General features: G+C 44.9%; 2 protein-coding genes and 1 pseudogene across 4 annotated transcripts; all 3 read right to left on the bottom strand.

The window, feature by feature from the left end:
* Positions 1-18,444: 18,444 nt before the first annotated feature.
* Positions 18,445-154,216, bottom strand: HUNK (hormonally up-regulated Neu-associated kinase). Of its 3 annotated transcripts, none has more exon segments than NM_001071822.1 (11): positions 18,445-23,997; positions 26,571-26,751; positions 32,343-32,390; positions 38,899-38,982; positions 47,786-47,948; positions 54,290-54,425; positions 63,716-63,843; positions 76,462-76,597; positions 82,418-82,473; positions 97,093-97,385; positions 147,644-148,255. In NM_001071822.1, coding segments are annotated over 11 exon segments (2,145 nt in total). In that variant the 5' UTR covers positions 147,905-148,255; the 3' UTR covers positions 18,445-23,338.
* On the bottom strand, positions 89,010-90,367 carry HNRPA1LK1 (heterogeneous nuclear ribonucleoprotein A1-like 1). The gene is given in 1 exon segment (NM_001098422.2): positions 89,010-90,367. A coding segment is annotated over 1 exon segment (963 nt). The 5' UTR covers positions 90,307-90,367; the 3' UTR covers positions 89,010-89,343.
* A 26,300-nt stretch (positions 154,217-180,516) lies between the features above and the next one.
* Positions 180,517-181,440, bottom strand: LOC104001045 (translationally-controlled tumor protein-like; annotated as a pseudogene).
* Positions 181,441-259,911: the final 78,471 nt, after the last annotated feature.

Genomic DNA, 259,911 nt, shown 5'->3' with positions numbered 1-259,911 from the left:
CAGCTTAGCATCATCTAAGAACAGGAATATAGGAATATGCAAGATGAAATGTTCACGTGTCCCTTTCAGCCTTCATTTGTTGAAGGACAGATTTTATTCCATGTGCTGGAATGAATTTCCTAATCCCCTTTTTTCTCGACTTCCTCTAATTCCACTCAAAAAGAGGAAGTGGGTAAGAAATGAAACTCTTGTGTTGCAGAAACGCCATGAAGCATTGTTCTTATGCTTTGGTCTATCCACATCCTACCTCCCAAAGTGGCAGTTCTACAAGATATCAGGGTTCCAGGATGAGGGAGGGCCCCAGGGAATCAGGCCAATCCCTTGGAAAGTTTTGCAATGGTTCTGAATGGTGAAAAGGGGAAAATTACTGCATTGTGATCATTAAGGATTCTCCAACCATGTTCTGGGCAGAATTAGCACAGAAAGGTTTGGTAGGATTTCACTGGCCACCAGCATCGTGACCATCAGGGCAGTTCATCAAAACATTTAAATCAAAGAGCAAGACGATGTGAAACAAATACTGGCAAAACCTCCCACCTTGTCTTCTTTTATAAACTGGTCTAACTTGTTATAGTGGTACATCTGGCCTCAAGCCTTTGAAACTAACAAGCCGGGGTTTATGGCCAGCAGGGAGGACTGCAAATATAGGCCTTGCCTTAAAATTCCTGGTTGTGTCTGCCCAGGAGCTGTTGGCACCACATAGATGGGGTGGGCTGGGTGCCAGAGCGGCCTGCCTGTTCCCGGCTACAGATTATGATGTCTGTGCAGCTGCCTTTCATTCACAGCTTCCCTGAATGGTGCCAAAGTTAATTCCTCCAGGAACAGCCCCACCAGTCACAATGAAGGGGGGTAATGCCCAGGATGCCCCCATCATTCTCACTCCTGGCGCGGGCTTGCTGCCATCAACAGCCAAAGGGAGAAGTCGGGCAGCAGAAAAGTTTGGGAGGCCCTGGAAACCCCCTAAGCTTCTCCACAACAGTGCCGGTCTCATCTGTTGCCGCCACGGCGAGAGTCCCACATCATCCATGTGAGTACAGAGACATGAACCTGATGCCAAGGGCAGGATGATCACTCAGAAAGGCTCCTGCTAGGCTCCTGTGACTTGATAGAGTGTCTATGACCCACCTTCATGGGGACTTCAGTGCTAAAACTGGGAAAGGCCTGGGCAAACTGGGATGCGGTTGTCACCCTGCCTAGAGGACCCCATGCCCTGTATCTCTCTATAAAGCCTCAGGTGGGAACCCTGCAAGCCTGTATTCCACCATGGGAAGACCAGCATGCTGTGCATTGGCTCCAGGGAGCACCACGCAGTCCCCGGCACTTCCAACTCTATGTCCTTTGCAGGTGAAGCAGCTCTATTAGCAGGTGTCTGAAGAAGGTCGCAGGTGCGAGCAGGTAGAAGGAAAGCACACAGAAGCTGCGGGATGCACACACAAAATGGGTAAAAGGGATCCCTGGAGGTCTGGGCAGAGCACCAGGAGTGTCCTGGGGTGCTCTTACCCTCCCATTGGACAGATGAGTAAAGTGAGGTACAGGGACATTAAGTAACTTGCCCAACATTAAAGAGCTTTAGTTTGGATGCCTTGATTTGGAACTTTTGGCCACTAGAACTGTGAGAGAATAAAATGTGTTGTTCTAGGCTACCCTGCCAGTGGTACTTTATTACAGCAGCCACTGAAAACTCAGGCAGGAGGGATCTGTGGTGACGGACTTGGAGGCGTGGTTGCAAGGGTTGTTTCACTGAACAGACACAGCAGGGGCAGCTGCTGGGGTATTGAGGTCGAGGTCAAACATGGTCACTGCTGGAGCAATTCTGTAATCAGCCATGGTTAGCTGAAACCTCATTCTCTATGCAAACCCCAAATGGCTGTTTTCCCTTTTGAACCTCAAGAACACACGCTAGAAATCAGTGCTCCCTGTCAGCCAGCCTCTTATGGTGAGATTTCCAGGTCTGGTGGCTTATTGCACCAATAAGCGAATAAGGAGATTGGCAATGCCAAACACACATCAGGGAGCCTCTGTCCTCCCACTGTGCACCCCTGTTCCAGGTCACTAGGCTTGAGAAGTCACCCAGAACACAGGAAACCCAGTGGCCTGCCGGACTCGCAGCCCAGGGAGAGGGAAACTGGGTGTCTTGGAAACTCCTCCCTGCTCCTTCAAGTTCACTCATAGCAGGGAAGCCAGGGCCCCTTGAGTCCCTAGAGTAGTCAAATTCACAGAGACAGAAAGTAGAACGGGAGTCGCCAAGGCCTGTGGGGAGAGGGAAGGTGAAGTTGTTTAATTGGCACAGTTTCCATTTTGGAAGATGGAAAAAAGGTCTGGAGATGGATGCTGGTGATGGCAGCGTAACACTGAGAATGGTTTTTTTGTTGTTGTTTTTATTGTATTGTATTGTATTGTATTGAGACAGAGCCTCACTCTGTCTCCCAGACTGGGGTGCAGTGACACAGTCTTGGCTCACTACAACCTCCGCCTCCCGGGTTCAAGCTATTCTCTTGCCTCAGTCTCCCAAGTAGCTGGCATTACAGGCACCCGCCACCACGCCTGGCTAATTTTTGTATTTTTAGTAGAGATGGGGTTTCTCCATGTTGGCCAGGCTGGTCTTGAACTCCTGACCTCAGGTGATGCACCTGCCTCGGCCTCCCAAAGTGCTGGGATTACAGGCGTGAGCCACCTTGCCTGGCCTGAATGTTCTTAACGCCACTGAGCTGTGTACTTCAACATCTTTAAAATGGTCAATTTTGTGTTATTTGTATTTTACCACAATTTTAAAAATAAAAATTTTTAAAAATGTTATCGCTGTGGAACCTGGGGAAGAGTACAGAGGAATTCTCTGTACTCCTTTTGCCACTTATATGTGAGTCTAAAATTATTTCAAAATAAAAAAATTTTTAAATGAACAAACCATATAAAAGGGTAATACATGCATTTCTAAAGGTGTAGAAAAAAATTATAAGAGGATACACCAAATTTAGGTCATGGGATTTGGTGGTAACTTTTTTTGTTTTTTTTTTCTGCTCTTCTGAGCTTGTTAACTAGCACAATTAGGGTGAAAAAAACTTTTAGGAAGTCGCTTGCTACTTTTCCAGTAACACATAAAAATGTGATTCTCTTTTTGACATTCAAGGACCACAGCGAAGTCACAGCTTAAAATCTCCAACAATCTTCACAATGCCCAGCATGTTATAGATGCAAATAAATTTTTGTTGAAGAAATTGTAATACCTATTCCTATTATAATCATGATAAGATGAAAACCAGACAGACCAGTGGCTAATAAAGGAAACAAAAGGCATCAGTCCCAGCCAATGTTATATCCTGGGCAGGAAAGAATGTCATCGCCATGAACAGACTGGTGGCCTTCGCCACTGGCGATCAGGAAGCTTTTCTATAAAGTTCATCACAACGTCGGGGCTCTGGTATCTTTCATCAGATCCTCTGTCCCTTTCCACACTCCCATCCTCAAGCCAGCCCACCCCACAAATTGCAGAGAAAAGTTTTCTCTGGAGTCACTGTGGGAAAGTTTGAACAAAATTTCTCACCCCCCAGCTAGCTGGCTGTTTTGGATTGAATTGTTATCTCCCTTAAATCCATATGTTGAGGTGAGAATGAGACCTTATTGGAAGACGGGTTCTGTTATAGACCAAATATTTTTGTCCCCCCAAATTTATATGTGGAAACCCTAGCCCCCAAGGTGATGGCATTAGGAGGTAGAACCTTAGGGCTAAATTTGGTCATGAGAATGGAGGCTCCATATGAGATTAGTGCCCCTATTAGAAAAGGAAGACATTAGATCTCTCTCTTTCTCTGCTGTGTGAGGACACAGGGAGAGAGGAGAAAGGAATCTCACTGGAACTCAGCCATGCCAGCACCCTGACCTTGGACTTTGCAACCTCCAGAACTGTGAGAAATAGATGTCTGTCGTTTAAGCCACCCAGACTATGGTACTTTGTTATCACAGCCCAAGCAGAATAAGACAGGGTCTTGAGACAGGTAATCAAGTTAAGACGAAGTCATCAGGGTGGTCCCTAATTCAATATGCCTGGTGTTCTTTTTTATTTATTTATTTTTTGAGACAGAGTTTTGCTCTTGTTGCCCAGGCTGGAATGCAATGGTGCAATCTCGGCTCACCACAGCCTCCGCCTTCCAGGTTCAAGCGATTCTCCTGCCTCAGCCTCCCCAGTAGCTGGGATTACAGGCATGCGCCACCACACCCAGCTACTTTTGTATCTTTAGTAGAGACAGGTTTCTCCATGTTGGTCAGGCTGGTCTCGAACTCCTGATCTCAGGTGATCCACCCGCCTCGGCCTCACAAAGTGCTGGGATTACAGGCATGAGCCACCACACCTGGCCCCCTGGTGTTCTTATAAAAGGAGAAGTTTGGACACAGAGACAGACATACACGAGTGGGGCCCTCAGAGAAGACAGCAGATGCACGGGAAGGAGCACCCTGAGCATGGCTAAAGCACAAAGTTGCAGGCAAAAAAGAGTAAAAGTTGAGCTTGGAGGGTGAGCAGGAGCCACGCTGCACTGGGCCCCATATTCTTGCTAAGGAGTGAGGACATTAGCTGAGAGTTATTCCAGAGGCACCAAAGATGTTAAGCTTTAATGTTTAATGTCAAATGTTAAGGATTGACATGGTCAAAATTTAATATTGGTTAAGGGCAGTGGCCGGTAGGACAAGGGATAGATTTGAGAAAGCCCATCAGATGGTTGCTGTGATAGGCTTGGCCAGAGGCAACAAAGGCCTGTGTGATGGCTATTGAAGAAGGGGAGAGGCTTCAGTGAGGATGGGACAGAGCAAACTCTTGAGGCTTGTTGAATGTGGGAACCGAGGGAGAAGACAACTTAGCACAATGGCCAGGATTCTGGCTTGGGGGCGTCTGGGAAATACAGATAGAGGCCATAGGCATGGGGGCAGATTTACAGGCAAAACAGGTGAAACAGGGCCGGGCGCAGTGGCTCACGCCTGTAATCCCAGCACTTTGGGAGGCCAAGGCGGGTGGATCACCTGAGGTCGGGAGTTTGAGACCAGCCTGACCAACATGGAGAAACCCCATCTCTACTAAAAATACAAAATTAGCTGGGCGTGGTGGCGCATGCCTGTAATCCCAGCTACTCGGGAGGCTGAGGCAGGAAAATCACTTGAACCTGGGAGGCAGAGGTTGTGGTGAGCCAAGATTGTGCCATTGCACTCCAGCCTGGGAATAAGAGTGAAACTCCGTCTCAAAAACAAACAAACAAACAACAACAACAACAACAACAACAAAAAGGTGAAAACGGGTAAGTTCAGCTTTGCACGTGTTGACTTTGAGGTTCCTATGAGATACCTGGGAGACTTCCAACCAGAAATTGGACACTCACATCTGAAGTTCCAGGGGACATAGATGTTGATGACTTTGGCTTGGGAATAGGAGTTGAAATGCTTGAAATGCTATGAGTGAGAAGGCTGTGGATGGAAGACAGAGACAGCAACACTCAGAATACTTGAAAGAGGAAATCTCCAGGAATCGTTGGAAAGGTGGGAAGAGAATCACAGAGCTGGGATAATAGAGTGTTTCTAGAAGGAGCATGTGTTAGTCTGCTCAGGCTGCCATAGCAAATACAAGACTGGGTGCCTTCCACGAGGCATTGATTTTCTCACAGTTCTGGAGGCTGGAAGTTCATGATCCAGAAATTGGCAGGTGTGGTTTCTCCTGAGGCCTCTCCTTGGCTTCCAGATGTTCACCTTCTTGCTGTGTCCTCATGTGGCCTTGCCTCTGTGCACGCATCCCTGGTCTGTCTCTCTCTCTCTCTCTCTCTTCCCACCCCCACCTCCTTAGAAGGACAACAGTCCTATTGGATTAGGGCCCTGCCTTTATGATCTGATTTAACTTTCATTATCTCCTTAAAGATCCTATCTCCAAATACAGTCACATGGGAGGTCAGCGCTTCAACACATGAATTGGGGTGGGTAGCAGGGGACACATAATTTCTACCATGACAGAGAGAGAGAGCCCAGAGAAATAAATGAAAAATGTCCATTATATTTTGCCACAAGGGAGCTCCTGGTGAAGCTAGAGAGCAATTTCAATGAGGCAGTGGGAGAAGAATCCAGAATGTGGGGGAGCAAGATGCACTGAACAGTGTTTAAATATGGGAGCAGCAATTTCTATTTCAGTCAGTTTCGATTTCAGCATTTTCATTAAATTTGGGTAAGTTGGGATAAGAAGGGAAAGAGAGAAGAGACTCACGCTGCAACTGTGTGGGATTGATCTAGGGCAGTACTGGCATGGTTTACTGTCATTGATGGGGGCTCTGTGGAATAGAGTTTGATGGGGAATTTCTGGGGGTGTCTCCTAGCTGAGTGACATGTAGTCCTTCTAAGGACAGCACAGACATTTCTAGCTCTGCACTGTGAGTATCTGTCCAACCAATGAAATGGATTTCTGTGTACCCAAGGAGGTGTCCCTTGAGGCCAGTGGAAATCAAAGACCAGTCTTAACGGGGACTTGCTACAACCTGCCTTGCAGGCAGATTTGTGCCAGAGGGTAAGGAAGTGCGGGTGCTCGTGCCTGCGTAAAAATGATAGCAGTTTTAGGAACAAAGAGCCTCACATTTTGCATAAAGTAACACAGTGGGGCCAGCAAGACATTTGACATGTTAAAAAGGAATATGTGGAGAAAGAGCCAAGCACAGATGGCAAAGACAAGAGTTAGGGGTTGTCATGGAAGGTTTAAGGAAGGAGATGGCTCTGCCATGGAGCCTCGTCACTCACAAGGGCTGTGGAAGTGCTGAACCAGGCAGTGCGCTGAACAAGTAATTGTGAGCACGTTGGCCGGAGTGTTACATTCAGAGGGAAGAGAACTGGGACAGCAGGGAAATTTCTGTGAAAACTTGCCAACAATTTTGAATGATAAACTTACACTCAAAAGCCTTGGCATTTGCTCTGATTTTTCAAGGGAGGTTTGAAAAAACAAAAAGCACACGTTTTAGAGAAAAATAATGACCGATCGTAGAACTTAGTGTTTCTATTATGGTCCAGAAGTAAAGCATCAACGTTCGCTGTAGAAAGCCTCAACATCCCTGAGACGTAAGAAAAATACCTATTTTAAAAGTGAAGAGAATGCTCATTTGCTCCTTTAACATCAGTGACATTGTTCATGCTCAATGTATCCCACAAAAGCAGAAAGCTGACCAGATTGTTTTAGGCATAAATACTAAAGTGACTGGAAAATGTTAAAGCCTTTTTTTTTTAAGACAGAGTCTTGCTCTGTCACCCAGGCTGGAGTGCAGTGGTGCCATCCCGGCTCACTGCAACCTCCGCCTCCCAGGTTCAAGTGATTCTCCTGCCTCAGCCTCCTGAGTAGCTGGGACTACAGGCACCCGCCCCCACGCCCAGTTAATTTTTTTGTATTTTTAGTAGAGATGGGGTTTCACCGTGTTAGCCAGGATGGTCTCGATCTCCTGACCTTGTGATCCACCCGCCTCGGCCTCCCAAAGTGCTGGGATTACAGGCACGAGCCACCATGCCCAGCCAAGTCTTTTTTTAAAAGAAACTCTGGCTGTGTTTGCTTCTCAGCCTTGACAATTCTTTGGGCTCAATGCTTACTTCCTGTCACACAGTGTTGGTTTTTTTTTGGGGGGGGGTTTAATAATTAATTTTTATTTTTATTTCAATAGTTTTTGGGGTACAGGTGGTTTTTGGTTACATGGATAAGTTCTTTAGTGGTGATTTCTGAGGTTTTAGTGCACCCATCACCCAAGCAGTGTACACTGTATCCAATGTGTTGTCTTTGATCCCTCACCTGAGAGAGAAGGTTGGGAAGGGGGGTGAGGGATAAATGAGTCCATTATATAATTCTTATGTATTTGCATTTTCATAGCTTAGCCCCCACTTATAACTGAGAACATACAATATTTCGTTTTCCATTCCTAAGTTACTTCACTTAGTTAGAATAATGGCCTCCAGCTCCATCCAAGTTGCTGCAAAAGATATTATTTCATTCCTTTTTATGGCTGAGTAGTATTCCATGGTGTACATATACCACATTTTCTTTATCCACTCATTTGTTGATGGGCACTTATGTTGGTTCCATATCTCTGCAATTGTGAATTGTGCTGCTATAAATATGTGTATGTATGCCGTCACACAGTTTTTGATGAAAGATGTTATTTAATGCTCTTGATTACCAATCTATTTCACCAGATATGATTCCAATTGACTTTTGGTTGTTAATTCCACCCACAAAGAAATTGAATTTGCCACTATTGGTAACATTCAAAAGAATGTAATGAACGAGGGCTCCTTGGAGAAATGGCTGATTCTAGGGCTGGAGCAAGGGAAATACAACATGAGCTTGGAATATCTTGTAGTGCCAGGAGGTGAGGACGTGCTCAAAAATCAAAGGGAAGGAAGCATGTCAAAGAGAAACAGGAATCAGCCTGAAAGAGCTCCCAATGGCCAAAGCCGCAACAGTTTGAGCAACAACATAAATAATGCTGTATTGGATTATAACCCAAACTATAAAATAAATATCTATGACTCCATACTGATATAAATAAATGATCAAGTAAATAAAATAATGGGGGAAAAGAGACACATCTTCCTTAAAGAAGAATTTGAAATAATACATGTAAATATTCACCCCTCTAGGGGGTGGCACTCAATCCCTCCCACACCTTAAGGGTAGGCTAGACTTAGTGACTTACTTCCAAAGACTAGAGAAAGGGAGAAATAGAAGCTTTGCAATTGAGAAACCTGGGAAACTCCACCTTAAATGAGTGATGGTTAAGGTAAACTCTTCCTTAACTGAGGTCAATACCATAAGTAATATCATGTGGCTATCATGTACTCCCTGATATGATGTGATGAAAAGGACACTTCACCTCTATGGCATTCTTAACAAAAATCCATAACCCAAGTTTATTCATGATGAAAGCAACAGGCAAACCCAGACTGGGGAACCTTCAATAGGATACTGGGCTAGTTCTCCTCAAGACTCTCAAGGTCATGAAAAGCAAGAAAAGACTGACCAATTGCTTCAAACCACAGGAGACTGTAAAGACATAACAACTAAATGCAATTGGGTACCCTGAGTTGGATCCTGGAACAGAAAGAGGACATTAAGGAAAAAACTAGCGACACCCAAGTAAAGTCTGGAGTTTAGTTAATAGTAGTAACCCAATGCCACTTCCTTCATTTTGACAAATGTAATGGATTATATAAGATGCTAACAATGGGAGAAACTGGATGAGGGGTATTTGGGGACTCTCTATACTATCTTTGTAACTTTTCTGTGAATCTTCAATTATTGCAAAATAAAAAGTTGATTTTTGTTAAAAAAAAAAAAACATGATGAATTCCGTGGGCAAAACAGAATTCCACAAAACCATTTTGAAAAATGGTAGTGACACTAGAACACGTGTTCTGTCTCTCAAGGGGCCAAAATCAATTCTGATTTTGTTTTGTTTTGTTCTGTTTTTTGTTTTTTATTTTCAGTGAGGAATCTGTCCCTTGGTGGTGGGGGGCAGTGGGGGCAACTTGTCCATAGCTGCTTAATGCAGATCAAGGTTGAGAACCAGACCCCTTGACTCTATCCAATAGCACAATCGCACAGCCACCACCATGCAATAGCTAATGCTTCTGTAGCACCCACTTTGTACAGCTTGTCCTAAGTGTCTTGCATATATTAACTCTTTAATCATAGCATTGATCCTATGTCTTAGTCAATTTTCTGTTGCTGTAACTGGATACCTGAGACTGGGCAATTTATAAAAAAATTTATTTCTTACAGTTCTGGAGGCTGGGAAGTCCAAGACCGAAGGGCTGCAACTAGTGAGAGTCTTCTGCTGGTGGGCACTTTCTGTAGAGTCCTGAGGTGGTGCAGGGCATCACATGGCAAGGGGCTCACGAGAGACAGCCAACTTGCTCTTCTACAACTAACCCATTCCAGTGATAAATCACTAATCCATTAACCCATTAACTGGGGAATGGGTTAATTCCTTCACGAGGGCAGAGCCCTCATGACTCAATCACCTCTTAAAGGACTCCCACCCCAACACTGTCACATTGGGGATTAAGTTTTAATATGAATTTCAAAAGGGACAAAAATTCAAGCAATACCACCTTATTACCTCAAATCCCTGTTTTGTGGATGGTTCCTGATTTGATGTGTATTTCACTGCACCATGCTAAACGTCAAGCATAGAAAAAGAGTGGGCTTCATCCTCCCCTCTGGAGTTGGTACTGGTGGCCCTTGATAGCCCTTCATCTTTGGGGCACTTGACTTAGCAAGAAGCAAACAAGAGGTACAACTGGTAAGATTTGTAAATGGACTAGATGCAGGAGAGTGTGGTTCAGGATGATGCTCAGGTTGGCGCTTGGGCAAAGTGGAGTCTGTGATGCCCTTCATCATACAAGAGGGAGCACAGGAAGACCTGGTCTTGGGGAATGAGCTCATTGGCTCTGGACATAACGAATTGAATGTGGATCTCCTCTGGGTTTGATAAACCTGCCTGATGCTCCAGGGAATATTCTGTTCTAGAGATACAGTTTTGGGGTCAACAACTCATGTTGACAATCTATGTGGTTTTTGAAGACTCACAGGTTATGTCAAGACTCCATAAACCCCTGGCACAGCATTCCCACAATCAAGAGCCCCCACCCCAACCCCCAAGTCATCCTAGTTGTCTCTCTGATTCCTTTGTGAAAATCTATGTTAGGAGATCACCGGATCATCAGCTTGGCCCCAGGATCTGTGTTCCTTGGAGTGGGCCTGTCAATCACTCCACATGATCAGATGTGGATTCCTTTCCTCCCTTTCGTAAGGGTCCCAAAGTTTCCACCCAAAAGGTCACATCCTACCATCTTCTACTCTGGATGTCCCAAGACGTCACAGAGTTGAATCCCCCATTGTGGCCCCATGTCAGGTCCTGATTCATCAGGCTTTAAGCCCCGGTGACAGCAAAAGAGGGCCCTTAACTAGTATACTGGGTTGAATAGTGTCTCCTCCAAAATTCATGTCTGCTGGGACCTCAGAAGGTAAGCTTATTTGAAAATAGAGTTATTGCAAGTGTAATTAGTTAAGGTGAGTTCATACTGGGTTGGGGTGGATCCCTAACTAGATCCAGTGACTTGTGTCCTTAAGGAAGGACATGTGAAGACACACACAGGGAATAACACCATGTAAAGATGGCGGCAGAGAATGGAGGAATGCTCCTATGGCCAAAGAATGCCAAGGATTGCTGGGAGCCACCAGAAACAGGAAGATGCAAGGAAAGTTCCTCCCCTACAGCCTTCAGAGAGAGAGTGGCCCTGCTGACACCTTGATTTCAGACTTCTTGTCTCTAGAATTGTGGGAGAATACATTCCTGTTGTAAGACATCAAGTTTGTGATAATTTGTTATAGTAGCCCTAGGAAAGGAATGCAGCCAGGCAGACATGAGTGAGAAGACACCCCACCACTCCTGTAAGACACTGAATACATAAACGGACGACGGCCAGATCACACACAGCAATAGAACTCAGGCCCTCAGCCTCTGCAATAACCGATCCATGAAGCCAAACCTCTGCAGCTGTGGGCCCAGAGTGGTCAGGACTTGGTCAACGACTGCCAGCTTTCCTACTTTTGCCCTGATTTTCATCTCAGAAAAAAAGTCAAATATTCCCCCAAAACCAAAATCACATAAAATGTCTGATATGGTTTGGGTCTGTGTCCTAGCCTAAATCTCATGTCAAATTATAAGCTCCAGTGTTAGAAGTGGGGCCCAGTGGGAGGTGGTTGGATCATGGGGGAGGGTTTCCCATTTGGTGCTGTTCTCATGATAGTGAGTGAATTTTCACTAGATCTGGCTGTTTAAAAGTGTGTAGCAGCTCTCCCATTGCTCTCTTCCTCCTACTCCAGTCATGAAAGACAAGCCTGCTTCCTCTTCACCTTCCACCATGATTGTCAGTTTCCCGAGACTTCCCCAAAAGCTGAGCGGATGCCAGAATCATGCTTCCTGGACAGCCTGTGGAACCATGAGCCACTTAAACCTCTTTTCTTTATAAATTACCCAGTCTCAGGTAGTTCTTTATAGCAGTGTGAGAATGAACTAATACAATGTCCTACTGCTAATTAGGCCACCTCCAGTTTCCCTGTGCCAACAACCTCCAGTCAGAGCCTAGTTGAAGCCTTCCCTTTTCCCCCAATGACACTTTCCCACTCCTCTGCCTGCCTTTGAGTCTCTGCCCCATGCAAGTGATGGTGGCCAACTCCCTTGCTACAGCAAGCTCTGAATAAACAGCCTGTTGGTTCTCCGTGAAGGGGCTTCATTATTTCCACACCTGGGTTTGTGGGTGTATCAGTTTACCAGGGTTGCCATAACAAAACACCACAGACTGAGTGGCTTAAACAACAGAAATGTATTTTCTCACAGTTCTGGAGACCAGTAGTCCAAGATTAAGGTGTTGGCAGGTTCGGTTTCTCCAGAGGCCTCTCTCTTTGGCTGGCAGACGGCTGCCTTCTCACAGTGTCCTCACATGGTCTTTCCTCTGTGTGCCTGAATCCCTGGTGTGTCTTTTTGTGTGTCCCAATTTCCCCTTCTTATAAGGACACCAGTCACACTGGATTAGGACCCACCTTAATCACTTAATCACCTCTTTAAAAGCCCTAGCTCCAAATGCAGACACATTCTGAAGTACTGGGGGACAGGCTTCCACATGAATTTGGGGGGCATAATTCAGCCCATAGCAGTGGAGAAGTGAGCAGGTTAGCTGGGGTGAGACATAGCTGTGTGAACATCATCTTGATTAGCTACCCATCTCCTGTGAAAATGCCTAATTAACCAACTATAGCTTTGAGATGGTTTTGCACAACACAGCTGGAAGCTTGGGCTGACGAGGCATGAAAGTGAGGCTAACACAGTACTTCAGTCAGGATTTACTTTGACTTTACAGAGCAGTTTGGGCCTCAGTACACTGGCCTCATAAACAGCTGTGTGGGTGGAGAGAGTGGCAGGGTACCTGTTCTGGCTTATTTGATAGTCACCTTATCTCCTTGCCAAATCCCTGTAAGGTCACCAAAAGAAAACAATCAAATAGACACACATGCGTTTGACAACAGGGGCAATGGCCTCACCGTGCAACCGGGGTTTGTGATTCCTTGCTTTCAGGGTGGTGAGTGAGTGGATCCGTGGTAGGAGGAGGCAATGCTGTAAAGGCTATTTGTACCCAAAGTTAGAGCTCTATTTGTTTTCCAGGCCCTCTATTTTTTTGTTTATTGTGTATTTGAGAGTTTACACTCTGGATTAAGGAAGTATTTTCCTTTCCTTGAACTGCCCTCCCAGAAATCCACTAATCTGGTTCATCTAACTCCCCTTAACATTTATTATCAACTCAATTCATCCATCCATCCATCCATTCATTTGCCCACCCATCCATCCATTCATCATCTACCCATTCATCCATCATCTACCCATTCATCCCACCAACCATCTATCATCTACTCATCTATCCTTCCATCCAGCCATCTAACCATCTATCCATTCACCTACCCATCCATCCATTCATTGTCTATCCATCCTGCCATTCATCTATTCACCATCTACCCATCCATCTATACGTGCATCTACCCATTCACCCATTCACCATCCATCCATCCATCCATCATCTACCCATCCATTCCACCAACCATCCATCCATCATCTACTCATTCATCCACGTGGTTGGATCACTGGGTATAGTTAAAAAGATAAGTAAGACAGTGTCCCAGAGCCCTGGGAGAAACAGTAATGTAACAATTATTACACGTAATCATTGCTGCTAGGAGTACTCAGAGGAGGGCAAGACAAACCAAGCTTAGGAAGGTGAAAAGAGCACTCACATACACCCTCTTCATTCAAACACTCCTCACAAATCAATTTCCTTCTTCCTACTATGGCCATCACCATGTCCACCCTTTCTGTTGTGCAAAATTTTGCAAAAGGGACTGAGTAGACCTCAGACATCATGACACCCCAAGCACCCCAGATCCTCTTTTAATTCTGGGTTCTTTGTCCAGGTTCCTGGGAGGAGAACTGAGCTTGAAGGCAGAGGCTGCAACTGACAAGTTGTGAGTTCTTCAATGCATCACTTCTCCATTCTGGTCTCAATTGCATCACCTGCTTATTAAAATGATTCCCTGAATGCTTAGAGGACAATAAGGATTGTACTGACAAAATTCAACTGATTTTGTATCTGGGATACATAATATATTAGTTTTAGGTAAAAATGCTTTGTTTTGTTTTGTTTTGTTTTGTTTTAAAAGTAGTAGTGAGGCTGGGTGGGTTAGCTCACACCTGTAATCCCAACACTTTGGGAGGCTGTTGGCAGATCACCTGAGGTCAGGAGCCTGGCCAACACGGCGAAACCCTATCTCTACTAAAAATACAAAAATTAGCTGGGCATGGTGGTGCACACCTGTAGTCCCAGCTACTTGAGAGGCTGAGGCACAAGAATCGCTTGAACCTGGGAAGTGGAGGTTGCAGTGAGCCAAGATCGCGCCACTGCACTCCAGCCTGGGTGACAGAGGGATACTCTGTCTCAAAAAAAAAAAAAAAAAAAAAAAAGTAGCAGTGAGTTGTAAAAAGGATGCTCCAACAAGTTGCATTGTGCTTAGCCTGAGAATCTGAAAATCCAAAATTTCTTCATTCAAACTTCTGGAGATCTAAGCCCAAGGCTGGGTGACCACCATTGTTCCTGTGATTCTCTGAGATGGCCTAATGCTTTGAACGTGAGAATGGCTCAGATAATTCAAGGGGCTGTGGGTGGTAAGGACTCTGAATGGCTCTTTGAAATTCTCTGACTCAGATGACATGATTCATCTTTCACTGGCGGGGACACTCGTCCATCCCAATGGCCCGCACGTCACCCAGTTGTGAGTAATGGTAATGATCTGTCTACAAGCATCATCCAGCTTCACATCTGCTCCAGATTTAGACTTGTTTCCTGAGACTTTGAGTAAGCTCTGTCTTTTTATAAGCAATTAAGAGCCCATTTTTGAGAGGCTATTCACAAAAGAGAAAAGGGAAACAGCTTGAATGGAAAACAGCTTGGGGACTAGGGCCATGTTCCATTCTGCACAGATGAAGACAGGATTGAATCTAAAGGTGGGGACCAAATGGTAATGACAGACTCGAGACCAGGATGGCTCTCCTGTAGCACTGCCATTCCTGTGGCTGGCAACCAACCCTGGAAATCTACAAAACGCAACGCAGGAAGGAGTGGCAAAGAAAAGAGCCAGGGTCTCTCCCCACCTCCAAGTTCCCTTAGATTGAATCATTTTGCAAAACTCTTAACAAATTTGTTACCATTAGCCACAGGCCCTTCTGAGAGCCCACTGGCCCAGATGTCACAAAAGGAGCCCTGTCTTTCAAGTGGTGAGTTCCTAACATGAAAGTTGTGGTGTGTGATTGCAGAAGTCCTGATTGTGTCAACTGGGCATGATGGCTCACGCCTGTATTCCCAGCAATTTGGGAGGCTGAGGCAGGAGGATTGCTTGAGCCCAGGAGTTGGAAACCAGCCTGGGCAATATAGTGAGACCCTATCTCTACAAAAAACTTAAAAAATTAGCCTAGCATGGTGGCATGTGCCTGTAGTCCCAACTACTTGGGAGGCTGAAGTGAGAGGATCACTTGAGCCCAGGAGGTCGAGGCTGCAGTGAGCCATGATTGCACCACTGTACTCCAGCATAAGTAACAGAGTGAGACTCTGTCTCAAAAAACAAACAAAAACTAAAAACAAAAACAATCTATAAAACCCACGAAAGTAATCTATAAAATAGAGAAAATATGACACTTCACGGAGTTTTTGTGAAGATTAAATCAGGGGTTAGCAAAATAACTACCTGAGGGCCAAAATCTGCTATGGCCTGTTTTTGTAGGTCCACCAGATAAGAACGGTTTTCATATTTTCAAAGGGTTATAACAAAAATAAAAACTAAACTAAACTTAAAAACAATGCAGAGTAATATGCAACAGACTAATATGCAACAGTCATCTACTAAGCCTAAAATATTTATTTTCTGGTCCTTAACAGAAAAGTTTGCCGACCTCTGGATTAAAGGAAGAAAGAAACTTGAAAATAATTGGCATACTGAGCTTAAAGCACAAGAAACACTTAGAAAAGGTGGAATTTCAGGCTGGGCACAGAGGCTCACGCCTGTAATCCTAGCACTTTGAGAGACCAAGGCAGGCGGATTGCCTGAGCTCAGGAGTTCAAGACCAGCCTAGGCAACATGGTGAAACCCCGTCTCTACTAAAATACAAAAAATTAGCTGGGTGTGGCGGCGGATGCCTGTAGTTCCAGCTACTCAGGAGATTGAAGCAGAATTGCTTGAACCCAGGAGGCAGAGGTTGCAGTGAGCCGAGATCGCGCCACTGCACTCCAGCCTGGGTGACAGAGTGAGACTCTGCTTCAAAAAGGAAAGAAAAGAAAAGGAGAGGAGAGGAGAGGGTGGAATTTCACTCCAAAAAAGAGAAATTTTCTGGGAGTGATTTAGTCAGAAAAGGATAAATGGAAATTTGGCATATGGGGCAAAACATATGAGATTCCTAGAAGATGTAAATTTTACTATCTGACCTTTTCCCCGTGTTAGTCGGCTTGGGCTACTGTAATGAAATACCTCACCGGGATCTAAGCAACAGACATTTATATTCTCCCAGTTCTGGAGGATGGAAGTCTGAGATCAAGGTTTTAGCAGAGCTGGCTTGTCTTGAAGCTTCACTCCTGAGGCTGCCTTCTCTGTGTCCTCACCTGGTCTTTCCTCCGTCTGGTGTCCCATTGTGCATCCATATCTCACATTTTTTTTTTTGTTTTTTTTTTTGTTTTTTTGTTTTTTTTGAGATGGAGTCTCGCACTGTCGCCCAGGCTGGAGTGCCAGTGGCGCGATCTTGGCTCACTGCAACCTCTGCCTCCCGGCTTCAAGCGATTCTCCTGCCTCAGCCTCCCAAGTAGCTGGGATTACAGGCACCTGCCACCACGCCCAGCTAATTTTTTGTATTTTTAGTAGAGACGGGGTTCCACTATGTTGGCCAGGCTGGTCTCAAACACCTGACCTCGTGATCCGCCCACCTCAGCCTCTCAAAGTGCTGGGATTACAGGCATGAGCCACCACGCCCAGCCCAGACCTCACATTTTTATAAGGGCACTTGTCAGATTTGATTAGGTTCCTCCCTAAAGGCTTCATTTTAACTTACTCACCTCTTTAAATGCCCTATCTCTAAGTAGTCACATTCTGAGGTACTGGGGCTGAGGGTTTCAACATATGAATTTGTGGAGGAAAGAATTCAGCCCAAAACACTCTCCCTAAATATTAACATTTACCAATGCTAATTCTTTTATTTTAAAAAAGTAACTCTTTACTAAGAGGTGCTATAATTGTGTGACAATGGGAAAAGGCTAGTCCAGTTTTGGGGTACCTTTAAATGGCAGGCATCTCGGCCGGGCACGGTGGCTCATGCCTGTAATCCTGGAACTTTGGGAGTCCAGGGCGGGCGTATCACTTGAGGTCAGGAGTCCGAGACCGGCCTGGCCAACACGGTGAAACCCTCGTCTCTACTAAAAATACAAACATTAGCTGGGCATGGTGGCATGTGCCTATAGTCTCAGCTACTCAGGAGGCTGAGGCACAAGAATCGCTTGAACCCAGGAGGTGGAGGTTGCAGTGAACCGAGATTGCGCCACTGCATTCCAGCCTGGGTGACAGAGGGAGACTCCATCTCAAAACAAAAGCAAAAACAAAAACAAAGAACAAATAAATGGCAGGCAGCTGTACCTTCCCTAAGATGGGAGAAACATTAGCTGCATCCCAAGTAGCCCTATGCTCCTGTATTTCCCAGCCTCTTGCTCACAGACAAGGCAGTATGACCAGTTCCAGTCAATGGGCTGTGGGAGAAGTGATGAGTCCCCTCATAGAACGTTTAAGGGCTGGTGGAAAACTCTCCAGCTGTGCCTTCCTGTGCTGGAGCAGCCAAAGACGTTTCATTTTGAGGGGACACAGCCACAAGTTGGATGTAGCCTGGATCCCTGAGTCACCATATGGAAGACAGCCGTTTTGTGGTCAGCCCAGCCTCATAAAAATATTTTAAGAAATAAACCTTTATTGGGCAAGTCACAGAGATTTGGAATTAATTCATGATCATAGCAAAGCCTAATCTTCTAGCATACTGGTTGCCAGAGGAGGTGAGCACTGAACACTGATGAAGGAGTCAGGGGAAGGCATTCTCATCTCAGATCTGCCAAGAACTTCACTGCCCTACTTTCGGCAAGAAGACTTGTTCCCAATATAGGCTTGCAATTTGCCCTTTCCAGCTGGCTATGGTAACAAGACTAGAAAGAACACATTTTTTAAAAAAAATTATAGAGTTTAAATGTAAACCAAAGCCTTTGCTTTCAAAATTGCTAATGGCCCATCTTCCAAGTAGGAAATACAAAGAGCTGAGGCCCTGAAGTCAGACCCATTTATTTTTTTCACCTGTAAATGATACAGCTTCCTGTGCCATCTTTAAGTTTTAAACCACTCAACTCCAATTGATCCTCAAGTTTGCTCCACATAAAGCTATTCTATCCTTCCAAAATTGGTTGCCCCAAATGCCTCATTATTGGAACACCACCAGCTCAGATGTGGATACATGTGGAGGGGGACTGCAAATCCTGAAATGCTCCTCACCTTCTCTTCCAAAACCTCCTCAGCTTTCTCCCCCAACCTCAGTCCCTTAGTGCCCACAGACGTCAACTCCTAGAGATAACTGTGTGTCACAAAAACATGTCCACAGAGAAGAAGTACAAATATATATCCCATTTGTCTTTGCAACCAGATGTCTGGAAAGCTCCCTTGACAGAAAAGCTGCCACAAATAATATACTCATTTACTACTCAGGAAATACACTCCCTTCATTGAAAAGTGATGACATGAAATTGAACCAACTCCCAGTACCGCTCTGAATTATTCTTACTGTGCCTGTAGCTCACAGAAGACCCCACAAAGAAAATAAATACACTAACCAACAGGCTTCCAGACTCCCCCAAAAGATAGCAGTTTTGCATTCTTTCTGAATTTGCTTCAGTGTATGATATGGCTCTATAGGAAATGTTTTATTGATTTAATCTAGTAAAACCCAATAGCCTCTTAATACCTAAAGTAGATAACAAGGCTATCCAGGGGTTTGCTGCTTACTTGGGAAGTCAACTGAGAAAGACAGAGTTCCCAAAGAAAGCTGTCTTTCTCCAGCTTCAAGAGTGGATGGGACAAACAGCATAAGGTTCAGGAAGCTGCACAGTTTTGAAAAGGACTTAAAAATGCAAGACCTAGTCCCTGCAGGAACTTCAGAAATACCTGTTGCGAAGACGGCTTGATCTGTTGTTGACATCCCCCTCTGACCATGGCAGCCACTCTCTGATTTCTCTGTGTTCTTTGAGGGAGAAACTCTGCTCCAGACCAGCTCAAATGCCAGCTCATCTGGGGACTCTGGGGTGTCCTTAAACCATCTGGGTCCCTAGTTTTCCCTTCTTCAGAAAGGCTGGGGCTGAGCCAGAGAATCTTAGGTCCTTTTCTATTCTAAAGTGTTGGGATTCTTACAAGAAAACATTGTCATCAAAACTAGATACTTGTTCTTTTCCCCGGAATCCGACTACTGGGGCTTTGCGCAGTGAACAGTGAGCTTCTCCACTTTCTAGCTATGTCACCCTCTAAGGCTTCGTCCCCTCACTTCCCAGGGGAAACAAGGGTTAAAGCAAGGTGGTATATACGAAAAACGTTTTGTGAACAGTTATGAAGGAAGCAGTAACTGGGACAATTTCAAGAGGCCATCTAGATCCCACCCTCCCATTCCATCCCATCATCCCTCTTCCCCTATCCATGACCAAGGCCTCCTACAAGGACAAAATCTAGAAGTCACGTTCATAACTGCCATTCTTTGTGTGCCATTTTCAGAGTCTCCAAGGAAGATCCTAATCTCCCCAAATGAAAAAGGTTGATTCTTCTTGAACTGCCACCTGCAGTGTGTATGTCAGAAAGACTTTTGTAGGCACACCTGTTGCAGGTAAAATAAGGCAGGGAAACTGGCCCAGAAAATGCCCCCCAATGCAATTCCCGCTTGTTTCCAGTCAGATGCTAGGTCAAGAGCTTTACATAAAGCCAGGTGCAGTGGCTCACGCCTGTAATCTCAGCACTTTGGGAGGCCAAGGTGGGCAGATCGCTGGAGCCCAGGAGTTTGAGATCAGCCTGAGCAACATGGCAAAACCCCATTTCTACAAAATACAAAAAAAATTAGCTAGGCATTGTGGTGCACAACTGTAGTCCCAGCTACTTGGGAGGCTGAGATGGGAGGATCACTTGAATCTGGAGAGGTTGAGGCTGCAGTGAACTGTGATCGTGCCACCGCACTCCAGCCTGGGTGACAGAGCAAGACCCTGTCTCAAAAAAAGAAAAAGAACTTCACATAAAAGATGGTACCTGTACTATTATTTGCAATGTACTTAGTTGTTTTAAGATTTATCAGCAAATAAAGAAGCAGTCATAGTGAGGGAAAAGTGTATTTCACAGTCATTACAAAAGTACATATATCTAATAATGGTGACATAAATATAGTCCTTACTTATGACCAAATCATACAATTAAAATGGACATTTCCTCCTAGACTTCACACAATGACAGTCCAGTCAATTTCTGTCAGTAACTACAGGGTGACTGGAATCACAGGCACAGACTGAGGAAGACAGTCACGGTCGAACAGACAACATGCTTCGGACTTACCAAAGGGAGAGTCGAGCTTTCCATATAAATATAATAAAATAATAAAGAATCTAACATTTCTCCTTTCACTCGGTTTCATAGATTTGTCAGGTGCTCACACACACACACACACAAATACAGTTGATCCCCTTTCATCACTCCCCCTCACCTCTCACTGGGTTTAGAATAAACCTGAGTTCAGAGTCCAGGTCACCAATGGCAACGCGGTCAGTTAGCGGCACATGTGCAGCTGTTCTTGAAGCCTGCCAGGAATAAGAAGCACGTTCTCCACGAGCTAACGGCAAGGCAGAAGTACCCCTGCTCTCAAGGAAAAGGCATCAGGGGTTCCAGCAAGTTCCCAATGCGCAGGTATACACCCTGCAAGCCTGCAAAGTGGAGCCGCTGCAGCTGGAAACCGTCTTTAGAAAAGGTACACTTCATGTCGAATGGAGAGATGGTCTTGGATGATTATTTTCTTCTCTCTGCTTATAAAGCTCTATTTTCTTTTTTTGGAGACAGGGTCTCACTTTGCCACCTAAGCTGGAGTGCAGTAGCATGATCTTGGCTCACTGCAGCCTCGACCTCCTAGGTTCAAGTGATCCTCCCACCTCAGTCCCCGAAGTAGCTGGGACTACAGGCACGTACCACCACACCCAGCTATTTTTTTTGTATTTTTCGGTAGAGACGGGCTTTCACCATGTTGCCCAGGCTGCTCTCGAACTCCTGAGCTCAAGCGATCCACCTGCCTCGGCCTCCCAAAGTGCTGGGATTACAGGTGTGAGCCACCACACCTGGCCTAAAAGCTCTGTTTTCAATGGTAAGTTCTGGAACCCAGTCTGAAGCTATACAAAAAATAACACCAATGGCCAAGGGGTCTGACCTCATCCTAGAATGCCCTAGAGCCGTGGTGATCCCCTAGGGAAGAAAGAGGCAGCTCCAGGTCTCACCAAGGTCAGCCAAATATCCATTCTCTCCCACTCTGTCAGAGATGTGAGGGACTGAAGGATGTCACCACTGGTGAATGAGAGAATGATTCAGAACTGCCTCTCTGCCTTCTGGCAAGGCTGCCTGCCAGGGAAATAAAGGCTGGCTTTGCAATTCTAGATTTGTGTTTTGGGATCCATGGACTGAGATGACTATCTGAGGTGGCCACAGAGGTGGTCTCTGGTCACACCCGCACCGGTCAAAAGTTGAAGACTCCAGGCCATTCTGTAACTGGTCTCCTACACTAACCCCTATCCAACCTGTGCTGATGGGTCTTCTTTTTCTGATTCTTCTCACCAATGATTGCACCCTGTCAAGTGCCAGCTGGATACAGTCAGACAACACGGGGGTCCACAAAACACACACGGGGGCACAGACACGATACTGGAGACACATCTTTGGTTCGATCCTTGGAGAAAGGTGTGAAAACACAACGTGGACTGAACCCTGTTTGAGGAGCTCGGCTTTCCTCGAAGAAGAAACTGGCCTGTATCTGAACAGGTTCTCTGCCAGGCAAGCCTGCTCCCAGCTCCCAGCAAACTCGCCGAGCTCTGAGCCGCACCAGTTCTGTGGGCAGCTTGAAATCAGCATCGCACAGAGATAATGCTGCCTTCTCGCCATCTGAGTTATGCTCTGAATTGCCACAATCATCTTTTCCCTCTTTCTACAGAACCAGCTGTAACCGTGTTCTATGCCTTCCAGAAGGATCAGGGCTATGCCTTAAACAACAGGATGAACACAGGGCCACCGAGACTTGCCCTGCCTGTGGGCCACAGCACTCAGCACATCACCACAGTCAGCTTTTTCGCTCTCCACACTGAACCCTCCTGTGAAAACATGAGTTTGGTGGAATTGCTTCTCATCTCTCCATCCAAGTTTTAAAAAATTATGTTATTTCAATTTACCGACATCACATTTAAAAAAAAAATCTTTGGAAAAGATAATTCAATCATTAGCATGTTTCAACAACAACAACAACAACAACAATCTATCAAAATCTTGCTTGGGAAATGAGTGTCTCCTTCAGTCTTTCTCTTCTGTTGGGGTCCCCACTGTTTGGTTTGATCTTGGTCCGAAGCTCCTCTCCGTCTTCCTCTGAGGATCCTGGGCCTGCCCCCGGCTCCTGCTGGCCTTCGGGTAATCCCTGCTATGAAAGGCAGGGCTGCTACACTCCGCAGAGGAAACGTGGCCTGGATGAATGACTGTGATATTGTTCTCTCCCTGTAACTGTGGCCAACCGCTGTGAGAGGCACACATGTAGCACAGCGTGAAGAAAGATCTGGTAACAGTCCATAATCTGAGTGCCCCAGAAGGCTCATGCCCTGTTTTCCCCCCAAGCCTGGGGGAAGTGGGAAGTGGAAGGGGTTGGTGAGTACTTGGGAGGAAGGAAGATCTGAATGATAGGAATTGGCTGCCCCTGGAGCCAACCCTCCTAGCGATTCCAGCATCTCTGGGGGTCCCTAAGCGAGGTTGGGTTGTGCAGGCTTTGGGTCTGTGGATTCAGCTCCAGGTGGGACTAAGGATGCTCCACGCGAGGTCTTGGAATGTTCACACCCTGACAGATGTGTGGAGCTCTGTTCCGTTGCTGTTTTCTAGAGATACCCCAAACCCCGCTGGCCCAAGTTAGCACTGGGTCTTGACCCCATCGGCCATGTCAAAGGCAAGGTTCACAGGGGCTAGGGGCTGCAGTGGGGGCAGGCTGGCCTCCAGGGGCCTATCTGCAGATGGCTGCAGACTCTGATGGCGCTTCCTTAACATCTGTCCGATGCCCATCATGGGGAACCGGCCTCGGCTTTTCACACAATTGGGGCTCCCCAGAGGCTGCATGGGGCCATTGCTGGGAACCGGAGGTGGGGAACACAGGCCCTCCTCTTTTGGGGGGCTGTTCTTATCTTCGTGAGCAAAAGAGACCAGAGTTGGATGCAAAGGAGTATGGAGAGGCGACATGCTTCCGGATGGCAGACCCGGGGACAGCATCCTCTCACTGGAATTTCTGCGAGCCAAGCTGACCGGGGAGTTCAGAATCCTGTAGTGATGAGAGGGAGACAGCACTTCTATGTGGTCGTCGCGATCCACAGACTCGAAGGAGCGCACCATGTCCAGCATCAGGGGGTCTTCCTTGTGGGGGATGCCAGTGCTTCCGGGCCCTGGCTGATGGGGCTCCGGTTTCTTCACAATCCTCGGGGTCCTGGGCGGTGGCACAGGGATGAACTCCATGGAAGAAGAAGCCACACAATTGGAATCTGAGGTTTTGCGGAAAATATTGCGGCAGCCAAAGGAATCTGCACACCAAGAAAGCATAAACAATCATGAGGACGCCTGGACAGTGCTCACGGCCCTTCTCCTGCCTGCTGTGACCTCCAGCTTAACTGAGACAGTTCCCGCCAAGGTCAGAAGAAACCAACCAGCAAACAGCCTTGGCTACTTTGCAAAAGTCACCAGCAGCATGTCACTCTCCCCACAGAGGTCGGGCAGTCTTTCTAGGATGGAGGGACAGAGGGCTGGCGACAGGACGTCTCCTGGATTCCAATTTGCCTCATGGCCCCAGCCTAACATCGTCCCTGCTTTTGGTTGCTTAAAATTCTGGACCCTAGGCAGCGGTGGCTCATGCCTGTGATCCCAGCACTTTGGGAGGCCAAGGTGGGAGGACTGCTTGAGCCCAGGAATTTAAGACCAGCGTGAGCAATATGGCAAGACCCCGTCTCTAAAAAAAGTTTAAAAAATTAGCAGGGTGTGGTGGCATGCACCTGTGGTCCTAACTACTTGGGAGGCTGAGGTGGGAGGATCACCTGAGCCTGGGAAGTGGAGGCTGCAGTGAGCCGTGATGGCACTACTGCACTGCAGCCTGGGTGACAGAGTGAGACTCTGTCTCAAAAAAAGAAAAAAAAGAAAAAAAAATTCTGGACCTTGCCAAAGGATCTTGGAATAAAAAAGGTACATGCACTCAACAGCACATCCATAAAACTCCCAGAAGCACACCAAGGTCCCTTGACTGAACTCCTGCCAATCTGGTCCTTGGACAGCCCACAGTGGAAGACGTGTTTCCCTTGTGACATTTAAAAAATTTATTTATTGTGGTAAAAAACACGTAACAGAAATGTTATCATCTTAACCATTTTTAAGTGTACAGTTAAGCAATAATAAGTATATTCACACTGTTGTAGAATCAATCTCCAGAACTGTCTTCCTGTTGCAAATCTAACACCCCATATACATCCCCATTCTCTGAAACCCCCAGCAACCACCATTTTACTGCCTGTCTCTATGAATCTAACCACTCTAGGGACCTCATATAAGTGGAATCACACAGTATCCGCCTTTAGGGACTGGTGTAATTCACTTAGCATAATGTCCTCCAGGTTCATCTGTGTTGGAGCATGTGTCAGGATTTCCTTCCCTTTTAAGGCTCCCTCGTGACTTTTGATCTGGATGGAACCTCATCCAATTCTGAACGGGGGAAGAACATCATCCATCCATACAGTTAAGGCAAGCTGCCAGATCCCCATGGTTTCTGTCTCTGGTTGGCATAGACTAGAATCCAGGTTTGCAAACTGGGCCAGAAAAGAAAGGGGAAACCCCCTACAGATTTGGGGATGAGGGAAATAAAGCCAAGTTCATGCGGAATAAGCTCTGTCTTAGCTTCTTTCTTCTCCCATAACGTTTTATAGGCTCTGTGGAGGCCCAGCTGCAGGAGCAAGCTCCTGCCCACTGGGATCGATTTTGGGAGCGGCTGAGGGCACTGGGAAGCCTCCCTGCCTTGCAGAAATAAACACACAGGCGCCGAAATGAAAGGCCGGCGCAGGCACCTGAGATGCATCAGCAGAAAGAAGTAAAACTTCATTAATGGCCAAGGTCTCCAATGTTCCAGCTGCCACATGGACACTGCTGCCCCTCCCCGATCCACTGCATGCTCTGCCCCAGGGAAAGCAGGTTGCTTTGGGCAAAGTGGGTACAGTGGCTTCTCTCCGGGAGCAGCATGGGAGATAGAAGGACAGGAGGCAGGTTCAAGTCCCGCTCAGGGACTAACTGTCCGCTACACCTGAGTGTATCTCAGACAGCCACGGCCCTCTCTGAACCTGGTCTTTCATATTTTAGGAGATTGAACTCCAAGAAGTGTCTCATCCCCCTCAGTAATAAGAACCTCTCCTCTACTTCACGGCTCTGCTTCAGGACGCCCTCAGCTCCTGTGTCCCCTCTTGGCGTTTCTACCATGTGTTAAGCCTGTGCCCAGTAAGGTCTGCCTTTTGCATCTTTTAGCACTCGTCCCAGAGGAGGGAAACATATTTGTCAGTTATCTGTGATGGGCTGGATTCTGACTCAGGTGAGGGAGCTTATATATGCATCTCATCTCATCTACCCAACAGCTCCGACAGGTGGGAGACCTTACAAATAATCCAGTGAAGATCCTCAGCACTAAAGGAACTTGGACCTCTGCAGGCAGTAGAGCTGGGATTTGAACTCAGGGAGATACCCGGTCTCTGCTCTGCACCCCATCTCTACTCCCACAATTCCTTACAGCCTCATCTCTGCCCCTGCAGTACCACACACCCTGATCTCTGCTCCTGCAATACTGTGCCTCCCAACCTCTGTTCTGACAATATCATCCACCCCAATTTCTGTTTCCGTAATACTTTGCACCCCATCTCTGTTTTCTCAAATCCTGCACAGGTGGCTAATGCCACACAGCTTGGTCCTGGACTGTGCTCAGGCAACCTCAGGTCCATTAATCCTGCTTTTCTGTGGGCACAGGAATCATCTCTGCTCTAGGGCCCATTCGACCATCCCCTGTGAGGGCTACACAGCGGACACACAGCCCAACACGAGTGGCCTGAGAGAGTCCCCAGAGCTGACCCACCTTTGTCGGGGAAGCTGGACTTGGAGGCCTTCCGGTCCTTCAGGAGGGCTTTGGTGTTCTGAATCTGTGTCATGAGCGAGCCTGAGGGCTGTTTGTGCGAGGGCAGGTTCTTGTCCAACTTCTTGGAGAATGGTCGATGAAGAAAATCCCCTCTTTTTTCTTGTTCTTTGGGCTTTTTATCCTGCAAATCAGAAGCAAACATATGCACTTAGACACACACTAGAAGACACAATGGGATTCCTCTTTGAAAAGTCATCCAAACTGATTAGAGAAACTCCAGCTTTGCAATACTCTATGCTCTCAACTGTGTGTTGAATGAGGGAGGAGCTGTGGCCCAGCCAATGCTCCAGGAAGCCCATCTCCCTCTGCCTGGGCAGCGAGAGGCCTTCAATGGACCCCACTCCCTTTCACTGTGCTCTTCCAAGGCATTCCAGCAAGGGCAGGGCATTCCTAGGAGGTCAATTCTTCTGGAACAAGCCCAACAAACTAAGGTGAAGCAGAGCAGGACTTCTGGAAACCCACTGTCTGCATTTAAAGATTGTGCCTGCAATAACGGCTTTGCAAAGGCAACTGGAAACATAACTGCTTCCACCTTCACATTAGGTTCTATTTGGGGCAGTCAAGCCAAGGAGGTGCCAACACAACATATACAACAAATCCAGAGAGCCCTGAGCGGTCCTGATGGGCTTCCAGCCCTTTCTACCCTAATCGTGTGAGCACTTACTTGCGTACTTAGTACTCGTGTGTATGAACGTGTGTATGAAGCTTTTTTTTTTTTTTTTTTTTGAGGCAGGGTCTTGTGCTATCACCCAGGCTGGGGTGCGGTGGTGTCATCATATCTCACTGCAACCTCGAGCTCCTGGGCTCAAGTGATCCTCCCACCTCAGCCTCCTGAGTAGCTGGGACTACAGGTGTGCACCACCATGCCCAGCTATTTTTTAAAAAAAGATTTCTTGTAGAGATGGGGTCTCGTTATGTTATCCAGGCTGGTTTCGAACTCCTGCCTCAAGCAACCCTCCTGTCTCCGCTTCCCAAAATGCTGGGACTGTAGATGTGAGCCAAAACGCTTGGCAGTGGCCATTCTTTTGGTTTAAATCTTGCCTTCGTTGTACTAGAATATAATCCATCTGATAGGAATGAATTTGACTATTTTATGTATCTTCAAGTCCACAGCCTCTGGCATAAAGCCAGATGCTTACAGAAAGCTTAATAAATAGTTATTAAAATGTTTTTTAAAAGGGCTGGTAGAAACTGAACTGAACTAAAATTAACTCAGTTCAAGCTTCTGGGAAGGGTGATGTCACTAAGAAGCAGCAGCAGTTCTTTTTCCAGCCCTAAAGCCTGTGTTTGGTGTTTACTATTAAAGCAACTCCACCTCTGACCTCACCGTGGGTGAGGAGGAAAAAAAGACTCTTCTTTTTCACATTTTTGCCCTCAACTTTAAGAGCATTTGCAAACCAAGAGAGCTCGTCTATTTTTTCATTCATGTTGTTGAGAAGCTTCTCAGGGAAATATCTCTTTACACTTTTGCAGCCCTTTCTAATAAGGATGTTCAAAGTCTGCAGATTAGAGTTCATGATGTCCAGTTTTTGAGTGGGAAAGACGACAGGGTAGATGTGGGAAGTGGGGACGCTGAGCCTCGTGGCAAGTGCCACTGTGAGGGGCTACAGCTCTCTAGGGCCCTGGCCTGTAGCTGATGTGGCTCCTCCCCAACAAAGGGGTGACATGGGAAGACAGGAGAGGCAAAGCTTCCTCAAACTCCCTCCTCAGCACCTTCACAGCTGCCACCTGCCTTTTTTGAGAATATGCAGGGTGCCAGACACTGCACTGAGGGCATGATCCACCACAAGGCAAATTCTGCTACCTCCTTTACATGTGAAGAAACAGCCTGCAGCGCTTATGTCATCCACCCATGAGCCCGGTGGAAACGCGGATTTTCCCGGCCCTGAAGTTGATGTTGTCAACCCTTGACTTGACACCACACTCTCAGAGCCTGTGGCAGGGTCAGGCGGTTCCAGGGATGGAAAGGCCCAGAGGCAGGAGCATGCCACAGTCCTAGGCTCCTGCAGTGGGATCCGAATGTTCCAGAGAAGGTTATGTGCTCCAGGACGTTATCTGGGATACCATGAAGGGGAATGTGTCCTCCAGGTCACCTTGGTTGAAGCCAGCAAAGGACAATCACCATTTTCCATGGCTTTCCTCTCCCTTTGTGTGCATGACACACCAACAGGCCACCTTCTCCAAGGCAAAGGAGAACAAGCTTTTGCACACACGCTTACACACACAGAGACACACACCCATCCAGCAGCAAAGGCAATGTTACCAGCTTTCCTGAAAAATCTGGCACAATCTCCTTTTACTTGGTTCCCTTTCTCTACTTTTATGCAAAAGTCACCAGCTCTACCTGCTAACACCTTCTACAGGAAAAAGTAATCAAATGCACCTTTGTCATACATTTCCAAACAATATTTGGTAGAAAAGACAACAGTGCAGTTCCTTCTGTTTTAGGATTGCTTTTTAAATCGATCAGCAAACATTTTTTTCAGGCTGCTCTGTGGCCCACAGCCTTGAGAGCTGCCGGTGGCTGTCTAGGTTTATTTTCATTCCTTTCTAACCCTCCTTGGGTTCTCAAAAGCTTAACAATCAAGATGCAAAACTTCTGCGGACCAGTATCGCCACCCAGTTAGGGTCTATGGGTACCTAGTGGTGTGTAATGCGTGGGGGTTTGCTGTGGAAAGAGACCAAGCTTGGCCTGTAAGACCAAACTTCTCCCGTCACTGACAAGGGGGCTATTTGGCAATGAGCAGAAAGCTGCTATGGGGGCAGAAAAAAGGAAAAATGCACCCCCAGACAGAAAATTCCAGGAAACCCTGCCAAGACCACCCTTGTTAAACTTCATCCCAACATCCTGCACCCTGGTATGTCCTCCAAGAACCCCTAGCATATCCTTCTCCAGCTGAAAAGAATCAGTGATTTCATAGTAACTGGTTTCTAAGGAGAAATCAAGAAATTCACCCCACCTGCTCCCTGTCGGGGACAAACCTCAGAGTCAGTCCACGCAGAAGGGTCAACCGCCCAGAGAAAGCATGTTTATTTACAACTAGCCAATCTCCCTGCCCTCCAAGCACATGTTACCAAATGCAGTCAATCACCCAATTAGACTTTTTCATTTGCATGGCCTGTTTTCTCCAAAAGAAATTTCCTAGGGAGCAGGATGCTAAATTGCCTTACATAACAGAAACAGATCTTCAGAGGGACTATCACCTCCCCCTTCCACATGCAAGCTCCTCACACGGCAAGGCTGCCGCCTGCAGAGACTCCTGGCTTCCCTCCGATGCGCTCCAGCACCCACATAGACTTGAGGGTGGGCGATGGAATTCAAGCTCTCGGTTCGAAGCCCGCCCTCTCGCACCTTCATGGCACAGTTCCAAATCCCCCAAGGCAGATCAGAGAAAAGACCACATGAGGTCCCAGAGGCGAGCCATACACTAAACACCTTCTTGTTCTCTATCAACTATTTCCACCCACTGCGGATGTGCACGGACATTTGCAAAGTGGGACATTTTGAAAACGCGGCCCCATGAACAATCATTTACCCAGGATCCTTAATGTTGTATATTGTCCTGTGGAGGAGACGGAGATGCCTACAGGAGGGGGAAAGCCATCCTTAGCCTCTGAGGTCTGAGCTCCAGAGAGCTGGTTCCCTTCAGAGTCTTCCCTGACGGCTGTGCAACTGGGGGTATGATGGCCACTGAAGAATGACCCCAGGCTTCTGTGTTCCAAAGACCCATAGCGCCCCCTTCTTTCCCAGCATGGCTGCCACAGGTGCTCCACCTGAGGATCCCAGCTATGGTCACAGCTCAGCAGTCCGGAAGTCTGGAGTCCATTCCTCGCTCTCTCCATAATGTGTTGGGTGACCTTGGGCAATTCACTTCTCCTCGAGGGAGGTGTTTTCCCACGTGTAACCAAAAGTGTGGATCCTTCCCAGCTCTGGGAGGATAACAATGAACACACATCACACTTGCTTTATCGCCTGAACAGCAAATGCATCCATTTAACAGGGACGGATGCTTGCTTTGCATCCTCATCACCCCAGGCCGGAGGATGAATGGCTGCCTGGGAAATCTGCCTGTTTCCACATGTGGCAGAGGAGCCCTGGGAGCTGAGGTGAGTTTTCTTTGAGTAACTCTATCAAGTCCAGTTCGACATGGGCTTTTCTGGAGCTTTCCTTCCCTCTGATGATTAATAAGCCTCACCAGGCTGTTTGGTCTGTCAGAACCAAGTGCTGACTGCTGCCACCTGGGATGGCCCAGGGCCCAGATGTCGTTGGCTGGTTGGTTTTGGTTCCTTGTCGCCCATCACATAAGAAGAAACCTGATTTTGCTGCAGAAAAACCTACAAGTGAGTGGATAAAAAGAGGGCTTTGGGCCGGGCGCAGTGGCTCATGCTTGTAATCCCAGCACTTTGGGAGGCCGAGGCGGGCAGATCACTTGAGGTCAGGAGTTTGAGACCAGCCTGGCCAAGATGGTGAAATCCTGTCTCTACCAAAAATACAAAAATTAGCCTGGCATGGTGGAAAGCGTCTGTAGTCCCAGCTACTTGAGAGGTTGAGACAGGAGAATCATTTGAGCTTGGAAGGCAGAGGTTACAGTGAGCCAAGATCACACCCACTGCACTCCAGCCTGGGTGACACAGCAAGACTCCACCTCAAAAAAAAAAGGGGGGGGGTTTTGTTCATAAATTAGGCCACTGAGCCAGGAAGCTCTAGATAGCTGCAGACTCCATTTCTCATACAGGTGGTAACAGAAATGTACATCCAGGTGTAGAGTTGTAACAAGACAATAAAAAACAGTCAATTCCGCATAGCAAGAACCAATGTGATCTAAAGGGATTCTGATAAACCCACTCACAACAGGATTCTGCATGTTTTAATTCTGGATAAGGATGGGGCTGGCAGAACCTGCTGCCCTGGGCAGAGACTGACCAACCCTTAGGATCATATGTGATGGTTAATTTCATATGTCAACTTGCCTAGGCCATGGTACCCAGTTGTTTGGCCAAACACCAGTCTAGATGGTTCTGTGAAGGTGGTTTTAAAGATGTGATTAACAGGCCAGGCACAGTGGCTCACGCCTATAATCCTAGCACTTTGGGAGGCTGAGGCAGGTGGATGGCTTGAGGTCAGGAGTTTGAGATCAGCCTGGTCAACATGGTGAAACTCTATCTCTACTAAAAATACAAAAGCTAGCCAGGCGTGATGGCGGGCACCTGTAATCCCAGCTACTCGGGAGGCTGAGGCCGGAGAATTGCTTGAACCTGGCAGGTGGAGGTTGCAGTGAGCCAAGATCACAACATTGCACTCCAGCCTGGGCGACAGAGCTAGACTCAATAAATAAATAAATAAATAAATAAATAAATAAATAAATAAAGTGATTAACATTTAAATTAGTAGACTTCAAGTAGATTATCCTCCATAATGTGGGTGGGTCTCATCCAATCAGTCAACGGCTTTAAAAAAAGAAAAAAAGAATGCGGTCTTCTGGCAAAAGAAATTCTGCCTCTAGATGGCCTTCAGACTTGAAGCTGCAACATCAATTCATCCAACCTGCTGGTCTGCCCTGCAGATTTCAGACTTCCAGCCAACCCCCACAAAACGGTGTGAGCCAACTCCTCAAAATAAATCTCAGTCTCAATCTCTCTCTCTCTCCATACTCTATTGGTTCTGTTTCTCTGGAGAACCCTGACTAACATAATAATCCCCCAAGTTCTTACCTGCACGGCATGGAATTCAAGATCTCTTGTCCAGGTGTCCAGAGAGGCCTGTGAAAAGGAACATCCTTCAACAATTCGAGAATCTGCACCTGCTATTTATTCCCTAAATGCTTCCCCTACGGCCCTGCAGCTCTGGTTGAGAAGTATTCGTTTCGGTTTTCATAGACAGAAAGCAAATCCTGAAATTGCCATGGAAGTAGACAGCAGATGTCCTAACTCGTGTGCTGAATAGATTTTCTAGGTAAACTTTTTATTAAAATCTAAGATGCCGTATGGAGGAGTGCTCTAATGATAAGTCAGCAGCTCAATGTTTTCTCAAACAGCAAAGACACCCACAGAAATGGCACTTGGATCAAAAAACAGAACACAGCCAGCATCTGGAAGGTCCTCCCTGCCATCCCCATGTCCTCTGCCAGGCATTCTGTCCCCCAAAGTAACCATACTTTTTTTTTTTTTTTTTTGAGACCGAGTCTCGCTCTGTCACACAGGTTAGAGTGCAGTAGCACGAGCTTGGCTCACTGCAACCTCTGCTTCCCAGGTTCAAGCGATTCTCCTGCCTCAGCCACCTGAGTAGCTGGGATTACAGGCGTGCACCACCACACCCAGCTAATTTTTGCATTTTTAGTAGAGACGGGGTTTCACCATGTTGGCCAGGCTGGCCTTGAACTCCTGACCTCAAGTGATCCACCCATCTTGGCCTCCCAAAGTTCTGGGATTACAGGCATGAGCACTGAGCCCGGCCAAGTAACTACACTTCTGATTTCTAATAGCACAGATTGCTGGATCTGATTCTGAACTATATTTTTTAAAGTTATATAGATTTTGAAATAAGACACAAAGTGAATATTTTAATATTTGCCTTTAAATGTTTCATCCCTGTGTGGGTTGAACTGTATTCTCCTAAAATTCATAGGTTAAAGTCTAACCCCAGGACCTCAGAATTTGACCTTATTTGGAGAGAGAGTCTTTACAGAGGTAATCAAGTTTAAATGAGGCCATTAGGGTGAGCCCTAATGCAGTATGACTGGTGTCCTTTAAAAATGTGGAAATTTGGGCCAGGCACGGTGACTCACATCTGTAATCCCAGCCCCTTGGGAGTCTGAGATGAGCAAATGCCTTAAGCTCAGGAGTTCAAGACCAGCCAGGCAACATGTTGAAACCCCCTCTCTACAAAAAATTAGCCAGGCATAATGGTGCATGCCTGTAGTCCCAGCTACTAGGGAGGCTGAGGTGGGAGGATCACCTGAGCCGGGGAGGTCAAGGCTGAAATGAAATATGATTGTGTCACTGCACTCCAGCTTGGCCTGGAAACAGAGAAAGAAAAAGGAAGGAGGGGAGGGGAGGGGAGAGGAGGAGGAAGCGAGGGGAGAGGAGAGGGAAGGCAGAAAAAGAGAGAGAGAGAAAGGAGGGAGGGAGGGAGGGAAGGAAAAAGGGAAGAAAGAGAGGAAGAAAGAAAGAAAAAGAAAAGAATAAAGCAAAAAGAAAAAGAAAAGAAAGAAAGAGAAAGAAAAGAGAAAAATGAGGGAGGGAGGAGAGAAAAGAACAGGGAAATTGGGACACAGATACACACACAGGAGAACGCCGTGTGAAGATGAAGGCAGAGATCATAGTGATGCATCCGTAAGCCCTGAACCTGGCCTCCAGAACTGTGAAAAGTTAAATTTCTCCCCATTTTGTGGTGCTTGTTAGAGCAGCCAAGCAGACGAATCCAGTTCCCTGCCACCCTCTCCGTCAGTTTTCTTCCAAAACGCCAACATTACTTTGTCATTGCAGAGGAGACCTCCTAGCTGGATTTGACATTTTCCTATAAATTAACATTATTTTTCGAAAGACTTTAATAAAACTGGCCCTGGGCTCTCTAATGGCTTTGATAAGCCAATTTAAAATGATAACCTCCCCACCTCGACCCCCAAAGTCCTGGGGGGTTCTCTTTTTCAGAAAAAGGAGTCCGTCGGGCACACACGATAGGTGTCCTCCTCAGATGAGAAATGCACCCCACTTTTATAGATACAGTCTCTGCCTTTGACAGGAAAAAGAGGTAGAGAAAATGGTGAAGTTGTAAAATCACTGCACGGTTACCCCAAGAGGGAAGTTTTTGCAACTTAATTCAGCTCCTTTGTCTCCTAGGAGAAAACGAACTGGAATCAAAAGGAACAAAGAGGCCACTGCTTGCACTCAGTGCCCGGGACACGGGTTGATGACAGCCCTAGGGGACACGAGCCCTGGGCCACACCCTGGTTTGCTCACAATCTGAAACCTCTCCACCACTCCCTCTCCCCATCCAGCTCCACCCCCTGCCGTGTGGTGCGGAGGACGACTGGCAGGTCCTCTGGCTCCGAGTGGACTTTCCCTGTGAGGCCGGGGCCCTTCCCTTTCCTGAACTAGCCCCACTGCACTTTCTAGGTTCCTCGGGAGACAAGTTGGATCATCTGGTAATAGCTGTCATTTAATTAGAGAAGTATCACTGCAGTTTAGAGGAAACAAATGGATCATAGAAAATTGAATGCTGTTTGCCCATTAGGGTTCCTATTTAAATCCTAACCATTAAATATTTCAACAAATGTTTAAAACGCTCACCATGTGTCTTCAGGACAGAGGAAATAACACAGAAAAGGAATCGAGATGAAAGAAGGGCCCCTTTCCCACTATAGTTCTGGCCCCTTCCGACACACACTCGCAATGGGGCAGGTGTGAGGTCAGCGTGGACCAGGGCATCGGCAAGGTGGCTTAGGGGCCACCTAGGGTACACACATTGGGCTCTCCATGCACCTAAGTTTGCATTGTTATTTGAGGTCCTCATGAGTGACATGCAAAGCACGAGGGAGGAAGTCTAACAGTGAAGTCTGCATCCCCTGGACTCTGGCTGGGGTGACCACCCTCAGTGCAGGTGACCATAAGAGGTCCCTCCCTGCCGTAAGGCATGGCCATTTGGTGATGATAATGTCATATGTGTGCTAGGCTGCAGGTATCCCCCTGCCTTTAATCCAGCCAGGTATCCCACCTGGAATGTTCTACCTATTCTGGTTGCTTATCCCAGTCCTATCCATTTTCTGAGACTCTGATCAGGGCCCACTTGATCTTTTCATTTGTTTATTGAGCAAATATTTATTGAGCACCTACATGCCAGGCATCCTGTGGCCTCTGGGAATATTGTGAGGAGCAAAAGGGACTCAGAGCCCACTCTTCTGGAACTCACAGCCCAGAGGGAGAGATGTTAATCAAACAACCCCAAAACAAATAAACAGCTGCAAATGGGACAGGCCCCAGGATGTAGAACGTGGTAGGCAGATAGGATCGATAGGATAAGACTGGATGGCAGAGGTCAGGGAACAGCAGGGGCCCATGGGGAGGTGATCTTGCTCTGGGATCTGAAGACACTTAGGTTCAGCAAAGAGGAGCAGGGAAAACATTCTGGAAGAGGGAGCAGCATGTGCACAGCCCCCACAGGCAGAGAGAGCACAGCAAGCCCGAAGGCTGTGGACTAAGCACAGGGAGGGATGCAGCGCTGTGTGTGTGGGCCATGTGGCTAGGAGACAAGGCAGGAGAAGCAAGCTGGGGCTGAACCACACAGGGCGACCATGCACGGAGTCTGCCTGGCAAATGAATGAAACCTCCGAAGGTCTCAAGCAGGAAAGTGACAAGATGCGGTGCGAGGGTGAAAAGCTCGCTCTGACGGCCAGGCAGGAGAGAGCGGCGGGCCATCATCCCGGAAGCAAGAGAGTCAGTTAGGAGGGCATAGCAGAAGTCCAGGACAGAGGTGATGTGGCTGGGACCAGGTGTGGGGATGGAGACGGAGAGAGTGCAGGGGTTGGAGGGGTTTAGCGGTCAAATTGGCAGAATGTGGTGATGCGTTGGCTCTGGGGGTAAGGGGAGGGTCAAAGTCAAGGACTCTTGGGTTTCTTCCCTGCACTGCTGGGGAGGATGGGGCTGCTACTGTGGTGGGGGGCGGAGGGGGCGGGGGGAGAGTCTGGTTCAGAGCGTGCTAGATTCAAGACCCCTTCATTCATGCAAGAGGGGGTTAACATTTAGTAAGCAACTGGCCAGAGGGGTCTAGAGTTCAGGGGGCATCTGGGTCCCCACCACCTGGCTCTCTGGCTTTAAGCCTGAAAGCCACACCTGGGCTTGTGGCTTAGCTTCTGTGGCCACAGCCCACCTTCCAAAGGGCTTGTCTCCATCCTCATCTTCCCCGAGCCCCACAGCCTGTCTTGAGGAAGGGGGCATCCAGCCTGGGGTCAAGGCTAAGGCCCACCATTCCTGCCTGGCCTTGAGCATCCTTCTATCGAGGTCATGTTCTCTCCCTTCACTGCAGTGTCACTGACAGAGAGGCAGATGCTCACTGACTTCACTTCCCCTCTCCCACCCCCCAAATCCATGCAACCTCTCTTCTGCCTTTGGCACTTCACGAAGCTGTTCTTTCTAACATCCTCAGGACAACTAGCTGCCCAGTAGGCAATGCTGACCATTTCACATGTGACCTTTCCTCTGTTCCCACGGGCCCCACCGCAGCATCACTGCCTTCTGGCTGCCCCGCCCCCTGCCGGCTGCCCCCTGCCGGCCACCCCCAGCCCTGTCTTTGCCAGTTTCTCCTCTCTCTCTGCCCCAGGGTCTGTCTGAAATGGAGACCTGTGCCATTGCCCACCTCTATGCCGGGGGCAAGTCCCTCTCCTGAGCTCCCATCACATTCGCACACAGAGTCCTGCAGCTGGGCACTCCCTGTCATCAGTGTCTCTGGACACCTGCTTCACTGGCTGCCTAGGAGCCCAGTGTGGGCCCCGGTAACCACCATGCTCCACTGCAGCCCTGCGCACAAGACAAGCCCAGAGAAGAATCTTCCAGAGCGATGTGCACTGCTCATGGGATCAGGATGAAAACTTTACATTGGAAAAGGAAAGAGGGGAGAGGCCAGGCTCAGTGACCTCACTGGGGCATAGACAAAGGGTCCCTTTTTGATCCCTTCTCAAATGAAGGAACTTCTGGGTGGGTGACATGATTTGTCCCCACCCAAATCTCCCCTTGAATTGTAATAATCCCCATGTGTCAAGGGCGGGGACAGGTGGAGATCACTGAATCATGGGAGAGGTTTCCCCCATACTGTTCTCATGGTAGTGAATAAGTCTCACAAGATCTGACGGTTTTATTAAGGGGAGTTCCCCTACACAAGCTCTCTTGCCTGCCGCCATGTAAGACGTGACTTTGCTCCTCATTTACCTTCCGCCATGATTGTGAGGCCTCCCCAGCCATGTGAAACTGTGAGTCCATTAAAACTCTTTCCTTTATAAAGTACCCAGTCTCGGGTATGTCTTTATTAGCAGCGTGAGAACAGAATAATAGACCTGGGTGCCCCAGGAGAGAGATTCCTGTGGCAAGGACACTCAGGGGACATAAACAGGCTCCAGAGGGAAAAGGGAAGGTGGTTCCCAGGAAAATCACTGAGAGAAAGAAAAGCTCACTTGGCAAAAAGTGAGTGAGGGGCCCTGAGGCTGCACCCCACTCCTGGCCCCCTCCCTGGATCTGGAATTCACAGACACAGTTTCCTAACAAACATGGATGTGGGATGTTTGCTACAGGAGCCTAGTTTTTATTCTGAAATCAGAGTCGTGTTCTTTTTCTCTAGGTACATCCCAGGTTACATCAGGTCACCAGGGACAGCTGGCCAGGAAAGCCTGCCTGATCCCAAACTTTTGCGTTCCTCATCTCACTTTCTTCTGATGCCACGTGTTACACTCAGCTCTATTTTTAAGCATCTCATTTTTTTCTAGCATTTGCATTTTTTTCCTTTTATTTTTAGTTGACGCATAATCATTATACGTCTTTTTTATGGGACGGAGAATGATATTTCCATCTATGTATTCAATATGTAATGATCAAATCAGGGTGATCGGCATATTTGTTACCTCAAATATTTATCATTTCTTTTTATTGGGAACATTCAAAATTCTCTTTTAGCTTTTTGAATATACATAGTAAGTTATTGTTAACTATAGTCACCCTACAGTGCCACAGAACACCAGAACTTATTCCTTCTGTCTAGCCGTAATTTCATGTTCGTTAAGCAACCTCTCTCTACCCTCCCTTCCCCCTGCCATTCCAAGCCTCTAATAACCACAGTTTTACTCTGTACTTCTATGAGATCAATTTTTGCTAGTTTCACTCACATATGAGTGAAACACTGAAACATCTCATTTTCATTTTGGGAGATCCTGACAGTGGTTTTCAACTTTGGCTGCTCATTGGAACATCCAGGGAGCTTTAAAAACTCCTGATACCCGAGTCTCACCTCCCAAGATTCAATGGAATGGGTCCGAGGTGCGGCCTGGGCATCCAGATGTTTAAACGCTCCCCGTGACTTTAACATGCAGCCACAGCTGAGAACCATGGTTTAGACACCGCAAAGCTGGTTCCGCTGTAAACCATTTCTCAAGGGCTCAGTTATAAGCGTAAGTATGTGTCTTTTGCTACTTCAGTGTCCCACAGTAATTGGTTTCTTTTCCAATTACTGCAAATGGAAATCCACCCTTCCTAAGAGACCCTGAGGTTTGCTTCAGGGGTCACTCACCTCATAGGACTCCTTGGGGGCCCTGTACTTTTCTATCTGGTAGAGCCGCGTCTTGTAGCAGAGGCTGTCCTGGATGTCAGATTTCTACCAGAGGAGAAAAGAAAAAGCACAGCTCAACTCTCAGAAATAGAAATGCCCATTAAGCAGTCATTAATTTTCAAACCAGCGCTTGGCTGAGAGAATGCTGGAAATGTTTGGCAGTCCAGTAAATTGCAACATCAAGTCTCACCCCAGGACGGCCTGCAGGCAGGTTGCAGTGTGGGGAGAGCCCTGGGCGCAGAGTCAGGTCACCTACTTGCGTTACTATCGCTGCCAGCAAAGGGCCAGGTGACCCTGAGTAGATCACTGCCCCCTGCAGGGCCTCAGTTCTTTTATCTGTGCAGTAAGACTACTCAAAAACACGAACAGAGAAACCAAGAAAATGAGCTGGAAAGAATAACTTATTTTATTGAACCACTGCATAGAACATAGATCTTGCTTGTTTGCTTTATTTTAAAACAGCACACGGCTGGGCGCAATGGCTCATACCTGTAATCCCACCACTTTGGGAGGCCGAGGCGGGTGGATCACCTGAGGTCAGGAGTTCGAGACCAGCCTGGCCAACGTGGCGAAACCCTGTCTCTAGTAAAAATACAAAAATAGCCAATCATGGTGGCACACGCCTGTAGTCCCAGCTACTCAGGTGGCTGAGGAAGGAGAATCACTTGAATCCGGGAGGTGGAGGCTGCAGTGAGCCAAGATCGTGCCATTGCACTCCAGCCTGGGTGACAGAGTGAGACTCTGTCTCTCAAAAAAATAAAAATAAAAATAAACAAAAAACAGTGCACACACACACACACACACACATACAAACACACATGTACACACTGCTCCCCACTACCACCACCCAAATGAAAGCCATAACAATTCATAACATAGCTCAAAGAAGATAAACAGCTGCACCTAAGCTGAGGAAGGTGCAATCCTGTCTGGAAATGGGTGAAATAAAAACATGGATTAATTAATTAATCAACCAACAAATAGTTAATAAATGCCCTTACAGGCTCTCTATCTTAAAATACAAACTTCGTGGTTTTAAAAAGAGGAAACCAAAAGAGAAGGGAAGAGATGACAATTAAGAGATAACATTTTACTTTTTAGTTCACTAGATTGGGCTTCAAAATTATACACGGGGTGTAAATAATTGGTTGATAAAATTAATAACCGGGACAATGCATACAGTACAATTAAATTAGCCATGTGCAGAAATTACTGAGCAGTTGAGTTGTCTGTAGGGATTAATTCACTCTAGTTAAAAACAGCCACTCACCTAGAGTATGGATTCTCAGACTAGGTATGCCCTATGATTTAAGCATTAAATGTGAAACAGACATCATAAAACTCACAACTGGTCTGAGAATCCACACTCTAGGCAAGCAGGTGTTTCTAACTAGAGTGAATTAATCCCCATAGACAACTTGTTCAGGAATAAGACAAAGAAGCCCACTCTCACTACCTCTATTCAACATAGTACTGCACGTCCTAGCCAGAGCACTTAGGCAAGAGAAAGAAATCAAAGGCACCCTCAGGAAGAATAGCTAAGGAATGCTGGGATTAATGCCTAGGTGATGGATTGATCTGTGCAGCAAACCACCATGGCACATGTTTACTTATGTAACAAACCTGCACATCCTAAACATGTACCCCAGAACTTAAAATAAAAGTTGAAGAAAAAATAAAAATAAAAATATTTGGGAAATTGTTAAACTAAATAAATAAGTAAATAAATAAATAAATAAAAGGAATCAAAATTGGAAAGGAAGTTCAATTGTCCCTGTTTGTAGATACACGATCTTATATATAGAAAACCCTAAAGACTACCAAAAAACTGTTTGAACTACTAAATGAATTTAGTAAAGTTGCAGAATGCAAAATCAATATACAAAAATCAGTAGTGTTTTCATACACTAACAACAAACTATTCAAAAATGAAATCAAGAAAGCAATGCCACTTACAATAGCCATAAAAAAATCAAATGCTTAGGAATAAATGTAACCAAGGAAGTGAAAGATCTGTACACTGAAAACTATAAGACATTGATGAAAGAAATTGAAGAAGACACAAGTAAATGAAAAGATTCCATGTTCACAGATTGGAAGAATTAATATGATTAAAATGTCCATACTATACTAAGCAATCTACGGATTCAATGGAATCCCTGTCAAAATTCCAATGACGTTTTTCACAGAAACAGAAAAAAAAAAAAAAATCCTAACATTTGTATGGAACCACAAAAGACCCTGAATAGCCAAAGTCATTTTGAACAATAAAATCAAAGTTGATGCATCACACCACCTGACTTCAAAACACATCACAAAGCTATAGAAACCAAAACAGCATGATACTGGCATAAAAACAGAGACACATAGACCAATGGAATAGAAAAGACAGTCCAAAAATGAATCCATGCACTTACGGTCAATTACTTTTTGACAAAGCTGCCAAGAACACAGAATGGGGAAAGGAGATCCTCTTAAATAAATGGTGTTGGAAAACTGGACATCTACAGAGAATGAAATCAGACCTCGTCTCATACCATCTGCAAAGTCAACTCAAAATGAGTTAAAGACTTAGGCCCGGGCCACAGTGGCTCATGCCTGTAATCCCAGCACTTTGGGAGGCCAAGGCAGGTGGATCACCTGAGGTTGGGAGTTCAAGATCAGCCTGACCAACATGGAGAAGCCCCGTCTCTACTAAAAATACAAAATTACCTGGGCATGGTGGCGCATGCCTATAATCACAGCTACTTGGGAGGCTAAGGCAGGAGAATCGCTTGAACCTGGGAGACGGAGGTTGCAGTGAATGGAGATCTCGCCATTGCACTCCAGCCTGGACAACAAGAATGAAACTCCATCTCAAAAAGAAAAAAAGACTTAGGCCCAGGCCAGGCATGGTGGCTCACGCCTGTAATCCCAGCACTTTGGGTGGTAGAGGTGGGCAGATCACGAGGTCAAGAGATCAAGACCATCCTGGCCAACTTGGTGAAACCCCATCTCTACTAAACATACAAAAATTAGCCACGTGACAAAAATTAGCCACGTGTGGTGGCAGGCAGGCGTCTGTAATCCCAGCTACTCAGGAGGCTGAGGCAGGAGAATCGCTTGAAGCTGGGAGGCGCAGGTTGCAGTGAGCCAAGATCGCGCCACTGCACTCCAGCCTGGTGACAGAGTGAGACTCCATCTCAAAAAAAAAAAAAAAAAGAAGAAGACAGGCCTGGTGCGGTGGCTCACGCCTATAATCCCAGCACTTTGGGAGGCCGATGCGGGCAGACCACAAGGTCAGGAGTTTGAGACCAGCCTGGCCAACATAGTGAAACCCCGTCTCTACTAAAAATACAAAAATTTGCTGGGCATGGTGGTGCACACCTGTAGTCCCAGCTACTTGAGAGGCTGAGGCACAAGAATCGCTTGAACCCAGGAGGTGGAGGTCACGGTGAGCTGAGATCACACCACTGCACTCCAGCTTGGGTGACAGAGTGAGACTTCATCTCAAAAAATAAATAAATAAACAAACAAACAAGATCCAAAACTATAAATCTACTAGAAGACAACCTACAGAAAAGGCTTCATTACATTGGTCTGGACAATGATTTTTTGGACATGACTCCCAAAGCACAGGCAACAAAAGCACAAATAGACAAACGTAATTACATCAAATTCAAAAGCTCTGCACAACAAAGGAAATAATCGACAGAGTAAAGAGATCTATGGAATGGGATAAAATATTTGTAAACCATACATCTGACAAAGAACATATAAAGAATGCAGCTGGGCATGGTGGCTTATGCCTGTAATCCCAGCACTTTGGGAGGCCAAGGTGGGCAGATCACGAGGTCAGGAGATTGAGACCATCCTGGCTAACACGGTGAAACCCTGTCTCTACTAAAAATACAAAAAATTAGCCAGGTGAGGTGGCAGGTGCCTGTAGTCCCAGCTACTTGGGAGGCTGAGACTGGAGAATAGCGTGAACCCAGGAGGCGGAGCTTGCAGTGAGCTGAGATCACGCCAGCCTGGGTGACAGAGCAAGACTCCATCTCAAAAACAAACAAACAAACAAAAAAAGAATGCAAACAACTCAATAGCCAGAAAACAACCCAATTAAAAAGTGCACATAGGATCTGAAGACATTTCTCAAAAGAAGACATAGAAATGGCCAATAGGGGCCGGGCGCGGTGGCTCACACCTGTAATCCCAGCACTTTGGGAGGCCGAGGCAGGCAGATCACAAGGTCAAGAGATTGAGACCATCCTGGCCAACACGGTGAAACCCCGTCTCTACTAAAAATACAAAAATTAGCTGGGCATGGTGGTGTGCACCTGTAGTCCCAGCTACTCAGGAGACTGAGGCAGGAGAATTGCTTGAATCCAGGAGGCAGAGGTTGCAGTAAGCAGAGGTTGCAGTGAGCCGAGATCACGCCACTGCACTCCAGCCTGGTGACATAGTGAGACTCCCTCTCAAAAAAAAAAAAAAAAAAGAAATGGCCAATAGGTATGCTCAACATCACCAATCATAAGGGAAATGCAAATTAAAGCTACAATGAGATACTGCCTCACATCTGTAAGAACAGCTTTTATCATAAAGATGGAAGATACCACATGTTGGAGAGGATGTGGAGAAGAAAGAACCTTTGCACACTGTCGGTGGGAATGTAAATTAGTACAACCATTATGGAAATCAGTATGGATCCTCAAAAAATTAAAAGTAGAACTACCATGTGATCCAGCAATTCCACTTCTGGGTCTATATCCAAAGGAGATGAAATCAATATGTTGAAGACACATATGCACCCCCACCCCATGTTCAATGCAGCATTATTTACAATAGCGAGGAAATGGCTGTTGTGTCCATCAACGGATGAATGAATAAAGAAAGTGTGTGGTACATATATATAATGGAATACTATTCAACCTTTAAAAAGACAGAAATTCTGTCATTTTTGACAATATGGATGAACCTAGAGGACATTATGCTAAGTGAAATAAGCCAGGCACAGAAAGACAAATAGTGTACAATCTCACTTATACATGGAATCTAAAAAGTGTAGGTCACAGAAGTAGAGAGTAGAATGATGGTTACCAGAGGCTGAAGGGGATGAGGGAAAGTGGGCAGAAGAGACATTGGTCAAAAGATACAAAATTTCAGTTAAACAGGAGGAAAAAAAATTAAGACATGATTGAACAATGTGGTGACTATAGTTAATAACAGTGTATTTATTCTTGTAAATTGCTAAGAGAGTAGATTTTCAATGGTCTCACCACAAATGAATGATAAATTTGTGTGGTTACACATATATTATTTAGCTTGATTTAGCCATTCCACAATGTATATATATTTCAAAGCATCATGTTGTACAGGATAAATATATACCATTTTTTTGGTCAATTAAATAAATTTAATTGAAAACGACCCTCAAACCTTTTCCAGTTAGAATGACACCAGCTGAGTTTCCAGAGAATGTTCTCAGATGACAAAGCCACACTCTGCTTTGCAACACTTGCAGCCTGGATGCTGGGCAAAGCAGACAGGCAGAAATGCAGCAGCTAGCAACACACCCAGGCACCTCAGGACACAGTCTAAGAGCTTCAGGCCAGGCGCAGTGGCTCATGCCTATAATCCCAGCGCTTTGGGAGGCCTAGGCGGGCGGACTGCTTGAGCCCAGGAGTTAGAGACCAGCCTGGGCAACATGGCGAAACCCCATCTCTACAAAAAATACAATTAGCCTCGACTTCCCAGGCTCAAGCGATCCTCCTGCCTCAGCCTCCTGAGTAGCTGGGACTATAGCAGGATGGCTTGAGCCCAGGAAGTCGAGGCTCCAGTGATCCATGATTATGCCACTGCACTCCAGCCTGGGCGACAGAGTGAGACTCTTTTTGTTGTGTTTTGTTTTGGTTTGGTTTTAAAAGACAAAAAAGCTTCAGATAAAATGTCTCTCTTGCTTGGCATGAGCTATGTAATTGTTTAAGAAGAGCGTGAATCACAAAAGCTTGTATCTCTAAATGTGGAAGTAAACATAGGACAGTTTTTTAAAACCTAACACCCCTCCATCTTACTTGGTCAGCACCTGAAGAACTAGTTCCACCAAAAGAAAAATGTTTGGAACTGTTAACTTACTTGGCAAAGTAGCAATGTCATTCTCTAATAAGCAAAATCATGAACTTTATAATATAGTCAGTTTCATGAAAACACATTTGAATAAGTTTTGAACAGTATTCATCACCTGAAAAAGATTACCAGTGCATTAACCCTCTTTTCTTCCTTTTATCTGAAGACTATTTAAATTCTTAACTTTCATCCTCTATAGCATGGTGGTGTCCAAATGCTATGACCCTAATCCCTTATGTGTGACAAACTTGTAAGCAGGCACCTGCAACATACGCATATTTATAAATTATAAGCATGTAACATTGTACGAATATATCATGTACGCTATAAGATATATAATAAATAGAAATTTTAAAGTATGAGAAAGAAGTTTGGGGAATACAGTCTTTTTGCAAAAGAGAAATGGGGCCGGGCATGGTGGCTCACAGCTGTATTCCTAGCACTTTGGGAGGCCAAGGTGGGCAGACTGCTTGAGCTCAGGAATTCAAGACCAGCCTGGGCAACATGGCAAAACCCCATCTCTACCAAAAATACAAAAATTAGTTGGTCATGGTGGTGCGTACCTGTAGTCCCAGCTACTCAGGACACTGAGGTGGGAGAATCACTTGAACCCAGGAAGCAAATGTTGCAGTGAGCCGAGATCATGCCACTGCACTCTAGCCTGGGTGACAGAGTGAGACCTCATCTCAAAAGAAAAAAAAAAAAAGAGGGCCAGGTGCTTTGGCTCACGCCTATAATCCCAGCACTTTGGGAGGCTGAGGTAGGAGGATCGCTTGAAGTCAGGAGTTTGAGACCAGCCGGGCCAATATGGCAAAACTCCATCTCTACTAAAAATACAAAAATTAGACAAGCGTGGTGGCACGTGACTGTGGTCCCAGCTACTCAGGAGGCTGAGGCAGGAGAATCACTTGAACCTGGGAGGCAGAGGTTGCAGTGAGCCGAGAACGTCCCACTGCACTTCAGCCTAGGCGACAGAGAAAGACTCCGTCTCCAAAAAAAAAAAAAGTCTCAAAAAACAATTAAAACAAGAGAAATGAGAGAGAAACAGCTTCAAGTCCAATATGTCTTTTATGTTCCTTGTGATGAGAGAACAGAGAACTGCTGTGTGATACAAGAGATTTTCTGAATCTCTCCTCATCATATAATAAAATAAAATAAATAGTATACTATATGTTGAAAGTCCTGTCTTTCTGGATTTGACATCTCTTCTCCAGTAGCTTTCTATGAGCAAGGCAGCCACAGTGACACCATCTGTGAAATCTAACTCAAAGCGTTGACTCTGTCCCCATCAGAGAGGTGCCACCCCATCATACAGACCACATTTTTTCCCCCATAAAACATTGTTAAATCTCTTTACTGTTAAGAGTACTTCTTCTCATGTAGATCTTTCCTTTGGTGGTTCACAAAAAAAAAAAAAAAAAAAGGAGTTCTGTGGATAATTTCCTGCGGAAGCACAATGGAAGCACAATCTAGCCAATATTCTGAGCTAAATCAGCTTAGAAACATCTATACTTTCATCCAAATGTTTAACCAACCTCCCGTGGAGCATCTTCAACTGTTCAGCAATGTTTTCTAGACGGCTCCCAAATCCATTTGCTAACAAAAGACACACACTGACCACCTTGTCCTCCGGGTATTAATTTGGTCATCTCCACCATGCCAGCGAGAATATCATTTCCCCAACTGCAGGTAGATTTTCATCTTTAGCTCTCATATAGAAACCTCAAAAAGGTTTCTAAGCCTATTGTCTAGTGAAATTTGGTGACATATTGGGCTATCACGTGACTTCAAATAGCACATGTTCTGGATGGTAAATGTCTTCCTAACAGTGACAACTCCACGCCATCAGATGTCAAGGTGCAACAGGCCCAGGGTGAAGGTGGTCCCTCGTGAAAGTGAACACTCAGTCAAATTTCAGATAGGCTTCCTGGCAATTCTGAATTTCTTTGGCTGACTCCCTGTTAGAGCTGGTCAGCACCCACCATTCTGAGTAAAAGCATGAGCTGCTGTATGCAGACTCCATATTGTCTTGGATCCAATTTGCAGAATTCTTTTTAAGCCATTGTCCATTTGGAGAGAGACAATTTAAGGCACATAAATTCTCTTACTCAGGCACACAGAAACTGCTTGTGGCAAAAATGATGAAGGGGACAGGGTGTCAGGGTCCCACCATCCACCCCACGCTGTGGAAACCCCAAAGGTACCTCGCGGGTGACACCAGACACTTGGACTTTCTGACACTCAGACTGAGGGAAGGTGCCAGAGTCAGGCCAGGCAAGTCCAATTTTGTTCTTATTTTCTGGAGAAGTTAAACCTAAATAGTGGCTTTCTCATATATAGTACCATAGTTCAGAGACAAATGCCCGGGAGGCACTGCTACCCGAGTTTTATGACCAGAGAACCCTCCAATGCCTCCAACATGGGGAACCCAAAGACCTAAGAGGCAGCAGAACAAAAAAAAAAAAAAAAGACAACAGAGATGCTGTTGAAGGAAAAAGAGGCTTGAACCCCTCCCAATTCTGCCCAGGGATTAACTCGGTGGTAGAGTATTTGAAAAACATTGCAGATAAAAGGCATTCCCTGAGAAGCAGGTTTAGCTACGACTTTATCCCACATTCAGAAAACTCAGCCTCACATTAGATTAAATTAGCAGCTTGGATCAAGTGTCAGCAACTGAGAAGCACTTTGGGTGTAGGAGCTCTTTTTTCCAGACAGCAGAGACGATCGCCTCTAGGGTCGCACTTACCCCTGACAAATAGCGCTCCAGTTTCTTGTTTAAGAGGAAGTAGATGGCCAGGATGTGGCAGGCGCGGTTGGAGAGCACAGTGTTGATCACGTCGCTGTTCTTGTAACCCAGCTTCTCGGTCATGTGCAGCACGACGCTCGGGCTCAGATCTTCCAGAGAAATCCTGCGAGGCGCAGAGAGAGAGGACCAGTCACCCCTGCACTTCACGGAGAGCCCCACACAGACCCCCTGGGCACAATCAGCTTCATTCATTCACTCATTCATTCACTGACTTGAGTTTTTATTTTGAAAATGTTCTCGTATTCAGAAAAGTGGAGGGAATAGTACAATCACTTTATGTATACCACCATCTAGATATACCAGTGATCACATTGCCATCCTTGCATTTTTTTTTTTTTTTTGCTGAAGTATTTTAAATTACAAACATCGTAACATTTTACCCCTTAACCCTTGAGTGTGCACCTTCAAAAACCAAAGATGTCCCCCACAGAACCGCAATACCATCAACATACCCAATAAAATTTTAATAATCACTTAATAGCATCTAATACCCAGATTATACTCAAATCTCCCAACTGTCCCCCAGATTTCCTTATGATCACACATTCTTTCCTTAAAATGTATTGGTTGTCATGGACAGAAGCCACTCTGACTCTGGATTTTGGGGTGGAAAAGGAAGGTATTCAGGAACTAGCCAGATCATGTTTAGGGGAACAGAAAGAGCTCATAAGTTCATACATGGGGGGTTCAGGGCTCAGCGGCAAAGTGGGGTCCTCTCAGAGGAAGAGAGTTAAAGCTACTTCACAAGGGGACTGTGAAGATAAACTCCTTGGGATAAAATGGCAAAGAAATACCGGGCTTCATTCATCTACGCATTCATTTGTTCACCCTCCCAGTGGGGAAGAGAGGATGTAAATTCACTTAGTCATCCTGATAGTCCTATGAGTAGGTACTATCATGACCCCAACTTTACAGATAACAAAACCAAAGCCCACAGCAATGCAGTACCTTGCCCAGGGTCACACAGGCAGGAAGTGACAGCCCTAGAATTAAGAACCGGCAGCCGGGTTCAGTGTCTAGATGCTCACTGCTTCCCAAATAAACAGACACATCCATCATCATCATCATCATCATCACCACCACCATCACCATCATCCAATGGCTATGGAGACCGAGAAATCAGGGGGAGGGTTCTAAGGGAGTGTATGTGTTGGTAGTGGGGCTGTGTCAAAAGAACATTCTAAATCCCTTAAGAGTGATACAAAGAATGATGGCATTCTGAACAAACTATCGCAAGGACAGAAAACCAAACACCGCATCTTCTCACTCATAGGTGGGAATTGAACAATAAGAACACTTGGACACAGGGTGGGGAACATCGCACACCAGGGCCTGTGGTGGGGAAGGGGGAGAGATAGTATTAGGAGATACACCTAATGCAAATGACGAGTTAATGGGTGCAGCAAACCAACATGGCACATGTATATATATGTAACAAACCTGCACGTTGTGCACACGTACCCTAGAACTTAAAAGTATAATAAAAAAATAAAAAAGTATAATAAAAGTATAATAAATAAATAAATAAAAAGAGTGATACAAAGAGGGCAATCGGAGCAGAAGGCAAGTTATCTGGCTGGAGAGCCACTAGCCTCCATGTCAAGGGGTCTGAAGACATTTGGATGGAACCTCAGAACCATAATGCCCAGAGAGGTAGCCCCATAATTGTAAAGAAGAGGAGACTTTGCAAGTTCTTCTGTAAGAAGAGAACTTGCCCACTGCACATGGCCGGTTGGCAGGGGCACCGAGAGCAGAACGAGGTCTCCTGACCATTGCCTGCCACCGGTCGGTGTAACCTACATCAGTTCTCCCTCCACTACTTTTGCCTAAGTGCTGTCCCAAAAGACAAACAAATGAAAACACACCCAACAAACAATGAGATCAGCCTTCCTCATTCCTGTTTGTCACAAAATTACACATTCCAGATAACATGTGGGAGAGGGATTGGCACGATTACTGGCTTAAAAAGTGTATTAATAACAAGTTTGTTTATTAAAATAACTACTTGAGGTCTACCAAAACAATGCAGAGGGAACAGTGGTTTGGAAATACCTGGGAATCCCAAGAGCAGTGCACCTGCCGAGGGTATGGGGTGTTCTGGAAGAAAAGTCAGCAGCATGGAAAGGAGAGGTGTGCACAGGGGCAGACACCCCATCTCTGCCTTTTATGTCCAGTATCTTCAAAAACTAGCTCTGCCAAAATGTAAATGGTCAACTGACTCTGGACTGAGAGGAATAGTTTAAATGTCTTCCTATAAACCATGCATAAACCTGATGCTTTCCAGTATCACTTAACCAATCTGTATATGGCTTCATGTTTGGATGACACAGAGAATGGTACAATGTTCCAGAATACTAGATATAATTTGAATTGAGCAAATTCACATACAATCCATTTTGATACCATGGATCTAATTTGGTCTAATTCTGTCCTGTATTGCCTGCGACCTCCTCCCTCCCACCAGTTCCAAAGCTAACTGGAGGGGTGGAGAGACTGTCCAGGCCCCTGCAGGGAGACAGAAAGAGGCAGCAAGGTTGGCTCTGTACAAAAGTCTGAAACCCAGCACTTTAGGAGACTGAGGCACAGAGATTGCTTGGAGCCAGGAGTTTAAGACCAGCCTGGGCAACACAGAAAAACCCCCATCTCTACAACAAAAATAGAAACACTTAGCTGGCGATGGTAGCACATGCCTGTAGTCCCTCTACTATAGAAGCTGAGGCATGAAGGTCGCTCGAGCCCAGGAGTTCTAGGTCACAGTGAGCTGTGATTGCGCCACTGAACTCTAGCCTGGGCTATGAAGGAAGACTTATCTCAAAAAAAAAAAAAAAAAAGTCTGCACCTGGATCAGGAGGGGAGCTGGGCACCTAGCAAACATCTGTTGACTGACTGGCATAAACATTTATTTATAAAAAATTTACTTCCAAAGACATTTCCCTCTTTGCTTTTAGAGATCAACTTGGAGGCAGAAACGACTTCACAGGAGAAGGCTTTATAGAAGAGTGATGTAAAATACGAGACCTTTATTTTCCTAACTTTCTCAAAAGAAAAATATTGACAACACTTAAAATACATCTGGGGCTAGGTATGTTGGGAAACTATAAAACACACTTTATAAAGAAAATATCCCTTTCTCTGTTTGTATGTTCTCACTCCCTTTATCTACATGCCAGTAAAACCAGAAAAATAAATATAAAAAATACATTTTTTTGTCTTAAAGATAAATGTTTTTCAAAATAAACACTGTAAATAACATGTACCTCCCCCAACAGCCTAGAATTCTGGTTCCAGGCCAGGCACGGTGGTGGCTCACGCCTATAATCCCAGCACTTTGGGAGGCTGCAGCAGGCGGATCACTTGAGGCCAGGAGTTTATGACCAGCCTGGGCAACATGGTGAAACCTCATCTCTACTAAAAATACAAAAACTAGCCGGGCGTGGTGGCACTAATCCCAGCTACTCAGGAGGCTGAGGCAGGAGAATCGCTTGATCCCAGGAGGCGGAGGTTGCAGTGAGCCGAGATTGCACCACTGCACTCCAGCCTGGGCGACAGATCAAGACTCTGTCTCAAAATAAATAAATAAATAAATAAAAATAAAGAAAAAGAATTCTGGTTCCACGCTTAAAAACCAAACACTGATTTGCCTCTAGTGTAAAATCAGCAACGGGCCTTACACACACAGAAGACACTGAGTGCTGTTTTCCTGAGCATGTGAGATCTCAGCCAGTTCTACAATCCACTTAACCAGTTTCATGTGCAGCCATTATGCTTCTGACCAAGTCCAAATGCAAAAACCATTACAATAATCTGGCAACAACAGGATAGGAGTTGCCTATCCTGTTTTATAAGTTTTAATCTATCAAACTTTGATAGATTATAAGATTTAATCTATCAAACTTTGATAGATTATAAGTTTTAATCTATCAAACTTTGATAGATTATAAGTTTTAATCTATCAAACTTTGATAGATTATAAGTTTTAATCTATCAAACTTTGATAGATTATAAGTTTTAATCTATCAAAGCCTGTCTGCAAACTGTGGGAAAGCTACAAAATGAGATGTCGCCTCGTAATTCTTTGTGAATGAAGACGCAGCCAACAAGGAGGGGAAATACTCTCTAACACCAACTCCACTTCCTTCAACAGCTGCCGCATTGAGTGGATTGATTATGCTCATTTAGGCGGTGATTACATGAGCTTAATGACTCATGTGGCCACCAGCAAGGCCCCCTCCTTTAACAGAAAGCATACCTGCGTGCTGCTCTCCATCATGAGTATGGATAATGAGGCAAGGTCCTTTCAGCTTTGCTCCCTGCCTCGCTTTGGAGTAGTATTTCTGGTGTCTGTTTCAGATCCTGGCCCACATCGAGCTGTTATTGGAAAACAGCAATCTATTTCCAGGTTCCCTTGGTAACCTAAGTCACCTAGACTTTGTTTAAATTACCTCCCATGAGCCAAATGCTAGAATTCTAGATGGCAACGGAGTGAAACCACCTCCTCTCTGGGCACGGTGAGTGTAAATTTGGCACTGAAGTGTGGATGCAGACTCCCACGCCCCTTTAAAGTTTTTCTAGAGCTTCCATCCCAAGCAGAGCCCTGCCTGGCCATCTTCTTTGAAGGACTCAGCACTTCTGCTTTCATAAGGCTTGGTGGGTGTTTCTAGACCTTCCTAGGCATTGAACCTATGACCACACAGGACACCCCTTTCTCTGCCCTTTCAGTCTCCTATCTGCCCCTCTGGGTCAGTGGTTCTCTTGTCTTCATCCAAGCCTGGTCAAATGTGCAAGCCACCCTAGGTCTGAAGGAAGAAGGAAGGTGGGTCCCAGTCTTGGAAGGTACTGAACCCACGTGGTTTCCTTGTTTGCTCAAAAACAGCCAAAATAAGGGCCCTCATTCCCTCGCTCAGGTTAGTTAGAAATAGGACAAACGAGTAGAAAAAAATATACAAGGAAATGTTTTTGGCCGGGCGCAGTGGCTCAAGCCTGTAATCTCAGCACCTTGAGAGGCAGGAGGATCACTTGAGCCCAGGAGTTTGAGACCAGCCTGGGCAACATGGCAAAACCCTGTCTCTGAAGAAAAATAGAAAATGTGCCTGACATGGTGGCTCATGCCTGTGGTCACAGCTACTCAGGAGGCTGAGGTGGGAGACTCCCTTGAGCTCAGGAGGTGGAGGCTGTAGCGAGCCATGATCATGCCACTACACTCTAGCCTGGGTGACAGAGTAAGGTTCTGTCTCAAAAAAAAAAAAAAGAAAAAAGAGAAATGTTTTTTAATCTGTAGTTAGCGCACCAACATGGAGAAGCGTGGGCTGCACAGGGAGCCCATCAGTGCTCCTATGCTGTGGGTTCCTGTCTGCAAGCTTTGCTTAAAGAACCCTCCTCATGGAAACTGATAAAGTGAAGCCTTCACAGAAAGTCCATAGGGACACCCGGCCTAAAACGAATGACTCCTATGCCTTTCCTTCCTGCCTCCCACATTTTAAGGCAGGGGTCTTAGGGCTGAAATAAACATCAAGAACAAGGCAGAAGAAGGCATCTAAGGGTGGTTTGGAAAGGGAGGGGCGATCCCATGTTTCTGTTTGATGTTGGCAGGTGGGCTCGTGAGCTGATCACACACACGCAAACACACTCACAACACAAGGACTGGCCGGGCACGTTGGCTCACACATGAAATCCCAGCACTTTGGGAGGCCAAGGCAGGCGGATCACTTGAGGTCAGGAGTTCAAGACCAGCCTGGGCAAGAGGTGAAACCCCGTCTCTACTAAAAATACAAAATTAGCCTGGTGTGGTGGCACGTTCCTGTAATCCCAGCTCCTCAGGAGGCTGAGGCATAAGAATCGCTTGAAACGAGGAGGCAGAGGTTGCAGTGAGCTGAGATTACGCCACTGCACTCCAGCCTGGGTGACAGAGCCAGACTATGTATCAAAAAAAAAAACAAAGACATACACACACACACACACACACACACACAAATTTACACACAACACATACACACACACAGACACAACACCCATGCACATGGAGACCCAAGCAGACATAGACACTCTCTCTCTCTTTCTCTCTCTCTCTCTCTCACACACACACACACACACACACACACACACACACACACACACTCGGGCCACAGCTAGTCTCAAAGGTCCCTTTGTGTGAACTAGAAAAAGGCACCCCCTGGGAAGATACAGACCCTCAAAGCCTGGATATCAGCCTCCACTCACCTCTCCTCCAGGTGCCCCTGCAGGGCACACGGCATAACAGCACATGGTGGCCCTGTCTACGCTTCCTCTTGTGGATGTGTGGGTGTGGGTGTTAGGGGGAAGGGGAGATAGCCAAGAGAGAGCGCGGCTTTTCCTTCAATCACGGACAGCTTTCTGTCCGGAACTGCTCAGGGCTCGTAGGACAGGCCCCGTCTCTCCCGAGGAGTTCCTCTGGGTGCACGAAATTACCTGTTGGGATAGGTGACATTACAGGGCACTTTGCCCGTGTAATTCTCATTAAGCCAGCGATTCGCCAGTGCCTGTTGAATATTTGGCCTCTTCACAGGATCCGGTTCCAGGAGAGAGCGCAGGAAACTGATGGCACCTGGGAGACATTTGGGAAAGAATGCACGCATGTTACAGGCTGAACGCAGACACCAGTGAAAGCCACCATCACAGGGGACTCGCCACCTTGCCTGCCCATCCCGAGTCACTGCTGGGGTGATCTCTTCTCTAGGTCTCTGGGCAGGGTTCCGATTCAATGATTCGTGGAGCTTGGTTTCAGCCCCACCTCCCTTCAGACAGGAGGGGTGTGGAAAATCCCATTTCCCCCTCTCTCTCTTTAAAAAATACACACCACATAGCCAAAGAATTTAATTTCTCTGTCCAAGGGGAGCAACTGGTACATGATACAGCAAGAACCAGTTTGGGTCTCCCCATTCCGTGTTTCCCAAGACAACCTGTGGTCTTTTCTTGTTGCTCATAGGTGAGCCAAAGAGATGCTCTATTGACAGGCTTGCAGGAATGAAAGAAAATAAACAGAAAATGCCTGCTCGCAAGGTAGGTTTTTGAGCACTCAGGGAGAAGCCAGAAGTGAACAGGCATCCTAAGTTAGACCTCTCAACTGGGCACCACAGGACACTCAGAGTCTCAAGGGGCCAGAGAGGTCCTGCTTTCTGATCCTTTCCTTTAAAGCCATTCTGCACCGCCGCCCACCTCCCCGCCTCGGCCTCCCAAAGTGCTGGGATTATAGGCCTGAGCCGCCACCGCGCCTGGCCAAAAATAATGTTTTAAATGCCCTGGGTTTCCTTTCATTTCACAAATATTTACAGAGCACTTGTCCATTCAAGCACTGGAGATAAGAAGCTAATTCATATCTAAGCAGAACATTTGCATCCTTTAAGATTATAACAATGGAAACAACTGTATGAGAGGTAAAAATGCATTTATAATGCACACGAAGCCTTTTATTTTGTATTTATTTTATTCATTTTTTTTATATTTTGGAGACAGAGTCTCACACTGTCGCCCAGGCTGGAGTGCAGTTGTGCCATCATGGCTCACTGCAGCCTTGATCTCTCTGGCTCAGGTGACCTTCCCACCTCAGCCTTCCAAGTAGGTGAGACTACAGGCATGCACCATCACACCTGGATACTTTTTTTATTTTTTTGGTAGAGATGGGGTTTTGCCATGTTGCCCAGGCTGGTCTCAAACCCCTGAGCTCAAGCGATCCTCCTGCCTCAGCCTCCCAAAGTGTTGGGATTAAGTGTGTAAGCCACCACACCCAACCCATGAAGGCTCTTCTAAGGCTGCAAAATTGTTCAGCAGGAGAATATACAGCATACCCACATATGGGCAAAGAATGTCAGGGGTGACTTCAAAATGCAGACGGTCTGTCTTGCTTGAGTTGTGGGACTGTGATATTTTCTTATGCTATAGCCCTTATTTTACAAAGTATTGCGGTAATGTTTTTGCAATATAAAGAATTCTTTTACGTAGCTTTGTACTTGATTTCCAACATACCAAATAATAGATCCCAGAAAATAATAATGTGCTTGGTCCCCCGATTTTTCTATCCTTCTCTTCAAAGTTATTTTTTCAGTTTTCTAAGGTAATCTTCTTTGCAAGGAGAAGTCATAAAATGTCTTACTTTCTCAAAAGCTTTAAGTTGTCATTTGAACATTGTTCTTGAGGAAATGCTGAGCCTTTTGTCAACTCATTTTCTGCAGGGTAAAAATGAGGCCATCAAAAAAGGGGCCAGTTGTGATGCCAGAATCAACTCAAGAGAAACAATCTTTGCTAGGTCATGCAGCCAGGTCAACCTCCATGGTGAACCCACCACCAGGGTGAGTTCCCACACTGTTGAAGAGGTTACCAGGTCATCTCCCTTTCAATAGTGGGTAGTCTCTACTGGGTATCTACCCAAAGGAAAATAGGTCATTACATGAAAAAGACACTTGCACACATGTTTATAGCAGCACAATTCACAATTGCAAAAATATGGAACCAGCCCAAATTCCCATCAATTAACAAGTGGATAAAGAAAATGTGATATATATATACATGTCATATATATAAACACCAAGGAATACTACTCAGTCATAAAAAGGAACAAACTAATGGCATTCACAGCAACCTGGATGGAGTTGGAGACCACTATTCTAAGTGAAGTAACCCAGGAATGGAAAAACCAAACATTGTGTATTCTCACTTGTAAGTGGGAGCTAAGCTATGAAGGTGCAAAGGCATAAGAATGATACAATAGACTTTGGGGACTTGGAGGGAAGGGTAGGAGAGGGGCGAGGGATAACAGACTACACATTGGGTACAGTGTACACTGCTCAGGCGATGGATGCACCCAAATCTCAGAAATCGCCACTAAGGAACTTATCCATGTAACCAAACACCACCTGTTCCTCAAATACGTACTGAAATTTTGAAAAAAGGAAATATTGCCAGGAGCAGTGGCTCACAACTGTAATCCCAGCACTTTGGGAGGACGAGGTGAGTGAATCACCTGAGGTCAGGAGTTCAAGACCAGCCTGACCAACATGGCGAAACCCCGTCTCTACTAAAAATACAAAAATTAGCCGGGCGTGGTGGTGCATGCCTGTAATCCCAGCTACTTGGGAGGCTGAGGTGGTAGAATTGCTTGAACTCAGGAGGCAGAGTTTGCAGTGAGCTGAGATCACGCCACTGCACTCCAGCCTGGGTAACAGAGAGAGAATCCGTCTCAAAATTAAAAAAAAAAAAACAAAGAACAGTGGGGTGGGTAGAAATGCATGTGTAGAGGCCATGAGGTACATTTACCACTCTAAGTGTTATCGCTGGATACTCAGCTAAAACTTTCCAACAACGTACTTTAAAAAAAATTATTTTTTAACTTTTACTTTAGGTTCGGGGGTACATGTGCAGGTTTGTTATATAGGTAAACTCATGTCATGGGAGTTTGTTGTACAGATTATTTCATCACCCAGGTACTAATCCTAGTACCCAATAGGTTTTTTTTTTTTGCTCCTCTCTCTCCTTCCACCCTCCACCCTCAAGTGGGCCCCAGTGTCTATTGTTCTCCTCTTTGTGTCCATGAGTTCTCATTACTTAGCTCCCACTTCTAAGTGAGAACATGCGGTATTTGGTTTTCTGTTCCTGTGTTAGTTTGCTAAGGATGATGGCCTCCAGCTCCATCCATGTTCTATAATAACCCGAAAATCAAACAGATCTCTGCTTTTCAGAATGTCTATCTCCCTTCCTTTAACAACCCTGCATTGGAAGAGTCATTTAGATCTTAACTGGGGGCATCTATTGGTCAGATAAAAAAGATGAGGGTTTAATGAATTGGAGCGGGTGGGCTGTTGAGTTAATGTTTTCTGAGACATTGCTGTTGCTTACCCTCAAAGGACTTGGGCAACAACCCAGGGTTGCCTCAAAAGACTTGGGCAACAGGCCAGGCTTTTTCAAAGTATGATGAACCAGAAGTGCTAAGGACAAACTAGATGTGCATTTTTGTTCTATTTTCATAACCGAGCGCTCTGCATCTTCAAAAACTGCTGATGAGCACAAGTAATTTTAGTTCAAATCTCCGCTGACGAATTTTCTTCCTTTGGACGTCACAGACATTGCATTACTATCCAAAAAGGACTTTGAGAATATCCTTAGAGCTCTTTGCAGTTTGTTTTAGGGTCCTGAAAACCCCTATGCCTTATGAGCAAAAGAGATTAAAATATTCCTCACCATCCTGGAAAGCCATGCCAGGCATGGCCACAGGCCACAAGCCACCCTCCACCCCTCTGAGATAACACTTAGGTTCTCCACTCAAGCCTGGAAAAATAGTACCACCCTGCTCAACGTAACACACAGCACACCTTCCTCCATCACAAACCCCACTTTCTTTCATGAACCATCAGCTTTCCAAAGTCCGGACTGGCTTGTGTGAGCACCTGAACACTGTACCAGGTGAAAGGGCTGCAGGTCTGTCATCAGACTTTTCACATTAGTGTAGCCTGATAGATGCAAATAGAGACCCCTCCCCACTTGAAGCTCCCTCCTCATCACTTTCCAAGCTAAAGAATTATTTGATAATCTGATCATCGTGCCTTCTTGGACATCGTAATCAGCACCGACTCAACCCTCATAAAAGCTAATGCTTCTCCTCCAGTTTGACTTTGGACAATTCACAGCACAAAACCATCATAACCTGAAGTGACTGCTTGGAATATATTATAAATGCTAGTGTTCAGGTGTAGTGATGAAAAGGTAACAGTCTGAAAAATTGCTCAGCCATAAAAGGCATTCGCTACTCTGTGACATACAAGTGCCAACAAGCAAAAAGAAAGTGTGTAGAAGAGAGACTTAGAAAGGCCCTCGAAGCTTAAGTTTGCAAACGGCATGACAGAGATGAATGAAGGGCAGTTCTTTGGAAGCATGTTCTGTGGATTCACAAGGGCAATAATGCTGTTTTCAACTCAAGTTTGGTAAAAATTCTTCCAACTTAATCTTTAAAAAGAGCAGAAGAATTAATAGATATGATCATTACATATATGAGTGACAGGGCCAGGTGCAGTAGCTCATGCCTGTAACCCCAGCAGTTTGAGAGTCCGACGCAGGAGGATTGCTTGAGCCTAGGAGTTCAAGACCAGCCTGAGCAACATAGGGAGACCCTCTCTCTATAAAAAATACCACCCCCCCAAAAAAAAATTAGCTGGGCATGGTGGCATGCGCCTGCAGTCCCAGCTACTTGGGAGGCTGAGGCGGGAAGGCTGCTTGGTTTCGGAGGCCGAGGCTGCAGTGAGCCATGATTGTGCCACTGCACTCCAGCCAGGATGACACAGTGAAACCTTGTCTTAGAAAAAACAAAAACAAATATGAATGACAGAGTCATCCAATTAATAAAGATGTGCATTAGTGACACACAATAAAACTGGCATATTTTCTATTTGGATTGACATTACTCAAAACATAAGGTCATAGAGACAATAGATAATACCTCCAACTTTTTGTAGGGGGGGTGCGTCTTATACTAAATAAAATCAGAGAAGAGTGAAATAACACAGCATGGTAGGAAAATCTAGGTTTTCAGTCAAGCAGACTTAATCTCTCTGAGACTCAATTTCCTCACTGGTAAACAGGGACTTACCTTGCAGGATTGTATAAAAACACCACCACATGAAAAACACCTACAAAGGATTATTCAATAAGTGGCAGCTACTCATGTTACTGGTAAACTAGTATTTTTGGATATAAGCAGGGCCAGGCTGGTTGGAAGGGAGAGGAGATAAACTTAGCGGGGTGCAAAGGATTGAAAAAATGGGAGGCTGTCAGAAGGGCAGCAGCTGATCCTCAAACCTGAAGACATTCACTCTATGAACAAGATAAGATGCCCTGGGCTGCCTCAGCAGCTGGTGCACTGCTCTGGGCCCTACTGGGTCAGGACAATTCCCAATCCTGAGTAATTAAAATAATCTATGGGCCACCTTTCCAGGTCACACAGACACATTAACACCAGAGTCAGCAACCTAGATTCCCTGAGTGTCTATCATGTGCAAACACCTCACTTGACACCTGGCTCAAAGGATTTCAATCCTAGTTGAAAAAAGATATTTCTATATCCCAATAGTTATTTTAAAAAGGAGGAGATGGGGAGAGCATCAGATTCCCTAATTAGAAAATCAGATATAGAAATGCAATTCATGCTTGACAAGTGAAGACAACAAAGTCCTGTAGGAATGTGAAGATCTTTAACAAGCACACACAGAGCTTAAGGCCAAGGCAAAGCTGTCTGCTCAACACAGGAGCTATGCGAGGTTGGACAGCAATTCCAGTGATGCTGAAATTGCTGGGAACATTTTTAATATGTCTCCTTTGGGACTAACTTTGGACCATTTTTTAACATCTTCAGAACTGCAACTCCTGCTTCTTTAAGGTTAAATTTAATTTTCACAAAAAACACTTAGAGCCCAGCCTGCTAAGACTGCGTAATATTATTGAAAGTAAAAACAAGGTATGGTTCTGAAGCAATGAGATTGATTTTCTTGTGTTATTAACCTACCTGCGCTTGTCTGCCCCTTTTCCCACAGCTGTGTGGGGCTCATGCTAATGCTAATCAACAAATATTTCTGGCTTTTCACTTTCAACGCACATGGTAAGGTTGCACTGCCCCATTCTCTTTAGTTGGGTGAAGCCGCGTGCCATGTTTTAGAAAGCTTCCACTTACAACTGGAAGATTGGTGGAAGATTTAATTGCTGGCGAAAGAGCTTCTCTTTCTCTTTCCCTTTCTCCCTCTGCATGAACCAGAAATGTTGGAAGTGGTGGCTGCTCCATCAGCCTTGGGCCCTTGGCTGGGCAGAACCTTTCAATGTTTGATCCAGCTCTCAATTGTGATGTAGCATGACTGAGAAATAAACCTTTGTGGTCCTGAGCCACTAAGACTTGGGGGCTGATTGTTACTGCAGCATAACCTGGTCTATTCTGACTAATACAATGAAATGGCAGCAGATCAGCAGTTCTCCAGCTCCTCAGGCTGTCATCGGGTTCAAAGAGAGCACTGTCTGCCTTTCCCCACTGTGGGGGTACATTCATCCTCCTTTTGTCCTTTGTTATGGGTCACTTGAATAAAACAGGCTCTGAACCCTCAAAGAAACTTTGGAATCACTCTGAGAGATGGCAATATTTATGACTATATAACCCCTACAAAGACTGCTTTGAAAGACTGCATCTATTTGGAAACATCACATCTTATTTGTACTGCAATGAGATATTATTAGACCCCTATCAGAATAACTAAAATAAAAAATAATAATAGCATCAAATGCTGGCAAGGATGCAGAGATCATGCACATATTGCTAGTGGGAATGCAAAATGGTCCAGCCACTCTGAAAAAGAGGCTTGGCAGTTTCTTACAAAACTAAATACGTGCTTACTACCCAACCCAGCAATTTCACTCTTGGGCATTCGTCCCAGAGAAATGAAACCATATTCTCAGAAAAACTTAAACATGAATGTTCACAGCATCTTTATTCCTAATAGCCCCAAACTGGAAACAACTCAACGGTCCTTCAGTGGGTAAATGGTGAAACAAACTGCGGTATATCCACACCAGGAGATACTACTCACCAATAAAAAAAAAAAAACAGCTCAGATTATCTCAAGGGAATTATGCTGAGTGGGAAAAAAAGTGATTTACATATAGCATTTTTGAAATGACAAAATTATAGATGATACAGGGTAGTGGCTGACAGGGCTTAGGGAGAGCAGGAGGAAGGAAGGTAGCTGTGGCTACAGAGGAGCAGCACGAGGGATCCTTGTGAGGGAACTGTCTTGCTTCTTGACTGTGGTGGCTGTCACACGAATTACTCATGTGAAAAAACTCCATAGAACTAATATACAGCAACACACATGAGTGTACATAAAACTTGTGAAATCTGAACAAGGTCAATGGGTTTTATCAATGTTAATTTCCCAGTGGTGATATTATACCACAGTTATACAATATATTACTATTGGGGGAAATTGGGTGATATGGTTTGGCTGTGTCCCGACCCAAATCTCACCTTGAATTGTAATAATCCCCACATGTCAAGGTCGGGGCCAGGTGGAGATAATTGAATCATGGAGGCAGTTCATGCTGTTCTCATGGTAGTGAATAAGTCTCACGAGATCTGATGGTTTTATAAATAGGATTTCCCCTGCACAAGCGCTCTTCCCTGCCACCATCTAAGATGTCCCTTTGCTCTTCCTTCATATTCCACCATGATTGTGAGGCCTCCCCAGCCATGTGGAACTGTGAGTCTATTAAACCTCTTTCCTTTATAAATTACCCAGTCTCGGGTATGTCTTTATTAGCAGCATGAGAATGGACTAGTACACCGGATGAAGGCTATTTGGATCTCTTTGTATTATTTCTAGCAATTGTGTGTGCATCTACAATTACGTCACAATGAAAAGTTTTTAAAATAATCTTATTTGTTAAAAAAAAAAAAAAAAACCTTTTTACTCTCTATCCCCTTGTCCCAATTTATTTTACTTTCTTTAGAGCACTTAACATTACCAAATACCACACATGTTTACTACCCATTTATTTATTTTTAGCCTCCCCTGCTGATATATAAGCTTTATAAGGGTAGAGACTGGTTTGTTCTCTGTCTTGCTTAATCTAGAACACACCTAGCACATAATTGGTGCACAATACATATTCATGGAATAAGCTAATGAGTATGAAATATGGAATGAATGAATGAATGGGCACACCTCGGAGTGCTCTGCCGCACTTTCAACATTTCTGAAAGCTCTAAAACTTAAATATGACAATTGGTTTGACATTTTGCACATTTTCTAACTCCAAGAGTTATGACTCTCAGTGCAGAAATATTTCTTGTATAATGACAGAGCTGTAACTCATCTTCCCAAGGACTTAATGCCTCCTTTGCTTTCAAGCCTCCAGAGATTCTCCCCTCCCTTGAGGTGACAGTATGGGCTGAATTAGATAATTGCATACAAGAACGTGTCTCCACTTGGATTCCACTTGGCAAGATAAATTCAGGGGCAGCTTCATGCATGCTTTTAAACTCAGAAGAAAAATGCATAACAGTAGTAAAATAAAATGCTATATTTTAACTATCGCTAAGTATCATAAGTTGCAGTTAAATAACTGCTTTCTTCTTTGGTCAAAAGCCTTATCTTAGTGAAGCTGAGTTTATTCTAAGGAGCCAATTAAATGCTCATCAAAGCCAAGCCAAGGCCAGGACTTGAATTGTGTACCAAACAAAAGAACAAATTGTACTGATTTACTGGATCTGAAACCAAACCTTAATACAAACTGTTTACTGAAATGTGAACCAGCTAAAGCTTGAGAGAACTTTTCAAACACACCTGATGATTCAGTCCAATCAAGTAACTTAACCTCTATATATTTAAAAGCTTTTGAACGGGCTCAAAACCTCAACTCACAAAACAAATCACAGCCCCAACTTGAATGCAACAAACATTTCTTGACAGTAATTGCAGAAAGAAGCCATATTGGAAATGCGACCATAAACCCTCTTTTCCAAGTCAGCATCATAAGATGGTGAGTTTTAAAACAATCAAGCCTGCAATTATTTTTTAAATGGAGAATATCAGATCCTTTGGATCTACGTGTTTTGTGCAGAAGGAGGAAGGAGAAGTTAGGGGTTCAGAATTAGAACAGAACAGGAAAGGATACAGGTGAAAGGCATGAGTGGCCATTGAGAGATGGGAAACCCAACCACCCCTTGACACTTCTATTTAACCCTAGAAAGAAACTTATAACCATGGGATAGACATAACACCATTACTGCAAAACAAATACTGTTTCACAGGTAGACCCGAACTGGTCACGACAGCAGTCCTGAACCGTGATCTAGAGCAGCAGGTGCATTACCTGTGGAGAGCTGAGTGGGGAGGGGGTTCATTTCTTTGTCCACCATCTTCTGGTACAAAGCCCTCAGGCTGAAAGGCTCCACCGTGAAAGGTAGCGTCCCGGTCAACATGGCATACATGTTCACACCTCTGAAAAGAGAGACATACACATGAAAGCGGAGTCAGGTCCCCTGGGGAGGGGAGTCAGGTCCCCTGGGGACACGGGCTTCACCGAAGCGTGGGAGCTGCTGCTTCCATGCCAACCTCAACAGGCCCTCTTCAAAGTCATCTTTGTAGAATGCTCAGTGTCATTTTGAAAGAGTTCGGTGAGGTCGGACGTGGTGGCTCATGCCTGTAATCCCAGCACTTTGGGAGGTGGATCATCTGAGGTCAGGAGTTCAAGACCAGCCTGTGTAGCACCTCCATCCTCAACCTCTGCCTCACCAGCCTGGACCACTATCTCGCTGCTGTGCTACAAGCTGTGCACGAAGCCCCCGCACACCCTGGCACCCATCTCTACTAAAAATACAAAAATTAGCCAGGCGTGGTGGCGGGCGCCTGTAATCCCAGCTACTGGGGAGGCTGAGGCAGGAGAATCACTTGAACCCAGGAGGCGGAGGTTGCACTGAGCCAAGATCACGCCATTGCACTCCAGCCTGAGCATCAAGAGTGAAATTCTGTCTCAAAAAAAAAAAAAAAAAAAAGAAAGAAAGAAAGTCTCGGGTGAGAGTACTTGAATGTGAAGACCCGGAAGGGGACCACAGAGAAAAGCAGGAGTTTCAAGAGCATCAGGAGCCACCTCCTGAGGAGGGGAACCATGGCCCTCTGCTCTCTCCGAATGTTATGGCAGGAAGAAGTCAATAGCAAGGAGGCCCAGACCAAGCAATGTAAGAAACACCTGGGAGATGTCAGGGACTTCAATTAAGAGTAGTACTGCCATTATGTGGTTTTCCAAGGATGGCTTACAAGGTGGTACCTGGAAAAGGCTGACCAAAAAATACAGGAAAAGCCCCCTACAGTGGAAGCTCCAGTCACAGCCAAACTGTGAGCCAGGTTACCACTCAGCCCTCAGAAACGAAGCCTCATAACAAAACCTGGCGTTTTGCTCTACTCTTAAATTTTGCCTTGGCTTGTAACTACAGAAATTTCTGGGGAGGTCCCCTTCCTTCCTGCCCTGATTTTTTTATTGTTTATTGTGAGATTCTGCCACCTGGCCCCAACCCAACATCTCAGATGTGGTTGAAATACCTTCTGAGTAAGCTTAACTGCACCTATCCAAAGCCAATCTACAGAATAGAAACATCTTCTTAGAGGATCTTTATTTTCCTGATGTGTAAATCTAATATCATTTTGATGAGATTTCCTGATAGGGATGAAATGCCTGCCTACCAAGAGGTCTCAAGTGTTCAAAAGCGCCCAAGGGAATATACTTTAAAAACAGGCACTAAGATTTCCAGTCAAAACAAATCCAATGAGACTGATTGAAATTAAGACCCTCGAGGCCCAATTCCACGGAGGCACCTCTGAATTACGGCATTTCAGATAATGACAGGTACTGGAGCCCACTGCTCCCGCTAGAAATCATTCGTAAATTTCAGACATATAGTAAGACCTGGTTCCCACTCACAGTGGAGTTAGTTCCAAACTCACAGTGGAGTTAGGGGGACAGATGCATAAACATCCATTCCACAAATACTTGCTGGATGGCTCTCTGCCCCAGGCAAGACTATAGGTGCTGGGTACTGGGGACCAGAGAAAGACCTGCCCTCTTGGGTTTTGAGTGGGGAAGAAGACAGGCAAGCAACGTGCAAACAGATGAGCACAGTCCTTTCAAGTGGTGATGAGTGCAAAAGGAATAAGAAAATGCTGAATTGCACCACTTTTGACCACAAGAGGAGTGCAATGAAGGGAGACTGAGAACTTAGAAACAGGTACATGAAGAGGGAACATGCCACACAGGTAGTGACTGCATGTGTGTGAGCTCATGTATCTTTGGCTGGCTGGTTGTATGGATGGAGAGATAAAAAGTGCATAAACAAAGAAATGGAAACAAGAATGAACAAGGCACACACAGAGCTATTTGGGTGGCATTTCCCTGTGTGTGTTTAGTGGAAAACGTACCCCACGGGAGGAATAGGGGTTCGGCAGATACAAGTGGTATGACCAAATAATTCAGGGAGTAGTTATATTGTATAAGTGGATTAAAGGGGCTCAGAATGGAAAGTAGGAAACTATGGCAGGAAATCAGCAGGTTGCTGTTAAAATCGGAATCGGAATGATGGCACGCAACAGAAAGGGAAAGGCAAAGACGCAGTGGAGACATTTGAAGGGCACGTGCCAGGTGGCAAACTCAGAATGCAGGACCAATGGTGGTAACAGAATGGTACTGAGGAGGCTGAGGAGGAGAGACAGGTTAGGGGTGCAGGGAAGGAGTATCAGGGCTAGTGATATATTTGAGAACGTACTATGTGATGCTGCACTTTGAGTATGTTTGAGGTAGAGCTAAACACTCTTGCTTCAAAAAATTCTTGGAGATCGGTAAGAACGAATGCTAAAAGGGTCCCAAAATTGTAGAGTTTTGCATACAAAGAGGACTTGGACACATCGCTTTTATGGATGGAAACCTTCTGGCACATCCCACAAAGTTGTTGCTGGGGACCACTGAACAGCCTCTGAGACAAGCTGTTCCCAATGCTTCTGAGCCAGCCTGTTCCATCCAGGGCGATTCTATGCAAAAATAAAGCTTTCCAAGGCTAAGCCAATGTCTACATCTTCTATTCATTGGTTGTGGAACAAGACCAGTTGCTCTTCCATGATCAGCACTTCACATCTTTGAAACTGGAACCAGGATCTTCCCACCCTTCTGGGTCTTCCCCAGGCTGGGACCTCAGGTCTTTTGCCTGTGCTTTATTTGACATGATTGAGAGTCTCCTCAACAACCCAGTCCTCTGCCCTGAATATACACCAGCAGGTTCATGCAGTTAATGAGCTTCAATGTTTCCATGCTACATAGCAAAGACCTCATATTTCAACAGAGTTGGAGTGAATTGAGTTAAGGGGAGGAAAAAACAAAACCAAGATTCTGTCCCTGCTCACCACCTCTGAGTGCCTAATCTTGGCTCTAACATTCACACCTAAAGCTAAAGAGCCTGCTACTTATACAATATCATTTTTTTCTGCGGTAAGTGCTTCATAATGCCTAACTCATGCAGTGTTTCTCAAACTGAGGTACACAGACACATCCTCACGGGTGCAACAGTTCTAATTTTTATTTTCTTTTTGGCAATTGACTAAAACATTTCACAAAGCATAACCAGAGGCATTGGATGACCACCATATAACTAAGAACACCTTCCACCACACACACCCAATTTCAGTGTCTGCCTTGGTATTTCTTTTTCTTTTTTGAGACGGAGTCTCGCTCCATCGCCCAGGCTGGAGTAGAGTGGTGCGATCTCGGCTCACTGCGAGCTCTGCCTCCCGGGTTCACGCCATTCTCCTGCCTCAGCCTCCCGAGTAGCTGGGACTACAGGCGCCTGCCACCAGGCCTGGCTATTTTTTTTTTTATTTTTCTTAGAGACGGGGTTTCACTGTGTTAGCCAGGATGGTCTCAATCTCCTGACCTCGTGATCCACCCGTCTCAGCCTCCCAAAGTGCTGGGATTACAGGCGTAAGCCACCGCGCCCGGCCCTGCTTTGGTATTTCTTTATCAATGCACTATTTTTGCCAAAAAAAAAAAAAAAAAAAATCACTTTTATTGTCATAGCCTAATGAGAAGGAAGCAGAGGTGGACTTAATGTGTCAGTGATGCATCTGTGCTTCTGTCAGTGGAAAGTCTCCTGGCGACTGGAATAGCGTGTGGTTCGTCCTCAGACCAGTGGCATCAGCACTACCTGAGAACTTGTTGAAAATGCACATTCAGCCAGGCGCAATGGCTCACACCTGTAATTCCAGCAATTTGGAAGGCTGAGGCGGGCGGCTCTCTTGAGCTCAGGAGTTCGAGATCAGCCTGGGCGGGCAACATGGTGAGACCCCATTTCTACAAAAAATACCAAAATTAGCCAGGCATGGTGGCATGCGCCTGTAAGTCCCAACTACTTGGGGGGCTGAGGTGTGAGGATCACTTGAGCCCAGGAGGTTGGGGCTGCAGTGAGATGTAAGTGTGCCACTGCACTCCAGCTTGGGCAACAGAGCAAGACCCTGACTCTTAAGAAAAAAAAACAAGAAAAAGAAAGAAAACGCACATTCCTGGATGCCACTGCACATCTCCGGAATCAGAAACTCTGCAGTGTTTTTGCAAGCCCTCTAGGTGCTTCTGATGTGTACTCAAAAAATTGGAAAGCCCTGGAAGAATGAAAAGTTTTAGGGCAGGTGAGGCATCACAAGATGGGCCTGACAAGCTCAAAGAACCTGTGCCCAGCAGTGAGAACTGCACTCATGCGTACAGCCGTTCCCTTCCCACAAAACATTAGCCATTGCATTAACGTTGCTAATTTGAATATTCTGGGGTTCTTTTACTCTTGGTTCTATTTAACTTGTAAATGAGTTTTGGTTTTTCAGTTGTACAGGGCCATAAATAAAGGGAGTTTGATTTGGGGCTCATGTACTTATAACTAACATTTAAATAAAAATAACTCACGTCAACACACACAGTTATCAAGAATGTTCTTCCTTTAAAAACACAGTGTATAATACTCAAATGTGCGGACCACTGCTCTACGACCTTTTATATTCCCTTTAATCTTTACGGCACACCTAGCTTCCTGTCCCAGGTGGGGGTGTCGTATAGTGCAGATGCCTCTAGGAGGTAGGACATCATGATAATGAGAGGACAACCCCACTAAAGGGGTTTGGAGAGCATATGAGGCCAGAGGAGCAACTCTAAAGCCTTTATGAATGTTTCTTTCTTGAAGGAGACCCTGAGACACCAAACTGCTTGCCTTCTTGTCACCAACTGGCTTCAACAGACGCCAAAAATCTCCTCAAGTCACTGCATATTACACTGGTCTTTGCCTCTCTCCATCATCTGGCTGGGACCACAGATAAGATTAACAGATGCTTGTCTTCAAGATGGCGCCAGAGCCATCCAGGTGGCAGGTCTGGCCAGGGTTGAGCAAGCAGTTTTTGTAGTAACTTTAATTGATGACTTTACAAACTGATTCCAGAATTCCATTGCTTTTGGAGGAATTTATCATCAACGAAAAAAAATTGTCACAAATCCTTAAAAAGGACCCACCTCTCTCATCCTAGGGTCTCTCATCCATAAGATGTGGATAATAATAGTACCTACCTCTCAGATCGTATGAGGCTCACATCAACTAAGCCACAGAAAGACCTGAATTCTGTAGTTGGAATAAATTAAGCTTGATAAATTGTGATCTATTGTTTCATCAAAAAACCTTTCTTAAAATAAGAGGGAAAAAGCTACAGTTTTATTTGTACTGTATCGTCAAATAAGAGTGGAAACCTGGCCGGGCACAGTGGCTCACGCCTATAATCCCAGCATTTCAGGAGGCTGAGGCGGGCGAATCACCAGAGGTCAGAAGTTCGACACCAGCCTGACCAACATGGAGAAACCCCGTCTCTACTAAAAATACATAATGAGCTGGGCTTGGTGGTGCATGCCTATAATCCCAGCTACTTGGGAGGCTGAGGCAGGAGAATCTCTTGAACCCGGGAGCTGGAGGTGGTGGTAAGCAGAGATTGCGCCATTGCCTGGGCAACAAGAGCGAAACTCCATCTCAAAAAAAAAAAAAAAAAAAGAATGGAAACCTATGTGAACAGTCAAACACTCCTAGCTAGGAGATTTTAAAAAGGGAAACCAGATTAAGCATCTTAATTCCTCTCCCCCGGAGTTTCCATACATGTTTAATATCTGGATAAAGAGAAACCTAGTCCATCTGACATTTCAGAAGTATGTGAGAATACCAAGGGAAAAATGTGGAATGCAGTTTATAAACCTCTGTAATCCCATAGAATTAGTAGGAGTTTCAAAACATGTTCAGAATTTCCCGATGGGTCTTTTGAAATATGGCCCAGGGGCTTTCTGGATTCTCTGTGGCAGACATGGGATTCCCAAGAATCAAAGACAGTCTTAACAAATGAGAGGGATGAGAGACTGGGACAAGAGAGGGCAACAATCAAATACGACCAGGGGTTTTTCCAGCAGAATGAAATAAGGATGAGCTATCGCAGGACAGAAGAAAACCCAAAGATACTAGGCAGCATAGAATACTCTGATCTCAAAAAAGGAAGAAAGGCAGACACTGTAGGGGGCAGCTGAAAGAAGAGGAAAAGGGCCCTTACTTATGAAATACAAACGGGAAAGCTTGGAGTTAAGTCAAAAGCCAAATGGCCATCCTGATATTTAGTCTGGTACACAAAAAAAATACTCCCTGGAGGAAAAGTTGTGGTATCACCTGCCATCCCAAAGAGGAAAGACATGGAGTCACTGCTCCCTGGAGAAGTCGCTGGCAATTTTAACAAGATGCAAGGGACAAAGCAATGGACAGAGCCACCCTGGCAGGTGGAGGGAAGGTCTGATTACTCGTTCTTAAGGGGCATGTGGACAGGAGCCTCGGAAACTGCCCAGTTTACACAGAGTGCAGCCAAGAGGACCTTCAGGAGATGCACCTTGCTTCTGTGTGGCTCTCCAAGAAAGGAAATGCCTTGAAAAATTAAAAATAACTTCCACCTGAAAGCAATATCTTTCCATCTTTCAGTATCAACTTTTAATAATATAATTTCCAATTTAAGGTCTTGAAAGTAGACTAGGAAAAAAAAAAGAAAGTAGACTAGGAACCAATTCATCCATTTGGAAAATCTCAGATCTCACCACTGTTCCATTAAATGGTCTATGTTTAGCAAGAAATTATTTTCTTGCAGATTTCAAAATGGTTGTTTCTTTTCCTTTCCTTCCTTCCTTTACTCTATGTTAAATATACATGCTAGCTATAAAAAAAAAAAAATCTCGTACTTTATAACTGAATAATCTCAGAAGCTAAGGGAAACCTCTCTCTTAAAAGTCAAAAGGCCTAAGGTTCCCCAAAAGAGTCATAGCTTTACTCTTCCCACCGCCTCCTGCTAGCCTTCATTTTGAGAGGGTCTCAACACAGAGAAAACACTAATACCATCCTTCTGTATTTGACCCCTGCCAGTAGCTGATGATATCTGGTAGTACTTTTACAAAACACTGAGTCTGAGGCCTAGAACAAATTCTCTCACTCTCCCTCCTGAACACCCAGTTCTATATGGAGACAGGAGAGCTATTTGGAGACATGGTGCCTCTTGGCCGAGTTGTCCACCCAAAGGTACAGCACTGGAGACAGGGATTTTTTTTTCCACTAAGTGAAAACAGATTCACTGAGCTAGGAAGGTGGACTGAGTGTGTTGTGCGTGACTCTCCAGGAGGCACCAGGCCCTCACGCAAATAACTTCACCCATCCATCCCAGGGACCCCCATGAGAGCAAAGGACAGCTTTAGTCCAAAAACGTTGCGTTCTCAATCTTCTCGGTATAGAACTCTCAATTTCTGTTTTCCTTACCAGTAGGGATTCACTGAAGGTTGCACATGAGTATTGTAATATTCTGAAGATAAAGTTAATTTTGATTCTTTTCAATTAAAAAGCACATCTGCATTAAAGTTGTTTTAAATTAGCATATATGTCACTCTGAGGAAAAGTCAATTCACAGTAATAAAAGTTCAATGCACCAGAATGAATATTTTTGGTTTCTGTGTCTGAAACCTCAAAGTTCATTGGAGACACACACATCTATATGTTATATATATATATATATATATATATATATATATATATATATATAAATATATATAAAATCTGGGGTAAAGGAAAGAAGTGAATTATTTTACAGCTATTTTTTACGGTCTTGAAAATAACCACCATTGAAAATAATGGAAAACCCCAAGAAAGCGCACCATTTCCCATTTCCATTGTTAATTATGGCTTCACTAGCAGAGGGTCCTGGGGGCCCTATTTGTAGGGAAGAGCTTTCTTTCCCAAGGTTTCTTTCAATGACAGCCTGATTTTCTTCCTAAATCTATCTCAGAAGTCGTGGATAAAGTCCCTGCCATCCATCAGGTCCAAAGCCTCCAGGGAGGGGAGTTTGCTTTTTTGGAAGTGAACTCTTCATTCTGTTTTTGTTTCTGAGCCATAAAGAGAGAAGCCATTTTATAATAACAGTGTCTAACCCAGCAAGAATATCGGTTCCATTTTCACTCTCATTTTAAACAGCCTTCTACATTAAATTCACTTTTGGTTTTCCATTTCCACTTCTGCCAGCAAAGTCATGGGCACCAAACAGAAACCTAACTTGTATCTCAGACACAAAATCAGACCCCAAGTTTACACAGATAGAAAGTTTGCTCAGACCCCAAAGCAGTAGGAAATTCATCTCTTAAAAGGTGCTGAAGTTTTATGTTTTCGCTAAAATTAAGAGGAAGAGAAATCAGATGTGTCACACCTACCAGCCTTTTGCATATGCTGTTCCCTCTGCCTGGAACGTTTCCCCACCTGTTCTCCACCTGGCCGTCTCCACTCATCTTTGAGGAACAGATCATACTTGACTACAGATGCCTTCCTGACTTAACCCAGCTGTGCAGCCATATGTGCTAGGGTTGCCATAACAAAAGAATCTGGTTTTTTTCTCACCAGTTTACTTTTGACCTTTCCTGGCCTTCTTCCCTGACACCTTCCTCTTCCCATAGCTGGTTCCTTCTCATTCTTAGGATCTGGCTTTGAAGTCATCTCCTCAAGAGGCCACTCCATCTTGTTCCCTGAATCCCTCTCACTTCCTCCACAGCCATTACCACACTCAGTTTATAGCATTTTAAAATACCGGCTGTTTGTCCCACTAGCATGTAAACCCCACCAGAGGAAGTACAACATCACAGACGCAGTAGAGGGTGGTGATTCAGGGGCCTAGGGCAAACCACGTAGGTCAAATCGTGGCTCTGTCAGATGCTGGCTGTGTCATGTGGGCAAGTGGCTGAGGTCTTTCATGCCTCAGTTTCCACACCTTTAAATTGGGAGTAATACAGCACTACCTTGGAGGGTTGTTAGGCGGATAGGATGAGTCAATACATGCTGATCATTACAAAGAGCCTGGCACCTCCCCTCTCTCTTGCTTCCTCTCCCACCATGTGATCTCTGCACACACTGGTCCCCCGCACCTCCCACCATGAGCGGAAGCGGTCTGGGGCCTCACCAGAAGCCGATGCTGCCACCATGCTTCTTGTACAGCCTGCAGAACCATGGGCCAAATAGAGCTCTTTTCCTTATGAATGACCCAGCCTCAGGTATTCCTTTGCAGCAACAAAAGACAGACTAAGACAGGGGACCTCTTGGTCTTTCAGGCTCCCATAGCCTTTTGTGCTTGTGTGTGTGTGTGTGTGTGTGTGTGTGTGTGTGTGTGTGTGTGCAGAAATTCTTCCTCTCATAGCTTCCCATTTAGCATAAATGACTTCTCTAACTGTTAAGAAAGTGATTATAGACCCACATATTCATATTCATCCACTCAATACATATTTATTGAGGGAAGACAGTGTGCCAGACACCTGTGAGAGTTCTTAAGGGTTGGAAGAAATCCATAATGGATTTCCTCCCATATACAACTCTGATCCACTGGCATTAGCTGCCGGGAGGGGCTGTGTTGAGGGGGATTCAGAGGCCTTCTCAGAAGTGAAGTCTATGACTAGCAATGCCCTAGAAGAGAAGGCATCCTCTGCTGCTCCCTGCTCCATTCCACTAGCTCCACATGACCCCAGCCCACCTGGGCCCGTCATCAGCACACCACACACACCCCATATGCAGCCTGCACACCAGACCACACCTGCAAAGTAACTGGGAGCCCAGCCTTCGGCAAAGTGCGGCTCCACTACATTCGGGCTCATGTGTGCCTCTAGGCAGTGCTCACCACTCTCTTCTATCCGTGCAAACTGGGGGCAAGAGATGTGTCTCACAGGACTGTCCTGAGGTTCAGGGGTGACTAACCAGGGCACCCAGCCCGCTCAGGAGCAGCAGCTGATTCCTGACCTGTTTCACCTCCTTGCTGACAAGCAGGTCCTCTTAGCCAGGGTTCCAGAAGAGTCGGCCCCTTCTGGGAAAGTTCCAGGAATTCTTTATCTCTCCACATCTCATTCTGGTCTGTTTCTTCTCAATCTCCAACCGGAACATCCTGAGCTCATCTCGCTTCTAGAGCCTTGAGCTGACCCACATTCCTCTGTTTGCTTTCTCAGCCAGCTTCAGCCCTGACCTTCCAGCTTCTGTTTCCCTGGATGAAATGCCTGCTCCTTCCTCCTGTCCCTCTTTCCCTTTTCTCTTCCTTCCTCCCTCCCTCCGTCCTTCCTTTCCTTTCTCCTTCCTCTCTCCTCCTTCCCACCTCCTTTTTCTCCTCCCTCCCTTCCTCCAAGTTCCACCAGGTGCTGAGGAAATCCTGGGAGTGAGCCAAGTGGTCCCTGCCCCCTCAGCTACAGCCCAGAGGGTTCCAGCAGGTGGACTGAGACCTCACGGTGAGGCCCAGGAACACAGATAGCCAGGCGCTGGAGGGTACATGGGAGGGCCTCAAAGCCAGCCAGCTGGAGACACAGAGGGCTGCCCAGAGGAACCTGCACCCAACAACACAAGAGGGAAAAAGAGAGGGTTCCAGGCCGAAGGAACTGTGCATGTAAGGGCTGGAATGTAGCAGGAGCAGGCTGTGTTCAGGGAATAGGAAACAATGCCAGGTTAGCCAGAGAATGGGTGGGGAGAGAAGGGGAGCGGGCATGCCTTCAGTGAGGCCACAGGGCAAGCAAGGGTCCCCACACGCCACGTTGGAGAGCTGGGGCTGTATCTTGAGACCCTGAAAGGACACTGCTTGGTTCAAATCCCACTCTACCACTTAGCAGCTCTATGACCTTGGGCGATTTTATTCATTTCTCTTATGATGGGTTTCTTCTTCCATAAAATAAGGTAATAGAGAGTAATGATTGCACTGGGTCATTGTGAAACTAAGTGACATGGTGTCTGGCACACATCAAGCACTAAGTAAGCGTTAGCTTTTCTGCCAACCTGGACAAGGGGGTTACAGTGAATATGAAGAGATGCAGGGGAATTCCAGAAATACTCTGGATCAACACACCCTTCATGCAAACGAGCCTTTCTCGTCTATATCTTAATCAGAACCTCACTCTGTCTACAGCCCATTTCCCTATGGCAAAGGATTGAGTCCTATCCAAGAATCCAAGACTCTGAACTGACCCTGTACCATCACTGACAGGGGATGGTGGAGGGGGTGACTCACTGGGACCATGGGGGACCCAGGCTCTACCTTTGGTGCAACTGAGGATTCATCCTCCAAATATTTATTGTGCTTACCCCTGGTGGCCCTTCCTGTACCAGACCCTGGGAACAAAATGGTGAACCAGACCAACCAATTCCCTCCCTTCGTGCAGAGTCCTTGCTGGCTGGGGAGACAGGAGAGGAATGGATTTAAAACAGGAAAAGGACAGGCATTGAGAGGTGCCGAGGACGAAATTAAAAGGGTGAGGACAGAGTATGGGGGACTCCCTGGCAGGGAGCTCAGAAATAATCTCGGCAGTGACGCCATTGGCTTGAGAATGGGATGTGGGAATGCGCAGGCGCCACTGGCTTGGGACTGGGATGTGGGAATGCGCAGGCGCCACTGGCTTGAGCCTGGGATGTGGGAATGCGCAGGCGCCACTGGCTTGAGACCTGGGATGTAGGAATGCGCAGGCGCCACTGGTTTGAGCCCGGGATGTGGGAATGCGCAGGCGCCACTGGCTTGAGGCTGGGATGTGGGAATGCGTAGGCACCACTGGTTTGAGACTGGGATGTGGGAATGCGCAGGCGCCACTGGCTTGAGCCTGGGATGTGGGAATGCGCAGGCGCCACTGGCTTGAGCATGGGATGTGGGAATGCGCAGGTGCCACTGGCTTGAGAATGGGATGTGGGAATGCGCAGGCCATCCAAAGAGCTGGGAAAGGACATTCCAGGCATCACCAATGAACGGCCGGGTGCGTGGCTCACGCCGGTAATGCCAGCACTTTGGGAGGCCGAGGCGGGTGGTTCACCTGAGGTCAGGAGTTTGAGACCAGCCTGGCCAACATGGTGAAACTTCGTCTCCACTAAAAATACAAAAATTAGCTGGGCATGGTGGTGCATGCCTGTAATCTCAGCTACTTGGGAGGCTGAGGCAGGGGAATCACTTGAACCTGGGAAGGGGAGGTTGCAGTGAGCTGAGATCACACGACTGCACTCTAGCCTGGGCGACAGAGAAAGACTCTGCCTCAAAAAAAAACAAGCCCAGAGGTGGGAGCGACAAAAGGGAGGTCAATATGTCTGAAGAACTGTGAGCAGGACAGGGGATAGGAGAGATGGGCGAGCAAGTCCCACAAGGAGCACAGGCCAGGCAGCAGGATGGAGCTTCACACAGAGGGCGATGGGAAGCTAAGGGCAGGAGGATGGGGCATAAATGAGTCGCAGAGCCAGAATGTGAGCTCTGTGAGGGCAGGACGTGATTTTCTTCTCTTCTCAGCACCGCAGTGAATTTTGGTAAAGGCCACTCTTGACAGTTTGTGCAGAAAAAAACAGAAGGAACAGAGATGGAAAGCCAGGCCCCAAAGAATCCCTGATGACATACTCCTGGGCCTGTCACCTATACATGCCATCCAATACTCAGGCATGATTTCATAAGGAAGGCACGGTGGAGACAGCAGGAGGAACACTGACTTTCAGAAGCTTGATAACTCACATGGACCAGACATCGATTTTGGGGCCGTATTTCTTCCTGGCGAGCAGTTCAGGTGCAGCGTAGGCAGGGCTGCCACACTGTGTGCTGAACGGATCTGAGTAACCCAGGATCCCTGCGCAGTTGCTCAAACCAAAGTCTGCAAAGAGAGGTGAACAAAACAAGCTCCGAATTAGAAAACTGCGGAAATGAAGAGGGAGGAAAAAAAGGAAAAATAAAAAGGGCAGCAGGAAAGGAAACATTCTCTCAGGCTAACACATCATTTAGCATCCTAAAGAAAACTGTAGCAGCTGCAAACCATAACGTCTGGATACGAGACTCAAGGCAAAAGAATTCCCTGGCTTAGCTGAGAGCATTTGACATCGGGCCTCACTGTTAAAGCCAGTTAGGGCAAACAGTATGCTGAACTAAAACCTATTTCCATCCAATCTTGTAAATGAGTCATCCAGGAAAAAAAGAGAGAATTCGCTTTCTAGGATGAAGGCAGGAAGAAACAACAGGCAGAGGGGATTTGAGTTAGCTCCCAAGCTGCCAAGTGGGGAAAAGATGAGGGAAGATTGATTCTCTCTGGCTGCCTGTGTCACCCTCAGTGACATGCAATCCAGCCACTTACAGTTGACTTTTTCAGCTGAATGTTTTCGTTTCATGAAAGTCTTTTAAAAATTCCCCCTAAGTTATGCAGCACATATAGTGACTTGAAGAGGGGAAAAATACACCCAACAGTTTAAACAACCCTGAATGCTGGCTGGAAAAGTAGCACCAGAAAGATGGCAATGCAAACTAGACTAAGCAACCTCATGGCACTGCTTTGTTCCTGGATGATTAAGATGCCCAGGAAGAGGGGGGAGAAAGCCCATTGCATCGAGTGACTTTGGGTCTATTATGCCTTCTGCGCCATGTTTATCTTTTGATCTTAAAGATACTGAAACTGACAGGTAATTAGAGAGCTGTTACTGTTATGCCCTCATCTGAATCTTTCCTTAATCTTTGTTGATCTCAGAATTAAGATCGCAGTTCATCCTTTGAACTTCAATGTAAATATTATGGTCCATCCCCCCCAAACAGAAGACTCAGGCTGCAGGGCTCAGGCAGAGACAGGCTTCCAGTCTTGAACAAAACTCTCGCACTTTCTCAATCAGCAGTATTTATGTCTAGTTTCACGAATGTATTCTCACCTCACTCTAACATGTCTCCACCTGCAAGGCACATGACCATTAGGAACGTTGTAGGAAATCTCAGGGAAGGAGAAATACAGTCCAGTCTGTGAAGTTAATCGCACACTATGGATCAAGATGTCACAGCCAAAATGTTTTCCAAAAGTCATTGCGTTAAGCTTTTCTAAAGAGAATCTCATCTAAGCAGAGCTCAGAAAACTCTTGAAGACTCTAAATATCACCCAGACTCTTCAGCCCAAACTATAAGAGGGAATGGCAAGCAAACCAACCAGGCATGCTGCATGTCCAAACACTGAGCTCTTCTTTTGTTTTTTTATGATTCCATTTTTCTCCCTTAACCTCCCTCCCCTTCTCCTCCTTGACTCCCTTACTCTTCCCTCCCCAACCCTCCCCCTACACCCCATTTCCTTTCCCATCAACCCAGCCAGACCCATAGACCCCACAAACCCTGTCCCAGATAAGTCCTTCAGGAGTCATGGGTGTGGGACTGTCTCTGGATTCCCACCTTAGGAGGAGATATCAGTTAAAAAGAACCTGAGAAACCCTGTTCTCAGACCCCACCCCTCAGGATCACTGAAACGGGAAGAAAAGGGGGTGAATATTTTTATAAGAAGAAAAATCTGCCAGGGACAGTGGCCCATGCCTGTAATCCCAACACTTTGGGAGGCCAAGGTAGGCAGATCACCTGAGGCCAATAGTTCGAAACCACCCTGGGCAACATGGCGAAACCCTGTCTCTACTAAAAATACAAAATTAGCCAGGCGCGGAGGCGCACACCTGTTGTCCCAGCTACTCGGGAGGCTGAGGCAGGAGAACTGCCTGAACCCAAGAGGCAAAAGTTGCAGTGAGCCAAGACTGCGCCACTGCACTCCAGCCTGGGAGACAGAACGAGACTCCATCTCAAAAAGAAAGGTGGGAGGGACAAGAAAAATAGTATTGTGCTTTAAATTGGAGGGTTGTTTGACTGCTTTCAGTTTGAAAATGAACCTAAAAGAATGTTAATGAACAAACAAATGTGTGAGGAGCACCTACTGTGAGAGACAGCACCATCAAATAAACACAATAATAGCTGGGGAGGCCCAATTTCATCAGAGTCCTGGAAATTGTTATCTCTAAACTTCTGAGATCAAAGCAAAAGACTCTGATCCTAATCTCAAAGCAGTCCCTTCACAGCAAAGGGCTGCCTCGATCTGTTCACTTCCTCACCACCCTGAGACCTGAGGTCCAGAAAGAAGGACTTGTTCTCAGAAGAGGGCAGAGAGAGAGATAAGAGGCCAGATCACCCTCCACCATCCCAGGCAAGTTTGGGAACAGTCTGGCCTTATCTTGAGCACAGTTTCAAGAAGAAAACTTAGCGGAGGATCTGGGAGGTGGAAGAGAGAGAATCTGCATGTTAAGCAACTTATGTTGATATAGCCAAAAGGGTTTGATTTAAAATATATTTGTAGAGAAACAACCAGTTTGCTTCACATTCATAATTGAAATTATTAAAACTGTACACATCTGCCTATAATTGGAATTGTGGAACTTGAGAGAAGGCCACCTCCCAGCAATGTCACATGGGTCTGTCTCAATTAGGTTTGGTAAATATATCAACCAACGACGACTCAATTTTCTGAGAGCTACAGAATGAATCTCACAAAACGCCCAAGTGAACCTGCTTTGGAATACTGAAGTGCAAAACTCTCCTAAGTTGCAGCTCTTCCATTTTAAGATTAAACTTACCAAACATCAGACTGCTTTTTTTGAAAGGGAAAAAAAACCTCCTGATTAAATCAAATCTTACTCCTGGTAATTCTAGTTAATTTGAAACATGGCTTAAGTAGATTTATTTAAACCAAATTCTTTCAAAGAAAGAGAAACTATTAAGAGGCAATCATAATAGCTATAATCACCTTTGGAAAAAAAAAAAGTAGGTAATGCCTTTGAAGAAAAGAAGGTTCAAAGAGCTTTCAACTTACAAAAAAGACAGGAGTTGGAAGACCTTTGATCTAAATTGCCCAACCCAGGGGCAAGAAACCTCACAACACACTGGGCCTTCATCTCTCCCTCCATGCCTTCCGGAAATGCGGTTCTTTCTTAACAAAATGCAGTTCCTACCAGCCCTCAGGTGTGGTCTAAGGTCTCTCTCGGGGCAGGTGTGAGGTAGGGTTCCTCAGTTTCCACTGCTCAGTAGAGAACTGGCAACCAAATTGGCATCTTTAACAAAGGGAAATCCAATGGTCACTGCCTCCTTTCTAGCAGGTGTGGGCATCCTGCTTTCTGAAGGAGCCGATTTTGTCCCAAATACCTAAAATGTCTTTGTAGTGCCCACCCAGCCATTGCCAGCAGAGAGGTGATGACTCTGAGAGATTTGAATAAAATGGTTCCTGGCACCCAAAGAGTGACCATAACATGCAGCAAGAGGGGAAGGGGTGGGCTCTGATTTAGGTGTATAATTTCCTCACTTGACTGGACAGGTCTCCTCTAAGAGGTTCTATTACTCAACCAATCCGTGAGCTCCTTATAAATGCATCCACCGATTGCAGCAGTGAAATGATTGGTTTTCCTAGAATCCCCTGAGCAAACGTCCAACCAATAAAAAGGTCTGTGCATTTCACCATTGCTTATTCCACAAGATAGTTCTGTCAGTGGTCACCTAGGGCTACCACTTAAGGAGAAAGCAGAGAGACCAAGCACAGAGGAGACAGAGGGGCAACAGGAAAGGGAAGAAACAGGATGGGCAATGCCCACCTCCTGAGATGTGGAAACTCCATCTGTACCTTACACGACTCACCAGCCTCAGTCTTTTTGAGACGGAGTCTCGCTCTGTCGCCCAGGCTGGAGTGCAGTGTCACGATCTTGGCTCACTGCAACCTCCACCTCCCAGGTTCAAGCGATTCTCCTGCCTCAGCCTCCTGAGTAGCTGGGATTATAGGCGCACGCTACCACGCCTGGCTACTTTTTGCATTTTTAATAGAGACGGGGGTTTCACATGTTAGTCAGGCTGGTCTTGAACTCCTGACCTTGTGATCCACCCTCCTCGGCCTCCCAAAGTGGGATTACAGGTGTAAGCCACTGCACCTGGCCTATTCTAACTTTTATTGTCATATAAATACTGCTGTTACAAAGTCTGTTCTTTTATAGTCTCTGGTGCTGTTAGGACAACTCTGTCACTGTCACCTCCACATTTTCCAAAGAACAGTTACAGGGTACCTAAAACAAAAAACTCCTTTCCTCCATTCCCTACCCCACACCAGGAGGCCCCTTTGTTTAACACTCCAGATCTCGGAAATGAGGACCAGAGAGACTTCCTGCAAGCATTTCAACACGAGTGCCTTGTTTTCCAGCTTCTGCACTTGGCCCCTCAAGACAACTAAAATGCAATAGTAAAACAATTTAACAAAAAGAAAATCAGCCAGGCATGGTGACTCATGCCTGTAATCCCAGCACTTTGGGAGACCAAGGCGGGCAGATCACCTGAAATCAGGAGTTCGAGACCAGCCTGGCCAACATGGTGAAACCCCATCTCTACTAAAAATACAAAAATTAGCCAGGCGTGGTGCTGGGTGCCTGTAATCCCAGCTACTCGGGAGGCTGAGACAGGAGAATCGCTTGAACCCGGGAGGCAGAGGCTGCAGTGAGCCAAGATTGCACCACTGCACTCCAGCCTGGGCAACAGAGGGAGACTCCATCTCAGGAAAAAAAAAAAGAGAGAGAGAAAAGAAAAGAAAAAGAAAATCCTTTGAATTATCTAAGAATCTTCTAAGAATAGATTATTCTAAATGCTTTTGGGGAAAAATTGGTTTCCTCTTCACGATTAACTCTCTAGTAATAAGTGTATCCATCAACACCTATCAGTGGTGTTTAATTATCCAGAGTCTATGCATCCTCTTGCCCAGTACTGAATTGGGAGCTGACTGTAATCCCAAAATATCTAATAAGTCATTTTAATGATGTGTTTTGGAGAATCTTGTAATGACTTTCAGCATTCGTCAAACAAAAGTTCCTTCTTGGGCATAAAAGTTAAATTCACAAAGTCCTATTGATCCTTCTCTTTTCCCCTCATATAAAGTCTTTTCAAGCCATTGGGGTAAAAGAAATTACTTGCATTTGAGGTGGGAGAAAAAAGAAAAGAAGGGAATAAAAGATGGTGCCATCTAATATCTGGATATAAAAATGATGCCCTGAATTCTGCCCAGAGCGACCACAGAGGGAGAAAATAACAACAACAGAACCACCTGAATTCGACTAGAAAACGAGTTGTGCAGTGAATTTGCTATGGACCGTGAATTATGAACCAATTATGATGCCCCATCTTGTAGCTTCCTTCTGATTGGTTCAGACTTCTAATTATCCCTTTGTGGGGACTTCTCTGCACAGCTCCCATTGTACCAACAAGCCTGAATAAAGATTGTATTAAAAAGAGAAGGTCAATTGCATTCTCCCTTACTTTAGGCATCCCTGCATTCACCAAGACGTGGAATGAGATATGGCGAAGCTATGGGAAGCATTTCTAAGCCAAACTATCTTTCACTATTTTAAAGAAGTTTTCCAGTTAATCCAGATAAAAATAAATTCTACAAAAGGTCAGCTCCATCTGAATTTATGGAGAAGCTATAGTTTGAATAAGACAAGGAAACACATGACCCATTTTCAAAACCATTATTAAGTATTGGAGGTAAAAGAAGATAATCTAGAATATTGTCTGGGTATTAGAGATAGACCATGGATAATTTTCAAAGTTGAGAACTGACAACACAACACTTGAAAGATACTTTTGCTTAAAAAAAAAAAAGTCATACCAATCAGCTTGATATTATTGTCTTCATCTAGTAGCAAATTCTCTATCTTCAAGTCTCTGAAATAAACAAAACCACACAACATTTCAGATAAGCATTCGAAATAATGGAATTACATTTTGCTTCTGAAGGGAAATGAACTGTTTTTAGAGCCACTTCTAACCAACCCATAAAGCTTTCTGCCAAAACTCAATCAACAAGTAAATATTTAAAAGACATGATATATTAATAATTAATTGCTGTAGACTATAAAAGCTGAAGAATTTCAGACATGACAGACAGCAAAGAGGACAGAAGGGATCATGAAAAGTTTCTGGAAAAAGCAAGACCTAAACTGGAACCTGGAAGTTAAGCAGAACCAGGGTGTGGGGAGAGAGGAACACATCACTCAAGATGGCACAGCCTGAGCGGCCAGGCAAATATTTCATATGAATGTGGCCCTGGGTTGGTGACACTATGAGCAACATCAGATTTGGGGAAGCAATTTAAAAATAAAAAACAAAAAAAACACATGAGGCCGGGCACGGTGGCTCACGCCTATAATCCCAGCACTTTGGGAGGCCAGGGTGGGCAGATCACCTGAGGTCGCGAGTTCGAGACCAGCCTGACTAACATGGAGAAACCCTGTGTCTACTAAAAATACAAAATCAGCTGGGCATGGCAGCGCATGCCTGTAATTCCAGCAACTCGGGAGGCTGAGGCAGGAGAATCGCTTGTACCCGGGAGGCAGAGGTTGCGGTGAGCCAAGATTGCACCATTGCACTCCAGCCTGGGCAATAAGATCGAAACTCCATCTCAAAAAAAAAAAAAAACACATGAAAGCCAACTTAATTGATGAATCCAGTGACCTCCATGTTTGGAGCCCAAGGGTCATAACAAACTGGCAGGTGATGATAAGTTAATCTATTTAGCAGGCAGATATTATCATGGGCAAAATAATGGACTCCAAAGATGTTGGTGTCCTAATTCCTGCTGTCACACCCGAGAACATGTTAACTTTACAGAGCTAAAGGGAATTAAGTTCCAGATGGAATGAAGATTGCTAATCAGATAATGGGTGATGCCATGCATTGACACTGAGGTGATGGGAGGAGGTGGAAGGGAGAAATGAGCCCAGGGTCATGTTGAGTGTGAGGTGTCTCTGGTGTCTGCGCCTGCGACTGTAAGCTCCTAGAAGGCAGGAAACATGTCTACCCTGCTTCCCATTGCACCCCAGTACCTTTGCACATTCCAGGTACTCAGTAAATACCAATGAATCCAGATTACCGATGAGATCATTTGAGATTTCAGAAGCAGAAGTATTTATGTGGGCAAAAGGATGTACTTGGACATCAAAACCATCTAGGTCAATTATTATCAGATCTCGCATCTTAAATTGTAGCCTGCCAATGCAGGCATACCTTGAATGTTAACTATGTAAAAACACTCTTACACACACGCACACACACAAACACACACACACAAACACACGTTCTCTTCCACCATTTTTAAACATACCATTCTTGGTCCAGCTTTTATTTTCTCACTTTTGAATAGAGAGATAGGCAAGAGAAATGTTTCTTTTTCCTCTTATCTCTACTGTAGGGAATTGAATGGCATAATCATGTTAAAACAAAAACGGCAACTGATACACTACGTCAATGTCTGAAACAAAAAGGAGCGATAGCTAGGACTGGCTGTGGCAAACAGGACAGCAGTGCCCCACTTAACGGGGACAGCTACTCACAGCTCGGTCCCAACACTGCCAGCTCACCTCATTCTACAGAAGAAGCCAGAGGTCTGGATTTGATCTCAATTTTTAAATGTTGGCAACAAACTCATATTTAAAACAACCATAACCCCAACCTTGCAGGCTACCAGTTTTCAACCTCAATATGGGCAGATGCTGAAGCCTTGAAAGGACGTGAGATTATGAAGGTGAGGGCAGAGAACTGGTGCGGGGGAAAGACCCAACAGGCTGGTGGGGAACACTGGCATGCACAGCAAACTGGGAAAGAACAGTTGCGGGGGTGGGCAGGGGTTATGTCAGCCAGGCTGTTGTCACAGGAAGGGCAGGACTACAAGATGGTAAGAATTAAGGAGTCAAATGCAGAAAAAAAGGTGAACTCTAAAAAGTGTCCAACAGATTCAAAGTTGCCAATAGCCTTAAGGCTGGGCACTGGCTGAGATAGGAAGATCCACGTTCAAACTGGGGATATAAACAGACATTCCCCAATCCAATGCGCCCACCAATGGGAAGAAGAATTACATACTTTCCCTTCACTCCAAATGAAACAATACACAGAATACTTCAAAACTGTGTCTGCCTTTTAAAGATATCACGTGTCCAAATACAGGGTGACTCCAAATACACAGTGATATCCTCGCTTTTCCAACTGGAAGACTTTGTCCCTCAGTAAAAGGTTTTTGGAAAACACAAATGTATAATTTTTAGGAATGCAATAGAATTATTAAATGACTGTTGATACTACTTATCTTGGAAGCTGCATCCTCCTATTTAAGACCATACATTAAAAGGTTAACATAGTTAATTTAAGAAATACTGTTTCCACACTGTCACATTTCATGAAACAATTTTATTCAAACTAGTCACAGGCAGAACCAGGATGACTTTTTGAGTCCTTGTGCAGTGGTTCAATGTAACATGATCTTTCAGGTGACTGGATATTTGAGATAAAGTATTTTTAAAATTTGCATATGAGGCACTTGCTGAAAATCTTATCCCAAATCATACACACCCATTTAAAATCTCCATAAATTAACCACTCAGTGAACTGTTTTGAGACTGGTCTCTCAAACTCTCACAATCAAGAGGCCGTATCTCTAGAAGTTATGATTAAAGCCCCATAAATGCGTTTACCTTCCTTCCTACTGGGTTCCTCGAGTGATTTCTAGAGCACCCAAAGTCATCAGTGAGCCAAATAAAGGTTTATGTGTCTTCTCTAACTAGTACTTTGTTGTTGAAAATAAAATACTATGATTGAAATTGTGTCCTTATCATATGAGAGACTTGCAAGGACTCTGTAAGGCAATTCTTCTTTTCTGAAGATACTGAAGATGTAATATCAGCCTGACTTCTATTCAAGCATAAACAGTAATTCCAAAACATACACATGCATACACAAAATAGTATGCCAGCAATATCCCAAACTGTGATTCCGTGAACCATGATTATAAACAGCAGTACTCTCTAAATCTAAAGGAAGGCCACAGTTTGTTTCAAACGAAATTAAGCCCTCTTTGCCTGGGAAGAATGGAAGCCCCTCTAAGGCATTAAAGGAGAAATTTGGTTCAGAACAAATACTGTGGGGAAAAACATCCTAAAGAGGCAAGGTAAAAGATAGCAACTGCCAAGAACAATAAAACTAAGTTGGGTAATTCTGGGGCCACAAAAGCCTAGAGAACAACCACAATGATTAGAAGAATGATATAAGCGAAAGACCAAAAATAAGAGAAAATGCAAAAGAAAAAAAAATACCCGCTTTTAAAATCTAGGAAATGTCCTAAAACTAGGGCAGGACATATTAAAAATAATTATTAGGCAAACTGAGAAAAAAATAAAATCAGTTCAAAGTCACTATCTTTCCACCCATAGCATCCCATTATAACCAACTCCCATCCCCTAAGAAAAATACACAGAATAAACCTGGTTAACCTGGGTTATTTGTCCAGATTTCTAAAAGGTTTCAGTGACAACCAATCCAACTGCTTAAAGGTTCCATGGCTAGTTAATGGGAGGGTGAGCTACTTCTGTCTCTGTCCAAAAGATCAGTGTACTTACCCACGCAAAAGAAAAGAACATTCAATAGCCTTTGGCTTTATTTACTTCCACTTCCTGCTCTGTCCTTTGTAACTTATCCAATAGGAAGAGAGAGAACACTTTCTTCCAGACTTTAGGACAAAAGGCACTAAAATCTCATTTTTTAAAATAGCTTTTACCTAGGTATTTACCCAAATGAGTGGAAAACTTATGGACATAAATGTTTATAGCAGTTTCAATCATTCTTTCCCCAAACTGGAAGCACCCAAGATGTCCTTCAGCAGCAGAATGGATAAACAAACTTTGGCATACCCAAACAATAGCATATTCAGTGATAAAAAGAAATAAGGTTGGGCGCGGTGGCTCACACCCATAATCCCAGCACTTTGGGAAGCTGAGGCGGGTTGATCACCTGAAGTCAGGAGTTCAAGACCAGCCAGGCCAAAATGGTGAAACCCCGTCTCTACTAAAAATACAAAAATTAGCCAGGCGTGGTGGCACACACCTGTAATCCCAGCTACTCGCCTGAACCCGGGAGGCAGAGGTTGCAGTGAGCCAAGATTGCACCACTGCACTCCAGCCTAGGGCGACAGAGTGAGACTCCATCTCAAAAAATAAAAAAGAAAAAGAAAAAAGAGATAAGATATTACAGAATATCTTTTTATCTTCAGTGATAAAAACAAATAAGATGAGCCAAAAATGGTGTGATTCACTTGGAAAGACATGGAGGAACGTCAAATGCATGCTTTTAATTGAAAGAAGCTAGTCAGAAATGGCTACATACTGTTTGACTCCAACTGTATGACACTCTGGGAATCTATGGCGATGGTAAAAAGAGCAGTGGCTGCCAGGGGTTGGGGTGTGAGAGGGAAGAAAGGAGAGATGAATAGGTGGAGTATAGAGGGGTTTTAGGGTGTTAAAATTATTCTTTATGGTACTGTAGTGGTGTTACATGATACTATGCATTTATCAAAATCCATAGAACTGGACATCACAGAGTGAAACCCTAACTCAGACCTTAGTTAATACGACTGTATCCATGCTGGTTCATCCATTGTAACAAATGTGCCAGGGGAACACAAGATATTCGTAACAGGGAAAATGTGAGTAGGGGGAAGGTATGCGGGAACTCTCACAGTTTCTATGCAAGTCTTCTGTAAATCTGAAACTGCTCTAAAAAACATTGTCTATAAATTTTTGTCAAAGCAGCTTTTGGATACATTTCCCTTTCCTAAGCAATCCATACTAAGAATGGTACAACTACAACCAAGTGCCTCACTCAGGCAGTTCACTGTGGGACATCCTTAGCCCCCTGAACTTATGTCCCTGAGTCCATTCAGAACAGTGAGCAACCCAGACCCTCTGCTCAGCTACTCAACAGTGATCAAAGAGGACACAAATGATCCAAAGAGGCAGAAAAATTGAGAGACACCTGGAATAAAAAAGGGTGAAAATAAATCATTCTACCCAAAAGACACTACAGCGCTATTCACAACAGCAAAGACACGTAATCAACCTAGGTGTCTATCAAAGGTGGACTGGGTAAAGAAAACGGGGTACATATGTACCATGGAATACCATGCAGCCATAAAAAAGAATGAAATCATGCCCTCTGCAGCAACATGGATGCCGCTCGAAGTCATTATCCTGAGCAAATTAACAAAGAAAAAAAAATCAAATATTGCATGTTCTTCCTTGTAAGTGGGAGCTGAACATTGGGTACATATGGACACAAAGACAGGAACAACAGATACTGAGAACTACCAGAGAAGGGTGGGAAAGAGGAGGACAAGGGTTGAAAAACTACCCGTTGGGTACTATGCACAGTACCTGGGTGATGGAATCTGTACCCCAAACCTCAGCATCACGCAATATACCCATGTAACAAACCTGCACAGGTACACCCTGAAGCAAAAATAAAAGTTGAAAGTTTTAAAAGGAGTGAATTTCTTCATAAGGTTTCAGTGTTCGTGTATTTTTTTTTTTTTTTTTTTTGAGACAGAGTCTCACTGTGTTGCCCAGGCTAGAGTGCAGTGGCGTGATCTCAGCTCACTGCAAGTTCCGCTTCCCGGGTTCATGCCATTCTCCTGCCTCAGCCTCCTGAGTAGCTGGGACTACAGGCGCCCGCCACCGAGCCCGGCTAATTTTTTGTATTTTTAGTAGAGACAGGGTTTCACCGTGGTCTCGATCTCCTGACCTCATGATCCGCCCGCCTCGGCCTCCCAAAGTGCTGGGATTACAGGAGTGAGCCACCGCGCCCAGCCTCAGTATTCGTGTATTATAATGGACTTTTTAAAAAAATATAAGCAAGCCTCTATTATCCAGAATACTGGCTCTATCAGAAAACTTCCTTGTGGTCCATGTGAAAAGCCTGATGTTTACTCTAGCTCCATCCCAAGAGCAAAACATTTGGCTCTGCTAAGTGTGAGACGTGCTTTAAGGGAAGGAAGGTGAAGGGCAGGCTGGTCAGCACATGACGATGCGGTGAGGGAAGTAGAATGCCCACTTCACGTGAATGGTCCTTGATCTGATTAACTTCTTTCATGGAGGGGAGAGGGAAGTGGGAGGATCTTCCTTCAGTCCTGCCATCTGAAGAGTTCCCCCTGTGGCATATAAACTGGAAATTCAGTGTTAACTTTTTTTTTTTTTTTTGAGACAGAGTCTTGCTCTGTTCCCCAGGCTGGAGTGCAGTGGCACAATCTCAGCTCACTGCAGCCTCTGCCTCCTGGGTTCAAGCGATTCTCCTGCCTCAGCCTCCCGAGTAGCTGGGATTACAGGCATGCACCATCACACCCAGCTAATTTTTGTGTTGTTTTTTTTTTTTTTTTTTTTTTTAAAAAAAGACATTTATTCAGCGTCACGATCAGACTATTACATTTAGCAATCAACAGCATGGGGTGCAAAAAAAAAAATCTACATTAAAACCCTTTGTTGGAATGCTTTACACTTTCCACAGAACAGAAACTAAAATAACCTGTTATACAATTAGTCACAAATACAGTCCTCGAGTTTTTTGCCCATACACATGAGTATTTGTCTAAAACATGTCTTCTTTGTAGCAGCTAGGCCCTGCCACCACTGTGCTTGGCTGAGTTCACAAATCTGTTGTAACCTGTAGCTTCCCTGTCACTTCTCTGGCTCTCCTCTCCTGCTAAGCTTTGTTTCCTAATTAAAATCTTCTGCCACTGCCATAGCTACTGCTGCTGCTGGAACCGCCATAGCCACCTTGGTTTCGCGGTTTTGCAAAGTATTGGCCTCCACCGCCATAGGGGCCAGAGCTTCTGCCTCCAAAATTTCCTCCCTTCATGGGTCCAAAATTTGAAGACTGATTGTTGTAATTGCCAAAATCATTGTAGCTTCCACCACCTCCAAAATTGCTTCCATCATTACCAAATCCATTATAGCCATCCCCACTGCCACCATATCCACCACCACCACGGCTGCCACCAAAGCCACCACGACCACTGAAGTTTCCTCCACGACCGAAGTTGTCATTCCCACCGAAACCACCTCCACGACCGCCACCAAAGTTTCCAGAACCACTTCGACCTCTTTGGCTGGATGAAGCACTAGCCATCTCTTGCTTTGACAGGGCTTTTCTAACTTCACAGTTGTGGCCATTCACAGTATGGTATTTCTGAATGACAATCTTATCCACGGAGTCATGGTCGTCGAAGGTTACAAAGGCAAAGCCCCTTTTCTTGCCACTGCCTCGGTCAGTCATGATTTCAATCACTTCAATTTTTCCATACTGTTCAAAATAATCTCTTAGGTGATGTTCTTCAGTGTCTTCTTTAATGCCACCAACAAATATCTTTTTCACAGTTAAGTGGGCACCTGGTCTTTGAGAATCTTCTCTGGAGACAGCTCTCTTTGGTTCCACAACTCTTCCATCCACCTTGTGTGGCCTTGCATTCATAGCTGCATCCACCTCCTCCACAGTGGCATATGTGACAAACCCAAAGCCCCTGGAGCGCTTGGTGTTTGGATCTCTCATTACCACACAGTCCGTGAGCGTTCCCCATTGCTCAAAATGGCTCCTCAGGCTCTCATCAGTTGTTTCAAAGCTCAACCCTCCAATGAAGAGCTTCCTCAGCTGTTCGGGCTCTTTAGGAGACTCTGACTTAGACATGACGGCAGGGTGAAGAGAGACTTTAACGATGCTTCTTCGGCGGCGTCCACGGGCAGAAAGGCAATTTTTGTGTTTTTAGTAGAGACGGGGTTTCTCCATGTTGGTCAGGCTGGTGTCGAACTCCCAACCTCAGGTGATCCACCTACCTCGGCCTCCCAAAGTGCTAGGATTACAGGCGTGAGCCACTGCGCCCGGCCAATTTGTGTATTTTTAGTAAAGATGGGGTTTCACCATGTTGGCCAGGCTGGTCTTGAACTCCTGACCTCAGGTGATCCTCCCACCTTGGCTTCCCAAAGTGCTGGGATTACAAGCGTGAACCACTGTACCTGGCCCAGTGTTAACTTTTAACTGAGAACAAATGTGAAGGAGAAGAGAATGGCCCTGGGATAGATGGGAAGTTGCTTTTTCTTGGCCAATGGGCCTTCAAAGAGGAGCTAGGAGAAGCAACAAAGGGGTGTGGCTCAAGGCACAGAAGGTAGTGCAGGGCCAGGCATGGTGGCCCACACCTGTAATCCCACCACTTTGGGAAGCTGAGGCAGGTGGATCACCTGAGGTCAGGAGTTCAAGGCCAGCCTGGTCAACATGGTGAAACCCTGTCTCTACTAAAAATAAAAAAATTAGCCAGGTGTGGTGATGGGCGCCTGTAGTCTCAGCTACAGGCTGGAGAGACTGAGGCATGAGCATCGCTTGAACCTGGCAGGTGGAGGTGCAGAGAGCCGAGATTGCACCACTGCACTCCAGCCTGGGGGATTGAGCAAGACTCTGTATCAAAAAAAAAAAAAAAGGAAGAAGGCAGTGCAGGAGGATGGGTTGGTGAGGACAGTGCTGGGGGTGAGGACGCAGGGGTGCAGGGGATGTCTTAGGAACAACAGGCAGCACCGATATACCAACCAGAAGCCACGGTGAAGCAGGAGCAGGGAGCTCAGCAGAGAAGAGGCCACTAGAGAGACAGTGGTGTGGGTTCAGAAGGCTTCAGGACCCTTCTCTGCTCATTAGGCAGTTCCAGGAAGAAATGCTCAAAGGGGACCCATCACAGCAGACAGACCAGATGTTGAGATAAGTGCAGGGTGTTTTTACAGAGATCCGGAAAGGACCTAAGGGGAGAAGACTCCTCCACACCCTCTAGGTATCACCTAATCACAGCCCTTTGTTTGAAGTTCTTTCAAAAGCACAAGCATGCAAACAGGCCATGACTAACCATTCAAGGTTCCCCCACAGCCTACAAAGCAACCCCTTCCCCTCCCCTCCAGCCACCCACCCAGACTCTCCTTGCGTCACTTTCAAGATGGTCAGTTGGAAAGTTCTGAGACTGGCTGCCATAAACTGAGTCACCGCCCTTCAGGACAGAGGGTGCGAGGGAGGAGAGTCAGGGAGGGTCCTGTTGCCATGACAAACATACAGGTGATCCCCCACCCCTGGGGGCAGAAAGGCAGCTGCTCCAACCCTGTGGAGCAAAGAGGCAGACAGGAGCAGTGCTGGGGAAGTGGAAATCAGGAGTGTGTGTGTGTGTTTACACCTGAGTGTGTAAGTACACATGAGTTTGTGTGGGCACATTGCAAGTGTGAGCACACGTTCACGTGACTATGTGCACGTATGTGCATGCACGTGGGGGAGAGCATGAGTGTACGTGTGTGGGTGTGTGCATGCATGTGCACACATCCATGGGTGTATGAATGTACACGTTTGCACATACGTGTTGCATACACACGTGTGAGCTCTGTGTCAGCGTGCACCCTGTGTATATGGCGGTGGGCGTGCGTGTGTGTGTGTGCGCGCCTGCATGCATCACATGCATCCAGGGTTGTGGGATGGGAGAAGGCAGTCTCTCCCCTGGGCCTCCACAGACCATGCCCAGCCCAGGAGGTCTAGGCTGAGGGGCAGGACCTCAGGAAAGAGCCTGGGGGAGCCGCTCAGGGTTGAGTCCAAAGAACTGAATGGTGTAACACTGAGGCATCAGGAGAGGAGGAAAGGGGAGGAGAGCGTGAGACGTGGCAGAACCAGTGAACACCCCGAGTGGGGAGGCTGAGCAAAGACAGGCAGCCAAGCAAGGGGGCCTGGGGAAGGGAGTAAGGACACGTGCTGGGGTCTGGCTCTCTCTAATGGACCCGCCAACCCGGCCCGGGCAATTCATTTAAACTCTCGGAGCTTCTGATTCTCCCCTGGAACCCGACCATCATGAGAAGGGTTACCCAGCAGGGCCACTGGCAGAGGGAAATGCCACAGTGGATTCCCGAGGGCTTTGCGGGCCACTCCATTTATGAGGTGAGAGGCTGGAGGTGAGGATAATAAAGTGAAAGATTCTAAGACAAGGTGAAGAGGAAAGACTCCAGAAGATACTTAAAAGAGGTGATTAATTTGGCCATAAGCAAAGAGTATTGGGGGGCATGCCCCCCAGCCCAATGAAAGGTAAGAGAGAAGGGGCCCAGGGAAGGATAGACCCAACTCAGACAGGATTAAGTTGGATGGAAAAAGTTTTGCCTACAGGGATGGTCACAAGATGGATTTTAATAATAAACTAAGAATAAAGCATCCCAAACTCCCCAAGCACATAACTCCCCAAGGCAACAGGCATTTTGCAGGGAACATGATTTTTTTTTTTTGTTTTTGTTAGGTCTTATCTTCAAAAGCACTGTATTAAAAGCAAATGATGTGCAAATTCTTGATTTATTTACAATATGGGTATTTTGGTAAAATACAAGAATAACGTGTCATCCATGAACCTGATTTATTTATTCAAAATGAAACCTTTATTGAGTTCCCGTAATGTTCCAGAAACAAATTCTGTTTATAAAACTGAAAGACCCATTCACTAGAAAGATGCCACTCTACAAATTGTGACCTAAAAAATAAACACATTGACACTAAGTCAATGAAGAAACTCCTTTGAAATTCCAGGGAGAATATGGACTATTCCAGAACATAGGACTGGCTACCAGAAAGCTTCCATCCCAGTGCAAACTCTGACACTAGCTGTATTCATTCAATTTTCCTTCCTTCATTCAACAAAGTCTTACTGTGCGCCCACTGGGCTGAGCACTGGGCTAAGCTATGGCCTGTGCAGAAGGCAGATAGAGAAAAGTAACCATGGGATACGTGCTCAGAAAGAAAAGTAGAGGGTGCTGAGAGTCTATGGCCAGGGGGCCAAGCCTGGAGGGCTTCCCAGAGAAGGTGAGCCTGGAGCTGGGACCTGAAGGATGAGTAGAATTCAGCCAAAGCCAACAAGGGCAGTGCAAGCAGAGAACAGCTGTGGGACCCTCCGCACGGAGAACTGTGGGTCTCAGCTTCCCGTGGATAAAATGAATGGGCTGGACTGAGTAGTAATTACAGAGAACATGGACTCAGTCCTTACACAGAGTCTCAGTTTTTAGTGCTTTATGCAGATTGACTTCTTTAATCCTCACAACAGCCATGTGAAGTGGATAATCCGCTTTCCCTGTTGTGTAGCTGTGGAAAGAGAGGCACAAAAGCCTGAGCGATTTGCCCAGCGCCACTTTCGAGTGTTCAAACCAGCATATGGACAAGGGGGTCAGGCTTTCGCATCAGCACTGCGGACCACTGTAGATCCCAATCCATGAAGCTGTTGGGCTGGAGCTTTGCAAGAGCTCACATTTCCAATGCTATTTTTTTAAACCCAATTAAACACAAAACTTTTGCTGTAACTGATGCCTCCAGACATGTGCTTGCTCTCAGCAGAAGGCCCTGGGATTCCACCCAGCTCCTGGATGTGAGCAGAAATCCAAGAAAACCTGAAAGTTAACAGAACTTCTTAACCCCCCAACCAGCACAGGTTGTGCCTGCTTCTTGTCAGGTCCAAAAGAACAAAGAAGGGCCTCCTCTCTTCCACTGCCTTCCTCTTAAGCGCAGAGAGCCCTTTTCTCCATACTGATGAATGGATAAGGTCATGGCCCTGGGAGCCACGGTGTTGACACACATCCGAGCTCAGGCTCGGGCTCCCTTTGATCATGTGTCTCTTTCTCCTGGTCCTGCAGCCCCGTGGCTTTTCTCTTCCTGCTTAGGGATGGTGGTATTGTATTACCCAGTTGTGTTTTATCTGTATAGTTTGATTGGACTTTGTTATTTTGAATGAACACATGAATCTCAAATTAGCCTCTCAGCAGAATCGGCGTTCTTGGTGATTCACGTTAAGACTTGATGCTCTATATGCAATAGGCAAATCATCAGATTTTGGCATCCTGCTCGGTAAGCACGTTTAGGGGAAGGAAAAACAACTCGTTATATTTTAGAGAAGCTTAGACAATTCTAAAATAGAATAATAAAGAAGTTAGAACACACTCTACCTTTGTAAAAATGAACAACAGCCCTAGACACAGAGGCTGTGGCAAGTCCAATCTAATAGGAAGCTCTCTGCCAGCAAAGTGAATCTGCTTTATACATGCTAAGTTTCCTTTGTATTAAAAAAAAAAAAAACCTACTTGTCGTATTTATTGTTTCTTTTAAATGATGTTTAAATAGTTCTGGAAAGATAAATAAATATTTTGATTTAATGCCATAGGAAATGAGGGCTCTGCTAGCATTAAGTTGATTATGACATAATAACATAATATCAGCCTAATCAGGAACTGCATTTTTAAAGCATCCCCTAACACACACACACAAACACACACACACACACACACACACACAACCAAAAGCCCCTTAAATCACTGTACACATATAGCCACAAAAAATCATCCTGCATCCTTCTGCATCATCCAATGTATTTACTCAGACATCTTCCCACCAGGGACTCCAGGGCCTCTCTGAAATGTAATACTCTCTTATTCATTTGAAAAATCTAACCTCAAAATAATTTATGAAATTCATTCCACCTTTGCAGCATAAAGGAGAAAATTCTTTATGAGAAAGCGCTCCAGCAAAGAACATACCAGTGGTCAGCTGAAATACGAACACCCAAAATTAGTGGTATAGAGTCTTTGAAAGTCAAGACATTCCGTTAAAGCCACTATGAATATATTCTAAACAAGCATTTTAATGTGAGGTCTCAACCACCTAATCACCTATGTCCGTGTGTGGTGACACACATTAACATGATTTTTAGAGGGAAAAGTGAAAAAAAAATCTTCCTAAATCGTCCCTGTATCTCCAATCTTCTCTAACTTTAAAAGATCTGAGCCCTTGCCATTATTGGATTATAAATATATTCCTGAGGAGAGAGAGGCAAAAGTAGAAAAAGCTGGAGATCAGAGAAAGAAAAAGTATACCGTCTTTGCTATCAAAACATTATTAAATTCATTGCTTTGACATTCTGACAGTAATTGTGCTGAGAGGGATTGGATTTTGTTAAAATTACTTTAAAAGGGCTGTTGAGAATTTCCTGCAGGAGAGGCCAGTGCACAAGGCACAGCTTCCACTTGGTTTTCTTTGTTGTTCTCGCGATCCTGAGAAGCTCGGTGCTCATCCTCTTTTTGACAGCACAAAACCCTTGGAAAAAACACCCTGAGTACTACAGAAAGATCTGCCGCTCGCAGTCCCTGGTTCTATTTTCCACTGTGACCTGCGGAGTCGGTAATCCAAGCTGATTCACTTGTGAGGTTTCTGCCTTTGTCATCTTAATAAACAAAGACAGAGCCAGGCACACTTACGACTATCATTTTCCTAATAACAGCAGCGTTATGACACCTCAGGCTACCCAAGGGTATTGTTGGGAAGAGCCAAAAATAGCGTGATTCACTTATCATTTCTGAATGTTCTCCTCCTTGCTAATCTAAGCCCAAAGAGTTCTAATGAAGGGTGATCTCATGACAACATGCATGACTAAGAATACATATGTGAAGAGGTGCTCTCACCTTGGTGAGGCGGAAATTATTGGCCTGAATGGTGCCTACCCAAGGCTGGCTCTAGAAAAGGCCTGGACAATGGTCCTCCCCTGGGTTTAGACATGAGAGGGCAGAGCATCCCACGGCACCAATCCTGTTAGTAAGGAGGCAGCTCTCTCCACCTTGGAAGTCTAAGTTCTATTAAGTAAAGGCCTGGAGCTGCTTTCATCACTGATCAGAAAATAAATGGCTTTTTTTTTTTTTTTTCCAGACAAGTCTCGCTCTGTTGTCCAGGCTGGAGTGCAGTGGCGCGATCTCGGCTCACTGCAAGCTCTGCCTTCTGGGTTCATGCCATTCTCCTGCCTCAGCCTCCAGAGTAGCTGGGACTACGAGCACCTGCCACCATGCCCAGCTAATTTTTTTGTATTTTTAGTAGAGACGGGGTTTCACTGTGTTAGCCAGGATGGTCTCGATCTCCTGACCTCGTGATCTGCCTGCCTCGGCCTCCCAAAATGCTGGGATTGCAGGCATGAGCCACTGCGCCCGGCCCGAAAATAAATGGCTTTCATGGCTGGGCACGGCGGCTCACACCTGTAATCCCAGCACTTTGGGTGTGGCTGAGGAGGGTGGATCATTTGAGGTCAGGAGTTTGAGACCAGCCTGGGCAACATGGTGAAACCCCGTCTCTACTAAAAATACAAAAAAGTTAGCCAGGCGTTGTGGCAGGTGCCTGTAATCCCAGCTACTTGGGTGGCTGAGGCAGGAGAATCGCTTGAACCCACAAGGCGGAGGTTGCAGTGAGCCATGACTGCGCCATTGCACTCCAGCCTGGGCAACAAGAACAAAACTCAGTCTCAAAAAAATAAACAAATAAATAAAATAAAAATATAGACAAATTGTAAAACAGGCTCTAATTGCTCAGCCTTTCTCAGAGGCTCAGAGGGTGCCATAGCCCAGTGCCACCCACGGAGCACACAGTCAGCGATCACCAGCGTGGCCTGGCCCTTACCTGTGGACCACCCCGGCCCGGTGCAGGTGTTCTACAGCAGAGATGAGCTGTCGGATGTATCTGCGGGCTTCGGACTCCTCCAGCCGCTTCTTCTCGTAGATCTTGTGCATCAGGTTGCCCCCAGGGCACAGCTCCATGACCAGGTAGTAGCTGTTTTCCGTTTCTAAAATATCAAGGAGCTGAGTGATATTGGGGTGGCGGATCATCTGCTGGATCTGACCCTCTCGCCGCAGGTTTTTGGTGACATAGGTGTCCTTTTTGGCTCTCTTCTTATCGATGACTTTTATGGCCACCTAAGGAGAAAACAAGAACATGCCTGTTATCAGACATTACAGACAATAGCGATGCCTTGGCTACTCACAGGAACCCAAGAAAAATGCTAGCTATGTCTCTGCAGAGGAGAAACACCTTATCTAAAACAGCATCAACAGAAAATATATATATACACATTTATATTTATGCATATACCACACACACACACACACACATAGGTATAACATTAGGAAAAATCAAAAGGTCCAATTATTAAGGAAGACAATGGAATTTACCTAAGAAAACCTGAATGGCTGTCTGGAAGGCACAGTGCAGGATTAATGTCAAATTTATTTTTCTACAGGATGGGAAGATGAAATAACAATTTCTCTTCCAGCAAAGGGCTTGTCCCAGTCCCCCTCAGGACTCACCATCATCTCCCTCCAGGTCTGAGGACCCCCAGCCACTTCAGAAACAGCTAAATCTGCCCCCAATCTTAGTTCCAAGGCATGGTTGGGGGACACTGCCCAAAGATGCAGCACCCCTAGCCTTGCCCGCCCCCGCTCCGCCCTGCCCTGTGCACACCCTCAAGCCTCAGGGTCTACCTCCTTCCCCTGATGAATTGCCTCCTAGGGAAACTCGGCCCCCACTGTCAGGACCCAACCTTTGTTGTTACTCAGGATCACATTTCTACTACCCCTAGGAAGCTCCTCCTGGGCCATTGCCCCTACAATCAACTTGTCATAAGACGTAGGGTGGGAGGGAGGGAAGAACAGAAGGAAGGATGGAGAAACAGAGGGAAGGGAAGATTGTCTATTCCACCCAAATCCGCATCTGTCCCCTGTCCTCTTTCCTTTAGGGGAAGTCACCTCTCCATTGTATTCACCCTTTTCCTTCCCTTCCCTCCCTCCCTCCCTCCCTCGCTTCCTTCCTTCCTTCTTTCCTTCCTTCCTTCCTCCCTCCCTTCCTCCCTCCTTCCCTCTCTCCCTCCCCTTCCTCTTTCCTTCCTTCCTTTCTTTCTTCTTCTCTCTCTCTCTTTTTCTCTTTCTTTCTTTCTTGACAGAGTCTCTCTGTTGCCCAGGCTGGAGTACATGGTGCAATCATGGCTCACTGAAGCCTCAAACTCCTGGGCTTAAGTGATCCTCCCACCTCAGCCTCCCAGGAGCTGGGACTATAAGCACACACCACCACGGCTGGCTAATTTTTTTCTTTTTGTAGAGACGGATCTCCCCATGTGGCCCAGGCTGGTCTTGAACTCCTGGCTTCCAGTGATTCTCCTCGTCAGCCTCCCAAAGCACCGGTGTCAAAGGCGTGAGTCACCACGCCGGCTGCCCTGTTCCTTCTTTTGTCTTCACTCCCCTCTCTAATGTGATCAGCCACTGAGGTCAACACATGATGTCAATGTCTTCTTCCAGCTGTCTCGCCACCTGTCCTTCCTCTCTGTTCCCCTACACCACCCGCCTGGTTCATTCCAACCACTGCCCCAGTGCCCAGATGCCCTGTCATGAACTGAGACATGAGCATCCCAGGAACACCTTCATACACAGCTATGGAGCCTCCGGGTGCAGGATGAAGTCAGTGGACCTTCCATTTCTTGTTATTTCTCTTTTTTGTAATTACATTTTGTACCTGTTTGACAACGCACTCAATATGCATTATATGCAATATGCCATACACAGAGGTACAAGTACAGAAATAAAAAATAAGTAAATAAATACAGATGAATACATGTTTTCAGTGAGGGGCTCAAATATTATTTTGTGGACATAGTTCATGATAAAGAAAAAAACAGAAGTCTGAGATCCAATGTACAGCATGGTGACCAGGCTTAACAATAATGTATTGCACACTTGAAAACTGCTAAGAGGCCGGGCGTGGTGGCTCGTGCCTGTAATCCCAACACTTTGGGAGGCCGAGGCAGGTGAATTACTTGAGGTCAGGAGTTCAAGACCAGCCCGGCCAACATGGTGAAACCCTGTCTCTACTAAAAACACAAAAATTAGACGGGCGTGGTGGTGGATGCCTGGAATCCCAGCTACTCGGGAGGCTTAGGCAGGAGAATCGCTTGAACCCAGGAGGTAGAAGTTGCAGTGAGCCAAGATTGTGCCATTGCACTCCAGACTGGGCAACAAGAACAAAACTCCGTCTCAAAAAAAAAGAAAGAAAACTGCTAAGAGGCTGGGCACGGTGGCTTGTGCCTGTAATCCCAGCACTTTGGGAGGCCAAGGCGGGTGGATCACTTGAGGTCAGGGGTTCGAGACCAGTCTGGCCAACATGGCGAAACCCTGTCTCTACTAAAAATATAAAAATTAGCTGGGTGTGGTGGTGGACACCTGGAATCCCAGCTACTCAGGAGGCTGAGGCAGGAGAATCGCTTGAACCTGGGAGGTAGAGGTTGCAGTGAGCAGAGATTGTGCCATTGCACTCCAGCCTGGGCGACAAGAACAAAACTCCATCTCAAAAAAAAAGAAAGAAAATTGCTGAGAGATATTTTTAATGTTCTCAAGACACACACAAAACTGATAATCCTGTCAGGTAATGGACATGTCCATGAGCTTGACCATGGTAACCACTTCACAACGTGCTCACTCATCAAAGCCCCACCCTGCATACTATAAGCACACGCGGTTATCTGTCAGTTAAACCTCAATGAAGCTGAAGAAAACCTTAAAAAACAAAAAGAAAACAAACAAGGGAAAAAGTCCAAACTAAAGGCAAACTTTAAATTAAACAAAATAGTGAACGAATCAATAAAAGTCTGGCCACCCCCAGCGTGGACTAAGGCATGGATGTCACCTCTTCTTGAGGCTCCTCCTGGCCTCTTGAATTCATTCTACACTCTGCCTCCAAATCAGCGGGTCTAGAACTCTGACTTCTTGCAGAAGCTCTTGAGGTCTCACTGCTGCCTATGGGAGCACCCAAGCATCTTCTCCATCAGCCCCACCACCACCCGGTCCCAACTCCTCCCAGCTCTCCCTCCTGGCATGTCTTGTCACTCCCTGGGACATGCATTCTATCACTCTCCAGGTACTCCAGCCACCCCCTTCCCCCACTCAAGCCCCCAACCCCAGGTCCTTCAGAGGCTAACCTCCCTACCGGAGAGACTCCCCTGCACCTTCTTTCCCTACGTCCCTATACAACAAACAGCATCTGCAGTAAGATGTAAGTCATGGCTTAATGCAGGGACCACTCCCTCTTCACGACACACAGCACTTCATAAACAGCAAGTGACTAATAGTGACTAACCAATGGAATCACCAAAGCAAAGCAAAGCAAAGATGGCTATAAACAGCATAATGTATTATCTCCTCTATAGAGCAGTGTCTCCTTTTTTTTTTTTTTTTTTTTTTGAGATGGAGTCTCGCTCTGTGGCCCAGGCTGGAATGCAGTGGCACAATCTTGGCGGCTCTCTGCAACCTCTGCCTCCTGGGTTCAAGCAATTCTCCTGCCTCAGCCTCCTGAGTAGCTGGGATTACAGGCACCCGCCACCACATCCAGCTAATTTTTGTATTTTTAGTAGAGACAGGGTTTGGCCATGTTGGCCAGGCTAGTCTCAAACTCCTGGCCTCAAGTGATCCGCCCACCTTGGCCTCCCAAAGTGCGGGGATTATAGGAATGAGCCACCGTGCCCAGCCCAGAGTCTCATTTTAATAGGGAGGTTCAGGCCCTTAATCCAAAGATGGGAGTAACAAAGAGTCAATCAGCCCCCAAGGGGACCAGACAGGCTAGAAGAGCCCCTGCCGTCCACACCTCACAGCACGGGGCCTGCACTACCTCAAGTCAGCTCGGGCTGATGCTCTCAGCCCCCAGGAGGTAAAGTTACACTCTGGCTGTGTCTGGACCCAAGTAGTTCAAGGGATGCTAAACTAACAGCTTTGTTAACCGTTACCCTCCAAAAACACATAGACACACACATATTTCATATCCATCCTCTTGGGGAGATGGAGAAAAAAGAATGCTGAAAAGTACAATTAGGCATTGTCTTTGCTCCACTCCGTGTGGCAGTATTTAAAAAATTACACCCTCTGGCAATGAAATTCTTACAAGTACCATAAACAAACAAGTCTAAAGGCCCAGCAGTAATACAACCTGCCTTTTTAACAGAGTATACAATTATAGTTAAGATACCTTATTGAGCTCTTCAATTGCCTGTACCAGGTTGAATAATGGTAATCTCTGGATCATGTGACTTTATTTGGAAAAAGGGTCTTTGCAGAAGTTCTTAAGTGAAGAATTCTGAGATGAGATTAGCCTAGATTACCTGGGTAGGCCCTAAATGTCCTCATAAGTGTCCTTATAAAATAGAGAAAGAAGGAGTTTTCACACAAATAAGCAGAGGGGGCAGCCACAGGAGGAAGGAGGCAGACGTTGGGGTGAGGGGCCACAAGCCAAGGAATGTTGGCTGCCACTGGAAGCCAGAAGAGGCAGGGAAGGATCCTCCCCTAGAGTCTCTGGAGGGAGCGTGGCCCTGCCAATACTTTTTAAGACTTCTGGCCTCCAGAACTGTGAGAGAATCAATTTGTTACTTTAAGCCACCAGAGTGGTAATTTGTTATAGCAGCCACAAGGAACAAATAGCTTCCCTGAAAAAATAAGAAAGGAATCTATCTGATGCCCTTTGGGATGCATTTCCATGCATGGAGAGACCCTCCTTGGCAGTGGGGAATGATGCCACCTTTCACCGGCAGCCTCTCTCCTCCTCACTCTAGCCCTTCAGTGTAGTCTCAGGAGCCTCTGACAATTCCTGGTTGACTCCACCGTCCCCTCTGCTCCTGCACGTCCATGAGACCCACGGAGAGCAGAGTCTTCACGAACTCCCTCTCAGGCTCCACTCCCAGGGCTGAACCAGCCCATATCAGGGTTTTGCACCTCCATGAGCTATGTCAAAATAGGACCCTATGAAGCTCCATAATTGGTTAGCAAGTGTCTACACTGCAGACCACTCTGAACAGAAAGGACAGCCCAGGTGGCTCTTTCCATGAATCTAGACCTCATTATCACAGCCGTACGATTACAGTCATCCTAACAATTAGTGTTGGTTCCCACATGCCAGGCTTAAGGGTGCAGGCTAGGCTTTTCTTTAGGCAGTTCTTCCTGTATCTTCCAACTTCTGTGCAAATGCAGTATTTCCAAGCACTTCTCCCCACTCTCTCACTTCTTGCTCTTTCTCTAGCCCATCCTCCTCCCTTTCCTGAAGGTGAAAGGACAAGGCAATGAGGTGATCTATGGTGCTGGGGAAAACCCCCTGGAAACCCCATCCAGCCCCTCATCCTCATACCACTCAGTCCAGCCCCTCCTCCTCATACCGCTCAGTCCAGCCCCTCAACCTCATACCGCTCAGTCCAGCCCCTCCTCCTACCGCTCAGTCCAGCCCCTCCTCCTCATACCGCTCAGTCCAGCCCCTCAACCTCATACCACTCAGTCCAGCCCCTCATCCTCATACCACTCAGTCCAGCCCAGGCCTTGGGCTGTCGTACCAAGGCCTTCCGTGAAGCAGGCCCAGTGTGGTAAGTCGAAAAATGGCCTCCCAAAGATAGGCCCACATCCTAATCCCTGGAACCTGAAAATGTCATCTTTAGGGGGATGGGACTCTGCAGACATGATGAAGTTAATGGTCTTCAGATGGGGAGGCTGTCTTGGATTAACTGGGTGAGTCCTAAATGCCATCAAAAATGTCTTTAAAAGACGGAGGGGATCAGATGGATAAGCAGAGAAGAAAGCAAAGTGAAGACGGAGACAAGAGAATAACGTGGCCACAAGCCCAGGAGATGCCGGCAGCCACCAGGGGCTGGGAGAAGCAAAGTCCAAGTCTCCCCTTGGGTCTCTGGAGGAAGCGTGGCCCTACTGACACCTTGATCTCCAATGAGACTGATTTTGGACTTCCAGCCTCCAGACTGTGAGGGAATCACTTTCTGTTGTTTTAAGCCACCAAGTTTGTGTTCATTTGTTACAGCAGCTGCAGGAAACTAACAACCCTGGTGTGTGCCCTACCATCATCTGACACCTTGATTCCCAAGTTCTGCCAGTCAAGGGTCCCTCCATGAAAACCCTGAGCCCTTAAGCTACCTCACCTTGGAGGAGGTTTCCTATTAAGCTCCCTCTCAATTTTCAAATACCAGCTCATTACCAGCTTGTTTTCATCCACCCCCTGACTTACAAGCTCCATGTTGATAATACTGAAATGGAATGCCGTTCTTGATTACACAAAACCATTTAATTGACTTCATCTATAACAACTGAAATGGGGAAAAAAATGAATGGGAAATTAAGGAAAAGTCAATCAGTGATCAGCAAAGGGAGACATCTAATTCAATTTGACAGTAATCAGAGGTTTGCAGGCAAAACAAAGCTAACACTGACTCTAACTGGGTAAAGCCTAATGCAATAATGGATCTCTAGCTGCAAAATAAACTACTTGAGTCGGGAGAGTTTTACAGAGTGAAATTAAATCTCTGCTATCAAATGGCAGTAAAATAAGCAAGTTTAGCATATTCCAGGCAACAGGAGTGATAGCACCACACCAATCAATGGCTCTTACCAACGCTGCAGGTTCCCCGATTCACTTAAGGATGAGGCCCCCAGCCAATGCCGCCAGGGAACTCCCAATTCAGTCCAGGGGTGTGTGTGTGTGTGTGTGTGTGTGTGTGTGTGTGTGTGTGTTTGGGAATGGGAGTTTCAGGAGGGTATCTAAGCCTGGATGTCATCATGAGCACAAGAAAAACAACTTTCTGTCAAAGATCAGTAAAACCGAGGCTCATCAACAGATCCAAGCTGCAAGCCTTTTCAAAATTTTACAAAGGAATCAGTTTTCCAAAGATTTCCCCCATATTTCCAAGAAGATTAGTAGCAAAGTCCTGCAGTGGTGGAAAATTAGTAGAAAGAGAAGAGCACAGTTCCAATATATGACAGTTGAAAGAGATTATTCATCAACTTCTTTTATTAATTAAGAAATAGCAGCTTGTGCAACATGGCGAAACCTCATTTCACAAAAATTAACCAGGCGTGGTGGCTCGTGCCAGTAGTCCCAGCTGCTCGGGAGGCTGAGGTGAGAGGATCGCTTGAGTCTGGGAGTTCCAGGCTGCAGTGACCGATGACCTCACCACTGCACTCAAGCCTGGGCGACAGAGTGAGACCCTGTCTCAGAAAAAGGAAAAACAGAAAGCATTTCTCACAACACGGTAACTCCACCCTCCTCCTTCCCTGCCAAACAAACACCACCAATCAATGATGATGGATAAAATCAGCAAACCACTTTTAAATAAATAGCTAAGCTCATAAGAAAGCAATGGAAATCCCCCAAGGCCAAAAAATCACTAGCAGCAGCTACAGAGATAACGAAATACAAGATGCAGGAGAGACAGAAAGAGAGGAAACCCGGCCGGGTGTGGTGGCTCACACCTGTCACCCCAGCACTTTGGGAGGCTGAGGCTGGTGATAACTTGAGGTCAGGAGTTCGAGATCAGCCTGGGCAACATGGTGAAACCCCATCTCTACTAAAAATACAAAAATTATCTGGGCATGGTGGTGCACGCCTGTAGTCCCAGCTACTTGGGAGGCTGAGGCAGGAGAATCACTTGAACCTGGGAGGCAGAGCCTGCAGTGAGCCAAGAAAGCTCCATTGCACTCCAGCCTGGGTGACAGAGCAAGACTCCATCTCAGAAAAAAAAAAAAAAAAAAAAGAAAGAAAGAAAAGAAAAGAAAGAGAGAGGAAACCTTAAGGAAGGAGAGGAAGAGGAGGAAGAGTTTGCCCTGCACGAAAGGGAAGCACTGCTCTCCCCAACACAGGACAGGAGGAAGAGGCCATGTGTGTGGATCCCAACCCATCAGGAGAGAGGTCACTTGCTAACTGCCAAGGAATTCATGCTTGACGGCCTTTGTTAGGTATTAGGAGAAAAAATCCGATGTAGAATTTTACTTAGAATAAGCGATGCTCAAAATCACCCAGGCCCAGTAATGCACCCGGTAATGACACACACTTCCATCTACCAATAGTCCCTAAGATAATGTACATAAAGAAAGCACTTAGGGCCGGGCACAATGGCTCACACCTGTAATCCCAGCACTTTGGGAGGCCGAGGCGGGCGGATCACGAGGCCAGCAGATCAAGACCATCCTGGCTAACACAGTGAAACCCCATCTCTACTAAAAATACAAAAAATTAGCCGGGCATGGTGGTGGGCATCTGTAGTCCCAGCTACTCGGGAGGCTGAGGCAGGAGAATGGCGTGAACCCGGGAGGCGGAGCTTGCAGTGAGCCGAGATCGCGCCACTGCACTCCAGCCTGGGCGACAGAGCAAGACTCCGTCTCAAAAAAAAAAAAAAAAAAAAAGAAAGCACTTAGTACAATGTCTGGCACATACGAAGTGCTCCTTAAATTGATGCTGTTATTATCATTACCAATTTACTTTCAATGAATCAACCCATAGAGAGGGTGAATAAGCACTCAAGCTCAGTTCAGCTAAGGAAAACAATATGCATTTCCTTGACCGGTGGCTTCAGCATATTAAAAAAGAAGGCTGAACTCTATCTCAGGGTTTTCAACTCTCTGGAATAGAGTAGCTTTTAAATCCCAAGGCAGTGACTTCCTATCAGGCGAGTCTCTCATCTTCTTTAAATATTGACTTAGCTGAGACTGTCTACATAGGATCAGAGTTAACAGGATTTTAAATTCATCCCTTCCTCCTGTATCACCCTTCACTGCCTTTAAAATTCATTACTCTGAAACACATCAAGTATTGATGTATCCAATCTCCAAAATGAGAAGTCAGATGTAAAATGGATCTTCTGTACGACTGAGAGGAAGAAAAATAAAAATACTAATCAAAGAGACTCCTCTTTAATATCACAGAAATATACATATGTTTTACACATTATACAATGTGCTGTATTTTAGAAAGTTCATAGCCTTTCCTTAATCAAAGCACTTTTACACCATGTTTTAAATAATCAAAACGCACAGGGAATGGGGAAGCCCTGATCAACTGAGTTTTCTTTTCACATGGAAATTATCCCCAAAAAAGCTTTCTTCCCAGAACACTTTGGTTTCTTAATGAATACTGTATACTAAACTCAAATGAATCTTTCCTTCTTCAACAAACATTTATTAAACACCTAAAATATACCTGCCAGTGTTCTAGGTATAAGTGTATGCAGGTTGGACACCTCTAATCTCTAACCTGAAAACCCAAAATCCAACATGTTCCAAAATCTGAAACTTGTTAAGCATCAACACGACACCTATAGAAAATAATCACTGGAGTATTTGGAATGAAGGGTGCTCCACTGGGTACAAAGCAAATATAAAAAAAAAAAAAATCCCAAATCTAAAACACTTCTGGTCCCAAGCAGATAAGGGATAATTAACCTGTACTATAAAAGAGTCTTGGATCTTTAGGTCCATTTGTCGGGGAGGGGAGGATAATTCAGATTCTTTGTCATGGTTCAAGATTGCCATCTGCAATAGACTGAATTGCGTATGTTGAAGCCCTAACCCCCAACGTGACTGTATTTAAAGAGAGAGACTTTAAAGAGGTTATTAACGTTAAATGAGGTCATTAGAGTGGGGCTCTAATCCACTAGGACCGATGTCCTTATAAGAAGGAGAAGAGACACCAGAACTCTCTCTGTCTCTGAGCCTGCACAGAAAGGTCATGTGAGGACACAGAGAGAAGGCAGTCATCTAGAAGCCAAGGGGAGAGCCTTGGGAGAAACCAACCCCGCTGGCACCTTGATCTCGGACTTCCAGACTCCAGGACTGTGAAACATGAATTTCTGTTGTTTTAAGCCACCCACTCCATGGTATTTTGTTGTGGCAGCCTGAGCAGGCTAATAGACCATCTGAGCATCCTACAATTCTACGGGATTCCCTGCAGAAGAGTAAAAATGTAAGAACAAAGGGCTAGCATTCATTCACTGCGGGCTAGGGCCGGGTCTTTTTTTTTGTTTTTTGTTTTTTTTTTGAGACAGAGTTTCACTCTTGTTGCCCAGGTTGGAGTACAATGGCGAGATCTCAGCTCACTGCAATCTCCACCTCCTGGGTTCAAGCGATTCTCCTGCCTCAGCCTTCCCGAGTAGCCGGGATTACAGGCATGAGCCACCATGCCCGGCTAATCTTGTATTTTTAGTAGAGACAGGGTTTCTCCATGTTGGTCAGGCTGGTCTTGAACTCCTGACCACAGGTGATCCGCCCGCCTTGGCCTCCCAAAGTGCTGGGATTACAGGCGTGAGCCACTGCACCCGGCCTAGGGCCAGGTCTTACAGTTCCTCTTCCACTCTCCTCCTGCCTTCCCCAGTCTGGGGACGTCACAGCAACAGCAGCTGGGCACACAGGCTCTGAAGCTGCAAACCCTGGCTCTGAGAGCATTCATCAGAGTCCTCAATAAGTGGTGGTCAGTAGGCTCTGCGTGTTTGGTTCAGAGGAGTGGGTAGACACGGAAGCCCAGACAGCCCCTGCCCCGGACTGCCACTCCCACTACTCCCTGTGACTACCTCACCAGGGTCCCCGGCACCCGGAGGCTACTCTCCCTGCTGACCTCTCACACCCTGCTTGCCCTCCCAGGTCCCACACCTCCTGCTTCTCCCCCTGTAGCCTCCCTGAGGTTCTATCCCAGGCCTTCCTCTGCTGGGGAGGCACGCGTCCACCCCTCCACTTCCAGCACGCTCATGACTGTCCATCTGCCCATGAGTGCCAATGCCTGTCCTGCTCACACCTCTTCCTGAGCTCTGACGTGCCTCTGGCCATCTCCACCTGGATAATCTGTGGGCCTCCGAGCCTGTCACCTCCCCCGGCCCCATCTCCTCTCTGGGGATCCCAGCTCAGCCTACAGTAACCATCCACAGGTGGCCCTACTGTAACATCCTCCTCCAGCCACCCTGCCCCTATTCCCACACCTCATTCATCACCAAGAGTCTGTCACCTCCACCTTGGACAATTTCCCTCCCCTTCCCCTTCCTTCCTGTACTCCCCTGCTGCAGCCCCATCATCATCCCTCGGGCAGAGTTGGGCCTCCCTGCTAATCTCTCTGCCTCCTGTCTCCCACCCCCACCCAGCCCGGCCTGGAATTCCCTCCCACACACTCTTGGCCAGGTCAACCCCAATTCCCACCCGCCACTGGCCTCAGGTTACAGTTTGCTTCCCCATCCAGACTGGCTGGGGTCACTCCGGGCCTCTCCAGCTGTCACACCCATCACACACACGCTTAGCTGCTATGATACCCTCCACTGTACTTTCCACGAAAGTAGGAATGATGTCTGACCTCCCAGCACCCTAGGACAGTGCTGGGCTCATGGGAGCAAGGGAAAGAGGGAATCAATGAATAAATGAATGCATGTGTGGAAAATCCCACCAGGGCACTACAGGAGGTCAGTATAAGTTCTTGGTCATCTCTACTACTGCCTTGGGAAATCCCACGACTTCAGCCCTCAGATTTCCCAATTACAATGTAGGCAGACCAGTGCCTTCCCTTCAAACATTAAAATCATTTAAATCAAATATGAGTGCTATCTGTGGACACCGTTTCAGCTTGTGTGCGATCGTGATGCAGAGAGTCCACAGACCTCTGTGTGAGAAATGTCCCCCAGGCAGATGGCTTGAGCCCAGGAGTTCCAAACCAGTCTGGGCCACACAGTGAAACCCCGTCTCTACCAAACAAATACAAAAACTTAGCCAGCCGTGGTGGTGCAGGCCTGTGTTCCCAGCTCCTTGAGAGGCTGACGTGGGAAAAGGGCTTGACCCTGGGAGGTTGACGCTGCAGTGAGCCGTGATCACACCACTGCACTCCAGCCTGGGAGACAGAGTGAGGCCCTATCTCGAACAAAAAAAGAGAAATGTCCCCTTCTCAGAGAGGCTTCCCCAACCAGCCTAATTACAACTGTACCCCTCTCCTCCCCAGACCGAGGCATTCACAATCTCCTAACCCTATTTTCCCCCGTAACTCACTAGGCTACAATAGGTTTTCCTTCGTCACCACAAGAAATTCTCCCATCTCCAGACCCCTGCTGGGATCAGCCCTTTTGGCTCCTTCTTACCCTTTTTCAAGGCCAGGCCCATTCTTTTCCTAGAACACTTTCAGAACCCCCTTCCAGGCACCAAACCCTCGGTCATTTCAAAAATGACTGAACCTGGCGTGTCCAGTGTCCAGCACCGCATCAGGAACCTGGAAGGAGCTCCATCAGCATGCCCCGGATAACAACAGGGACAGCATGGACCTGGAAAGAAGATGGGGAGGGAGGAACGGTGGGGGAAGGACAGATGCATGGCCACGGCCAACCCCAATCGCAGGTGTTTCTTCCAGATTCCAATTTGGGGTAGACAGCAGCCATACAACTGACGCCAAATGCCAATGCTAGAAAGTAGGTACGAGGAGACCGAGCAGCTCTGGGAAAGTCCCAACAGAAACAGAAATTTAGGATCCGCGCTGAGCCCAAGGCAGTGGACTATCATCCCTGCTTGCCGTCCAGCCTTTCCTGCTGCAGAAAATGGTTTCTCATTTCCTAAAAGTGTGACTAAGAATTGGGGACAGGACATGGGGAGAAGGGGTGGTGGGGAGACCTCACAGGCGCAGCATTACAGCAGGCGATCCATGACAGAAGGACCCTCATTCTTCACCACCAGCCCCCACATGCCCCCCTAAAATTCCTGACATGCCAATGTCTAATTCTGGGTGGTCCCCTTGGTAGGCACCCCATCTCTCTCCCAAACTTGTCTGAGCTGTCACCTTCTCCAGAGCAGCGAATCTAGAGGGACAGGAAGGCTACCCAAAAGTGAGGACCATGAAAACACACCCAGGCTCCCCGTGGCTCCCAAAGGAAAGAATCCACGTCATGAGGATGCCTGCGCCACTCCCATCAGGCAGCCCACGGCTCCCTCGGCTTGACCCGCCTCCTCGTTGTTCCTCAGCAGCAGAAACGGGTGTTCCCTCCTGGGGACCTTGGCCACATAGCACTCCCGCAACCTCTAAGATCCTGCTGAAATGTCAGCTCTCAGAGAAGCTTCCCTGACTCACCCACTTATAACCACATCATCTGGAGCTCACAACCCCTGTGCCCCGAGGCTATTTGTTCCATAGCACTTATCACCTCTGAAGTCCCACAGAACTGAGTGAGCATGGAATCTGCCTGACGCTTAGAAGCCCCAGAAGGGAAGAGATGGTCCCGCACTGACATGCTTACCACATCCAGAACAGCGCCCGCACACAGGCGGCGCTCAATGAGTATTTCTTGAATGAATGAATCCACGTGCAGTTGGAAGAAGAAGAATCTATTAACTATTTCAGAATCTGTTATGGGCTAAGTCGTGTCCTCCCCCAAAATTCCAGCCCCAATGTGATTGTACAGTTGACCTTCCATGGGTTCCAACCTCAGATCAGAAATGTTGGGGAAAATAATTCACAAAGTTCCAATAGGCAAAACTTGAATTTGCCGCATGCCAAGTGCTAAGTTGAATCCACGTGAATGAAGTGATGTGTAGGCATTGCATTAGGTATTCTAAGTAAGGTGGGGATGATTTAAAATATACAGGAGGATATGTATAGGATATATGCAAATATGACACTATTTGTTATCAGGAACTTGAGCATCCTTGGACTCTGGTATCAGAAGGAGATCCTGCCCAGCACTTTGGGAGGCAGAGGCAGGCAGATCACCTGAGGTTGGGAGTTCGAGACCAGCCTGGCTAACATGGCAAAACCCCGTTTCTATTAAAAATACAAAAATTAGTCAGGCGTGGTGGCGCATGCCTGTAATCCCAGCTACTTGGGAGGCTGAGGCACGACAATCACTTGAACCTGGGAGGCAGAGGTTGCGGTGAGCCGAGATCGCGCCATTGTACTCCAATCTGAGTGATGGAGTGAGACTCAGTCTCAAAAAAAAAAAAAAAAAAAAAAGGATATCCTGAAACCAATCCCTGCAGATACAGAAAGATGGCTGTATTTGGAAACAGGGCCTTTAAACAGGGAAATAAGGTTAAATGAGGACATGAGGGTGATGCCCTAATCCAACAGGACTGGTGTCTTGATACGGAGAGAGAGACACCAGGGATGAGAATACAGAGGATGTCTGTGTGAAGACACAGTGGGAGGGCAGCCTTCAGTCAGCCAAGGAGAGGAGGCCTCAGGAGAAACCAAACCTACTGACCCCTTGATCTCAGGCTTCCAGCCTGCAGAACTCAGACAAAATCAATGTCTGTTGTTGAAGGCCCCCCAGGTCTGTGTTATTTACTGTACTAGCCCCAGCAAACCAAAGCAGAACCTTTATGAAACCTTTATGATGGTTATTAGTAATAACAGAATGGCTTGCTTTGTAAATCTCATCATAAAAATTCAAACCTGGTTGACAGCACTGGAGGAAATGATTTGGGCAGGGTGGGCAAAGGGAAAGCCCCCAGAGCAATGAAGGAAATGACGAGGGCCTGAGGGCTGAGGGCTCCCGGCTCCCGGCTCCCGGCTCCCGGCTCCCGGCTCCAGCCCAAGCCTGAATTCCGCATAAAAGGGCTGAAAACTGTGGTGATTAGCATGACCCAGTGGGGAGTTTTGAAAATAAATTGGTTTCACACCATCTTCCAAAGAAACGATGTGTGTAAATGCATCCGAGTGGAACGTGCTCCTGTGTGGACAATACTTATTTAACAGAAAGCAGAAAATATCCTTTGCTGGCTTTATAATTAATTTCAGTGTTGCTCCGATTTGCAGAGAAACGATGCTAGACAGCAAACACACACATCCCTGTCTTTTACAGGGGCCCATTAATTGCTGCTATTTATGTAGCAGGGCTCAACTGCCTCTGACCCCTGGCTCCCCACTGGCCACCCTTCTGCTGCTGAGCTAAAATTTGCCTTTTTGTAAATGAGGGAAAAAGTTTCCTTCCCCAGTTTAAACAACAAAGCTCATTAGGACTGATCTTGGCGATGCTAACAGAACCAGGTGCTGGGCAAAGGCAAAAAGCAAGACTAAGGAAAAAACAATGTCAGCTCCCAACGCAGGGCTGGGAAACCCCCCCACGCCCACCCAGGGGCGTTCTGAAGCCACTTTCCCGGGGATCCTCTGCGCCTGGGCTCCAGCCCCAATTCAGTAAGCAGATCACCCTGGAAACGTATCCTGCTGGTGAGAGACTAGAAACTGGTTCCTGCAAGAGGAATGCAAAACGGAGAATTTTGAGATAGCAAGGTAGAATTGCTGGGCTGTACAGACAACGGTGGGGCTTGTGCAATTGCTGGAATTCTTATCAGAAGGCTGCTACTTAGTTAAAATATGTGTTCTTCCTTTGTCCAAGATGCATTTATTATCCACAAGGATAAAATTAACCCTCAGTCCCTCCGGAGTGCTGCCCACTTACAGTGCACAAAACTCGGGAATCTTAAGGGGAGATGAGTATTGTTAAAACAGGTAATGCTAGCATCCTGTCTCTTTGGTTTGGAAAAGTGTCAAAAGGGCCCAGTTTACAAGTTTTTTGAGACCGTGTGTGATTCATCTTGGTATGCCCCAAAATGTTTAACTCCTGAAACACAACTGATAAATATATTGGCAAAAAAACCCCTGAACACCCAATGGTCTTAAATCCTCAGACACTCCCATTCCCCAGTAGCCCTGTCTGTTCCCAGTCTCTTCCAACTCTGCCCCATTTTTAATCATCCAGAGTGTAACTCCGCAACAACAGAGAGGAAGCCTCAAATGACATAATCTAAAAGCAAACAGATCCACGGGATCCAAAAAACAATGGGCTGGTTATGCACGATCACCCCTCGCCAGCCATGACGGGGAACTTGCTGAGAATCCCGGCTGGACACCCCGACGTGGTGGGCAGCCTGCACCCCACTCTCCCTCCCTGCCTTTCAAAAGTCACACATTCACAACCGTTCCTCCTCGCCGAGGCCTGCCTTCTCCCCACCTGTTGCCCGACCGGTTCATCCCCTTTCCCCTTCCCCTCCCCTACGATGGATTGCCAAGTCTCCTCCGAAAGGTTCCTTCCTGGCCACCACCCTGCTCTGGCCAGCCTCCTTACAGGCCCCTAGCACTCCCCCACCCTCCCGGCTTTCAGCACTTTCTCGCGCTGAGGCTCCACAGTCTTCTTTCTAAAGACAGTTACGGTCATCGTCTAAATAAAGTCCAGATTCCTCGATGAGAAGTTGAAAGTCCTTCATGATCTGCTGCCAGCACGCCCCCACTCCCACCCACACCTCCCTCACCACTTTTTTTTTTTCTTGGAACAAAGTTTATTTTGACTAGCTTACATTCTATCAATTTTTGTTTAGCCCAATTGCCTATGGTCAAATAAAATTTTCATTCTTTAAATGCTTTTACACAATAGTCATAGTGAGACACATACTCCTTAAGTTTTTGTTCATTTAAAAAAATTTTTTTTATTGCGGTAAAAACACCTAAATAAAAGTTACTGTCCTCACCATTTTTTTTTTCTTTTGAGATGGAGACTCGCTCTGTCACCCAGGCTGGAGTGCAATGGTGCGATCTCAGCTCACTGCAACCTCCGTCTCCCGGGTTCAAGTGATCCTCCCACCTCAGCCTCCCTAGTAGCTGGGACTACAGGTGCCCACCACCACGCCTGGCTAATTTTTGTATTTTTAGTAGAGACAAGGTTTCTCCATGTTGGCCAGGCTGGTCTCAAACTCCTGACCTCAAGTGATCCGCCTGCCTCGGCCTCCCAGAGTGCTGGGATTACAGGTGTGAGCCAGCACGCCCGGCCCATCCTCACCACTTTTAAGTGCACAGATCAGAGGTGTGAAATATGTTCACGTGGTTGTGACTCCTCTCTACTTTTTATATCTTCCAGGTATGCCCCGTGCTGGCTCCCTGCTTCTCACATGTCCAACTCATCAATGGTCCCCATCTGGGCACTATCACTCTTGGTTCAACCGGTACCTCTGAGCAATCTCAGAATGGCACAAGAGAATCCACAGGAGACATCCTCGCCTCAGCCACATGTCCAGTGCCATCCAACCAAGATCTATAAGCCACATAAGTCATGTTACATTTCCTAGTAGCCACAGTACATAAAAGGACACAGGTGAAATTAACTAACACTCTATTTCCTATAACCCCATTTATCTAAAATATTATCATCTCAGCATGTGACCAATATTTTGAAATTCTTAAGGAGATATTTTGCATTTTTTTTTCATACTATGACGTTTTGAGATCTGGTGTGTGTTTTACAATTGGAGCACATCTCAGTTAGGACAAAGCACATTTTTTTTGTTTGTTTGTTTTTGAGATGGAGTTTCACTGTTGTTGCCCAGGCTGGAGTGCAATGACGAGATCTCAGCTCACTTCAACCTCTGCCTCCCAAGAAAGAAATTCTCCTGCATCAGCCTCCCAAGTAGCTGGGATTACAGGTGCCTGCCACCATGCCAGGCTAATTTTTCTATTTTTAGTAGAGCCGGAGTTTCACCATGTTGGCCAGGCTGGTCTCGAACTCCTGACCTCAGGTGATCCACCCACCTTGGCCTCCCAAAGTGCTGGGATTACAGGTGTGAGCCACCACACCAGGCCAGACCAGGCACATTTCAAGTGTTCAACAGCTACATGTGGTGAGAGGCAACTGTATGGGACAGGGAAGTTCTGGCTGTCTGGCTTTGGGCAAACCACACACCCTCTGAGCCCACGGACCAGCTGACTGCCTGCCTGAGACCTAGCACTCAAAACACAAAGTCTGGGCCAGGTGCAGTGGCTTACACCTGTAATCCCAGCACTTTAGGAGGCTAAGGTAGGCGGATCGCTTGAGCCCAGGAGTTCGAGACCAGCCTAGGCAACATGGTGAAGCTCCATCTCTACAAAAAATACAAACATTAGCCATTTATGATGGCACACATCTGTGGTCCCAGCTACTTGGGAGGCTGAGGCAGGAGCCTGAGCCCGGGAGGCAGAGGTTGCAGTGAGCCGAGATCGTGCCACTGCATTCCAGCCTGGGCGACAGAGCGAGATTCTCTCTCAAAAACAGTTAAACAAACAACAACGGCAACCACAAAATCTGGAGAATGAAGGAAGGAAGGAAGAAATGCTCTGTTTTCTCATCTGCAAAGTGCATATGAGATTACCAGTCACCCACATTTGTAATGAGAATTAAATCATGCCTTTTGGAACCCAGCTGAGGTCAGAGTCCCAGCACTGAGAAATCCTAGGCAAAAAACTTAACCTCGGTATGCCTCCGACTATTCATCAGTAAGCCGGGGATAATAATGGTGGCCAAGGTAAATAATGGAAAGTGCTTGCACATAGTGACCATCCATTAATTGTAGCTAAAACTGAGCCAACAATAATAACAACACAGTGGAATTAAGATATAGCTAATAGATGCAGATGATGCTAAGGGGAAATATCAAAGCAAGCCAGTGCATGGCAGGGGCAGGGGTGCAAAAACCCAGGGGAGGGAGAGACACAGCAGCTCCAGGAAAAAAAAAAAATTAAAATAACAGTCGTACACTAAACTGAACACAGGAATCCTTATCACAGCTCCTCCCAGCCCCAGGCCCGCTAGTGACCCATTCACAGGAGGTCCTCAATAAACCTCTGCAGATGGCTTCTCTATGCTATGAGAACACGAGGCTTCCTTCCTCCCCCACTAAATTACACACTAAACATCGGGGCTAGCCCCCATGCCTGTGTTCATGAGAAAGGGAAAAGTAGGTCTTTTTTCCACTCTGCCCTGATTTATTCATGTGCGTTTATGGTGTCAGTCTGTACAAAGCAGAATTTGTGTTCCTGCAATGACTCCATAAATCCTCCTGGCCTCCCTGCACTGGCTGGGAATAATGAATGCTCTGCTTCCACTGACAGCAGATAATGGCTCTCAGGAAGGGCCAGGAATCCATAAGCAGATAACAGGGAGCTCAGTGGGAGGTGGGCGCAGGTTTGCACACACGTGTGCGCATGGTGGAAAGAACGACATGGAGATCATAAGATGCCAGCCTTGACTCCTTTTTCTTTTTCAATACATTTTGCTCTTTCAACCATTTTAATTACTATCTCCCAGTGTGTTTGTTTGCTAGGGCTGTCACAACAAAGTATCACAGACTGTGTGGCTTACTGTCTCACAATTTTGAAAGGATACAAGTCTGAGATCAAGGTGTGAGCAGGACTGGTTACTTGTGGAGCCTCTCTCCTAGGCTTGTAGGTGGCTTTAAAAAGTAACAGGTGAAATTAACTAATAATCTATTTCCTATTACCCCATTTATCATCTCCTTGTGTCTTCATGCGGTCTTCCCTATGTGTCCGTGTCCAAATTTCCTCTTCTTATAAAGACACCAATTAGATTGGATCGAGGCCCACCCACAGGACCTCACTTTAACTCAACTACCTCTTTTTTTTTTTTAGACACAGTCTCACTCTGTTGCCCAGGCTGGAGTGCAGTGGTGCAATCTTGGCTCACTGCAACCTCTGCCTCCCGGGTTCAAGCAATTCTCCCGTCTCAGCCTCCCGAGTAGCTGGGATTACAGGTGTGCACCACCGCGCTGGCTACTATTTTTAGTACAGACAGGGTTTGAGGCCAGGCTGGTCTCAAACTCCTGACCTCAGGTGATCCGTTCACCTTGGCCTCCCAAAGTGCTAGGATTACAGGCATGAGCCACCACATCTCGCTCAACTATCTGTTTAAAGACTATCTCCAAATCGAATCACATTCTATGGTACTAGGAGTTAAGGCTTCAACATGTGAATTTGGGGGTGGGACAAAATTCAGCCCATAACACCAGTAAAATTTATCACGAATTCTAGAACTAAGGAAAAAAGAAATAGATCTAAAACAGGGAAGACCCACAGAAACTCTGGAGAGGAAGCAACATGACTCAAGGAAACGCCGACAATCCCAAGACATCTCCAAGCAAACCTGATACTTTGAGTTCCTTTTCTCTCTGTCGCATGTTTTCCCAGCTTATGACTTTCTAAATACTATTTTAAGCTACTAACTTTTCTGCAAATAAGCCTATCGTTGGCATCTTTGGAGACATCTCTACTTCTTGCTTATCTTTGCAAAAAGAGGTCACCATCTTTTTATTTGCATTAGTCACCTTGGATTTTCATTTTCTCAGCTGCTTTCAGTGAGGCATAAAGTTTAGGAAACATCAGATAAATGTAGTTTCTACTCTTTACCATTTGTTCAACCATTTAAAGTTTAGCAACATGTAAACAGAGACAGAAGGGGCCCGAAGAGTAGACCCAAAAAGATTTCCTGAAGCAAAATACATGTCGAGATCTCCTGGGATTTCAATATTTGAACATAAAAGGCCAATCTTTTGTGGTGAATAGCCATGATTTGTATACTAGATGGAGAACCGAGACTAATTGCTTAGCTTACAGGAAAAGGGGAACTCAAAATACCTCCATGAAGAGGTACTTAAACTCTTGCAGTAACTGTAACTATTGGATGAGAAATTCACAGCTACCCCCAAGTAGGCTATTTCTTTAGTTGATTTTGTTTAGTTTTCTTAAACAGCATCGCGACTGAAGAGTAAAATCATCTAAATCAGCTATCAGAAGACACAAAGAAGAAACTAATGACTTTCAACCAATACTGTTGATCCCATTAGATACAACCTGAGGATGTTTTAGAAAAACTAACTTAAAACATTCCTCTTACTTTCTCCAAAATCTTCTGGGTCTCATCTTGTGAACATGCAGAAATAGCACAGTCCTTTTGAAACTGTGATCACTGAAGGAACAATTGGGGGTTTTACTTTTGTTTCCGTTAACGGAGGGGTAAATTTTATTTAATAGAGGTTTGGGGACTTGCCTAGAGTCACACAGACAATTCCAAGACTGAAACACAAACATTTCTGTTCTATCCAGGACACTAACTTTCAAAATTCTTTTAAAATATAGACTTCTTATTCATCATTTAGTCAACCGCCTAGCTGTGAAGGTAATTTTTTTTTGGCAAGAGTAAATTAATCTGTGTGGCCAAGAATGAAAATTATTTTCAACTCCACAGTATTTTTAGTACCTAGCAACATTTTTTACTATTCCAATGACTAAAAAGTAACTAATGAAACAATATGAAATATACACACGCAGCACCATGAATATTTATATAGTCAAGTTCAATAAAAGAATTATTTCTAGAGAGCAGAATATCATCGACTTCAAAGGGATGTTTTCCACTTACAAGAACTAATCATTATGAAAATACATTTTAAATTCTGAGATATCTTTTTTGATTTGTCGTGGAGGGGTAGCTGTGATTGGATATTATTCTCAGTTTATGATTTTCTATCCCACTGGGCCCCATGCTCTGAATTTGGGTCAAGCATCAGTTATCCATTGCTTTCATCAACATTAATGGAGCTTTGTTATGTTAAAATCATGTTAGAAAGAGTTTAATGTGGCTTTCATCGAATCAAGATTTATTGGTTGCAAATTCCACCTCTCTCCCGCACCAAGGAAAAAAAAAGTAAAATTAGACACTTTGATCATGATCACATTTTCAAAAGTGGATCAGTAGTGTTAATCTCACTATATTAAACACATTTTATCATTACATAAAGAAAAGATTAATAGTGTGAGAGCTTATAATTAAGCAGCACACAGGGTGGATCTCCATGGTCTAGAACATCAATAAATAAATGTAGGCAACTGTCTGATTAACTTAAGCTTAGTAAATATTCCAAGTGGCTGGGAGATCCATTTAGTGGCCTAAATTAACTAGTTTAGCTGTCAATAAGCATGCAATTGATGAGCTCTTTGGACAATCGCCATTTCTCTGTAAATTTCATGGTGTGAAAACAAAAAGGCATAGGTGTGGACCACAGTCAGGAAGCCATATAAACCTCCAACTGGGACTAGTTTCATTGAATAAGCACTTGACAAGCAAGACCCTGCAAAACACTGCACATGCTTCATGTAACTCCCACAAGCCCTACGAGGAAGAAGATGCCATTATTTCCCCTTTTTACAGAGGGGAAACTTTTGGTTCACACAGATTAAGAAACTTGGCTACGGCTGGGCGCGGTGGCTCACACCTGTAATCCCAGCTCTTTGGGAGGCCAAGGCAGGCGGATCACCTGAGGTCGGGAGTTCGAGACCAGCCTGACCAACATGGAGAAACCCCATCTCTACTAAACATACAAAATTAGCCAGGCATGGTGGCGCATGCCTGGAATCCCAGCTACTCAGGAGGCTGAGGCAGGAGAATCACTTGAACCTGGGAGGCGGAGGTTGCGGTGAGCCGAGATCGTGCCATTGCACTCCAGCCTGGGCAACAAAAGCAAAACTCTATCTCAAAAAAAAAAAAAAAATAGAAACTTGCCCACAGGCTGTCCAGCTGGGACATGGTCAGGCATGGATGTGACTCTCAACCGACAGCTAAGTAGCCCCTTGCCATCTAGAGGGGTGGTTTGACCTGGTTGAGGCCTGAGCTGGGCCTCAAATAACCCAGTGGGTTATTTGATCATTGTGAACACCTAAATCAGGTAGTAGTTCACTGTGACCAAAGAAAAACAAAAACATCTTACTCTCCAAATTTGTCACTTTAAAAGCATAATTCCCATATCTCTACACCACGGACATCCTCGCAAGACAACCTAGGCTCTCTTAGCATACAGAAGTAGCCTTACTACACCTGAGCATCATAGTTTCGTTTGCAGAGGGAGAAACAGTATAGGTGAGAAACAGAACAGGTGAGCTACAAGTTTAAACATTAGCTAAATACAGATGTGACTGGCCCTGGGTCCTTAACTTTGAGACTTCAAAGCTCCCTCTGAGGCGGCCTGCCAATCTCTGTGGCCTGTCAAGCAGAGGTGACACAGGCTGCCTGCTCAGCCCAAGCTCATCACTCCTGCCACCAAGCCAAGGCCTCCACATCAGAGAACTCCTGGCAATGCATTAAAAGCCAGGTGTACAAACCAGGAGTTGCTTTCCCAGGGCCTAGAGGGGGACAGTACAGGTGAAGATGGTCACACCCTTCTACTCACCACTGAGGGTGTATCTCTACCCTCTGCAAACTTCAGTGACCAACCAAGTCGCCCAGCAGACACACCCCAGACTCTACAGAAGAACTCAAGCTGAGAACCTGCTATGTGTTTGTTATGTGTCCCCCAACAAATTTCATGCTGAAATCCTAACCCCCAGCAGCTCAGAAGGTGACCTTGTTTGGAAATCAGGTCATTGCAGATGTAATTAATTAAGACGACATTATTTGTGTGTACCCTAATCCAATATGACTGGCGTCCTTATAAAAAGGGGAAATTTGGACACAGAGACACACAGAGAATGCCATGGGAAGGCTGGAGTAGCGCTGCCAGTAGCCACGGAAGTGCCAGAAGCTGGGAGAGGGGCCTGGAAGAGACCCTTCCCCAAAGCCCTCAGAGGGTGCAACTTGATTTTGAACTTCCGGCTCCTTCTGGCTTACCGTGAGACAGTTTCCGTTGTTCTAAGGTCTGTGGACACTTTGTCATGGCAGCCCCAGAAAACGAATGCAGTACTCAAGGGCTACAGGCATCTGATCCATACTGAAACCACCCTGGGAAATTCTTCCCAACCACTCCGTGTCCAGTCCATCAGAAAGTTAAACAATAAACACGATAAACCCAAGGCTGACTCTGGATAAAGGCTTACTTCCAGAGTACTGATTAACTCAGGTATCACTGCACGCGCAGGGCTCTGTAGTAGAGTGCTGTTGTTAAGAGAGCCAGACTCAAAGAGGAGACCTTTGGACCATGACAAAACCTCAGAATTGTAGCCAGAGCTTCCACATGGAGACCTGCATTCTACCGAGTCTGTCAAAGTACCCACTATTTGTGAAAAATCATGACGAGCACAGTAGAGTGTGTGTGTGTGTGTGTGTGTGTTTCAGTAACTAAGACCTGGTTCTAGCCTAAATAATCCTGCAACCTGGGAGGCAGCTACCACATGCTTGCTTGTGCTCAAGATGTTGCATAGAGTAAGAGAGGCGACATGGAGACAGAACAAAGAGCAGGGAGAAACTACCTCCAGCTGGGCAGAGGAGGGCAGGCTCCACGAAGAACTAACGTGGCATTTCAGTGGGGCTGGAAGGAGCTAGGAGGGTGGGCCTGGAGAGTTTGTGGACTCATTAGAGTTCATTTCTAGGCAATTAGGATGGATTATGCTGTGAGGAACAGGGGATGGGGAGAATGAACGAGGATTAAACTAGACTGTGTCAAAGGGACTCAGTAGGAGATAAAAATCAAAAAGCAGCCAGAGGCTGGGAGCAGTGGCTCATGCCTGTAATCCCAGCACTTTGGGAGGCCGAGGAGGGTGGATCACTTGAGGTCAGGAGTTCAAGACCAGCCTGGCCAACATAGTGAAACTCCGTCTCCATTTAAAAAGAAATTAGCTAGGCGTGGTGATAGGCACCTGTAATCCCAGCTACGTGGGAGGCTGAGGCAGGGGAATTGCTGGAACCTGAGAGGCAGAGGTTGTAGTGAGCCGAGACCGCACCACTGCACTCCAGCCTGGGCGACAAGAGTGAAACTCTGTCTAAAAAAAAAAACACACAGCAGCCAGAGGTGTAACTTACAGGAGCTGAATAACCCAAAAGGGACTGAGAAGATGGAGGAACCAAGATGGTGCTGAGCAGGAGTAGCAGGGAATGAAGAAGAGGCAGACTGGTCAGTGGCAAAGGCAACGAGTTTGGTTTAGAACACATTATAGGTTAAATTGGGTTTCCCATAAAGATACATTGAAGTCCTAACCACTAGTACCTCGGAATGTGACCTTATTTGAAGATGGGGTCATTGCAGATGTAATTAGTCAAGATAAGATCACAGTGGAGTAGGATGGGTCCCTAATCCCATAGTGCTGGTGTCTTTACAAGAAGAGGAAACACAGACACACACACACAGCAAAGGTCACGCGAATTTGCAGGCAGAGACTGGAGTGAGGCATCTATAAGCCAAAGCAGGCCAAAGACTGCAGGCAACTACCAGAGCTAGGAAGAAAAGAAGATTCTCCTCCCCTACAGCATTCAGGGAGAGCATGGCTCTGCCAACGCCTTGATTTCATACTTCTGGCCTCCAGAACTGAGAGATAATAAATTTCTGTTGTTTGACGCTACCCAGTTTATGGTACTTTGTTATGGCAGCCCAGGAAACTAATAGAGAACACAAAAAGGGAAGATCTAAGTAAAATCAGTGCAGCAGGAAGTCGTTGCCAGCCTCGACTTGTTACATCATTTCCTCCATGGCACCAAGTGCAGAATGAGCTTTTCCCCTTTTATACTCATAAACCTACCGAGAACAAGGGAACAGGGTGGGAACTTAAGAGCAGCTTATCATCATTCAGTTTCCACGATAACATACATTACAAGTGTTTGTAACGTTAAACCATAAAAGAGAATAAGCTCACAGATGGTATTCCTTAAGAGGAGCCTAACAAACTATTTAGGCATATTGATCGGATGCTTTGTGGATATTAAAAGCTTTGCTTTCATATCAGTCTTCTAGCATCAATAGACACTGCCCTTTCTCTCAAACTTCTCAAACTCGTTCCAAGCAGAGCTGGCCTGACATTAATCATCCTCTCTCCTTACACTTCCAGAAGCTTGGACCCCACTCCTGCCCTGTTCCACCCCACTCCGCAACAAAGCTCAATGCAGGGCCTCTCCATAGGGGTGACCAAAAGACGGGAGAGTCCTCCAGGGTCGAGAAGAAAAGTGAGCTGAAAAAGGCACATTCAGTCCACCTATTTTTGCCCTAATAAAAAACCCACGGCCGGGCGTGGTGGCTCACGCTTGTAATCCCAGCACTTTGGGAAGCCGAGGTGGGCAGATCACTTGACGCCAGGAGTTTGAGACCAGCCTGGCCAACATGGTGAAACCCTGTCTTTACTAAAAATACAAAAAATTAGCCAGGCATGGTGGCGGATGCCTATAGTCCCAGCTACTCGGGAGGCTGAGGCAAGAGAATCACTTGAAACTGGGAGGCGGAGGTTGCAGTGAGCCGAGATCGCGCCATTGCACTTCAGCCTGGGCAACAAGAGCGAAACTACGTCTCAAAAATAAATAAATAAATACCCACAAAGTATAAAGCTTGTCCTAATGGTAATCACAAAACATAAAATGGTTTTGCCAGGTGGGGTTTCACTACAGAGCATATGGATTAAAAAACAAGACTGAGAAATACTGCCCTGTGTGACTCACCTCTCGGCCTTCTCCTGGAAGCCAGACCAGCTGGGGGTCTTGCACCTCAAGTCTGTTTCCAGAGTCTAAGGTCTTCCTTAACAGAATGTCAGCATAACTGTCGTATCTCTGCAGTGCATCCCTACTCCACGTAGCCTCCCTCTTTCTCTCTCCAAGAGAACTGTCAATGAACCATAAGCCCAAGTGCACTTAACAATGATGAGCATCCCAGGGCAGGGGAGGAGGTGAGCATCTCGGAAAGATAGAACATGGTGGAACAGAGGCAATGAAGCTACCTAGAAGGTCCAGGCAGCACCCTCCACCCAAAGCCCAAGAAACATCAATGCCCAGGGCAGTCTACCTTTTAGCCCTGACCACCCCACCTCCTTCACTGTCCTCTTGGCCTTTGCCTGTCTCTTGCTCTTTGCTTCTAGGGTCCAAAGACCTTTTTGCGGCTAATGAGATGGGATAAGAAAAACAATAACATGGTGTCATGAGTCAATTCTGTCCCCCCAAAAGATGCTGGAGTCCTAACTCCCAGCATCTGTGAATGTGGCCTTATTTGGAAGTAGAGTCTTTGCAGATGATCCAGTTAAGATGAGGTCATTATGGTGGGCCCTAATCCAACATGATTGTGTCTTTATTAAATGGAAAATTTGAACAAGAGGCAGACATGCACAGAGGGAAGATGATGTGAAGACACAGGGAGGATGCCCTTCAAGCCAGGAATGCCTGGGGCTATCAGAGGCTGGAAGACAGGCCTGGAAAGAGCCTTTCCTTGCAGCCCTCGGAGGGAACCAACTCACCTTGATCTTAGACTTCTGGCCTCCAGAATGAGACAATAAATTTCCATTGTTGAAGCCACACGGTTTTTTGTTGTTGTTGTTGCTAATTTTTTTTGTTTTGGTTTCTTTGAGACAGGGTCTTGCTCTGTCAACCCAGCTGGAGTGAGTGGTGTGATCTCGGCTCACCGCAGCCTCCACCTCCTAGGCACAAGCGATCCTCCCACTTCAGCCTCCCAAAAGTGGCTGGGACTACAGGCCTTCGCCACCACTTCTGGGTAATTTTTGTATTTTTGTAGACACAGGGTCTCCCCATGTTGCCCAGACTTGTCTCAAACCCCTGAGCTCAAGCAATCCACCTGCCTTGGCCTCCCAAAGTGCTGGGATTACAGGTGTGAGCCACCGCGCCTGGCCCTAAGCCACACAGTTTATAGTACTTTGTTATGGTAGCCATAGGCAACTAATCCACATGACATCATGCTACTAGCAACAACATTTTTTAGTTGATCACTTTAAGAGTGTTCCTAAAGAGTGAACATTTTAAGAGCTACAGAGAATAATCTTTTGGGTTCACACAAATCATATGCAAAGTAATCACAAGTCATGTGTCAATATCCTACAAACAATATAAAGAGCTTTATGGACCATCCTAATAATTTCATACATTTATATGTGTCCATGAAGAAATTCTAATAGCAACCTCAAACACCTTCTTCTTTTGACGGTGTTTTGTAGAAATATGCCAGGGAAACCAAGAAACCACTACAGGGACAACATTTTCTTGTTTTTGTTTGTTTGTTTTTTTCTTGACCCAACATGGAATGAGACAGCACACAACACCATACAAGTCAGGAATCCAGTGAATATTATTGATTTCCTTACTCAAGGAGGAGATTGTTTCCAGGTATCGTGGTATCTGCACAGAATGTGATTTGTTACAGAACAGAGTTTAGTGAGGCAAGAAGTAAGAGAGAGAAACCCAAGGTTCCTTCCCAGAGGAAAAAGTTACTGAAGAGGAGGATCCCATTAGAAAGTGGTCTCGTGAATCAGGTGAAGTTTCCCGGCATGATTCCTGAAGCTGACCTTAGCTTCTGGGACACTCAGCAAATGGAGGTGTATGAAGAGTGTATTAGTTGGCCCGGGCTGCCAAAACAAAGGATTATAGACTGGGCAGCTCCAACAACAGAACTGTATTTTCTCACAGTTCTGGAGGCCCAAAGTCTGAGATCAAAGTGTCAGCAGGGTTGCTTCCTCCTGAGGCCCTTCTCCTTGGCGTGTGGATGGCCACCTTCTCACTGTGCCTTCGTGCAGTCTCTCTCTGTGTGTGCGCACGTCTGTGTCCAAATTTCCTCTTCTTCTAGGCATACCAGCTACATTGGATTAAGGCCTATCCAGATAACCTCATTTCGCCTTAGTTACCTCTTTATGATCCTATCTCCAAATGCAGTCACCTTCTGAGATACTGGGGGTTAGGACTTCAACATATGAATTTGGGGTTGGGGGTCATAATTCAGCCCATAGCAAACACCTTGACAGATACAAGACTTGTCAGGTTCAAGGTAATGCCCTCCTTCACACTGACCCTCTACCAGGGGTGATCAGGATGACAAGAGCTCAGCAACCACTGTGAAACACACAGCAGCTCACTGGCCCTTTCAGATGCAGAAGCCACACTGAGCAACTCTATTTCAAAGGTTGCTTAAGCCTGGGCACCAGTGAGGCATGGCCCACCCAGCTGTTTGTGATAAATCAGAAGTTACTCTCCTAATGCTGAAATTTTCCTCTGTCACACAGAGATGGATGGGCCTCTCCCATTACACATAGAGAAAGCCAAAACCACCACGTACCATTCCCAGAAAAGAAAAATCTCTGTTCCAAGGCTGGTTTTTCATTCTCTCCACTTGCATGTAATTGTCACAGGCCCGTTATTAAATTGTCACACCATTTCCCCATCCAAGAAAGGAACCGGGCTGATAAGTAATCAACACTCTGGGGAGAATTTTTCTCTTCGAATTTGCAGACTGGAGTCTCTGAGACCCTAGTTCAACAGCTGCTTCAGCTCTTAACACACAGGAAGTCTGAGAGCCCTGGGCCCCTGAAGCAGGTTGAATGATGACTCAGGAGACACAAAGTTCACAGGTCTCATGAAGGGCATTCCCCCAAGACCCTAATTGTTACATATGCCAGAGCATGTCTTGTGTCTCCTGGGCCTTGAGTGACATAAACACACTGAATTTATTTATCATCCAAATTCTTCACCTTGCTTCTCTTTCTCTTACAGAACAAGCAACGAAGCAGACTTTGCCAAAGAAAGAGACCAGGACTGATTCTGCAGATTTTTACCTGAGATTCGCTAAAATCCTGGGACACTTAATCAGTCACTGTTGGAAGAAACATGGCCTTTTCCACTGTAATAACATGAGTTCCGTGTTTGTGATTCACAGCTTAGCTCTAACTACTGGGTGCAGATCAGATTGTTGAGCCTGTTCGCGGTGCATTTGGTGCCTCAGACAAAAGCACCCAATGGAGGGGGCCATTTGGGGGAAGAAATCCAGACCCCACTTGGCTTGCCAACTCTGTGCCCTAGAGCAAAGGGTATACTTCCTCCCGCAATGCTGTCTGCTTGCTAAACCATGCACCTTGCAGCTGCATCCATTCAAACAGGAAGCCTTTGTCCAACTGGGCTGCCCAGAGGGGACGCCTTTTCTAATTGGCCCACTTGAGGAAGTGCTTTTTTTAAATTGGTTCACCCAGAGGGGATGTCTTTTTCTAATTGGTCTGGCAAGGCACAGCTTTTCCAATGTGTACAAAAGCCCATACAGGTTATCAGCAGCTCTGCATAAAAAGGGCCACCATTAAGTGTTTGAATGACAAAACAAATGATCATCTCCAAGTAAAGGTAACGTTTGTTTTATTTTTTAAGCTAGTTACAACTGGGAAATTTCCCCAGCAGTGAGTATTCTGACATCACAGTACACCTGGCAAATGGCTTGAGATGCAGAATTCTGAGTCTAAAAATGGATTTTACGAAAATGGAAAGAGCATTCCATGAGTGTAGAGGGAATGATCTGGAAGAGGGAGAAGTCATCAGCTATTTTCTCCTTTCTCTTTTCTTTCTTCCTTTCCCTTCCCCTAGGCCCTGGGATGACCTTCCCTTCCACAACAAAGAGGTCTTAGATGTGCTTTCTTTCAAATTTGACATTTAATACTTTAAACTCCAAAATTAGCTCTAATTCAAGAAGCATTCCTGTCCCACAGGCAACAGGAAGCAATCAATACTCTATTCTCACACCAGAGGACAACTGGCAGCCAAAAGCAGTTGAAAAGGTACAAGAATAACGCAGCCTCGGGGAAGAAGGGAGAAACCACAGGAATTGGAAACCCAGAGATTTTGGCAATAAGAATCCAAGACAAAATTCTCAACCTAGTCCCGGAAGCTAAAGAGGCCTTCGATGCACATTGGAAATGACAGAACTTCTAGCAAAGGGTCAGTGAAAAAATGCAGCAAGCTATCCCTACAACTACAAACATGGGAGAAAGTATAACCCTTAAAGGCAGTAACATGTTTTCCTGAGTGTTGAGGCAGGTGTTGCCTACCTGATCAAAAACATGGAGAATTAATTGTCCCACAAACTTTCTCAAACCATACTAATCTGGTAACTCGTGTAGGATCATCTATAAATAGCATTCTTTCTTCCACTGTGAAAAGGATTCTCTGCTGTTAAAGGACGCTCAGTGGCAAAAAGGTGACAAGGAGGTGAGGCCAGTAAGGATTCCAGTATCACACTTCTACCACGATGTCATCAATCCCAGAAATACAAGACAACCCAGTAATACCCATGTTGGGGCTCAGGACACACCAACCACCCCGAAACATGGCTATAGGAGACCAGAACATGACACTCCAATTAGAGTTCTTTGGCATAGTTTGAGCTGCTTATCCTGAGAAACTGCAAACAAAGAAGTAGCTCCGAAAAGCTGTCCTTTTGCAAATAATAATAATATCTATAAAGAAAATTCATGTATCGGGAAAAGAGTTGCTCCAGGTAACTTTTTATTACCTGGAAGACTCTTATCTGCATAACAAGACAAGCTTTATTCACCACCGTACATTCCTTCCCCTCATCCTCCCAGAACGGATTGCCACCACCCCCAAAGCCCCAAGCCTCTATTCTTTTCTGTAGCTCGGGTTGCTGTAGAAGCTTCCATGACCTGGCCCTTCTTGGAGTCTCATATTCTGTGGGACTCCCATGCATACGATGTTCTTAAATATGGTTTTCCTCCTGCTACTCTGTCTTATGTCGATTTAATTTGTAGCCCAACCAAATAAGTAGACGGGTGGAGGGAAGACATTTTTCCCTCCCCTACATCCAGAAAGAGCAAAAAGTGAAACACAGGAGGAGGCAGAGAAGCCAGGAATAGTGAGAAGCCTTGAGGCAGGGGGCAGGGTGAATGGCAGGATGCGCCCAAGGAACCACAGAAGCTGCCAAGAAAGGGAGGTCCGCGGCAGAGGTGGGCAAGAGGAAAGTGGAATCCCAGGAATGCAGACCTCCAGAGAGGCATCGCAGTCCTCAGGGAGGTGTTGACGGAAGAGGCGTCCTCATCATCTTTTTCCTCACCTCCCTTTATCCTTAAAATAAAACGCCGTTATCTATGATAAACTGAGTGGGTATCTGTTTCTTACTATCTAAAAGACCATAAATAATACATACTTTTAAGGCATAAATATAACTATGAAAGTCTAAATGAGGAGAACAACCAACTACCATTTCTTTTTTTTCTTTCTTTCCTTTTTTTTTTTTTTTTTTTTTCAGAGAGAGTCTGGCTCTGTTGCCCAGGTTAAAGAGCAGTGGCGCAATCTCGGCTCACTGCAACCTCCGCCTCCTGGGTTCAAGCGATTCTCCTGCCTCAGCCTCCCAAGTAGCTGGGACTACAGGCATGCGCCACCAGGCTTGGCTAATTTTTTGGTATTTTCTTATAAAGGCAGAGGTCTCACCATGTTGGCCAAGCTGGTCTTGAACTCCTGATCTCAGGTGATCTGCCCACCTCGGCCTCCCAAAGTGCTGGGATTACAGGCGTGAGCCACCACGTCTGGCCACTTTTTCTTGACTAACACAATAATGACTGTATTTTCAGGCTACGTGCTGTACACACACACACACACTCTCTCTCTCTCTCTCTCTCTATATATATATATATATTTTTTTTAACCAAATTCTCATTGAATACTATGAGGTATCTTTGTCACCATTTTGCAGATACAGAAGCTGAAGTTTAGAGTTTTTGAACACTGTGCCCAAGATCACACAGATACCAAGTAGCAGAAAGCAGATAGGAGTCCCAAGCTGTCAGCCCCCACAGCCTGTGCTTTAGTACATAACACCAACAGGTTAAATCATTATGTAACGGATTAGAATATATAGTCAAATATCCCTACCCAATGCAAAGATTTTTCTGCAGACAACTATGAAACACTGGACCCACTGATCATTTATAAGACAAAACCAACAACAAGCCCTCTAGTTTACTTATGCATAAAAGCAATAAGAGAAAACTAAAGATAAAAGACTACTGGATTGGTTAGACAAAACACAAAATTTCTATGTGCCTTTGCCCCCTTCCTAAAATAAAAGCACCATAAGATGAATCAAAAGGCAAATGATCACCTGGGAGAAAATATTCGCAACATAACAAAGTGTTAAATAAAGTTTAGCTAAAGATGCTTTCTTACATATTTTAAGTTCAGCCTAATGGTTTCTCTGTACATAGTGAACTGTAACCTCACTTGCATGTGTAAACAGGATCCTAACAGGATGTGTAAACAGATGTGCAATAATACATTTAATAGTATTATTAAATGTAACCTGCTCTTGTACCAGTCAGAGTCTGGGCCAATCACGGGTGTGTTCGTATGTTCAAATAAGGCAAATGCCAAGCTATAAGCAATCCAGCTGTTTCTTTTCTTTTTGTTTGTTTGTTTGAGACACAGTCTCACTCTGTCGCCCAGGCTGGAGTGCAGTGGCGCAATCTCCGCTCACTGCAACCTCCGCCTCCTGGGTTCAAGCTATTCTTGTGCCTCAGCCACCCAAGTAGCTGGGATTGCAGGGGTGGGCCACCACGCCCAGCTAATTTTTGTATTTTTAGTAGAGACAGGGTTTTGCCACATTGGCCAGGCTGGTCTCAAACTCCTGACCTCAAGTGATCCACCCACCTCGGCCTCCCAAAGTGCTGGGATTACAGGCATGAGCCACCACACCCAGCCTGTTTCTGTACCTCACTTCCATTTTGTCTGGTTGGGGGCCAGGGCTGGGGGGTGCTCGGTCCTCAAATCATTCTTTGCTAATTAAACTGTCAAATTTAATTTGTCTAAAGTTTTTTTTTTTTAAACAAAAGATTAAAAAGCTAATATCTGTAATCTGAAAAGAGTTTCTATAAACCAATAAGATAAACAGGAGAAAGATAGGGGAAAATTATTAGTAACAGTTCATAAAAGAAGAAACACATTTTCAATCAAGTACACAAATTATGATTAGCCTAATTATCAAAATGCTCAGTTAAAAAGTCACTTTCATATCTGTTGTGTCACTTGGTATAACCTTTCTGAAGTGCAATGTGGCAATATGTCAAAAGTCTTCCAAGTATTTATGTTAAGGAATGACTCAGAGATGAACATACAAGGATAGCAACAGCAGTATCATGTATCCAGGGAAAATTTTGTAACAACCTCAATGTCCAACAATTGGGAACTGGATTTAAAAATTACAGCAACTCCAAATAATGGAATGCTATGCATCACCAAAAATCAAACTTTAAAAGAATATTTACCGGCCAGGCGCGGTGGCTCATGCCTGTAATCCCAGCACTTTGGGAGGCCAAGGCAGAGTGGATCACCTGAGGTCAGGAGTTCGAGACCAGCCTGACCAACATGGTGAAATCCCGTCTCTACTAAAAATACAAAAATTAGCTGGGCACGGAGGTGGGTGCCTGTAATACCAGCTACTTGGAAGCCTGATGCAGGAGAATCGCTTGAACCCGGGAGACAGAGGTTGCAGTGAGCCGAGACTGTGCCGTTGCACTCCAGCCTGAGCAACAGAGCGAGACTCTGTCTCAAAAAAAAAAAAAGGTATCTAAAACAGAGAGAATGGATAATGCAATGTGATTAGTATAGTAACAAGTGGCAAAGTTGACAATAAAAAAGTATGTATAAGTGGCCATGATTTAGATGGCAACTATCAAATATGAGCCCAAGATTTCTTTTGATCTGTTAAAAATCTCAACTATTCTGGAATATACCTGTGACTTAACTGATTTAAAGAATTTTAAAATTCTTAATGCTTGGTCAAAAATACTTAAAAATATATTATTTTAAAAATATTTATAGTTGATCATAGAAAAAACACTGATTTATATTAGACTTTTTAAAAATAAATGCACTGTTGAGTAATATGTCCCTTTGAAATCTGGAGGACATAATTCTCAGTCTGAAGACTGGAAAGAAACTATCTGTTACCCTGCACATTCGCAGGTACTTTCTCAGCTGCTTTAATGGCCTTTATGATAAAAAGCTCATTCTTGATCTTGGAAAAAGCATCTCAGAGTAATAAATCAGGTGGGAGTAAAATAGCCATCCAGCACCTTCCCTCCAGAGAGAAATTCAAGTTTTATTATGTCAAATTGGCCTTGAAATTGCAACTACTTCTCACAAATGTTAGCTTTTAATAGAATAAAATGTCACCCTATGGGAATGACACTATGAAAACCTGGAGATGTGTTTTCAAAACAAGTGTTCTTTACTAGTATTATTAAATGTAAATGTTCAACTGAGAACTGAGTCATCGACTAGTTTCTCTAATTAAATTTTTAACCTGGAATCAAGAATGCACTGAGAAAGCTACATCAGAGCAGCAGTAATTCCAACTAAAAACCAGATTATATAAGTGATAACACTTATCTTTATCCATTTGGTTTCACTAAAGTAGGGCTCAGATAAAATGTTAAAATATTCTGATCTCAGACTCCACAGCTAACTTTCCCTAAGCTTCCTTTTCACCTGAGGCACTTCCTCATTCCATTTGCCTCTCGTGTCCTTTCTCAGCCCAACCGGGGACTAAGCAATGGCTTGGGAAAGCTGGTCTGTCTCCAAATCGTCAGCATAATAAGGCAAAAGCACTGGGTATTTTGTTTTGTTTTTAATAAGTAATCTGTGTTCATTCTCGTAGGAGGATGGTTTAACGAGGAGACTGGAAGGGACTGTTCACTGTGTGACATAAGAATGCACTTCCAGCTTCACGATGTGATTCAAAAACCTCTCTCCCCTCCAGTAGATTTTTCAGCCCCCAGCGCAAAAGAGAAGTACTACTAGAGTTAGACTGATGCTAACCAGAGCTACTCAGAGAGCTACCAGTCCCCACTGCTTCCTTCATTGAGGAAGTCTGCTAACAAAAAGGTGTATGTATTTAGCATAGTATTATATAATTTATATTTAATGTTATATATAATACACATATACATCTGTGTATATGCATTTATATATATACACATATACATTTGTGTGTGCACATACAACCCCCCTTTTTTTTTTGCATTTGTTTGTTTGTTTGTTTTTGTTTTTGTTTTGAGATGGAGTTTCACTCTTGTTGCCCAGGCTGGAGTACAATGGCACAATCTCGGCTCACCATAACCTCCGCCTCCTGGGTTCAAGCGATTCTCCTGCCTCAGCCTCCCGAGTGGCTGGGATTACAGGCATGCGCCACCATGCACGCCTGGCTAATTTTGTATTTTCAGTAGAAACAGGGTTTCACCATGTTGGTCAGTCTGGTCTCAAACTCCCGACCTCAAGCGATCTGCCCGCCTCGGCCTCCCAAAGTGCTGGGAATACAGGCGTGAGCCACTGCGTCCAGCCTAACACACATATTATTAATAGCTCAAGCTCCTCATCTCATGTGAACCCATAAAGATGGTAGACCTGTACTACATATGTGAGAAAAGCACCCCGCAGTCCCTGGGAGCACACAGGGACATTATTATTACCCACAAAAGCATCCCAGTAATGCCCAGGGCTTTGGGCTTTACTTCTTCACTCATTCATGACCTGATTGGCTGCTTATTAATACTGTTATTTGGAAACCTGCAGTTTGGACTCCAAACACTCTGATGAAATATTTTCCTGGGTGAATGTGGTTTTGGCATTATCTGAGGGGCTTCCTCAAATCCAAGACTTCCTACATTAAACTTAAGAGAGTCCTGGGCAAACCAAGATTCTGGTCATCTCAATCTGCAAAATCAGGACAACAGTACCTACCACAAAAGGCTACTATGAAGAGTAAGTTGTCTTATGCAGCAAAGCATCCAAGACATGGCCCAGCAGATGGTACGAGATCCACAAATGTTCATTATTTTCATGATCAGTATGACCTCCTCATGATCAAAGCAAAAACCATGTACCCATTTCTTTCCTGCAGGTTTTTACTGATTTGGAAGGTTATGCAATCATAACCTGCCTACCCGTGTTCTGCTCCAGGTAGACAAGGGAATCGCTAAGAATCCAAACTTCATTCTATCATCCCTAAACAGAGCTGGCGAGGCTCCCTGAAGGCGGTTACAACATCCACTGTTCCTTTATCTCTTAGCACCATGCTCTGTGTTCACGGGTCACCCACTACTGCTGCACGCTTTCAAGTTGCTACACACAGAGCCCTGGCAAAGAGCCGATGGTGACAAAGAGAGGAGCGTCACGTACAAGAGCGTCTGAAGAAAGGCAGAAAGATGGCCTGACGACTTACCAAAAAGCCTTGGGGTTGAACATAAGACAACAAGAACTCAAAAAGAGGACTAAAATGGCAGTGGTGATGCAGGGAGGGAGCCCAGAATGAATCAAATGGCTCAGAAAATGGGCAAGAGAAGCAAGCAGGATTGCAAAATGTTTTGGCAGGAATGTGGCTTAGGAGACTAATAAACTTATGAAAAAATTACAGTCAAAGAGACAGACTCCAAACCTACATATATCTCCATGGGAAACATCCAAAATAAAATGTATGTTTGCAAATAGCAACTTCTCCCATCTGTTGCAGTGTTGCTACATTTTCTCAGGAAAGAGCGAGGGTCCATTAGCAGTCCCCTGACACTGCAAAATACTGTCTGGTTCTGGTTAGTCACCTGTCACTCAGATACCTACGTGCCTAACTAAATCCCTGCAGAAAGCACAGCTGTTCAGGGGCCAGGATTTTTCTACAGAGCACCAGCCAGACAACCCATTCAACATAGTCATTATCCAGACAGGCACACCCAGAGCAGCAAGGAATGAGAGAAACATACAGCGCTTGCCGAATCAGAGCCTGCCAACTTGGACATTACCCCCTAGAAGGCTGTCCACATGTCTTGGGAAGATCAAACCATGCTTGGATCCATTCATAAAATATTTTCTGGCCAGGCGCAGTGGCTCATGCCACCCAGCACTTTGGGAGGCCAAGGCAGGTGGATCACCTGAGGTCAGGAGTTCGAGACCAGCCTGACCAGCCTGACTCCGTCTCTACTAAAAATACAAAAATTAGCTGGGCGTGGTGGTGTGCACCTGTAATCTCAGCTACTCGAGAGGCTGAAGCAGGAGAATCGCTTGAACCCGGGAGGCGGAGGTTGCAGTGAGCCAAGATCCAGCCTGGGCAACAAGAGTGGAACTGTCTCAAAAAAAAAAAAAAGTATTTTCTGAGCATATTCTCTGTACCAGAAACTATTCTTGGCACGGGGAATAGAGCAGTGGTCTCTTCCTCATGGGGCTTACACTCTAGTGGGGAGACAAACACATCAACTCTAAATATATTCCATGGGATCAGGTGATGTTAAAGGTTTAATTATGTCCCCCCAGAATTCATCTGTTGGAGTCCTAACCGCAGTACCTCAGTACTTTATTTGAATATGAGGGGTCTTTTTTTTTTTTTTTTTTTTTTGAGACAGTCTCATTCTGTCTCCCAGTTTGGAGTACAACGGCGCAATCTTGGCTCACTGCAACGTCCGCCTCCCAGCCAGGTTCATGTGATTCTCATGCCTCAGCCTCCCGAGTAGCTGGATTTACAGGTGTGCAGCACCACACCCAGATAATTTTTGTATTTTTCATAGAGACAGGGTTTCACTGTGTTGGCCAGACTGGTCTCAAACTCCTGACCTCAGGTGATCTGCCTGCCTCAGCTTCCCAAAGAGCTAAGATTATAGGCGTGAGCCACTGCGCCTAGCCCCCTGAATATGAGGTCTTTAGAGAAGTAATCAAGTTAAAGTGAGGTCATTAAGGTGGGCCCTGATCCAATTTGAACTGGTGTCCTTATCAAAAGGGAACATAGGCCAAGCGTGGTGGCTCACGTCTATAGTCTGTAATCCCAGCATTTTGGGAGGCTGAGACGGGTGGATCACGAGGTCAGGAGTTCAAGACCAACTTGACCAACGTGGTGAAATGGTCTTTACTAAAAATACAAAAATTAGGTGGGTATGGTGGCACGCGCCTGTCATCCCAGCTACTCAGGAGGCTGAGGCAGGAAAATTGCTTGAACCTGGGAGGCGGAGATTGCAGTGAGCCAAGATTGTGCCACTACACAACAGCCTGGGCAACAGAGCAAGTCTCTGTCTCAAAAAAATAAAAAAATAAAAAAGGGAACATTTGGACAGAGAGACAGACACACGTGGAGGGCAGACGATGTAAAGAGACACAGGAAGAAGACAGCCATGGATAAGCCAAGGACAGGGGCATGGAACAGATCCATCCTGCACAAGCCTCAGAAGGACCCACCCTGCCAACACCTTGATTTTGGACTTCCAGCCTCCAGAATGAGAGACAGTAAGGCCTTGCTATTCCAGCCCCCGGGTCTGTGGTGCTGTCTTATGGCAGCTCTAGCAAACCACTCCAGGTGGTGAGGAGGGACAAAGCAGAGTGAAGGGGCAGAGAGTGACAGGGGACAGGGCATTCAGAGACGGTCGTCAGGCCGAGGCCACAGGAATTCCAACAGCAGGGCCCGCCTGTCGGCCCCACCAAGGCTGCTCCTCAGAGGGCATCTCAAATAGACAGAGCCCCTCGAAGAGTGCCAAGGTGCATGCACTGTCACACACACGCATTAATGTACTAATACCTGTCTTAGTGCATTTTATGTCCAAGTTACGTAATGGCTCTTGCTCCTTGAAAGGTTTTCATTTCCCTCGATATTCCCCCTTTCTCTTTCTTCTCAACCACTGTCTTAGTCAGCTTGGGCTGGTGTAACATAATACCATAATACCATAGACTGGATGCCTTATAAAGAACAGACAATTTGGCCAGGCGCAATGACTCGTGCCTGTAATCCCAGCACTTTGGGAGGCCGAGGCGGGTGGATCACCTCAGGTCAGGAGTTCAAGACCAGCCTGACCAACAAGGCAAAACCCCGTCTCTACTAAAAATACAAAAATTAGCCGGGTGTGGTGGCACGCACCTGTAGTCCCAGCTACTCGGGAGGCTGAGACAGGAGAATCACTTGACCCAGAAGGCGGAGGTTGCAGTGAGCCAAGAGGGTGCCATTGCACTCCAGCCTGGCCGACAAAGAGTGACACTCCATCAAAAAAAAGAAAACAAAAAGAACAGACGTGTCTTTCTCACAGTTCTGGAGGCTGTGAAGTCTAAGCCTAACACACCGGCAGATCCAGTGTCTGATGAGGGCGTGTTTTCTGGCTCATAGAAATGGCACCTTTTCACTGAGTCCTCATATGGTGGAAGGACAAACAAGCTCCTTTAGGCACCCTTTATTTATTTATTTATTTTTTTGAGACAGAGTTTTGCTCTTGTCACCCAGGCGAGAGTGCAATGTCATGATCTTGGCTCACTGCAACCTCCACCTCCCAGGTTCAAGTGATTCTCCTGCCTCAGCCTCCCAAGTAGCTGGGATTACAGGTGCCCACCACCACGCCTGGCTAATTTTTGTATTTTCAGTAGAGATGGGGTTTCACCATGTTGGTCAGGCTGGTGTCAAGCTCCTGACCTCAAGTGATCCACCCACCTCGGCCTCCCAAAGTCTGGGATTACAGGTGTGAGCCACCATGCCTGGCCTTTTTTATTTTTTTATTTTTTCACTACAACCTCAGTCAGGCACCTTTTATAAGGGCACTAATCCCATTCATGAGGGTAGATCTCATCACCTCCCAAAGGCCCCATCTCCAAATACCATCACACTGGAGGTTTGAATTTCAACAAAAGAATTTTGGGGGACACAAACATTCTGATCATAGCAACCATCCACCATAAATGGTACCACCTTTCCCATGAAGAGATGATGGGACATGGACTCACAGTTGTCTTACTTAAACCAGCAAGAGTCAAAGATTTCCAAAGACCATCCCACACAGTATCATGCCTCTCCCTTGCAACCCAGGCATGGTAAGGGTCGGGGCAGAATCAAGGGTGCTTACTCCAGGGTCATGGTTGCAGAACCAACCTGCCTAGCCTGAGTGTGTATAATCTACAACTGTAGCCCAACTGGCACCGGTGTTAACAAACCAAGGTGACCCAAACCCTCAGCCCAGTAATCTGCAGACTTCCATTTAGTCAGCAGAGCCAATAAGGATGGGCAACAAAGCAGTGGCTCTTAATATTTTAGAGGTAAATAACTCCATTTAGAATATGACGAAACCCATGGACCCTCTCCTCAGAAATATGTTTACATGCACACAATTGATAGGGCCCCATAGACCTCCAAAACTTATCAATTATCCTTCTCTAGTTCATGAACTCCCAAGAAATAACTTCTGCAAATGGCAAGAACCACAAAGAAAAAGAGAAAGAATAATGGGGAGTGAGGGAAGGTGGTAGACCCTGCAAAATATATCACTCAAAGATGACTAATTTCCTTAATATATAAAGAGCTCCTATAAATCAATAAGAAAAAGGCCAAAACCCCAAAAGAAAATTGGCAAATGGACATGAACAATGAACAGAAATGTAGTACAAACAGTTGAGAAGGTATGAAAATATACTCAACTCCCATGTAAATAAGAGAAACAATAAATAAGACAAGATACCATGTTTAATACACTCGATTGGCAAAGATCAAAATGAGTACCCTGTTGGCTGACATGTGGAAAAGCAAACACTCCCATACCAGATGGGTGTGGTTATAAGTTGGGAACCCTTATAAATTATAAGGGTTATCAATGTGATTATAAATTGCCAACCTCTATGGCAGGCAATTTGGCAATACTTATCAACAGTTAAAACAGACATACCTTTTGGCCTAAGACTAGGAATTTACCCCTCAGATACACTGAGGGGTCACATTTACAAAGTGACAAATGGTCATGGATATTTACTGAAGTATGGTTTGAGAATAACAAAAAAAAAATTATGTACTCCTTAAATGTCCATCAACAAGGGATGGTTAAGTCAACATGATGCTTCCACACAATGACTACTATGCAATAACTAATTAACATAAAGAGTGAGGCAATTCTGTAGTAGTCATGGGGAAGAATGCTCAAGACATATTGCTAAGTGAAAAAGCAAGATAATGAACAGCATGTACAGTTTAAAAATACATCTGCCCTGGTGGGTGGGAGGGATGGATGAAGAGAAGCTGGTTCATGGGTACAAACATACATAGATAGAAGAACTAAATTCTAATGTCTGTTAGGGTGACTATACTTAGCAGCAATACTTTGTATATTTCAAGGTAACTAGAACAGAGGAGTTGATATAATACCAACCCGTGGAAATGAATACTTAGGTGATGGACACACCGATACTCTGGCTTGATCATTACACACTCCATGCATTGAACACTCACAATATGTAAAATATTATGTATCAATAAAGAAGAAAAATCTGCCCCTACCTACGCATTTACAAATATGTATGTGGGTCTCTATGCATATAGGGTATCTCTGGAGGGATACACAAGGACTAGAAGGAGGAGTGACCTCTCACGAGAAGATCCAGGAACTGAAGAGCCCAGATAAGAAGCAGTTACCTCTCACTGCAAACCCTCTCAGAACCTTTGAATTTCAGACCATGTGTCTGTATTACCAATTCCAAAACTTAACCAAATGCATCTTGAAAACACAAAGATGATTAAAAACCAAAAAGAACCCAGTGATTAGAAGTTGCATAGCTAGGGCAGAGTGGCCACCGTAAGAGTGCTAAGAGGATGTTAACAGATGGCTCTACCCTGAGTAGTTTTTTTCGTCCATGAGAATGTCCCAAACTGTTACTCTACTCATCAAAAACCCAAATTCCCACAACTCCTTCAACAACTTTTCCCACCACTCACGAGTGATGGGGGAGAGGGGGTCTCTTCCCAGGAAAGAGCTGTCTCTGAAGTAGGCATGCTGGCCCACAACTTGGCCCAACACTCAGTTGCCCCAGAGTTCTCAGGAAAAAACCCATAGAGCATATAAAGTGAGCTTTCAATCTTGTAAGTACTGAGAAACACAACAGAGCCCTGATGATTCTAACCTAAGAGAAATGTGAGGCCAGAAAATTTCCCAGCGTGTGGCACATAGAATCTGCTAATGAGATGCCACGCCGGCTGCTCCCTCATTGCAGGGAGAGAGACCACAGTCGAGCAGCAAGGTAGGGCAGGCTGAACAGAAGCTGGTTCGTGGGTACAAATATACATAGATAGAAGGACTAAATGCTAATGTTTGCTACGGGGACTATACTTAGCAGCAATAATTTGTATATTTCTTTGTTGTTGTTGTTGTTGCTGTTATTGTTGTTGTTGTTGCTGCTGTTGTTATGGAGTTTTTGCTCTTGTTACCCAGGCTGGAGTGCAGTGGCACAATCTCGGCTCACTGCAACCTCCACCTCCTTGGTTCAAGCGACTCTCCTGCCTCAGCCTCCCGAGTAGCTGGGATTACAGGAACACACACTTGGCTAATTTTTTTGTATTTTTAGTAGAGACAGGGTTTCACCATGTTGGCCAGGCTGGTCTCAAACTCCTGACTTCAGGTGATCTGCCTTCCTCGGCCTCCCAAAGTGCTGGGATTACATGCGTGAGCCACCACGCCTGGCCATACTTTGTATATTTCAAGGTAACGAGATGAGAGGACTTGATACCAACACATGGAAATGATGACCACTCATATCCAAAATGGGCATGGAAAAGATGCCCGCGTTGTCTATGGTCCATATGGTATGGACTCAGATGAAAAGCCCTGGACTCTGACCCTGTCTCTTTCAGTAAACAGCAAATGCTGGGCTGCACCCCCAGATTCCACATCAGTGCTAAAGAATTGACTCCCCCAGCTGCAGGCTCTCAGCTGTGAGCTCTCCCCAGGAACTGCCCTCAGCAACTGTCCTGTACGAGGCCATGCCCCTTGCCTGGGCAGCCCCCATCAAGGACTGGCTGATGCGGAAATACAAATCCCAGTCCTCTCAACCCAAGTTGGTCAGCTCTGAAGGGCCAGCTCAGCTCCAGCACTCACCACGGCATGGGTGGGGGCTTTGGCTGAGAGCGGTATTGGAGCCCAGCTTCTCCCTCTGCCCAGTGCTGCTTTGCCCCTTCCCTTGCAGAGGTCAGTTCTGAGAGTAATCCCTAAAAGCACATTCATCTCCTTCCCAAGATCCGCTCGCCACAGCCCAATACTGACAGTCTAAAAAGGTGCTGGGGCTTGAACTATGCTCCCCCAAAAGATACCTTCAAGTCCCGTTGGTACCTGTGGATATGATCTTCTTTGGAAATAGGGACTTTATAGATGTCATCGAGTTAAAATGAGGCAATACTGGATTAGGGTAGACCTACATCCCATGACTGGTGTCCTTATAAAGAGACATAGGAAAAGATTAAGAGACAGAAGAGACACTCAGAGGGAGGAACACTGTGTGAAGACAGACGCAGAGACAGAGCGCTGCAGTCATAAGCCAGAAAATGCCAAAGAGTGCTGGCCACCACCGGAAGCTAGTAAGAGGCAAGGAAGGATTCTCCCTGTGGCTGCAGAGGGAGCATGGCCCTGCCAACACCTTGGTTTTGGATCCTAGCCTCCAGAACTGTGACAGAATAAATTTCCGTTGTTGAAGCCATACAGTGTGTGGTAATTTGTTAGAAGCATCCCAGCAAACTCATAGAGAATGTCAGAGAGAAGATCTACTCAGGGCACCCTTCTACGTAATCAAGGCAGGCAAGAACACCAGCAAGCTGGCTGTTACCCCCCCACCAGGGCTGCTGCAGGCATCTAACAAGAATGTGCAAGGGAGGGGCACCCTGAAAAAAACCGTAAAACACTGTAGCACTGGGCTGGTGCTGGTGATGGAGGAGAGGGAACAGCTCTCTCGAATTCACAGAGGCATCCCCCCTGCTCGGGGACTATTCAGTCCCTGTGTTTCTAGCTCTTTCCTGCTGGTCATCGTACCACCCAATGGCACCTCCTATCAGAAAGCGTGAAATTCAATTCAGGTCAGCACTTAGACCAGGGCTAAGTAGAGAAAGAAGTTTCACCCATCAGCTAACATAAGGCCTGGGGATTATCTACGGGTTTCAATTAGCCAAGAGAGCAGGTCTCTCCGTTACCATAAATAATCGACAGAGGTAATATATGTCCCAAGGCAAATGATAACCCTGTGCCCAAGCCTCCTTCCCATGGAGAACACCCCAACCTGTCCCTCTCTTCGGGGGCACACGGCTGCCACTCCCCACCCCTTCTGGGCAGATAAACCCTGGGACGGATGATTGCCGCGCTGACCTCCAATAGCTGGCAGCATGCAGAATTCTATAGTCTCACAGACCTGAGTCGGATTGGTATGCACGGGTAGCTATAGCCGTGACTCAACACCTGCAGAGAAAATGTAGGGTTGTACTCCTCTCCGTGGGCACCATTTCTGCACTGTTGCGCTGACTCAAAGCACCCTTTGAAGTCCGTGGGACCTGTATCAATGAACACTAGGAACCAGGCCCTACGTGCCAATTTCCATCATTCACAAGTACTTCAAAAAGATGAGGCAGGGCAGGAAGTTCAAAAGAATCCGCCCGCAACTGCAGAATGCAATCCTCGAAATTACAGGCACTGCCTTGTCACACAGGGCTCACCAAGCAGGTGCTTTGCAAATGCCTCCTTCTTGCCAAGAAGTCCCTGCCAAGGATTAATAGGAATTTCCAGTTCTCTAAGCATTTCTTGTTCCTCAGAGCGATTACCCCTAAACTTCCAGCACTTCAAAAATACAGGATTTAGCACCTGTTTGTTTCAGAAATACTTGCTAAAAACAGATCTGCCAAAAGGCCACCTCTAAAATTAGTCATATTTCCTGCTCTGCAAAACATAGTAAATCGTATTTTTAGTAACTCCTTCACTCCAGGTATCTGGCACTGTCATGCTCTAAGCATGATTACTGGCAACTTAGTAAGCAGGCAACCCTTACTCTTAGCCTAAAAATAGTTCCGATGGAAGTGACAAGCCGGCTTATTATTTTTTAACCAAGGGTTAGAACAAGATATTTCAACAGCTTAACCAATCATTTTATGTACTCAACTTTGTATCTCAGTGAGACTCAATCACAAAAAAGGTAACAGTGGCATGGACTGTCTGTTCTTGTTCTGTAGTTTGCCTGCCTACAACACTGGCTCAATACCTGAGATACACCTACTCTTTTCTCAATTCAGCTTTTCCAACTATATTTTTTCAACTTTTATCAATTTTTTACAAAACATAATAACCTGTCATGTGCCAGAGACCATGCCTCTCGTAGGTATCACGAACCATCACCAGGGTTCAAGCAATTCTCATGTGTCAGCCACCCAAGTAGCTGGGACTACAGGTGTGCACCACCACACCCAGCTAATTTTTGTGTTTTTAGTAGAGATGGGGTTTCTCCATGTTGGCCAGGCTGGTCTCAAACTCCTGACCTCAAATGATCCACCCACCTCGGCCTCCCAAAGTGCTGGGATTACAGGCATGAGCCACCGCGTCCAGCCACTAAACCAAACTTCTAAGGAATTATCCAAATATATTGCTGATGATAAAGGACCATTGTTTTACTGATTCCTTACAAACATTATTTATAATGTCTGTATTAGAAACATTATTTATAATGTCTGTATTAGAAACATTATACGTGGTTTCTAAGTTGCTTCATTTAAAGTTTAACGTTTATGGAAATTTAAAATCTTAAACTCTTTTTTTTTTTTTTTTTTTGAGATGGAGTCTCATTCTGTCACCCAGGCTGGAGTGCAGTGGCACGATCTAGGCTCACTGCAACCTCCAGCTCCCACATTCAAGCGATTCTCCTGCTGCAGCCTCCAAAGTAGCTGGGATTACAGGTATGCACCACCACACCTAATTTTTGCATTTTTATTAGAGACAGGGTTTCACCATGTTGGCCAGGCTGATCTAGAACTCCTGACCTCAAGTGATCCACCCACCTTGGCCTCCCAAAGTGCTGGGATTACAGGCATGAGCCACCACGTCTGTCCTGTTTCTGGACCTCACTTCAATTTTCTGTAAGTCACTTTCCTTATTCTGTCGACAGATGATATTATCTGATCATGCAGCAGCCCCCAAGTCACTCTGTCTGGTTGGGGGCCAGGGCGGGGGGCACCTGTTATGTGCCAGAGACCATGCCTCTCATAGGTATCACAAATCAATACCAGGCTCTGCAAGCACAACCACTTCAGGTGTTTCAAAGTCATTACCCCATACTGTTGCTCAACAGCTTTGCTCTTCGTCTCAAAGCCAGAGAGTGGTACTTTTCAGAATCTGGTTTTGTGATCATTTTCCCTGGTCTAATCATCAACTTTGGTCAAAGACACTCAGCCCTGACTGTGAAGGTACCTATTAAGAGTTTCACATGGCCAAGTGAACTATTTATTTTTAAAGCCAGATTAACAGAGATTGCATTAACTCAAAGGAGGACACAATTAGGTCTCAGCCGCAAGCCATCTTTCCTTTACAAGCAGTAAAAGAGCCATCTAGATTCAAATGGCTTCTAAACAAACAACTTCAGAGGAAAAGCAGGCAAAAGATTGTCCTACAGGCAGTGGTGGCAAAAGGAGCCTCTTGATGAGATCAAATTGAAACCTAAAAGGAAAGTTGGGAAAAACTGGCTCCCTTTGTCATCTGGACTCAGACAGTGATTCCCAGCAAACCATGAAGGATTTCACCCAAAGCTTTTTGGAAGTGTAACCAAGTCGAAACACAACACGCTACACACACACACACCCCCCCCCCCCATACCAAATGCCTTCAACCAGCAATGCCCTAGATTTTAGCACAAATCACCCAAAACTAATTCTCACAGTTTGAGAATGCAGCTATGAAGCAGGCCAAACTTGGGGTGCCCTCTCAACTTCGGTTTCCCTATGCCCTCTTTCAGCTTTTTCATGGACTGATTTCCCAAGACAAGCTGCCCTGAATCCTTTCGCTCCACGTGGGCTGGGAGTACTTCTCACTACAGTATTAATGACTTCATTCCCCTCCTAATGTGGAATGGATCCTTTATAAAAGGATGGGCCAGGTGCAGTGGCTCACATCTGTAATCGTAGCACTTTGGGAGGCCAAGGTGGGAGGATCACTTGAGGCCAGGAGTTGGAGACCAGCCTGAGCAACACAGTGAGACCCCTGTCTTTACAAAAAATTAAAAAAATAAAAAGATAGGACAGGAGAAAAGTGAAATTCTAAATCCAAAATGTACACACCCCAAGAAAAGAAGAATTAATGAGGGAGAGAGGCCTCCCTGGGTCACCCACAGTGTGGGACACTGGAGGTTTAATGACCTCCTTTTCCTCAGCTCTGCTCACTGGAGGAAACTTTCCCCAGGCCAAAATCATCTTAGTAGCTCACCTTTTAAAAGAACTTCAGGTTGTAAATAGCCTGAGGCTGTGGTCATCTTTGTTTTGGCCTTAATTAGGCAACACCCAAAACTAGAGTGGGGATGAGGACTCATTTTAATTTAGCAATCTTTCTCAGAGTCAAGCATACACACACAACCATTTTAATCCCTACGATCTGCTAAAACCCGAATCTATTAGTTAAGCATTAAAGGTGCTGGATTTGGGAGATAAATGCTATGAATGACACCATTGTTTCTTTAAAGCCAGCAACTGAGTGAACTAAAATCCAGATTTCTCCCAATGCCCGCAATCCCTGGAGCACTGATTCTCCCCGCTGGGGAGGAGCATCCCGGGAAAACCAAGTTCTTCAACACAGACACCTCTCCCCTGCCTCCTTCTCCACCCAAAGAACCACCATCCTTACCCGCAGTCCACCAATGGGGAATAATTTTACATCCAATTAACATCTCCTGTCATTGCAACAATGAAGTGAGATTCATCATTCAAGAAAGGTAAGATGGGAGGGAAAGGGGAGTGGGCACCTGGGGGAGCAGCGAGTCTCTTCATGTGAATCCTATTTGGGCAGGAATTCCCTGCATGTCGGGGTTCCCAGTGGGCCCAGCACAGAGCTCCAGAACCCAAGCGCTGGCTGAGCTCTGAATCCACCCCCAGGCAGTTCAGCCAAAGCCAAGAGTTCTATGGTGCAAAAATGCGCTGCTACAGAGCCAGAGGCACAGCACAACACAGCAAGGTGGAGAGAAGCCAGAAAAGAAGTCTGTGCACCAGGGCAGGCGAGAAGAATGTACTTGCAGTGTTTGCCATGACGTTGTGAGCATAAAGACTCGCTTCTTTCCGTTATGTTTAGAGAGGAAATATGCACAACCAGCCTGAATCCTATACGTTTCCAATGAAAATAAACTTCCATCGCCAGTGCCAACAGGAATTTACACAGGGCCAGGAGAAGAGAGCTCACTCTAATTAGCCGCATCCTCGCGCCCTAAACGGACCCGCAGTGTGGAAGTCAGACAGCTCACTACGAATCGAATCGAATCGAATCGAGGAGTATAAGTGTGCCTCGCTCCCTGCGGACTAGAACGAGGTTTGGAGGTTTTTCCTTTTTCTTTGAAGAGTTACTCAAGTTCATACTGAACGCTCCTTTTTTGCATGGGAATTCAGGCAGGAGGCACCTCTAAAAACTACTCACTCTAACCCCACATACCCATAATAAAGCGGTGCCTCACTCAAAACGGCTGTAGGGAACACAGGGAAAATGACAAGGGTGACGGAGACCTGCATTCACAGGCAAAAGGCCCCAAGACAAAGAGGGGAAATGGGGTGGGGAGTGAACTACAGGTGGGGTGAGGCTAGAGACAGGCAGGAAGGGCAGGTTGGCCCTGTGACCAGGGGTTTCACAGGGCAGCCCCAGGCTGGGCAGAGGCCCCCAGGTCGGAAGGCAGAGGGCTCGGCTCCCAGGCCACCTGCTCGGTTGGGAAGTGAACTCCGCCTTCCCTCCTTGCGGCTGACGCCTCCCTGACCCACGGACCACACAAAGGAGCTGGTCCCCCTCCAGGTTTGAGCCACCCCCAGCCTGGGGGCAGTCTTGAGCCCGAGATGACAGGAGCTTGGGACAGCTCCAGCCTGGATTGGCTCTGAGCTCGGGCAGCTCCAGCCTGGGGTGACCCGGCCTCAAAAGCGAGTCACCAGCTCTTGGGTTTCTTCTCACAGCTCTAAGTTACACCTTCCATCTACCTGCCCCTCGCCTGGCAAGGGTTCACAACCATCTAACTTCCAACAAGGCTGGAGAGGTGCCCCTTTCGGTCTCGCGGAGGTCCCCTTTCCTTTCCCCTCTTCTAGAAAGATAAGAAGGTATCTCCCAGTCTCTGGGGGGAGGTATCTGTAGCTCTGTTCCTGCCAGTAGCAGGGTCTTCACTGCAGCTCCCACCCTGAGGCTGGAGGGCACAGAGGAGCTGGGGGAACGGAGAGAAGGGGATGAGAATGGCGGGGATGAGAATGGTGGGTGATGAGGGGGCAGGGGTGGGAGGGTTGAGTGGATGGAGAGGAGCACAGGTTGAGGGATGGACAAGTGGAGGGCGGAGGCAAAAACCCTCCTCTGAGCACGAAAAATTCCCTAGCTGCCAAAAAAAAATCCCTAGCTGCCGGAGCCCACAGGTGGGAAGGAATGCAGGATCTCAGCCTTCTCCCACCTCCTCCGAGAGCCCAGGACGGGGATCAGACTCTAAGCTCCCCCAGAGGCTGGCGGTTAGCTTTCCTGCTCCCCCCGCCCCCCGACATAAGAGCCCACCTCCTCTAGCCCTGGTTCCCGCCTCGCCACGGATCCGCCGCCCCTGCCGGCCTGAAGGGCAGAGGGGCCCCATCCCGCCCCTCGCGCTAGTGTCCGCCAGGCGGCGCCCTTCCACGAGCAGAACGGCCGCGCGGGACGCTTCCCGGGGCAAGGCCGTCCCCTCCCAAGCCCCCAGCCCCCGGGCAGCGGACCGCAGGCCGCCCTTCGGGAAAGGCTGCGAGATGCTGAGCGCGCGTTTTAACCCAACAGGAAAGCCGGGCGGAGGGGGAAGGCGCTTGGCCCGGGACTGCACACTGGGACTCCCAGTGCAGTGCTCCCCGCGGGGTCCTGGCCGCCGACTACCGCCCCTGTGCCCCAGCCCCACGGCGCCCGGGAGACTCACCTTCTCCCCGGTCAGCACGTGCAGCCCCTCGCGCACCTTGGCGAAGGAGCCCTCGCCCAGCTTCCTGCTGCCGATGAGGTAGTTGCCCACGCGCTTGTGGTGCTGGAAGTCGCGGAGCCGCTCGCGGGGCACGCCGCTCACCCAGGCAGGCAGGAAACTTCCCTCGCAGGCCGCCGCGGGCCTGGCCGCGTCCTCCGCGCCGCCGCCGCCCCCAGGCGCCGCCGGCTCCCCTAGGAGCCCGTCCCCCGCCGCCGCCGGCATCGCGCTCGCCCGCGGCCCGCGCGGCTCCTGCTCGTCTCCCGCGCTCGCAGCTCCTCCTCCCCAGGCTCTTCGGCTTCTCCCGACGCCGCCCTGGGCCCAGCCCCGCCCGGGTCTCCGCACCCAGCGCCCGGGGCCGCCGCGATCACGCCCCCCGCGCCGCCCAGCGAGGCGCGCAGACAATAGCGGCTGCCCAGGGGACGCGGGACCGGGGACCCCGCCCCCAAAAGTTCTTCCTCGGAGGGTCGCCCGGGCCCCTTTCAGGACACCAGGATCCCGCCCCGGGTCCCGTCCAGGAAGCTAATGACAGTCGCCCTGCTCGGGCGCGCGGGGTGGGGCGCGGTCCGGCGGCGCTTGGTTCCCGGGGTCCGGGTGCCTGGGTCCGGGAGCCCGGGTGCCTCCGCAGCCTCCGCCTCGCCGCCGCCGTCTGGCCCGCACGGGCTTGGGTCGGGCTCCCGCGATCGCTCCTAGCCGTGCGCTGGGCGGCCGCTCCCGCCGGAGAGAAGCGCGCGGCGGGCTGCAGGCGCCCTCTGGAAGGCAGCAGAAGAAAGCCCCATTCAGTTTGAATTTGCAGAAATTTAATCCGCTCGCGGGCGGCGGGAACAGATGCGAGCTCCACTCCGCAGCCCGTGCACTTTCAAATCCCTAGTAGCCCCTCCTTCCCCGCGCGCCACAGTCAAACTCGACCCTCGCTGGAGAGGGGGGGGCCCGGGGAGGGGAGCGGCGGAGTGGACGGAGGAGCCACCTGAGCGCCAGACAGGGAGACCCTGCGCGGCCTCGGAGGCGCGCGCTCCCGGGACGCCCAGGTCGGGCCGCCTCCGGCTGCGCCTCTTGCCCGGATTCTGGGCTTGGGTTTTCTGGACCTTTCGGCGGTGAAATCCCCCACTGGCCGCACCCACCCGGGGCGGGGGGAAGGGGGAAGGCTCTCGAACTCCGTAGACTGTGGGTCGGGTTGCGTGCCCGGCCCTGAGTCCGCCACACAGTAGGGCCCCCTGGACCTGGGGTGGAAGGATAGATGGATGGCTGGAAGAAAGGGTGGGGAGGCGGCCAGGCGTCTGCCCGGGCTCGCACGCAGCCTGGTTGGCTGTGTTGGAGGAGGCGCAGCCACAGCAGTAATAGTAGCAGCAGCAATGTAGGAACCAGGGCGTTTGCTGCCTCTGCTTGTAGCTTACACCTTCTTTGCCTTCCATTGAAATGATGCCTGTGATTGCAGGAGGTGGACCGGCGCTCGCCTCTCTTCGATGCTTTTGTTCTGCAAGCGCTGTGACCGTGCTCATCGCATAAACAATTGCAACTGCCCTGACGACACTGGACCCTCTCCCAGGATCCCCAACGTCTTCTCAAACCGAAAATGAAGAATCTTGTGAGGGAGAAGGAGGAGGGTAGGTAGGAGGAGGCATTTACAAAATGCTACCTGTTGAGGTGCCCGCATTTGATGGAAACTTCACCCCGATCATGCAACATCAGAGCTGAAAGGAAGGATTTGGTCCTAACAAAGTTCCTTTCATTGTTTATTCCTGAGTAAACAAGTATGACATCGACCCATAGCAATGCTTTGAGACTGGGGGTGGGGGGTGGGGGGAACAACAGCTGTCATCAATCCAGTGTCTGGGGGGCTCGCTGACCCATCTGAAGAGGGACGCAGAGAAACGCCTGCTTTCAATACATCTAATTTTAAATACGCTACTATATTCATCCACCTACCTGTTACAAGTCACCAGCCTCAGTTATTATGACTGAACATACTGCGTTTTCTGTTGTTCTGTCTCATTGTTCCAGTTTACCAATATTAAAGATACAGCTTAAAATGTTTTTCTTGCTGTGCTGAAGGGACTTCTTTGCTCCCACCGGCCTTGACTATTTCAGTAAGGTTCATTCAATCCTTTTAATATCTCTAATTCAGTAATCAAATCTTAAGAGGACAGTTGCATGGGAGGGGAATGGTAACTAGCATGGTGCCAGCAGAATAGATGTCCAGCGACTGTCTAAAGAATGAGGAATATGGAGCTCACTTTGGGGTAAAAACCACTCTGAGGCTGGTCGCGGTGGCTCACGCCTGTAATCCTAGCACTTTGGGAGGCCGAGGCGGGTAGATCACGAGGTCAGGAGTTCAAGACCAGCCTGGCCAAGATGGTGAAACCCTGTCTCTACTAGAAATACAAAAATTAGCCGGGCGTGGTGGCGGGCACCTGTAATCCCAGCTACTCGGGAGGCTGAGGCAGAGAATTGCTTGAATCCAGGAGGCGAAGGTTGCAGTGAGCTGAAATCTTGCCACTGCACTCCAGCCTGGGCGACAGAGCAAGACTCCTTCTCAAAAAAAAAAAAAAAACCGCTCTGAATCTTCCATCAGAAACAGTTTGGGAGTCCATCCAATGTTGTGTTAATAGAGTATGATTTTTTTTAATGTTAGGACATGCACTCTTTATGAAAATTTAGAGATTTATTTATTAAGGTTTAAGGGAAATTTCAGAGACTGTTCCCCAAAGTATTTTTATGGTCTAAAAAAAAAAAGTTTCATAAAAATGGTGGATGACATTTACAATGAAATAGAGATTTTCTTTCCTTTTAATTATCCTCTCAGGGTAGAGGTCAGGAAAGGGGTGAAGAAGAGAGAAAATCCAGGCCCATTAAATCTTTTTCAAGCCTGCTGCCTGGGTTTGATTCAAGTTCACTGCTAATTCCATAAGCTGGGATGGATGCCAAAGAGAAGTCCAAATCCTATCCGTGCTCCCCTTTGTAACTGGTTTTGGAACTACAAGTCCTAGTCTCTGAAATGGCCTGTTTAACAAGAAATCACCCCAGAAATGTCTTTATGTAAAACAGATTAGTACACAATATATTGCCCTCATATTCAGTGTGCAGAAAGCATCTGATTATTTAATGCAACAGTAATGCAGCCTTGAAAATTCTCTGCTAATTAGCCCAAACTAATTTCTAGCCTTATCCTCCTGCGGAGTTCCGGAGTTCCCGGGTAGGGGGTGGTGCTGGCCGGGATCCGGCCTCCCTACTGCCACACCTTTGCCTGTGCGTTGCCCGCCCACAGTCTGCTGTCTCCAACTCATTTCCACCTAGCACAGGTGTTCCCTTTCCCATGAAGCCCTCCCCAACCAATAAGCTGCAAGAAGCCCATCTCCCTCTGTTGTCTCTTAGTTCATATAGTCATTTCACATTCCTCTTATGTCCTGTAGTACTTATTATCTATGACTTTCTTTTCTTTTAGACTCATTGAGGACAGGAGCTGTGTCTAATTTCATTATTTGCCCTACAGTACCTAGCACAGTGTCTGAGACATGATCATTGTTCAGTAAATATCTGTTGAATAAATGAATGAAAGTAATCATTCACTGATTCTCAAGTGAGGTTTTACTGCTCCTGAGAGCAAGACCCCATCAAGTCCTGGGGGAGAGAAGTTACCAGTGACTTTCTAAAAGCATTTTTAGGTGCATTGTTGGTTGCCTTTGGGGATCAACAAATATAATTGTTTGTCTTGTCGAAGATGGATCATTCTCTAACTTGGATGAGTTAACCCTTTCAGAAACAGGACCAATCCCAGTGGGCTGTGAAGCCTCGGGAAGCTTTCTCAGTTGACTCGTACCAGCTGCTTCCTTCCTTCCCTTTTCCTTCCCCATCTCCTCGCCCCATATGGCTGGGAGACTGCCTCTGTGCTCCCACAGAACGCCAGCTTCTACACCCAGCTGGAAGCAGTCAAAGACAATTAGAAGTAATCAGGCTGGCACAGCCAGGAAATGAGAGTTGGCTAGAAGGGGTTAGGCTGGCAGAAGCAGTCTGGTAACTGGAGAAGGAACGGATGGCAAAGCAAAGACGGCAGACATGGATCAACTTTGCCTGGAAGACATCCTGTGAACTCTATATGTTCATGTTCCCAAAACAAAGTGTCCCATAAATAACAGACTGGACTTGAACACGTGTCCCCAGAGTTCATGTCCAGCATTATTCTTTCACAACACCCAGCTGTTGAACGTGCACAGTGCAATGGCTGAGGAAGAAAGGGTTCCTCAGGCATAAAGACTCGTGTGCAAAGGCAGCCCAGTGTGCTATTGCAGAGTACGCTGCTGCCAGCATCCCCACAATGAAATGCTTCTCTAAAAATGAGTCGTGACACTTACCTTTTGATGCTTCAGTTTCCTTAAGCTGCAAAAATGGGATATTAAGGAATTGTGTGGAGTCAATCAGATTGTGCACACAAAGCACTCAGATCAGTGCCTGGCACATTATAAGTACAAGGTGAACTTTGGCTTTCACACCTTCCATCAATACTACTATCATCATCATAAACTAAGAGAAGTCACTCAAGAATGCCCCAGAGGTCCACCAGCACAATTGCCCCGGTAGCTGATGAATCCAAAGGCATAATCTCCAGGTTGGATCTCTTCCCTGAAACCAGAGTCCTATGTCAACCCTCTTCAACTCTGCCAGGCTGTCTGATAGGATCTCACTCACATTTAACTTGGGATACACACACACACACACACACGCACCCACACACACACCCCTCTATGCTTCTTTCCTAAGGCTTCACCCAAATTCACCCCAAAATTTAGCAGTCATCCTTTGCTTCCTCTGCTTCTCGATCCTCATATCCAACCCATCAGCAAATCCTATACCCGCCTGTGACCCTTTCTCCCACTTCCTAAGTGGCATCCTTTGCTTCACCAAAGCCAAAACCAGTTCTTCAAAATGGGAATCGGTAATCCCAGCACTTAAGGAGGCCAAGGAGGGAAGATCACCTGAGGTCAGGAGTTCAAGACCAGCCTGGCCAACATGGCGGAACCCCATCTCTACTAAAAATACAAAAATTAGCCGGGCGTGGTGGCAGGCACCTGTAATCCCAGCTACTCGGGAGGCTGAGGCAGGGAGAATCGCTTGAACCCCGGAGGCAGAGGTTGCAGTGAGCCAAGATCATGCCATTGCACTCTAGCCTGGGCGACAGAGCAAGACTCCATCTCAAAAAAAAAAAAAAAAAAAAAAGGGAATCAGATCATATCACTTCCCTGCACTCAAAAGCTGTTCAACAGACCCCTGCAGAAAAGATTCCCCAAGCACTTTGTCATGATATGGCCCTGCCCCCCTCTTCACTGTCACCTCCTGGGAGCCAGACACCAAGCTCTTCCCTGCTTCAAAGGCTTTACCTCTGTGTCTTTGTCTGCTCAGACTGCCATAACAAAACACCTAGACTGGGCAGCTTAAACACCAGACATTTCTTTCTTATTGTTCTGAGGAATCCAAGATTTAGGTTCCAGCAGATATACATATATAGAGATTTACTCTAAGGAATTGACTCACATGATGATGGAGACTGAGAAGTCCAGAATGAAAGTGCTAGCAGATTCAGCTCCTGATGAAGGCTGTCCTCCCGGCTGACAGACGAGTGCTCTCGCCATGTGCTCTCATGGCAGAAAGACACACAGCCCTGGTCTCTTCTTCTTTTTATAAGGACACCAGTCGGATCATGAGGGTCCCACTTTCATGCTCTCAATTAAGCCTAAATGCCTTCCAAAGGTCTCACCTCCAAATACCATCACATCAGAGGTCACAGCTGCAATGTATGAACTTGGGCCGGGGGGATACAAACATTCAGTTCATGACACTCTGCCAACAATACAGTTCTTCAACATTGCTGAAGTTTCTTGCTTCATTCAGGGCTCTGCTCTCTCAATCAGAAAATCAGAAATCAGGCAGACTGTCCCAGGGTCGCTAATTGCCACACTCAACTTTTCATGTCATTCATCATTAGCTAACAGAAGAATGTGCATTCACTTGTTTATGTGTTTATTCTCTCTCTCTCTCTCTCATTTAATGTCCATGAAGCGAGGGACTTTGTATCCCAACACCCATGCACACTGTTCAGCAATGGCAATGCGGAGCTTCATCTCAACTCTTCATCTGTCCATGTGGGAGAGGAAGGAGTTGCTGAGCTTTGTGTGGTTGTGGCACTGCAGCATGATGGTGTACAGATGGTGACACCAGGCCAACCTCCTGCAGCTGCTTCCCAGCAGCCACTGAGCTGATATTCAAGAAGAAAAAGGTGCATTCTTCAAACAAGATGCTGATGGCTTCTCACGGGACTCATCACAGTTGTACCTCCATCGGTCTCCAAAAGCTGAATGTAATGGCTATTTCAGTAAGAAAAATGTACCTGCCACCTCCCGACTACAGATGGGCCCAGGGCTTTAGGACGTCTTGATGTGTGGTCTCTTCCTGTAAATCCCTGATGGAGGCTATTGAGAAGGAATGGAACTTTAAATATTCTATAGGAAAAGGCCATCATACATACTGATCTGGACCATTCCCCCTTGTATGCATGTCTCATTCTAAAGTGGCTTCCCATCTTACACTGACACCAACATCATCCCTATGGCCCTGCCAGGCCCAGCACAATCTGCATCCCACCCTGCAGGGCTCATCTCTCTTCTCTCTTCCCTCATCTCATCATGTCTCTGATCTCACTTCCTCCTATTCACTGCCCTCCAGCCACACTGACCTGTGTGTGGGACCCACTCCCCCAGCGGGCTCTTTTTACTTTTTTGGAATATTATTCCAAGAAATATCTGTAGAGCTGGCTTCCTCACCATCTTCTGGTCTTTGCTCAAATGTTACCTTCTCTGTGGGCCTTTTCTCTGACCTTTTCTCTCTGATGCAAATTTCCCCTGGGCTACGCCCCACTCCCCTGCACCCCACCTCCTTATCCCCTTCCCTGCTTTATTTTCCTTCACGGCACTTATTGCCATCTGACAAATTACATCATTTCCCTCTTCGTTTTGCTTTTTGTCTGGCTCCTTCCCTAGAATGTCTGCTCCATGAGGGCTGGGACTTTGGTTAAGTCCACTATGCATGGTGCCTGGCTCCTGGGGAGTGCTCAACACAAATTCATTGTGGTTGACTAAATTTATAATTCACAGGGTCTCTCGCTGCAGAAGAGGACGACCATAATAAATGAGAAGGCAGAAAGGAGAAACGCAACAAAACCGGGTCCTGCTGGAGAAAGCACACATCATAAAGACATACGGCAAAAGATCAATATTCATGCCTCAAAGAGGAGCCTCCATGACAAGCTCCACATTTGTATTATGGCAGGGAGGGAAAGGTTATTGTTAGCGCTGAGGCTTATTTACAGCCTCTCGCTGGGTGCTGACTCCTGTCCATTTCTTAGTAGGGATTGAGTAGAGCCTGCAGCAGCGAGGGGTCTGGGGATACTTAGAAGTGAGCACATACAACAGAGCATGGTCTACGGTGTGGCCAGCAGGTGGAGATGCAGTGAGGCGGAGGTCACCCTGGAACTGAGCCCACTCACCAGTCACAGTACTGGGCACGCGGGCTGATTGCAGAAGCCTGCCTGGCACAGCCAGGTGGACAGATGCAGACAAAAAGAGGCTGGCGCCCCCTGCTGGTCAACTCGGCTCTGCTTTCCCTCCGCAGCCCAGAGGGGCCCAAGAAACCGGGAAGACGATGCAGGACCGGAGGCCAGAGCTGCCTCCGTGGCCCTGGGCAGGGCTCTTACTGTCTCTACGCATCCGCTTTCTCCATCTGGAAAGGAAGAACTTCTCCCTGTCATTCCTAAGTCCCAGGACTGCTGCCAGGGTAAAATGAGGCAAATTATGGGCATATGCTACGAAAATAGAAGCTATTTTGGTTATTGTTCTTAGCACGGCATTCTTAAATCAGAGCGAAAAGTGTCTGGGACATAAATCTGAAAACGATACATTTAAAATAAAGCAAACAGTGAATGGGTGAAAAGACCAGTTTGTCCGGGGCTTTTTCATTCCGTGGCGGAGGCTTTCTGCTGAGCATTAGCATGTGATACACACATCTGCAGGCTGTGGGCCCACTGCCATGCAGAGCGTGCCACTATTCTAGGCCTGCTCCTCAACCCTCACCTTCCAGTTTCCCTCCTTCCAGGCCCCTGATCAACTGCCCAAGCCATTTGCTACTGCCAGTAAGTCCATGTGTGTAGAAAGATAGTGATGATAGATAGATAGATGATAGATAGATAGATAGATAGATAGATAGATAGTGATGATAGATGATAGATGATAGATAGATAGATAGATAGATTTTTTAGCTAGGGTCTCGCTCTGTTGCCCAGGCTAGAGTGCAGTGGTGCCATCATGGCTCACTGCAGCAGCCTCTATCTCCTGGGCTCAAGAGATCCTCCCATCTCAGCCTCCCAAACAGCTGGGACTATAGGCATGCACCACGACACCCGGCTAATGTTTTTCCTGTTTTTTTTGTAGAGGCGGGGTTTCGCCATGTTGCTCAGGCTGGTCTCAAACTGCTGAGTTCAAGCCATCCTCCCTCCTCAGCCTCCCAAAGTGCTGGGATTACAGGCATGAGTCACTGTGCCCAACAAATAATAGATAATTAGTAAAGAGACAGACCAATAAATAGATGATAAATAGATGATTGATAGAAACAGATGATAGATTCAATAGATAGAAGGATGATACATGACAGATACATAATGAATGACCAATGGATGATAAATAATTAATAGATATGGATAAAGAGATAGAGAGATAGATGACACCTATATAGATAGGTGATTAATAGAAAATAGATCAATAGACACATTGATCAGTAGATGATGAACAAGAAGAAGGAGGAGGAGAAGGGAAGGAAGGAAGGAAGGAAGGGGAAACAAGGCAGGGAGGGAGGGAGGGAAGGAGGGAGGGAAGGGGGAAGATAGGTATTCTTTATCTAAACCAAGTAGATGACCTGGTGCACCAATGAAGCTCCACCCATCAGGGTTTCCCCTTGATGTTGCCTTTCCGGCCCATCCTGAGTACAGCCGTAGTGCAGTCACTGTCCATTTTTGTCCACATTTGCCATCCAAGATCCAAGCTCACTTTTTCTTCCTCCATCTGTGGATCATAAGGATTTCCCCTTCCAAATGTGGCTGTAGGTATGAGTTGAGGGAGTACCCTTGGTGCAACAGTGGTGGGGGCTCTGGAATTCTGAGCTAGCTGCCAGTGTAGCTGGCTTGGGCCTTCAGGCCCTGCTGATATATTTGATCATGGATGCAGAACTTCTGTCTTGCCTTGGATACTGCAGGGCCCACCCAGCCTTAGAACCTGATGAGCCTGTGTGGGGCAGCTCTGGAGGTGCATATGGTCACTTGCTGTCCCATGTCCAGCTGCTTCATCTCTACCGTGGTCCAGCAGCAGCACACCAGGAGCTCTTTAATGAAGAGTGTAAAATTTTCTACTGTAGATGGCATGGCGTTGCTCCGGAGCCCTAGGGGTCCTTCATGATTCCCCCGTGGAACTTTCTGTAGACTGAACATGGTGGCCTTTCCCTACCTCTGAGATCACTAGTAACCTAAGACATGCTGGATTGTTCAGCCCAAGCACAAGGGCTGTTTGCACTGCAGCCTGGATCTACTCCAGAGCCCTCCTCTGGGCCTTACTTACAGGAGGCAGCCTTCCATGTAATCCAGTCTATGGGTAGGAAGAGTATTCCCAGATATGGAATATGCCGCCTCCAGAAACCATGGGACCTACCAGCACTGTGCTTCCTTCTTCATGGTGGGAGGTGTGAGATGCAATAATTTATCCTTTACATTTATCCCCAGTGCGCCTTGGAACACCAGACTTCTACAACTGATGTGATGGGCCTCTGAAACTTAGGGTTTGTCTCCCATGATCTGAAGCCCATGTGTCTTTCCAAGGCCTTCAGTACACTTGCTGCATCTTGCTCATCCATCTGATATCTGATTGACATGATGCATGATACAGTGGACCAGGGTGCCGTTCTGCAGGATGTCCAGGAGGTCCAGTTCTCTTCAGACTATATATCACACATGACAGAGGGTAGGAGAGTTAGCACCACCTGAGGGAAGACTAAATACATACGACTGTCTGGTCAAGGGAATGCAAACAGTAATTTTTTCCTTTCAAGAGTGATGGAAAATAACGCATTCACCAGAACAATGGCCACATATCATCCCCTAAAGGCTACATTCATCTGTTTTAGTAAAAAATACCATACCAGGCCAGGCTGGGCACAGTGGCTCACGCCTGAAATCCCAGCACTTTGGGAGGCCGAGGTGGGTGGATCACAAGGTCAGAAGTTCAAGGCCAGCCTGGCCAAGATGGTGAAACCACATCTCTACTAAAAATACAAAAATTAGCCAGGCATGGTGGTGGGTGCCTATAATCCCAGCTACTCGGGAGGCTGAGGCAGAGAATTGCTTGAACTCAGGAGGCGGAGGTTGCAGTAAGCCAAGATCATGCCACTGCACTCCAGCCTGGGTGACAGAGCAAGACTCTGTCTCAAAAAAAAAAAAAAAAGTACCATGCCAAGCCCAGCAGCTGCAATCTGGGCTCCTTCTGATGGAGTTTGCAGTAGTGCACTATCATTATCCAGAATCCAGTTGTTTCTGCAGGGGCCAGGCTGGTGAATTAAATAGAGATGGGCTGGGGCCATCACACCTGCGTCTTCTAAGTCCTTAAGGCTGACACTCATCTCTAACACTCTTGGGATGCAGAACTGTCTTTCAGTTTTAGGGCATTCCACTCAGCCTTCTGTTACAACATCTCTTACCTCACAGGCCAAATAATGCAGTGGTTATGGCAGGTACCAAGTGTGTCCATTCCAATTGTACACTTGGCAACTGTGGAAACAACCACCACCTAAGTCCATGGAGACAGTGGACCCACTGTGGCTTGACCTAGGCCTAGACTTAATTAATCATCTTGTACCTATCAGCCCCCACCCTAACAGGGAGTCTACAATGAGGCTTTAATTCTCTGGGTATCAATTCAGACCTAGATAGTCATTGAAGTGTCTGGTCCCTATATTAATTATTTATTACGGTGTAACAAATTACACTAAAATTTAGTAGCTTAAAACAGCAATAAACATTTATTATCTCACAGAGTTTCTGTGGGTCTGGAATTTGGGAGTGGCTGACCTGTGAGGTTATGGCATAAGATCTTTCACGAGGTTGCAGTTAAGATGTGGGCTGGAGGCCGGGCGTGGTGGCTCATGCCTGTAATCCCAGCACTTTGGGAGGCCGAGGCAGGCGAATCATGAGGTCAGGAGATCTAGACCATCCTGGCCAACATGGTGAAACCCCGTCTCTATTAAAATACAAAAAAAATAGTTTTTGTGTGTGTCTCTTCCAGGAGTCTTGCCACCACTACAGTCCTAGCTACTTGGGAGGCTGAGGCTGGGGAATCGCTTGAACTCGGGAGGCGGAGGTTGCAGTGAGCCGAGATCGCTCCACTGCACTGCAGTCTGGCGACAGGGCAAGACTCCACTCAAAAAAAAAAAAAAAAAAGGATGTGGGTTGGAGCTACAGTCAACTGAAAGCTTGATTGGAACTGGAAGATCCAGTTCTATGATGCATGGCTGTTGTTCACGGGGGCTGTTCCCAGGAAGCCTTAGTTCCTTGCTACTTGAACCTCTCCAAAGGTTGGTTTGAGTGTCCTTATGAAATGGCAGTTGGCTTCTCCCAAATGCAGTGATGTTTAAGAGCAAAGCAGAAGCCACAGTGTATTTATGCCTTAGCTTCAGAAGTCACACTCCATCATTTGTGCAATGTCCTATTTGTTACAGGTCAGCCCCATTCAACATGCAAGAGGACCACACAGAGGCATGAAGACTAGGAGGTGAGCTAGGAGCTGATCTTGGGAGCTAGCTGCCATGCCCCTTCCTCTTGCATGTGGTTACCCAAGCAAGTGGCCTTAGGTCCCTCTAGGGACAGATTCACCGAATCACTGCTGTGCATGTTTGCTGTAATATAGTAAAGTCCTCTCTCCCAAAGATCCAGACTTCTCTTCAGTCAATGGACTCCACGTTAGAAAATTGTCTCAAGTTTGAAAACTGAGCAAAGGATCATTATTTGTTTATTGGGCAGCTGCCCTCAGCTTCCTGATCATCCACCCTTGATTTCTTCTAGTTGTATAAAGTAAATAATATCCTCACTCGTTTGCCATCTGTCTTACCCCTAGGGACATCACACTCTTTAACTGTTTTCACCACTCCGTGTGGGTGAATCCTCCTTGACTGCCATCCATCTTTGACACTCTTTATCTTAACTGCACCTGCCTGGCTTCTGGTAGAGTGCTGCCACCTGGCCTCTGTTATTTCAATGTCCTATTAAATCAATTTATATCAATAAACCAAATTCTGCAGTGGCATCTCCTACTACAGCCCTGGGAGAACCACCACTGAACTTCTCACTGCTTCCAGCACCCCTCTCACTAGTGCATTTCTTATTGCTTAAGACAATGGAAGGCCCTCTGTGCCTTTGTGTGCAATGTAATCAATTGGTGAGGTTTCTAGCCTTGTGTGTGTATGAGTTCTAGATGTCCGCTTCTCTGAGGCCTTCTTCTCTGTCTGCCACAGCAGTTCTGGCATTTCTGCTTCCCTTAGTGTAGTACAGTGCTTTTCCCAGGTGCTAAGAGCCATCCCAGTAGCGTGTCTCTTCCAGGGGTCTTGCCAGTATATTAAATTCTAGATCCCAGCAGGATGCTCCCAAATCGATAAGTTCTCCCTTATCCAACTTTATGTTTCACTCCCCTTGATCCAGCACCTAAGGATCCAGTTTCTTCCAATCTTCTGCCAGCACGCATTGGGTAAATCCTCCTGCTCCTTCAACATAGGGTTGCATTGCTCCCTTATTCAGTTCAGCATCTGTGCCATGTTGTGACTTAACTCTACTTGTTGGCCTCTTGGCCAGGAAGGGAGGTAGGATTAGGATCTCTGCATCATCTCCAAGGAAAAGGAAGGGGCTGCCCTTAACAGGGAGATGAGACTATAATAGTGCTTTAGTTTGGATGTTTGACCTTTCCAAATCTCCACATGTAATTTGATCTACAATGTTAATGGGAGGCGTTTGGGCCATGGGGGTAGATCCCCCATGAATAGATTAGCGCCCTTTCTGGGCTGGGAGGAAGTGATTGAGTTCTTCCTCTATTCGTTCCCATGAAAGCTGGTTTTTACAAAGAACCCGGCACCTCCTCCAGCCCTTTTCCTTCCTCCCTCACCATGTGATCTCTGCACACGCTGGTCCCCTTCACCTTCCACCTTGAGTGGAAGCAGCCTGAGGCCTCACCCGAAGCAGATGCCGCTGCCATGCTTTTTATACAGCATTAGTCAATTCATAATAAATATTACTGTAAAATAAATAATAAAATGGATTACAATGGCTAAAATGCACACAGTAAAATATGCTAGAGATGTAAACATAAATACGCATTCACTGCAATTAAAATTTACAAACATTATCCCAGCATGAGCCAAATAGATCTCTTTTCTTTATCAATCACCCAGCCTCAGTATTCCTTTATAGCAACACAAATGGACTAAGACAAATAGTGAAGATAAATGAGTGCTCCGGGGTCAACGTAGACACGAAAAGTAGAAGTGTGGAAACCAACTACTCTTTTGAGATCAAAAGCCTAATATCCAAAATAGGAACCAATCTCAAAAGAGAATTAATACATTTAAGCTTATACAAACAGAAATCTAGATGCACAATAGAAAATTCAGGGTCCAGACTTGAACTCAAAAAAATGTAATAAAAGATTTTAATGAGGTCTACCTTAATTAAAGTAAAAAATCTAGCTTTCTGAACTAAAAGTAGAACTACCATTTGATTCAACAATCCCACTATTGGGTATCTACTCAGAGGAAAAGAAGTTATTATATGAAAAAGATACTTGCACACACATGGTTATAGCAGCACAATTAGCAATTGCAAAAATGTGGAACCAGCCCAAATGCCCATCAGTCAATGAGTGGATAAAGAAACTGTGGTATACGTATGTATTATGGAATACTACTCAGCCATAAAAAGAGATGATTTAATGACATTCGCAGCAACCTGGATGAGATTGGAGACTATTATTCTAAGTGAAGTAACTCAGGAATGGAAGACCAAACATTGTATGTTCTCACTCATAAGTGGGAGTTAAGCTATGGGGATGCAAAGGCATGGTAATGATACAGTGGATTTTGGAGGCTCAGGGGGAAAGGGCGGGAAGGGGGTGAGGAATAAAAGACTACAAATTGGGTTCAGTGTATAGTGTTCAGGTAATAGGTGCACCAAAATCTCACAAATCACCACTAAAGAACTTACTCATACAACCAAATACCACCTGTTCCCCCAAAACTTATGGAAATTAAAAATTAAAAAAAATTAAATAAATTTTTAAAATTCTAGATTTTTAGTGATACAGTACATTGCACAAAAGAAAACAGGTATAAAATTCAAGCTTTGGGCAGGGCGCAGTGGCTCACGCCTGTAATCCCAGCACTTTGGGAGGCCGAGGTGGGCCGATCACTTGAGGTCCAGAGTTCGAGATTAGCCTGGCCAATATGGTGAAACCCCGTCTCTACTAAAAATACAAAAATTAGCCAGGCGTAGTGGCGGGCACCTGTAGTCCCAGCTACTCAGGAGGCTGAGGCAGGAGAATTGCTTGAACCCAGGAAGCAGAGGTTGCAGTGAGCCGAGATCATACATTCCAGCTTGAGTGACAGAGTGAGACTTTGTCTCAAAAAAAAAAAAACACAAAAACAAAAAAATTAGCCGGGAGTGATGACACATGCCCGTAGTCCCAGCTACTCGGGAGGCTGAGGCGGGAGAATCACTTGAACCCGGGAGGCGGAGGTTGCAGTGAGCCGAGATTGCCCCATTGCACTCCAGCCTGGATAACACAGTGAGACTGCGTCTCAAAAAAAAAAAAAAAAAAAATTCAAGCTTTGGTGACTTGGTGACTGGCCAATGGTGTGCATTCACTTCCAAAAAAAAGTGCTGAAGACTGACAAGGAAGAAAAACCCAGGAACCAAAGTAAAAACAACATGTAATACTTCCATGGAAGTATGATAAGAGGAACCATTAGGCTTTTTTGCCAGTTATTCCTCAGGGGAAAAAAAATGTGGAAAGGAGATCGCATTTGTGAATTGAGATAGTAGAATATTTCTATTTCTATTTTTATTTATTTATGCAATGAGCCTCTGGGCTTCCTGAAATTTTAATTAAGAATTCAAATATCCCAGAAATATTTTTTACAATTTCTGTAAACTCTAAGAATAATCAGACAGTTCTGATGTGTAACTAAGAATAATCAGACAGTTCTGATGTGAACTTAAGCCTTTGTGTGGGGCCTATGGAAACATCTGGAATTCTTCACAGGTGGCAGGAGAAAGACTGAGATGCAGTGTCTCAGATGAGATGAGACTTATGACATATCATGGCGTCATAAGCTATGAGAATATAACCCATCATCAACAGGAATCAACTTCCTTCCCAAGGGACTTCTGAGTCCCTTAAGAATGACGGGAAACAATACAGACACTTCTAAGTACCCAGTATTGTCTTTCGGGTCCCAGGAACCCTGTTAACCTAACCCAGCCAGGACCACCGTGTTGCAAGTGCATAATCCTTGAATAAGTCAAGCCGCCAAAGTCCCAGCTGATACAAAGTACCAGTATGTTGTTATAACAGAAATTTCCTTAGCGTAACAACAACAAAAAAAGTCTTGGCTGGGTGCAGTGGCTCACACCTGTAATCCTAGCACTTTGGGAGGCTGAAGCAGGCAGATCACCTGAGGTCAGGAGTTCAAGACCAGCCTGGCCAACGTGGCGGAAATCCTGTCTCTACTAAAAATGCAAAAATTAGCCGGGCCTGGTGGCAGGTGCCTGTAATCCCAGCTACTTGGGAGGCTGAGACAAGAGAATCGCTTGAACCCAGAAGGCAGAGGTTGCAGTGAGCCAAGATCACGCCACTGCACTCCAGCCTGGGTGACAGAGCAAGACTGTGTCTCAAAAATAAATAAATAAATAAATAAATAAATAAATAAATAAATAAATAAATAAATCCTGCCCAAATCTGTTGAGTGAGTCTACATAAACTAATACTATATCTGAAAATTTGAAGTTTATTTTTTGTAACAAGAATCTTAAATGGTTATTCATTTCATCTTTTAAAACTTATTTTGAAACTTCTTGGCCGGGCATGGTGGCTCATGCCTGTAATCCCAGCACTTTCGGAGGCCGAGGCAGGTGGATCATGAGGTCAGGAGATCGAGACCATCCTGGCTAACACGGTGAAACGCCGTCTCTACTAAAAAAAAACAAAAAATTAGCCGGGCGTGGTGATGGGCACCTGTAATCCCAGCTACTCGGGAGGCTGAGGCAGGAGAATTTTTTGAACCCTGGAGGCGGAGCTTGCAGCGAGCCAAGACAGCGCCACTGCACTCCAGCCTGGACGACAGAGCAAGACTCTGTCTCAAAAAAAAAAAAAAAAAAAAAAAAACCTCTTTATGTGCAAATTTTTCATATTCTTCCCAGAACCCAGTGGAACAACTAGCAAAAAAATGCCAACATTCCTATGGTGCTGTAAGGGAAAAGAAGGAAGCAAAGTTTGAGCCTATAGTCACATACTCTAGCATGTGTCTGGAACATGATTCCAACTATTGCAAAGAATTCCTCACAATGCCAGTGCTCACTTCACCTACACAGAAAGAAGACACGGTAAAAGAGCAGGAAGACATAGTGGGAAACCTCTGCTGAACAGAGATCTTAAAAGTATTCATTAGAGGCTGGTGTCAGTAGTAGTGATAATGTCACTACAGGCTGTCAAGCTGATGCTGCTATAACACTACCAGAGAAAACAACTATAAATCATTTTATTTTCAATCTAAGAACTTGGAGCCTTTATTCTTTTATTCCACTATCATTTGCTCTAAAGAAGATATACATACAGATATATATATACACACACATATATATTTGCACTGAACATTTTGCAAAGATGTGATTTTTATGTTATATATAGAGATATTTATTTTTATGTGATATATAGATATGTTTATATATAAAATATGCATATTTTATATATATGTGATAGAGAGAGATGTCTATTTTATGTGATATATATATATAGAGAGAGAGAGAGAGAGACAGAGAGATGTTTTCTAAGTCATCTTCCTGATACTGTTGAAGTGATTTGACATCACACTGGCCAGACTAAATATTAGATAGTTGGCCGGGTGTGGTGTCCCATGCCTGTAGTCCCAGCACTTTCGGAGGCCAAGACAGGAGGATCACTTGAGCCCAGGAGTTCAAGATGAGCCTGGGCAACATGGTGAAACCCACTCTCTACAAAAAATACAAAAACTAGTTGGGCATCGTGGCACACGCCTGTGGTCCCAGCTACTCAGGAGGCTGAGGTGGGAGGATCACTTGAGCCCAGGAGGCTCAATGAGGTTGCAGTGAGCCATGCTCACACCACTGCACTCCAGCTCGGGTTACAGAGTGAGATCCTCTCTCAAAAAATAAATAAATAAATAAATAAATAAATAAATAAATATTAGATACCATAAAGCCAAACATAGAATGTGCAGTTTTAAAGCAAGTAGAACTTAATATATGTGTATAGGGAGAGCTTGATTATACAAAGATCATAAATTTTAAATACAGCTATCTTATAGTACAGTACAGTATAGTATAGTATCACGTTTCTTTACTATAAAAATTAGAGACTATAAAAATTAGAGTATGCATTGGTACAACACCCGTCATTAATATAACGAAAGTTGTGAAAAATGAGATAGGATGGTCCCTAACAAGATTAAAACTCATAGAACGCTATCATGTTCTAAGAGATGAAGCACTGTATCACTATCGCGCAATAAAACCTGAATTTTCTCCTTATGTATATCTAGGCTCCAGATCTTTGTTCAAGCAAGTTTGCAAGTCATGGGTAATGTGCTATAGTCACGACTCTCGAGGTGCAATTTTCTTTGCTCCTAAGAACTGAGATGAATAGGTTTGCAGTGGAATTCAATTACTAGGGACACATTTCATTTTCAAATCTGAACATTTTGGCAAAGATGTGATATTTTTAGAAAGCCTCCTGATATTTCCTTTCAGAAGCACTACTGATTTGATTGAAATACCAACTGTAACAAAGCAAAAACCATAGAAGTAAATACTTAGAATAAAGGAGAATACCCTTATGTTTTATTGCTTTTGTTTTTATTGTTTTTGACCGAAATATGTGTTTAGATAGCTTTATTGTTTTTAAATAAAAGACATCTAATTTAAAATATGCAAAAAGGATTTTGTTGGATGTTCAGTTTTGGTTCCTCCAAAATGAGAAAATTATATTATATGAATATATACCGGTGATCTTGGAAATGCACATACTTTTTGACCCAGCAAGTTTACTTCTAGGAATTTATCCTTAAAAGAATTCCTAGAGGCTGGTTATGGTGGTTCATGCCTGTAATCCCTGCACTTTGGAAGGCTGAGATAGGAGGATCGCTTCAGGCCAGGAATTTGAGACAAGCCTCAGCAACATAGCGAGACCCCATCACTACGAAAAATTTTAGAAATTAGCTGGTTGTGGTGGTATGTTCGTGTAGTCCCAGCTGCTGGAGCCTGAGGCAGGAAGATTGCTTGAGCCCTGGAGTTTGAGGCTGCAGTGAGCTATGATTGCACCACTGCACTCCAGCCTGAGTGACAGAATGAGACCCTGTCTCTAATAAAATAAAAATAAAAAACAGTAAGTAAATAAAGCCCAGCAGATCCAGCTGTTTTTTAGACCCTACCTCAAAATTAAAAAAAAGAATTCCTAGAAAAGTGTGCAAAGACGTTCTCATAAATATATTTATTGCTGTATTTACTTAGGATATTTTACAAAACACTGAAGACATCCACTTGTCTAATACTAGGGGAATTAAATAGGTAAAATATGATATCTTCAAAAAGCATGCAACTACACAGCCGACTACACAGTGATTCCACAATTATTATGGTGTAGAAGAGTATTTATGAGCATGGGAAAGTTATAATACTAAGTAGAACAATACTATAATGTTAATAGTACTTATAGAAATAATTGAGTAAAAATAATATATGCAAATTAAGTCCAAGCATTGAAAAAATAGGTGGAAGCATATTCTAAGAGTGATCATCCCTAGGTGGTAAAATAAGTACAATATTTATTTTGTTTGGCTTGGGCTTTTCTGTTTATGCAATCAACAAACATTTCTTGAATACTTTTATGTGCTAGGAACTACACTATGTGCTAAGCATGGAAGATGGTTTTGGAACATGGCCTGAAAATTTTGGACACTCTTTCAATTGAGAGATCCGTGTACCCCTCCTGTTGAATCTGGGCTGATGACTGCTTGAACCAACAGAGTGTGACAGAAGTGAAGCAATGTGACTTTTGAAACTAGACCATAAAAGGTCAAGCCACTTACACCTGGCTTTCTTGGGATGCCCACTGTCTGAAGACCCCCTTTGGGAAGTTCTCTCTCCAAACCCAGTCACCCTGCTGTGACACACCCAAGTGCCATGGGAGGCCACACACAATGCTCCATCAACTGTCACAGTTCAGCCCATTTTTCATCCATCCAAGCCCAGGCACCAGAAGTGTCCATAAAGAAGCCAGTTTAGGGGTGTTTCCTACAGCCCCCACTCTCTTAGCCCCCAGACTAAAGTCTTGCCAACAAAGGCCAAGACATCATGGAGCTGAGGATAACCATCCTCATTGTGCCCTTTCTAAATCTACACTCACAGAATGTGTGAGTATAATAAAACAACTGCTAACAGCTGTGCCACTAAGTTTGGGCTGCACTGTTACACAGCAAAGATAACCAGAACAGCATGTCGCAATGAACAACACACTGGTAGACAGGGCCGAGAGCAAAAAAGTTATCAACCTATAACCATAGCTGCAACTATCTGTACACTGGTCAGATAACTGTACCTGTAACTAACAAGCAAGATAGCTACAAGTGATGCTATGAAGAAAATGAAGATTATGGGGACTTGTCTGTTGCATTTATCACTAACTGCTGCACTACGTAATCTACTTTACTGATTTATCTTTTCTATTGTTTTAATTAGAGTTCTCCAGGGAAGCAAAACCAATAGGAGATATATATATATATATATACACACACACCATATATACACACACACACACCACATATATATATATGGTATATATATATACATACACACACACACACCATATATATATATGGTGTATATATATATGGTATATATATATACACACACACAATTATATATATATAGTATTATATATTATGGTGTATATGTACATATATATAAGGTATATATATATATATGGTGTATATATATACACCATAATATATAATACTATATATATTATGGTGTGTGTGTATGTGTGTGTATATATATATACACAATGTGTACACATATATGTGTACACATAGTGTGTGTGTATATATATACACACACACACAGTGTGTATATATACACATACAGGAGGTATATAGATCAAAGTGTCTTATATATATAGGAGGTATATAGATCAAGGTGTTTTATACATATATATACACACACATACAGGAGGTATATAGATCAAGGTGTTTTATATATATATGAATTGATCTATATACCCCTTGTATATATGTGTATCTATCTATCTATCTATCTATCTATATGTGAATTGATCTGTGTACCCCCTGTATATATATCTACATACCCCTTGTATATATGTATACCCCTGTATATATGTAGGGGGTATATATGTGTATCTATATACCCTCTGTGTGTGTATGTGTGTGTGTGTGTGTGTGTGTGTGTATATATATATATATATATATATATATATATATATATATATATTCAGTGTCTGGTAAAGGACTCCCCATCTATGAACCAGAGACCCCCTTGCCCGTTGATAGATGGTGGCTTCTCACTGTATCGTCATTTGGCAGAACAAAAGCTCTCTGTGACCTCTGTATTAGTCCATTCTTACGCTGCTAATAAAGACATACCCAAGACTGGGTAATTTATAAGGGAAAGAGGTTTAATGGACTCACAGTTCTACATGGCTGTGGAGGCCTCACAATCATGGTGGAAGGCGAAGGAGGAGCAAAGACATGTCTTACATGGTGGCAGGTAAGAGAAGTGCCAAGCAAAAGAGGGAAAAGCCGCTTATAAAGCCATTGGATCTCGTGAGAACTCACTCACTATCATGAGAACAGCAGCATGGGGGTAACTGCCCTCATGATTCAATTACCTCCCACCGGGTCCCTCCCACAACACATGGGGATTGTGAGAACTACGATTCAAGATGAGATTTGGGTGAGGACACGGTCAGACCATATCAACCTCCTTCATAAAGGCACTAACCGTATTCATGGTCCAATCACCCTCCAAAGGCCCCACCTCCTAATACCATCACATTAGGGGCTAGGATTTCAACATGGGAATTTTGAGGCGACAGAAACAGTCCATAGCAGAGAGTAATAGGGAAATCATTATCAGTAACTCCAAACTGAAGTCTCAGCAGCTGGGTGTGTGACATGCCATGACTGAGATAGGCCGGTCTGAAGGAGGAAGGTGTATCAGATGGAGGGCGGCTTGGGGTCACGGAGGTGGAGCAAGATCAGGAGCTCAGTTAGACACCAGGTGGACATAGTAAATAGGTTTTGGACATACAAACCTGGAACTTAGAAGAGAAGACTGGCTGAAGATATAAATTCGAGAGTCTGCAGCATATTCTTATTTTTTTTTAGACGGAGTCTCGCTCTGTCACCAGGCTGGAATGCAGTGGCGCGATGTCAGCCCACCGCAACCTCTGCCTCCCAGGTTCAAGCAATTCTCATGCCTCAGCCTCCTGAGTAGCTGGGACTACAGGCGCCCACCACCACGCCCAGCTAATTTTTGTATTTTTAGTGGAGACAGGGTTTCACCGTGTTAGCCAGGATGGTCTTGGTCTCCTGACCTCGTGATCTGCCTGCCTCAGCCTCCCAAAGCATTGGGATTACAAGCGTGAGCCACTGCGCCCGGCCTGCAGCATACATTAATAGATGGATTTGAAACTCTGGGCCTAGATGGGACTACCTAGGGATGGGGGATAGAACAGAGAAAAGAAGAACACTGGGGATACAGCCTGCAACTTTTCTGCACTGTGCCTCCAATTCCCTTCAATAATCATATTGCTATGGTTCAGATGTGTGCTCCAAAACTTGATCCCCAGTGTGGAGGTGTTGGGAAGTGGACCTTTAAGAGGTGTTTAGGTCACGAGGGCTCTACTCTCATGAATGGATTAATGCTATTTTCACAGTAGTAGTTTCCTCATGAAAGGACAGGTTCAGCCCCCTTTGTCTATCTCCATCTCTATCTCTACCTCTAGCCCTCTCTTCGCAATTTCTCTTCTGTCATAGGATAACACAGCACAAAGGCCCTCACCAGATATGGCCCCCTGATCTTGGACTTCCCAGCCCCAGAACTGTGAAAAAATACGTTTCTGTTCTTTATAAAGTGCCTGGTCTCAGGCCTTTTGTTACGTTAGCACAAAATGGACAAAACCACTTATGTTAAGGCTTGAATTAGGAGAAAAATGAAGAAATATCATCTTCTAAAAGATGAGAGGGCATCACACTGATGTTCCTTTCCATTGGGAACAGATGGTGCATTTGGAAGGGAAAATGGAAGATAAGGGAATGAAGCGAGGATTCTGAATAAGAGCGTGGGCAGAGTTGAGGGAAACAGACAAAGGAGGGGAGGTCCTCTGAGGGGAGCAAAAGCCGGGAGCACATCTCGCCCCTGGACTTGGAGGAGCAGAGGAGGGAGGGGTGTCTAAGTCCAGCACATGCTGTGGCCAAAGGCAGGGAACTGCAGCGATTCCACAAACAGCGCCCAGCAGGGAGGCAGCCAGGCAGGCAGTGCTCCCACAAATCTCCTTGTCCACTCGCAGCTCTGGCTGGGGACTTGCAATGGCCAAGCCCAAGGAGAACCTAGGGGACAAGGAGAGAGGTGGGAGAGACTCAAGAGTCACCAATAACGCTAAGGACAATTCTCTAACTTCAATCTTAATTATTTTATGCACCTATATTATTGATAGGTTAAGGGTCTATCTTTTTTTTTTTTGAGACAGAATCTCACTCTGTCCCCCAGGCTGGAGTGGAGTGGTGTGATCTTGGCTCACTGCAACCTCCGTCCCCCAGGTTCAAGCAATTCTCCTGCCTCAGCCTCCTGAGTAGCTGGGATTACAGGCACGCACCACCACGCCCAGCTGATTTTTTGTATTTTTAGTAGAGACAGGGTTTCACCAATATTGACCAGGCTAGTCTTGAACTCCTGACCTCAGGTGATCCACCCACCTCGGCCTCCCAAACTGCTGGGATTACAGGCATGAGCCACCGCACCCGGTCCAAAAAAACTGTCTTGAGATATCCCTTTTTCAATCCTTTAGATGCTTCCACATGAAATGTGAGACAAGGCGTCTGCACTCTTGGGGATTCAGCAAAAATATGATAAAAACAGCTCCATTATCACTTCCTGTCATGCCTTATATATGGGAATCTAATATTTGACAACAGTGGACATTTAAATCAGAAGGGAAAAGACCAGCCATTCAATAAATGATGATGTGACGTGGTTATCAACTGAAGGAAAAAAAATAAGTTAACCCCTACTTCATATCAATAATACAAATAAATTCCATCAGGATTAAAGCCCCAAAACATTTTAAAGTATTAGCTAGAAATAGAGGGTAACATGCTTATCTTCAGCTTTCTTAAGAGACAAAAAGCAAAAACCATACAAAAAAATAAAAAATTTGTTCATCTGTAGGAACCATGAGAACATGCCTAGAAGTTCTGTAACTACAGGGAGCCATAATTGTCCAAGGGCTTGGCTGCTGATTACTAAGCACATTGGGGATATACTAAGATAGACCACACTTGGTTTCATGGCTGTGAGACCCATGCACTCAGTCAGGATCCTGAACTCAAAAGGACCCTGCGCTCCGTTGAGCACTCTGCTATTTTGTCTTGAAATTCTCTCTCTGCCTCTTTTTTTTTTTTTTTGAGAAAGGGTTTTACTCCATCGCCCAGGCTAGAATGCAGTGACCCAATCACAGCTCACCATAGCCTTGACTTCCTGGGCTCAGGTGGTCCTCCCACCTCAGCCTCCTGAGTAACTGGGACTACAGGTGCATGCCACCACGTCTGGCTAATTTTTTGTAGAGATACAGTTTCACCATGTTGCTTAGGCTGGTCTTGAACTTCTAGGCTCAAGCAATCCACCCACCTTGGCCCCCCAAAGTGCTGGGATTACAGACAGGAGCCACTGCGCCCAGCCCAAAATTCTTAATACATTTTTAACACTGAGTCCTGCATATTATTTTTGCACTGGACCGTCAAATTATGCAGCTAATCTTGCCTGGAGACAGGACCCTTCTGATGGCAACGTTGGCTGAAGGACCACATGGCATTCTTGTGGAACCTTCTTTAAACTTCCTATCAGTAGAGGAAACTTCCACTCACCCTTCCCTCCTTTCATCTCTCAAGGTTTGAGGGTGAGGCCAGGTGTGGTGGCTCACACCTGTAATCCCAGCACTTTAGGAGGCTGAGACAGATGGATCACAAGGTCAGGAGTTCAAGACCAGCCTGGCCAACATAGTGAAAACCCGTCTCTACTTAAAAAAAAAAAAAACACACACACACACACAATTAACCAGGCACGGTGGCATGCATATAGTCCTATAGTCCCAGCTACTCGGGAGCTTGAGGCAGGAGAATCACTTGAACCCGGGAGGCGGAGGATGCAGTGAGCCGAGATCATGCCACTGCACTCCAACCTGGGCAACAGAACAAGACTCTGTCTCAAAAAAAAAAAGATCTAAGGGTGAGGGGTATCCCCTTCCCATTTTCTCACAGGCATTTGCCCTAATAAAATTCCCACACACTTAATCCAATGTTAACGTCTGTTTCTTGGAGGACCTAGAAGCTTAAGCAGTAACTAAAGAAGTCAGACAATACATGTGGAAAGACAAGAATTTCTGACTTCCTCACTTACTGCCTGGCAGGCCAAGAGCATAAGGTCTGTGCGGTAGGTAGGGCAAGGATAACCGCTGTTACGTGGTATGGCTCTAATATGACAGATTTCACCAGCAGTGGCCTGGCCAAATGTCCAGTGGCAGAGAAGCTTGTGGCAGGTGCAATGATGTGGGTTTTGAAAAATCTGGGGGAACAAAGCCTATAAAGACAACAGCGTTACTTGAGTAATGCTAAGTCATGCTACCACCCTGAGAAAGATGATGAGAGACTGAGGGTTGATTACCAGCAGTAAATGGCCAAGGATGAGAGCCAGAGGACCTGGGTGGCAGCCCACAAAGAGGCCCTATCAGCTGCAGAGAAAGAACTTACACAGGCCAGCAGCTGGCTAAAGACGCAGTTCTGTTGCAGATAGCTCTGGAGATGTTTAAAAGCACAGCCAAGGCAAGCGTGGCAGGCAACAGGCAAGGCCCTGATGAGGCAAACCTGGATGGATGCAACCCAGTCTGCAGAATAAAGCCAAACAAAAGCAAGGCGAAAGACAGAGAGTCCTGGTAATATTGCATGAGCTCCTGGATCCAGTCATATCTAACGGCAAAATCCATCTCTGGACTTTTCAACTTTGAGAACCAGAATCATTTCCTTTTGGAAAGGCAACTTTGAGTTGAGATTTTTGTCACTTACACTGCAGAGTTCCAACCACAGCTTTCTCTTGTATATCTTTTTACACAGAGAAGCATCTTCCCCTTATGAAATCCAGCCACAACAAAAATTCTACATGCTTTCTTTCATGTTTTTGCAGAAAAGGGGGAAATTGTGGACTCACACAGAGCATGATTCCATAGGTTGGTCTTGTTTCAATCAAGAAAATCCTCATAGCAGCCTGGAATCCATTTCATTCCTTCATAATCTGCACCCTGTTTTGAGGCTTCCTGTTGGCGGACAATTTGTTTTACATAAGATGGCTCCAGATTAGTTTTTAAGCCCCGTCTTATACAATCTGGCTCTGGAACTGAGCTCTTCAACTCCTGGGGGGTTTACAGCCTTGCTTTCTGCTGATGTGAATTTCTTCTTAATCCTTAGAAGTTCCAGACCGTTTTCCTTCTAATATTTTACAACACATTTTGAAAAGGCAAAATAGATGTGGGTTTGGGGACTGGATTTGTGGTTTCCTTACCCAGTTGGTGGGGAGTGTTGAAGGCCAGTTGTGACTTAGTTGTAAGAGTAAAAATCTTGAGATTATTTTCAGCTCATTTCGGCTCTCCCCATAACACAAAAAGCACAACATCTCAGAGACTCCTACTCAGAAAAACTGGTTTACAGGGTTGGGAGCTGAGAATGCATTGATACATGGTTGTTGATTGTATATAGTTGTTTAATCAGCACATATTTACTGAGCACTAGAGCACTTTGCATTATTGTTACCAAATATTTGCTATCACTCCCTGTGGAAAGATTATATTTCCCTGTGCCAATGACATCCAGTGAAGCCATTTAACTTGTTTAGCCCAGGAGATGTCAATAGCAGAGACCTGTCTAACTCCCAGGCGGAAGCTGTAAGAACAAATGTTAACTCACTGTGTATTTAATTCACCGCCACTATGGACAAGTGATGCTCCAGAAAGAGGCTGCTCTGTTAGCTGGAGTCCAAAAGTCAGATCAGACTCAAACTGGAGACAGAGACAATGCACAACGAACGTATAATATGAGCAAGAAATAAACCTCTCCTGTTGTAAGTCACTGAGATATAGGGGACATTTGTTACAGCAGCTTAATATAGACTACCCTGAACTACACACATACTCACTATGTGCTCCTCATTGTACAGATGCATAAACCTACAACTATTAGGCCACGGCCCCAAAATAGCTTTGCTTAATAAGAACTTCTATTAAATAAGGGCATTCCCTATGCCACAGAAGCCTTCAAATTTTCTTTAGGCAGCAGAACCTCCTTCCCCACATACACAGACTGTCAACTACAAAGCAGACACCAGCAGAGCTGCTCTGGTTGAAGGAGTGAGGGCCAGAAACTTGGCAGTCCTGTCTCCCCAAAGACCAGGCCCAACCCAGTGTCAGATATCTGGCCAACACTCAGTGAATATTTGTTGAATAAATAAACAGATACACTATTTCCTGCAGAATTCATTAAGGACTCTCTGGAAACCTAGTGTTCCATGGAAGAAAATTTAAAATTCCCTTTAGCAACAGGACCCTACAGATTGTTTCAGATGCAGTTGTCAAATTTATATGTATAGAATAAGAGAACAGGAGCAGAGACAGTAAGGATTCAGATCTTATTTCAACCAGTGGTTCCATCTTTCCAGTCACGGTTCTATAAGAGACGTTAATGATTGTTATTAAATAGTTTTGTTAAGTGTTTCCTATGACATCTTTTTCCATGGTCCAGCCAACTGCAGACATGCTAATAAATAGAGAAGAGGGATGAAGACAAAAGGTCTAATAATTCACACATTGAGTAATTAGTCCTAAAGCAATCATTCAACCTCCTGTGTGGACAGTGTACGTTAGAGAAAATGCTGGGAAAAAAAACCTGATAAACTCTAGAGAATTGGCTCAAAATTATACTTTCTATTTTTTGTTCTTTGAGACAGAGTCTTGCTCTGTTGCCAAGGCTAGAGGGCAATGGCATGATCATGGCTCACTGCAGCCTCCATCTCCTGGGCTCAAGTGATCCTCCCACTTCAGGCTGCTGAGTAGTTGGGAGAATAGCCATGTGACACTGCACCTACCTAGTTTGTTAATATTTTGTAGATATGGAGTGTTACTCTGTTGCCCAGGCTGGTCTCAAATTCCTTTGCTCAAGCAACCCTCCCGCCTTGGCCTCCCAAAGTTGTGGGATTACAGGCATGAGCCACTGCACCTGGCCTCAAAATTATACTTTCAATATAAAATGAATTCCTCTTCTTACTAAATCTCTGTTTCTGCTTCTCTCTCTTCCCATAAGTGTAGCCTGCTATACACAATGAACCCAATGCTCGTATTATTCTAGTAGCAGTGATCTGTTAGCAGAGGATTCTGTGAAAAGAATAATGGGGGTGGGAGCTCGGGAAGATGGCCGACTAAGATAATAGACAACAGCACAAGCTCCCTCGATGGACGCCTTGCTATGCTGCCTAACACACAAGGATCTTTAAAACCCTTTTAAAATGTATAGTTTAGCCCACAAGGAAAAAGGAAAGAAGAAACCCTAGTGGCCACATAAAGGAGAGAACTGAAAAGTGGTTATGTAAGCTGGCACTGTAGATGTGCAGGGGCCTGGTTGTTGGTGTAAATAACCAAGGTACTTGGCTTTCAGTGTTCATGTGGGAATAGTTGCTGAGGCATTGGGCAAGATGAAGAGGGAGGAACTAAAACCCCTGTGTGGATCTGAATTGTCAAAGAGCTGTGACCTCAGAAAATGGGTGGTACCTCAGCTCAGGCTACTATAACAAATTACCATCAACTGAGTGGCTTATAAGCGACAGAAATGTGTTTCTCACAGTTCTGGAGGCCAGTGGTCTGAGATCGGGGGCCAGTATGGTCGGATTCTGGTGAGGGCGCTCTTCTGGGTCGCAGACAGCCACCTTCTCGTCAGAGCCTCACGTGGCAGAAGAGGGTAAGCTACCTCTCTGGGATCCCTTTTATAAGGGTCTTAGTCCCACTCATGAGGGCTCCACCCATTACCTCCTAAAGGCCCCACTTCCCAGTCCATCACTATGGTGATTATATTTCAACATATGAATTTTAGGGAGATAAAAATCTTCATTCCCTAACTGGTGGGCCAGAAAACAATTCATCTATCAGCTCAGTAAGTATTTAAGAAAGGAAGCTCATACCATCACCTTTTAAAAGGAGAGAACTATTTACTTTAACATTTCTTTTGTTGTTACAAATTTAACATGTCTTTTTCACTCCTAAGTTTGTCTTTACTCACACTCTTGTTATAAAGTACTTTAGGTTTTGGGTAGTCTGCTCCTAGCCCTATTTTTCCCATAAACCCTTCTTCTTTTTAGTGTGTAATTTCCTGAATGCAAGACCCGATTTTTTAATATACCAATCGTGTGCAAGATGTTGTGCCTGGTGTCCTTGGAGAAACATAAATGACTGGCACAGGCCATACTACTGAAGCCAATGCAACCTAGGAGAGAAAATAAAAGCAACTAAAATAATTACGATATGACCAAAAACGTGGCAAGGTCCATGTATGAAAGACAAAAAATTCAAAGGAAATTCAGGTAATTTGGGCTTTTTAGCCAATATTTAAAAAGAAAATCTAAGTACCTACTAGTTATTCTGGAAGAAAAGTTAACATTGCTATTACAAAGTTGCTGATTGTTTTTAGCATTTCTTAATTTTATTGGCAACACCTTGGATTTCATGTGGACTTCCTTTTTCATGTCCAGTTTTATTTGTTTAATATTTTAGTCAGTAATTATTCTCTACTAGTTCATTATTCATCTTCAGAATATATAAATGGTCTTGGAAAAAAATCAAAGTGACCCTCCAGTGAACCTCTGCTTATGCAGAATGTTTATATGAATAACACATGGTAGATACAAATCTTCATCAAACATCTCTACTGTTGAAAGGGATAAGATCATAACCATTCATATTTAAAGAAAAAGTCTCTGTACTTAACATCTGTACTCTGTGAGATGAATCCAAAGAACCACAGATCAATAAATAGCACCCAAAATGTAATGATGGTCAAGACTGTCAACATTGACAGAGACTCATCAGATTGACTCTTCTAGTGACGTTGAAATGATGCCTACTAGTTGGATCAGTTTTCAGATTCATGTCACACCTCCTATGCTCATGTAAAAACAGCCAGTTTAGTAGTTGTTAATTATGTTAAAGCTTATTTTATACCCCAGTGTTTACTAATTGTTTTCTTATTTTATGTAAAAGCGAGTCTAAAAAAAAGGTCTTTCCAAGAACACACAACATAAATGTATACTTCTATTTGAAACTCTCAGAGACTTTCTCTTATTAGAAACGGCAGAGAGACATCACCAGGAATGGCAGAGTAAGGATCTCCAAAAAGCTGCTCCTCCACAAAAACAACAAGAACACACACAAAAAAAAGAAAAAGAAGGAAGGAAGGGAGGGAGGGAAGGAGAAAGAAAGAAAGAAAGAAAGAAAGACAGAAAGAGAGAGAGAAAGAAAGGGAAAGAAAGAAAGAAAAAGAAAGAAAGAAAGAGAAAGAAAGGGAGCGAGAGAAAGAAAGAAAGGGAGAGAGAGAGAGAAAGAAAGAAAGAGAAAGAAAGAAAGACTAGCAACAATAGTCAGTATCAACTTTGTCAGAACTCTAGAAATTAGGCAAAGGTTTGCAACAATCCATAAAGAAAACATAATAATTATAAACATATATACACCTAACAACAGAGCCTCAAAATACATGAAGCAAAAGCAGACAAAATGAACAGATATGAAACGAGAAATAGATAAGTCAACAATAATAGTTGGAGATTTCAAAATAGATAGAACAACTATACATAATCCAATACATATTTCAAGTAGGAAATAGAAGACTTGAACAACATTGTAACACAACTAGATCTAACAGACATCTATCTATAGAACACTGCACGCAATGAGAGAACAACACACATTCTTCTAAAGTACACATGGAAAATTATTCAGGAAAGACTATACGTTAAGCCATAAAATAAGACCTTGATATGCTTAAAAGGGCTGAAATAAGAAATGCCTGTTTTCTGACCACAATGCAATGAAATTAAAAATCAGTTACAGAAGGCAATTTGGGAAATTTACATAAATATGAAAATTAATACAACTAAAGAACCAATGAGTCAAAGAAGAAATCACACAAGAAGATACTTTTAGATAAATGAAAATATCTACCAAGAAAAGAGATTAATAAATTTATTGATTTATTATAAATTTATAAATGAATTCTCATTTTTTTTAAAAAAGCAACTGCAGAGCTCTTAAAAAAAAATTTTTTTTTTGAGACAGAGTCTTGCTCTGTTGCCCAGGCTGGAGTGCAGTGGCGTGATCTCGACTCACTGCAACCTCCGTCTCCTGGCTTCAAGCAACTTTCCTGCCTCAGCCTCCCAAGCAGCTGGGATTACTGGCATGCACCACCACGTCCAGCTAATGTTTGTATTTTTAGTAGAGACAGGGTTTCACCATGTTGGCCAGCTGGTCTTGAACTCCTGACATCAAGTGATCCATCTACCTTGGCCTCCCAAAGTGCTGGGATTACAGGTGTGAGCCACCACGCCCAGCCTTTAAACTTTTTTTTAATTTTTATTTTTTTAGCTCCCAACCTGATTTCTGAATGCAACGCTTTTAAAATATTATTTTTTGGGTTTTTCGTCTTCCAGACAGTTTTCAACTCACATTGACACTGATTTTCAAAGAGCAATAATCAAGCCTGCTGCTCTATGATAGTACTAAACTGGAAAAGGTTTTATTATTAATTTTTACGGCTGCCATATGGAGCTGAGGCATTAGGAGAGGGAAAGAACCAACCTACTGTGCCCAGCAGAGAGGGCAGAAGGTGAAAAACACCCCAAATTCACTCTTCTACCTTCTCATCTTTAGCCAGTGCCTTCCGCTGGCCAAACCCCAATGGAAGGCAGAGGTTAAGGAAGCCTTCTGATGTAGTCTATAAAGATGAACCTTGCAGAACACCGAGTAAGGTGGAGAGCTGGAGAGCGGAGATAGAGACACAAGTGAAGAATGCCCAACACCCATTCTTATGTCACTTTGCATGAGATTTAAAGTCAGAGTAGAAGCCGAGTTGCCTAATTGGGAACCAGTTCGCAAGTCTTGGGTAGGGAAGGGCAGAGCAACTTGATCTGCCATTACATTAAAACAATAAGAAGTACATCAAGGTACCTTTAGAAAAACAAGGGGTCCTGATTGCCAAACAGTGATGTCCATCATGGACATCTTTTAGAGCCTTTTTTTTTCTTTTGAGACAGTCTCGCTCTGTCACCCAGGCTGTAGCGCAGTGGCGTGGTCTCAGCTCACCACAACCTTCAGTTCCTGGAGTCAAGTGATTCTCGTGCCTCAGCCTCCCAAGTAGCTGGGATTATAGGCATGCACCATCACGCCTGGTTAATTTTTTTATTTTTAGTAGAGATAGGGTTTTGCATGTTGGCCAGGCTGGTCTCAAACTCCTGGCCTCAAGTGATCTGCCCGCCTCAGCCTCCCAAAGTGCTGGGATTACAGGCATGAGAAGAGCTTTATTTTTAAGGATTTTAATACTGTTGTAATCCCAAACAACTGGCTACACCACAAAAATGAAAAAGAAATGGATTGTAAAACCACTTGCACCCGATCACTGGGTCTTCCCTATCCGTGACTGGTTAAATATGGGGCACAGATCATGAGGTCAAGAGATTGAGACCATCCTGGCCAATATGGTGAAACCCTGTCTCTACCAAAAATACAAAAATTAGCTGGGCATGGAGGCATGTGCCTGTAGTCCCAGCTACTTGGGGGGCTGAGGCAGGAGAATCACTTGAACCCAGGAGGCAGAGGTTGCAATGAGCCCAGATCGTGCCACTGCACTCCAGCCTGGCAACAGAGCAAGACTCCATCAAAAAAAAAAAAAAAAAAAAAAAAAAAATTCCAGTGAAAGGTAAATAAATAAATAAATAAACCTCTAAAAAATTCTAAAGAAATTTTGCTTCTCTCTTTCGCGGAGCTCCATGTGAGTATATATGTGGGTTGGGGAGGGGTAGTTGACAGCTCCAGTCTAGGTCACAGAGTTGTATTTTTTTAACTTTAAATGTATTTTATTTTTAGACAACCTATATATGCTATGGTTTTTTTTTTTCCTCAAAAACAATGCCTCTACTCCAGATAAATCATGGTCAAAATAAAGTGCTCAAGGTGACATCAGTCCCATTTGTCTTCAATGGTGTTGTGTGGATGACAAGTGGCAGCCAGATATAATGACAGTTGATAGATCAAAGCAATTGCCAAATCTGTTAACATTTTTCCATTTCTAAATCATCCTTAAAGAAAATCATATATGGGGTCACGTCATCTTCCTGGTAGTCCAGTAGAGCCAGCATGCCATCTGGATTCATGTCCTCACAAATAATGAACTGGTGGTTTTTGAAATTAGCAAGGATGTGCTTGATTTGTTCTGCAGTCTGTCATAAAAGATTTTACTTTTTACGGTCTCTGTTCTTCACGTTTGCCTTTGACTCTTCTCACGTAATTTTTGATGTATTTCCTGTAGGCTTCTTTTGCGGAGCTGGTTTCTGGCAAGTGATGTTTCATGATGATAACAACAGCATCAAATACTGTACTTTCTGTACCTTTACCCTAGGGGTCTTCAGTGGAGGCATTCTCACTAATGGGCAAGTCTTTGATGTTACCCTCTGTCCTACTGACCTTTTTCCCCTCCATCTCAAGGCACAGCCTGTCCCTGATCTCCAGGATCTTTGTAAAAGTCAGAGGATACCTCTTTGTAGCTGATGAGATCTCGGTAGGTAATCATGAAGGCAGCTGGAGGGAGTCGACGGTGGTGCTAGCTTAGCAGGAGCCTGGAGCTCGGAGCAAGCTCTGTGCAGCTGGAGCAGTGCTCAGGCGGAAGTAGAGAGCAGGTGGCAAAGCCAGAGTTGTATCTCTTAATGCCAGTGCCAGGGATATTGACTTCCAGGTCCTTTCTGTTGAACTGAAGGCATGGGAGATGGAGGAGAGAGTCACGGTTCCCTTCTGCAAGTTCCACCAGCAACTATAAAAACAACTCTGAGCACAGCATTGGCTGATGGACCACTTCCCCCAGCTAGTACCACCCTAGTGGGTATGAGCACTGGCATGGCCTGGAAGGCATTGAAATCTTTCCCTCTGGTGACATCATCAAGGGAGTACAAATAGGGTCCTGAAAGTTAAATTATCTCTGATGGTAATTTCTAGAAATTGCAAGTCTGACACAGGGTGCAAGCAAGCTAGATTAGCTGTCATTAAGTCACCTTCCTTCATGTTTTAACACAGACTCGAGGAGTCTTAGCACATGAAGGAATCTTAGAGATAACAAACAAAACAGCTAACATTGAGAGGTGCTTATATTCTAGGCACTGTTCTAAGGGCTTTGCATAAAATGATCACCAAACATCCTCATTTTGCTAATAAGAACCTGTAGCACACAGTGGTTAAACTAAGTTATCCAAGATCACTCAGCTGGTAGGTGGCTGATCCAAGATCAAAATTAGAGTCCTTGCTTTCTCCACTGTGCCATACTGCCTAGAAATAATCTAGGCAACATTAAACTCAAATGTCAAATGAGGCAACTAAGACTGGAGAGAACAGAATTGTCCAATGTCACACAACTAGTTACTGAGAAAGCTAAAATTAGACCATCTTCTGATTCCCACGCCATGGCGTTTTCCATGATACAATGGAGAAAGGAGAAAATTCCACTATTTGACAGTTGCCTATTCTACCCACTATGACATGGAAGCAAAAATGATGAATGAGCGAGAAACAGAAGAGAACATCTAACTGAGCTCTGTATTTTATCTAAGTCTAGGACTTGATATAATTCCCCTTTTCTTTCTTTGGGGTTGCTTGAGCAAAGCTGACATAAATAGCTCTCTATGTTCTTCTAATACTGGAGGGCACCACACAGAGCAATAAGCGTATGCACCATCAGAAACAGTATGCAAATTTGAATGTGAAGAAAACTCATTTGATTCTCCATCTGTCTCCCTGCTTAATTACTTAGCCATAAATTAGCACTTTTTACTAACTACATTCAGCAAATATGATCAATTCGCTGACTTTAATGTCAAATAAGGAATACTTTTGACTTTCAAGTATTTAGCCTTTTAATTTACATTCACATTTTGAAATACAAATTAACTGTTGAAATCTACCCAAATACAATGTTGGAGGACTTTTTTTTCTGTCTTCTCATTAATGACATTTCTTTGATTGAATCATTGATGGGATGCTTTTTTTGAAACTTGGTTTTTCCCCCTAAAGGGCAAGAAAAGAAAGCACTTTCAACATTTAAAGGAAATAATTAGGAAACATATCATGAATAGTGTGAACTCGGGGCCTTAAAGACACAGCGCCTGTAAGCCTGCTCACATTTGCTTACAGCCTAAGGCCACATCCTGCCATCTCTACTTCACCAGGCACCAAGCCACCATCCAGGCCCAAATGGAAAAATAGACAGGACAAGACAATTTCTGGTTATTCTATATTCTTAGAATAGCAGGGATGAGAACAGGCCCTCAGAGGTAGAAACTGCTTAAGAAAATAGATAATAAAATAACCATATAACTGTATATACCTAAGCAGTACACTGATGTCTTGCTGCTCCTTATTCCTTGCCGAAAAAATTCCAATTTTATTTAGGAAGGTGATGTGCTCAGCTTCAGGCAATGGATCAGGATTGGTTAAAGCCAATCATGACAATCCTATTCCCTAAGGTTCCAGTTCCTTTTCACCTACAGAGAGCCATGGGATACAATTCTAATTAACAAAAGATAATGGAAAGTCTTCTAGGGCTTCCTGGAAAGCTTCTGTCTTCTCGATATAAGCTCTGGGGTGCTTCTCCCACCCTTTCCTGTTATGAATGTAGATGTGATATTTGGTGTGGTGAAGCCATCTTGAGATCGTGAGAGAAAGACAAAAAGTACTGCAAGGATGCCAGCCCTGAGATCTTTGAGTGCCTGAACTAATGCCAAGAGCCACCTACCTTTGGACTTCTCATTGTGTGAAAAAATAAATCTTCTGTTACATGCAACTGAATGCATTCCTAGCCTATATATATATACACACACACACACACAAACACACACATATATATGTGTATATATATATGTAGGCTATATATATGTGTGTATATATATGAGCTGCAAAATATATTTAACTACAAAAGTGATAAAGTACATTAACAAAAGGGGAAAACTTACTGGAAATCTAAGAGCTAGTTCAGTGTCTGCTTTCCAATTGAGCCTCTAAACACCCAGCTGGTCCAATTTCAGTTCCTCAATTGGATGCTGATTCATCAACCCACTAAGACAGTGGGTTCTAAAGTGTGGTCTCCAGGCTGGAACAAATGCAAGAGAGATGTGTTGGTATTTTGAATGTTGTGTTCAGCCAGCTCTGGGAGAAAAGATAGGCAATGAACATTCTGACTGGTTTCCCTGCTCCAACCTTACCATGTACAGAGTGTTGAGAAGTTATTAAGCTTCCTGGCTAAGGAGATTCAAGGTTAGCACCTCTGGAACCAGGTAAGAAGCCTTCCCAATAATTCTAATAGTCCAGGAAAAAAAAAAAACAGAGCTGTACCCAAAGTGATCTGCAGATTCCAAGCAGTCCCTGTCAAAATTGCAACAAACTGTTTTGCAAAAATAGAAAAACTGATCCTCACATTTATATGGAATTCCAAGGGGGCTCTGAATAGCTAAAATAATCTTGGAAAAAAAAAAAAAAAGAACAAAATCAGAGGGCTCAAGTCCCAATTTCAAAACTTACTTCTAAAACAAAAGTAATCAAAGCAATGTGGTACTGGCATAAGGATAGACATATAGACCAATGGAAAAGAATTAAGAGTCCAAAAATAAATCCATGCATATATGGCCAATTGATTTTTGACAAGGATGCCAAGACCATTCAATAGGAAAATAACAGTCTCTTCAACAGATGGTGCTGGGACAACTGAATTTTCACATGTAAAAGAATGAATTGAAGTTGGACCCTTATCTTACACCATATAAAAAAGCTAACTCAAAATAGATCAATGACCTAAATATAACAGCTAAAACAATAAAACTCCTCAAAGGAAATATAAAGGTAAATTTCTGAGCCCTTGAATTTGGCAATGGCATCTTAGATATGGCACCAAAAACACAAGCCACAAAAGAAAATATAAATAAACTAGACTTGATCAAAATTTGAAACTTTTGTTCATCAAAGAACATTATCAAGAAAGTGAAAAGACAGCCGACAGAATGGGAGAAAATATTTGCAAATTACTTATCTCACAAGGGTTTAGTATCCAGACTATATAAAGAACTCCTGTAAGTCAACAACAAAAAGACAAACAACTGAATTAAAACATGTGCAAAGGACTTGAATATACATTTCTCCAAAGAAGTTACATAAATGGTTAATAAGCACATGAAAGATGCTCAAAGTCATTAGTCATTAGGGAAATGCGCACTAAAACCACAATGAGATACCACTTCACACCTAATAGGATGGCTGCCATTTTTAAAAATTGAAATGAACAAATATTGTAGAGCAGGTAAAGAAACTGGAACTTTCATACTTACTGGTAGGGATGTAAAATGGTGCAGTCTTTGTGGAAAACAGTTTAGTGGTTCCTCAAAAAACTAAACATAGAATTACCATATGACACAGCAATCCCATTCCTTACCCAAAAGAAGTGGAAACAGTGACTCAACCAGATACGTGTACACCAGTCGTCATTGCAGCATTATTCGTAATAGTCAAAAGGTAGAAGAAACAACCCGTGTTCATCAACAGATGAATGGATAAACACGATATGGTTTATTCATACAATGAAATATTATTGAGCCAAAGAAAGGAATGAAGTTCTGACACATGCTACAACATAATCGAACCTTGAAAACATTACGCTGAGTGAAATAAGCCAGACACAAAAAGAACTTCCGTATTTCTGTTTAAGAAGTTCTGTTTAAGGTGATGAAAAAGTTTTAGAACCAGATAGATAGTGTAACAGTTGCACAACATTGTGAGTGCACTTAACGACACTTTAAAATGGTTAAAATGGATAATTTTATGTTATATATATTTTACCGCAATAAAATAAATATAAGCAAACAAACAAAAGCAAGGTCCCCAAAAGCTGGGACCCAGAGCCCTGGTAAAAGGTATCACCTCCAACCTTTTGGTGTGGGCACTGTATTAGTCCATTCTCGCACTGCTATAGAGATAGTATCTGAAACTGGGTAATTTATAAACAAAAGAGGTTTAATTGACTCACAGTTCCACATGGCTGGGGAGACCTCAGGAAACTTACAATCATGGCGGAAGGCAAAGGAGAAGCAAGTAACTTCTTCACAAGGTGGCAGGAAAGACAGAAGAGCCCAGGGGAAACTGGCATTTATAAAACCATCACATTTCATGAGAACTCCCTCACTATCACGAGAACAGCAGCGTGGAAGCCACCTCCATGATCCAGCCACTTCCCACCTGGGGTCTCTCAACACCTGGGGATTACAATTCAAGATGAGATTTGGCTGGGAACACAAAGCCTATAGAACACGAAGCCTAACCATATCAGCCACCTCTCTTGATGTCCTGCTCTTGTCTTCATGAGAATCCAAGGATTCCTGATCAAGAGCTCCGAGCTAATGCTTAGCTACAAGAATGGAGTGTCTTAAGGTTGCTGCCCTGAGGAAGTTACTGGGGTTTTTCCCTCCCTTTTAATTCATGAGCATGATTAGTTATCATTGAGGTATATTTCTCATGGGCTTTCTTTCTGACAGCAGATCTACAGACCAATGTTTGAGAAGCACAAAAAGCACCATGGTTTGACCCCAAAATTGAGTCTAATCATGGAACCCTTCTCAGTTTGGGTAGCTGAGTAATCCAAGTGTCTGCTGACTAAACAGGCCCTATTCATATAACAGTAAGGGCTGTCCTTCCCCTATTTTCTTCTTAATTAATTAATTAATGTGTTTATGGTTTTTTTAACTTTTATTTTAGGTTCGGGGTACATGTGCCTAGTAGGTGCAGGTTTGTTGTATAGGTAAATTGCATATCATTGGGGTTTTGTGTACAGATTATTGCATCACCTGGTAAGACGCATAGTACCAAGCAGGTAGTTTTTTTATCTTCTCTCTCCTCCCACTTTCCACCCTCAAACAGGCCCCGGTGTCTGTTGTTCCCTTCTTTGTGTCCACGTGTTCTCAATGTTTAGCTCCCACTTATAGCTGAGAACATGCAGTATTTGGTTTTCTGTGGCTGTGTTAGTTCGCTTAGGATAAGATCAGGCTTTTCTATATAGAGCCCATGTGCTCCATGGCTACTCAACTCAGTTGACTGGAGTACAAAAGTACATTATTAGAACTTTTACACTGATTTCTTATTTTTACCCTATTTTTTGTAATGTCAATAATACATTAGTACAGTAGCATGCATATTATATGTGTTATATAGTTATAAGGTTCATCCTTGAATAATGTGGAGGTTAGGAGGGCTGACCCCGTCGTGCAGTCTAAAATCTGTGTATAACTTTCACTCCCCAAAAACTTCACTACCAGTAGCCTATGTTGACTGAAAGCCTTACCAATAAAATAAGCAGTTGGTTAATACTAATTTTGTATGTTCTATGTATTAGACACTGTATTCTTAAAATAAAGTAAGTTAGAGAAAAGAAAATGTTATGGAAATCAAAAGAAAGAGAACATATATTTACTATTCATCAAGTGGAAGTGGGTCATCATAAAGGTCTTCATCCTCATGATCCTTGCATTGAGCAGACTTAATGTAGAATCAATCAATTCCATACAATGGAATATAGTGTCCATGTCCAAAATTTTTCTTTACTGATAGAGGCGCCTGAGCAGAAATGGTAAGACACCACTGCTTTAGTACCTCTGGCGAGAAAGAGGGTGTGGGTGTGTTGCTCCCCACTTTGACTGGGGCTTGCTTCAGCCAGCTTCCCTGCCTTCCTGCCTCCCAACTAAGGCTCTCAGTTCCCTCTCTGTGCACCCTCTCCGCAGACCCATCACCTCCTCACCCACTTCTGGTCCAAGACCAGTTTGTATAACAGATTTACTGGGGATTGGAGGGCCATTGAAGGGCATTATGATTTATAATGGCAAACAACTTAAATAGGCAACATCACAGTTCTGAAAAGTTTCTTGTTTACTCCCACCACTGGGAACTTTGCTCAGCCCATCTTTTCCCCTGGCTCTGACCTCCTACCAGGTCACTGGGCTCCTCCTCTCTCATGAGAGAGCCTCTTCCACTTTTAAGAAGCTTCTAGGCTGGGCATAATGGCTCATGCCTATAATCCCAACACTTAGAGAGACCGGGGCAGGAGAATCACTTGAGCCCAGGAGTTCAAGGCTGCAGTGAGCTATGATCATGCCACTGCCTCCAGCCTGGGTAGCAGAGCAAGACCTTGTCGAAGAAAGAAGAAGGAGGAGAAGAAGAGGAAGAAGAAGAAGAAGTTCTAGCAATTCTAGATTCTTATTGCTTGATCACACATAACAATGCAGTACTGTCTTTGCTCACATCACTTCTTCCAAACTCTAGCCACAGAGGTGGACAACCAAAATCTGCCTACTAGGGTATTCCCATAGACCAAAACAGCAGGGTTTTTTTCCCCTAAGTGGATCCCACAGTCTTTCCAGACAGTGATTTCCAAAGTGTGGTCCAAGAGCCTCGAGCACCTAAATCACATAAGTACTTATTTAAAACACAGATCCCGGGGCCCCAGTCTAGTGCAACTGAATTCAGTGAAAGCTGAGGTTTAACCTAGGAATCTGCCCCTCCAGGTGATTCTGATGCACACTGAGATTTGAGAAGCACTGCCCTGCAGGTAGATGACTCAACTTGCAGATAGTTATTGTTCTTTTAGTTACAGTTGATTTGATACTGAATGTGTTTGAGCAAATTAATCTTTTGCCCTGTCTTACCCATTCCTTTATGTTTTGACTATTTTTCCAAAACACATCTTGAACTGGTGTTTAAATGCAACCCTGCAGGGGAATGGGCCCAACAGGTGCACACTTTGGTGAACTGATAGTGCTTCTGCAAAGATTAAAAAAAAAGCATCCCTTCTGGGGACACAGCTCTACACAAGAGCAAGACACAAGCCAAACAAGTGTGGGCTAGGTTCAACTGGGGACTCTTGTCAACAACTTACACACCCTTGCCTTTGGAAAAACCAAGTAAAATAATAATTATCTTAGCTCTTCTTTCAGGTTTGTGCTATCCTGAGGAAAATGGGCAGGAGCTAGTGCCTAAATTTCCTGGAACTGGGACAGCAAATAGCTGAAACATCTGCATTGAAACTGCTGCAATGAGTTTATGTTCTTGATTACTACTGAAGAAAAAAATTATTCTGACACTTGTTAAAATGGTAAGGAAGACTTTATTTGGGATTATTGCAATTTGTGTCAAAACTACTGCAATAGAGGAAGGAGATTAGGCTCATCACCAAATATAGCAAAGACATCTGGGGATTTATAGCCAGTGAGCAGGGGAGAAGGTCAGTGGAAGGGAAATTACTACGAGGAGACATCAAGGGTATGAGGACTCTCTAAACTGACTTAACAGGATGCTTGCTGAAGGCAGCCCAGGGTGATAAGATAGCAAGGGTAAGGGGACTCTGTCTAAATGGACTTAGCAGGATTCTTGCTACAACTGGGCTAGGCAGGCCTGGCAAGAGCAGTGGCCAAGGCCGAAGCCTAGTTGAAAAGAGGGCTTGGAGGAGCCTGACTGAAGTTTGGCCAAGTAGAGAGTCTTTGGCATTACTCAGTGGCGTCATGGCTTTCCTTCTTGATTACTCAAAGGTGTCATTGGGTCTGAAACACCATCGTGCCCTCAGTGGCTACCGAGGTATGCAGGGTGGGTTCTTCCTGCACTAAATGGCCCCAGGAGATGCCTTCTCAGCTTGTTAAGTCTAGCTGTAATATTTTGGTTGTCACTCTTCTGATTATTCCATTAGCTGTTGTCTTTGCTCTTGTCAGCATGCTCGATTTTCCAATTTACTGTTCCAGTCTGCTGTGAACTAGGGAATCAGACTGCTCGGTATGTGTGAAATATGTCAAATTAATATGGTAGAATGAGGATGCTAGAATTCTGGTTGTTTATTCTGAGAGACGCTGGGCCAAATTCCCCTTTAAAAGCCTAGTGCTACTTCTCCTCACCATTTATAATTCCCCCTTCTCATTCTGGGGGGACAAAAGAACAAATTAACACAGACAGATGTTGTATTTAAGGAATAAGAACCGCACATACCTGGTTCAGAGAGAGAAATTCCACAGCACTGCAAGAAATTCAACACATAGATGCTTGCAAAGCCTGTGCAAGAAATCTATCCCAAAGACCAAAAAGGGGCAGGCCTAGTCATGGAGATGTGATTAAATGCTGTAGCTGTCAGTCACATTTGCCCCAAGAGAGGCCCTGAAAGTTCCAGCACTTTCCCTTCCTGAGCAGATCCCAGTTTCAGGGTCCCCTACAAGTTGGTGGCTCTTGTGTTGCTTAGACTCATGCAAGCATAAATGATCTCACCAACAGAGCACAGATCTGTGTGATTCTAGCTAAAAGATGTATTTTTCTGAGATGGAATTTCACTCTTGCCACCCAGGCTGGAGTGCAATGTCATGATCTCAGCTCACTGCAACCTCCGCCTCTCAGGTTCAGGCAATTCTGCTTCCTCAGCCTCCTGAATAGCTGGGATTACAGGCACACACCACCACACCCTGCTAATTTTTTTATTTTTGCTAGAAATGGGGTTTCACCATGCTAGCCAGGCTGGTCTCGAACTCCGGACCTCAAGTGATCCGCCCGCCTCGGCCTCCCAAAGTGCTGGGATAACAGGCGTAAGCCACCGCGCCCAGACTAAAAGATGTATTACAATTTCTGAATGAAAATAAAGAGAGAGCAAAATGACTCTTTGAGGAATCTATGTCTGCAGACATCCTACAACATTTATCCCATCCCCAAGAATTCACTGGAATTAAAGGAAAGACTCCACCCCGGATTTTGGCCAACAAATACAATAGCTTTTCACATGTTTTAAATTTAAAATAATACTTCTTTTTAAACTATTAGGGTCTAAAATAAGAATAAAGAGACTGAATGAGGGCCAGAGGAGTTTTCCTGCGAATAAAGGTGAACTTCAGGGCATGAATTTTAAGACACTTAGGCTCACTGACTCGTAAACTTTCTTGCTTTCTTCTAGGCTCTTGGGCGAATTCCAAATGGAACTGGAATTCACTGTGTAATAAGTTGCTCCCCTTTTAAAAATCAATATGAATAATTTTCATTTAGAGATTGTTGCTCTAACACACAATTTTTTTTTTTTTTTTTTTTTTTTTTTTGGCCCTGGCAAAACAGGAAACACTGAATTTCACATATGGGGATAGGAGATTTCCCTCTGCCAAGTCAAGGCTTCTCTTTCTACTGAGGGATAAACAGGCAGCCCTTGCTTGCTCTGATGGTGAGAGTTTACTTCTTGTCTTCACTGTCCTCACCTGGATGAGTGCAAACCATCTCTCTGGTTGCTCCCTGAATATGGAAACATTGTGGGCTCACTCCCACCCAGTATTTTTCAATCATTTTAGGCTATAAATCTTAAGAATGTGTGTGTGTGCAAGAGTGTGTGTATATGTGTGTATGTAAAATCAAAATTAAGTTTCCACAAAATAATACTTACCCCTTGTATTAGTTTGCTCAGGCTTCCATAACAAAGCATCACAGACCAGGTGGCTCGAACAACAGAAAGTTATTGTCTCACAGTTCTGGAGGCCGGAAGTCCAAGACCAAGGTGTCAGCAAGGGTGGTTCCTTCTGAAGCCTCTTTCCTTGGATTGTGGATGGTTGTCTTCTCCCTGTGTCCTCACATGGTCTTCCCTTGGTGGGCGTTTGTGTCTTAATCTCCCTTTCTTATAAAGATACCAGTTATATTGGAATAGGGTCCACCCTAATAACCTTATTTGACCTTAATTACCTCTTTAAAAAACTCTATCTCCAAATAAGGTCATATTCTGAGCTACCGGGGGTTAGGACTCCAACATATGAATTTGTGGGGATATGATTCAGCCCATAGCACTCCTTATGTGTGTATCCAATGCAGTCTGGCATTTTCTATTCTATTCTGTTTTTCAAAATTACATATTGAGTTGTGCTAATTTGATTTCACAATCCAAAAACTGGGACGCAACCCAACAGTTTGAAAAGCACTATTTATCACTTTGATTGTGCCCTTTGGCTTAGTAATTGGCAAATATAACCTTTTTTGTTTCTTGAGTTGGAGTCTCGCTCTATCACCCAGGCTGGAGGGCAGTGGCGTGGTCTCAGCTCACTGCAACCTCTACCTCCCAGGTTCAAGCGATTCTCATGCCTCAGCCTCTCAAGTAGCTGAGATTACAGATGTGCACCACCGCACCCGGCTAATTTTTGTATTTTTAGTGGAGATGGGTTTCACCACGTTGCCCAAGCTGGTCTTCAACTCCTGACCTCAGGTGATCCTCCTAAAGTGCTGGGGTTACAGGCGTGAGCCACTGCGCCAGGCCCAAATAAAACCTTAATAAGGAGTCAGAAAAATGGCCCTCAGATCCCAATCCTTGCCTGTCCTCAAGAAAACTTGCTGAAATGCAAAGAACAAAAGCTTTGGGTGAGACACCCCCAGACAGAAATCTCACTCTTATCACCCGCTGCGTGCTCCTGTTCTGCGAGAAAGCTGAAGGCTGTGATTAGAGGGGCCACCTAAACATTTGACTTCTTTCCTTTCTGACTTCCTAAGTTCAAGATGGTGAGCCCTTAGGCTCTGATCCCAGAATAAAATGTCGGTCATTCTATGTCCTGTGGTCTCCCCAGAAACGATCAGACAGTGATCACAGATCTGAGCAGTAACTCCTCAAAGGAAATTGCATTCCTTGTTCAAACAAATTCCTCCATAAATCAGAAACTTTGTTCTCTGAGAGTTTGCTTTACAGCCAGCCCTCTTCACCATGCCTCAGAGAACTGTGTTTCATGTTATATAAAGGAGTTCCTATAATTAGTGTTTCTAATTTGAATTATTTTTTAAAGGATTGTTAACATCCTTACCTTTTTTTTTTCAATTTAATTCCTAGTGAATTAATTCTGAGTGAATTGCTCTTGTGCATAATTAGATTTTTTTCTTTTGGAAAAAAAGTCTTTAAAGTATAAAAAAGGCAAGCTGGTTATTAGGTATGAATTTAAATTATTGCCACCTACATCTCCATGTTCAATGAAGTGTCTTGGGTTGATGACATCAAATTATTCACTCTCCCCAAGGAAGGAAGAAAGGTGTTGTATACAAAGCTGAAGATGCTGGTATATTCCCTGTGAGAAATTATGTACATAGAAGAGGAAAGAGTAGACCCAAGATTTGGAAACCCCTAGGTTAAGAAAAAAGGAAAATTCAAATGCAAGTGCCCAGAAAAAGCCATGTACACAAGACAACCTGTATTAGTTTGTTTTCACACTGCTGATAAAGGCATACTGAGGCTATGTAATCTGTAAGTAAAAAGAGGTTTAATGGACTCACAGTTCCATGTGACTGGGGAGGCCTCACAATCATGGTAGAAGGTGAAAGGCGAAAGGCACGTCTTACATGGCAGCAGACAAGACAGAATGAGAGCCAAGTGAAAGAGGTTTCCCCTTATAAAACCATCAGATCTCGAGAGACTTATTCACTATCATGAGAACAGCATGGGAATAACCCACCCCCATGATTTAATTACCTCCCACTGGGTCCCTCCCACAACACGTGGGAATTATGGGAGCTATAAGTCAAGATGAGTTTTGGGTGGGGACACAGCCAAACCATATCACAATCTAAAAGGAAGCCCTTGTTTGGAAAGGAAGAAATACAGGCAGCGTGGTGCATCCAGCAGCTGGGGCCGCAGACACTTTCATCAAAACCCACATTGGAGTACTTTCCACTTCCTAGCTAAGGAAATGAGGTGAGAAGTGCACTTGAGAAAGAAGTAATGCCAGCATCATTTTTAAGAAGAGAAAGGACACCAGTGGTGGCTGAGAAAAGCATTTCTGCACTATTCTTGAACTATATGGGCCTTCCTTCCTCTGCATCTTCCCCTCTTTCTCCATCTTGTCCAGGCCTGCATGCAAGTTTGCATTATGCCTTTCCCATGCGCTTTTTTCCATCTCTACCATCTCACCCCATTCTCTCATCCTACTACCCCATTTCCAAAGTTCTATTTGCCTTCTTCCATAATAGTGCCTTTTAGAGGCATCTTCCTGAATTTTTTAACACCACCCCTAAGTCCTCACCCATTCACCCATTCACCTTTACCCCACGGCATGGAACCTAGGGCATGCTCTTAACCCAGATTCAAGATTTTGTAGTAAACACACTGCTGTGCTATGCCTTATGAGATGTTATCATCTATAATAGAAAAATGTATTGCTGGATTACAAGCAATTCTAAAATCTCAGAGGCTTCCACATCAAACCTCAATTTCTCGTTTTGGTTACATGAAGGCAGCAGGTCAGCTGTGGCTTTGCTCCAGGGGTCAGAATGTCTTCAGGTTGCCTCTGTATATCTTTTCACTTTGGGCCCCAAGGTTAAGGAACAACCCCTTCATTCTGTAAGCCAAAAATAAAATCCTAAGCCTTCCAACCAACTTAATGGATCCCCCCTTGGCCAAGAAACCTTAAAAACTGAGTTCTTAGCCATGATGGGATGGGAGGTCAGACATGCCTCATGATGCCCCTTACCTTTTACAGTTTTGTTTTCGTTGTTCTTGTGGTTTGAAACAGGGTCTCACTCTTCCACCCAGGCTGGACTGCAGTGGCACAATCATAGCTCACTGCAGCCTCTAGCTCTGGGGCTCCAGCAATTCTCCTCTCTCAGCTTTCCAAGTAGCTGGGCTACAAGTGTGCACCACCATGCCCAGCTAATTTTTAAATTTTTTTGTAGAGATGGGGTCTTGCTATGTTGCTCAGGCTGGTCTCAAGTTCCTGAGCTCAAGCAATTCCCCTGCCTCAGCCTCCCAACGTGCTGGGGGATTATAGGCGTGAGCCACCACACGCAGCCCCTTTTTCAGTTTAGACACAATGCTGACAGTCAATTATGTTAAAATATAGATGATAAGACATAAGAACAGACTATTTGTGGCAATGGGATGCCAATTTGTAAACAGAACCTAAGGCCATGAGAGGCAAGGTTAAGTCACATAGCCTCCACTTAAAGAATACAGCATGTTCTAACTACCACAAGGTTTTTCTTTGTCTTTAGCAGTTAAATAAGCACTGGCTTATTTAGATAAGCAATATTAAAACAATTACAGCTCATCCTCCTCTAGATGCTGACTAAATAACCCCCTGTTCCACAAGCCATAACTACAGCTTTGAGTGGACAAGGGACAGATTTCAATAACTTTCTCCTGATAAGACGACTGCTGCGTATGGACTGGTTCCAGCCAGTTTACAGAGGCTGCACACTGAGTGCCCACTTCACCTTTTGACATACAGGGCCTAACAGTCATACATGGAAATGTTGAGTCTTCACCCCAAAGTGAACATGGGTCACTTGGAACACACGTGTGCTTGTCATGCATGTGTACAACCCCCTTTCATGAATATTCATAGCTCCTCCTATATCCTGTTGAATATGTATATAAGCCCAACCTATTCAGCTTACACTCCTGTCTTTCCTCTCCTTTCCTTGAAGTTCCTGCTAATAGCTTCAACAGGAGACTCCTCTCTCCAACCTGTGAGAACGGCCACCTTGTAGGATATGACCTTGATATGAAATAATGCTCTCCTTTTTCTAAATATACAAATTATGTAATTATTTTGTCTTGTTTGTTTGTTTGTTTTGAGATAGAGTCTCACTCTGTTGCCCAGGCTGGAGTGCAGTGGTACAATCTCAGCTCACTGCAACCTCCACCTTCCAGGTTCAAGCGATCCTCCTACCTCAGCCTCCCAAGTAGCTGGGATTACAGGGATGTGCCACCACTCCCATCTAATTTTTTGTATCTTTAATAGAGACGGGGGTTTCACCATGTTGGCCAGGCTGGTCTCGAACTCCTGACCTCAGATGATCTGCCTGCCTCAGCCTCCCAGAGTGCTGGAATTACAGGCATGAGCCACCACGCCTGGCCACATTGTGTAATTTTTAAGCTAACAATTCTGAGAAGACATCTTGCCTTTCTCTTGCAGAAGGCAGGAGCACAAGTGGCCAAGCCAAACCAGACAACAACATCTGAAGCATTTTGCTCCAGTGTGGCCTCCATCATGTTTGCTAACATTGTGCTAGCTAAAGCAAGTCACATGGCTAAGAATGCCTACATCCTCCACCTACAGAGAGGGAACAAATCACTGTGACCAAAAATGTAACCTACGGCAGACATAATGAACAAGCAGGAACCCAGCCGTAGACAGGAGCAAACATCCAGTTGATGGTTTTGAGTCAATATTGTCACCAATCTGGGTAATTCTTTGTCTTTAAAAAAAAAAAGTGTTATTTCCTGGGTAAAAATGTTAATTGTGTCTTTTTTTAAAAAAAGATTTGGAAAATAGGAGGAGATAAAAGAACAAATAAGAATATAAAAGCCACGCATAATATTACTGCCTATAGACAACGTAGTACATTTCCTTCAAGAATTTTATCTACAAGTGGGTGTGAGGGGGAGAAGGTGGTTAAATTGGGATTCCATTTCAAGATTTTATAACCTGCTTTTCTTCATTAACATGTTGTGTGCCTTCTCCTGTGTCCGCAGAAGTTCATCACAAATCTCATATTATCTAAATACGTAATACTTATTTTTATGATAGACAAATACTTTATATCCTTTTATTATTGGGTGTTTGATCTGCTCTGATTTTTTTCATGCTAGTATAAATATTTCTGCTATGACCATCCTTACAAGTAAATTTTTATGGTACCTATGATTATTTCCCAACAACAGAATGGTACTGAGTTATAATACAATGCACTGTATATATTTAAAGTGTGTAATTTGACATGTTGACATATGTAACCATACATGAAAATAGCACCAGAAGCAATCATGGATAATGAATACATTCATTACCTCCAAATTTTCTGTGTGCCTCCTTTTCTCTCTCCATCCCATCCCACTCAACCCATTAAACAGCCTTCTGTCAACATAGATTAGCCTTTCTAGAATTTTATAAAAATTAGTAGCATGCAGTATGTACTATTTCAGCTGGCTTCTGTCACTTACATAGTTATTTAGAGATTCATCCATGTTGTTGCATGCATCAATTCAATACTCCTTTCCTTTTCTTTTTATTGTGCAGTAATATTCTAATGTATGACTATACACAATTTGTTTATCCATTTATCTGTTCATGGACCTTTCAGTTGTTTACAGTTTAGGGCTATTACAAATACAGCTGACATTAATATTCATATTCAAGTCTTTGTATGGACATATGCTTTCATCTCTTTTGGGTAAATGTGTAAGGCTGGAATGACTGGTGGTAGAGATATTTTTAACTTTTAAGAAACTGCCAAACTGTTTTCCAAAGTAGTTGCACCATTTGACATTTCCACAGTAGTGCATATGAGTTTCAGCTGCTTCACAACATCATCACTTGGCATGACAGGTCTTTTTAATTTTAGCCATTGTAATAAGTGTGTAATAGTACCTCATACTGGTTTTAATTTGCATTTCCTTAATGACTAAAGATGTTGAGCATCTTCTCATGTGCTTATCCATATATCCGTATATCTTTCTGGTGAACTGTCTGTTCAAATCTTTTGCCCATTTAAACATTAGGATTGTGGCTCACGCCTGTAATCCCAGCACTTTGGAAGACTGAGGCAGGCAGATCACCTGAGGTCAGAAGTTCAAGACCAGCCTGGCCAACACAGTGAAACCCCATCTCTACAAAAATACAAAAATTAACCAGGCATGATGGCGAGTGCCTGTAATCCCAGCTACTTGGAAGGCTGAGGCAGGAGAATTGCTTGAACTCAGGAGGCGGAGGTTGCAGTGAAAACACACCACTGCACTCCAGCCTGGGCAACAGAGCTAGACTCTTTCTCAAAAAAAAATTTTTAAAGATAAAAATAAAAATTAGGATTGTTTATTTTCTTATTATTGAATTTTGAGCATTATTTATATATTCCATACACAAGTCCATTATCAGATATGTGATTGGAAAATAATAGTTTTTCTCTGTCTTTGGTTTGTTTTCTTATTCTCTTAGAGGGACTTATGAAGAGCAAAAGTTCTTAATTTTGATGCAGTCCAATTTAACAATTTTTTTCTTTTATGGATTATACTTTCGGTTTGTATCTAACAAATTTTTACGTTACTCAATGTCACAAAGATTTTCTCTTACGTTTTAGTCTAAAAGTTTTATAATTTTACATTTTATATTCAGGTCTATAACCCAGTTTGAGTTATTTTTGTACATGTTATGAGGTATTGGTTGAAGTTAACTTTTTGCAGGTGTATGTTCAATTATTCCAACATCATCTGTTGAAAAGACTATCCTTTCTTGACTGAACTACCTTCGTACCTTTGTCAAAAATCTTTGCCTATATACATGAGGACTAATTCTGGACCCAAGTGTATTCCATTTATCTATTTGTCTCTCTTTGTGCTAATACTGCACTGTGTCTTTGTTACTATAACTTTATAATAAGTTTGAAGTCAGGTGGTGTAAGTCCTCCAACTTTGTTCTTATTTTTCAAAGTTGTTGTTCTGGGGTCTTTGCATTTCCATGTGAATTTTAACACAGTTTATCAATTTTTACCCAACCCCCCAAAAGCCTGCTGCAATTTTGATTAAAATTGCATTGAAACTGTAGATTAATTTGGAGATAATTAGCATCCTAACAATATTGAGTCTTTCAATCCATAAACATGGTATATTTCCCCATTTACTTAGGTCTTCCTTAATTTGTTTTGGCAATGTTATGCAGTTTTCAATAATAGGTCTTTCATATCTTTACCTCAAAGTATTTCATATTTTTGATAAAATGTAAATGGTGTATTTTAAAGTTTCAATGTCTGATTGTTTGTTGCTAGTATATAAAAATACTATGATTTTTAATCTTAAATCCTGCAACCTTGCTAGACCCATATATTCGTTCTAGAATCTTTATTTTTATGAGTTACAACTGACAAATAAAATTGTATATATCTGTGGTGTACAACGTGATGTTTTGATATATGTATACATTGCAAAATTATTAAATTGAGCTAATTAACAGATCCATCACCTCACATACTTATTATTTTTTGTGGTAAGAACATTAAGATATACTCTCATAGGAATTTTCAAGTATGCAATGCATTATTATTAACTGTAATCATCATACTATATAGTAGCAGAGCTTATTCATTCTGTCTAACTGAACCTTGGACACTTTGACCAACATCTGCCAATTCCCATCTCCCATAACCTGCCAGGCCACTGACAACCACACTCCATTCTTTGCTTCTATGAGTTCAACATGTTTAGATCCCACGTATAAGTGAGATCAGGAAACATTTGTTTTTCTATGCCTGGCTTATTTTTCCTGGCATAAGGTTCTCTGGGTCCATGCATATTGTTACAAATGACAGGAGTTTCTTCTTTTTTAAGGCTGAATAGTATTCTATCCACATTGCCTTTATCATTCATCCATCGGTGGACACAAATTGATTCCATATCTTATCAATTATGAATATGGGAGTGCAGATATCCCTTTGATATTTTTATGTCTTTTGGGTATATATCCAGAAATAGGATTGCTGGATCATATAGTAGTTCTATTTTTTAATTGATATATAATAATTGTACGTATTTATAGAGTAAATGTGATACTTAGATATGTGCATACCGTCTATAATAATCAACTCAGAGTAATTAGGATATCCATCGCCTCACACATTTATCATTTCTTTGTGCTGACAGCATTTCAACTCCTCCAGCTGTTTTAAAATATACAATAAATCATTGTTAATTGTAGTCACCCTACTGTGCTATCAAACAATAGAACTTATTCCTCCTATCTAACTGTTATGTTTGTACCCAATAACCAACCTCTCTGCATGCCTCTGACCCATCCCACTGATGCTTCCCAGCTTCTGGTAACCATCGTTCTACTACCTACATCCATGAGGTCCACTTTTTTAGCTCCCATTTATGAGTGAGAATATGCAATAACTGTCTTTCTGTGCCTGGTTTATTCAGTTAACATAATGATCTCCAGTTTCATCCATGCTGCTGCAAATGACAGAAGTTCACTCTTTTTATGGCTAAATACTATTCCATTGTATAACAAAGACAGTCCGGAAGTATACCTTTCTCTTCCATTTTTAGGAAGATTTTGTGTAGAATTGGTTTAATTTTTCCCTTAATTGTTTGGCAGAATTTCCCAATAGAACTAACTGGGCCTTGAGTTTTCTTTGTGGGAATTTTTTTTTTTTTTTTTTGAGACAGAGTCTTGCTTTGTCACCCAGGCTGGAGTGCAGTGGCGATCTTGGCTCACTGCAAGCTCCGCCTCCTGAGTTCATGCCATTCTCCTGTCTCAGCCTCCCGAGTAGCTGGGACTACAGGTGCCCACCGCCACGCTCGGCTAATTTTTTGTATTTTTTTTTAGTAGAGACGGGGTTTCACCATGTTAGCCAGGATGGTCTTGATCTCCTGAACTCATGATCCACCCGCCTCAGCCTCCCAAAGTGCTGGGATTACAGGCGTGAACCACCACGCCCGGCGAAAATTTTTAACTAGATATTAATGCTCTTAAGAGATACGGGAATTTTTAAGTTACCTATTTATTCCTCAGTGAGCTTTGTGTCTTTTAACAATTTTTTTTCATTTGTTATCAAATATATTGGCACAAAGTTGTTAATAATATTATCCTTTTAATGTCTATAGAATCTGGAGCTGGACCTTTTGTTAGAATTGGACCTTTCATTCTTGATATCAGTGTCTCTATTTTTAAAATAAACTTTTAATATTAAAATAGTTTTAGATTTACAGAAAATTCTGATAAATCCCAGGCCCACTTTGCCCTATTATTAACATCTTTCATTAGTATGGTAAATTTGTCATAATTAATGAACCAGTATTGATGCACTATTGTTCATTAAAGTCCATACTTTATTCAGATTTTCTTTCTTTTCACCTTACGTCCTATTTCTCCTCCAGGATTTCATCTAGGATGCCACATTACAGTTAGTAACCATTTCTCCTTGGGTGCCTCTTGTCACAGTTTCTCAAATTTTCCTTGACAGTTTTGAGGAATACTGACAAGAAATTTTGTTTAGAACATATTTCAACTTGGGTTCGTCTGATGTTTGTCTCATGAATTAGACAGAGTTGTGGGTTTGGGAAAGATCAGACAAGACCAGAGAGAAAGTGCCATTCTCATTACATTATGTCAGAGGTACATGCTATCAACATGACTTATCACTGTTGACATTAACTGTGATCACCAACTGAGGCGGTGTTTGTCAGCCTTCTCTACTGTACAGTGACCCTTCTCTCCACCCAGTGTACTTATCAGAAAAAAGCCATTATGTGTAGTCCACACTTCGGGAGTGCGGGGGTACATTCTATCTCCTTGAGGACAGAGTAGCTATATAAATTATTTGAGATTATTCTGCACAGGAGTTTTTTTATTCTTCATTTATTTATTTAATCATTTATTTACATCAGTATTAACAGATATGACCAGAGTTTGTTAATACGGAGGTTAAACTAAGTTAAGGTTCAAGATTATTTTTGTTTATCTTTTTCACTAGCTTCAGTGTGTTGGCTTATCCTTTTGGGCAGGCATCTCTCATGGCCCCTAAAAGGCTGCCACAGGTGGTGGGTTCCAAGATGGCTGAATAGGAACAGCTCCAGTCTACAGCTCCCAGCATGAGCGACGCAGAAGACGGGTGATTTCTGCATTTCCAACTGAGGTACTGGGTTCATCTCACTGGGGCTCATTGGACAGTCGGGGCAGGACAGTGGGTGCAGCGCACCGAGTGTGAGCCAAAGCAGGGCGAGGCATCGCCTCACCTGGGAAGCGCAAGGGGTCAGGGAATTCCCTTTCCTAGCCAAGGGAAGCTGTGGCAGATGGCACCTGGAAAATCAGGTCACTCCCTCCCTAATACTGTGCTTTTCCAATGGTCTTAGCAAACAGCACACTAGGAGATTATATCCCGCGCCTGGCTCAGATGGTCCCATGCCCACAGAGCCTCGCTCATTGCTAGCACAGCAGTCTGAGATCAAACTGCAAGGCAGCAGCGAGGCTGGAGGAGGGGCGCCTGCCATTGCTGAGGCTTGAGTAGGTAAACAAAGCGCCAGGAAGCTCGAACCGGGTGGAGCCCACCGCAGCTCAGGGAGGCCTGCCTGCCTCTGTAGACTCCACCTCTGGGGGCAGGGCATAGCTGAACAAAAGGCAGGAGAAACCTCTGCAGACTTAAATGTCCCTGTCTGACAGCTTTGAAGAGAGTAGTGGTTATCCCAGCACAGAGTTTGAGATCTGAGAATGGACAGACTGCCTCCTCAACTGGGTCCCTGACCCCCGAGTAGCCTAACTGGGAGGCACCCCCCAGTAGGGGCAGACTGACATCTCACACAGCCAGGTACCCCTCTGAGATGAAGCTTCCAGAGGAACGATCAGGCAGCAACATTTGCTGTTCAGCAATATTTGCTGTTCTGCAGCCTCCACTGCTGATACCCAGGCAAACAGGATCTGGAGTGGACCTCCAGCAAATTCCAACAGACCTGCAGCTGAGGGTCCTGACTGTTAGAAGGAAAACAAAAAAACAGAAAGGACATCTACACCAAAACCCCATCGGTACATCACCATCATCAAAGACCAAAGGTAGATAAAACCACAAAGATGTGGAAAAAACAGAGCAGAAAAGCTGAAAATTCTAAAAATCAGAGCACCTCTCCCCCTCCAAAGGAACACAGCTCCTCGCCAGCAATGGAACAAAGCTGGATGGAGAATGCCTTTGACGAGTTGAGAGAAGAAGGTTTCAGATGATCAAACTTCTCTGAGCTAAAGGAGGAAGTTCAAACCCAACACAAAGAAGCTAAAAACCTTGAAAAAAGATTAGACGAATGGCTAACTAGAATAACCAGCGTAGAGAAGTCCTTAAATGACCTGATGGAGCTGAAAACCATGGCACGAGAACTATGAGACGAATGCACAAGCTTCAGTAGCTGATTCGATCAACTGGAAGAAAGGGTATCAGTGATTGAACATCAAATGAATGAAATGAAGCGAGAAGAGAAATTTAGAGAAAAAAGAGTAAAAAGAAATGAACAAAGCCTCCAAGAAATATAGGACTATGTGAAAACACCAAATCTACATCTGATTGGTGTACCTGAAAGTGATGGGGAGAATGGAACCAAGTTGGAAATCACTCTGCAGGATATTATCCAGGAGAACTTCCCCAACCTAGCAAGGCAGGCCAACATTCAAATTCAGGAAATACAGAGAATGCCACAAAGATACTCCTCGAGAAGAGCAACTCGAAGACACATAATTGTCAGATTCACCAAATTTGAAATGAAGGAAAAAATGTTAACGGCAGCCAGAGAAAGGTCAGGTTACCCACAAAGGGAAGCCCATCAAACTAACAGTGGATCTCTTGGCAGAAACTCTACAAGCCAGAAGAGAGTGGGGGCCAATATTCAACATTCTTAAAGAAAAGAATTTTCAACCCAGAATTTCATATCCAGCCAAACTAAGCTTCATAGTGAAGGAGAAATAAAATCCTTTACAGACAAGCAAATGCTGAGATTTTGTCACCACCAGCCCTGCCCTACAAGAGCTCCTGAAGGAAGCACTAAACATGGAAAGGAACAACCGGTACCAGCCACTGCAAAAACATGCCAAATTGTAAAGACCACCGATGCTAGGAAGAAACTGCATCAACTAATGAGCAAAATAACCAGCTAACATCATAATGACAGGATCAAATTCACACATAACAATATTAACCTTAAATGTAAATGGGCTAAATGCTCCAATTAAAAGACACAGACTGGCAAATTGGATAAAGAGTCAAGACCCATCAGCGTGCTGTATTCAGGAGACCCACGTCACGTGCAGAGACACACATAGGCTTAAAATAAAGGGATGGCACAAGATCTACCAAGCAAATGGAAAACAAAAAAAGGCAGGGGTTGCAATCCTAGTCTCGGATAAAACAGACTTTAAACCAACAAAGATCAAAAGAGACAAAGAAGGCCATTACATAATGGTAAAGGGATCAATTCAACAAGAAGAGCTAGCTATCTTAAATATATATGCACCCAATACAGAAGCACCCAGTTTCATAAAGCAAGTCCTTAGAGATCTACAAAGACACCTAGACTCCCACACAATAATAATGGGAGACTTTAACACCCCACTGTCAACATTAGACAGATCAACAAGACAGAAAGTTAACAAGGATATCCAGGAATTGAACTCAGCTCTGCACTAAGCGGACCTAATAGATATTTACAGAATTCTCCACCCCAAATCAACAGAATATACATTCTTCTTAGCATCACATCACACTTATTCCAAAATCGACCACATAGTTGGAAGGAAAGCACTCCTCAGCAAATGTAAAAGAACAGAAATTATAATAAACTGTCTCTCAGACCACATTGCAATCAAACTGGAACTCAGGACTAAGAAACTCACTCAAAACCACTCAACTACATGGAAACTGAACAACCTGCTCCTGAATGACTACTGGGTACATAACGAAATGAAGGCAGAAATAAATATGTTCTTTGAAACCAATGAGAACAAAGACACAACATACCAGAATCTCTGGGGCACATTTAAAGCAGTGTGTAGAGGGAAATTTATAGCACTAAATGCCCACAAGAGAAAGCAGGAAAGATCTAAAATTGACACCCTAACATCACAATTAAAAGAACTAGAGAAGCAAGAGCAAACACATTCAAAAGCTAGCAGAAGGCAAGAAATAACTAAGATCAGAGTAGAACTGAAGGAGATAGAGACACAAAAAACCCTTCAAAAAATCAATGAATCCAGGAGCTGGTTTTTTGAAAAGATCAACAAAATTGATAGACTACTAGCAAGACTAATAAAGAAGAAAAGAGAGAAGAATCAAATAGACACAATCAAAAATGATAAAGGGGATATCACCACCAATCCCACAGAAATACAAACTACCATCAGAGAATACTATAAACACCTCTACACAAATAAACTAGAAAATCTAGAAGAAATGGATAAATTCCTGGACACATACACCCTCCCAACACTAAACCAGGAAGAAGTTGAATCCCTGAATAGACCAATAACAGGCTCTGAAATTGAGGCAATAATTAATAGTCTACCAACGAAAAAAGTCCAGGACCAGATGGATTCACAGCTGAATTCTACCAGAGGTACAAGGAGGAGCTGGTACCATTCCTTCTGAATCTTTTCCAATCAATAGAAAAAGAGGGAATCCTCCCTAACTCATTTTATGAGGCCAGCATCATCCTGATACCAAAGCCTGGCAGAGACACAATCAAAAAAGAGAATTTTAGACCAATATCCTTGATGAACATTTATGCAAAAATCCTCAATAAAATACTGGCAAACCGAATCCAGCAGCACATCAAAAAGCTTATCCACCATGATCAAGTGGGCTTCATCCCTGGGATGCAAGGCTGGTTCAACATATGCAAATCAATAAATGTAATCCAGCATATAAACAGAACCAAAGACAAAAACCACATGATTATCTCAATAGATGCAGAAAAGGCCTTTGACAAAATTCAACAACCCTTCATGCTAAAAACTCTTAATAAATTAGGTATTGATGGGACGTATCTCAAAATAATAAGAGCTATCTATGACAAACCCACAGCCAATATCATACTGAATGGGCAAAAACTGGAAGCATTCCCTTTGAAAACTGGCATACCACAGGGATGCCCTCTCTCACCACTCCCATTCAACATAGTGTTGGAAGTTCTAGCCAGGGCAATTAGGCAGGAGAAGGAAATAAAGGGTATTCAATTAGGAAAAGAGGAAGTCAAATTGTCCCTGTTTGCAGATGACATGATTGTATATCTAGAAAACCCCACTGTCTCAGCCCAAAATCTCCTTAAGCTGATAAGCAACTTCAGCAAAGTCTCAGGATACAAAATCAATGTACAAAAATCACAAGCATTCTTATACACCAAAAACAAACAGAGAGCCAAATCATGAGTGAACTCCCATTCACAATTGCTTCAAAGAGAATAAAATAACTAGGAATCCAACTTACAAGGGATGTGAAGGACCTTTTCAAGGAGAACTACAAACCACTGCTCAATGAAATAAAAGAGGATACAAACAAATGGAAGAACATTCCATACTCGTGGGTAGGAAGAATCAATATCGTGAAAATGGCCATACTGCCCAAGGTAATTTATAGATTCAATGCCATCCCCATCAAGCTACCAATGACTTTCTTCACAGAATTGGAAAAAACTACTTCAAAGTTCATATGGAACCAAAAAAGAGCCCGCATCACCAAGTCAATCCTAAGCCAAAAGAACAAAGCCAGAAGCATCACACTACCTGACTTCAAACTATACTACAAGGCTACAGTAACCAAAACAGCATGGTACTGGTACCAAAACAGAGATATAGATCAATGGAACAGAACAGAGTCCTCAGAAATAATGCCGCATATCTACAGCCATCTGATCTTTGACAAACCTGACAAAAACAAGAAACAGGGAAAGGATTCCCTATTTGATAAATGGTGCTGGGAAAACTGGCTAGCCATATGTAGAAAGCTGAAACTGGATCCCTTCCTTACACCTTATACAAAAATTAATTCAAGATGGATGAAAGACTTACATGTTAGACCTAAAACCATAAAAACCCTAGAAGAAAACCTAGGCAATACAATTCAGGACATAGGCATGGGCAAGGACTTCATGTCTAAAACACCAAAAGCAATGGCAACAAAAGCCAAAATAGACAAATTGGATCTAATTAAACTAAAGAGCTTCTGCACAGCAAAAGAAACTACCATCAGAGTGAACAGGCAACCTACAGAATGGGAGAAAATGTTTGCAATCTACTTATCTGACAAAGGGCTAATATCCAGAATCTACAAAGAACACAAACAAATTTACAAGAAAAAAACAAACAACCCCATCAGAAAGTGGGCAAAGGGTATGAACAGACGCTTCTCAAAAGAAGACATTTATGCAGCCAACAGACACATGAAAAAATGCTCATCATCACTGGCCATCAGAGAAATGCAAATCAAAACCACAATGAGATACCATCTCACATCAGTTAGAATGGCAATCATTAAAAAGTCAGGAAACAACAGGTGCTGGAGATGATGTGGAGAAATAGGAACACTTTTACACTGTTAGTGGGACTGTAAACTAGTTCAACCATTCTGGAAGACAGTGGGGTGATTCCTCAAGGATCTACAACTAGAAATACCATTTGACCCAGCCATCCCTTTACTGGGTATATACCCAAAGGATTATAAATCATGCTGCTATAAAGACACATGCACACATATGTTTATTGTGGCACTATTCACAATAGCAAAGACTTGGAACCAACCCAAATGTCCAACAATGATAGACTGGATTAAGAAAATATGGCACATATACACCATGGAATACTATGCAGCCATAAAAAAGGATGAGTTCATGTCCTTTGTAGGGACATGGATGAAGCTGGAAACCATCATTCTCAGCAAACTATCACAAGAACAAAAAACCAAACACCGCATGTTCTCACTCATAGGTGGGAATTGAACAATGAGAACACTTGGACACAGAAAGGAGAACATTGCACACTGGGGCCTGTCGTGGGGTGGGGGGAGGGGGGAGCGAAAGCATTAGGAGATATACCTAATGTAAATGACGAGTTAATGGGTGCAGCACACCAACATGGCATGTATACATATGTAACAAACCTGCATGTTGTGCACATGTACCCTAGAACTTAAATAATAAATAAATAAATAAATAAATAAATAAATAAATAAATAAAGGCTGTCATAGTTCCAGGCATCACCTCCTCACCTATGCACACCAGAAGCTGAAAAAGGAGCTTGCTGCCTTCTTTGAAAAGCAAAGGAAAATTTCCCATAAGACCCCTATGGATTCCCTTCTCATCTCATTGGCCAAAATTCTGTCACATGACCATTCATAAACCAATCCCTGGGTGGAGAAGGATAAGATTCCCTACACTGGGTCTGGGGCCACTGTAAGGCCCATCCTCATGTGAGTAACATTGCCACACTCTAGAGGATAATTAAAAATGGGATTCTATTGACGTAAAATAAGGGAGATGGCTGTTTGCAGGGTAACTAACAGTGTCTGCCATAGGAAACAGTTATAATTAGAGACCTCAGAAATATGTCTTCATTGATAGAAGAGACTGCTGGTGTAAAATCCTGAAATGCCAGTGATACAAAAGACTTCTTTTCATCCTCCCTTTCCCGTTCTTCCATTGTCTTTGTCATTTTATTTTTATGCCTGCCCTCCTCTCCACCCCAAAGTTTTTTGTGACATTTTCTCCTTCAGGTATTTTTCTCATCAAAGAACCATCTAAGTTTCTAAATTACCAGCTTCCTTTCAAGGCGCTAAATAAAATAAGCAAAGCATCTGTAATGACCTCATGAGCACAGTGGAAAAGTTTAGGTCTCTGCCCTTGAATATTTTTGATAGCTTCATAGAAGTACAATGAGAATTAAAGAGGGGAAATTTCTTTATTCAAAAAAAAATGATTGTTGAGCATATGGGCTTAATATGGGTTAGAGGAAAAGAAGAGGTGAGGAGAGTATAAGTGGGAAGGGGAAAACAGAAAAGAAAAGGTGACTCTGTCTTCAAGATGTGCAGCACATAAAACAATTAGAAGGCAGGGCACCAGTGGCTCACCCCTGTAATCTCAACAATTTGGGAGGCTGAGGTGGGTGGATCACCTGAGGTCAGGAGTTCGAGATCAGCCTGGCCAACATGGCGAAACCCCATCTCTACTGAAAATACAAAAAAAAATTAGCTGGGCATGGTGGCAGGCACCTATAATCCCAGCTACTCAGGAGGCTGAGGCAGGAGAATCGCTTGAACCTGGGAGGCAGAGGTTGCTGTGAGCCAAGATCGCACCACTGCACTCCAGCCTGGAAAACACAGCAAGACTCTGTCTCAAAAAAAAAAAATTAGAAAACAAAGCAATGTTCCTAACACATCACCCTGCACTCCAAATAGGTTCACCTTTCCTTCCTACCTCATCTCCACTGTGCTTATTATAGCAGCTGGCACATGGTCAGCTAGAAATAATGAAAACACATGAACTCCTAGAAGTTTACCTTTTTCACATACTAAGAAGTCTGGAAGGAAAATTTGCTGCCATTAGTTCAGCTTCTCAGGCTCATTAGGTGTCTAGCTTTTTCCAGTCTCCACCATTAATTTGTTGGTTTTTTGTCTTTGTGATTATTGCTTCATGGTCACAAGACGGCTGCCACAGCTCCAAGAATCATGACTGCATTCAAAGTCAGCATACAGTGAGGCAGCCAGATAACATAGGATCTCCTCTTTTCTGCCTTCTATGGCAGGGATCAAAAATATTTCTCACAAGCCCTCAACAGACTTCCTTTTCATCTCATTGAGCGAAATTTGGTGCAATGGCTCCCATTAGCTACAAGAGGAGACAGCGGCAAAGTGAATACCCGGCAAATGGTATTGGCATAGCCATGACTGGCTTAAAACCAATCACAATTCATTCATAGGAGCTGGACACATGGCTACCCACCCTCCCAACCCCTCAAGCCAACCACCAAGAAAAAGAAAATCAGAGATCCGTTAGCAAGAAAGAAAGCAGAGAAATGGCAAGTGCCCAGGTTTTCCAAGTTCATTCCCAAGTGCCTTTTATCCTCTTCACGTCACCTGTAGTGGCCTCACTGACCCCCGCTTTTTACCCAAGATCAGTTCATACTTCAGGACCCTGGCTCTTGCTGACCTTGCTGCCTTTAAGATCCACCCAGGACCTGCACCTCCACCCCAGGGAGGGGGCTTGGCTGAACCATGCTTCAGGCCCAGTAGACAAGCCCTGGAATCTGCTTTTGTGGGTTTGAATCCTGGCTGTGCCTCTTTCTGGTTACAGCCTTTTAGGAATTGATTTGACCCTCTGGGAGTGAGAACTCTTCAGTTTCCTCATCTGTCCAATGAACGTAAATATAGTGACTGGCACAAAGTGGTCCCTTAATTTTAAAAACTATCAGATGGATGGACAGAAGGATGACACCTACCCCCATGGAACCACTGAAAATATTAAATGAGATAATGTATGAGCCGGGAGCGGTGGCTCATGCCCGTAATCCCAGCACTTTAGGAGGCCGAAGCAGGCGGATCACAAGGTCAAGAGATCAAGACCATCCTGGCCAACATGGTGATACCCTGTCTCTACTAAAAATACAAAAATTAGCCGGGCATGGTGGTGCACACCTGTAGTCCCAGTTATTTGGGAGGGTGAGGCAGGAGAATCACTTGAACCCAGGAGGCAGAGGTTGCAGTGAACCGAGATTACACCACTGCACTCCAGCCTGGTGACAGAGTGAGACTCCGTCTCAAAAAAAAAGAGAGAGAGATAATGTATATGAAAGACCAAATGACTCCTGGCACACAGTAAATGCTCATTAGATGCAGGTAGAAACCTATCACATCACCACCCTGCTTCAAAGCCTTCAATAGCTTCAGTTACACTTAGGGTGAAGGTTCCAGTCCAAACTGCTTGAACAACATGGCCTTTTCCTACCTCTTGGGATTCTGCCTTGTTGCTTCAATCATGCTGTCTCTCCCTTGGGCAGCTGTACACTTGCTCCTCCCACCCAGTATGGATGACATCTTCCATTCATCCTTCATGTCCTATCTAAGAGTCTCTTTCCCCTACAGGCCTTTGCCTCAATTCTTCTCACACACTAGCCAGGCTAGTTTCCCAGGGAGAGAAGAAATGAGGAGCCAAAGCATTCAGGAAGAATGTATTCAGGGAGAATTTTTGGAGTTGGGAAACAGGAAAGCATTCTCTCAAGTCTGCACTGCCAGGGCCCCAGGCGAAGCCCCTGAAAAATGCAACAGGATGGCCGGCATGGTGGCTCACGCCTGTATTCCCAGCACTTTGGGAGGCCGAGGCGGGTGGATCACTGGAGGTCAGGAGTTTGAGACCAGCCTGGTGAAACCCTGTCTCTAGTAAAAATACAAAACCAAGCTGGGCGTGGTGGTGGGTGCCTGTAATCCCACCTATTCAGGAGGCTGAGGCGGGAGAATCACTTGAACCCGGGAGGTGGAGGTTGCAGTGAGCCTAGATCACGCCATTGCATTCCAGCCTGGGCGACAGAGCAAGACTCCGTTTCAAAAAAAAAAAAAGAAGAAGGAAGAAGAAAAAAGAAAGAAAGAAAGAAAGAAAGAAAGAAAGAAAGAAAGAAAGAAAGAAAGAAAGAAAGAAAGAAATGTGACAGGACTCATCTTGTTCTTCTATCTGGAAAGTTGTGGGAGCCAGGACTGCAGATCAGAGGGGGATATGGAGTTCTCTAGATAGGACTACCAATAAAGAGCAGATTTCTCAAGGAACCAAGCACAGAAAGAATTTATAAAGGCCCCGTAATTATCCGGGAACCTACAATTTGCCAAGTTATAGTTACAATCTCCCCACAGTTTCTTATATTTCTTGCATGTCTAAGACTAAACTATTCATCTTCTGTTTATTCCAGCTGCTCCTCCTGAACCCCTATCTCTGCCCAAGGTGCCATAATTGATCTTTCATCTTCAACTTTACCCTTCTGCCGGTGGTCCTCAGACTTCCCGCAAAGCACTCCCATCCCTGCTACCCTACGAGATACCCAGATCCTATCACCAGTCTCCTAGGGCTTCTCCCCACCACTGGCCCCTCCCTGCCCCCATGCATGTTGCATACAGAGCCTGGATCCCTTCCTAGCCTGCTGCTCTCATCCCCTTGGCTGCCTGCTCAAGTATCTTTGCTGGCTCCCTGTCTCCTTCGTTAAACACGAATGTCTTGCCTGGAACTCTGAACTCTGCACACCTTCTCCATATATATTTCTGACTATCCTCCCCATTTTTTCTTTCTTTATTTTAAAACCTGTCATACATTCAAAAGAGTGTTCCTAAGAGTTGTACAAATTATTGTTCTAAAGACCACACCTGCAAAACCACCTCTCACAGTAAATCATCAAATATGTCGAGTTTGTTCGCCATTCCCCTCTGCTCCCTCACTTAGCATATTCCCCTCCCACCTCCTCAAGCTAACCCATCCCTGACATGTTCATAATCATTGTTTTGATTTGCTTAGAGTCCTACCACGTAGCTCTAAATGACATATTTGCTCGGTGTTGCCAAATTCTGAATTTTCTATTGACTGTATCATTCCACATTTATTTTGCTGTGACTAGATTCTCCTTCCCCTGTTTCTCAGCCTATTTGAGATATAATTCACACAGCAATTCACTCACTGAAAGTCTACAATTCAGTGACTTTAGTATATTAACTGCAACCATCACCACAATCTGAAGTTAGAAAAATATTATCACTGCAAAAAGAAGCCCTGTACTCATTGGTGGTTACTTCCCATTTCTCCCCACCCCTCAACCTTAGGCAACCACTAATCTACTTCCTGTCTCTGTAGATTTGCCTCTTCAATTCTATTTCATATAAGAGGAATCATACTCATTCTATATACTGTGTGCTGTCATGAAACTGACCACTCTCTTTCCCCAGGCGCGGAACACCAGTCATTCTGTCTAGAATAACCTCCCCCCCCCAGCCATCGCTGCCCACCCAGGTCTGACAGCTTCTGTGTGATCCAGCCCCAAGCATCACTCTTCTACTTAGCTTTCCTCTTTTCACTCTACCCCCCTGTAATTTTTCCCCTGTCAAATTCTCAAAAGACACTATAATTTTGTCTCAGGAGGCCTAGTGTCTTCTCTACTAAACTGTCGGCTCTGTGAAGGGTCCATACCTTGCCTGGTTTTATTCCCTGCCGTTCTCCAGAGTCCAGTCAGTGCCTGGCACATAGCAGATGTCTGATAGGTATGCATTGAGAGGATGAGGACCATGCACATTATTCTGCCTGAGATTATCACTGCTTGTGCACATAATTAGAACTTGAATGTGAGGAATTAACTAGGTGTGTCTTAGTCCATTTTGTGCTTCTGTAAGGGAATACCTGAGACTGGGTAATTTATAATAAGCAGAGATTTATTTCTCACAGTTCTGGCGGCTGGAAAGTCCAAGATCAAGGGGCTGGCATCTTGTGAGGGCCTTCTTGCTGTGTCATAACATGGCAGAACGCATCACATGGCAGAAAGGCAAGGAGAGGGTGAAAGACAGAGAGAGAATAACTCGAGCCCTTTTATAATCAGCATTAATCCATTCATGAAGATGAAGCCCTCATGACCTAAACATCAGCCATTAGGCAACATATCTAACACTATTGCATTAAAGATTAAGCTTCCAACATATGGGGACACATTCAAATCATAGCAAGATACAATCAGAAAATGATGTTTTCTTTCCCCTGAAAGGGCCTGTTCCACCTGCTCTGTGAGACTGAGTCCTTCACCATTCTGGGAAGAAATCACAGGTGGTCCCTGTGGCTTACTACTCACTCTCACAAAAATGCATTCATGACATCTAGCCCATAGAATCACCAAATCTCTATTTTCAAGTCCACACCCCTCCCTGGGTCAACCTAGGCCTCTTTCTGGCTGGTGCCTTGGGAATCATGGTTGGCTTCTTGTCTCTTTCCCTCACCTCACAAGCTGTACCTTCTGCCCTCTCCACGGTTAGACAGGGGGAGGGGCAGAGGTAAACACACATCTGATGTTGGTTTTCCCCAGGCCATGGCTCATGTAGAACACCAATTCTTTCCCTCGGCTCTCCCTCCTGTCCCCCATCACTGGGAATATTTCTCATCTGTCCTGCTCTCGACTTAGGCAAAATCATTCCATCGACATGGCCACTTAAGAGCTCTCTCTTGGTCCCTGGCTATCTAGCAATACCACTAGCTTCCTACTGCTCTGGGAATTATCTGATAACCCTAGCAGGGCTGTCTCTCTCATATGACCCACCTCTGGTCCACAGTGAACTTGTATCTTTGGCCTGTGGCCAGTGGAAGGGCAGGCACATAACTCTCTTCTCTGTGACTTTGGCCAGCCTCTGCCCCTTGAGACTGTACCTGTGAAATCAGCCTCCAGTACCCCAAGTTACCTAAGTTTCTGGGGACACCTAATATGCTCTCTGAAAGGTGTCTTTGAACCCATGCTCACAGACATGAAGGAGGAAGGTAGCATGCAACCTGCCTCCATGAAGGGACAAAACTTTTTACACAAGGATTATTTCTATTCCAAGAAATCATTTCTTTAATCTCCAACCCCTCTCCTAGCCTCTCCATGTGGTATATAGGTTGCAGCTGGGTGGTCACCTGGGGGCCCTCAAAGCTGGTTTTCAACCACCTCCAAGTCCTGCATCGGAAGCCACACCCTGACTTTGGAACACCATTGTTTTTGCCACCTATTGACTTGAGGCCTCAGCCAAAACTGAGACAAGGGTTTCATTTTAGCCTCCTGTCCTTGTCTCATCCCTTCACATAATTGTAGGCTCCTGAAAGGCAGAAACTCTGCCACACCCATCTTAATTGCCTTTGCCCCTCTTACCTAGTGTTTAGTGGTGCCAGGCTCAAGATGCCAGCAGGCATTTTAGAGAAAAATAGCACTGGTGATGACCCAGCATCAAAAAGGAAGATGGAAGAGGAAAAAGTGGGAGACTTTGATTCTGCAGTGATGACTCAAAGGGGAAGCTTTAGAGGGTTCATGTTAGAAGTTAATCAGGCTTGGGAGCTATGAAAGCGAGCTCTCCCAGGTCCATTTTCCCCTGGCATTGACTCAAGAACAAGTATATAACACAAGTAATGTTATACAGGTTGGCCTTACAATGCTGAGAATGCACAGATAGCAATATTGAGGTTTAAGAGGGGAAAAGGGTCACTCTAACTGCATCTAAGTCCTTTCAGTTATTTTCCTACATGTCCCTGTTTCTGAAATCATATCTATCACCAATGTCTTCTTTAGGATATTAGGAAACGTATTGGTCCCTTCATTTTGGCCTGTTTAAAGCATGTGCTGAAGGTCTCAGGCACATAGAGAAGCAAGCATTTATTAGCAGGATGAAGAGTTCTCGGATAAGAAATTACTATTAAAAAGTGTCAAACTTTCATGTAAACAACACATGCTGGGTGCTACATAGAGCTGGAGCTCATCACTTTGCAATCAGAGTGTCTGTTACATTCTAAACTCATAGGATTTTACCTATACCCATTTATTTGTCAATAATTCATTGACAGTAGCTAAGAATTCTTAGTTAAGACCTCCAAACTTATTCCCTCTACTAAATTCCCGCCGTTCGTTTAAGCCACCAGCCTCCTCTTAAAAGGTCCACGCTAGAAATGGCCCAGCATCACAACCTCCTCTTCCCCACATTATTGACATGGAATCCACCTTCCGAATACCTTCCCCATCTGCTGCCTCCTGATTATGTCCACGACGGCTCCCAATCAGGTCTCCACCATCACTCAACAAGTGGACTTGCACAAAAGAGCTTTATCACTGGCTCACCACATACCAGTCCTTCCTACCCAGTCCACCTCCAACACAGATGCCTGACAAGGCTGAATTTCATCCTCCCAAAATTCATATGTTGAAGTCCTAACCCCCAGTAAACAGGAACATACATACAAGAAAGAATACATGAGGACGCAGTGAGAAGGCGGCCATCTACCAGCCTGGGACAGAGGCCTCAGAAGGAACCAACCCTGCTGACATCTCAATCTCGTACCTGTAACTTCCAGGACTGAGAAAATAAGTTTCTGTTAAGCCACCCAGTCTGTGGTACTTGTTGTTGTTGTTGTTGTTGTTGTTGTTGTTGTTGTTGTTGTTGTTGTTGTCGAGACAGAGTCTCCCTCTGTCACCCAGGCTGGAGTGTAGTGGCACAATCTCGGCTCACTGCAAGCTCCACCTCCCAGGTTCACGCCATTCTCCTGCCTCAGCCTCCCGAGTAGCTGGGACTACAGGTGTGTGCCATCACACCCAGCTGATTTTGTTTTGTATTTTTAGTAGAGATGGGGTTTCACCATGTTAGCCAGGATGGTCTCGATCTCCTGACCTCATGATCCTCTCACCTTGGCCTCCCAAAGTGCTGGGATTACAGGCATGAGCCACTGCGCCCAGCCAATCTGTGGTAATTTTTAATGGTAGCCCCAGCAAACAGATACAATGCCCACTAGCTTCCTGCACATAAATCGGCACACTTTCCTGGTTAAAACATTTCCAGAGCCCTCAGACTCCCCATTTCCTTTGGGATCAGGTTCAAATTCCTTAATATGACACATTTAGCCCTTCTTCCACCCCCAGCCTGCCTCTGCATGTCATCTCCTGCCTACCTACCCTACCCCATCCATCATTTCTAATCCCACAACCCAATGTATCAACACTGACCTCAACACACATTGCCTTGACCCTCTCCCTGATTTAGTACACACTGTCATTTCTGTCTTGGACTCACCCCCTCTGTGTCTCCCTTGTCCTTTCAGACCCCATTCAAATGTCACCTCCCCATGAAGTCTTCTCTATACCCCCACACAGTATTTGCCCCCATCCTCTGTGCACTCTAGAACTTTAGTGCTTATTTCTTTGAGTTGCAGTTGTTTGCAATGAGTTTCTAGAGGAAGAAAAGGTGTTTTACTCTGATACAACCCTAGCACATAGTAGGTGCTCAATAAATATTTATTGTATTGTTGGTATTGTAGACTGAATATCTACAATCCATCCAAATTCACATGTTGAAGCCCTAACCCCCAATGTGATGGTATTTGGAAATGGTGGGGTCTTTGGGAGGTAATTAGGTTTAGATGAGGTGATGAGGGTGGGAAGAAGAAGAGACCAGAGCTCACCTTCTCTCCCTCTCCACAATTTAAGGACATGGTTAGAAGGCAGCCCTCTGCAAGACAGGAAGTGGGCCCTCAACAGGAACTGAATCAGCTGGCACCTTGATCTTGGACTTCTCAGCCTCCAGAGCTATTTGAAAATAAATTTCTGTTGTTTAAGCCACCCAGTGTATGCTATTTTGTTATGGTAGCCCAAGCAGATGAACACAGCTGGATAGAAAAAGAAACAAAGGGGGCTGGGTGCTCACGCCTGTAATCCCAGCACTTTGGGAGGCCAAGGCTGGTGGATCATTTGAGGTCAGGAGTTCTAGATCAGCCTGGCCAACATGATGAAACCCCATCTCTACTAAAAATACAAAAATTAGCCAGGCATGGTGGCGCACACCTGTTATCCCAGCTACTTGGGAGGCTGAGGCAGGAGAATTGCTTGAACCTGGGAGGTGGAGGTTGCTGTGAGCTGAGATCATGCCACTGAACTCCAGCCCAGGTGACAGAGCAAGACTCTGTCTCAATTTAAAAAAAAAAAAAAAAAAAGAAGAGGAAGAAGGCCAGGAGGAGTGGCTTATGCCTCAATCCCAGCACTTTGGGAGGTCAAGGCGGGTGGATCACGAGGTTAGGAGTTCAATCCCAGCCTGACCAATATGGTGAAACCCCGTCTCTACTAAAAATACAAAAATTAGCCAGGCATGGTGGCATGTGCCTGTAGTCCCAGCTACTCAGGAGGCTGAGGCAGGAGAATCACTTGAACCCAGGAGGCAGAGGTTGCAGTAAGCCAAGATTGCACCACTGCACTCCAGCCTGGGCAACAGCGCCAGACTCTGTCTTGAAAGAAAGAGAAAGAAAGAAAGAAAGAAAGAAAGAAAGAAAGAAAGAAAGAAAGAGAGAGAGAGAGAGAGAGAGAGAGAGAGAGAAGGAAGGAAGGAAGGAAGGAAGGAAGGAAGGAAGGAAGGAGAAAAGGAAAAGAAAGAAAGAAAGAAAGAAAGAAAGAAAGGAAGGAAGGAAGGAAGGAAGGAAAAAATAAAGGGCTACCTCCTGTTGTTTTAACCAAGAACTCTTCTCCAAATCTAGGAATCGTTCCCGTACATAGTCTCTGTCTGACACCCACGCTCAGGTAGGCCTCATCAATCTTGTTTTCTGACACTGATGAGCTCTCTCGGGTTTTTAGATCCTTTCCAGGTGTACACCATTGTCTGCACTATATTTCCAGCCACTTCCTCCTTTCAGGGTTTCACCATTGCCTTTGACTTTTGCTAAAAAGTCTGAGGTTTTTTTCCACCCTGGAAATGCCTTGTCCCTTTGTCCTCTTTGTATAAACAGATGCTTCCTCATCGTCTCCCTCATCCTAGGTCTTTGCCAACAATCACCCAATTACAGTCAGATTCCAGTAATGTCTTAGAGAGACAGTGCCTCAGTTGGAAGCTTAAATGCAGCCTTGAGCTTCTTTCCTCCATGCAAACCCGGGACTCTTCAAATTCTTCTCCGGTTATGTAACTGTAATTCCCACAAGCTTTCTCCCAAAATGTTCGTCATATAGTACCTTCAAGCGTACATAACTCTAATAACTTACGTTTGTTTAAACATGCATTAAATTGAAATAGAACTATGAGCCACCTGGGACCCAGGCATTTCATTTCAGGGTTTAGCCATTGCTTTCCTTTATGCGTAAGCAGGTAAACCTGTTGTGTCAAGAAAGAAAATGCTTGGCGAAGAACTGAAATATTCTCACCCATATTAATGACATTTCAGCAAGCTTTTCCGAACCCAACCTCTTACTCACCGTGTGAAGGACTCTGAGAGCTGTAGGAACAGCAGGGCAAAAAGCTGAGTGCCTACTTCCTCTCATGCCAAGGGGGCCGAGAGAGGGATGAAGGAGTGTGCCTGGATTGCTCAAGGAAAAAGCAACCTGAATTTGCTGGGATTTGGAGGAGGGGCACCTTGGAGATCCGTACTTGTTCCCTACCTACACGGTTAGCTACTGCAGCCGCTAGCCACATGCGGCTATTTACATTTTAATTGAATAGAATTAAGTAAAATTGAAAATGTGGTTTCTCGATCACACTAGTCACATTTGAAGTGTTCAAGCGCTACAGGTGGCTGGTGGCTAGTTTAATAGGACAGTGCAGGTACAGAACATTCCCATCATTTTGAAGAGTTCTAGTGCATCGCTCTGATCTATAATGTAAGTAATGCTTATAAGAAAGACCGATCAGCGAAATTTCTTTTTTTTTTTTTTTTTTTTGAGACCAAGTCTCACTCTGCCACCCAGGCTGGAGTGCAGTTGTGCAATCTCGGCTCACTGCAACCTCCGCCTACCAGGTTCAAGCGATTCTCCTGCCTCAGCCTCCCAAGTACCTGGGACTACAGGAGCCCACTACCACGCCTGGCTAAGTTTTGTATTTTTAGAAGACACGGGGCTTCACCCTGTTGGCCAGGCTGGTCTCAAACTCCTGACCTTAAGTGATCCACCCACGTCCGCCTCCCAAAGTGCTGAGATTACAGGTGTGAGCCACTGTGCCCGAAGAAATTTCTACTTTTAAAATGAACATTGAGAAAATATAAAGTGAACTTTGCTGACTACAGTAAGAGTAAAACAATTTTTTCAAAAGGATGATTCCTAGGTGCTTTGTCAACACAAGTCAAAGAAAGGAATGAAAGACCGAGAGAAAAAAGGAAGAATAACCAGATGGGTATCAGCACTGAAGGGGCTCACCGAAGACCAAGGGAACCCATCAATTCTAAGCGGGTAAAAAAAAAAAAAAAAACAATGACCCGAGGTTGACTTGTCTGAAATGCTGTCGGGAGGCAGGAAGCACTTCGTCATTTAGAAAATGTGAGCCTGCAGGCACAGGGTCACAGGCCATGCTGGCCTTTGGTGAGTCAATTTTAAAAACGTGCACATTGTGCACATGTACCCTAAAACTTAAAGTATAATAATAATAAAATTTTAAAAAAAAGTAATATGAGGGAGGAGATTGTTCCCTTTAAATAGCCCTTAACCCCTATTTACACATCTTTCCCTTTTCTTAAGACCACACTGGGTCAGTTTTGCAATAATTTATGAGGGCACCACTGTTGGGATGGGGGTTGGGGGGACACCCAGAGGCCAAGGAACTCTTGTCCAAACCTGTCAGGAGAGAAACCCCAGGAATCTGTAATTTCCAGGAATCTTTGATATTCAGACTCCAGGGCTCAAATGTCTCCATCTGTCTGTGTTTTTAAACCACTGCTTTACTTGGTAAGACTCCACCCCTCCCTCCACTACCAAACAGTAAATGGCTAGTGTGTATTGTACTGCCATATCGATTTTTCAAGGCTCATGTATAGCAGTCCTGCAAGAGTAGCCTCCATTTCTGGAATTCTACGATATTGTGAAACATGTCTGGTTTTCATCTTGTTTCCTGGCATATAATTCCTAAAATCCTCAGAGTCTCCAAAGTGATGTCTTCTCTATGTAAATGATTTGACTGATGACTGGCAACCCCTAGATAACTTTGGGATGGGGGCTGGTCACCAGAAAGACCAAGGCGGGATTAGAGGGTTGGGACTTTCAGCCCCCTCCCCAACCTCAGCAAAGGGGAGAGGGGTTGAAGGTCAAGTTGTTCACCAATGCCCAATGATGTCATCAATCATGCCTGCATAATGAAGCTTACATAAAAACCCGAAAGGACTGGGTTCAGAGAGCCAGCAGATAGCCAGACACACAAGGGCTTACACAACCATGTGCCTGGACCGTGGCGCACCCCAACTCCACGGGGACAGAAGCTCTGGGCTCAGGACTCCTCCAGACCTCCTCCTGTGTATCTCTTCATCTGAGTGTTTATTTGTATCTTTTCGTTGTTGTTGTTTGAAAGGAGTATCACTCTGTCGCCCAGGCTGGAGTGCAGTGGCTCAATCTTGGCTCACTGCAACCTCTGCCTCCTGGGGTTCAAGCGATTCTCCTGCCTCAGCCTCCCGAGTAGCTGGGATTACAAGCACCTGCCATCACACCCAGCTAATTTTTGTGTTTTCAGTAGAGACAGGGTTTCACCATGTTAGCCAGGTTAGTCTCGAACTCCTGACCTCAGGTAATCCGCCCCCCTCGGCATCCCAAAGTGCTGGGATTACAGGTGTGAGCCCCCGCGCCCAGCCTCATTTGTATATTTTAAAATATCCTTTGTAATAAACTGGTAAACATAAGGATTTCCTGAGGTCTGTGAGCAGCTCCAGCAAATTAATCGAACCAAAGGAGGAGGTTGTGGGAACCCCAATTCAGAGCTGGTGAGTCACAAGCACAGGCAAAATAACCAGGGGCTTATGATTGGCATCAGAAGAGGGGGGCAGCCTTGGGGGCTGAGCCCCTGCCCCTGTGGGATGTGACGCTAGCTCCAAGTAGATGGCATTGAACTGGAGTACAGCCAGCTGGTGTCCGCTGCAGACTGATTGCTTGCTTGGAGTGTGGGGGAAACTCGCACACATTTGGTCTCAGAAGTCTTCTATGTTAATTGTTGTGGAGTGAGAGAATAGAAATAACACTTTGAGCTTGTTTTTACTCAGGCTTTATAAGAGCTCTGAGGAAAATCGGCTCTGCTGACTGCTCACTCCATCCCACCTGCGTGGTGGGCTGGCAGAGGGGCAGCCTGATCCAGGGAAGCTCTGGAATTGGCATGCCCCCCGTGAGCAGGACTGAGGCAGACCTGTCTGGGCGTGCACTTTCTTATTCAGGAGACCCCAGCCGAGGGTGGAGCCGCAAAGCACAGGATCCCATCCGATCTGTGTGTCACTGCTCAGTGACAATAGCCGGGGAGCTGCTTACAGCAGCTCCGCAGATTGGCAGCAGGTCCGAGACTGATGACTGCTAGCAGCAAAATCAGCCTGTCACTCCCTCTGCCTCTCACTCTAACTGGGAGAGGGGTGAGGATGGGAGGCTCGCCCAGGCCTGGAAACCGGCCTCCTGCCCTTCCTGTGCTCCATACCTGGGACTCCCCGACTCCCCATTCTCCAGTTCCCCTGCAGGGCTGTCACCGACTCTCTTGCCAGAACAGGGAGCCAGGAATGTCTTCTGCGCCCACATCTGAGGGCTGGCAAACTTGTGCAACTTCTGGGGCTCAGAGCACAACTATCAACTCTTGGGATCACATGAACACATCATACACATACCATTCCATTCCCCCACACACACCTATACTCACACACACACCCTCTCCAAACACATACATATAGCACACATGCCTCCAAACTCGTATGCATACATATATACACATAGACACCCATTCCACACACACACACACACACACACACACATCCACACTTACATGCTTTTGAGAGTTCAGCCATTACCACGGTCGTTTTGCCTGGCTAAGCTTGAAGCTGCCTGTGAATAGGAAGCAGGCTCCACGGTGGGGCTCAACTCACCCCCCAACTCCTGTGGCAGCAGCTCTGGACAGGGAGGAAGTCGCCTGTGCTGAAGCCCTTCCCTCTTCTGCCCCACCCAAGGGACATAGGACTCAGCCTGAGCTCAAGCAAGAGCAGGCTGTCATCCAGGGTTTGTGGTCGTTGGGTGACATTAGCATATCTCTCATTATAAGATGTATTACGTAATATCATATGGTCTATGATATCACATGTATGGCATATGACAGATGTGTGTGTGTGTGTGTGTAGAAACCATGTCTATGAACAGGCCAACAAGAGAAGAGGCAGAGAGGATAAATGCAACCTTTTCTAACAGGAATGCAGCAGCATACTGTTTGGAAATTGGCCCCGCAGCGGAGCAATAATGCAGCCCAGGCCCAGGGTCGGTTTGTAATCACATTCACGCAGGTGTCAGGCACTGTGTCCACTTCAGTACCAGTGAGAGGCTCATGCTGAAATCTGCAGGAATCCAGTTATTTCAAAGAAATTGGGAAGAAACAAGAGCTGAAGGGACTGCAGCAATGTGGTATTTTTAAGGTGTTGCTAACTGGCTAATAATATCCGGGTTTTGGGGCGTGCTGCACACACTCAAAGGCTCTGCCAACACAAGCTAATTAACCTGTACTCAGAGGTGGGTGTGCGTATGAACTGTTACCACTTCTGCTTGCAGAACCACTTAGCTGTGTCACACTTCTTGTAGCAACACGCCAAGTGATCGCTAAAAACACACTGGGTTTTAAATACCTGGATTTAAACGAATAGTGCTGGGAATCTCTGAGGCTGCTCATGCATTCAAATTACAGTTCTGCCTCTCTCCTCCTAGCTCCCGGCTGCTGTACATTCTTCTAGACTTTAACGCCCACTCAGATGTCTCCCTCATCTACAAAGCCTTCCCCAGCCGTGCTTGCACGCAAATCGATCCTTCTCCATGGTGACCAGCCATCATGTTTGCCTGGGACTATCTCAGTTTAATACTGAAAGCCCTGTGTAGCAGCCAACCCTTTAGTCCTGGGCAACCTGGGACCACAAGACTCTCACCATTCTAACGGATGCACTGCATATGATTTTGCTACTAATAATACTGTCTGCTGTCTAGTAATATAACCTAGTAATTTGTAATGAGTTTGTCTCAAGATTATAAACTGCTCAAGAACAAGGTTCTTTCTTCATCTCCTTGGAATATCTAATTTGGGCACAAAGAATTACATGTTGACTTCATTTCTTATTTCTTTCTTTCTTTTTTTTTTTTTTTTTTTTGAGACAGAGCCTTGCTTTGTCACCCAGACTGCAGCACAGTGGCACAATCTCAGCTCACTGCAACCTCTGCCTCCTGGGTTCAATTCATTCTCCTGCCTCAGCCTTCCGAGTAGCTGGGATTACATGCATGCCCGGCTAATTTTTGTATTTTTAGCAGAGATGGGGTTTTGCCATGTTGCCCAGGCTGGTCTCGAACTCCTAACCTTGTGATCTGCCCACCTCGGCCTCCCAAAGTGCTGGGATTACAGGCGTGGGCATGGCACCCGGCCAACTTCCTTTCTTGTAATACCAGGTTTCTGCTATGACACAAGTCAAAAACAGACCCCTAAAAGGTTTTTCCCTCTGGAGACAGGATAGGGCCTTCCCACCAAATGGTACCTTGAGCCTTAATCCTCCAGATTGAAGGTTCAAACCAAGGACTCAGGAAATTTGCCCTGATTGACAGAAGAGCTCTCGCTAGCCAACTCTTCTGAGTTGATCCCTAGAGAGTTTGTTCTGGGCCCACCCTAGAACTTCCAATTCAGGGCTGCAGCTCCCTAGTGATTCCGATTCAAGCAGTCCTTGAAAAATAAGAGTAAGGCCAGGCACACCAGTGCATGCTTGTAATCCCAGCACTTCAAGAAGCCAAGGTGAGAATATCCCTTGAGGCCAGGAGTTCGAAACAAACCGAGGCAACATAGTGAGACCCCGTCTTTATAAAAAAAATTTTTTTTAATTAGCCAGGTCATGGCTGTAGTCCCAGCCATTCAGGAGGCTGAGGTAGGAGGATCAGTTGAGCCCAGGAGGTGGAGGCTATGGTAAATTGTGATCACGCAACCACACTCCAGCCTGGGCAAAACAGCAAGACCCTGTCTCAGAAGTAAAACAGAAAAAAGAAAAGAAAAATAGAGTAGAAACACTTTCATTCAGCTCTGTTGGGACTAGTTGTCGACTGTCAATCGAAAAAGCCACTTACAGTGAAAATTCATTTTTAAAAAGAAAAAAAGATAAATATTTAACCTTAAACATTTCATTTTACTGTAAAACAAGTAAAAAATTTTTTGATGTAAGTCCAAGGCCTTCCTTTGGATTTGCTCATTGGATTTCTTCGTTGTTTTTCTTGTATAAATCATGCCTGTATATTTCTAGTTATGATTTCTTTAAAATAGAACGAGAATTTAAAGACACTTGTGAAGTATCCTGAGTGTGGAATCCTTCCAGAGCCTTGCAATATTTTTCTCAATCTTTTTACAGTTGTCTCAACCACACCAAATTAAGCAAAAATTTTAAGCAACTTACATTTGTTGGATCTTACCAAAGCATTCAACTTAATTATCTGTGAAGTAATTATGTTTTTTTTGCATAGAATATAAGTGTCATGAAAAAGGGGATCTTTGTTTTCTTGTTCACTGATTTATTCCAAGCATGAAGAACATTGCCTTGCATACTGTAGATGTTCAATTTGTTGAATAAAGTGGTTCCCCTAATAATTAAATTAGTTAGTTACAGCAATGAGTACAAATGGCAGAAAGAGGTTTGGGAGCTAATGTAACTAACTCTTGGTAAGCACAGCAGGTAAATCAGCAGGTGGGTGCATGGGTGCACAAGAGAGTCATCGACTAGCTATGAGCATTCAACTTGCTGTAAGTGTTAGTGTGTGTTCTTGGGAGGGCGTGAAGAGTGTTCATTAATTTGGGGAGTCAATTAAATGGAGGTTTGTTACGAGATATTCCTCTCTCCTGATCAGATAAGAAGCCCAGGTCAAAGGAGGATTGAGGCAAGAGTCAGTGGAATGAGTCAGAGAGTACTTCTCTCATTCCAGTTCAGGAGGTGCCCTGTTTGGGTTTCTAGAGCCAAAGAAGAAAGAACAGGGCAAGGAGATTCTCTGTAAACCCCAAGTTACCAACCTGTCTTCCTGAATTGCCACGAAGCTCTTCTCCCAAAGAAATCATTAAAGGTCTTTCAACCTGTTCTAAATAGCTAGGGGCTTCTGTGGTTCCCAAAAGGAGTTATACATCTTGCCATCATTTTATTTATTTATTTATTTATTTATTTATTTATTTTGAGACGGAGTTTTGCTCTGTCGCCAGGCTGGAGTGCAGTGGCATGATCTCAGCTCACTGCAACCTCACCTCCCGGGTTCAAGCGATTCTCCTGCCTCAGCCTCCCGAGTAGCTGGGACTACAGTGAGCACCACCATGCCTGGCTAATTTTTGTATTTTTTAGTAGAGACGGGGTTTCACCATGTTGGCCAGGATGCTCTCCATCTCTTGACCTCGTGATCCACCCGCCTCGGCCTCCCAAAGTGCTGGGATTACAGGCATGATCCACCCCATGCCCAGCCCCTGCCATCATTTTAAGAGAAAAAAACCCACCCATTTCTCGGTGCTTTTTATTCATGTCCTTCTTTGCCAAAAATGCACTTGAATAAGCTCATTTGAGACCACACCTAGAATGATGTCAATGAGTCAGATCGTCTTGCTGCAGACTCTGGGATTACACCAGCAATGTGAAACCTTCTCTATACCTTGGGGGATAATACTTCATAGGGTTGTTGTGAAAACTCAATGAGATAACATATGTGAAGCACTTAGAACAATGTCTATACACGAGTTGATCAACACATCATCATTGTTGTATTTGCATCTGTGTTCTGCTTCTTCACCAGAACCTCAGGAGTGTCACAAACAAGCCAACAACCACGAAACAGTTATGTTAATTGAATTTCTGCTTCTGCCACAAAAGACTTAAGTGTTCAAGCCCTGATCCATTGCAAATAATTAGTCTTTGCTTCCTCAGACCACTTTGGTTTGGGGGAAAATCAAGATTTATGATAAGAGGCAAGTAGTGAATGCTGTCACTTTCAGGCAAGTTTGAAAAGCCTGCAGATGGCTGGGGACGGTGGCTCATGCCTGAAATCCCAGCACTTTGGGAGGCCAAGGCGGGTGAATCACTTGAGGCCAGGAGTTCCAGACCAGCCTGGCCAACATGGTGAAACTCCATTTCTACTAAAACAGAAAAATTAGCCAGGCCATAGTAGCACATGCCTGTAATCCCAGCTACTCGGGAGGCTGAGGCATGAGAATCACTTGAACCCCAGAGGTGGAGGTTGCAGTGAGCCGAGATCACGCCACTGCACTCCATCCTGTATGACAGAGTGAGATACTGTAAAAAAAAAAAAAAAAGAAGTAAAGAAAAGCCTGCAGAAGAGGCAAGGAATGGCAAGAATCACTTCATTTCCCAACAGTGTCATTCTTAGACCAGACCCAGCTCACTAGAAATGTAATGTTACATTCATTGGATAAAACCTTACCTAGCCATTAAAACTGATTGCATAAAGGTCGTTATTAATAATGAAAAATGATTGCAATACTAGTTGAAGATTTATGAAACAACCATTCATTTAGGCATGCATTTATTAGTATGAAGTCAGTGGCAAATAAAACAGATGACATCCCTGACCTCATGAAATATTTGTTCTTATAAGACAAATATTCATTAGAGGATATGTGGAAGAAATGCATCTAAATTTTAATAAATTTTTTATTTCTGAGTTATTGGATTACATTTTATTCTTATGTTCTTCTTTAAATTTTTCTATATTTTTTCAAAAAGGGCAGAGGAAACATATATTGGAGATATTTTGACTGCCTAACGTCTGAATCCCCTTCTAGCAATTGGAGAAAATCCCTTTTTATAAAGCTTGTCTACCCACCCACTACAGAAGCTGAAAACACAAGATATTTTCTTTCCCAGCTACCCTCGCAGGCAGGCGTAGGCATGTGATCCTAGGTTGCTTGGGCATCGTATAATCATAGTGCAATTTGCTTTAAGACCAAGTGATACAGGCGAGTGGGGATGACAGTGAATCCTTGCCGGTGGTGCAAACCGTTGCAATAAGACTGGATCCTGGGCCAGGTGCAGTGGCTCATGCCTGTAATCCCAGCACTTTGGGAGGCCGAGGCAGGTGGATCACCTGAGGTCAGAAATTCGAGACCAGCCTGACCAATATGGTGAAACCCCATCTCTACTAAAAATACAAAAATTAGCTGGGCGTGGTGGCGTGTGCCTATAGTCGCAGCTTCTCGGGAGGCTGACAGGAGAATTGCTTGAACCCAGGAGTCGGAGGTTGCAGTGAGCTAGGATCACGTCACTGCACTCCAGCCTGGGTGACAGAGCGAGACTCTGTCTCAAAAAAAAAAAAAAGACTAGATCCTAGCCAGCAGTTCAACGATGTTGGTGGCATTGTTGAATGCCAAATGGCCACGTGATCTGGATTGCCCCGGTTGAAGTGGTCAGTTTTTCTGCCTTAACAAAAGTCTAGTGTGATCATGTGATCCACAGAGCTCCATCATCAATGGCAGAGGGACAGTCAAGCGGGTGCTTAAGCAGGTTGTGAAGACACAAGTTGTTCCATGAGCAGCAGCCTCACCCCTGCCATGCCGCCATCCTTCTCTCCACTCACACCTCCAGCCTCATGGGGCGTCCCCTATGACAGCTTAAAGCCAAGCGTGGCCTCAGATGGATCTGCTTAATCCACTTGCTCCAACCAGAATTAAACAACTGGCTCTACATCCTCACTCTTGAATGGCCCTAAAGGCTGCGGGTAAAGGGAACCCATCTCAGAGGATGGAAGCGTGAGTGGAGCACTTTGTTGGCCACTCTTGCTGGACAGTGAGAGAACTTGAGGTGCAAAAGCATTATCAGACTCTTGGGCTTCAGGCTGTGGCTAATGTTTGGATAGCTGGTCATGAACATGGAAGGAACAAGATTGGAGAATTAGCCACAGGGAGGTTTGAGGTGGTATGTGGATCGGCATCTAGAAAAGTTTCCCAAAAGTGTACTCTCTCCCAAAGACCCTTACTCCACAGTGGGAAAGGTAATGAATAAACCAGTGGACAAAATTATCAGCCATGTAGATATCAGTCAACTTCCTTCCCAGCCACCTCACTGACTGTTTGATGGGCTCATAAGCAAAGTGGCCACGGAGTAGAAATGGAACCAACTGATGGACTCAAAGACATTGATTTCCCTTCACCATGGCTAATTTGGAGACTTCCAGTGCTGAGGCCCAACTTGCAAGCAGCATGAACCTTATATCCCAGCTTGAAAATATTCAGGGAACTCCTGCAGTCTGCTTTCTTCCAGCCAACCGGCTGCCTAGTGAAGGACTCCCTCCTTATCTGCTTCACTCTTCCCTCATTTCATCATTTTAGCTGATCTCCTGTAAACCTCTTCCAAGTTATCTTCATCTTCTTGATACCACGACACTCCAGATTGAATACCAGGCATATTTACCTTGGGTCTCACCTCCTCAACCCATTATGTGCCTCCAGCAGCAAAGGCAACAAAACCATGTAAGCATCTTATCCACAGAAACCACATCTCTCTTGGTTAGAAAAGGCAGGGAAATAAATAATCTTGTAAAATTGACGAATCTAACCATAGGAAGAGCAGTGGATGGAGTTTTGAGGATGTTGGTAGGTGATCTAGCTCTACCCTCACAACCTGGGAGACCTTGGAGAAGTCATTTCACCAGCTGAGCTCTCCCTTTCCTGATGAATAAAAATGAATGGGTTAAATCATCACAAAAGTCCTTTCTGTCATTGCTATTTGTGAAAAGATAAATGCTGTTTTAAGCTAACATTTAAACCAGTGGATCACAATGAGAATGAGGCTGAATCAGAACCCCCTGGGGTGTGTTTGCAAAATACACCTGCTTCTCCAGGCCTGGGCCTCCTGCCCCTCCAAGGCCTTTCAACATTTGGAGAAAGGGGAAAGAGGCATTTCTGCTTTATGAAAGCAGATTATGATGGTAACTGTGGTAGGCAGAATAATGTCACCCTCCTAATCACCAGAATCTGTGCATATGTTGGGTTACATGGAAACGAGGGCTGCAGATGGAATTAAGTTTGCTAATCAGTCGACTTTAAGAGAAAGAGATTATACTGCATTATTCAGGCAGGGCCAATGTAATCACAAGGATCCTTAAAAGCAGAAGAGAGAGGCAGAGGAGCAGGTCAGAGGATTCAAGAGGAGAAAGGCTGGCTTTGAAGATGGAGAAAGTGCCACAAAGCAAGGTGCAGTTTCTCCTCTAGAGCCTCCAGAAAGAACACAGCCCTGCTCACACCTTGATTTTAGCCCAGTGAGGCCCATTTCAGCCTCTGACCTCCAGAACTGTAAGATAACAAATGTGTGTTGTTTCAAGCCACTAAATGTGCGGTAATTTTGTCACAGTGGCAATAGGAAACAAGTACAGTGACCTCTAGGGGCAATGTACCTATACACTGACTCTCACATACAACACACACAAACACACACACATGTGCATTCTCACATTCTATGTAGTCACACTCACATACGTGCATATTCCCACCCACCCACGTGCTCACACAGTCACTCACACACACTTACACACATAATTACACATATGCTCAAACAAATCCTTTCCACTGCTCTGGATTTTATGGAATAATACCCACGGACTTTTCAGCGTCCCCAAGAAAAGACTGAATTTCTACTAACTGAACTAAGAAACAAGTTGCAATGAAAGAAGCTATGGAATGTGGAGGGGGCTGTGACATCCAAACTTCTGCCAGGCTCACCTCTGCCTCCCTGCGCCAGTCTCAGTCCTGTGACGACTCTATGCAGCCCCTTCCCTCAGCTCATACAGACCTGTCCTTTCCCACAGAAGAACCTCTCCTGCCTCTCGCAGCCTTAACCATCTCCCTCAGTTGGTTTGAGAGGAACTCCTGGCTTTCTGTATCACTCTACGCTGCCAACTCTTAGAGCAACTCTTAGCTCATGCTCCCTGATCTTTCCTTTTAATCCATGTTTCTTATTTTCTCCAAAATGCATTTGATATGCTTTTCATGATACCAACATCTGATTTTGCTGGGCACGGTGGCTCACTCCTGCAATCCCAGCACTTTGGGAGGTCGATGCAGGCAGATCACTTGAGATAAGGAGTTCGAGACCAGCCTGGCCAACATGGTGAAATCCCACCTCTATTAAAAATTTAAAAATTAGCCGGGTGTAGTGATGCGTGCCTGTAGTCCCAGCTACTCAGGAGGCTGAGGCAGGAGAATCACCTGAACCTGGGATGCGGAGGTTGCAGTGAGTTGAGATCGCACCACTGCACATTAGCCAGAGCGAAATAGTGAGACTTCTTTTCAAAAAAAAAAAAAATCTGATTTTGTTTTCTTTACTTGAACTCCCCCTCAATATTTAGGGCACAGATTTGTACTGCAGTTGATGGGGCTCATTAGGGTTGGTGGCAGGGTGACCTGATGGGAAAAGTTCCACAGGGAGTCAAGAGGTCTGAGGGCCAGTCCTGGCCATCCCATTACTCTGTAGTCACTTAATTACAAAATATATCACCCTTCACAAACTAAGTTAGACTGCTTATCTCTAAATCTCACATGAAATGTTTCCTTATTATTAGTGTATTTGTGTTCAGCAGGAGTGTTCTGTGTCTCCAGGAAATTAAAAGCTCCTTTAGGGCATGAATTAAGCTTCTATTTATTTTTAGTTTGCCCCCACACCTAGTAAAATGTGCCATACCCTGTGGGTGTCCAGTAAATGTGGACTGACTGACTGCTGACCTGAAATTAAGAAGGCATGACTCTTCCTTCTGCTGCTGAGATGTGAATACAAAAAGGAAAATAAGAATCACAATTTTTTTAAAAAGAAGCATGACTTGATTCCAATACTGCAATCCATGAATCTGCTGGGGAAGGAAGACTGCTTTGTTGGTGTGCATTTGCATCTTCTTCATGTCAACAGAGACATTTTGAGAATCTCTGTCCAAATGTATAAAATAGCTTTTATCAAGCTATAAAACAGGAGTTCTCAACCACCGGGCCACAGACCAGTATCAGTCCACGGCCTGTTAGGAAGTGGGCTGCAGAGTAGGAGGGGAGCAGAGGGAAAGCTAGACAAGTTTCATCTGTATTTACAGCCACTCCCCATCATTCGCATTACCACCTGAGCTCCACCTCCTGTCAGACCAGTGGTGGCATTAGATTCTCATAGGAGCACAAATCCTACTGTGAACTGCACATGTGAGGGATCTAGATTGCCACTCCTTATGAAAATCTAATGCCTGATGATCTGTCACTGTCTCCCCTCACCCCCAGGACCATCCAGTTGCAGGAAAATAAGCTCGGGGCTCTCACTGATTCTACATTATGGTGAGTTGTATAATTATTTCATTACATGTTACAATGTAATAATGATAGAAATAAAGTGCACAATAAATGGAATGTGCTGGAATCATCCTGGAACCACTCCCCACCCCCAGTCCATGGAAAAGTTATCTTCTATGAAACCAGTGCCTGGTGCCAAAATGGTTCCGGACCACTGCTATAAAATAATTATTAGTATGATCATGTCATGCTAATATTTATTAACAGAAGGTGTTTCCTGTGAAAACTACAAGGCTCCCATATTTTATTTAGAAGGCAAGAGTAGGGGCAGAATTGAGTCCTCCCTAAAATTCATATGTGTGGGTCCTAACCCCGAGTACCTCCGAAGGTAACTGGACTTGGACATAGAGTCTTAAACGATCATTAAGTTAAATCATCAGGTCATCGGCGGGGGGTGCCTAATCCAAAGTTACAGTTGTCATTTTAGGAACAGATTGGGACACACAGGAGGAAGACAGTGTTAAGACACATGAGGAAGACAGCCATCTACAGCCAAACAGAGAAGCCTCAGAAGAAACCAGCCATGCTGACACCTTGAGCTCTGACTTTCGGCCTCCAGAATCATAAGAAAATGATCTTCTCTTGGTTAAGCTGCCCAGTCTGTGGTACTTTGTGGGGGCTGTCCTAGCAAATTAATACAGCAAGCATATAGACTAAGTTTGTTTATTTTAAATGTTTGGGGGAAAATATATTAATTTTGAAATTATATACTTAATACATAACTATTATGAAAATTTTTTGGAAACAGAAAAGAAATTTAATGGCATTTAATTTCTCCCCTTGCCATTGATCAATGTCCTTCCAGAACTTTTTATATGTAAATATATAAAAGTTTTGAATTGAGTAATAATATACATATAGTCTATCATCACTAATATGTTAGTTTTGCCCTTCCATTTTAGTAAATATAAATTTAATTTTAATGGTGGATAGTTCTCCAGTATATAAATGTAACTTCTGAGTGCGGTGACTCGTGCCTGTAATTGCAGCACTTTGGGAGGCCAAGGCGGGTGGATCACCTGAGGTCAGGAGTTGGAGACCAGCCTGGCCAATGTAGTGAAACCCCGTTTCTACTAAAAATACAAAAATTAGCCGGGTGTCGTGGCGCATGCCTGTAATCCCAGCTACTTGGGAGGCTGAGGCAGGAGAATCTCTTGAACCCAGGAGGCAGAGGTTGCGGTGAGCTAAGATCATGCCATTGCACTCCAGCCTGGGTGACAGAGCGAGACTCCATCTCATAAATAATAAATGTAACTCCAACTCATAAATAATAAATGGGCGGGCGCGGTGGCCCAGGCCTGTAATCCCAGCACTTTGGGAGGCCGAGGGGCAGATCACGAGGTCAGGAGATCGAGATCATCCTGGCTAACACAGTGAAACCCCATCTCTACTGAAAATACAAAAAAAAAAAAAAATTAGCTGGGCATGGTGGCGGGCGCCTGTAGTCCCAGCTACTTGGGAGACTGAGGCAGGAGAATGGCGTGAACCTGGGAGGAGCTTGCAGTGAGCCAAGATCGCGCCACTGCACTCCAGCCTGGGTGACCAAGTGAGATTCCATCTCAAATAAATAGATAGATAGATAGATAGATAGATAGATAGATAGATAGATAGATAGACAGACAGATAAATGTAACTAATTCACTTAATCGGTGCTCCATTGCTCAACAGCTAGATTTTTCTTCCTGTTTCTTTACTGATAATGCAAACTGTTTATCCATCTTTGCACATTTTCCCAATATTTTTTTCAGAATAAATACCTAGGAGGTTGCTGTATCAAAAAAGAATGCTGTTTCCAGATTTTTGATACCGTAAGGGATGACTTGTTTTTTGATACCCTTAAGGGTGCAGTGTTGCAATCATAGTTCACTGTAGCCTTGAACTCCTGGACTCAAACAGTCCCCCTGCCTTAGCCTCCCTCTTGTCTCAGCCTCCAAAGTAGCTGGGACTACAGGCATGTGCCACCATGTTCAGTGAGTTGTTTTTTTTAATTTTAGAGATGGGGTCTTGCTATGTTTCCCAAGCTGGTCTTGAACTCCCGGCTTCAAGAGGTCCCCCTACCTCAGACTTCCAAAGTGCTGTGATTACAGGCATGAACTATCATACTTGGCCATAAGATGTCATTTCTAAATCTATTCTTAGAGGTCATAAACTTAAAAGTGATTTGAAGACCCAAAATTCTTAGAGCATGATAGAAATGAACGGCCATTGGTTTCTTGGATCCCACATAGATCAGTGAATCTTACATGGCCCATCATGAACCAGGGCAATGCCTCTTCCAAATGATGTGTCTCCCCAAAATCTGTGCTTCTGGCATTTTTTGGATCTGGAAAGAGTGGAAGTGGGTCAGCCTAAGTCAGTTACCACTATTAAAAAAAAAAAAAACAAACACTAGGGCCGGGCATGGTGGCTCATGCCTGTAATACCAGCACTTTGGGATGCCGAGGCCGACAGATCACTTGAGGTCAGGAATTTGAGATCAGCCTGGCCAACATAGTGAAACCCCCATCTGTACTAAACATACAAAAAAAATTAGCCGGGCGTGGTGGCACGTGCCTGTAATTCTAGCTACTCAGGAGGCTGAGGCACGAGAATCACTTGCACCTGGGAGGCAGAGGTTGCAGTGAACTGGGATTGCATCACTGCACTCCAGCCTGGGCAACAGAGACTCTGTCTCAAAAAAAACAAAAAAAAACAAAAAAAAACTAAAACACTAAACACACACATTCACTCATGCACATCCACCCCCAGCTTAGCATTTTACACGAAGGCCAGCATATAATGCCTGCACCCCCTTCTTCAACAGAGATAAGAAAAGCAACCCTTTGTCTCTATCTAGTGGACTCTCTTTCTCTTTTTTTTTTCTTTTTTTTTTTTTTTCTTGAGACAGAGTTGCATTCTTGTTGCCCAGGCTGGAGTGTAATGGTGCAATCTCAGCTCACTGCAACCTCTGCCTCCCAGGTTCAAGCGATTCTCCTGCCTCTGCCTCCTGAGTAGCAGGGATTACAGGCACCTGCCACCACATCCGGCTAATTTTCTGTATTTTTAGTAGAGACAGGGTTTCACCGTGTTGGCCAAGCTGGTCTCGAACTCCTGACCTCAGGTGATCCACCCACCTCGGCCTTGAAAAGTGCTGGGATTACAGGTGTGAGCCACCACACCCAGCCTAGTGGGCTCTCTTTCTAGACCAAATATTGGAACCACCTATTTTATTGTTGTCTGAAATAGAATCCATAAATAGCATGACCACCACACATCCATGTCAATGTGACTACAATAGAAGACGTCAGTAAGAAGTCAGATGCATGCCTTGCATGTAAAATCCCTGTGAACAGGACCACTACCCGTGCACGCTGAACCCAGTGTGCTGCTTTGGCAACTCAGATCCCAGGGGCAGCGCTGTCATTGGTGAGGCAATTTTCAGAAATGATAAGCAACTCTTGGGGAAGTTTCTGCAAAACAGAGGGATAGATTTCAATTTATGTGATAGTTATACAACTGGGAAATTCTGTGTGTATTAAAAGCACAGGAAAATAATGTGTGTTAGATACAAAATAGAGTTCAGGTCTGGCATTAGATTATTATCAACAGGTTTTTCACCTATATAAATGACCAACAAGATACTCAAAACTAGCACAGGCTGGGAGAGAAGTTTTCATCATGAGGGAAAACCTCACACCTCACAGGGTGAATAAGCAATCCTGGTTCCCACCTACCATGTGCCAGGTGTGTCCCCACTGGCTGTGATTACTAAGAAATGGCCACAGATTTGCACACCCTGGGAGGAGAGCTGCCCTCATTAAGCATCACTGCACAAATATTCTTCTGAAAATAGAATGCCCTGACCCAAACACTATGCTTCAAATGGAGAGTGATGGAAGGAGTGTGACGTAGAACATCTCAGAAATGCCAAGTTGGTTTTATCTCAAGTGCCATTGATCGCTAGAAGCTGACTGAAGTGGTGTGTTGAGAAAGTATCTAGAACTGCCTTTGGACTCAGTGAGGAAGATTGCCATCATCTATCAACCATGCCATCTGTGAGCACAGAGGAGGGAAGTGTGGCCTGCATGCCACCATGTTTGCTGGCCCAGAAGTGTAAACTCTCTTATCCTAGACACCTTTTGCCTATGTCTGCAGCTGAAAATTGAAATCACTTTTTGGCAGGAAAAAAAATGCAATTGACTCATATCAAGCTCCACTTTCCCACATTTGGCAAAACATTTCAGAAGTTAGAGCAAAGAGGAAAACATCGGGTTCAAATATTCAAAACCATACATATTTCACGGAACAAGAGGAACTCTCTGTGATAGAGAAATTAAAAAATAGAACTGCTTAGCAGATATATAAAGATGGTTTCTGTCAGGGAGAGTCTGGAAGAATTCATACACTGGCAGCTCCGAAATTCAAGGACAGAGTAAAGTCTTGCATTGAACCTTTTTCTTCCACAGCCTGCCCCCTGGTGGAGATGTTAATAAGCAGCAGACACACAAGACTGAATTTACCGAAGGAAAGGGGAAAATAAAGCCGCTGCCCCAAGACCTTCTGAAGTAATGGAGAAAAGAAGCTTTGACGATGATGGTGGTAGTGGTGGTGATGATGGTAATGATGATGATGGTGGTGGTGGTGGTGGTAGTGGGGGGTGATGATAGTGGTTAGTACAATTTGGATTTGTGTCCCAACCGAAATCTCATCTTGAATTGTAGTTCCCATAATCCCCATATGTCGTGGGAGGGACCTGGTGGGAGGTAATTGAATCATGGGGGCAGTCACCCCCATGCTGCTGTTCTCGTGATAATGTGTGAATTCTCACGAGATCTGATGGTTTTATAAGGGGCTTTTCCCCCTTTGCTCGGCAATTCTTCCTGCCACCATGTGAAGAAGGATGTGTTTGCTTCCCCTCCACCATGATTGTAAGTTTCCTGAGGCCTCCCCAGCCATGCTGGACTATGAATCAATTAAACCTCTTTCCTTTGTAAATTGCCCAGTCTCGGGTATGTCTTAATTAGCAGCATGAGAATGGACTAATACAGTGGTGGTGGTGGTGGTGGTGGTGGTAGTTGGGGGGGTGATAATGGTGGTGGCAGGGATGGTGATGATGATGGTGGTGGTGATGATGGTGGTGGTGGTGGTGGTAGTCAGTGATGATGATGGTGGTGGTGGTGATGGTGGTGGTGATGGTGATGGTGGTGGTGGTGGTGGTGGTGATGGTGGTGGTGGTGATGGTGGTGGTGATGGTGGTGATGGTGGTGGTGGTGATGACGGTGGTGGTGGTGATGGTGATGATGGTGGTGGTGATAGTGGTGGTGGTGATGGTGGTGGTGATGGTGGTGATGGTGGTGGTGGTGGTGGTGGTGGTGATGATGATGGCGGTGGTGGTGATGGTGGTGGTGGTGATGGTGGTGGTGATGGTGGTGGTGGTGGTGATGGTGGTAGTCAGTGATGATGATGGTGGTGGTGGTGATGGTAGTGGGGGTTGATGATGGTGGTGGTGGTGGTGGTAGTGGGGGTTGATGATGGTGGTGGTGGTGGTAGTGGGGGTTGATGATGGTGGTGGTGGTGATGGTAGTGGGGGTTGATGATGGTGGTGGTGGTGGTAGTGGGGGTTGATGGTGGTGGTGATGGTAGTGGGGGTTGATGATGGTGGTGGTGGTGGTAGTGGCGGTTGATGATGGTGGTGGTGATGGTAGTGGGGGTTGATGATGGTGGTGGTGGTAGTGGGGGTTGATGGTGGTGGTGGTGGTGGTAGTGGGGGGTGATGGTGGTGATAGTGGTGATGGTAGTGGGGGTTGATGGTGGTGGCGGTGGTGGTAGTGGGGGTTGATGGTGGTGGTGGTGGTGGTGGTGGTGGTAGTGGGGGGTGATGATGGTGGTGGTGGTGATGGTAGTGGGTGATGATGGTGGTGGTGGTGATGGTAGTGGGGGGTGATGATGGTGGTCATGGTGATGGTAGTGGGGGTTGATGGTGGTCATGATGATGGTGGTGGTGATGGTAACAGTTGGTAATGATGATGATGGTGGTGGTGGTGATGATAATAATAGCGGTGGTGATGGTGGTAGTCAGTGATGATGATGGTGGTGGTGGTGATGGTAGTGGGGGTTGATGATGGTGGTAGTGGTGGTGGTAGTGGGGGTTGATGATGGTGGTGGTGGTGATGGTAGTGGGGGTTCATGATGGTGGTGGTGGTGGTGGTGATGGTGGTAGTTGGTGATGATGATGATGGTGGTCATGATGGTGGTGGTAGTGATGGTAATAGTTGGTAATGATGATGATGGTGGTGGTGGTGATGATAATAATAGTGGTGGTGATGGTGGTAGTCAGTGATGATGGTGGTGGTGGTGATGGGGATAGTGGTGATGTTGGTGTTGGTGGTGGTGGTGGTGATTAAATAGCTGCTAATGATGGTGATGGTGGTGGTGGTGGTGATGGTGATAATGGTGATGATGGTGATGATGGTGGTGGTGATGATGGTGGTGGCGGTGATGGTGGTGATGGTGATGGTGGTGATGGTGGTGGTGGTGGTGGTGATGATGGTGGTGGTGGCTGTGATTATGATGATGATGGTGATGGTGGTGGTGGTTATGGTGGTGATGGTGATGGTGGTGGTGATGATGGTGGTGGTGGCTGTGATTATGATGATGATGGTGGTGGTGGTGGTGGTGGTGGTGGTGATGGTGGTGGTGGCAGTGGCAGTAATAGCTAATATATATGTAGCATTTCTCTGTGCTGAGCTCTATTCTAAGTGCTTTACATACATTAATTTAATCCTGACAGCAATCTTATGAGTTTTACAATCCCCATTTACACGTAAGAAAATGAAGCACAGGGAGGTTATGTCACTTGCCCAAGGTAATACGGCTCATAAAGAGAGGCTCCCAATACCTTGCTCTAAAATATTTTGCTAATAGCTTTTTCCGAATTAGAGTTTCGTTAAAGTTCTCTTTCAAAGAAAAAGTATAACCTGGTGAGTTAAGACTATCAGTCATTCACACATGTGTATAAATGAACTTAATCAAACATTACTGCAAATACATAGGAGTTTTCATTGAAGATGGAAAGGGAGACGTGGCACTGGAGGAGAAGCCTCTGAAGAAGGATACTTTCGGGGGTGGGGGTGGAGGGGATTTTACAGTTGGAGGGGCTTACCAGAAGGCAGACACATCTGGGTCAGGAAGAGGATGTCTGAAGGTGAGCGGGTCCCAAACATGTGGGTTATTTGCCTTGTAGATTTTCCAAGAGACTGCCATTGGCATGTACAGACTTGGTTAATTTTTCCAAGACTACAGTGGATTCACTTTTTAAAAGGTGAATATAGCACTTCCCCAAGACCATGTATTAGTTAAAATAGTCACTTCAAATCATTATCATAATTGATTCAACTGCCTAGTAATTGATGCTGCCTCCCCAAATAAGCAAAACATGCATTTAGGAACAGGCTTAGAACATTCTATGTATTCACAAATTATGTTTTCACACAAGGAAGAGGGGAGTGATGGAGAGGGGAGAAAAAAAGATGCAGGGGAAGTGGTCCTAGTGGGCTGCTGTTATTTCTCATGATTTCCTCTGCATTTGGTAGAGTAGATGCTCGATAAATATTTGATGATAACTGGAGGGAAGAGCACACAAAATAAGTCAGGGATATTCCTAAAGTAAGAAGTCTGATTCGACACTGGTGATGTTGATGGATAACTCATTTGTAGTCATATTTTGCGTGAATTTTTTCCCCAATATTCTTTTTTTTTTTTTTTTTTTTTGAGACAGAGTTTCACTCTTGTTGTCCAGGCTAGAGTGCAATGATGCAATCTCTGCTCACTGTAACCTCCGCCTCCCAGGTTCAAGTGATTCTCCTGCCTCAGCCTCCCGAGTAGCTGAGATTACAAGTACCCACTGCCATGCTGGCTAATTTTTTGTATTTTTGGTAGAGACAGGGTTTCACCATGTTGGCCAGGCTGGTCTCGAACTCCTGACCTCAGGTGATCTGCCTGCCTTGGCCTCCCAAAGTGCTGGGATTACAGACGTGAGCCACCGCACCTGGCCTTTTTCCCCAACATTCTAAAGTCACTGATTCTCTGAGTGGAGGGGGAACACTAACAGGTTGTGGCTATTTCTATTACAACCCATGTCATTGCTTATTTTTTAAAGCATTTTCTGTATTCATTTCTTGTATTCTGTAATCCCAAAGAGGTATGGTACACCAGCTCAATGATCTCATTAATGAAATTATGTCACTAGATGAAATATGAACGTAAATGGTTTATTAAGGACATAATGTGGTTGGTGTGTAATACCAACTACTGGGAAATGTTTCATAGAGAGTTCAGGTAGGGTGAATGAAGAAAGAGAGAATGGGTCACTGCTTTAGACTGGTGGGTGAGGGAGAACCTATCTGAGGAGGTGATATTTAAGCCAAGAATGGGATGCATCAAAGAAATCAGCCACAAAAAGATGAGGAATCCATGCCTGCTGTGTCCACAGCATGGACAGAGGGGCTGGAGTGGGGTAGAGGACAGAGCATGGTGGGAGATGAGTCTGCAAATGTAGGAAGGGTCTTGACCAGGTGGGACCTTCTCAGCCAAGGAAAGGATGGTGGTTTTAATTTTAAGTGCAATGGAGAAGACTTGGGAGGGTTTTAAGCAAGGGAGTGGCATGATGTGATTTGTTTTGGAAGAACACCCTGCTGCGTTTGAGGAATGGATTGGAGGAGGAAGAGAGAACCATTAGTAGGCTCTTGGCAGGAGTCCAGATGAGCAACTGTGGGGCCTCGTGCTAGCTGGAAGCACAGAGGACGGAGAGGGAGGGCAGAGTTGAGATGTGCCTCAGAATGAGAGTGGGCAAGACCTACTCTGGATTCAGCAAAATGAGAAAAACAGCAGAATTAAAATTTTGATGTGTGTCCTGAGCAGCTGGGTGCCATTGACAGAGATGGGGAAGACTGGGGATGGACTAATTGATTTTTTTTTTTCTTTTTGAAGTGGGGTAGGGAGTGGATCAAGAGTTCAGCTTCAGCTCCATTAATTTTGAGATGCCTATTAGGCATTAAGAAGGGATTCCAAGCAGAACATTATAGATGCAGCTCTGGAATTCTAGAGAGAGCCCAGGCCTGGAAACACAGAGCTGAGAGCCCCTTGCAAGCAGGCAACAAACAACAAGCATTTGTACCAGGTGTGGTGGCACGTGCCTGTGGTTCCAGCTACTTGGGAGGCTGAGGTGGGAAAATCACTCGAGCCCAAGAGTTTGAGGCTGCAGTTAAAAAAATAATAAAATAAATAAGCATTTGTGCAGCAGCTTACAGCTTACAGACACCTCTGTGTGCCTTAGCTCATTCATCTTACAGCTATCTTGTGAAATTATTACTTCTGTAGTTTTACTGATTAATAATAATATTTCCCATTTGCATCTCGGTTTAAAGTTGCTACAATACTTTCCCACAGGCTGTCTCATTTTGCTCTTTCTAACAACACTGGGAAATAGAAAGGTATGAGTGATGGTGGCCGTGAGCAGTCATTACACCTGTTGATACTCATACCTATAGAGGCACACAGATGAGAACATATGATTCACACACCTGTGCTGATGCTCTTTAAAAGCAGTCAGATTTTTTTGTGTACATAAGAGCCCTCTGCTGTTCAGAGTGGATTTATCTATTACTTGAGATTTTCCAGCTCAACAGTATGAAAGATTGAATCAGACTTCTCTTTAACTTTTGTAAAATGCTCTTGGGGTAGATATCTTACATAATGAGCAACAATTTTAAAAATAGTTTAACTTGTCATAATTAAAAATACCTCCAGCATGGTGGCTCATGCCTATAATCCCAACACTTCGGGAGGCCAAGGTAGAAGGATTACTTGAGCCCAGGAGTTCGAGACCAGCCAAAGGCAACATAGCAAGAGCCCCATCTCAACAAAAATAAAAAATTAGCAGGGCATGGTGGCACATCCTGTAGTCCCAGCTACTCGGGAGGCTGAGGTGGGAGGATCAATTCAGCCCGGGCAGTCGAGGCTGCAGTGAGCTATGATCACAGCACTACACTTCAGCCTGGGTGACAGACCAAGTGAGACTCTGTCTCAAAAAAAAAAAAAAAAAAAAAAAAAAAAAAACAGAAAAAAATACCACCTTCATATTAGAAAACTCAATATTTTATTTTTGAAGAAAACAACATTGAGAGAGAGAAACCAAGTGGTTTCATGTTTAAGACTTACTTTTTTCCACCACTAACTACCCAAATCTAGATATGGTCCTTGCATCAACGTGGATGCCATTTCATGGCTAAAAGAAGGTGAGAAGCATCTAAACCTTTATAATGTCTGTTCATAGGAACACCACATAAAATCAGTAATTTAATACTTTTTAAAAAGTTTTGAGGCCAGGCGCAGTGGCTCATGCCTGGAATCCAAGCACTTTGGGAGGCTGAGAAGGGCGGATCACGAGGTCAGGAGATAAGACCATCCTGGTCAACATGGTGAAACCCCATCTCTACTAAAAATACAAAAAAAATTAGCCAGGTGTGGTGGCGCACGCCTGTAGTCCCAGCTACTTGGGAGGCTGAGGCAGGAGAATTGCTTGAACCTGGGAGGTGGAGGCTGCCACTGCACTCCAGCCTGGCAACACAGTGAGACTCTGTCTCAAAAAAAAAAAATTGAGAAGCCTTATCATATCTATTAGTGTGCTTTACTGTTCATGGATAGGGTGGCATTTGAATCAGTCCTTAAAAGATGGAGATGCATAAAGGGAAAGATGGGGTAGGTCGTTGATGATGTAGAGGTTGTGGAAGCAAATGGCCAAGGGTGTGCCAGGGGGAATGAAGACCTTGAAACCAAAAGAATCGTAGATTCTAGAGCTGGGACATAAAGCTGGAAGACCACCCAGCAAGACTGGCTAAGGGTCTTCAGTGCCAGCCAAGTTTGGCCTTCACTGGGCTGGCAGTAGGGACCCCAAAAGACGCATTAACTGGGCAACAGTGATCAGATCTGAGCTTGAAAGAATGTTCCAGAAGGCAAAGGGAGAGCAGCTGATGCAACGAAGGGACAGGATAAAGAATAGTCATTTACGGACCTCTTACAACCATCCACAGACACAACAAGGGTAGGGTAGTCAACAGCTAGGGTAGTCACCATGGAAAAGAAAAAATAATAACATTGCAAGTAGGAAGGGAAAAAAAGGAAGATGGTTGAGAGAATGGAGGAACCACAGCATAAATTACTACAAAAAGCCTTGAAAAATAATTTCCATTGTATCAACAACAAAGCAACAACAACAGCGTCTCTCGTACTTATGAGGCCTACCTCTATATACACATCTGCTCACTCCTAGGGCTGGCGGGTTATTCCCCAGGCTCATAGCTGCTCCTAGTCCTGGGATCCATTCCAACCTTAGGCTGGTCATATTTCAGTATCACCTGGGAGCAAATTACCACCCCCTAAGGGGACATTTGAAAATGTCTTAGAGCACTATCCCAAAATGATTGATAAAATGACTTAGGGTGGTTACCAGCATTTGGTGGGTGGGAACCAGGGATACCAAACATCCTGCAATATTCAGGAAATAGCCACACAATGCAGAATTGAACTATCTGTAACCCAGCAGACCCACCATTGGGGAACACTGCCACAATCCTCCCTGGATCCCAGTTTGATAAACGGGCTGCTGCTGTGTTCTCTGTGCCCGAGTTCGTGTCTCAGCCAAGGGCCTTATAGCAACATCCCTGTAGGTCTTGGGTGCTGTCTTGGTTTACTCCCCTTTGTCTTAAGGACCAGAGTCCTTCTCCACAGGCTTCCCTGTGGCCTGCTGCCTGACTGCCCACCTGCTGGGTACTCGGTGCTCCCAGTGGCCATCCTCTTCACGCCCATCAGATACGCCAATCCCCGTATCATACTCCATGACTCATCTGCTGGCATTGACCACAGACTACTCTGCCCTATCCTTTAGCATTCTGGCCAGCCCCACATACAGACCCTTCCTTAGCATCCACCAGGGAACTGCCTCTGCCCAGACACTTTCGGTCTGCCCCACTCAGTAACAGTTAACTAAGCAAATTTCCTACTTAACAAGTTAACAATACAAATTTCCAAGCAACACAACTACTTTGAAAGTACAGACCAACATTTCTGCTAAAAGAACAAACCCTCCCATACTTAATGAGACATCCACAAACCAAGACAAGAAGAACACGGCTCCTCCAAAATTCTCCTTTCCAACTGTATTAGTCTGTTCTCACGCTGCTCATAAGGACATACCCGAGACTGGGTAATTTATAAAGGAAAGAGATTTAATGGACTCACAGTTCCACATGGCTGGGGAGGCCTCGCAATCATGGCAGAAGGCAGAGGGGAAGCAAAGGTGCATCTTACGTGGCAGCAGGCCAGAAGGTGTGTGCAGGGGAATTGCCCTTTTATAAAACCATCAGATCTCATGAGACTTATTCACCATCAAGAGAACAGCATGGGAAAGACCCACCCCCATGATTCAATTCCCTCCCACCAGGTCCCTCCCATGACACGTAGGGATTGTTACAATTCAGGGTGAGATCTGGGTGGGAACACAGAGCCAAACCAGATCACCGACACTCCCCATGGATTTCCTTGGACTTAGGACTTTCAGGGTCTCATAGTGAGCTTGAGGAACACAGCTGACTCTGCACCGAATTATGTTCCCTGGTCACACAATGACTTCTGCTCACTCCTCAAAGTCTTCCTGAAAGTTGGGGCACTGTGGTAAGCAGACTAATGGCTCCAAAAATACGGACGCCCTAATCCTCAGAGCCTGTGAATATTTTCCCTTACACTGCAGATGGGATTTTGCAGACGTGATTAAGTGAAGGATGTTAAGATGGGGAGATTATCCCAGATTATCCAGGTGGCCCAAGCTAATCCCATGAGTTTTTAAAGAAAGATGGCAGCATCAGGAATTGACTGGTCATTGCTGGCTTTGAAACCAGAGAAACGGGCCAGGAGCCAAGGTCCCCAGGAGGCCTCCAGACACTGGAAAAAGCAAAGAAGCAGAGCCTCTCCTGGAACCTCCTGGAAGGAACACAGGCCAGCCGACCCTTTGATTTTAGCCCCTGGAGGCCTGTGTCAGACTTCTGGCCTCCAGAATTGTCAGATAATAAATTGGTATTGTTTTAAGCCATGACATTTGTGGTAATTTGTTACAGTGGCAATAGAAGATGAATACAAGGAATAAGAACAGAGGAATGAATTATATTTTTGCACTGAGCATAAATTTGGTAGACATAGGAAAATCTTAGAGGGTATAAAGAAATGAAGTTGAAGAAGTGTATTAATCAGGGTTCTCTAGAGGGACAGAACTAATAGGTTAAATGTATATATAAAAGGGGAGTTTATTCAGGAGCATTGACTCACTTGATCACAAGATGAGGCCCCACAATAGGCTGCCTGCAAGCTAAAGAGCAAGAAAGCCAGTCCTAGTCCCAAAACTGAAGCACCTGGAGTCTGATGTTTGAGGGCAGGAAGCATCCAGCATGGGAGAAAGATGGAGGCCAGAAGACTCAGCAAGCCTAGTCTCCCCAGATTCTTCTGCCTGCTTTTATTCCAGCCATGCTGGCAGCTGAGTAGATTGTGCCCACCCAGATTAAGAGTGGGTCTGCCTTTCCCAGTCCACTGACTCAAATGTTGATCTCCTTTGACAACACCCTCACAGACACACCCAGGAATAATACTTTCCATCCTTCAATCCAGTCAAGTTGACATTCAATATTAACCATCACGAGAAGGAAGATTTTTTCCCCTCACATTAGAAATCCAAGGAGGGGGGAGAGCAAATAGAGCACAATATTCAATATTTCACCAATCCAAAATCTTTTCCTCACATATACTGTGTGTGTGTGTGTGTGTGTGTGTATTCTGCATGGCTTTTTCTTTTGTTTTGTTTTTTTGTTTGTTTTCTGAAACAGGATCTCACTCTGTCACCCAAGCTGGAGTACAGTGGTGCAATCATAGCTTATTGCAGCCTCTAACTCCTAGGCTCAAGTGATTCTTAGAACATCTTAGAAGATCTAATCGCTGATGACCATCGTAATTTTCTGAGAGTGGGTTTTACTTTTCAATGTTTGCTCCATTTATCTGACTGTGGCACTCCCATTTTTTAAACGGAGGATCTTGTGGTTGTGATGTTTTGTGGCATATACTTGAGAAAGACCATTCTGATCAAAGAGAACCAGGCACGTGCAAGTATGGGTGGGAAAGGTGGGAATGTGCATGAAATAGTAAGAGGAAAGGCAAAGCCAGAGAGGAAGGGAAAGCTAGAGGGAAAAAAATCAGCAATATTCCTACTCTTCCATCAGGCCATAAACGTTCCAATACTCTCTCTGCCATGAACTAACCACGTTAACTCGGATTGGTGACTTCACCTCTCTGGGCCTCAGCTTCCTCATCTATAAAATGTGGACAATAATAATGCCTGTCTTGTAGAGTTGTTAGGACTGAATATGGCAATACGACATAGAGCACGTAAGACAGTTCCTGGCACAATGTAATACTAACATTGGCTGATGTTACAAGGCCAGAGCTGCCAGACTGGGAAGGGTCTTCCAGTTAGACAGAGGTGCTATGGGAAAAGGCAAATTTTCCTAGAGGTGGTTTATTTGTGTATTTTTTCATTACAAAATATGTCATGCAAAGTAAAGAATACCTATGTATGTAGGTGCTTGTGTGTAGTCAGATGCAAGATTTGCAGGATAAAAATAAAATGAATCCTTAGGGACCTATTACCCAGCTTAGGAAACTGAACATCACCAAAGAAGTAAACCCTTGCAGACCCCTTCCTGGTCTCTCTCCCTCCCATCCCCTCAAAGGAAACCACTCAGTCTGATTTAGACACTCATCATTCTCTTATTTTGATAGTTTAACTGCATTTGTCTGTTCCCCACAGATACTGTTTAGTTCACCTATTTCCAAACCTTATATAAATAGGATCTTACTGTGCATATTTTTCCATGACTTTCCTTCTTCATTCAACTTTGTGTTCTAGAGATTCACCCACAGTGAGGTGTTGGCTCTAGTTCATTCATCTCCATTGTTCTCTAGCACCACTAGAGAACATATCTCATACTTTTTCATCTGATTAATGAAACTTTGGATTGATTTCCGTATTTCTGCTCTAATAAAAATGCTGCCAGGATGTTCTTATGTGTGTTGTCTGTTGCGAACATGCAAGGGCTTCTGGATGGCAGGGCGCCTCCAGCTTTCCTAGGTTCTCTGAAATTGTTTTCTGAAATGATCTAATGGATTCACTGTCCCCCTAGTTGTGTACACATGTTCCCTTTATTCATATTTCTTACTCTGGAAACTTCCAAGCAAAGGACTGACCAGATAAAAGCTAGGTTTAGGGAAGATCCATTAGGTGGGGGGAGGGGGGAAGCCCCTTACCAGGTAAGATGGACAAGAGGCCAGAGGACATCAACAGGTGCATCCCTACAGAGACCCGAGGGCCCAGCAAGACACGGCCTCCTTTTTGGGCAGAATTCCTACAGTTTCTCTTTTGTGTATGAGTTGGTATCCACCAATAGAATCCACAGTCTTTGGAATGCACCCAACAGGATGCATGGCTTGCAAAAAAGCAAAGAGTTATACACTTGAAAATTCTAATGTATTTCCCTGTGTCTGGTAAAAGGACCTGGCCCCAGGAAAAGTACTGTGCATCTTCAAATCTAACCCTCTTTGTCTGTAAATTGGACATCATTATCTGCCTCCACAGAACTGTTGTGTGGCTTGGCAGATCGTTAATGGTAATGGGTCCTTGGTCCCTGTAAAACCAGATGTAAATGCTGAGTGCTGCTTATAGTAGGAACAGGTTACGCATACAGTAGGGTGGAAGCACGATCCAACGGGACTAGCCTAAATGTTACTTTTCAGAGACAACTTGAATCTCACTAAATTTTAAACAGGTTAGTTTCCTATCAACGGGACTTTTCCCAAGCCATCAGTTTCCTTTGCCTCCTACACAACCAAGCAGGACTGCCCCAGGGGAGGAAGGCAGAAATCATGGACAAGTTTCCTGAGAGGCCATATCTGCCTGTTCAGGCCTTGCCACCTCACTGCACGAAGGGACACGGCCTCATGTGCATCAGCTGTCATATCTTGGGTTTCTTGGTATTCAAGAAATGCTTTCTTTTCTTTTCTTTCTTTCATTTATTGATTAATTGATTGATACAGTGTCTCTCTCTGTCACCCAGGCTGGAGTGTAGCGGCGCAATCTCAGCTCACTGCAGCCGCTACCTCCCAGGATGAAGCCATCCTCCCACCCCAGCCTCCCAAGTAGCTGGGACTACAGACCCATGACATCACTCCTGGCTAATTCATAGAGATGGGGTGTCCTATATTGCCCAAGCTGGTCTTGAGCTCCTGGGCTCAAGCAATCTGCCTACTTCAGCCTCCCAAAATGTTGGGATTAAAGATGTGAGCCGCCATGCCTGGTGTAAGAAATGGATCTACCAAGTTCAGGCTATTTTGTAATAATTTTCATTGTGTATGTGTGGTTTTTGGTTTTGCTTTTTGATTTTTGGGTTTTTTTTTTTTTTGAGTCAGAGTCTTGCTCTGTTGCCCAGGCTGGAGTCCAGTGACACAATCATAGCTCACTGCAACCTCAAACTCCTGGGCTCAAGCAATTCTCCCACCTCAGCCTCCCAAGTAGCTAGGACTACAAGTGTGCACCACCATGCCCAGCTAACTTTTAAATTTTTTTGTAGAAGTTGAGGGGTGGGGGGTGGGGGGGGGGGTCTCACTGTGTTGCTCAGGCTGGTCTTGAACTTCTGGCCTCAAGCAATCCTCCTGCCTTAGCCTCCCGAAGCCCTGAGATAACAAGCATGAGCCACCACACCTGGCTAATTTTTAGTTGTTTAGACTGTCTTGTCCTCAAGGCAACAATCTATTGCAGCTGATTCACGAGGCTCACACCTTTGTAAGTTTTGTGGTAATAACTGAGGGCCAGGTTGCAGCCTGAGGCTTCTTGGGTCTGGCTTCCTGTCCTTTCCACAGGTCCTAGGTGCCTCTCCCACCATGCACAAGGCCCTGATCCAGTCCTAGGACAGTTGGCTAAAGAGCCTGTCAGCTAATGCTCAGCCTTTTCCAGCTGTTTACTCCATTTTTCTCATGTGTTGACTAACACTTCCTGCCCCCAAAACCTGTCAGCTCCAAGATGTACTCCACAATCGTTCTGTCTCCCATCTGTCCATCTGGGGCCCAGGGCACACAGCAAGAGTCTCGAAAGGCCCATTTGCATCTCACCCACATCAGTAGAGCAAAAAGGGGGCATTGCTGTAATAAAGAAATAATTGAAGGTAGAAAGTGCTAAAGCAAAAGGGGAAAGGAAGATTATCCAAATGCAACTAAATATAGATTCCACTGTGGGTCATGTTGCTGAGGTGCAGACATTTACAGCAGGTGTTCAGTTTTGCTTAACGCAAGACTCTTTGCAATCATTTTTAAGTAGTACAGTGAAAGGGCCCTTAGGGAAAGAGCTCCCCTTGTTCTCACTTTGCAGATGTAGAGGCCTGAGAAGCAGGGAGGTGAAGTAGTTCACCCACGGTCCCACAGCTGCTAAGTGCCAGGGCTAGGACTCCATCCCAGGGCTTGGGACAGTCAAACAGGGCCTCTTTCAACAAGCCCGTATTGTCTCTCAGCAAAGATCTATAAAAAGCTGGATGATAATAAAATAAGCTTATGCAACACTTTTGCCTAATGCAAATTAAGAAATTGATTTCAGGAACAGAAACTTGGGTAGGGTTTGCCCACATACAAACAACACTAAAGAGAAAGTTGACTACTTAAAATAGAAGACACTGTTCTCTCATGTGACTGAAAGGATTATTTCTATTCTGAAAAACTGAGAGGTTGCCTGTCATAAAGTCGTGTCCTCAAATTCAGAAACTTTAAAGTTTAATGCGGCCCAACGCATTGACTCACAACTGTAATTCCAACACTGGGAGTCCAAGGTGGGAGCTTGAGCCCAGAAGTTCGAGACCAGCCTAGGCAACATGGCAAGACACCGTCTCTACAAAAAAAAATTTTTTTAATTAGCTAGGCGTGGTGGCACATGACTGTAGCCCAAGCTACTTGGGAGGCTAAGGCAGGAGGATCCCTTGAGCCCAAAAAGTCAAGGTTGCAGTAAGCCATGATCACACCACTGCAACCCAGCATGGGTGACAGAGTGAGACACTGTCTCAAAAATTAAAGTTTAAAAATAAAGTTTTTTAAATAAAAAAAAAAGTCTGGCCAGGAGCGGTGGCTCACACGTATAATCCTAGCACTTTGCGAGGCCGTGGTGTATGGATCACTTGAGCTTAGGAGTTCAAGACTAGCCTGAGTAACATGGCGAGACCCCATCTCTACAAAAAAATACAAAAAAAATTAGCCAGGCATGGTGGCACACACCTGTAGTCCCAGCTACTCAGAAGGCTGAGTTGGGAGGATCTGACCTCTTGAGTCCTGGAGGTCTAGGCTGCAGTGAGCCAAGATTGCACCACTGCAGTCCAGCCTGGGTGACAAAGTGAGACCCTGTATCAAAAAATATATATACATATATATATAGATGTTTAAAAGTCTAATGTAAGTGTCTCCAGTATACTGTAAGTAAAGTGACTTGTGTTTGTGAATTTAATCGCTTGCAAAACACATAGTCATTCTCTCACTTGTCTTTACAATAACTCTGCGAGGAGCTGAGCATCAATCAGTGTCATCATTATCTCCATTCCACAAATAAGGAGATGGCGGCTCAGAGAAACTAAATGAATTCTCAATATCATGCAGCTGAACCTTGAACCTCAGCCTGCTGAATTCTTTTTATAAGGTATGGTAGAAGGGAATTCAAGCTCGAAGTCAGGAAGACGGATATGAGTCCTGACTTGGCCACTTACTTGGTCTCTGTCATTGAACAACTTATTTACCGCACAGAGCCTCAGCTGATGCATCTGTAAAATAGGGAGAATCACACCTATGTGGTAGCTTTTATGAGTATTCAATGAAGCAATGTATGAAAAGCATCAAGGTCAGTGCCTGGCACAAACCAGGTTCTCAGACAAGTAATCCTTGCTATTGCTGATATATACAGCTTCTATTATACTATTTTGCAGCTTTTCCAGCTACTCACGGCACAATACATGACTTAAAGACACAAAAGGGAGACTTCCTTTCCTCTGATCTCACTCCCTGATTCACTGGCCTGGCTTCTTATAAAGAAAGGTCTTGGCCTGGTTTAAGCAGAAATTCATTTACCAAAAGAATTAGTTGATGAAGGCCAGGCGCGGTGGTTCATGCCTGTAATCCCAACACTTTGTGAGGCCAAGCGAGGCAGGCAGATCATGAGGTCAGGAGATCGAGACCATCCTGGCTAACATGGTGAAACCCCGTCTCTACTAAAAATACAAAAAATTAGCTGGGCGTGGTGGCGGGCGCCTGTAGTCCCAGCTACTTCGGAGGCTGAGGCAGGAGAATGGCGTGAACCTGGGAGGCGGAGCTTGCAGTGAGCCGATGTGCGCCACTATACTCCAGCCTAGGTGACAGAGCGAGACTCCGTCTCAAAAAAAAAAAAAAAAAAGAATTAGTTGATGAGGTCACCAGTAAATGTAAAGCATTTCATTTATTCATACAATAAATGTTAATAAAGAGTGTACTATAACCCAAGCTTTAGGGAGACCATGTAGCACTTGGTAGGCACAGTCCCAGGCCTCAGGGAGCTGAAGTGATGGGGAAGGCAAACATCAAGCAAGTCACTGGCACCACCAACGTGATTCAGACACCTCTGATCACCCCCGATCACCTGGCATTTTCAGGGCTTAGAATCAGTAAACAAATAGAAACTCCTTAGTTCCCTGCTTTCTCCACTTCTCTGCAAATCATCACCAGTTAAGTGAGCATTCAATCAAAGCAGAGAAAAACATTAAGTCCTTAGTGATTCCCATCACTGCTGCCCACATTTCATTGCTGAGAACTAATCACATGACCATAACTGGGCATGAAGAGGGTTGAGAAAATAGCCCTTGACTGGGCTGTCACTTTCCATGCTAGGAAAGGGAGGATGCATTTTTGGTAGCCAAATGGCATATACTTGGGAAAGACCATTGTGACTTTTCTGCCACAGCCAGAAAGAAGGCCAAACATATCAGCAATCCTAACACCTAATGAAAAGAACACAGGAAAGATGGAAAAGACATCGAAAAAGGCATGCTAGGCCGGGCGCAGTGGCTCACACCTATAATCCCAGCACTTTGGGAGGCTGAGGCAGGTGGATGACCTGAGGTCAAGAGTTCGAGACCAGCCTGACCAACACGGCGAAACCCCGTCTCTATTAAAAATACAAAAATTATGTAATCTCAGCTACTCGGGAGGCTGAGGCAGGACAATCGCTTGAACCTGGGAGACGGAGGTTGCAATGAGCTGAGATCGCACCATTGCACTCCAGCCCAGGTGACAGTGCGAGACTCCATCTCAAAAAAAAAAAAAAAAAAAACACACAAAAATTAGGCCAGACACAGTGGCTCACGCCTGTAATCCCAGCACTTTGGAAGGCCGGGGCGGGCGGATCACCTGAGGTAGGGAGTTCGAGACCAGCTTGACCAACGTGGAGAAACCCTGTCGCTACTAAAAATACAAAATTAGCTGGGTGTGGTGGTGCGTGCCTGTAATCTCAGCTACTTGGGAGGCTGAGGTAGGAGAATCGCTTGAACCCAGGAGGCAGAGGTTGCAGTGAGCCAAGATCATGCCATTGCACTCCAGCCTGGGCAACAAGAGCAAAGCTCTATTTCAAAAAATAAATAAATAAATACAAAAATACAAAAATCAGTCAGGCATGCTGGTGCAGGCCTGTGGTCGCAGGTACTCAGGAGGCTGAGGTGGAAGGACCACTTGGGCCTGGGAGGCAGGGAGGTTGCAGTTAACCAAGATTGTGCCACTGCACTCCAGCCTGGATGACAGACAGGCTGCACTCCAGCCTGGATGACACTGCACTCCAGCCTGGATGACAAAAAAAGAAAATAAAAGAAAAAGGCATGCCAGGTACATATTAATAGTAGTCATCTCACACAAAATAAAATTCAAAATGAAAAGCATTAAAAGAATATATCATAATTATAACATTATAATCCACAAAAATATAAGTCATAAACCTTTATGTACCTACAACCTTGGCCTCAAAATCTGTAAGTAAGACAAGCCCTGATAGAAATGCAAGGAATCACTGGTAAGTCCCCATCATGGGTGGCTTTAAATACATTTCTCAAAAACAGGCTGATCAACTACTACCCAAATGAATATGTCTTAAGAAGTCCTGGCTGACAAAACTAACATTTATAACTTCATAGGCATATGGAGAGAAACAAGTTTTTATCCAACAGACATTACACATTTTTTTTCCAACTCTCATGAGACATTCTCTGAATGTATTAAACCACAAAGAAAATCACAACAAATCCCCAATAGTAAAACTGTGACAGCATACATTCATGAACTATAATGGAATAAAATTAGAAAATAATAAAAGATGGATAACCCACAAAAATCTATCCTCTTGGATATTTTAAAACATTCCACTAAATAAGTCTTAGGTTTGACAGGAAATAAGCACAGAAATTACAAGCCATTTAGAACTGAATCACAGTAAGAGCTGTCCATGGATATCAAGGCCCATGGGACACGCTAAGACAGCACTCACAGGGAAAATACATAGCCTTATGTGCATGTGACAGAAAATAAGAAATGTTGAAAATAAATGAATCAACCAAGCTTTCAACTCAAGAAGCTTGGCAGGGGATGGAGAGAGACAAAATAAACCTGAAGAAAGTTGAAGGAATGAATTAAGAAAGATAAGAGTAGAAATTAATAAAAATAGAAAATAAAGAGGTGATAGCATGTGGTGACTGGTTTTTCAGATGCTGGCAAGGTTGCAGAGAAAAGGAAACACTTATACACTGTTGGTGGGAGTGTAAATTAGTTCAACCATTGTGGAAGACAGTGTGGCGATTTCTCAAAGACCTAAAAGCAGAAATACCAATTGACCCAGCAATCCCATTACTGGGTATATGCCCAAAGGAATATAAATTGTTCTATTATAAAGACACATGCATGTGTATGTTCATTGCGGCACTATTCACAATAGCAAAGGCACGGTATCAACCTAAATGCCCATCAATGATACACTGGAAAAAGAAAATGTGGTGCATATACACATGGAATACTATGCAGCCATAAAAAAGAATGAGATCATATTTTTTGCAGGAACATGGGTGGAGCTAGAGGCCAATATCCTTAGCAAACTAACACAGAAACAGAAAACCAAAACCACATGTTTTCATTTTTAAGTGGGAGCTAAATGATGAGAACACATGGACACATAGAGGGGAACAATACACACGGGGTCCTGTCAGGGGCTAGAGATGAGGATCAGGAAAAATAACTAATAGGTACTAGGCTTAATACCTGGGTGATGAAATAATCTGTACAACAAACCCCCATGACACAAGTTTACCTATATAACAAACCTGCATATGTACCCCTGAACTTAAAATAAAAGTTAAAAAATAAAAATTAACTTGTTTTTTGAGAGAAGTAATAGAAAGGCAAACCTTTGGCTTATCTTTCAAGAAAAAATCACAAGTCAAAAACTAAGAATGTTTATCTTCATGGCAAGCATTTTGAAAAGTACTGGATGAAGAGACTAATATCCTAGAAAAATATTAATTACAAAGATTCATTCAAGGAAAATTAGGGATGTTAAATAGAATCATAACTATCGAGGAACTTAAAGAGATACTCAAAGATCTATCCCTAAAACAGACACTGAGTCCAGAGGGCTTTTCAGGTAGATTCTGACAAAGCTTTAAGGAAGAGATAATTCTATATAAACTGCCTCTGAGCCTAGGAAAACATGGGAAGCTTACCTAACTCATTTTCTCGTTTTAGAGGTTCAGTATACCATTGATACCTGGCCAGGCATGGTGGCTCACACCTGTAATCCCAGCGCTTTAGGAGGCCGAAGCAGGAGGATCATTTGAGGCTAGGAGTTTGAGACCAGCCTGGGCAACAAAGCGAGGCCCTATCTCTACAAAAATTAAAAAACAAATAGCCAGGAATGTGTGTTGCATGCCTGTAGTCCTAGCTACTCAGGAGGCTGAGGTGGGAGGATCATTTGAGCTTAGGAATTCAAGGTTGCAGTGAGCTATGATTATGCCATCATGCCACTGCACTCCAGCCTTGCTGATAAGAGTGAGATTCTGTCTCTGAAAAGAAAGAAACACTGATATCTTTGTATTAGTCCATTCTCATCCTGCTATAAGGACATACCTGCAGGGCTGGGGAGGCCTCAGGAAACTTACAATCAAAATGGAAGGGGAAGCAAACACATCCTTCTTCATATGGTGGCAGGAAGAAGAAGTGCTGAGAAAAGGAGTGGGGGAAGCCCCTTATACAACCATCAGATCTCGTGAGAACTCACTGTCATGAAAACAGCATGGAGGTAACCGCCCCCATGATGCAATTTTCCCACCGAGTCCCTCTCACCACATGTGAGAATTATGGGAACTACAGTTTAAGATGAGATTTGAGTGGGGACACACAGCAAAATCATATAATTCCACCTCTGGCCCCTCCCAAATCTCATGTCCTTACATTTCAAAAACACAATCATTCCCTTCCAACAGTCCCCTAAAGTCTTAAGTCATTCCAGCATTAACTCAAAAGTCCAAGTCCAAAGTCTCATCTGAGACAAGGCCTAAGAGCCTGTAAAATCAAAAACAAGTTAGTTACTTCCTAGATACAATGGGGCTACAGGCATTGGGTAAATACACCCATTCCAAATGGGAGAAATTGGCTGAAACAAAGGAGGTACAGGCCCCATGCAAGTCCAAAGTCCAATAGGACAGTCATTAAACCTTAAAGTTCCAAAATGATATCCTTTGACTCCATGTCTCACATCCAGGTCATGCTGATGCAAGAGGTGGGTTCCTACACCCTTGGGCAGTCTGCTCTTGTGGCTTTTCAGGGTAAAACCCCCCTCCAGTCTGCTTTCACAGCTGGCGTTGAGTGCCTGCGCCTTTTCCAGGTGCACCATGCAAGCTGTTGGTGGATACACCATTTTGGTGCCTGGAGGTTGGTGGCCCTCTTCTCACAGCTACACTAGGCAGTGCCCCAGCGGGGACTCGGTGTGAGGCTCCAACCCCACATTTCCCTTCTGCACTCCCCAAGCAGAGGTTCTCCATGAGGGCCCTGGCTCTGCAGCAAACTTCTGCCTGGACATCCAGGCATTTCCATACATCCTCTGAAATCTAGGTGGAGGTTCCCAAACCTCAATTATTGACTTATGTGCACCCCCAGGCTCAATACCACATGGAAGCTGCCAAGGCCCAGGGCTTGCATCCCCTGAAGCCATGTCCCGAGCTGTACCTTGGCCCCTTTAAGCCACGGCTGGAGTGGTTAGGACACAGGGCACCAAGTCACTTGGCTGCACACAGCACGGGGGCCCTGGACCTGGCCCACAAAACCATTTTTTCCTCTCAGGTCTCCGGGATGCCATGAAGGTCTCTGACATGCCCCGGAGACATGTTCCCCGTTGTCTTGGTGATTAACATTCAGCTCCTCCTTACTTATGCAAATTTCTGCAGCTGGCTTGAATCTCTCCCCAGAAAATGGGATTTTCTTTTCTATTGCATTGTCAGGTTGCAAATTTTTCAAACTTTTATGCTCTGCTTTCTCTTGAACACTTTGCCCCTTAGAAATTTCTTCTACCAGATACCCTAAATCATCTCTCTCAAGTTCAAAGTTCCACAAATCTCTAAGGCAGAAGCAAAATGCCACCAGTCTCTTTGCATAGGAAGAGTGACCTTTATTCCAGTTCCCAACAAGTTCTTCATATCCATTTGAGACCACCTCAGCCTGGGCTTTATTGTCCATATCACTATCAGCTTTTTGGTCAAAGCCATTCAACAAGTCTCTAAGAAGTTCCAAACTTTCCCACATTTTCCTATCTTCTTCTGAGCCCTCCAAACTGTTCCAACCTCTGCCTATTACCCACTTCCAAAGTTGCTTCCACGTTTTCAGGTATCTTTACAGCAGCACCCACTACCTGGTACCAACTTATTGTATTAGTCCATTCTCATGCTGCTATAAGGACATATCCAAGCCTGGGTAATTTATAAAGAAAACAAGTTTAATTGACTCACAGTTCCACAGGGCTGGGAAGGCCTCAGGAAACTTACAATTATGGCAGAAGGGGACACAAACATGTCCTTCTTCACATGGTAGCAGCAAGAAGTCCAGAATGAAGAGGGGAAAAGCTCCTTATAAAACTGTCAAATCTCATGAGAACTCACACAATATCATGAGAACAGCATGGACGAAACTGCCCCACCAGGTCCCTCCCACCACACATGGGGATTATGGGAACTACAGTTCAAGATAAGATTTGGGTGGGGACACAACCAAACCATATCAACCTTATATCTATCTGTATCTATCAATCAGCACACACACACACACATATATACACACAATATATATGGTGTACATATGTGTGTATACAAATATATATATTTACATATCAGTAAAAACAAAGATACAAAATTTCATATCCAGCTGTGTATTAAAGGTACAAAGGATCATTCTGGGAATGTTAAGATGTTTCCATATTAAGAGTCTATTAAAAATTTCAAGGTAGCGGCTGGGCATGGCGGCTCACACCTATAATCCCAGCACTTTGGAAGGCCAAAGCGGGTGGATCACTTGAGGTCATGAGTTCAAGACCAGCCTGGCCAACATGGTGAAACCCTGCCTCTGCTAATAATACAAAAATTAGCCGGGCCTGGTGGTGCACACCTATACTCTCAGCTACTGGGGAGGCTAAGGCAGGAGAATCGCTTGAACTTGGGAGATGGAGATTTCAGTGAGCTGAGATCGTGCCACTGCACTCCAACCTGGGTGACAGAGCAAGACTCCATCTCAAATATATATATATATGTAGAAAAACCATTGGTGGTATTAACAGATCTTTTAGAGGCATTTGCTAAAATACAACATCCATTCATGATAGCAACCCAGGAAAAGAAATGTCTTAAACCTAATCAAGCATGTTAGCAATCTAAGCAAGCATGATTTTACAAGTCAGATATTACAAATCCCTCCCATAAAAGTCAGGACTAAGACAAAATTTCTATTTGACATTCTATGGCGGGTACTCAATAATATATTAAGACCAAGAAAAGCTAATGCTATTCATTGACAAGTGTTTGGGTGAATGAAAACAGTCCTATATATCTATTTGCACTTTACAGTTTACAAAAGATTTCCATAAGCAGTATTCTCCTGTGACCTTCACGAGGACCAAGGGGGATGAGGATAATTATTATCATCCCAACTTTAAGGATGAGGAAACTGAGGGCTGTAGGCTTTTTAGATTTTCCTAAAGCTGGTAAGCAGTGATGGAGAAATAGACCTAGGATTTCTTTTTTTTTTTTTTTTTTAATACTTTAAGTCCTAGGGTACATGTGCACAACGTGCAGGTTTGTTACATATGTATACATGTGCCATGTTGGTGTGCTGCACCCATCAACTCATCATTTACATTAGGTACTTCTCCTAATGCTGTCCCTCCCCACTCCCCCAACCCCACAACAGGCCCCGGTGTGTGATGCTCCCCTTCCTGTGTCCATGTGTTCTCATTGTTCAATTCCCACCTATGAGTGAGAACATGCGGTGTTTGGTTTTCTGTCCTTGCGATAGTTTGCTCAGAATGATGGTTTCCAGCTTCATCCATGTCCCTACAAAGGACATGAATTCATCCTTTTTTATGGCTGCAGACCTAGGATTTCTTCTTATTCCCTCTTTTCCAGGCATCAACACGTAACACATCTCGTTACTACCAGGGACTGACACTGCCCAGGCCACTTCTCCTCTGAACAAATTAAGTGTGAGCCCCAGGAGCTAACTGGGATGAGGATAGGGGCGTACACACTGAACGGTGATTAAGAGAGTGGGGAAAAGAAGGAAGAGGGAGAGTACTGAAGATCAGTGCTCTTGCGGCTCTGGGCATATGTCCCTAGATGCTGTTTGAGAGACGAGACTGGCCAAACTCAAGCTGTACTAGCACGTGACAGGTACTCTTATAAGCACCTACATATGTTCAATTCATTCAGTCCTCACAAGATGCTTATGAAGTTGGTACTGTTATTAATACCCCCATTTTACAGATGAGAAAGCTGAGATGTAGCCATGTTGAATAACTCATCCCAGTGAATAGTTAAGTAGTAGTGCCAGGATTCAAATCCAGGCGCCTTGGCTCCAGGGACTCTCCTCAGAGCCACTGCATTAGAGAGAGTTTAAGCAAATAACTTGGTTCTGGGGATGAGAGAGCAGAGGCCAACCTACCATAGGTGCATGTTGGAGATAAAAATAATATCACTGCCAGCCTGGACGACATGGCAAAACCCTGTTTCTACTAAAAATACAAAAAATTATCCAGGCGTGGTGGTGCACACCTGTAGTCCCAGCTATTTGGGAGGCTGAGATGGGAGGATCACTTGAGCCCAGGAAGTTGAGGCTGCAGTGAGCTGAGATCACACCATTGCACTCCAGCCTGGGTGACAAAGTGAGACCCTATCTCAAATAATAATAATCACTAAAAGAAGAAAGTGTCAATTTGCTCACTTACTTTTTTTTGACATTGCATGAGGCCAGGATGGGGGTAAAAGCATTAAAGGACACACACACACACACACACACACACACACACACACACACACACACACAAATCTACTTAGAAACATCCATTTTTTATTATTTGTTGTGCTGTTTCCTAAAATTAGACATAACCCACAGAAACAGAGGAAGCAGTGTTCTCCTTGGCTTGTTTCTTTCTATCTGCAGACCTGTACACTCAATAAGGATCTTACCCAATAGAACCATAGAGGAAAATTAGAGAAAATTCTGATTGCCCTGTTAGAAGCCTTGTTGGGAGGCTGGGTGCCGTGGCTCACACCTGTCATCCCAGCACTTTGGGAGGCTGAGGCAGGTGGATCACCTGAGGTCAGCAGTTCTAGACCAGCTTGGTCAACATGGTGAAACCCCATCTCTACTAAAAATACAAAAAAAAATTAGCCAGGCATGGTGGTGCATGCCTGTAATCCCAGCTACTCAGGAGGCTGAAGCAGGAGAATTGCTTGAACCTGGGAGGTGGAGGTTGCAGTGAGCCGAGATCGTGCTACTACACTCCAGCATGGGCGACAGAGCAAGACTCCATCTCCAATAAATAAATGAAATAAAATAAACCTAGATGGGAACCATACAGATAGCGCCAAACTACTTTTATCTGCAGCTATATTCATTTCTTACATCAGAGTTTTGTTTTTTAATCTCTTCTAGTCCTTCTAACCTGCTTCCAGACCCACTGCATTGTCCAGACAAAGTCTGTTAACACTGGCTTAGTTCAGCTTTTCCCAAGCACCTACAGTTATGAGCATAGAGTTAGACAATCTCAACCGTGTCCTCATGTGGACCTGCTGGAGCTTCCCCAAACAAAATTACCTTACTTTATACAACCTGTTCCTTCCTTCTGGAATATCTTTCCCAAGCCAGTGACATCTGATGCTTCCCTTAAGACCTAGTTTACCTCTTCCAGGAAGTCCTCCTAGATGATGCCATCATACTTGCTCCAGTAAAACCTGTAGAATCCACCCAGAACAGTAGCTCCCTTAGCATTTCCCACATTGTGATATTTTTTTAAATGTGTCGGACTCTCACCTGAAATT

The sequence above is a fragment of the Pan troglodytes genome, chromosome 22 (assembly GCF_028858775.2).
Source record: "Pan troglodytes isolate AG18354 chromosome 22, NHGRI_mPanTro3-v2.0_pri, whole genome shotgun sequence".
NCBI lineage: Eukaryota > Metazoa > Chordata > Mammalia > Primates > Hominidae > Pan > Pan troglodytes.
This window is presented reverse-complemented; position numbering and strand designations above follow the sequence as displayed.

Coding starts and splice junctions, on each gene's coding strand:
- HUNK (XM_009440335.5), bottom strand. CDS start 147,904: ATGCCGGCGGCGGCGGGGGACGGGCTCCTAGGGGAGCCGGCGGCGCCT. Junction 82,474..97,092: donor CGGGCCGGGGTGGTCCACAG/GTAAGGGCCAGG, acceptor TGTTTATTTCAG/AGACTTGAAGATAGAGAATT. Junction 63,844..76,461: donor AAAATCGATGTCTGGTCCAT/GTGAGTTATCAA, acceptor CTCTCTTTTCAG/AGGTGTGAACATGTATGCCA.